The 288,358-nt window shown below is 39.8% G+C and overlaps 2 long non-coding RNA genes across 3 annotated transcripts; one reads left to right on the top strand and one right to left on the bottom strand.

Moving 5' to 3' along the window:
• Positions 1 to 85,257: 85,257 nt before the first annotated feature.
• LOC147655297 (uncharacterized) lies at positions 85,258 to 212,845 on the top strand. Of its 2 annotated transcripts, XR_015283868.1 has the most exons (6): positions 85,258 to 85,597; positions 166,268 to 166,572; positions 177,781 to 177,889; positions 182,537 to 182,679; positions 186,179 to 186,324; positions 209,734 to 212,845. It is a non-coding gene; the product is annotated as an uncharacterized LOC147655297 (long non-coding RNA). The 2 variants fall into 2 exon arrangements; XR_015283869.1 differs by lacking the exon at positions 166,268 to 166,572.
• On the bottom strand, positions 125,600 to 127,930 carry LOC147655298 (uncharacterized). The gene is made up of 2 exons (XR_015283872.1): positions 127,461 to 127,930; positions 125,600 to 126,334 (listed from the first exon to the last, which is right to left on the bottom strand). It is a non-coding gene; the product is annotated as an uncharacterized LOC147655298 (long non-coding RNA).
• Positions 212,846 to 288,358: the final 75,513 nt, after the last annotated feature.

The following is a 288,358-nucleotide window of genomic DNA, read 5'->3' as shown; positions in this document are numbered from 1 at the left end:
ATGACAGCAACTTCCAAGTATATTTTGCCTCACTACATAGGATCACAACTGCTTTCACACTGTCTTTTTATTTCTTCAGTCTAGGGAGAATCTCAATTTTTCATTGCTGTTACTTTTTTAGATGAACATTTCCTTCCTCTTTGTCAGTTTATGCAATAGAGTAAAATTGCTGTCAGGATCAGTAACACATCCTTTGACAGACTCATACAGGCAATCTCACTATCCTATCTCCTAAAAATAAAATAATTATGAAAAAAAGTGCCCCATTTTTCATCAGTCACCAGAAATGAACTTTAGATGTGTTTTAGATGGAAATATTGAAAGTATCAGTCTCCTTATTTTCAGTTAAAGTAAATCAGCCTGTTCTTCCTCTTTATTTACAGGTGAAACCATAACTTTTCCTGCCAAACAAATCTATGAAATACTATTCTGCCTTTAAATAGTTTTTTATTTTGTTTTGTTTGGTTGGTTTGGTTTGGGTTTTTCCCTCTGTATGTCTGTAATGTTCCAGTTTTGCATTTGTTTTGCACAGGAATAAGGAAAGACAACTCTAATTTGTGTGCTTAGTTTTAAAAGCTGCAAAATGCAGTGCAAGATGCAAAGGACAGTAGAACTGGTTTATGCATGATTGGTTCAGTCACAGGGTACTGTGTTTCTGGGCCAAGTCCTTAAATTTTTGCAGAAGTGCATTCTCTGTTACTAGAACTGGAAGGATGAAGGGGTTCTGCCTGTGTTACATCAAAAAATCAGTTAAATTTCACTGGTGTTATTAACCTGAAATCTCATTCCTCCCTTTGACATAAAGGCAAACTAATCCTTAAAATAAAAAGGATTAATAAATAAATAAAAATAAAAATATTAAATAAAATAAAAATAAAACTCTGAATTTCTGTAAAAATATGCTGATCATTAGCTAATTTTTCCATTTGTTTTCTTCTTTCAATTGTTTTACTTTTATTTTTATGACCAAAAAAAGTCAGCCCTTTGCCTGTGGGGAAACAGCTAAGCTGTATAAGATTGAAACAAACAATATTCATTGCAATCAAAGTACAAGCAGATCTTCTGAGCCTCATGCATTCAGAGTGAGATTGCTTCATCCTCCCTTCCAAATCCCTCCTTTGCCATAGCTGTATCACCCACTGGTGAAATAAAATTGTGTGTGCTTTTCCCAGCAGCATTCCAGTGGTTTGGTCCAGACTGGCAGGAGGAGTACATGACCATTGCCACCAGGATCGATGTCACCAGGACAGCCCAGCTGCCGGCCTCAGGGACCTGCTCACCCCCACTTTTCCTGGTGCTCTGGCTCTGAGGCTCCTGAAAGTCACTTTCTGCTTCCCCACTCTCCTCCATGGCAGGGGAGGGGTGCCTTGTTTGCTGCAGGGTTTCAGGAGCTGATGTCTCTGAAGGCTTCCCCAGAGGAAAGCTGTTGGCATTTGCAGAGCACAGCTCCGTCACAGAGCTGAAGTAGTAAAAAGGTTTCCAGAGGCTGCTCTGTGACATCTGCTGCTTAGACTTCGAGGCATTTGCAGAGGTGAAGTAAACATAATATTAACTGACTAGAAAGCAAATCCTTTCTCTTTAAAGTTCATGTTAAATGCAAAGTGCAGTGGAAGAGGAATGGAAAGCATCAATCCAGATCATTTACTGTTACCCCTAAGGAGCAGATTCATTGTCTTTTTTTGTTCAGAGGATTGCTGTACAGCTGTTAAAGAGCATTCTTGGCTTCGTGGGAAGGAGGGGAATGTACTCCTGTTGTCATTAATTATTGATAATTGATGGCAGGTTTAATGAGTTCAGAAAATGATCAGTTCATTCACAATAATCTCTTCTGCCCACCCCCTTGAGATTCTCTAGGAAAAAAAACCCCAACAGACAGCAAAATGGAGCCACTAAAATTCAGGATGACTAATGGGACTTAGATAGTATAAAATGGCAGGATGTAAACATAGTTTCTGTGAAGGTTATTGCTACTTAGATAATTTTAGAAATACAGGCGAGTTTTTTCCTTTTTTTTTTTTTTTTTTTTTAAAGAGGAGACAGAGACAACAATAAAATACCACACCTACTGAAATGTTACGTTAATTTGAACAAATAAAGGAAAAGAATGAGGAATTATGTATTCAGAAAGAGTCCCCATAAAGGCTGGGTAAAGTCAGTAGCAAGAATGAGGTGGCTGCTCCCAAAGAGGAGTCCATGCTGAGAGAGAGGGGAATTGCCTTCTGAATGTCTTTAGTCTGGAGCCATTTGGGGTGCAGCTTTTGTGCTATGTCTTTACAGTCCAAACTAAAATGGGTCACTGGCTTGTGACTAGGCTTACCCCGAGCAGCAGTCACCACTGTTAAAATGTCAGCAGGAATGATAAGAAGTATCAGATATTTGGGGGTAGTGGGAAAGGCAACAACTGTTTCTTCTCTTATTTGCAAAAAATGGGTTCTGGCAGTTACACATCCGCTGAGGATTGATTTGCTCCTTAGGAATAGAACAGGAAGGAGGAATAATAGGAAAATATTTTATGAAGTGTGACAGCAGATGGGCTATTAAGTATGACTCACTGTGTGGCGTGCTGGCAAACTCTTGCTAATGACCTTGTGACTCGGCAGCCACTTGGGCAGAGGTTACAGACTTGACAGGCCAGCTCTGCCTGGCAAAGGTGAGCCTCAGCCTTGCAAGCATCATGCTGTTCTGAGTCTTGTGGTGCCAAAAATGTGTTATCTGAGTCAGGGAAACTGAATTATGTGAATAATTAAAATTTGTATCAGAGCTGAATGCTGTGCACTATGTGGATGGTGAAGTTAGTTCTGCCCACTATCACTTCATCAGTCTTTTAGCAAACCAAGGGGCCCATGCTACAGGTGGAGATGTTAAGCAGGATATCCCACCCACATATTAAGTAGGGTAAGTGAAGAGAGGGTTGGATATGTCAGAAAGGTGACAAATGCAGTGAAAATGCCAGAGCCACCTATAAATTGATAGATCCATATTTAATTTGACCTTTAAAAAACAAATGACAAGACCACTATATGATGTACATTAGGGGAAGGCCCCTGCCATAGAAAGGGAAGGTACAGACTGATCTAGTACTTCTTATTTGGTTTTAGTTTCTCTGTCATGGATGACATTTAAACATCAAGTCTTCATGAAGCCCAAGGACCACTGGTTTTAGAATGACTGCATATTCCCACCATGGGCACAGGAGACTATGAGGAGAAAGAGCTGTAACTGGTGTCAAAGCTCACCTTTGGTGCTTGTATTACAAAGGACCTAAATCAGCTTTTCTTCCACCATCTGCTGAAGCAAGCAGCCAGAGTTGTAGTCCTGTAGCTGCCTGTGATATTTTCAGTTCCAGGTGCATTTAATTTTGTTTACAACTGCATTGCACTTGCTCAGAGAACCACTTGCACATCTTGCCAGTGCTTTGGAGATGATGTAGTTGTGTGGAATAAGGAAATTACTATTCTGTTATTACTTCAGACTGTATATAAGAAAATATAGGAGGCATGAAACAGCTTGGATCTTGCATATATTTGGTGTACTATGAAAATCAACTACTTTTACTTTCTCTGGATGGGGGAAGTTGTTTCTCCTTTGCCTTAGAGGTGCAGTTTCTGTGTAGGTTGCTGTAGAGGCCACTGGTGCTGAGCAGAGGAAGGAGTGTGTCCTCTCTCCTGAGCACCATCAATACATGTCATTGAATTATTATGAGGAGCCTGAAACTTGCTGGAGAAACCTCTTGGGAGGATTAAGGATGAAGCAGCTGCCAGTGAGGACGAACCTCTGCTGAAGATACAACACAGAAATTTGATGTCAGGGCAGGCAGGTAAGGGAAGATGGGAGCAACAGCACCTCTGGTTTCCCAGTTCTTTGAGAGAGGGGGAGTTTTCCTGCCCTCCACAGACAATCTACAGGCCTCCAAGAAAGAGGGGAGGAAATCTCAGTATCTTCCTCCTCAAAATATACTCCTGTGGTGAGCTCAAAGGGAGTTTGAAATATTCTTTACAACACCTATAGGACCTGAGGATTCAGAAATCTCACTTTGGCAATGTTTATGAAGACTGAGTATCTCAGGGAAGCTCCCATGCCCAGGTTTTCCAGATCCCTGCACCAGATGGATATTTTGATTCAGTGCAACAAATCAGAGCACTTTCAGTTCAGTGAACCTCATGAAGCTGTGACATGTGCACTCCCAATGCATTCCTGGAGTTAGGGATTATTTGCAATGGTGCAGTACTGGATGTCCTCCTGCCTTGGGAAATCTCACAAAGGTTGCCCCACAGCTGTTGCAAAGCACAGGAACAAATTTGGGTTGTGATGTTCTTTGGTCTTACCCCTGTTCACAGCTATGCAACCCAGAATAATATGGAGGGGCAGAAGGAAAGACAAGGCTCTCCTCTGACAAGAAGGGACTGAGGGCCCTTTTACAATAACCCTGCACTGTCTGTTTTCCCAAAATTTTATTATCCACTCTTGCACAAAATCAACTTAAAACTATCTTGGGACAAGCACCAGCATCCTCATAACAGCCTCCTGGGCTACCTGGGGCCAGTGCAAGTGTCTGCTTTTCCTGATGCAGGAGGGTTACACAGGAGAAGCCTGTGTAAGCTTCCCCCTGTGAACTTCAGCCATGTACTCTGTATTCAGAGAGATGCTGCCTTTGGCCCCCTGGCTTCCTTGGTCTGGCTGCTATCTGTGCAGCAGTGGCAAGGGAAATGCAGCAGACACAGCTGGAGGTGATGTCAAGGTGAGGGTGGAAAGCCATCACAAGTGGAAGGCAAGAGTGAAACTTTAACTGTGACTCTGTAAGATGCTGTGAAAATGCTGTGCCACTTCAGAAGAGCATGTACAGAAATTGCAAAAGGTTCCCTGTCCTGCATTTCATGGCATCATGTGCCTCTGCAGGTTTCAGTTCATTTGCACATAATGAATCCTCTTATTTTGGCAAGGGGGTATCCCCATGTAGGATGTTCTATCCTAGGGAAAATTGGCACTTGCTTTCCTTTGGTTTCTTTCATAGACTCCAGAGGAACCTGTGGTCCTTGTAGGACCCCAGCATTCCCAGGATTTCAACCCAGCCACCATCACACAATGCAGGAAGGCAGCCTGCTCTGCAAGTTCCCTCTGTCCCACCTAGAAAACAGGTTTTGAGCATCACTCAGCAGCAAGGCCTTAATGAGGCTCTCTCAGTCCTAATACAAACCTATTACACAAAAGCTCTTACACTCTCCATCCTCTCAACTTTTGGACAAATACAAATAGAACAGCTAAAAATACTTTCTTTAATTTCACGTGAAAAAGTACAAATTTACTTTTTCCTCTGTTGCAGGAGTGGAGCAGGACCTGGCAGCAGTGTATCAATATGGGCAGCTCCCAACCATTCAACAGCCAAGCCTCTTTTGAGCAGATTAGCCGTGTCTTCACCCCTTTCTGTATCCTCATTTTCCTCCCAGCCTGGTGGTGATGGTGACACTGAGCTAGCAAGACCACCTGAACCTCTCTGTCCTTTAGCTGCTTCTTCAGTGCTTCCCTGTATGTGAAGATCTTGGAGCTGTCAGAGCTCAAAAAAAATATATGTTCACAGGGTAATCCATGTCCCACGCTGATAAGGCACTTTTATTTCACTGAGCTGTTGGAAACAACAGCTCTGTTATGTCCCATTCCTACTAAAAATGGGACATTGAGGGTGGATGTGATTCCCAATAGCTGAGAGTGGCACAGGATAGAGTTCTTAGAGGTAATGATTTGACCTGTTTGGGCATGAAGAAGAAAAAAAATCATAAAGTAAGTTTGTGAAAAGTTCAGAAAGATTTCTCTTGTAAAAATGAGGTTTGTGCAAGAAGACAGCTTTGCACAGCATTTATCTTCTGCAAATTTCCACCCCAGTCAGATGCCATCATGTAAAAGAATGAGGAAATGGAATGAAGGACAACATTTTTGCACTAAATTCTTGGTTATCTGAAGATTTCCTCTGGTCTGAAAAGATAGCTACAGCCATCCATTCCAAGAATGTTTAAATGTGATCAGGTAGGAAAAATAATTTCAAACAAATGCAGCAGTAAGAGCTTCAAATTGCAGTGAGTGTCCTGACTGAAAAAAAGAGAATGATTTCACAGGGGAAAAATCCAAGGCAAAACTGCAAGAACAGTGCTAATTAAAGATGTGTCAGGTGCTGTCTCTGGATTGCTGTTCTGCTACTGTGTGCATTTCAGGGACCAATGACAGGCAAGAACTGGGGTAGATGTTGAAATCTCTTCATCATTTCTTTCCTTGAACTGACCCAGAGAAGTCCTTGGGAGTGGAAGCTGGAGTGTAAACCATGCTGCAGGCTCACTAGCCCCAGCTGCTATGCTAGCTGCAGCTGTTTTCATTACTGGCTAAATTGTTGGAAATGCAATCCAGAATGAGAGGGAAAACCGAAATCTGTGGTGAAAAACTGGCTGATATTTTTTTTTACCTCTCACAAACTGGTACACTTCCCAGCTTCAGACAGGGCTGAAAGCAGTGGTCCTGTCAGAAAAGGCTGCTTCTGGCTGTGCATCCTGCCTCACTGCAGACTGACAGGAAATTTAGCCAGAAATGTTGAGCCTCAAAACTATGCACAAGATCTACTCCCCAGGGTCCCCACCAGCTAATTAGTGCTCTCCTGCCATGAGCAGTGATCTTTTCAAAGTCCAGCTTTCTTTTTCTGTTAAGACCAAAAGGCTTTTGCAAGCAAGTGCATTAGTTAAAGTTTTTTTTTAATGAAATTGACACCAAGTTTCTCCCTGAGATTTTGAAGAGCTATTTTGGCTATATTTTAATTAAAAAAAAAATAAAAATCTTACAGGTGTTCCTTCTTGTGTCTCATCACTCTGATACCTCTTCAGTGTTTGCTCTCTGGGTTAACCTGCACATTGTTGGAACCCTCTCTCCCCACTTTCAGTATATATGAGACAATCCTACCAGTCACCAGTTCTGCTTGTGTCTCTTGTGTTCCAAAGAGCGATATCTGTAAATTTCTTCCTATATACACTGTTTATGAAAAACAAAGTCAGTTGCTGTTGCCTGTCAATCCTAGAAGAAATTCCTTCTGCTCAGAAGCCTTATTTGTTATTGATCATGCTTGGGAAAGACCCCCAAGGGTTTGCTAGCTATGATTTACACTGTTTTCTCATCTGCTCACTCAGCCTTCAGCCATTTGCTTTCTTATTGCTTCAATGGTGTGATTTTTGCTTAGTATTTGACTCCACCTTAATGTTAGAACAAAAAGCAGTGGTAGAATGGGACAAAAATACTGGATTTTGTGCTCATGTACATGTATCTATGCATCTGAATATCAGTCATCAGATGTATAAAAGGATTAATAAATGAAAAACTGTTTTTTTTTTCTAGTTGAGATGCTTTTGTCAGACTCTGTGATTTACAAGTGTGTTTAGGGCACTGATCCTCACAACCCCTCCCTCTGCTTCCTACCTGTCTGCCCTGCATCCTACAGAAGTAAGGAGGAGTTTGTGCTCAGTGGGGAGATACCCAGGCAGGAGAAGTATCTCTGGCAGGGCATCTCATGTCCTGTCCTAGCACACACCCTGCTTTCACCCCTCTTTCACCCCACCTGTGCATCTCCATTTTCCATGGCTGTGGGTGAGTCCAAGCCTCACAAAAAAACCTCTTTCACAGCCAAACTCAGCTCTGCACTGACAGCCCCACTGCTCTGTTCTGCTGACATTTGGATCTTTCAGGAAGTGAGAGAATACTCACATGCAAAGCTGTAAACTGCTTGCAGTTCACCTGTCTCTGCTGGTGAAAAAACAGAATATTCTGCTTACGGCACATCCTTTAAGAGGGAAATATTTATCAGGTGGATTAAGGCACTGAAGCGTGAGCATCACTGGCCACACTTGCTAAAAGAAAGAAAAAATCAGGTATAGTAAGGCAAAAATCCTGCAGTATGTAAAATATTTCCTGGCCATCCTACCTCAGCCACATAATAGAGAATCTAATCCTGTTAAAATGCCTCCCATGTCCTTCTAGCCTCATAAGAGCCTTTAGCTTTATATACCTCTTATAAATAATTCTCCAACAACTTTTATTACCTGCATAAGTTTAAGTTTTTGGGTTTTTTTCTAATTTTTTTTACTATGTGATTATTTTTTTAAATAGAGGGCTCTTTGTACACTAATGGCATTACAGAGCTGATGAGTAGTTTGATTTACATGAAGTAAAATGGGGAAAATTGCATGAGTAAGACAAGCTAATGAAGCATTGAAGAAAGAAAATGTTACTATGCTGTCAAAAAGAAGGTACAACAAAAAACCTCTGTAGGCTGACAAGAAACCAGACAAGTAGACTTTCTGAGTAACAGATTTACCAGCAGTGTAAGTCATCTTTAGTTTTGATAACATCTTCACTGGGAATGTGCCTGAACCAAACTTTCATGTTTGAATAACTTAAGACTGGGGAGATGTGGCTAAATAAGAATTTGCAAGTGTGTCACTGTTGGTTTAATGGATTGACTGAAAATTCTGAGCCAAATGAGTCTTAGAAGTTATGTTCAGCAATTTTAGATGCTCTTTTTCAGTGGAAGCTTTAGGCTTATAAGGGACAATTTCACTTACTGGAGTAGGGAGTTGTTAACAGCTCAGGCATATTTGTCTTGTTCACAAGAAGCAGTGGAGGGTGGGAAATCTATGGACCTTGACTTAATTTCCCTGGAGTTAAAATGATAGTGGATTTTTTTTTACTTTCCTTTGCTTCTACAATATTCAGCCTGTAGGTCTTGGTGCCTACAATTTCTTACATTAGATATACATTAGATATATTGGTACAGGGGAAAAACCTGGTGAGAATCACCCCCCCCCCCCCCCCCCCCAAATCACATTTAGAATTATTTGCTTAAAATCAGAGCCAATGCTAATGCCAAAAATCAGTTTGTAGGACAAAACTGAACCCCTCTGTGTTTTATACCTTAAGGGGAAACACTTCAGGGTTGGATCTCCTGGCTTGTACTAGTGCCCAAGGGCTGTGATCCAAAACTGCAATTTATTCTGGCTGATGGAAGCCTGCAGGTGTGGCTTTGTGTTTCTGTCCCAGGGTAGAGGCTTCTGTTCACCTGTCAGAGCTGTGTTTCTCCCAGATAGTGCATTCATCTGTGTGTGTGCCTCTGCATTCCAAATGAATATGTTGGGTGATATTAGCAAGGATTTCCAAGATGCCCAGCCCTGCAGCATGTCTGTGCCAGGCTTGCAGGATAAATTGGTCAAATGGGTGCCTTGGGATTTGCTGTCTTCTAGGCCAGACTTTTGATTTTTGTCCCCTGTGAGACTGCCAGTAGCTCAGACAGCAGGGATTAGTGATGGACACCTGGGTGATATTTCTGCATTCAGCCTTTTGGCAGCACTAGCAATGGCTTTGGGACCCACCCTCACAGACAGAAAGTCCAATTTGCATCCACCTGGCTCTGAAGCATCGTTTTCTCCTCTCTGACTCACTGGCTGTGCTCTAACACCCTGCTGGGGCCACCAGACAGCCTAAGACAGGGATGCTGGTGTGTCTGACCTGTTCCCTCTCCCGTATCCACCAGCCTGTCCCAGACTGACTGAGCAGTGCAGGCCACTGGCTGCAGTGTCCCTTGGGTTCCTCCTAAGTGCCCAGCAGACAGACCCTGCCCTGTGCCTGCTGCTTCCTTCTCACTGAGGGGATAGTGAAAAAGGAGGGAGATATTACACAAAGACACTAAGGCAAAAAAGTCATCAGCACAAAGATGAGTCCCAGTCCTTGCTGTGTTGCACTGCAACCTCCACAAGGTAATGATTTATGCTTCATGTCACTGAAAGCTCCTCTCCATATAAAGTGGAGAAAGTTCAGAAAAGTTTGGCTGCACATAGGGAACCACTGTCCCCAGCTATTTTTGATATTGGTGACTTTGCAAGTCAGGTCAACCCTTAACTGAGGTGCTTGTGCTGAGGCCAGCTTATCTGATCAGTTTATCTCTTCCTTCAGACTGATGAGCAAGAAACTTAGCAGGATCCATCCATATAGTTGCAGATTTGCATTAATATACCCATACCATTGATCTGCATATCCTTTTTGCATTGACTTGTAAGGGAAATGACAAATTTGTTCTGCCTCTTGAAAATCATTCTTTTTCTCTTGTGCCCATCACTGACATTATCTGCTGCTTTCTGTATGATTTATTCATACTTTTGTTACTTTATTGATAATGTTTGGTATTCTAAACTTCCTATCACCAAATTCCATTTACAACAGGCTTTGTTTTGTTTTTTTGTTTGTTTGGTTTGGTTTTTGGGTTTTGTTTTTTTTTTAGTAATGCTATTAATGAAATTATTGTCACATTAGTCTTGAGACCAAGGAGTTCCTTAAGGAACTCCAAAAATATCCTCTCTAGCCCAAAAGTTCCACTTTGTGCGCAGGCCATTGTCATGTCCTCATTAGACAGTTCCTCCTCTCAAATTCTGAATAGTGCCTCACATTTTAAATATGCATTGTCACCACATCCCAGGAACATGTCACAGCCAAAGTGTGATGAGGGCAGCTGGATCCTGAAGCACATCCACACTTGTTTGATACCTTTTGGCCACTCCTTGGTAGCCAGCATGTTTCAGACTTGGGAACCTAATTGCCTAAATCCCAAGTCTTGCTTCCTATTCCAACATTAATAGTCTAGGAATGTGAAAGAGATCTTCATCCCTGGCAGTGTTTTAACTGGGTTTGTATGGAATTGCAGTAGCCCTAGCTGGTGTGTCACTCTGCACTGATCACTGTGGGCTGCTCTGTGGTCCCATTCAAGCAGCATCCTCTTCAGTTATTTTCCCAGGCTTTCCCACCAGCTCGCTTCCTACCCACTACTTTTGGCTTCTGAAGAAATTTTTCCTTTGCTTTCACCCTCCAAGAGTGATCCTTTTACAAAAGATTGGCAGTCAAACTGAGAGTAAGACATTCATATGAAGTCAGTAAAGAGGTGATCTTTTCAAAGTCAGGTCTTCTCCAAAGATGAAAGAGTGACACTAAAACCACTGGAAACATCAGTGTGCATTGACTTCATCTGGCCTTTTATATATGACTTTTTCTATACTGAACCCATTAAGTGGCTGAACTTGGTGCCAAATCATTGCCTGACTGAAACAATTTTCTAGGATTTATACCAGGAGAGGTTCTGGGAATATAAACTTCTGTAATCTAATTCTTAACCAAAGTAAAATGACATAGCTCTTAATTTCAGTGAAGCTTTGTTAATGCATACCAGCTGAAATTTTAGGTCATTAATTTGATTTTTTTTTCTTTGCCCCACTCCTCCCACCTTAACTTACTTCCAGTAAGTCCTCTCCCTGAAGACTCACATGGATCTGGTAGGTCACAGAATTTTATAGTTTCACTCAGACATGTATGGCTGGGAGAAAGGTTAGTCAGATATTTGTCAGAGGAATGCTGTATCTCCTGTGTAGAGTGACTGATTGGCATCAAGAGCTTTATCTCCCCCCATATCACGGAACAGTGCACCAGGCTCAATTGTCAATAAAAGCAGCATAAAAGGAAGACACTGATGCTTTGACTGTATGAAAGCCTGTTCAGAGTCAGAAGAATAGGAAAGAGCAAAAAGCATTCATGTGGTGGAAATGGAAAAGCAAGTTGTGGTGCATTGCAGGACAAAAAAATCCTCTCATAAACAGAGACAATGGATTTAGGATAAGTTAAGCATTGGACAATTTTATCCTACTGAGCTACTGAGTGGGACACATCTGCTCTCAATGCAGGGGCTATGAAGCTGAAAGATGAAATTTGCCCCAGCCAAGACCATAACCATATACTGATCAAGAAAGCAAAATTAAGTAAGTTCTATGAGAAAAATGACAGACACAATAGGGGTGAAGAAGAATACGTGAGTGTGTGAATTTCTAAACCTACCGTATACTTCCTCCTATGATCCTTTTCCCTAACAATGGCTACTTTTTCATAAGTTAGAACTTTCATGGTGGTAGGAATTATGCTAAATACATTGAGACAAGCACCAGTCTCAAATTAAAAATGTTATATTTTTGTTTCTCTACTTGCATTTCTATATCTTTTTCATTGTGCTCTGATATTCAATAGCCCTCTTCCTCAGGCTTGCTTTCACTCACTTCCACTTAGAGCTAATTTGATTTTATTACTGAAAAACAGTTTCTTTTTATTTTCTCCATCTCAAATATCATCTCTTCTTTTAACTGTATTGGGAAATAGCAAATGTATTGGCACCATTTACTTTAAATTAGTACTGAAAAATGAATCAAACACTGGGTGAGATAATTGATGTCCAATCAGAAAATGCAGCCACATGGAGGAAGTCATCAATGAGTTAATAAAAACGAGTGTGTTACACTGCTTTAGCCTCCCTTGCAATCATGAACAATTTAATTATGAGACAGAGAACATGTTTTTCATTTGCAACATCTTGTACAATGGCATCAAAGCCTTTAGGTGCTACAGAAACATCAGTGATGCTCAAAGAAACAGAAGCTTTGGTTTTCCATAGCCATACCTCTGAAAAAATATTCAGTGCTGGACACTTGTTGCATCAATACAGTGCTGGCAAACATGAAGTCCATGAAAAAAGTGTGAGGCCAAGTTTAAAAAAAAACAAAACATCCTGAGTGCTGGGAACTAGAATGGTCAGATAAATCATATAAGATTTCCATAGCTGGAGTCACCTGAGAAACTGCTTTTTACTCCAGCTCACATTTATGTGTAGCTACATGGATGGTAAGATCTGATACTGACCAGAACAGAAATCCATGTATCTACTGTATTTACATGAGCATGAACTCACATCTTGAGCCTTACATCTAGACTTTTTTGCCTTTGCTGTCTCTAACAACAAAGTTTTGAAGTATTATCCGTAAGATGATGAAGTGAAGCATGTATATAGGCGTATGAAAATCACAAATTTGTAAGAAAACTTATTGGAAATATCCAAGAGCTAAATGTAACAATGTAGTAATGCCATTCAAAGAATAACAGGGCAACTACAGGACAAACATCAAAATCTATTATTGGACTAGTAAAAACTCCCCAAAGAGCTGGGGTAGTGCCTGAGACTTTTAAAGGAGATCAGAAAAAACACTCAGAAACACAGTGTGGAAAGTGTGTCTTCTGTGATGGACTGTATGACCTTGCTGCTTTTTTATTCTGCTTGTCTTAATCTTTGAACAATAGTGCAGTGAACCAGTCACTGCTTTTCAAACACACTTCTGAGGATACAAGAATCCACGAGTGTCCACTTGCTTCATGGTTCTCATGCCTACTCTGTTAAGCAGCATTCAGACCCAACAACTGAGCTGCTTCTCAGCCACTGCAGTACCAGGTTGAATATCCTGTTGAAATTCAGGACTGGTTCCCCCTCTTGCATCCAGTAATGACCCAAGTTTCTTACAGATGAAGGAAAAGGACAGACAGCCTCTGTGTATCATGCAGAGAACCACAAACGTGATGCTCTTCACTCCTTTATGATCTGGTATATTCTAGTCTTGGCAAAAAAACATTTTAAGAAATGGGAGGGGAATCCAGGAAAAATGACATGCTGCACATGACTCTTGAATATTGCAAGTGCTAAGTATTTGGAAGGATTCTTGTCCCTTGCAACCTCAACCTCATAAAAGTCAAGCATTTAAAACATAGCAGTAATTAATTTGATATCTCTCTGTAGTCAGCAGAAGGAGTGGTCTTCAGAGGGTCACTGGTCCTGCCCAGGTGTGTCTTCCTCTCCATTGAGTACAGAGCCCAGAAATCTGCCTCAGATGGTTGCCTCTTAGATGGCTAATCTCAGATAAAATGAATTCTTCCCACCATGATTAGTTTCTTGCTGTGTGAATGACCTTCCTCACTTGGATTCCACAGATAGCAATGAATAAAATAATGTCTGATTGAAAATACAATTTTTTTTTTCTTTTCTTGAATTTATTTGAACTAAAACTAAAACTATCATTCTGTCCTGCCTTGATCACACTCATACCTGTGCATGAATGAGTTCTACGGGTATTATCCTATTCACAAAGAAATGCTATAGCCCCATCCAAAATGATAGATATTAAATATCCTGAGCTGGAAGGGATCCACAAGGATCATGGAAGGCCAACTCCTATATGCATGTATATGCAACTTGCAAGCTACTTGCAAGCTTATGAGATGGTATGAAGCAAGATCTGAAGAAAAAAGGAACTGCTAGAGCACACTTCTGTTTAATAAAAAGGAAGTATGAAGTTGCACTGGCGTGCCAGCAGCCTGACCTCCAGCCACCCTGCAGCAGAAAAGTAGAGCCAGTGGCCGTGGCTCCACAGGGAGCATCATCTCTGCCTGCAATCATGCTGTATCATTCCATGCCATTTGCAGACCTCCCAATGACTGCAGGTCTGATCTCCAAGGTACGCAGTCTGTACAGTTTTTAAGCCACCTGAGTGAGTCATTGGAAGCTGAGTGTTTTGGAGAGCATGCTTTATAACGAATTTCCATACAAAAGTCCAGCAAAACAGGATTACCAACCTCTGTATCTCACCTGTGCCAAAACCCCCAAATCAGATGGCAATGGTAACAATTCAACATCCAGTTTATGCTCCACACTTGATGCAGTTGTTCCAGCCCTTTATACCTGGTACCTTGTGTATGCTGCAGATATTCACTGTCACCTTAAAGAATCCCTAGCCATGTTCCTGGGTGATGGGATGCTAGGGCTTGTGAGGGAATTTTGAAATGGTCTTTTTCAAATTATGTTGCTTAAAGATCCATCCTGGAGAAGGAGGGAAAATGAGCCTGTGAATGATACAGTTGAGCTGTTGATAAGGGCTTTGTAAAGCTTAGTAACAGATGACTCTGGATGTGTGAATGACAGCTGTTGGCAATTCCTTTACATTGGACAGTAGTAATTCCTGCAGCCTCTGCAATTCTATCTTGGCTTCCCATGGAGATCTCAGTTTCTGTATGTGTGTGTGGCCATTGGTTTGATGCAGTGCATATGGGAGAGGAAGTTATTTAGCTGTACAGTCAATTCACCATTATCCATGGGTGGATTTTGCCTATAAACCATGCAGTAGGTGTTGAGAGATCCAGACCTGAACCACCCAAGCCACCATTTACTAGTGCAGGCACAGTGCCACGTGCGTGTGCTGCTCTCAGAGCCAGTGCTGGTCTCAAAATAGTGTTGGTGAACTTCCAGTTTACGTGGCACTGAGCCAGTTGATAAGTCCCATTGCCTTAAATTAGATCTTGAGGTCCCTACTCAGCACTGGCTCATAAGCAGCAGAGGTGTGTGGAAACCACCCTGTGACAGCCAGAAGCTTTATGTGTCCCTTGCTGAATGTGGGGTGGTCCTGCAGGGCCATCATGGGAGGATTTGTCTATCATCCCCAGAGTTTGCTTCTCAAAAAGCATCTTGCTATGGTTCAGTGCTTCATGTTGTACCTCCACTGAAGCTCCTCCTTTGCACCATTTTGGATTGGAGGCCTCCAAAAAGTGTAAGGCTTGTGACTTTTGAACCACTCTTGCCAGCATCATTACCCAGGGTTTTCTTTCACCCAGGATATCTCTGCCTTATCATTACTCTACCAATTTCTCATAATCCTCCTATGTGCTACTTTACTGAATGTTTTGTAGGACAGGGAGGGATGTACAGCTAAAGCACTTTCATTTAAACTATACCTCTTGAACATGGTCAAACCTCTGAAGGGTCCTTACCATCGATTGATCTCCTAGCCTTAAGATATACTGTGCATTTAAGGAGTGCAGACCTGAAAGGGGTCTCTTGTGTGTCAGCAATCACATTATATAATCCCTTTTATGAACTGATTAAACTCAGACTTAAAAGTGGTTAATATGTTTTATGCCCAAATGTTCTCCCATGAAGCTTTTTCTGGTAAACTACTGCCCTGATGTTTAGAGGTTCTGCAGTCTTTCATCAAAATCAGTTTACACTCATTTGTTCTTGGAAATACAAGCAGATTTTGCACTGAACATTGTGCAAACCAACAAGTCCACGGGGACCTTGCTTGAGCTGCCTGTAATGTTGAGGTTGCAGGGACATGACTATTTTTTTTTCTGTTGAGTAAGCAGAAGGCAGCCTATAGCTGAGCTCAGATCTTTGAAAAAGAAAAAAACGACAGCCTTTTAATTTTTACCTTTTTTAAATAAAATGAAGGCATTATGACTATTCAATAAAGCAGTAAGTTGTTCAAAACTGAGTAAGTTTTTGTCACCTTCAGGTAGAAGGCTTTCAGTCTGGAAATGGCCTTCAAGGGACTTTCCTGAGGTCAGACAACAGCTCATGGCAAAGTTGGAAATGCAACCTGGACTGAATGATTTGCTGCAGTCAGAAAATTCTCTATCAGTCATCTGTCTATGTCAGTCATTCTGCTTATTTATTCTGACCACTTATGTACCTATACACCTTGAAAATTGTAGAGAAAATGAAGCATGTCCTGTGTGATGTTTTTTCTTGGGAACCTTTGCTGAAGACTGAATGGGATCCTGGCTGTTACTGTTAGCAGGATCCTTCACTGATGGCAATGGGTACTAGGTCAATGCCTCAGTGATTCAGATTTCATAGCTATATCCTTCATAAATGTTCCCAAAATGGGACACACCAGCTCACACAGGGAGCTTACAGACTCTTCTCATTTCAAGGTACTAAAACAAAAGTGTGGGGAGAAGTTTTACTGAGAAACTCTGTTCAGTCATAGGGGAACCAGACATGATGCAAAATCTGTAACAAGGGAATAATGATGGTGGCAGGTACTAAATTTCCTCCAAATTTAGTGCCCATGACTGGAAGGCCATGAATAAAAACTGGGAGAGGATATAGAATTCCTTTCTCAATCCCCTTTTGTTCTTTTGGAATGATGGCAGCCTGATTTGCCTCAGACATGAAATATTTCAATTCTGTCTGTGGTAGAATGGTGCTAAAGGAGGAATAAAGGAGATGAAGGGATGTGTGATGCTGTAGAGGAAAGTGAGGCAATAGTGTGACCACAAGATCATCTGTATCTGCCTGCTCAGCTTTGGAGGTCTGCTCCCATCACAGTGGTGACACAACCATGCCATCTATTCCCCAGGACACAGAGATGAGGATTTGCCCAGTAAAATCCTCAGTCTGTTCAGTTCTTTAGGTGAACCAATTCACTGATATTTAGAAATTTTCATTTCACTCAACAACACTCCCCTGGTAGGAGAAAATTTAAACATGAGCTCTAGGAAACAGAGCCTGTTTCAAAACATTGCTTCTGAAATTGCAAAGGCTGCCAGTAAAATAAGATAGGTAAATGTAGCACATTTGACAGGAGTTTTAAAACAAGCACCACCTAGATGCTGCCATTTTAAAGCTAAGAGTGAAAATGATTTACAGAAGCAATGTTTGGTTGTAAGTGACTGAAAAGCATGTCACCATTCCACTATAGATGGAGGCTGTTTCTTGATCTCAACTGCTTTTATTTAATTTCACTTCAAATAATCCCAGCACAGAGCTTTTTCTCATGCCTTCATTTTTAACTTTTTTTTTTTTTCCACTGGCCATTCGGTTACCAATCACTGTGACAAATTCTATCTTGCTAAGTGATAGGCAATATATTTTTCTCCCTTGGAATTCTCCCTTTTTTCTTTCCCCCACAGAATTCTATTTGCCAGAATTTCATTCATTAATACATACACTGAGTACTGAAATATTATAAGCAGGTTTAGCTTCAGTGATTTCAGGGAAGGCACACCCATAGATTCCCCTTCACAAGCTAGCCTTTATATGGGAGAAATGGGCCATTCTTTTAAGATAAAAAGGGCCATTGTCCTGTCTTTGAAATATCTCCTGTTTGGTACTCAGTGAAGATAAATTTGAGTCTTTCCTTAAATTACTTTTCACTCTGAACTGATGTGACATTTATCTCTGCTAGAGTGTTGACTATATGAAAAGCTGAAGCTTGTTTAAAGAATGCTGCCAAACAAGAAAGATTGTAATCCATCTAATTACTGAGCTAGGATGTGCCAGTGCTGCAAACTTCAATTACCACCATTAAAGCATCAATTGAAAGCTTCAGCTGATTCCCAGAGAGTCAGACACTTACAGACATTTCATGCATTATACAGATGTTTTGCTGCTCCTTCAGTCACTAATGGTTTGCTATTTTGAACATTTGGGACTCCTGTAACACGAGAAGTAAGCTCCAGATGTAGAGGGATTTCAAGTGAATTCTGCCACTTTAAACCACATTTTGTCAATTGTTCCCCCCAGTAGGAACTGATGACCTCATGCTGGATTCCTTTTATTTTTCCCAAGTGTTATAAGATAAATTTGCCCACAGGGTTACTTATAATTCCTAAGAATCCACATTTCCATGGATATCAAAAGCCAAGTACTACAGTGAGGTCCCTGGGACAGAATTCTGTAGGCACACAGATCTCTTTGTAGCTTCAGCTGCTAATTCTTTATATGACAGTGTTGCTGTCCACACATTTAAAGAATAACTCCAAAATAGCAAAAAAGGCCCCCATGTTCTGAACAAAGCTCTGGAAATTTTGTGGGCAACACCTTTTGTGATAAGCTTCCCCTCATTTCACTTTGACACAACTGTTAATAACTCAGTTTGATGGATTCCCTTCTGGCAATGTGCTCTTAAGTCAGAGCTGGGTCAAAATCAAAAGAAAAAAATCCTTCTGCAGTCTAACCTTTAAAAAAAAAAAAAAAAGACAAGACTTTAAAAGCTGAACATTGAGAGGAGTTTCAGAATTAAAAGTCAATTTGAATCAAAGAGTCAAATAATTTTATTTTGGAGACATTGAGACAAAACTGTTCTATTTCCAAAACCGTCTCTTTTCAGATGCAAATTATCTAAGAGAGGTCACAGAAGTCATTGCTTCTGTGTCACTTACGTTGCTTATATTTTCTAAGGGCAACATTTGCACCTGTGCAGAACATCCAGCTCCAGAGTTAAATCAGCATTTGAGGGCTGCCCCGTGACTTTGGGCACTGCTGAGTTGCATCCAGCTCTCCAGAGAATATCCCTCAGGAAGATTACAATGCCTGGAAAATGGATGTGGCTGCAGGCTGAGGCCCTCAAACTAAAATGCTGTGTGGAACTTTTGTGCTTAATATTTTCTCCTTTAAGAACAAATTTATTTTCACTGACAGCCAATTAGCAGCTGTCTTCTATACCTATGCAGTTAATCCCTACTCGGTCTAATCTTTAACTGATTTTTCCAGGAGGGCTCCTTAAATAAATACCAGTGTTTTTGAGGACATACTAAAAGAATGTGAACTTTATTTTTACCAGGGTCTGGGAAGTGGGACTTTGTGGCCACAATATCACTTATTTCTGTTTGCCAGTGCATCTTTCGATCTCTTCCAGGTACTGTTGAAATGGATTCAGAAGATAAAGGGGAAAAAACTCCCTCCTGTGAGGAGAGATTTGATTCAAGAGTAGATGTTTCACATCATGAACAGCTTTTACTTTTGGGCAATGGTCCAAAGCAACAAGAAATGCTAAAACACACAAGATTGCCAGGAAGTAATTGTCTGTCCATCTTTTACAGTGTGATTTCATGAGGCACTCATACGAGACCAATTAGGAGAAACTGCAAGGCTGAGCACCCTGGTACTCTGCAAGTAGTGGAAAACAGCATTTTAACAGCACAAGGACAAAGGTATATAAAAACTTGAACTGGTTCCCCAGAGAGATGGTAGGTGCCCCATCCCTGGAAAACATTCCAAGGCAGGTTGGATGGGGCTCTGAGAACCTGATTGTGTTGAAGATGTCCCTGATCATTGCAGTGGGATTGGAGTAGATGCCCTTCAGAGGTCCTTTCCAATCCAAACCATTCTATGATTCAATGGAAGAACGAAGTCCAGTGACTTTAGAAATACTGTGTAAAATTAGCTGTTCCACAGATGGTGGCATGACACACAAGGCATGATGACACATTTTCATTCAAACTTTCAATTTATGGTAGCTGAAAATATGTAAATGAGAAATGGTAGAGGGCAAGCATGCCCAACAGTTCTGTAACTGTTCTAATATCTAAATAAAAATGGCAGCCACTTCTGGCAACGAAGGGACCGCTAGCAAGTGAAATTACATCACAGAAGAATCAAATGGAAACTATTGCCTAGTACATAGGTAATTTTTTTGTTTTAATGGCAGGTGGTAGAAGAATGGCCCCAAGAAGGAATGGGTATTGAAAGCAGTTGAGGAAATGTAATGCCTTTTAAATACAGAAAGGCAAGGGCAGCTCCACGGCCAAGATCCAGGTATTCCAGGATTTCCGTCTCTGACACTGATTTGCTGTAAATGTTTAAAGACAAGTTATAAAAATGAATCAAGCCTCCAGTTTCACTTCCCCCAGCATCTCCTTCCAGCAACATGTGGTAAAGGAGGTGTATATTTATTTTTCATGGTTGCTAATGGATTTTCATTCAATACACTTTTTTAATGGCTTTTTAAATACATATAAACTTCTGGCACCTACAATATCCTGTAGCAATGGGTTCCATTTGTTTAGGTATGCATAACAGAAAAGGTACTTCCTTTTGGATTAAATCCTCATTGATAACTCATTGCTTGCTTTCTAGTTCTTGTTTTTGGGGAAAGAATGAATAATTGTTCCCTAATTGTCTGCTGCTTGCCACTCAAGGTTTCATGCATTGCCCTAAATACACAAAGAATTAAAAATATTCAGTCAGATTTGAGGCATATATGGGAAGAAATTCAATGGTTGTTTTAATTCATCCTTCTGCCAACGAATGAAAGAGTTACTGCAAGATTTTTTATGCTCAGCAGCCTGTGGCAATAACTGAGGACAGACAGCTTATGAAGTTTTCTGGAAGTTCTTCCTGATGTTGAAATGGAAGCACTGCAACTGCTATAGGGTTCAAAAATTGAAATAGTGCTAAACATCAAGGTAAGGAATTATGGGTCCTTCCTTTAGCCATGGTGGTGAACTCCAGTCTCTGTTGTGACCATAGTGCTCTTCCACTTGCTGCAAAGATCAGGACTGAAAATATGTTTGCCCTATTGTGTCTAACCCAAGAGCATCCAAACCCTATGGATCTTTCTAGTAAGTCAGAATTTAGAAGGTGTGTTTTAGGAAACTCCCTGTTTCTCTGCTCAGCCCTGCTGGCACCTCTGAGTTAGTTTGAGTAAGGCTGGCTCACGCACTCAAGTGACGTAGGAATTGTAACATGGGTATTTATTCTGCTCAGGCTGGTCTGAATCCTGAAATTAATTCAGTGCTGTGTGTCTCTGTGAGGAGTAATGAGTGCAGCTGAGACATACCTCGTGAGTAATCCGGGAACCATGTTCCTGCTTATGGAAGAGAAAGTGCAAGTGTTGGCAAGAGAAAAAAGTAGCCTGTGTAGGAAGGAAGCAGCTCTTCTTGTGGGTGTATCAACAAATGCTAAATTGTTAAATCCCTGGATAGGCATCACTTCAAAGGGCCTATGGGTACTGCAGAATATTATGCAAGCTGTATGCATCTTGCAAATTTTAATCCAAAGGGCAGGGTGATATTCCAAGATAATGACCTGTGTAAGGACTGGAGGCAAAGAAAATCTTGGTCTGAGTGAGTTAAAGCTAGAGATGATCCATAGGATAGAGAAGGATGTCCCATTCTCTGGGAATGAAAAAAGTGATCTGTTTTCATACTTACTCTAGCCAGCTGCAGGCATGCAGGCCCAGTCAAACTTTGTTGAGCAGAAAGATTCAATTTCATCTTCAAAAATTGTTTCTGTCTTCTACTGACAAAAAGGGGATGTCAAAAATATGAACTGTGAAAACTGGAACTATCAGTCCCCACAGTCAGAAAATACTTTCAGGTTTGAAATGGTTTTCTGCGTTCACATTTTCATTTATAGAAGTTGCTTCCCAAGCACCCTTGGACAGGTGTAATTCAATAAGCTGATCTCAGAGGCTTGTCTCTATGCCCTGTGTTGAGGTAGCCTGCAAGTACCTGAATGGTTCAAGGCTCCTTATCATCTTTGGATTTGTTAAAGGAACCACTGTGTCACCAGAGTTAGGAGTATTCTGAGGATTACAGGATTTTTTTTTCTTGTATCCCCAGTCTTCAGGACAACACATCCACTGCAAAGAACAAAAGGCATTAGGATTGTACTGATAGGTGAGGCCCTGCTTCTTCTGCTGATCTCAAGTTTGTCAGTATCTGACTTTGCTGGAGGAGAGACAAAAGTGGCAGGGATGGCTTTCTGAGAGGCTCTGAACTGGTGAGAACTTTTACAAGCCTGTTTCTTTGTTGAAGATTCCTCTGCTTAAGTGTAATAAAAAGATAATGAACAATTGTTGCCTCAGACTATGTGGAGGTTTGTGTAAGCAGGTTTACTCATTTTACTCTGTTGGTTTTAAAGCTTGTGTCTCTCCTAGGGATTGTGGTCTGTTTGCATGGGGTTCACAGCAGAGAATTCACACTTCTGTAAAACTGTGTGCTCTGCTTTAAGACTACTCCAGAGTTATTTTTAACAATGAAAGTTAAAAAAAAAAAGAACACAAGAAAACCAGAAAAAAAACAAAACCTTACTGCAAGTCATTAAGAAAACCAACTCATTGAGTAAAAAAAATCATTATCTTTGGAAAAGGAAACAGCCAATATAACTGCAAACTACCGGTCTGACCACTCATTTTTCATTCTTGCAACCACAGAACATACAAGAAAGAAAAATCCCCTATCTCAGAGATTAAAGAGAACTCAGACTGATGGCTTATTTAAATGAAGTCTCTCAAGCTGTTTAAGGCTGAAAATCACACCTGTACCAAGAGCCTGGCACAGAGATGAAGGGCTGGGTCTGATAACAGGCATAGGGCTCTGCAATTCCTTGGGTTTAGGTCATGGAATAGAATTTAAAATTAATCAGACATTTATGTCTGAGGGTGTGCTGAGAACCCTCTGAACATGTTCCATGGACCAGACCCCTGGCCTGGGGACAGCCCTGACTCTGCAGAGCAGGAATCCAGCCTGGGACTGGGTGCCTGCAGAAAAGCAAACACACATGTTTCACAGATATTTCGAAGAAAGGTGAGGAAAGGAGAGTAGGAGGCTACAGCTCTCAGTCTGGGAATTTGGCACTAATGTTCAGCTTCAGTCAGAATCAGTTAGATTCCTAAACCTGAACTGTTCCTAGGTGGCCAGCAATGATTCAAGGCCAATGCTGAAACCATTAAAAATTGTCTGAGGTCTTAACTTATGTCCTTGGCTGTCCTTCAGAGGATTTGCTCATGGTGTACTTTGGTGACTAACTAGTAAATCAGCCTGGTCCTGGCCCTCCATCCAGAGCTGAGCAACTCCATGCTGACAGTAAACACCAGCCACAGAGAGCTGAGATCTGCTGGCAGATACACCCCCACCAGACAGAGGAGACCTCATTAGCTTCACCTGGGGCTGCTCCTGATTTGCATTGGTTTAACTGAATAACAGACTTTGACTGGAAATGGACTGGAGTAGCAAATCAGCCCCAGCGCAGCACAGTCCTGCTGAGATGGAGGAAGGCTTAGAAAGGCCTTTTCTCCTGCTAAAAAAACATAAAAGTCCCTCCCACTGCAATCCAGAAGTCACACTGCATCACTGTGTTTCATTTTTCAGTGCTACCATTGCTAACTTTAATTAGGCAAGAGAATTAGGCCCAGGATGATGCTTCCTGGAGCTCTTTGTCCCAAACCACCTTTTGCTGCATGAGCAGGCTGGAAGGTGATGTTACATGTAAATGCAGCTAGAAAAAAGGGGCAGCACATTCTTCTGCTGGTACAAAGTCTTGCTCATTTCAGTCAATTTGTTTGAGCCATCTGTTCTCAGCCACCAACTATTCATTTCCAGCATGGTCCCCATGTCAGCTAGCCAGGAAGACTGTGTCCTGAAGATAATGCTCAGTTGTCCCCTGCCACTGGAGGAACGTGCCCAAGAAACATTTCTCTCTGCTCAACCAACCTCGAAATGCTGGTGATGAGTTCAGTTCTTTGCCGATACCGTATGAAACTGCATTTCTTACAACCACTGCCATTTATATAATGCAATATCCATATGGTGATTATTTTATTTATGTTTCCCTTACTTCAAGGCAGAGGAAGCCAGCAGCTGGGGCTGCAAGATAGAGGCACCCACCAGTTACTGGGCTGTGCTGTTCATGGGGTTGATAAGCTTTTATCACCCACTGGGAGTTAGGATCTTGTCTAAGTGATAGCATCCATCCCTTGAAAACAGAACAGAGCTCTCACTGTTTGCCTGTCTGAAAGGAAGGAGTTTATAACCCCAGACTTTACAGTGACTGTGAGCTAAAACATGACATAGCTTGATTGTCTTCATTTCTTGACTCATTCTCTTGCAAGTCACAATGTGAGCATTTGCTTCCTTTGCATCAAGAGTTTAATTGTGTTTGCATTGCCCCTTTCTGTGTATTACAGACTGGAAGTCTTTTACAAACATCTCCCCCTCCTATGTGACTTTGATTCTGCTAATCCCTACCTACCTTTTGAATCAATTAAAAGGCAGTTTATGGTTTACAGAGAGAAAAAGTGTAAATGAGAAGCAATTCCTTTGGTCATTGTGTGTGTAACTGGAGGATGTTTCAAACACAAAACAGGAAAAAAGGGTTACTTCAATGGCTTGTTTCTCTTGCTCTTTGGATTTCATACCAAGGGAGACAGAGGGTAACTGTTGTTGTTTTGCTTTTTTAATTAAAATAACATCATAAGATTAGCTATATGGTAGCTGGATATCATCTGTATGGAAATTCTTCAGTTAAAAGGAAAACAGGAAAATTTCAGAAGGTCTCTTTTAAACTAATCTAAAGAATTATCTGCTTGTGTTATTTCTTCAAGTGGATTCCCAGGAATTTCAACCTTCTCCACAGAAAGAGATATTTGGCCCATTTCTTGCAACAGTCAAATAGCTCTATAAGAAAATAATAAAGCAACAGGGTATGATTTTAGCATTCTAATTTTTCACCTTTGTGATTCCAACTACAGAAAAAATTACTTTAGATTGTCTCTTTAGCTAGGGAATTTCTAGCACAATGCTGTAAAATCATAGGGGAGGGAGCAGCCACTTGCTTCAGTGACTCTTGTTGTTTTCAGTCTTAACAAGCACAGTCTAAAAGCCAGCAAGGGCTCAGGCTGCAAAAGTAAATTTGACTCAAATGGGAGCTGAGCAAGAGAGAAAGGGCTCTGCTGTGAAGAGGAGCAATCCTCAGCCACGTTTTGAGATTTAGCCTCTGTCTTTTCAGGCACAAGCTGTGCTTTTTGTGGGTCAAGCTGGCTGCTTTGGTGTACTTGTTTTATTTTGTGTGCCTTCTTCCCCAGAAGGTTATCTTCTACAGGTATAAGGGTCAGCTGTGCAACAGCAGTGACACAGTAAGCCCTGGTGTGACATAAATTGAATACACTCCTGTTTGTAGTCAGACCATTGCACAAGCTTCCGACACCCTTGTGTCCGTACCGTGGTGCTGTACTGTGGCTGCAGGTGACACTCTAAACTCCTGTGATGTCTTTACATGTTTAGACATCTCAAACTGATGTCTTCACAACATAAAAGGCTTAACAATAATGAGAATGAGCAACCTTCACCTTAGCCCCAACCTCAATTCCAACACTTGGTAATTGAATTCCCATAGAATTACGTCTGTTGGGTAATTTCATAGAAGGATGTATCGTGCTTTTAATATTTTGCATCAGCTTTTAATCATAATATTAATAATATTGTATGTAAGAGATGTCTCTTTTTTGTTTTTAAACAAACTCTTTTTAAGGGTAAACTTAGGGAATAGAGCCACATTTGATCAATATTCATACAGCTCTGTGATCTAGAAATTCAAGTGTGTTTCATGATGTAAATTGCCTTTAGAAAGCTATTTATTCTGATACATTTTTGGTTTGAAGTGAAATATTTCTGGGAATTCCTCACTCCCACTTAAATTTTTTCCAAGGAAATGTGTGTGACTTATCAAAGGAGACATTTGTATTTCCAGAGCAGAGCAGGAAGGGAAGCATATGCTTTTTCCAACTTGATTTTGAGGGTGGGTTTTTCATAAATGCTTATCACTGGAATATCTTCACTCCCACTTATTGAATGGCTTATGGGATTTTCAGGGCTCCAGCACAGAGTGCCTGCTACGTGCCACAGTGACTCCTCTGACTTGTTTAAGTTTTACTGCTCCCACTCTTGCAAAACTTTTAACAGTTGAGGTGAAGAGGAAGAGTGGGATGGGAAAGAAGTGGAGACCTAACTCCTATTTGTATCCTTCCAACAATTAATTAATAATTTGGAAAATTTGACTTGGGCTGTATTTGGAGAGTGTTGATTCTCTGTGTGTCTTTGGGGTTTCCCATTAAACAATGGTAGTTAAATCAGTATGATACAGTAAACCAAACATTTCTAAGGTGTTATGATTCTGAGTTTTTATTTGAAAAAGGGGGAATAGCCTTTCCTTAATATTGTGGAGTTTTGTGATGATAAATCCACGGGTACCAGGGACAGAAGGGCTATTTAGATCTGATGTGTGCATGGATAGGGCTCTGAAGCTTCATGCCTGTGGCAAGCAGAGGGTGGCCAGCTGGCCCACCAGTGCTTCACCAAAGTAAGTCCTGCTCTGAGTTAGGTATTGAAGGTCCCTTTGACCTCTGTCTCTCTCCCTGGGAGAAGGAAAGCCGGGAGCAGGAGCGCTGGTGGCAGAGAGGCGAGCGGGAGGGCCAGCAGCACTGACAGCACTGCTTGGCGCAGCAGGGATGCTGAATTCAGGGAGGAAGGTGAGACAATAATGACCCCTCCCTGCAAAGAGGGGTGTCCTCTGAGGACAAGTTCTGCCTCCCACAGCATTATCTGTTTCTGATGTGAGCAAATGCTGAAGTGAAAGAAACGTCCCTCCGTGGCAATAAAAGGAGAATGAGCAATGACGAAAGTTAAAGTGTAACACACAAAATGCGAGTGGAAGAGCTCTCCCCAAACCATAGCCAAACTCAAACAGTGAAAATCTGCACCCAACCATCCTGAAGTGGCAGCAAAGAATGCGGGGGTACAGCTGCAGGGGCCAAGGATCAGCCCCAGCTGTGCACACATACTCGAAACCCCCAGATATTGGCAGGGGGCTTCCTCTGACACGAAACCCAGGGAAATTCCTCTGCAAAGGGCTGCAGTTCACTGGGTTGAGCAGAGAGCTGGAGGGCAGGCAGTCTCACAGAGGTGGAGACCCTGCACCACTCAGATATGCAGCATGTGTGCATGTAAAAGGCTCTTCACCTTACCCAGGGTCAGGTTTGTACCCATGTTTGGCGTTGACCTTTATGAATTTACCTCAAGGTAAAACTGGAATGATTTAACTGTGCTATGTTTTTAAATTATGGTGCCTTGTCTGGGTTTTCCTAAAGGAAACCATGACTTGTTATTAGCCACAGAGACAAGAAGATAAGCCAAGCATTGTGCTCAAAACAAAGAAGCAAGACAGAGATAAGAGATGCATTTTGTTTGCAGAAAGTTTTTAAATTTCTCTCACATGGAACTGAAGAAATGACAATGGGCAAGCATTATTCTTCATGTGCAAACGTAATTGAAAGGTATTTTTGATGGTAGTGATTGTAAGAAATAGGGGCAAATGTGAATGTCTCCTACAGAAATAGTCACACATTTTTGTCTGCCTTTAATTCCGGTATATATTCAGTGGCTTCAGACGCATTGGTTATTTCTCAAAGGTCACAAATTATGTCTTTGTCAGTGGACCATCTTTATAAAAACAGTTATTAACTATATTTTCTTATTCTATGGGATTGTAGAGATCTACTTGAACTTCCCAGGTCTGTAAAAATGTTGAAAGGCTGCAATCTCTGGGTATTTCCCATTTCACCTGCCACTTGAAGCAGGACAATCACCAGTGCTACATGAGATCAAAGTTTGTTGCAAGGCTTTTTGAAGAGTAAATAAATTCTTATTTTTTCAGAATACTGGAAGTAGCTTCTGTCCCTTAAGTCAAATATTTTCTGAGCTGAGATACATCCAAGATTATCCCCAGGTCAATTTTGTCACCCATTGGCAAAACCTAGAGCTCTCTGGGGCAATAATTTTTATGGTGCAGATATTGGTAACTGAAGTTACTCTTTCAGTCCTACTGGTGGAGTTTGAATAAAATAATGTTAGTCATCAGTAAACAGGAAGTTGATTTTGGCAGAAACCCTGCCCTGCCCCTGAAGCAGCTGTCTTGCTTCCACCTCTTCTCTGAGTATCGCATTCTCAGTGTTGAACTCAGCTTCCCTGCAGCATCTTGTTCAGGCCGCCAGCACAGACTTTCACACCTTCTTATCCCCAGTCCCACAGATCTGTGTGGCCATCTCTGTGTGCCAGATGTTCATTTCTGCAGCTGCCATGGAGCCTGTAAAGTTCTGCAGTCAGATGTAACACTTTGGGGGGAGATTGGGCTCAGTCCATGTCTGACCACTGAAAGACTTGGGCTCCATTTGAGACCTGCACACACCTTTCACAGTTGCTTGTTGTTGGACTTCAGGTTTTATTCTCCTTTTTGGGCTGGCCTGTATAGAATTAATGCTGTGTTAATCTTTAGTTCCACCAAGAGGAAAAAAAATTATACCTGCATCAAGAAAATAAAGAGGAGAGAACCATAAAATAAAACACTGCTACAGTAAAATGTGTAGTGATGGGGTGAGGCAAGAAAGTAATCTTTATAGGAAATTGTTTTGCCTGAAAATCAAATTTTTTCAAGAGTGATGGGGAAGGCATGGGCAGTACTGCCACTGCAGGCAGAGAAGGGCCAGATTTGGGCTTATTCCAGGAGAGGATTGTAAAAGTAAACTATGATCACTTTGTTTTGGTAGAGTATATCAGTTAAGCCATGGCTTGCAAACCTCAATTCTAAACTCAGCTAGTAAAAAACATGAGGCTTTCAAGCATCTGTGTTGGGTCAATCTTTAGAAAAATGAAGACGAGAAATTCCAGAAGCTTCTGGTATTTCCACTACAGGGCCAAATTTTGCATGATCTGAAGAGGTATGTTTCGGTTCTGGTTACCACTGAGAATACTAACCAAGAAAAACAGAAGAAACTTCTATCTTAGAAAACCATAAAATTATCTTGTAAAGTTTCAGGTGAACAGAATAAACAATAGAAAGACGAGCTCTGGATGAGCAGGGGAATGTGCTCCCTTGCTTTCTCAAGCTCATCTGAAACACATTTCCAACCTTTCTAAGGCTCATCCTTCCTGAGGAAAGAAAAATACACATCTATTTAGGCTGCTCTTGCTCTGGTTAGGAAACTGGAGAAGCTGTAGTTACTATTTTTACAAGTTTGCTTCCTTCAGGGGAGAGATATCTTAGGGTTGAGGGGGAGGTAATGTGATCTCTTTTTCTATTTTTATAAAGGGCCTGGGGATGCACCAGGAAGCTGCAGATCTGTGCAGTTGAAAGTCTTCAGCTCCTCTTTTGAGATACTAAGGGAGGAACAGTTAGAAAAGCATGGCCTAATTAAGGATATCTAATACGGTTTCAGGAAGGGAAGGGCATGCCTCATTAACTGGCTGGAATTCTTTGAGGATATTGCTGCTCAGGGAGACCAAAAAAAGGCAACTCACTGTGACCATTGTGTATCTCGGTGGGCTGGGAGAGAATAAAACACATTTAGGAAGGCCTTGGGTTGCTACTTACATTTACAGAGTGGGTAAAAATATAACATAGAATTACCTGGTATTTAAACCTGCAGGGAGTGTAACTCTCAGGTCTTGAAATCCTGGGTGCATTATGGCTTTTAATATCTTATTTCTTTAAAAAAGAAATCAAATTATTATTATTATTATTATTATTATTATTATTATTGATCTAATTGGCTTTTGTGATTCAGCTGAAATGAAAGGTGCAGTGTTTCCAAATGATCTTGTGCTAAATTTGGAGAGCAGCGAGGAAAATTGCAATTAGATACAGACAGAGTTAAATGCTTTTTCAAGTTTCTAGCATGGCAGATGGCATATTCAATAAAGGTCAGATAAATGTAGCATCATGATAATAAGTCAAAGAGCCTAGAATCAGGAGAGGGAAAAGGTGGGGTGGATGGAGGGTTTCTCTGTGTATTGACAGCTTTAAATGTGGGAATGGCGGGAGATGCAGTTTTCCCACATCTTTGCAGAAACAGAATCTAAAAACGTTTCAAGTTACACTTGGGAGAGAGAAATTACTCATAAATGCACATTTTGACTGAGGAAAAGTAGTTTTGCATGAACCTGCTCAGTGCTGGAGGAGCAGGGTTTGCAGCTGAGGGACAGCAAGAGCTCATGCTGGAGGGAGGATTGATTTTTGGATGTGGGGCTGAGGTCAGTGGGGATGTGGAAGCAGAGAATCCATTTGAGCTCTTCTCATCTGAGGGTGGCATGGGGCCATTTTGGCCACTCACCTGGTTGCCTGGCCATCCCAAGGGCTACAGGACCAGCTGAGTGCAATGCTGTCACTTCTAACTTTTCAGAACCTTGTTGCATGTCTGTCTGCTGGGAGTAAGTGTGCTGTCCTCATAAGCTCTCCACCACCTGGAAATTCCTTCAGAGCCAGGGAAACTGCATGGTTTTGATCCCATTGTGCTCCTCAGAGCTTGCAAAAGGCCAATTGCCTTTCTTTTCATAGAATGGCTTGCTTCAGAAAGGACCTTAAACATCATCTAGATCAGCCCCCCTGCCACAGGCAGGGACATCTTCCACTCGACCAGGTTGCTCAAAGCCCAGTTCAGCCTGGCTTTGAACACTACCAGGGATGGAGCATCCACAGCTTCTCCTGACAGCCTGTTCCAGTGCATCACCACCCTCACAGGAAAGAAATGTTTCCTAATATTTCCTAATATCTAACCTAAACCTACCCTCTCAAAGTTCAAAGCCATTCCCCCTTGTTCTGTGACTACATGCCATTCTAAAATGTACCTCTCCATCTTTCTTTTAGGCTCCCTTCAGGTACTGGAATGCTGCAATTTGGTCACCCTAAGGTTTCACAGTCCCCATTGTCTCAGCCTTTCCTAATAGAAAAGGTGCTTCATCCCTCTAATCATCTTGGTGGCCTCTGGACTCACCCCAGCAGGTGAATGTCCTTCTTGTACTGGGGACGCTAGAGCTGGATGTAGTACTTGGGCTGGGTCTCACAAGAGAGTGCTAGAGGGACATAATCCCTCACCTTTCTGCTCACAGTCCTTTGAATTCAGCCCAGGACAGATTTGGCTTCCTGGGCTGCAAGTGCCCATTGCTGGGTCATGTCTGGCATCTCTTCCAGCAGCATCCCCAAAAGGCTCATCAGGACTGCTCTCGATCTGTTCATCCCCCAAACTGCAGGGATGGGGAGCGGGCTCCCAGCCCAGCAGTAACATCTTCACTCAGGTGCAGCCCCATTTTCTACATAAGCAGTCCTTTCATCTTGATTTCTGGAAAGCCAGGTACTTTCTTTTGCTTGCAAGAGAAAACTGGACCTGAGAATTTATTGAAGGGGCTGAGAAACAGCCTTGTGACTCAGTGAAGGTTTTATTTCTTGCTGAGCAAAGGGACCATTATTAGAAGATGGAAAACAGGTGTTAGAAGGGAAAGAAATGGGGAAATCCTTGTGTTTCTTTTAATAACCATGAAATTTTAAGCACTTTCAAAGATTCTTGCCTATATGTCTCTGCTGATGAGGCTCCTTTTCAATTTAGCATGAGGCTGAGCACACATCACTTTTCACTTTGATGAAAGAGGAAGGACACAGAGAGGTGGAGGGTCAGGATGGACACACAGAGGGGGAGGTCAGGAGTGTAATGAGTACCTGCCTGAGGGAAGCACCACGCAGCAGGCATGAGAAGAAGCATGGCTCTGCTGGAGGGAGGTCACTCAGGGTCAAATGTACCTTGAGCATCACCCCTTTCCCACACCCCCTAGGGTCTGCTCACAGCCAGGGTCCAGGCCATGCTTGTGGACTGTCCCTGCCCTTTAAGACCTCGTAAGAGTCTCTCTCTCTTGTCTGCTACTCCCCAAAAGCCTCTGCCAGTGTGTGTGCAGAAGAGCCACTCTTTCTTTTGCTTGCCTGAGGAAGAAACAGTGTGAGTGTTATTGCTGGAAAAAGATGCCAGACTGGTGTCCCTATTCCAGCTGAAGGCTGGTTACAGCAAACTCAGTGCAGGGAAGATGCTTCCAAGATATTTCCTGAGTATTTGTCCTTATTTTCTGATTTGTTCTGTGGGAAGGGCTCCTTTTCAAGGACCAGCCAATCCTCATGACTGTAAGGGTTCTACAAGCACCAAAAACAGAGATCATCCTTCTACAGAGCCTCAGGTGTAGGATGGAGATAGAAGCAAGCAGCCAATGGTATTACTGAGAGAGGAGAGGGGAGGGAGAGTAGCTGGGGGATACCAAGAGACAGTGTCAATTGCACTGACAGACCTTGTTTGGGATTGACTACTCAGCTGACAACTGCATTTTTAGAGTCTTTCACTGACAAAGAATTTATGTTCGGGATAAGAAGCATAACTTGTTTTCCAGAGGTTATTCAGTTCTTGATCTCTGGTTCAATACAGCCAGGGAGGATATTACCTATGGTGATTACTTTGTGAGCAATGCATCTGGTTCTAGGGAGCTGGAATATTCAATACATCTTACTAAATCACTGACTAACATTCATCAGGGAGGAATAAAGGAAGACTTTGTCTGAGGTGAGTTTTGAGGTGGAGGAGCTTGAATTCTTGTGTGCACAGATGTGTATCAATGTCCCATAAGCAGTGTCCTTCTAGCACCAAATTTTCCATGGGGAAAACCCTAACTAGCAATTGACTGGGGTGAATTTTAGACAAGCCAAGCTTCTGAGATTATTACATGTTCTTAGTAGGATTTGGACCAGGACTCCAAGGTGTTAGCTGAGTGCTGTATGAGTACAAGGGAAGAAATTGTATTCTGCAGACCTGTAAGCCAGAGTATAAAGACAATTTTTGAAATTACAGCTCAACTATATTCAATATGTGTTTTACTACTGATCTAAAATGGTTGAGAATTTAATCAAAGTATACAGAGATTATGAAACACAAATAGGCTATTCAGTGCCCCAGAATATGCAAAAGGAGACAGGGAAACAAGGGATGTCCTAGACTATTCAATTGACTGTATTTTGAGACTAACAGACCAAATAATAACATTCAAGAAATGCTTCCATGCACAGTCATTTGTGCTGTGAAATGTCATATGCCTGCAAACAAATAGGCAAACAATGCCTTGCACATTCATTCCCCCACCTGCATGTAGGATGTTTCCTGGTCTCACAGCATTGTGCTCTTTGCACACCAAAATGCCTTAAAAATACACACACTTCTGGATTAAAATTCCAGAGTCCAAGACTGGGTTCAACAGCCACAAAGGACTTCAGTGCAGAACTTGAGCTGGTGAGTGAGTTTTAGTCCTGGGACCTTCCCATGACACTGGCAGCCCTCCAGCACCCAGCTGTGGCCATGCAGCTCCTCGGCACTGGTGCAGCCCTCTCTGTTTGTTCAGCTCCCGACACAATAAGATGCCAGTCAGATTTGTTGGATGCTGTGTGATCTTGTGATATTAATAATATAATGATAGCATTATAACTGGACCATTCAGCTCCATAGTTTGTTCTTCTATAAATGATTTATAAGTTTTATGCATTTTATATGCCTCTCATTAAAAATGCATTGAAAAATACTATCAAAATACCATTTTGTGAGGCTCAGTCTCTCTTTATTCTTGTTACAGCCATCTGCCATTAAGCTTTAATAACTGGCTGATTATAATTTATTAATTTATCACCTGTTCTTTATACAGTTGGATAATTGTCAACCAATGTGAAATGGCCTCCTATTGTGTTATTAATCCCCAAAGCAATTAGAAAACCCACTGATTGCACAAGCCATTGAAAGTGGGCAGTAACTCATGGTAGAAATGATCTGCAGTGCTCCCATCAGTGGGTGATTGGTAATCACGTTTCTGTTGCCAGTGAGAATTTGAAAGGGGCAGTTTAACTAGGGAGGCTTTTAATTTTATTTATTTATTTTATAATAAGCCTGGATTTATGTGGCTGAAAGTAGATGTGTATGTTCCATCTTGTCTTATGGATTCTGTGGGCAGAATCTGAGAAAGGCAACATCAATTTCATATAGCGTCATGCTCCTGCTCCTCAAATTTTCTTTGGAGAGATTTCTGCCCCAGCTAACATCCCCAGGATGAAAGGGTAATTTAGGGATTGCTTTAAATGCCAGGTCCTTAAGGAGATTGACTTCAGTCAGCTTTGGATGAAGACATCAGACTTCAGTATCTCTCCTTTGATTTTTATCTGCCAAGGATTCAGTATGGGTTAGTTGTGGGCTTTCTGGTATGGATGTTTACAGTGTGTGAAAAGGGACAGAGCCAACGGCTTGTTGGATCCAGCAACTGTCATTTAGCAAAGCCGTTTGCTTACTCTGCCAGTGTGAAGGAGATATGCAGCCCACCCCAGATGTGAAGAAGTTCCTTATCTGCCATCCTATTTGCAGTGCAGACGATGTGTTACAATACCTCTGGCACTAACAAGTCACATTCCGGTAATGCTGTCCCTGATGCAGATTTAACTGCTTTTCTGGTGAAAGGAAAGAGGGAAAAAAAGTGCCACTGACATCAGAAAGCAGAGACATACCACTGAAAAAAGCAAATGTAAATGGTTCTTTGTCCTAAACAGTTCCTGGCCCCCCTGGTGTGTGTGCAGGGACCACTCTGGTGGGTCAGGCACACTGGAGGTACAGAGCTGCCAATTACAGTGATATTCTGCTCCACGTGGCTTGAAGTGGTCTGGGAGAACTTTTTCTTAAACAAGATGATCACACAGATCAACATTGTGCTGTTGAAAAGGCCTCTAGGCACACTTAGGGAGAGATTTTTTCATCTCACTTCTGTCTCCAGCAATACCTACCACACAGTAAGTATCAGTGTCAGTGAAATGTAGTGATTCCAGAGTATAAGAGAGTCTTGAGTCTTCCACCAATATCACACTCCATCTGCATAATGGTAGGATAGTTGAGTTATTGCCCTTCCACCCAACACTTCTGATGCCTGTGCTGTCCTCTTGCAAGTTATGTAGCTTCTCCACAGTTAAACATGGAGAAGCTACTTTGACAAAAAGACCTGGAAAAATGATGTTGAATTGAACAAATTAGGAGATTTGTACTTCCTCCTTGTACAGAGAACCCAAAGCAGAAGGAAAGAGGCCATTCTTGAAATTCTTATACTATTTCTGGCTTTTCTGGAAGTAAAAATCGGAAGAAATCTTATGCAAATATTTGTCCTTCTGAGACATCCAAGCCAAATATGCAGATACAAGGGGTTTAGATAAAGCAGACAGTGAATACATAAAGTACAGTGAGTTCCTGAGACAATTTTCCACCTTAACCCTTAAGTGTGTCCACGGACAAAATCCAGACTGTAGAAAATCCTCAGAAATAGTGTGGCCACTGTGACTTGCATTGAAGGTACCCACCTTTTGCCTACACAATCCTCAGCTGGGATGTGCATGGAGAGGATTTTCCACTCCTTCTGTAGATATTCACAAGACTACTCTGCAATCTTAAACTAGAGTAATTACTGCAACCTCTTCATCTTAGGTCACAGCACAGAGTTTGGCCTCTATCATGACCAACAGCAAACTAATCATGTTTTCCCCAGGTTTGAATTTCATGGTTCTTGAGTCAGGTTCTCAGCACTGGCTGGGGAACTTCTGGGCATGAAAGCTGGTTATGGAATTGCACACACTTGCAGGTCATTTCTCAAAAGATGGATTGTCAGCGGTTACAGGTTGTGTTTCCACTAGTACGAGGTTTACATTGCAATGTTAGTGGACCCACAATGCAAATAATCCTTTCTGACCAGAAGAGCAACACAGAAGAAAATCCACATTCAAAACAATATTGGGGGCAACTATCCATGTAAGAGAGCTCTCTGTCTTCTGCTGTCTCTGAAACTGATGGTCTGTGTAATGCACCAGAAAAAAGCCAGTTGAAGAACAATATCACAAAAATCTCTGAATTGTGAGGGAGTACCAATGGCATTTTCCCTCCACAAAATCATCATCAAAGGAATCTGTCATATTGTAACTTGACAAAGTTCCAATTTGGGAATCCATTAAAAGAACCACTATCAATCACATATTAAGGTCTTTATTACAGAAATGTGGTTGAATTCCATGTGGATCTAAACTCCATTTAGCAAACCTTGGCCATATCCCATATTTGTTATTCCCACAAACAGATTTCACACAGGCGTGTGCATCTCTGAACACTTCAAAGTAATATCCCATAATTATTTTTACTGCATCGAGTGATGTTCTCTGGCTACATCTACCCTGCTGAACACATCCACTAGTGGTTACAACCCCATTAGATTGGTTGGCCTCCTTGACAGAAGGGTAGCTCTGCCCTTTCCTTACCACACTTGGCTTTATATCCTTCTTCTGGTCCTTCCTCCCCTAAGACATAGCTGTCATTTTGGGTCCCTTCTCAGTTCAAATTCTGAGCTGTACTGCAGTCTTATTGCTTGGTGTGCTCATGGAATGAAGTGGAGATTCTACATTTTGGTCTTGTATGTATGACATGGTAAGTGAAGTTTTTGGGTTTGCAAAGCCCTTAGGGAGTTGCCAGAGGATTCTGCAGAGCAGAAGAAAGACAGCCTGGTACACTCTCATCCATGTTTCCTGCTGGGAGATATTCCCAGAGCAGAATAGATAAGACAGATCACTTTGATTTTTCTTTCAAAGGACCTACCTGGTATTTTCCAAAAATAGCATAAGAATGAATTAATGTTTGTGCAATATGGAGGATCAGTGAATCCAGAACAGGCATACTGTGGGGAGTGAGATGATGATGTAGACATACCCCCACCCAGGTAAGTGTATGTAAATTGGAGTGATTTTCTGGGGACAGAGAGGTGTGGGAAAGCACTGGGGAACTCAGCATTCAAATGTTGTGACTGCATTTTCATCATTGAGAGTCTTCATGAAGAGATCCTGAGAGTCAGTTGGTAATCCTGCTCTGAATGAAAAACACGCACCCAGATTTGGGGTTTCTCCATGAAGGAGGAAGACAGAACAGCTTCACCTGGGTTAATTCTGAAGTGAAAACATAAACTCTGACACACAGGAGCATTTGCACTTTTATGTGAGAAAACATATTATTAGAGCTTGACTGAAATGTGTAGGAGACTAACAATAATGACACCTAAATTCATGTCTCAGATACTGAGTACTAGAGTTTGGTGATGACTTTCTCACTCTTGTTTAGACTCTCCTTCTTAGGGAAGGTCTTGTGAAAGCATCCTATTTCTTTAAAAAAGCTGTGTTGCAATGTGGATGGTGGAGAGAGTGAAGATCCTCTGGAGATCCTCTGCAAAACACCCTGGAGCCATTTGCATCAATTAACTCCACCACCAGCATGTGGCTGCCTGTAGGCCAGGCTGTTCCCTATTATCTCTTGAAGTGGAGATAATTTTTCATAGAGAAAGTAGGAGGCTTTTGCTTACGAGGATGAGTTCACCCAAGGGTGCTCAATTTAAGGGCTCCTCTGTAGTCTCTTAATCAGAGTGAGCAAGTTATAAGATAGTGCTTAAAAGAAAAAAATAATTTTCATTTAGTCTGTTGAATTTTACTTAATGTGCTGCAGTTTGTTGTTAGGACTTCTAAGCTCTGATGAGCACATGGTGTGTCACATTCCCAGGATGTGATCCAAGAGAGAAACGCAGTGGGGACTACCATCAAATGGTGTCCCTGGTTCCAGTTCTGACTTGAAAAGAGCATCACTAACACCTCTAGCCATGATTTTTTGGCTTTCTTCCAAGGTTTCCTCCCCAACAGATGCTTAAATCCCAGAAGAAAGCAGGGATGAATATAATGAAGCAAATGAACAGCATAGTTAATTAGTAATTAAAGTCTCTTAAAGCAGGTAGGATTGCACTGAATCAAAAAAGAAGGAAGGTTTATTGGATCTCTAACCTTAAAAGATTTTTCTATTGTACCTATCATGCCATTTTATCATGACTAATTTTTAAAGAGTGAAAGATGGGGACGCGTCCTGATGTCTGATACCCAAAGTAGAAACACGGAGCAGTTCTGCCATCTCCAGTAAGACAATCTGGTTTGCTGCAATGGTAGAAAAAGATAAATTTGCAGCCAGGCTACTGATTTCAACAGAGAACCAGTAAGAGAAACAGAAGAAAACACACAGAGAGCAAGCCTATCATTAAAGGACAGAAAGGACTTTTTAAAGAGCTCCTGGGGACCCGCCTCATTATGTTTGTGCAGCACCTGGCACAACAGAGCCCTTCTGAATTCAGTTTTTGGAGCTGCAGACACATCCAACAAAATGACAGCACCAAATACTGAGGCTTAAAATAAAATTTGCGACAGATGTATTAGGGGCAAGGTTTGGAGAGGATGAGGATTGGGGTTGATGGGCTCTGACAAAATTCCATTACAGTGAGTAACATTTTAATTGAAAAACAATAAAAGAACGCAAGGGTGGGGAAAGGACATGGGTGAAAATCAGAGGTCACCTGCCGTTGTGATAATTTAACTGAAGTTTTGGAAATGAATCATTGCAGCAGGCAATGGAAGGTTTCACCTCAGGCAGTGACAGGAAATGCAGGGCTGTAGCTGAGTGCAGAGCATTTTGGGCTCTCAATCAGCTCCAATTGCTTGGGAAAGTACAGCTGTGCTAAGAAATTCTCAGCTTTTCTCTCACTTTCAGTTCGACAGAAAGAAAAATCTCAAGTAGCCTTTTTCAGGTTCTTTTTCTCGGAAGCAATGGGGTAAGTGGGAGGGGAGTTCACAGGAGAAAGACACAAAACTCACAATTTTACTCACATGTCTAATGAAATCACACCCTGTCAGTGGCCAAAAAATAGAAAAAACAACCAATCAAAAATAAAAACTCAAACCCCAACAACAAAACCAAAAAACCCAACCAAAAAACCAAACAAACCTCACAATCCCACGCCTTTGCTTGAAGGAAGAGATACAAACAGCTGCCCAAGAGAAAATCCTATTGAGAGACACTTCAGGAAAGTTCACTTTTGTTCACAAGCATGCAGCCATCTAGGACTTTCTTCTCTGGGCATCAGACTTCCTGGGATGGGAAATGATCTTGCTCATTGCTCAGTTGAGCTTAATGCCAGTATTTATAAACCAGAGTTTTCCGAACTTCTGCTTCCGAGTGTGCCTGACACTTCCTGTGGGTTTTCCTCATTCTGGACCAGGCTGCAGTGCACATCAAAACAGTCCATATTCCACAGCAGTACACTTACTTTGGAAAGCCATAATCAGATGACTCTGTGTGTGTTTGCCCTTGGGTGAGAAAGGAATGTGTAAAGATCAAGCCATCATATCCTCTTGGCGTGGCACAACTCTGTGGCAACCTCAGCAACCCAGGAATGGGTTAGATGTGAATGCTTTAATGTTTCTGAATCTGGCTGCAAATGTCTTCTGCACCCAGCCTAAAATGTCTTGGGAACAGATTTGTTCTACAAATCAGTAAATGCTGTGTGGTGTCTCTATGCTTTCAGGTGTCTCTGTAATGTTTTTTATCTCATGTTGTGGACATGGTAATGCATGGTGGGCTTTTTAAAAATCATTGCAACCATTAGATACCACATGGTGTTGGGCAGGAACTAGCAGAAGAAACCACTGGAATCTCTGAGGTCTTGGATGGATCTTTACTTTGCCTTGATTTCACTCTTGTTCAAACATGGCCCATTTGACAATTGTCCCCTTAAGAAACGATGTGTGACTGAGTGGCCATTAGGTGTTGCTGCACAGAAAGAAGCAGCATTTCCATTTTGCTGGTTAAGGACCAGATACTGCACAGTCCTTAAACACATGCATAAATGGATAAATATGTGCTCCTGCCCCACTGGATTATGGTGTGGTGCACACTGATATCATGTGGGCTTTACTAGGGTTTCATAGGAGAGCTCTGTTGGACCTGTAATACACACAGTGACTTGTGTGCACGACCTACGGGTGTGCTGGTCAAAGAGGAATCAAACTCTGGCTGTGAGGTACAAATGGATGTAAGGGAAGGTAAAACTCTCCATGCATGATGGATGCCAGGCATGAATTGAGGAGATCCACAGGGAGAAACTTACCCACAGGGTTTGTATGGAATAAAGATTTAAAAATATGTGAAAATAGGTAAAACTTAGACACTGCATTAGATTTTCTTGTTTCCTTATTTTATGCTTAAAAATACCTAAGAAATTATATGCAAAACAAGAATTAACAAATCCCCACCTCAAAAAGACAGGCCAAAATGAAACCAGAATCCCCTCATCTCCTGTCACCCTTAAAATCCCCCAGCATTTTCACAGTCTGATGCATGTGAGATGAAGCATTGAAAAGCCAGGAACCACTTAAAGTTACGGTATCTCACAAAATTTTCATGTCTGTAGGAGAGATGCACCAAATTTTCTTTGCAACTCAGAATATCTGATTTTTTATCATGAATTAATTAAATATTAATTTATTATTAATGTACACTAAAAATACAAAAAATACGAAGTGCAGCAGAGTGATTTTGAAGTGCAAAATGTAGCCTTTCTAATTTGAAAAATGTTTTACACCCACTTTACTCTGTTATCTGTTGCTTCCCCAGATACAAAATCCTGCAAAGCAATGCCCAAGTAAATCCAAAAGCTCTTATTAATTTTATTAACTGCACTATTTGTCATAGCTATTGTTAACAGACATATGGTGAATTTTGTACCAAAAGTCTATTCCCAAGAGAGTCTCAGGGCTCTGAGCATCATAGCAAAATGTCTGTAGATGTTCAAGTGAGATTGAAAGTTTGTTTTGATCTCTGAAGCTTTGCCTGGCTTGAGCATGACCACACAAAAATGCTGCTAGTCTTAGGATACTTTGGTGCTTCAGAGAAGCAAATGGCAGTGTGCAAACTGGAGCTAGAGGCAGGATGAGCCAGCAGTGTGCCCAGGTGGCCAAGAAGGCCAAGGCATTCTGGCAGGAATGAAGAGTAGTGTGGCCAGCAGGACCAGGGAAGTGATTGTCCCTCTGTACTCAGCTCTGGTGAGGCTGCACTTTGAGTGCTGTGCTCAGCTCTAGGTCCCTCATTTTAATAAAGGGCATTGAGGTGCTGGAGTGTGTCCAGAGAAGGGCAGCAAGTCTCATGAGAGGACTAGAGAACATTTCTTATCAGGAGTGGCTGAGGCAGATGGGTTTGTTTGGTCTTGAGAAGAGCAGGTTCAGGGGGACCTCACTGCTCTCTGCAGCCACCTGACAGGAGGTGTAGTGAGGTGGGGGTCGGTCTTTTTTACCATACCTGCAGTAAGAGAACCAGAGGAAATGGCTTTAAGCTGAGACCAGGGAGATTCAGATTACATAATCGATTTTTTTTTTTCATTGCTAGGATGGGCAGGCACTGGAGTAGTTTGCTCAGGGATGTGGTGGAGTCACCATTCTGGAGGTGTTTAAGAGGTGTCTGAATTTGGCATTGGGCAATGTGGTTCGGTGGTTTAGGAGTTACACTGGTGCTGGCCTGATGGTTAGAGTGGATGATCTTAAAGATCTCTTCCAACCTTGATGATTCTATGACTCTGCGTTGGAGTAGGGTTTTATATAGTATGGGGGCACTAGCAGGCCATCCACATGTTTATGATGAAAATCTCAGAGCATGTGGAGTGGCTCTTCTTTAAACACACAGGTTTTTGGCATTTCTGTGAAAGAGGAAAAAACTCTTGTCAGGAGTTATTAGACTTTAGTACATAAAGTATGCAAATTTCTGCATTTCAAATGAATTCTCAGATTACTTTGAGGCCACCCAAACCTCCTAGATAGTAGTTATAGACTAGTTTGGTTTGGACAGGACCTTAAATATTATCTAGTTTCACCCACCCTGCCATGGTCAAGGACACCTTGCACTACAGCAGGTGCATCCATGCTCAAAGTTCCATCCAATCTGGCCCTGAACACTTCCAAGGATGGAGAATCCACCTTGTCTCCAGGAAACCTCTTCCAGTATCTGAAACACTCATGGTAAAGAATTTCTTCCTAACATCTAATCTGAATTAATCTTTTTTGCAGTTCAAAACCATTTCCCTTTGTTCTACCACTACACACCCTTGTAGAAAGTCCCTCTCCACCTTTCAAGGTGAATACCTCTGTTAGCATTAGGGTAAATCTTAAGTGTACAAATGTTGAATGGGGCTTGGGTGCTGACAACAAAAAATGCTACAGCACTGAAGGTGCTTTGTGACCCTCATCACTGGTGTACCTGAGTTACCTGGAGCATCACTTGTTCCTTCCTGAACACTCCAGCGGGAAAAGCAGCAATAATCTTTCGGGGGTCCTTAAATATAAATAGTCTATGATTAATGTGACCCAGGAGGGACTAGAACTGACATCTCCAAAGTCCTGTGTTAGTGCCCTGTCCCTATTGTCAGACTTGGTGACAAAGTTGTTCCAAACTTCTGTAATGCAGTGGCAATATCAGACCAGGTCTGTCTTGTTGGAGGTGATCTATGAGATGAGCATGAGCTGAGCTGGGTGAGTGTGGCTCTGTGGATGTGTGGTGGGGTCTGATACAAAGGCTGCAGAAATATATGAACTCTGTGTTACCATCTATTCATTTGTAAGTGATCAGGCTTGTAACTGCTGTGGTTGAAATTTGCAGTTCTAAATGGCTTTTGTAGATATTTAGATTATACAAGATTTACAGCTTTAATGGTATGAATATTAAGGTGACACATTTAAAAGTATAGACTTACTATAATTATTTTTTGACATCTCTCTAAAAGCTGAGGGCTGTTTTATAAATAAAATAACCAGCACTAGTATTGCTCAATTCTGTACCAAATTAAGTTTAAGAAATTTGTACATAATAAATAATGTTATGATTTGAAAATGCTCCATTAAATTATGTTAATAAGTCTTAATAAGTATGGATCATCACACACAGTTGTTAGCTTTATTGTTAATCAGATATTTCTCATTAACACACTGTAGTTAAGAATGAAGTGCCCTAAAACTGACTGTGTAATGTTAAATGTAATTTCTGAAACTACCATATTATGCTCTTATAAGTACCTTGGAATTGCTTATTTAATGGAATATTCAGCCCCTGAAATAAATCCTTTACTTTCTACCATTAACTTCACAAAATGTTTTAAGGACAAATACAAGCACACCGTCCTTTCAGGAGAAGGTTGAAGTTATTAGAGGTTTGAGAGATCCTGATCAGCAAATGCCAAATCTAAACTTGTCACAACAGTACTTATAATAGCTGAACTTTCCACCTCCCTGTGAGTGGCCTGTCTTGTCACACTTATTCTACCTGACCTATTTTCCAGCTCTGCACTTAAAGATGCTAAAAAAATGTCTGCATCTCTTGAATGAGGACAGAAAGAATTTTCATAGTGCTGAATCAACAAAAACGCAGTCTGTGGCTAGGGACCTCTGCCTCCTGCTTCCCACAAAAGAGATTTTCCTTCTGGAGCCCTGGACTCTCTCCACCTGCATCATTCACTGGCTGGGGAGTTTCATGATGAGATGAAGGTGCAAGGACCTCAAGGCACCTCACTGAACTGATGCATGTCTTAAAGGTAAAGAAAGTAGAGAATGTAGAATAGTGTGCTACCGGTGTTCAGTGCAAGTGCTCATCCTGCTGCACTGTCTACATTTGCAAAGGGCTTCAGAACACAGAGCTACTTATCAGCAGCTGACATGAAGAATCAGAGCATGGGATAAAGCCCACTCCCACAGTCACCTGGGTGGTTTTCTGGCATGGTTTGGGGGCAGTCTGGGCTGATGGCTCAGCACCTGGGAGACTGGTCTGGGAGGGAAGGGGCAGTCTAGCTGTCTGGAAATCAGCCATCCCATCCAGGGTCAGGTTCTGGCCTTTTTTCACTTAGTACAAACATAGTCACAGAGATACGACATCAGGATACTTAAGGATAGCAGCATCTTGTGCACCTATTTCTTGTCTGACTATGGCAGTGATAAATATGGATTTACAGCCACTAACAAATTTCTTTGTTCTTCCCTCACTCATATCTTGGAGAGACATGCAGACTAGAAATTGTATGGTGTACCCATTCTCTGGCACTGGGCCCAACTGCCCCAGCTCCTACAACTAATCTGTTTTATCATACCAGATGGGTTGGCTGAATCCAAAGTGACTATTGGAAATGGTCTTTGGTCCATGCAAGCTTCTAAATTGGGCTTTGGGATTTTTTTCAGGGAATACTACTTGGCACAGAACCAAACTGTGCTAGGGACTATGAACTGTGCTGACAATCAAGCTCTCTTGTCTGGGAATGACCCTGGCACTGTTTAACTCATTAGAATAGATGTTGTCTAACAACTTTCCAGTTAGTTAGTCCTTGGGGCCACATAATTGATAATATCACACTGAGGAATAAATAATAGTATTCAAGTTAAGAAGAAAATTATTATAATTCCAGCTTTACATGTCAAAAAGCTAAAGGCCATAGGACTAAATCCTCAGAACTTGTTGGGAGTTATATAAGCCTATAAGCAGGCAAGACTATAAATGTTTATTGAGATTTGCACCAAGAAAACCCTGTAACGTAGACAGAATGTTTGGACAAGATGCAGCAGTAGCTTCTCCTACTGGGGGTACTGTTGACAGATTTCAAGGTGTGCTTTTGCTCTTTCCAAAGAAGTAAATGTTGTCAAAATAATAAAATCATAGAATGTTCTGAGTTGGAAGGGATTGAAATGATTATTGAGTCCAGCTCCCATCCCATCACTCACCTAGGCTTGCACCATGTGCCTGAGACCATTGTCCAAATGCTTCTTGCTCTATCAGGCTTGGTGCTGTGACCACTTCCCTGAGGATCCTGTTCCAGTGCCCAAACACCCTCTGGGTAAAGAACCTTTTCCTAATATCCAACCTGAACCACCCCTGACACAACTTCTGGCCATTCCCTCGGGTCCTGTCACTGGTCACCAGAGAGGAGATCAGTGCCTGCCCCTCTGCTTCCCCTCATGAGAAGCTGTGGATCTCAGTGAAGTTCTCCCCCAGTCTCCTCCAGGCTGAACACGCCCAGAGACTTCAGCTATTCCATGTACTCCTTCTCTAAGGAAGAGAAAGGGAAAGAAAGGGAAAGGTGAGGCTAAGGCAGGAGAAAGGTGTTTGTGCTGGGTAACGAAGAATTGCCACTGTTAGCAGGGAGCAGCACAGATGTCTTGTGTAGACTTCACCTACATGTCAGCATTGCTGCCAAATTCTTATTTCCCCCAGCCAAATTTCTTCATGTTTTCATTCCTCTGGTTCACTCCTTCAATAAATGTTATAGAACTGTTAAGAACTGCAGATGCAACTGTGACATGGATGGCCACGGACCTCATCCTCATTTTAAACACAGTGGACCCTTTATTCCAACAAATACATGGTTTATAGACAGCTTTTCATTCTCACTGGACTTCCTTAACTTTTAGAAGCCTTGGTAAATGTTTTATTTTTTGAACATGTGTAATTCTGCTAAATGAAACAACTAGTCAATGTGAAACTGGTTTCTACTGTCAAACTATTACTGCAAACCCAGAAGGGAGTACTGTGTAGCTGTAGCCAGCTCCCCTGTTCCTTCTCCTGCTCTGCTGAACCAGCACTTTGTCGTCAGTCTACTTCCAAAGGAAAAATGCTTCTTTTTTTTTTTTTCTTACTGGGCAATTCCAGGTTTTTCAGAACAGAGCCACAAAGGTGAAAATTACAGGGGAGGGGATGTGGTCTTCCCTCAACAGGATTCCAGTACCATCTGCTGGCAGGAGAAACGTGGGTTTAGCCCAGACCTCCCCTCTCAAATCTGTATTCTGCCTGTGTGAGACAGTTCAGTGTATTTTTAATTAATTACTCATGTCAGTCAGAACTGCTCTGCTAATGCCAGTCATATCTTAACAAATGGGCTCCTCACACCTTTCATAAATACTTTCTCTATCAGATTCAGCCAGAGTGGCCCAGTTTTCAGTAAAGGAACATCTGGTTCAGACATCAAGGTCCTATCTGACTAATGGCATTAGTATGTTGAGTTTATGTCTCACATTATTGTGCATGTGTCTGGGAAAGGATATGTAGTTTTGCAACACAAACATTTGGGGAAATATTCTTCCCTTCTGGCAGATTCAGAACTTAAAAAATTCAGTATGTGACTGGATATTCTTTGGCCACAGAGACATAAAAGCAGACAGACCCTCAATGGGTCAGTCCCCAAATTATTGATGGTCTTCTGGAGTATTGAATAGTTCTAGTTCCTTTTGTGGACTGTGATTCTGAGAAGCACATCTTCACTTTTGCACTCCTGCTCCTGTCTCATTGAAATGAGTATTTGCAGTTTGCTGTTGAGCTGAGGTTATATTTTGAAGCTCTTCCTAACCCTAGTTTCAAAAGTTACTCTGGCTTAGTCTAGAGTATACTGTGGGCATCTGCACAGACACTCAAGCTGTCTTTAATAGGGCTAGCTTAGGCACAGGAAGAAATTTGCATGTTTCAGTATAAGCTTCAATATCAATACCTGAACTTATTTCTAAAATTAGTTCAAACTCTCTGTGTGTGTTATAGTCATGTTTCTGACTAATCTAGCTTATAGAACACATTATCCTCTCAGCTTTTATCTGAATTTACATTTTCAAAATACTTCTCAAAAACATATATGAGGGCTGGAACTTATATATCTGGCAAGGTAATGTTGTTTATGTTAGTAAATTACTTTTCGAGTTCTACTTTATATCGTAAAGTTTTAGCAAAGATGGAGACAAATCTAGGATATTCAAATGCATACCCCTTAGTAAGTTTAGCTTCCTTCAACTATATGAAAGGTATTCAGAGGATAGTAAAAATATTTGTTGCTTATACAGCACAAAATACAAAATAAACATTCTTCATTACTTTTCATTACAGGCTTTAGAGATGGAGATGTTAATAGTTTGTTATCATACAGTAAAGACCAAGATCCCTAATAACAGTATTTAGAGATTTCTTTCAGCATTTTCTTCTAACTCAAGCACAAATATTAGTTTTCTTTAAAATTCATAAATCATCCAAATTTTATGTGCTGCAGGAAGTAGCCCGTGGGCTAGGTACCCTTTTTTAACAGTGGTACATTTCCTGTAGCTGGCATAAGCAGTACTTATTACAGTATCATAGAGCTATCAGACATTAAAAGGTTAATGAAAAACATGATAGGGTTAACTTACAAGAACTATTTCTGCTAACACATCCTTGCTCCCCATTTAAATATCATTTCAGTATTTAAATATTAATATACCGCAGGTTGATTATTATTATGCTTGGAATTAAATTATCTTTGTTATATTAAAATGAGCCACTAAACACTAATTTCACTGTTGAATATTCTGATGTGATATAGAGTCTGAAAATTTTTGCTAAAGTTCCTCAAACAGGTTTCTCTTTTTATGCTGAAAAGCCTTATATATTCTTAAGTAATTCAGCATCACATTAAGACTTCTGATGACTGCCACGATAAATTTAGATGTGTCACTGGGGATTTGGGGTGCAGTTTTATCTTCAGTTTAACCTCATACAGCCTACTTTTGCCTCTCTGCCCCACTCACATATTCCTGCCCCTTCCTCACACAGTATCTGCAGGTCATGTGAATGTGCAGGGAGTTGATGTGGAAATTAACCCCATGGAAGAAAAAAAGATATTTTTTTTCTGCTGGTTTAGCAAACAGACCCATTTGTTCAGGATGATGGTAGGCCTGATGTGAGGAGTGCTGCCAGGTGGGAAGGGGCAAGACCTGGCTGTCTTCTCTTGGTAGCAGCTCCAGCCCCAGGGTAAGTATAACATGATGTTTTGTCTCTGCCTATTTAACTCTTCTGTCATCCCTACCTCCCAGATTTGCTGCTTCCCTGTGCCTGCAACAAGATACAAGGTGCAAAGTATCTCAAAAAGTATAAAAGCCTTGAAAGGATGGCAAAATACTAAATGAAGGGGAGCAAGCATGCTCTGTCTCTCATACACATCTGTGGCAGAAATTGCAAGACAGCCTGCCCCTTTTTGCAACCACAGTGATAAGGAGGGGATGCTAGAGGAAGAAATTAGATCAAAAAACTTGAAGCCTACACACAAATTACTCCTTCCACTGTCTGGACTCCAGGACTGCTGCTCAGGAAGGCCCAACATGGGACCATGACCAGCTGCTCCACTACCTTTAGTCAACATTGGGTTGCAAATGTGTTTGATGCATGTAGCTCTGTTACATACAACACAGATATTATGTATTAAGCCTACTATAATCTTTAACCAAAAGAAGATTGGTGAGAAACAAGTGTCTTAGGGTTGCTAAATATTTTAAACACAAAAGGATTGAGAATACTTGTTTCTTATTTCTTTATTTATTGTGAATGCAAGTGAAATGCACAGCTCAGGCTGCATGAAAACTTGATAGAAAAAAGGCAATGCATCGCTATTAAAGTCATCACCTTGCAAAGAAACTGTTAATTCAAGATGCTGAAAAGATAAAAAATATCTGCTGAGATTCTTTAACCTGGAATTTTTATTCATTCCTGCAGAGTTTTTAAATAGTGGATTGGTTTTTAAATAGTGTTGGTATTGAAGAGGACATCCTGTACATCCAGGTACCTGTTCCAGTGGCAGGAGTTTCAGGATGTATTCAGAGCCCCCTGGCTATATTTCCAGAAGACTTTTCTGGGGGAAGCAGGTCTATGTTTTATCTCAAAAGTATTGGGGCACCGAGATCTGGAGTAAATAGTACCTAAATCCTAAAATTATTTACATTAAAAAAATTCTCATGGGTTTTAATTTACCTTTTGAGGTCCTGCATGCCTGCCTTTGAAAGTGGGTCATCTTACAGAAATCCTTTGCAACTTATTACTTGCAGGAAGAGAAGGCCTTTTCAGGCATCTCCTCTTAATGATCTGAAATTAGTAGTTACTTACAAACCTTAAGGCCCATACTAGTGACTCTGCTTCTTAATCCTTCCTGCAGGCATGTTCCATTTGCAATGTATTTCTGTGATCTGTTTGCATTATTGAATTTGCCTCTTTATTCCCATTTGCTGAGTTATTAATCAAATATGTGCTGCTAGAAAGCAGAATAAATGTGAGGTGTTTTGACAAAAATCAAAGTTCTTTCTTTCATGTTCAGAGCACGTGTTTGGGTTGCGTTTTTTGGGGTTTTTTTTATTTGTTTTTTTTTATTGTTGTTCTTTTTGGGGTTTTTTTGTTTTATTTTTATATTTTTTTTATTTTTCACATCATTGTGTTTGGCTTCCCACTCACAGGAACACCAAAGAACATTTGCACAAAAATTAAACCTCACCAGAGAGCAACTGGTATTTTCCTCCCACTTCCTCAATAGAAAACCATGGGAAATGCCCACTCCAGTGTATGCAGGTTCATATACTGTCTCAATGGGCAGTTTAGAGTTCTTGTAAAATTCACAGCAGACATACAACCTACTCCTAATTTCTGCCCAAGACATGAAATCGAACCTGACAGTTTTTAGTTACACACAGCCACTAAAAGAAACATTTCTGCAGGAAAACAAACACGAAACCCACTTAAAAACCAAAGCTGGCAGCAACCAATTACCTATAAATCCAGCCTTGCCATGCTTAACTTGTGGGAAGAACTATTTACATGGTACTTTATATTGCCCAGGTGCTCCAGAAATGGTAACTCAGACATGGCAGTGTTTTGCAGAAACTTAAGCAAACGGTGGCATTACCTCCCATGGCCAGAGTCAGTAGTGGAGGTAGGGTTTGATCCTGGCATTCCCAGTACTTGACTCTGGGTTTTCTTTTGGCTCACCAAAAGTGCACAGAGTTTTACAACAAGGGAGTCCTTGCTTCTGCCAGGTCCTCACAGGCTCCTCAGGAAGAAACAGGAAAAATGGCCTGCTGCAGATTCACTTCACAGGCTTTGCCCAAGGAGACTTCTGTGAAAACCTGAGTGTTTCTTCTCTGCTTCCATTTTTTGTCAGGGAGCAAGGGCTTCTAGAAGTTACAGATTTAGATCTAGATCTAGAGCACTTGTCTCATTCAGGCAGGCTGGAGGTCTGTGCTTTCTAGAGATTATAGTGTCTTTGACACCATGCCATCACAGATGCAGTGACATGGAGCTGTTGTGGCACCAGACTGTGGAGGCACTGTTCATCCCAGCACTGCGCTCTTGGTAGTTTGGCAAATTTGAACATTTCCATTTAAACTGGGACACTGACAGGGCCAGGGTTTTCTTCCAGGCCCTCAAAAGTCAGCAGATGCTGTTGTCCAACTCTGAAAGTCTGCATTTGGACAGGACTTCAAAGATTTTATAATTTCCATATGAAGATGCATTAGAACCCTCTCTAAGCAGTTGATAATATTCAAACATTTTCTTATTTCATGGTTTCCTCTTTCTCTCCCCACCATTTCCACAGAATTTTTTTTTGTGTTTCTACTTCTCATCTGAAATGGAACATTTTATTTTTTTCCCCTAAACTTTGAGATTTCCCCAGATTTTAATTTGGTGTAAGTTGCTCAATTGGGTAAAAATACTGCCTATTGTAACTGTACCACTGGACTCTGACAAGCTGCTAGCAGCTCTGCTCTTACTGTTATTTCACATATGCCCATTTGGAACAAGTCCCAGTGGGCAGACCAGGGGGAGGCTTCTGATGCTGATCTCTGAAGACCAGGGGGCAAGCTCTCTTTGATGGTTTTCCACAAGAGTTTCTATGTTGCTGCTAAGCACAGAAACAAGCTGCCAGCATCCCTCCAGCCATAGATGGCTGCAGATCTGTGGTTTAACTCATGAGTGTCCTCTGCCTGACTGCCACTAACCCTCTGCCAAAGACAGTCTTCAGCAAAGGCTGCTCATGGAGAGGTCTGTAGGAAAGACTGCTCAGTTTGTGTCAGGTTATTCAAAACAGTCCAAGTACTTGTTTTGAAACAGTCTGCCAATGGTCCTGAATTGGAGGAGGAAGAACCAACATGTTCTGCTGCAGCAGTGGAGCTGAGGGATGGTCACTTGCAGTCCTTGAGCACAGGCAATCAGCAGATCCAGATGAAGAAAGATTAACACACAGTCTGGATCAAGCTGGACACAGCTTGTCTGGAGATGGTAGGGAAATCACTGGCAGTCTTGACTTCTTTGGGTTTCTTGTCACTGCACAGAAGTTAAGACACAAGAGATCTCTTGTGTAAGGTGTGGGCAAAAACCACACTTTGCTGCCTGCACAGTAAAATTTACATTAAAAATTATAATTGTGTATTGACATCTCTAGAATTCCACATATGGATATTGAATGAGGCCACAAAAACACTGTGGACTTTTGTTGTGGTGGCTGGGAATATAATGTGAAGTATGATGAAAATCTCAGGTGATGCCTGTCTGATTTTGCCTGGCTGTTGAGAAAAGCTAGACAACAAGGGTGAAGTTTTTCTGGTCCAAAATATGCTCTCAAATTGGTTGTAAATAATAACCTTCTTCCTGATGCATTTGAGTGGACTGAAGCCCTGCCCATCAACAGTTTACTGATGCTGCAGCAGAGCATCCCATGCCCAGCTTTCCTTGCTTCCTACTCTAGCCCATCGCAGGAGTGCCCATGGGTGACTTTTCCTGAAGTGAACTAGTCAGAACTTCTGGACAGAAACATTTTTTTGTAAAGGTAATGACATTTAAACAGTATTTCATGGTGTTGCTGCTGCTTAGCGAGCCTCAGCCTAAAATGTTTTGTAATATCAGTTATACCACCAATATCACTCACTCTCATTCACTGTGAAGCCAGCAACAGCAAAAAACTCGATCACATCAACAACCCTCTACTGCCTGATGAGTGGATTGGTCAGCATAATTTACAGCACTGCAGGTGAGTTTTAGCAGTGCAATCTTATTCAGGATCATGGTGCTTTCACACATCTGATCGAACAGCTGTGCTTGATTTTTGTATCTCAGGATGGGCCCAAAGGATATGATGATTTGCAATAAAAATATAGCTTAAAATGCCTTTGTGAAAGAACTACTATTTTCACCAAAAAGCCCCCATTACTCCCCAAACTTTCCCCATCATAGTAACAAAAGATGTGCAGTCCCATTTCTTATGCTTGTGCATACTGAGAGCAGCACCTTTGGGGCTATTGACAAACAGGAGGCAGCTCTTACTTGCCAAGTGGTTATTTTTGCAGAGCAGACCAGAACACTTGCAGTGTTGCCCTTATCAAAACAAACGCTCTCAGCTTTGAGGGTAACACTTGCCAGTGCAGGGTGGGAGCTGCAAGGAGGGTAAGCAGGGCAGTGGTGGAGCTTGTTACTCGATGCTACCGAGGTGTCAGGGGACAGGATGCCATCACACCACCACACCTTCTTGCTGCAGCAGCCGCCTACATGTGCACACTTTCTGATGGGAGTGGATGGAGGACCTGACAAAGCCATGGTGCTTGTGCAGCATGACCACCGGTCAGGGCATTTTATGCTCTTCAGATGTGGGCAGAGACTCCTTGGGGTGAAAACAAGCTCATCACACTTCAAACTTTCGTATTTGAAGCTTTGCTCAGTACTCGTTGCTTATCAGATTTTCACTGCAGTATGGGTTGTCAGCCACTTCTCTGGAGATACTTTAGAACAGTATCACCAGCATCTGATCTTCTCAGTCTCTCAAGATATCACCAAAATTGCTTTCACTGCAGGGGTGAAGGACTAAAGAGTGTCAAGGGTCTCTTTACCTTATCAATCCCTTCTGCTCCCTCTCAAATGTGTTTGTAAACTCTTTTTATGACCAGCCAGTTGCAGTGGGGGAATTCTGGTGCTGAGACTTCTTCACTCTCTGCCCATGAGACAAATACTTAAACCTCTGACTTGCCCTAATTCTCTGCCAGGGTAGGACTCACTAGATTTGATTTGTACTCTTACACAGTGCCCATCCCTGTAGTACTTGAGCTTCCTCTCACTTCCTCTTCCTCTAAGATTCCCTTTGGGTTAGTTTTGAGAAGCAATAGTGACTTGTATTCCTAATCAGATATAAAATGGGAGAAGAGATGCTTATAGAACATAATTTTTATGTCATGTGGATACCTCTGTGTTGTAAATCCCAAGTTATTGTACAGTGGTTGATTATTGATTCTGCTCTTTGAAATTCAAACCTGTGGTCTTCTCAGGAGACCTGACAGAATCTGACAGAAAATGATTACTTAGCTGTGGATTTTTTTTGTCCATCTAACCCACTGAATTTAATAAAATATTGAGAAATGGTTTCAAAAGAGGGTTCCAGAACCAGAAGATGGGGGGATGAATTGTCCTTTAGCAGCTTGTAGAGGATTTAGGTAATTTCTGGATTAGCCTGCTGAATTTCATTTAGGTCCTGGTTCTACAGAACATTTTAGTACTGCTTACTTTGCTGAATGAATAGGGATGGATCTGAACACAGACTCAGAGATCATTACATATTAGTGGATGAGATTTTTAAAGGTATTTAAATGCTTAACTCATTAAGTATCTTTAAAAATCTGTCTTTAAATACTTTGCTGAATTATGGCCATAATTCCAACTGAATTCTCTGTGGGCTGGATTCTCCAGTTTGCCAAGTTCATTTGCTCCCTTTAGACTTCCTCCTGACATTTCTCTTGATCAGCAAATATATGTTGAAATACACCTTGTTCTGTCTATAGCCGGCATTTAAAATACATTCATTAAACACGTTGGGTAATGCGTTATTAAAGAAACACCTTTTATCCTTCTCTAATCATATTCTTGGTACATCTCTCATGATGCAATAGGTGCTGGGTACATTTCAAAGGTGTGTAATTGTGTCTCAGAGCATTGTGATGTAACAGGCTTCTCAGGTATCATCCTTCCTTGCATGAGACAGGGCTGGGTTGGTTTTTGGGATGAGAGCATATCTGATATGTTGGAACTGGGTGGAGGAAGAGGTTGGTGGTAATGCTGCTGGGAGGTCATGCAGGGTGATGGTCCAGTGCTCTTTCCAGAGCAGCCACCGCAGTGCTGGGGACACGATGCAGAGCAGGTTGGATGGGAACGTGTGTCCCATGGGCTGACCAGGCTATAAAAGCCTGAGTGACAGAGCCAAGGCATGAGGGGAGCACAGGGAGGGCAGTGGTCTCTCTGCACAGCGCCTGAAGCAGCAGCTCCACAGCACCAGTTCTGCTCACCCTGCTCTGAAGCAGGGGAGGTGTGCTGTGCCAGGGCAGGTGACACAGAGAGACACACTGCAGGTGGGGTGTCACAGCCTGCACACTCCCCCCAGGAAATCTCTGCCTGTCCATCTCACCCCTCCATGCCTATGCCTTATTGCTGAGCTTTGGGAGGAATGTGAGTGCTTCATTGACCACGGGGTGGAATTTCACCCAGATTAAACCCCTTTGGAAACTTAAACTGGCTTGCTGATGAGATACACAGAAACGCTTCCGGTCTCCTGCCTTACCATCTCTGAGTTTTGCCCTTTCTGAAACACAAAGCACCCATGGAGGGATTTCAGACCTTGTGGTAGGTGGAAGTGAAAGAAACACTATCCTCCTGTAACACAGGGAGCACCCCGTTGACTTAAGTCAGGTTTGGCTGAAGGAATTTCCATCAGCTTTAGCTTCGTACACTAAAACCTGGCATAAACATGATTGAACATTTTTGAAAGTAGAGAACAAAACAGACCTGTGAGAGGAATCATCATCAGACCCGCAACCACTCAAAATCTACCACCTCTCTGAGCTTGTGCCGTTTATCAGTATTTAATACAAATAGATACACAGTGGAGCAAAAGGGAAGAAGAGAACCCCACAGGACATGACTTCCAATTAGCAGGGGGTCACATCCCCTGCTGTGATTTACTATTGGAAAAACATGCAAAAGATAATTGAACATTACACTCTCCTCTCCCCCTGCTGCTGGCAGCATTAGGAGAGGAGCTGCTCTGGACCCCTTGGGGAGATGGGGAGAAGGATCACACAGTTACATGCAGAGCCACATAATAGCAGTGATTCATAACCTCGTGGCACTAAACTCACTGGGCCAGATCTTTAGCTAGTGCCCGCTGGTGTAGCTTCATTGACTTCAGGAGGGAGATGCTGATTTACGTCAGCTGCAGATCTGGCCCATTTATTTTTTCTCTCTAGGAAAGCAATAAAGTATACAGAGGGAGACCAGGATGTGCAGTGCTCCACAACGCAGCATGATGGGATTCTGCAGAGGAATGATAAATACCTGAGAGATAGTGACCACTCCTGCTACGTAAGATCAAGTTATACTGCCCTTGTGCCTCTATGAGTTGGCTTAAACTGTGAAATTTGCTATTTTGGGCTTGAAATGCCCAAAGAAGCTGAAGAGGTGTTAGTTATAAACTCCACCAATCAATCAAGGAAAAATCACTTTCTGTGCAGTTTTAGGAACAGAATCTTGCTACCAGAATCATTGTCTGGAGGTGCAGCCTGGGGACTGGGGATGCTTGTGTCTCGGTCCAGCTCCAGCAGTGACTTGCAGTGCGACCTTGAGCAAATCCCTCAACAGTCCTGCTGGTCTGACTTTCCTCCTTGCCTCTTAAGAAGATTTTCTTTCCTTTGTGTGATTGCCTGGGAATTTTACAGCTTTCTAGGAATAAAGGCAACCCTTCTCTGATGAGGCCCAGGCCAGACACAGCTGTCCCTTCTTTAGGGCTGAGATTACACATGATTCACCCCAGCCCTGGGTAGGACAGTCAGCAGGGGGATTTTAGCACTTCTGGGGTGCAGGGGTCTAGGACAGGCTGAGGTCTGTGCAGCTGTGCCAGGAATATCGCTGCTGTAGGAAGAAGGTTTGCTATGGGGGCACCAGGGCCCTGGGACCCTCAGGCTTTACCCATCCCGTTTGGCACAGGCTGCAGGGAGGAATTTTTAATGACAAGGTTTGGAAATGTTTGTTTAGCAGTTTGTAGTAGCTCGTGCCTGCTTTCACTAGCTGAACCAGGCAGTGATTTAATGGCATGTGTGGCTCACAGCTAGCTGATGCATGCCTGCCTGCTGCAGTCTGAGCAGCCCGGTGTGGGGAGGTGGGCTGCCCCCTGATATTGTACATACTCCTGAGAGGCTGCTGGGGAGCCGTGCCCATCTGTGCTGAGCTGTGTGTGACTGCCAGGGCCCGGGTTCAGCACTGGGAACTGCATTCACAGGCACAATAGTTCCCTCCCTAGTGACCAGCCTTGATGTGGTTGCAAGAATACATAACCAACATGTCTGCTTAATTATTTTTCTTTTTATGTGGCTTCCTGTTCCTGTCCCTCTGTATTGCGATGTTGTCAGCTGCTGGAGGCAGGGACCATGACTTTATATACCTCTGCTAAATGCTAATACACTCATCACATTGCTGCCTAGCGAGCGAGACAGCCGCGCTGTGAGCTGGCCTCAGAACAGCAGGAGCTCTGTCTCACTTTCCCAAAGACTCGGGTGGTGCTGGGGCTGCAATTTAGGTGCCTGTACTGTGAATTGGAGCGAATTGTGCTGATCTGATCTTTACTGCAATAGCACCTGAAGGGGAAGAAACAGGAAGAACGAACCTTGGTATTGTCAGCTCTGCGCTTACAAATAATTCTTTCTTTTTAATCCTTAATTAAGCCTCTATCAGCTCAGAAATCTTGATACTTTAAAATAACTAATATTGGGCTGTTCCTGGTGTTCCCCTTTTTCATTCATTCTTTTTGGCATTAATTTCTTTCCTTTCCCTCCTCCTTACACTCCAATTTCCTGACTATGAAACTTTAAGCTTTATTTTAATGGCGAGTGAGTTTATGAGGAATCAGATGAGTCCAGGAGCTGAATGATTAAGGAAAAAGTATACACAACACCACAAAAAAATTCCATTCTTGTCACATCAGAATTTGTTGCTGCTAGAGAAGTCCTAGGAAAGAATTAGACCAAGGCTAGTGATGGAACCTTGGAAATGGTGTTTCCAAAATTTTTATTAGCAGCATATACCAGATGCATCAAAATTAACTTTCTTAATGCAATTTTTCAGCATACAAGTGCTACTATTTCCATTTCATAGCTGGGGAGCTGGGACACCAACGGAATTAACAACTTGCCCAAAGTTGCTCAGGCAATCCACAAAAGAAAGAGAGACAAAATAAACAACAAATGTGTTAGAATCCTTGGTCAAAATCCTCATCAGCGCGCCATTCCTTCCGGCAGGTGAAATGAGCTGGAGAAGAAGGTTAGTAGCACCAGCTTAGCCACCCCAGGCTGAGTTAGGGTTCAGTGTAAGGAAGCAGGAAAATGTGTGGCTGTCTGTCTGGAGGGTATTTGCACTAATAAAACTGCTGAGTCTGGGAAGTTGAGCATTTTCCCGTGTGATTGCTGCTGTTTCATTTTCTGGTCATGGTGGGAACAGCCTTTCTGGTTCTTAATAGAATTAGTAAAACATCCAAACATTTCATAACTTTAATGGCTGTAGAAGTGGGAGAAGCTCCAGCTGGTAGGAGTAGAGATGGCTCCTGGTTTTCCAAGTCAGCTTGCCCTTTCTTTGGGGCACTTTTGGTGAATTCGGGACATTGGTGAATTTTTCTTTGAGCTACTTCATTTTAGTCATGTAATGTCTTCTCACTGTTTGAGTCTGGTCAAAAGAAAAGGAGAGAACAGATAAGTAGGGGTGTAAAGTTAACATGTAAAGAAGCATCCCAGAAATCGGAAGTGATACATTAAATATACCTGTAAAAATTATGTATCCACTGCATCTCTGACTGGGCACACAGATTGAATGATTGTCCTATTTGTTTAGAACATAGAAAATTAACATTTTAGGATATTATTAAACTACATTTAATACGTACTTTTGTAAAAGTCAGTAAGTAAGGAAATAAATAAATAGCTAATGAATTCCATGGGCTAGCAAAAAAAGGGAATTTGTAGTGACTAGACACTGAGCAGGAATTTGGGAACACTGCTCTGTGTTAATTCCCAAAATGAGTCATCTGCAGCCTCTTTGGTGAAGCACACAGAGGACTGAAATAAGATGCTCCAACTCACCTGTGAATGTTTTCAACATTAGAATGTTCCCCAGAGCATCCACTCCCATCTGCACGGCTCCTTCACTGTCTGTCTGCAAGCAAAGCCTACATTTATGACTCACAAAATCCTACGTGGGGATACTTGGTTGCTGCCAGAGGCAACCTCTGCAGGTACCCAGTGTGGGAGACCAGCAAGCCTGGTCTGAGGGACAACTTTCAGTTGCTCTTTGGAGACCAGTACAAACCACTAAGTTTTTCCATCAGTTTAGAACAGGATTAACCCCTTTCTCTCAAAAGCATCATGACACTTCTTTGGTAAATATTCACTTGTCCTTGGTGTATCTTACTCTGCAAACAGCTCCGTGGATCATTTTTAGATGGAGAGAGAATTGCTGTACAGTATCAGAGGGTGTGACAAGGGGTAGCAGGAGTGGACTCCGAGTATTTGCACTGTGCCTTGGGAGCCTGTGATGAAAGGCGAGATGCAAGTGCAAAGTATTATTATTCTAATGACGTCCAACTCTCACTGAGCTGTGCCTTGTGGAAGTGTGTGAACTTTGGAGCATGCCCTGATGAATGTGAACCATGACAGCTCTCTGGAGATGCAGGGGATGCTGGCAACAGCTTAATCAATTATGACAGCAATGGTAAGATCTGTCTAGATTAGAGCACTTCAAAACTACAAAGCCTCAGGCTTCTCTGTCTAGGTTTTTTCAAGAGTAGGACAATGAAGGAAGTAGATTGATTTGGGTCCTTTGAAATGTAGTAATACTAGCATCTGCTGGCTTAAATGCAAGCACAGACAGATAGTTCTACCATCTGAAGAAGCAGGACAGTATAGGAGGCAGTGCTGTGAATTTTAGAGTTATGCTTCACTGTGAATGGGTTGGATATGATGTTTCCCTGGGATAAGGGTGGGTTCTCTCAAATATGTTATTGTAAAATAAGACAGGAATGCAATAAAACAAAAGGAAAACATCACACGGAAAATATCTATTGGGGAATGGCTAACTGCAAAAACATCAGATCAAAGGAGGACGTTTTCTGTTAGGAATCAAATTATCCTCTTCCTTTCCAAGTCAAATGGACCTATTTGAGGAACAGATAGGCAAGATAAAGCCTCTCAGCCAGTGATTTTATCTCCCTCTCAAGTGTGTGTGCATGTGTGATTCTCAAATAAACAAAGCAGCAGAACACAAAGAGTTGTGTGAGCATGACCAATTACTTGACTAGGTGTGTATTTTCACAAGAGGAAGGAGAAAATGAAGCCAGGTGAGGCTCAAAGTTTCCAAATCAGCAAATAGGAATAAATATGCTATCGTTGTAACTGTATTTCCTAGATATTTTCCTCATAAGCAAGTCACAGACTAGACACTCAGCTGAGTGGAGTATTCAGCTATATGAATATTTCATGTTGTATGAAGCTGATCAGGTCACTTGAAAACCACTGGTCCTTTTAAAGGGCTTCACAAGTAGCTGCTCAATGAGGTGCCCAGACATTGCACAGAGTTGTCATTTCACATTGGCAGGAGTGGCTGCATGCAGGGATGTCTTTTGCAGAGGCTCTGCTGCACAAGAATGAGTCAAGCCACCACGGCCCCCTCATCCCCAGAGTCTACCCCTATTTTCTGTAACTGTTCCTGACAGCTACATCCCTTCCTGCTGCCAGAGCATGGCCTCATCTGGATCTTAGCAATAGGAAATCTGAATCAAGAGTGCAGGAATGATCCTGAGACACACAGTGTGTTGCCACTATTTGCCTCCCGGCCTGGCTGTGCCACTTACGTCTTCAGTGATGCATGAAAGCTTTTTTGCACCGCAGTGGTGTCACCTGTGGCATTGCCCCATCACTGTCTGACGTACCAGAGGTGGGGACAGGAGTCAAGCATGCAGGTCTCATGTCTGGTGTGTGAAGCCTGGCAGTTCTTACGCAGTCTGGTGACAGCAGTGAGGGCTGGAAGCAAACCTGCAGCTGTACAATTAAGTGAGCAAACACGGCTGGGCTTGTTCAGGAAACAATGCTCTCCGACTCCCGAGGGAAGAGTGGCTTTGCCAAACACCTTGGCTTTGGCTAGAACCTCCACCTGCTGCTTGCATTCTGGGTTAATGCCCTGTCTGAAGCTAGAGGGTTGGAGCAGACCTGTGGCTCTGACAGCCCTGCATACATGGCAGGAGACACATTAACTGCTACTGCACTGTGCTGGGGTGGGTGAAGCACAGGTTAGGGGTGCAGTCTTGGCTCCAAATGCTGCTTCAGAGGTTGGTAGCACGCCAGTTTACAATTCTTCCTCCCAGTGTTAGGCAGGACTCTGGGGAGCAACCATTTGGGTTTGACTCTCACTGCAATGTCTTGGGGACATGACAACGTTTCTGTTTTCTCCAGAAAAAGTGATCAATAACATTCACTCACTGAAGAAAAGCACCTTGAGGTCAGTCCATGAGGGGGGAACGAGGAGTGCCACACATTGCTGTGGGCTGGCAGCCCGCTGCCTGTGCCATGAAACCTAAAAAACCCCATGAAGCATTGCCATTCTTCCTTCACATATTGTTTGAAATTACTTTCTATGCTTGGCCAAGCTTAGATAAAGCTGATTTTATTGCCAAGCAGGGCCCATAGTATGAACCCAAGCACCTAGAACAGTGTTGATGTTTGGTAGGAGATCAGAGTATACCACCACAGACCCTGATTCATGTGAAATAAGGACATAAGTCAAAGTGTTAGGCAGATGGCTGACTGTGAGTGCCTGACTTTGATGTTGCAGCTCTTTCTCCCTCTTTATTGCATAGAAAGGCACAGTCTGGCAGTACTAAATGCTAGGCAATGAATCACTTACTTAATGACTGTAATAGGCAGCCAGAACACAATCCACAACCTTTTGGGGTCTGTCCAGCGTCTACTTGCCTGTCTGTAAGCACACATTTAGAAATAATAATTGACCCCTAATTCATAAGGTCAGTACTTTTACATACCTATGTTTTTATGATGAAAAATAAAAGTGTTTTCTTCATGGGATTTAATTTACAAAGAGGAAAGGATTGGACAATTGCTGGACTGGTATTATGGGAATAAGAAGGCTGTAACTCAAAAAAGTGAATAATCATGAAAGGGTTTTGACCTTTCTTTTACTTTTAAAAATTTTTCTTTTCCAACCCTGCTGTTTTAGAGCTGCATAGTCACTTTAAGAAAGTGAATTTGTTGCCAGTGTGAGAGAGGTTTTCAACATTACCCCAAGGCCAGCTGCCACCCAGCTGAATATTGTAACAGAGCAAATAGTTTTTTATTTCCACCATGAATAGAGACCAGCCTGAGTACCAAACTGCAGCATCTTTGGCAAACCCTCCTCAGTAATTAATGAAGTGCAGAGACCACTACTGCATGTGGTTTATTATCATTTAGGATGGCTGGAGATTATCTCCACAGACATGTCTCCACAGAAAACCCAGGTGGTCTTTCCTTACCATGTATTAAATCATCTTTAAAGCATCTTCTCTTTGTCCTAATATACCTGTTTAGTTCCTAGGTTGAAATCTGGCATAATGACTTTCTCAAAGCTTTTTTTAAGTAGCTTATACCATGATTATCTGAGCTGCACTCTGCTTTCCCTGCCTACAACATGAAAAATTAGCAGTCACCAAGTCTTGCTTCTTTCAGTCACCTTCCACAGCCATCAGAAATGTTACACAGGCTGATGCCTCTTCTTCATCTGTGTTCATGCACTTCTGGATGGGGCTGAAAATGAGTTAGAAGAATCTGTTTGCAACTTCCTTCTGGCCCTTGTGCCCAATTTGCCTTCCATTGATACCATGCAGGGGGAATAGGGAAGGGAGCTGTATGACTTGGTTTGGTGTCTTTGCTCTTGCCTTGATGGCCACACTCACTGGGCAAATGCTGGGCTGGGAGGGTGTTGTTGTGTCCTTTATGCATTCTGACCAATTTCTATCACTCATTACATGCTCTGTCTGTCACAGCCATGGTTACTGACTTTGTACATGGTCCTGGAAGCTGGAAGACTTTGGGAAGATAACTGGATTTCTCTGGGGAGGCATGTTGCTGTGGACTTGGGTTTATTAACTCCTTTGAAAAAATGACTGAGCCAAACTGCCCTTTGTGTTCACAAATCTGGTTGTAAAGATGCTATAGCCTACAGAGAATGTAAACACTCTCCATTTGCACCCAGCAGCATTGCCAAATTCTTTCCACCTATTTTTTTTGTCTCTAAATTTCCACCACTTCCACAAAAAACAATAATTTCACAAAGAACAAGAGGACTGAAGGAGTGTCAGTAAGTTCCAATGGGCATTTTGAAGCCCATCTTGTCTGCATCAACTTAAAAAAGATATCTATATCAGCATGCTATGGTATCTATATCAGTTCAAAAGGATTTGAAACACCAGGTCTGACGTCCCAGATCCACATCTGAAATGAAAATGGTGAACTGAGGAAGAAACTTGGACTAGTTCTGGAAAGTCTGTGAGGTGAAAGGTGGCCTTGGTCTCTCCACAGACACAAGTCATTGATTTTATTTTTCATGGTGGCTTCTTTGGATGGTAATTTTTTTTTCTCATTAAAATGATTCATAGACCTTTAGATACTGAGCTTTCATGAATAAGAAAGTTGGTGGCTTTTTTTCCAGACAATGGTATGCTAAGTTTTTCCACAAGAAACAAGTAATAAAGGAAGATAAAAAACCTGAGAAATTTTTGAGGGGAAATTTTACTGTACAAGAAAAAGAAATCTATTTTTCTTTGCTGAAAAAAGGCCCACAAAAAGCAGAGAACAGCTGGGCTGCAGGTTCCTAGGAAACAAAAAATACCTTTAACCTCCTGTCTTTTGGAGAATCCAGCATTTTTCACCAGGCTGAGATTTATGAAGAGCATTAGAGTTAGTAAGCAACAAAGAACATAGAGGGACTAGCTTTAATGTACCTGCAGAGGCAAGGATTGAACTTTGGTTTTATGATTAATCTAAAAGACAGCACTTCTGGTGGTTCTGAGCCCTTCTGACATGATCTAGCCACATTTGTTTAGATCTGACTCAGATGTGTGACTATCTGCCACGAAATCACTGGCACCAGTTTTGCAGCACAAACTATGACCTACAGCTTCTTTTTAAATTTTTTTTTTATTTTATTTTATTTATTTTTATTTTTAATTGGTCCAGGTCCAGACTCAGAGCAGTTTGGCTTCCTGAAAACCAACTCAATTCACAATTCTGCCTCTTTGTGCAAACTAAGCTTAGAATGAGCACAGGTTCAAGAAGAGGGTTGGTCTCAATGGTATAGAAATAATTCCATGTACAGACAAGTACTGAGTAAGCTGGTTGTCTTTCCTCAACAAGCCTGTTAGTTACTGGTATTTTTCTGAGTCTGAGATGTGCTAATAGCATGAAGGGGAAATCCCTAATATGTGACAGATTGATGCTGTGATATTCCAGAGGGTGAGTGAAGTTTTACCACTTGAGAGTGTGATGTTCACTCATGAGATCCCAGCAGAGCTGGTTAATTTTTTTCACCAATTTAAGTCACTGCTGCAAAGGTTTTGCTGTGACAGAAGGAGGGAACTCTGTTCTCATGTTAATATTTGACTACATCACAGTCTGAGTGACCTATTAATTGATCAGTTGCAAACTGCTGAAATGACAGTTTTGTATGTGTGAGTGTAGAGAAAACAGGGAACCCTGTTCAGGTCAGGTCTTAAGGTTGTGCAAAAATCCACAGTGGTGGATTATCTGCAGACAATGTCTAGGGGAATCCTGTATGTTGCATGCTGTGATAATTATCAGTCTTAGAAAAATGCTGGTTAATGTCTGAAATTCCTGGAGTCATGCAGTTTTCTATGTACAAAACAATGTGTTCTATTGCAGCTGTGCAATTTGCCTTGCTAAAAATGAATACACAATTCTAATTATTCTCATCTTGCTAGTCAAGTCTTATTTCATTATAAGACAAATTGGAAATGTGAGGGAGACAATCTAGGTGAGAAGTTTAACTGTGCTGATGCCATAGAACAAAACTTAATCATGTGTAGCATCAAACAAACAATACAACAAATTGATTTGCATATGGAAAAATCAAACAAAATGATTATTTAAGCTAAATTGGTTGGATAACAGCTGAGTGAAAGACATAGAAATAGACACTAAAATGATGTGTTAAGGTGAAATATCCAAAGATGTGAAAATGTGGTAAGGAACTATTAACTAACTCACTTAGAAGTGAAAATAAATGAGAGACCTTTAACAGCACTGGGACCTGGAAGGAGCCAGATGCCAGAGAAGAGGGGAGATAGTAAGGGTCTGCCACCTTCAGGGTGACAGATTGTGTGGTAAATCTGGGGAAAATTCTTCACCTAAGGGTAATAATTTGTAGCTTAGGAGAGAACACACAACCACATTTGGTTATGTATTTGAACTTGTGCCCTCTCTGTATTTTTAGCCATGTACAGAACAGCAATATTAGTGTCCTGAGACTTGAGCAAGAGTTTGGCAGCTTGGCTCCCCTGAGAGCAGCTTCATCTGTGGTGGAGATGATGGATAAATAGCATGTCATTTACAGGGGTCTCTTCAAGGCTGATGAGCAGGAAAGATTTTCCACATGGACCATTGAGGAAAGTCTAGGAAGCACTTTCAGTGGATTTACAGAAGATACCTAAGAAGAATGAGCTTGCTCTTTAGAGACCTATGCTGGCTTTACAGGGATTTGCTCTTTGATCAAGCAGGGTCTCCTAAATCAGCAAATTAAAACTAGTTGAACACAGAGGAGGAGAGAAGCAAGAACTGGACTGAGGCATTTCAAAGGGAAAGGAAGAAATTTATGCTGTGACAAGGTTGTCTTTTCTTTCCTTCATGGGGCCTATTGATACACACTCCCCTCAATTACTGTGATAACTTGTTCCAGAATAAAAGTCTCTTCCATGTAAGGTGTTAGCACAGCTGTGCAAACAAAAACTTCATTTAAGAAAGGTGTGTATGTGTGTGTGTGTGTGTGTGTTTGTGTTTGTGTGAATATCCTCCCATGTTGAGAATGACTGGATAAGACAACTGGATGGAAAATATTTATCCAGGCCTAGTCCTGGTGCCACTGAGGTTGGTGGGAGTTTTGTTAACTTGGGAGAACAGAACCAGGTTTTGTGTTTGTTCTCTGGGGGTGGGACAGACAGAGCACAGTGGACTGAGTGGTGTTCTGGTAATATGCCACAATATTTTAATCAAGGGACTTGAATCATTCAAGGAAAGGAGATGCCTAGTGAAGGGTGGAGTGCCTCAGATAAATAAGCAACTGAAAGTTGGGATGTTCATCCACCCCTTATCTGAACTAGCCAGATCTCTTTGTTGTGCAAAATGGGGCTGAAAGGCTTTAGAGGATAAGCTTCCTTCTGACATTTGATATTCTCTGCTGTTTCAGCTGCAGGCACAAAATCAGCTTCACAGCAGTGTCCATTTCTCTGCTCTTTGGTTTGGCCCTTTTCTTCACCTCACTTTTTACCATGTGCCAACTGCTACAGGACACAGTCAGGAGCTACAGCTGCTGCTGGAATCAAATCCCTTCTCATCCCAGCATTAATTCCCTTATAATTCTCAGTGGGGTCAATGGCTTGTAAGTCAGTAACAGAAAGTCTAAGCAATATTGCTTTTGTGAGTGCAAAGAGTTGCATCTAAATACAGAGAAATTTTAAGACGCTGAAGGAAATGAGGCAGGATGAGTTCAATTCTGTCCTGGAGCTGCTGCATCACTGTGACACAACACTTCATATTTCTAAAAGCATTTTCTTCCTACTTTCATGTGGCATTACTAGCAAGGAAGGTATGCAGTTTAGTATTAGCTAATACAAATATTTTAGGCTAATCTCAGTTTCATTCTGTAAGTATCAGCTGCAGAACTGATGTTCTGAGACAGTTTTTCTCTTGGTTTGTGTTTCCAGGATATTTAAGATACAGGTCTGGATATGCAATCCTGTTCTGAAGTGAAAAGTAGGGTTTTTACATGTATAGATGGCTGATTTATGGGATTAAACAGTTCTTAGCAGATTAAATAATATAACCTAAAGCAAGAAACGGGAGTCCAGTTAAGACAGAAATAAAAATACAGCCCTGGAAGATGTCTGGATGAAATTTATTTGAGGAGTAACTTTCCAGAAATTGCAGAAGGGTCATGAGTGGTTTTTTTTCACTGAAAAGTCAACTGAAACAATTTGATCTTCAACGGCTGAAAAGTGAGCTTTTTCAGCAAATGTACTGTTGACAAAATTCCTGTGATAGGATGGAAACTTTGTCTGTTAGATTTTGCACTTTCTGATGAAGGTTCATGCTCTTCTGCAGAAGGCTGACTCCTTTTACAAAAGTAAGCTGTTTACCTGAAAATGTATTTTTTGTTTTATAAAGGTTTGATGCACCCAAGGTCAAGGTCTGCTGTAAGATTTCATCCTTCCTCATATTTGACTCTTTGCAGCATTGTGCTTCTGGGTTTCCAAAAGGAGCAAAACTGCAGGGCCACTTTTTATGGGTGTTTGGAGAGGGGTTTACTTAGCTCTATACACTATCAAATGACTCAAGGAATCACCATATGTCAGATTAGATCAGCTCAAAAATAACAGCCAGGAAACTGCTGATAGCTTTTTTGGAGTTCCATGAAAGTTTACATAATTGTCATTGCATGTCATTTGGTTTAGCAGCTGCAGGAAGATCCTGCTCTCCAATAAACAGAGATAATTGATTAATAAACTGTATCTACAGCCACCACAGTTTATTCTGTGCACAGAGAGCTGTGTACCCAGGTCTGGAATCTGTTCCTGAAGACACAATTTACACATTCTTTTACTTTAAGGCCATATCTGATCTCTAAATTTGTGATAAATCATTTAAAGGCCCAAAATGGATTAGGCCACATTTACACATTCATAGGATTAACATTTCAGAGCCAAATTAAATCTGTGGCAAAATTCGGTTTGTTTTTTATATAATGGAGGTCTAGAGGGGATAGGAAGGTCACTGAGTACAGTCCTTCTGCTCCAGTCACAAATTTTAACAACTTACAAGGGAAAATCTCATAGCTTTTGTAATGTTGTCGAAAACTTGATTGCTAGAGAACCCCTATTCTCCCTTAAGGGTATTCACAGGCAGTTTGCTTCTTTTATTGAGCCAACAATCATCCCATTGCTTGAGTAATTTTTCCATGCAGTTTATCAGTGTGGGATATTTAGATACAGCAAGCACATTCTGGGTCAGCCTCCGTCCAGTGAAGCTAAACAAAACTTGTACACCTTGTCTCCTCTCATTAAATGGGCTCTCTGTCTCTCTAGTCAGTTCAGGAGCTTCCTCTGCACCTTGTGAATTCAGTGCTCTTGCAAAGGGATGGCCAGAATCACAGGGAAAGAGCTTTTCCAGGGCTATGCACTTTCCCATTGCCCTCATCTGACAAACCCCTTTAAGGACAGGTTGCTAATATGCCTGAGCTGCTTCCAAGAGCTAATTTTGGTGGGGGGAATGCATCCCAGAGGCAGGCTCTGAATCTTCCTTCCCAGGCAGGGCCTGGGATACTTCAGTGAATGTCTTCATTTTATGACTTTTTAGAAGTGAGAGGCAGGATCTGGAAGGCCATGACCCTGGGGGAAAGGAGTGCCCTATCTCCTGCCCGTGACTGGCCCAGGGTGGTGGTGTTTGCAAAACCAGGTTTTTATGGGGCTTTTGTGACATGATGGAAGACAGGCTGGGTGGGTGGAGGGTGCATGTACAGTCCTGGGTTGTTGTGGTCTCTGTGTACCCAGTGAGGAGCAGAACCCTGAAATAAATCACCTAGGCTCCAGCAAAATTGGTGTGGATGTCTGTACCACCAATGGATCTGGCCTCTGGGCTTAAGGTTATTCTGCAGAAATAATACATTTTCCTTTTTATTCTGGAATTTTAGTGGATTTTGTGCATAAAGAAGAATAATAGTGTGACTTCAAATAAATATTTCTAACGTGTTTTCTCTTTTTCTCCTTTCTCCTTGCCTCAGCTCTCTCTATTAGACAGAAACAAGAAGTAACTTAATGTTTGGCTCTGTGCTGTGATTTGCTGTGTCCAGGCTGGCCCAGGCCCCCACAGAGGGGCTGCTGGTTGTACACCCACTACAGCCCACCAGTCCCAGCTCTCCTTGCTGAAGCTGCTGTGTCCTTTGCAGACCTCCACTCCCAGATTTGGCTGACAATGTGTGAAGGTCAGGAAAATGTGCTCTCAATTCAGCCAGGCAATGTAACATGTCCCAGGCTTTTGAAGAAAACCTTTTAGGTAGCACAAAAAAAAAAAAAGAAAAGCTGTGCAGTTAAACTTTCTGATATTCCCTTAATATCTCAACATCTTCTGAATTTTCCAAAGGTATCAATAAAAATTAAAAAAAACCCCAAACTTCAAAACTATCTGCTTACAGCAGATTCAGTTTATTTAAGACATGCAGTAAAACATTCATGAAGTGCACAGTTTAGATATATTCTATAAACCCGTGGGAGTATGTGTTACACTGGTAATCAAAATACAGTTTTCTTTCAAATGCATTTTAAAGAAAACAATATAATTATTCAAAATATCATTAAAAATGCACCTGCAAATATGTATGTATAATTAAAGTATGTATAGTTAAAATTTATTTATTTAAAGTATTATAATTAAAATTTATTTTTATATATATTCCTCACTGGATGGATTCTGCACTAGCAGTGGAGGTAGTTATTGCAAACTGTGCTCAGAAATTCATTTTGGTAAGATCCTGAATCACTGCAGAGTTAGACAACACATACAGTTATTTAGTGTGTTTGGGTTGGGCCCAATCTTTTACTTCCATATACTGCTAAATTTTCCAGTTATGAAAGATGGTCATTAGTAAATGCCCATGAACATTTTTCCTTCATGGAAACAGAAGAAAAATTGGACAGAATCAAACAGTTTAACAACTTGAGTCAAACTTATGGAATTAAGCAGAAAGAATTTCCTTTAAATATTGCAACATTTTTTTCTAGGAGTTATCTATTGCAAACATTTTGACTTTTGAGTTGAATGTGATGTTTCCATCTAGAAATTAACCCTGAAAAGAACTCTGAAATGGGGGAGATAATGCAAAAAAATATTTCAGTTTAAATACAGTTTTTTGTGATTAATGCAAAGAACTTTTCAGAGAGGTTTGGATATTTTTTCCTTTTGGATTGATTAAAATTGGAAATATTGTAACCACTTCTCTGGAAAAGGTAAAAAATGCCCAAGTTTAATGACTAATACTTCCTTGAGTAAAAATCTGGAAGATGAAGCTTCAAAATTTTCCTTAAGTTATTAGGCATAGTGTACTCTCATGTTACTCCCAAAGCAGTTTAGCAGATGCACAAAAATATTTGAGCAGTTCATGTGAAAAATTCAAATTATGAGCGCAATAAGGCATAGATATTTTGTGTTTTACATGTACATTAGTCTGTACCTTCACATTGTTCCTGGATATGTGTGTGATGGGGATTAATCTGTGGATGTATTTTATTATATTTTTACATGGAGGAAATTTGTGCCTTAGTTTTGACATAATTTCCCCAAATATTTACAGATGGAGGGGCAGTTTATTTTATTTGGTTGTTCCACAGTTGTTTCTGATTTTTTGCATGCTCATGGAACAGTAGCCTTTCTTATTCCCTCAGGCTCCTCATGGTGGGACCCTATTAAAAATTCAGGTGGTTTCATCATTCCTAGTTGTTTGTGCTGTCTGATGGCTTGATGAAATGTAAAAGCAAATTATTGCCCCAGTGTTTCCTGTCCCTGTGAACATGCTACAGATAAGCACCAAGCCCCAGCTCTTCACACTTTGTGTGGGGGGTAACACAATTAGAGAGGAGCCATGAAATTGCCCCCACTGCCCTGGAAGGAGCTGGAAGCTGGTTGCCTTTGATGGCAGAGGGGCCCAGGTGCCATCACCCTGCCTGCTCTTTCGGGGGAACGTGCCTGCACCGAGGTGTTGCTAACAGAGTCCGGGCCGTGTCTGAACACACAGAGAACACAGGACTCAAAGGTCATTTATTTGTGCATGCAAGGCCCCGCTGTTCTTTCCTTGTCCTGATGTGAACCTCTGATTACTGTGTCGCATGCTTTGAAGCTGATTAACTTCTGCAGTCACCCCGTGCCCATGGACATGCAGGTATGTGTGTGGGAGCACTGTTCCTGCAGTCAGCCTTTGGGACACGTAGGTTTGTGTAACAGCATCTCAGGCTGGGATGGGGGGACATTGTAGTGTCCCTGCTCACAGAACAGGGATTGTATCTCCATGATCTTTAAGGTAATTTTGACCCCAAACCATTCTATGATTCTATGATATTTAAAGAGCTGCTGTAAGTAAACACCTTAGTTGATACAGGGAAAGGAAAGATCTGCTTATAAGCACCTGAATATTCTTGCTTTGGGAGCTCTCTCATCTCCTAATTCCTCAGTGGTGGGAGGAGAGGCAGGTCTTTCCCAGAGGAGAGGTTTCCTCACCGCCCCACTTTGGGAACAGGCATGTCCCACACCCAGCCCCTTCCCCTGCCACCAATAATTCCATCCCATTAGGGCTTCCCCAGTGTCCCTTGTGGATCTAAGAACAACTGGGCTGTAGCTTACAGCCCTGTGAGAACATTGTCTGACTGTGCAATCCCCAGAGCAAGACAAGGCAGGCTGTGTCTCTCAGGACAGCCTGGCTCCCTGCCGTGCTCCTGCTCTGCCTACATGGGAGAGCTTTAGCCTGATGTTAGCTAATGCTGCCTGTAAACTGCACAGCCTGAGCTGTGCCAGCTGCTGCTGCAAAGGAGCAGCCCAAGCCTTCATTCTTCTTTCCACTCACCTTTCCTGTAAAGCTTTTGCTTTTGAGATCAGAAACTCAGTGACCTTGGCAGGGAGGGAAGTGGAAAATGGGTTTAGTTGGAAGATATTACTCAAAAACACTGTTCAGGACTCAGATATCTTCCCCTGGGGATTACAGAGAGAGCAATGCTAAAATCAGTGTGTCAAGATGTCACCAAGCATGCACTGAAAGGAACTTTACATGGTGCAATGAGAGTGCTGCAGTCGGGGCTCCAAGTATAAAGAAATGCTCCGATTCAATCAATGTCCCTCAGGTTATCCTACTGCTGCCCCGTTCAGCAGTAAGCCTATTTCCTTCCTTTTACTGCTGCCATGCTCTTTGCTGCTTCCCTCTCCATGAGCATCTATCACAGAGCCATTCCCATCCCCTGGCTCCGATAGCTAACAGGCACCTGTCACCAGACCGGGCTCTGATGATGCTCCATCGATCACGCAGAAGGAAATGGTTATTGAGTGGGTGGCAATCAACCTTTTACCTCTCCCTGGAGCCAGAGTGCATCAGTGCTTCCCAGCATTAGGCAGAAGCCTCCTAGAAAGTGTTTTTTGCACACGCATTTCCTCATGTGTGAGGCTGTCGTGCTGGTGCTGAGTCACAGGGCTCAAAGGACACAGCTGCAATCTCTTGTGAAGTTTCACTTTGAACTTAGTGCCAAAGGAAAGTGGAAAAAGGATGGTGCTGGTTGGTGTTCAGCATCTTCTGGCAGGTTCTGCTTTCCAAGTCAAACCAGCTGTTGAGATTAGGGGAAAAAGTCAGGCTGATGCTCAAGGTTTCTATCACCCCTCTCCACCTCTCCAAACAAACATCTAAACTGAGGTAGGCTGCAGAGACACGTTAGCCAGCATTACTGGAGAGAAGAAGTCCAAATGCAGATGTTCAGTGGGAAAGAAATAATTAGGATTAAATCTGAGTTGATAATATATACTGGTATAACCCCAGCATTTGCTGGAAAAAAAAATTAAGTCTGGAAGAATAGAAAGAGCATTTAGAGGAGAGAAATCCTTTGGTTTCCTTACTGTAGTAGGGAGCAAACCACAGCCTGTATGATCCTCAGTGGCATTTGGGTAGTTATTTCCTTTAATTCCTGTTAGCAGATAATTGCAGTAGGTTGACTTCAGCCAGCAGGACTCAGAAGGACCCAAGGGGCTGCAGGGCTGGCAAGCACAAGGCATCTGACTCTGGACTGCACACACATAGCGCTTCACATCTGCCCACGCATTCATTTCTGAATGGTTTTGCAGACATTTTTTAATGACCTTATGAGTTTTCTAATTGGTTTCTAGTCAAGCCCTGCTTTCATTTGATACTGTGTGGCATATGGGATGATGCACACCTCACTCCTTAAGGCCACAGATTTGGATTCACTGAAGTTTTTCTCATCACAGCACTGTGATTTCTAACTAGCACTGGCAAACCAGATGATGAGGCCACAGTGCTCAGCAGCACCATCTCCTCTGGCTGATCTGCTGCATGGGGGAGGTCCTGAAACAAAGTGTGACGTCTCACTTCAAAATGCCAGGTTAGAAACTAGTAGTTACATGCTGATTGATAATCAGCTGCAATGTCCCAGCTGTCTGGGCAGTGAGAACAGCTGGCTGTGCCACCTCTGCTGCTGGACAATGTAGAACCATTCCCACTTGTCAGCTGGAGCTTGAGGTCCTGCAGTATAGCAGGACTTGACCTCATCCCATGGCCTAACTCTAGAGAAATCCTCAGCTTCTCTGTCTATCACCTTTGCTGCATGTGACTGTTTATTTTGTCTGTTATGTTTATTTGCACTTTTCCCACTGGCTTTGATTTTTGTTGTCTACAGCTGGGAAGTGTGTGGGTGTTGCTTTTGGATTTAGTAGTGCTACCAGCAAGAGCATGGCAAGAACTCAAAATGAGTGATTTGTTTGATGAAGCTCCCCATTTTCTGTTCACAAATGGTTCATGAACATAGTGCAAAATTCCCTGATGTGGCCATTAGCAAATGTAATTTGCAAATTTCTTTTGGAAAGTAACTCTTGATCTGCAGGGGATAATTCAAATTATCATTCATGTTGGTATTGCAGACGTGATTTGTGCAGTAATGTGCGTAACTTAACCAAAATATGTAACTAGCTTAATGACTCAAGGCATTTGAATTCCAACCAAATACCATAGGTGATTCCAAAAAAACTTTTGGGGCAGTGTTGGTCATCTGAATGGTTGCTTGCTCTGATGAAAAGAACTGTGGCAGAGGAAAGAATCCTTAGGTAATCCTTAATTGGTGTCTTCATCCCTGAGCAAGCACCTGGTGCCCTTGGACTGGTTCCTCTCAGAGGGTGGGGGTTTGCTAGCAGTAGCAGCAGCAAGCAGCAGCTTTGTTTTTGTACCACACATTGATGGAGATCAGCAGCAGAGTGGAAGGGAGCAGAGGTTGGTTAGATGCCTGTGGTTCTTGTTGGAAGAGGAAATAATGTCCTGCTCTGTATTTCTAGAAGAAAGACTCTAATAGGCCACCCTAAACACAACACAGATAAAAAATCCTTACTTTGTTCTTCCAGGAATCAGGTGAACAAAATAATTTTAGTCCCTCTAAGAGGAGGGGACCATCTATATCAGCCAAACTGGTGTTTGTGGCCAGGGGCCACAACAGTTTACCTGACTTATCAGACTAAAGTCCACATCACTTCTGAAAATTTTCTCCCCTCTCCCTGAATTCCTGTGGGAACACTGCTGGAATTTATGGAGTTTTTTGCATCCACCCACCCCTATAGATAAGCATGCTTTAAATTACTGCAAAATAGTTGTTACAAGTGATGGCAAAATATCAGGATTCACTATTTCCTCAATTTGCAAATTCTGGCAACTTTTTTTTCCTCTAACAAGCAATAAGTAGAATCACAAAGGTATTCTCTATCAAAAGGCTTTTCACTCTGCCTTGGCTTTTAGACAGCTTCCGATCCAGATCTACTATAGATATCTCCTTTTGGCTACTATTGGATGCTCCCTGCAGCGTGCAATAAACATTCACTTCATATCACACATCTCGCCCTGACAAGCAAATCCCTTGCATATCAATGTGGCCCTGTGAAGAGATTTTGCTTTTTTACATTCCTTCCACTCCCAGCTGTTAATTTGCACTGACTAGATAGCAGGGGGTCCCACTCTGCCCCAGAGACATGCTTGCGACTTTCACCGACTTTAATAGGATTTGCATGAACATACACGGAGTCAGTTCCTCAGCAGAATTCAGACGAGCTGGCTAGAAATTTCAAAGTCATCAAGGATTTTAAGCAGCCAGTTTTTCTTACCTTTAATGGGAATGAAGTGTTCAAAGCTCAGGTAATCGTTAAAAACCATGGAGTTCATAATAATGAACTAGGTTTAGTCTTACTGTCTCATACAACCTACTGTCTGCAGTCACCCTGATCAAGGAGAAAAATTAAATGGGGGGAGAAATTGGTCTTTCACTTATAGAGATTTTATTTGAAGTAAATTGCAAAATATTCATAGGTTTGGCTGCTGCAAGTGTGAATTACTTCTACAAATATTTTGGCAGACCTGCAAAGGACTGAAAACACCTTTCCCTGCCACCATTGTTTGTAGAAAATGATTTATGTGTGCTACTGATAACTCCTATTTCAGACTAAAACTGAACTACTTTAGATTAAAAGTGTAGGAGAATTCTAAACTGTGCAGGAAACATGTAAGGATATTATGTATATGTATGGCATTCTGTATCTGATTTTCTTTATCCACTTGAGGCATAATCAGCAGTTATTAAAGTTATTTTAATACACAGTGGAACTGACAAAGGCATCTAAACAGTTGGATATTCAATTCCCACAACTTTCAGAGAATATATGTGCCAAGAATACACTTAAGGAATGGGCTGGGATTTGAGAATATTTTAGGCCCCAATTCATTCCAGAAAGAGGAAAGCACTTACATGTTTTTTAAAAGTCCATTTTTCAAAGACAGCACTTGGTATCTCTGGTGCCTCAATTCTGATTTGTCTGTCCCTCAAGAGCAGCATGGTGCTTCTGATGGAGCTGATACAGGCAGTGCAAAAGAACATGATTAACTGTTTGTTTTTTAAATATTAACCAAGTCTTCACTGTTCCAATTAAATTTTATCAAATTAAGCAAATTGCTTGGGGATTGGAAAGAAAAAAAACCCCTTTACTTAATTATTTAGCCAATATTTACTGGGTATGAGTATATTATTAACACAGCAAAGGAGGCTATTAATTATTATTCACAGCATTTCTAATAAAAAGAGATGGCATCTGCTATTTCTGTAAAAGAAATATTGTCACTAATAATCCATTCTAAATTGTAAATGTGATATAATAAACTGGATGTGTCATTTCTCTGTTCTGCACTGACATGTGCTATATGAGGGAGCTGAGCTTTTTTCGGGGCTGTGTCAAAAAGCTTTTTGTTGGTGACCTTTAATCAGCTAGTATCCAATTATGCAGAAGTCTAATGGCATATTTGTGTATCTGCAATATATTTTCCACCAGACAACTGTGCTTTGGTATCACCTTCCTTTTACTCATGTTATCATAAGAGAGGCAACAAAACTAGAAATGAAAAAATCAAACAGGATGTTATTTTCTTTGCTAAGTGAAAAAAAAATTAATGTGCCATTTATTGCATACTTTGCATGTACAATCTATTTATTGAGACAGAGGAAGTGAGAGAAAAGATATTCTGAGGTAAAGACTGTTGAACTGGTGTTGTTAAGGTCAGCCTTCAATTTTCTGCTTGATTTTAGATGCCCCCTGTGAACTTTGGTTAATCATCTGTGACCTGTGTCCCTGAAATCCACAGTGTGTCATGAAAAGAAAAGATGGGAAAAAGAAACATGTTGAAACCTTTTAGGTTATCTGTCTATTCAGTGTTAGAATCACCTCTACCTAAACGACTTCTGGCAAATGTCTGTCAAATTGATTTTTTAATGTTGGATTTCTTGCTGCAATTAAAATCCATGTGTTTAATCCTGGCTTCAGCATATAAGAGGAGCTTATTCCTTTTTTCTTTCAAGCACTTCATGAATGTTTTTATGTCTCCTCTCAGACTTGCCCTTTTCCAAGGGAATCCCAGTTCTTTCCTCCTGGGTCACATTTTTCTCCACATTGCATTCTCGCTGCTGGATGCGGCCTTGCAGGGCTGAGTAGGGCAGGAGGATCTTTCAGAAGACTTACAGGTGACATTTTTACTTGTACACACCAGTGTCATATTTGTATTTTCAAAAAAAGCATAAAATAGTCAATTTATGTTCATTTGGTGATTCCCTAATCACTTTTTCTCTACAACAGTTCTCTGTCCTGTATTTGAACCAATTGTGTTTCTCACCCATGTGAATACATTTCATTTTTTCCTGTTGAATTTGGCCTCATTTTTTCTCACCACCTCTCTTAATTGCCACAAGTTTTCTGCTTCCTGTTCTATCATTCAGTGTGTTTACAAACTGTCTGCCTGAGTTTGATTTTATCTGTAAATGCAATAAACACATTATTATCCCTTCTTCCTAATCATTCATAAAAATACTGAACTTTACCAGAAATAGGACAGAATTCTGTGACTTCCACCTGGTAAAATCCTACCATTTTGACACTAAATTATTGATAAATTACCCTTAAAATTCAGATTTCCAGCTATTTTAACATGCCTTTTCTCTGTAGTTTAATCTTGACCAGGATTTCTTAGCTTACTTGTGAGAATATTATGTGGAACAGTGTCAAAAGCCTCACTAAAGTCAAGATGCATGACATTTTCTTTTCTTTCTCTAGCCACAAGGCTTGTTACTCTGTTGTAGAGTGGAATTAGGTGGGCTTGACATGATTTCTTCTTGACAAATACATGTTGGCTGCTACTTTTTTCCTTGTTATTACCTAGGTACTTAGAAACAGTTGGATTATTTGTTCCAGTACTTTTCCAGGAACCAAGTTAGACTGTCAGTCCTATCTCCTCCTTTATTTCTTCATAGAGATAGGTGGTCTGCTGGCTCTTCTTCACTTTTCTGACCCTACAGATCTTGCATGAATTCTCTAGGAGATTTGCTAATGCTTGTGAGATTATTTCTTACTGTTCTTTAAGTTCTTAAGTTCTTTAAGTATCTTGGCATAAATGTCCTAATGCCCCACTGAATTGGAACCCTAAATATTGGAACCCTAAATATTCTTTAATCTGATCTTCCCCTGTTGCAACCTGAGTTGTTGCCTCTTTGTTTTATCAACTGTCTTGTCATAGTCAACCTTTCCAGTGAGGGCTGAAATAGAAAAAGATGCCAAATATTTAACTTTCTGGGACTCATCTGGCAGGAATTTATTCTCTCCTTTGAGCAGTAAACCACTGTTTTCCCTCAGAGTTCTTTTTACTGCAAATGTGCTTACAGAAAGCTTTTTGCTTCCTTTGCAGATTTCCTCTCTTTTTGTACCTTTGCCTTTCTGAATTTTTCCCCACATATTTATGTCATTCATTCACATTTGTCTTTAGTATTTCAATGTAGTTTTCACTTCCTGTACATTTTATTTAGCTCCAGGTCATTGAAGAGCTCATGGTTTAGCCAAATTGTTTTCTGATTACACTTCCTATCCTTCGTTCATGTTGGCATGGCTTCTGATTGTGCTCTCACTGTCATTTCTTTAAAGAATTGCCAACTCTTCTGGACTCTTTTGTCACTTCAACTTGTTTCCGAGGAGATCTCACCCACCAATTTACAGTGTTTATTGAAGTCTGCCCTCTTGAAATGCATTGCTTTTAGTTTTCTCTTTCCCCTCCTTCCTTTGCTAAAGATAGTGAATTAGTTTCATGGCAATTATAACTCAAGTTTCCTGATCCATAAATTTGGATAACATCTGTTTGTCTATAGATTATAAAACCCCTAGGGAAGAAAATTTTTTTTTTCTATTTCTTTTAACTTTTTTTTTTTTTCCAAATGCAACACAATGCAAGAGTATTCCAGTCCCAGCTGATTCCTTCAGCTTTATCTCTGAGAGAGAGCATTGATAGTTCTCTGCTCTGACAACCTGCCGTAGTATCTCAGCATCTCCTCTCTTGTCAGCTTCTTAATTGGCTGCTGTTAATCAGGCTGAAGAGCAAGGGCAGTTGCACTGGCAATTACATCCAAATAACAATATAAGTGCTGGTAGTGACAGAAGAAATAGCCATATTGAAATATTTTATCTGTGGGTCTGATGCCAAATTAGAACAAGTCACAAGCGCACAGAGATGTATGTGGGTTTCTCCTCAATTTCTTCTACATTTTTACTCTGGATATGATGTGAATGAATGTGGCTTTGCAGGTCAGAGAGCAGCTGTGGTAAAGTCCAGTCATCTCCTCAGTGGGAAAATCCTGGGGAAGAGGTGGAGCCTACTCCAGAGACCAGATACAGCTTCATACTCTGCTGTTCAGGGAAGGACTAACATTCTATACAGGAATGTAAAGAATTTCCAGATACAGATATCTGATTGAAAACCTTCAATTAACTTCAGCTGGAAAGAGCAATAAACGTAGGTCACTTGGTCATCTGCTCTGCATTCATCTGTGGATTGTCTGGACATGGAGAAGACTCAGGAATTATCCACAATGTCATTGTTTTACAGTCTTCCCGTGCAAGGCTCTTCCCTTGCACTACAACACGCTGCACGGGGATGGAAAAAGTAGCAGGAGTGGTTAGTACTCAACTCTGGCCACTTGTCTGATGTCTGAGTAGTTGTGCAGTGAGAAAATGAGTTTATGGTGCTGGCCAGAGGAAATGGTCAGTCTGACCTGCAATCCTCTACACATTTCCTTATTTGCTGTTGGCACCATATCATGAGCGGCAGCTGCTGAATCCAGCCACAGGTGACACATTTTCAGCTAACTAGAGTTTGCTCAATATTATCTGACAAATTAGGCATCTACTGGGAAATGTCTTAATATCCATTTATTAGGGAAAGCCTCTCAGGTTCATGATAATATTTCAGGAGTTAAAGAAAGGCAAGTGGGAGATGTAGGCTGAAAGATGATCTTGCCATGAAAAATCATTAGTCAGTACATGTTCTTTAGGGGTATGGGACTCAGATTTTAAATCCTAGCTACTCTGAATTTGGTCTTTCTGCCTTTTTATTTAAAATTGTTTCCCTTTGTGTAAAACCTCTATTTATTAGATTAAGGATTTTAACTAGGGTTTTCCTTATTTGTGGTTGTACTAGAGCCCCTGGGTTATAGAGAGAATCCACTACTAAGACATGTTATTTCCTTTTCTCCTCTGTGCCAGCTGTTTGTATCACCTCTGTGCTGGAGAATCCCACTGTTCCATGAGAGGAGATTAATGCAAAGCTAGAAACCTGATTTAATTATTGCAATTGTATTATTGCAATTATTGAGTAAATTCTTACACTTTCAACAGAGAAGATTCAATGAAGCTCATCCAGAAGTGTTTTATAATGAGTAAAAATGGTATAAAAATTCTTGTTTCTGTTCATAGTCATGTCTGAGGGTGGTTCCTTGGCATTTATAAATAGTACTGTTAAAAGGTCTTTATTTCATCTGAAATAAAAGTTTGGAGAGAGAAAAAGATATGAAGTTAAAATTACTAATGTTTTTGCAGAAAACTCATTCCCTTCATGATCTACAACAACCATATTGAGAAATTCACAAAGAAATTTACACTTGTACACAGAAAAAAAGTAAAACAAACCCAGTTTTATCATCTGAATGCAGTAGTGCCTCAGATGCCAGGATTAGGATATTTCTATTCCAGAACCTGCAGGAACATTAGTCTGTGGATTATAGCTAAAATACTTAGTGGAATAGTGAGCCAGACACAATGTGTATGAATAGCTTTTCACTGCCATTCTCCAAAGTCTTGAGTATTACAAAAGCCACAATGTGACTCCAATACAAATGTTTCTATTTAGCAGCTGCTACTGAGGGATCATAAGAAAACACTCTGCTGTGCTCCCGGAGGTGTCTGATTCAAGTTTATGATGTCATTCATTTGTTAAATGCAATCTGAGGTATTTTGTGCAATCACTGCATGTCAGAAAGTGATCACTTCTCTTGGCATCATCAAAAATGCATTTTCCCCCATAATTCCTATAAGCAATGGAGTGGCAACATAAAAAGTGGGATGTGGCAACAATGATTCTCAGAATAAATCATAAATATGTAAATTTTACTCATGTCTCATGCCTATTCTAATTCTATCATTTGGATGGACTAAGTCATGTACATTCTGAAACCACACAGCACTGATGTTTCTGTTATTGTGTAGATGTATCAGTGATGGCTCTGATGGTTTTCACCTTGTAGGGGATTTTTAAGTTTAAACACAGGCAAAGTAGTAGCAGTTGTCTTGCACCGCAGTGAAGATGAAAGTGTATGCAATTACATTCTGCAAAGTGGAACAGATTCTGATATTTGAGTACTGGGAACTGAGATGAGAAAACAGCAGAAGTATGTCTGAGGTGGTGAGCTCTGGTTAACTTTTGATTTGGAGAGCAGAACAAAATCAACATTGTCTCAGAGGTAACTCCTGTAAAAAGTCCAGCTGTATTGAGATGAGTTAAAAAAAACCAATTTATTTAGGTTTTGGCTTACTAAAATATATAATATCAATTGACATAAAAAAAATATTATTTTCAAGTATCACAAAATTTGTTTCCTGTTCTACAAACAAAACATCTAAAGCTGATGAGATTTCCTGCAGTATTTCAGTTGTCCTGGAACTAAATTTTTTGGAAAAGGCGAAGCTTAAAATTGATGTAATGCCACAGGTATACATTTCTCTAATAGTCAGTATTTATCTGCAACTTGATCCCTGAAGTTGCTGCCCTAATTTTTTTGTTTGTTTGTTTTTAAATAGTTTTTGAACATGTAATTTCTAGAATAAGTTTCCTAATATTTTGCACCCTAAAGTATATCAGTAAAGAAGGCAGAATCATTTAAACTACATGATTTTACCGTGGCCGTGGTATTCCTTTTTTACGCAATCCTTTTCAGCAGCTGGGAATTTATGTTGCTAGCATGTAGATGAAAACAAGCAGATATGTAGTAAGCTATTTTTCTGAGGGTGATTTAAAGCATTTGTGAAACGTGCTCTGTTGCTGCTCCAGATTGTTTTCTACATTTGTGATGAAGATGCTAAAGAGACTTTCAAGCTTCCTATGATTCCTTTCATAACTTCAGTTTTTTGACCAAGTCTCTTCTAACTTGACATTATTAGTTTCACACAGCTGTTTATTTATTTATTTTCAAAGCAGGTACAAATAAATTCTTATTGATGTTTTACTACACAAGATTTTTAACATATTTTTTCCACTGAAAACTCAAAATCCTCTGAGGAGGGCCCAGATTATGGCAATGCGTGCATAACTTTCTTTCTTTTCCCTCTTGTGAAGCTGATATCACCTTAAACACTCTGAAGAGCTGAGGAAAACCTCTGCCTCATTTAATTACAGCTGTCTCAACATGCAGGTGTATTATATCATTATATTATTAGCTCCACAGGAACCACTGAGAGGATGTAAATCTTCTGTATGAATATCAAATGGGCTTCAGCTGAAACTTATGTTTATGCAGAATAAATGACTTTTATTTACAGATGCGTCTCATGCAATTATGTGTGTCAGGCTAGTGAAGTGTGGCTGATGTTGGAAGTCTTGGTGACCTAGCCAAAATGAAGTCAGTAAAAATGCATGAGGTTTATATGCAACCAGTGGCCTCCTACACAAGTGCAAACAGGTGGGAGTGATTTTTATTATAGTTTTGATCAGCTTTGGATGGAGTAAACATGCTAGATTTTAAATAACTCGTTGATCACTTGTTGACTGTGATTATTGCTGGTCATTACAGTGAAACAGCTACATAAATTAAATAAATAAATACTCTGGGGCAGGATTTGTTGATGTGAGTATGCATTTTGAGAACACAGGCATCTACAGCTGAACAGCTCATCTCAGTCTCTCTTTGTAGCTAGAGGAGAGTCGGAGTCAGCCAGTGGAGTACTGTTTGTTTTAGTCAAAATATGTAATTTCCATTTTGTGTGAAATGTTTCTCCCTGAGACCATTGGCTCTGGTGGTTTGGTCTCCACTGGCTACAGGAGGCACCCAGACAGCTGCCTGAGATACAGGTGCTTCCACTGTGGGGACTTGGGAGTGATATCCCAGGCCTTGGATGGCTGAGTCTAATTTAAAGCAAATTTTTATTTGTTGTGTAGGACTTAAGCCATTGTGAGTTTAAGTAGCTATGGATGAATTCGGCTACTCACTTTGACCTCACTAAGAGACTTAATTTTTGAAAACAAAAATATTTTAAGGGGTCAGGGGAAACCAGGGGTAAGACAGCAAATTGTATTCAACGAAGAGTGGTCATGGGATTCATTTCATTGGCACAAGCAGGGACAGTGTCTGGTTTTGGTGCTGATAATAGGCTGGCATGTCATATGGATGTGCCTGTATGGATTGATGATCCCTCATTTTGCTGTTTTGAAGAAAGCGACCTTCCTTTAACAGCTACAGACAACCAGGAATGACTACTGATATTACCAATCTCTTGCTACTGTTGATGTCTATGAGGGCTTTTTTGTAAAAAATGGCAATTATGATGGAAACCACTTTGGTGGGTTTTGTGGGTTCTGAGATGCTGAATTATTTCAATAGATACTTAGCTGGCTGTTGTGCTCAGTTGAAACCATGGCAGAGGGAGAGAATTCTATTTAAAGAGCAGTGTCAGCTCCAGATTCTCTTTTTGTCGACTAATCAGTGCCAAGCCACAGAGCAGAATGTGAGATTGAGACCATTCGTTGCCCAGCTCACTTCCTAACCATGAGTGAAGGAAAAAAGCTGAATATATCACTGGGGAGAAAGAGGTGTTTTTCCTATGGATCTGTAATACAGGTGTGTTTTTGTGGTGCATATTAGTGAGTTAAAAACTCTTGTTAGAGGCCTAGGCTAAACAAAGAGTGAGGAACCTACTTATTAATCAGTGCTTATTGTGAAATAAATGGAGAGAGGAAAACTTTGCATGAATAAATGTCATTTCAGCTTTGGGTTCAGAGTGCTAAGCACCTGGGTTATGGAGGCAGACTCAGATCAGATTGACCAGGGAAGGTACTCTTGAATGTAATAGAACCAAGGCCTGAGTGCCTGTCTTGGAGGCTGGTGAGAAGCAAGGACTGATGCCCATTATTTCTTACAAACTCTCAACCTTCCACTGGTGCAGCATGGGTTAGCTATATCAAGCTTCAGTTCAGCACTGAGTTCTCCTCTCCTTCAGAGCATGAGTGAATCTCATGCTTTGCATCTGACTTCACCCAGCTGCTTCTCTCTGTACTGAAATGCACAGAAAATTCCAGGCAGGAGATGTGAGCCTGGTTCTGCCATCTCTGCCTGCCCTGCGAGGTGGCTGGGTCGGCCTGTCTGAGAGTTACATTATGCTGGGCTTCTCACATCAGAGGGGCAGAGGGATTGTTAAGGGTTGCATCTCTTTTCTCTGATCTGCTCCTGACTAGATCTTATTGAGATGATATAGACTAACCCAAGATGAACTGTCAGTGCTGCCATATTTATTGCCATAAGATTGATACTACCTTATTGTGGGGAAACATCCGTGCACCACTTCAGACGAAGCTGATATTGGTGCAGTTACCTGGTCTGAGCTCCTTTCACTGAAAGAGATTTTCCCTAAGCACAGATGAAGCTGTAATTGAGTCCCCATGACCTGTTCACACTCACATCAAGGATGAGATGGTGGTTTATTCATCTAAGAAACAAGTCCTGTGCTTCTCTTCACTCTTCTGGATTTTTTCCCTCTTGTTTTTATAGTTTCCTTGCTTGGAAAAATGAACTGAAGTAGCTTTCTCAGTGTATGGTTTATCTGGTTACTAATGATGTGGAGCAATTCAGGACCCTTAGGACTTCTGTGTTGTTGCTTTAATAAACATATTTCAAGATGATGAGGCCACTGGCATACTCTCTATGCTTTTATGGTACAATGGACTTAAAGTAGCATGGTGCATTTTATTTATTAGCCAGCCCATTAATCACACAGGTATCAGCTGGCTTCAGGGAAATTTTTAATTAGCGATATTTAAGGTTGAGAGAAAGTGCTTCTGTGACAGACAATGAGAGCAAGCAGAAGCAGGAGGCAGGCTATCTTTGTGACTCTGTGATTAATGCAGGATTTAAATAAAATATTCATGAAAGGAAATTGAAGTTATAGCCAAATCCAAATGTTGAACCACCTTTAAACTTCAAATATAAATTCCCTGGAGATTCATTCTTTGTATTCATTAGTGGAGAGTGAATCTGATGAACATGAGAAAAAAGGGAATTTCTTCCCTAATATAATAATTTAACAATATTTTAAAATGTTTTTACTATATCTTCTTGAACCACAATTTAATGACATTTTTAAAATCTGCATCCTTATTTGAAATGGCTCACAAGCCACTGAAACAGATACAAAGGAGATATTAGGGGTGGGACATCCCTGAGAAACACTGATGTGTGTGAGGCAGAAAGTAAAGGTTGTATGGATGGCAACTACATCCTTCTGGAAGTGTTGGTTTAGTGGTTGCTAACACTTAAAGCCTGCATTGTCACATGAAAAATGAATGGTACTGGCTGTGCAAACATCTCCCTTGTTAGATAATTAATCAGGTGTACTTTGTTTTGATATAACACCTCTCTGGTGTGCTTGCAGCCATCTCTTGAAATCACCCTGTAAAATGGATTGTTAAAGAAGGGGGGAAAAAATAAATAAAAGGAAAACCCTGTAGGAATTATTGCAAGCATCTCTGCACAACTAGCAAAATGGAATATTAAATTCTTCTACTTGAACAAAGCAAATTTTTCAGTCTTGGCTGCCCACATTTAGCAATTTAAATAAGTAGGGAAATTAAATTTTCTAAGTTGTTGGGCTCCTTCAGCTCAATTTCTCTGTTCTCCTTACTCTTCTATGCAGCATCTGCTTTCCTTAAACATAGACCACAGGAAAGCCCTTTGGCCTTCAGGTGCTACAAACTTCATAGGTGTTTGGTCTGGATTCCTGCTCTGGAAAGAAAAGCTGAAAATTTGTGCTTTATTAATTGAGCTCGTTGGAAAGGAAGGAACATGAGTGGTGCTGTCGATAACGTGTTGTAGTGTGTTTATCTAATTTTGCTAAAGTTTGTTAAAGCTTGTTGGAATGTTCTTATTTCCCCCCACTGATTATATTGGTACATCCCAGTTGTCAGTTATGTAACCCCTCCTATTTTTCTTGAATGTTCGCTTCCAGTCACCTTTGCCCTGCCCTTACTCCCTATCCATCATTGTAAACCCCACCCCTTCTTCCAGACCCTTCTGTGTCAATCATTCCTTCCTCGATGCCCCATTGATTGTTACCTCATGTTCCCACCTCTTTTGTACCCCTATTGGCCCTGAGAATGTACTCGCCTCCCTCCACTCCTCCCCCTGAGAGTTCCCATTGGTTCCTGAGCTGTACCCTCCCCTGCGAGCCTTGTATATAAGACCCCGTGCACAGAGGGGTTTGACGCTTTTTTTGGGCCTGTACCCTTGTGTTCCTGATGTGTGTTCCTTTCCTCAATAAATTTGTTCCTGGGAGCCTCAGCTGAGAGAGTCTTCTCCGTGTGTTGGCCACAACCTGTGATGCCTTGAACTGCAGAGCTCGGAGAGAGCCGGTGCTCTGAAGGTTCTGCAGTGGGGTCGCTTTGCCCCTGCAGCTCCCCACTCCTGGCACCTGCCTCTGCCAGAGTGGCACCGTAGAGCTAGCCTGGAGCTCCAGTGCGGCCAAGCAGCATCAAGCATGAGTCATGCTGCTTGTGACTAGAGGGAGAAAGAGATCAGGAGTCTCCAAGGCTGCCATGAGCAGGTATGTGACAAGGGGAAGCAACAGCCAAGAGGGCACCATCAGGGTCCTGCCGACAATAGTGATGGGACCAAGAAAGAGTTGGCTCGCATCCCTTTTCTGCTGGTTTGTAGGGGAACAGGAAAAGCTGCTGGTGTTACACTGGTGGTCTTGTTGGGAAGCTGTGGTCCATACACCTGTCTGCTTTCTCAGCTGAGAGAACTTGTATGAGAAAAGAAAATACAGGATTTTTCTCTGATCTCATCAGGAGGTGTCTAGGCAGGTGGAGGGAGCTCATTGAGACTTACAAATCACTTAAACCCCTTCAGATACATGCCAAAGAGTTTGCATGCACAGAATCACACTAAGGCAACTCAGAGCGCTGGGTAAGTCCACAGCTGGCTTCTTCTTGTTCAAGCTCAAATGTTTCTTAGGCACTCTACTTTGCCTTGTGTGAAAGTGGGTCTAATGTCTTCTCTTAGCCACTGAGACATTTTTTTCCATTCTACTTTGTCTGCAGAGTTAAGGGCTTCCTTTAGTGATGAAAGATTTCAGTCTTTACCTTCCCTTTACCTTCTTATGTGCACACACATAGAAACACAAAGTGCTTCTGTATTACTGTTGCTCACAAGATCAACAGGTTCCAGAACTAAAAGCAGATGTTCGCACCTCCCAGGAGCATAATTTTTGATGCCTCCTGGTCTTTGCAGGCATAATTTTTTCAATTACAGCTTCATTAATTTTCTTTGTGACTATAATGGCTACAAATAAATGATGGAGGGGTTTTCATTAGACAAAAAAAAAAAGAAAAGCTGAGATTCTGAATTTATTGCTTGACACTAGGAGTCAGGTTTCATACGGTCTGGCTTTAGTCCAATTTCCTTTGAATAGGATGAACATGAGGTGTACTGTTGTCCAAGAGCACTGACCTTCCTTCAAACCAAAAAAATGCAGGTAATGCTACCTTTTCCCAAAGCCTCATGGACTATTTATAATTGTTTTAGTCTTCTTGGAAAAATAAGACTAGCATGTGGATATCCTCTTTTAATCTTTTTACCCATGGCATGGAATAACCTGTTTAATTGGTAAGAAGCCCGTCTGAAACGTGTATCACTGTAGAGTTGTAATTAACAGTAAGGTACATTAACTTAAGTTGCCTTATAATTTGAATAAGGGCAAAGCTGCTCATAGGGCTATATGCAACCTATGCCTTGAGTTGCTTTAAAAATGAGTTTTCCAGAAAAAACGGAAGAAAAATCCATCACTCTTCCATGTGCAAGTAAAGCTTTACCCATTGTTATTATTAAATTATTGTTACAAAGAATTTAAGCTGGGGATTTTTCATCTCTCATGAAGTAGGCAGCTGGGAAGAAGATACCATTGGAAGAGAAGTAAGTCCCAAGCCATCATCCCAGGGATGAATGAGAGTGTTTGTAAATTGCTGGTAGCTCTTTTGTCCACTTAAAGAACAGTCCCCTTTCTTCACACCCTCTGAAATTCAGATTATGTGAAATTCAGAATTTACTTTCTTCTCCACTATAACAAATGTGTCACATTGAAACATATTTCCCCTGCTCTAATTTTTCACAGGCCTTTTGGCAATCCATCTTTCCAGGCCATACTGTGCAGGTGTATGATTGTATTTGGAATTCCTGCACCCATTAATCACTGCTCTGTGACCTGCTGTACTCTGCATTTACTAAGCTCCCTTCCTCAGTTCTGGTCTGCCAGTGCTCTGTAAACTGTTTACTTTTCTGGTGCAGCATTTGCTCAGCATTTTGGCAAGCTCCAACAAAATGTTCCCAATTGTTCCAAATTGACTTTTGGCCAACAAAGGCTATAGACTTTTTTTACATGGAATTTGATGCCCACATATGTTTTCCCTTGTTTCCTGTTTCAGGCAGCTCTTTTAATGCTGTTATCACCTGGTCTCACCTTGCCTCTGTTGTGACTGTAGAATGGAAACTGTCACACAGGCCTGAACATGGTTTCCAGCTCCTGCCTCTTCGTGTTTTTTTTTGTTTCATACCAGAAATCTTTTGGTTCTCAGGAGGCTCATTTAATTCTTGTACTGTTTTCAGTCAGACAGAAGACAAGGTTGCTCTTGTGGAACAATAAGAGGAAAAAAAAGGTGCACATCAGAGATGGGAAAAAACAGCAAAAAAAATTAGAATGTCCACTACATTTGTTTGAAACAATGAAATAGAACCGATGCTTTAAATATTTTCAGTACAATAGGCACACAGCCTTGTGCAAGGTTGTGCTACAAATGCACTGAATAGGGATATTTGGAAATATCTGGATATCTAGAAATGCTTAAAGACCAGCCAATCTGTCTGTTTTATGTTCTGATCTATATTTAGCTCACTGTTACTCTTTTGCATTTGTGTATTGTATAATTTTGGCTCTTCTGCTTTGAATCTTAGCCAAAATAAGCCTGGGAAAAAAAAAAAAAAAACCCCACAAAAAATTTGAAACCCAAGCCCCATTGTGCAAATATTTTAGAATGCTAAACAAGGCTTATTCCTATTCAAGGAGAAAAGGGCTTCAAGAGTTTTATTATGGATAGTGTGTTTATTATTGTTATTCTGTGCTGGTTGCTCATCTATCCTGCTGGAGCATAAAACACACTTTGCACTCTGTGCTGGTAGATATCTCAATGCCTCATCTTTGGGCAGAAGAATATATTTAGGTCACTTGAGGACAGAGTGTGGGTGGTGCTTGACAGTTTTTATAAACAAATCAAAATACCTCTGCTCTCCACAGTGCCTAGTTAGCTGTATGCTTTCCAAGTTCTCAGTGCTGAAAGTGTGGAAAGTTAGATCCTCTCCCAGCAAAGAAAGAGAGGTGAGTGTAAGTTTGATGTATTTCATCTGACTTCTGACTTCCTAATGGTCTAGCTCTTAAAATTCCCTCACCCCTTCTCTATTACGGCTCAGGGAAGTGCAAAATAAACATGACTTCTATCTTGAGAAGACAGCAGATAATTTGTGAGACCACAGATGACAGAGATGTTTCCAACCTGCTTCTGCCTACACCCCTTTTTGAAGCCTTGATATTTAAATTGCACCCATTTATGCTCCCTTGTGCAGTGATGGAGTAGGTGTCAGCAGGCCTACAGGAGATTGACTGGTGATACAAGGTACAGAAGGGAATGTAATTCTTTCCACTTTCACACCAGTTGTGAATTTGGCACCTGACAAGTTTGTCAGATGTTCTTACTAGCTTATCCCATTGAAAGCCACAGAAAGCATCGCTCTTGCAGAGAATTTCTGTCCAGCTGTGTCTGAGTGTGGGAGTATTGCTGTCAACCACCATGTCCTGTATATTTTCTGTATCTCATGGACCTACCTGACTAGCAGATGCCAGTATAATGGGCATTTACTTCTTTGTTTCCTACCTTTCTACTGTTAGGCAGGCTTCTTCATATGTTCTAGTGATAGGTACATTTCATTACTGTGGTATTTTTTAGTGGTTGCAACTTCTTAACTACTCTATTACCATACTCTACTTCAGCAGTAGTCTTGAAGATGTGTTCATTGCACATTTATAAAATCACATGCCAGCAACTGCAGATACACAATAAAATTTTATAGCTGGTCTCAGTGCTACTAATGAAGAACAACGTACATTACTTGATTGCATAAGTATTTTAAGTACTTAGTTGAATAACAATCTTGTTGCCTATAAAACTAGATTTAATGATAGAAAATTAAGGCCAGAAGAGGTATTTGGGGAAATTTTTCTGCGATTCATTTTTTTGGGGGTGATTTTTAAAGAATGATTTTAAAGGATAAGAAAACAAAACGATTAACGCTTAAATCCATTTTCTGTATGAAAGAGCCATCACCATTTAAAAAACTTGTTAGATGTGGCCTCGGGAGTAGTAGCAGGAGTTCCCATGATAATTCTTTTCCCAGAGGCACCATGAGCTTTAGAGTCCAATTTATTCACTGATATAAGAAATGACCCATGATCATGAGTCAGTCAAGTGAGAGAGCTGTTAAAGTACCACTAGCATTTCCTCTTCTTCAGAAAAAAGCAGAGTTGCTCTAAATCCTCCATTTCACAGACAGAAAAGTCCTACTTTCTTAAGTAAAATGGGAATTCCTTCATATTTTCAGACATTTTGCTTCTTCCCCTGCCCACCCTTCCTGTTTTGAAACCATTTGTCCCACTGGTACAACCCAGTTCACCTCAGTAGGTGCACCAGCCATCTGTGGGATCCTGCAGCTTCAACTGCAAAGGATTGTGACTGCAGCAATTAAACCAGACAGCTTCTAATCTCTCTGAAGACAAGGAGGGAAATTTTACTTTCTATTCATGGTGGGAATACTAAGCTGTTAGAGGGAAGAAATGAAAATGTCTGATAACCCTCCTTCCTTGGATGGGTCTCATTGAGACTATATAGTTGAAGTAACTCAGGACAACTCCCCTAAAATCTTACTTGTGGCAGAGAGAGCTGCAAGTCCAGACTGCATTTGAGAAGAGAAGCCCTGGGATCTCCCAGTCTCTAGGCAGTTCTCCTGTCTTGAGGATCTCCTAAGAGAAAATTTGCCTTTCTTGTCCTTCAGAGAGAGATACTTTCCATCTCAGGAAGCTGACTGTGTGTATTGCTGAAAAGGAAAGTAATACTATGAAAAGCTTTGAAAGCAGGGAAGGAAAAATGTCATTGAATACAGTGTTAACTGGGAGACAGTGGAGAAAGTTCAGTGTTTTTATGTGTGCACAGAGGTTGGAGATAGAACCATCCCCCCCAGCATCTTTTCATGCTGACTTCAGTGGCAATTTCTTTTGTTCAAAGCCTTCAGGGTTTGAACCTGGTTTAACACCTCTCTGTTGAGAAATGCTGCTGCTCAACAGTCAATGCCTAGTCAACAAATTGTGCCTGTGATTTTGCAGTAGGATAACATTGTAGATAAGACACACCTACTGGGCACTTTCAAGTTATAATATTGTGTTAGTCATTGCTTTTATGTATGTTTATATACAATATCTGCCCGAAGGTACACATTGATTTCCAGACATTGAGAACACATTTAAAATTGGCTGAGTGCTTAACCTTTGTTCACTGAGAGTATATTTAAATTTTTTTTGCTATTAAGAATTATTAGCTCTGAAGAGTTTGATATGGCTATTATTACTATCATGATTATTGACTGAAACTAAAATTCTTCTAGAGATTTTATTCCTTTTGTAAGTTTGAGTTATACTTGTCATTTACCTTCTGTTTTTTAATAGGTGTATTCTATTCACATGTATTGATTTAAGTGGATTCAACTGTATTTCAGATAAAGATTTTCTGACAACTAAAAACAAAAATCTAATGTGGTGTTACTTTACTTGTAACCAGAAATTTTGTGAATTTTTATACTAAAAACAAACTAAGCCAAGACAAAAAAGCAAAAAAATCCCCCAAAAGGAGGTTACAGACTGAGATTCACATTAAGTGATTAAATACTTAAATCCAGGAGAACAACTCTGACAGCCTTCTTTCCAATAGGCTCCTCTGAAACACCTAAAATCAATTAGTGTTTCCATTTTTTTATTCCCTCTTAGCTCCCCAGCTTCCAAAACCCAAGTTCACTGACAGCATCATGGGCTGAACAGTGGAGTTTCCTATTTGTTCCTGAACTCAGTTGTCAAATCAGAGTTGTGAAGACTGAAACTCAGACTCCTTCCCAATCCCTGGAGATCAGGAACCCACTGGGGACTCTTCTGACAGCTGTCACCCACCTGCAGCCACAGTGGGAAGCCCAGCAGCTGTTGTGTCCCTTTGAGAAGAACAGAGGGAATGGAGGGATAGGGATCCTGTTCTCCTCTGCCCTTTGCCTGTTTTCCTCATGGGAAATCCATCCAGGCTGTGTCAGCTGGTGTGGGCACAATCACCTTGCCAGGGCTCAAATTGGTTGTATTGACTTGCCAGGGGAGTACTGGAATAAGGCCATTTCATATCCCTCCTGTTTGAGCTCTGCAAAAAAGGAGGGGGCTACAGAAGGGGAACCTGTTGGTGAAGGATCCCTGTCGGTGATCCCTCATTTTCCCAAGCTCATTACTTTGATAAGTGGCATTGGAATTATAATCCAGATCATATTCCAGTGCCCAGTTGTAAGACTCCCTGTCTGAGATATGGGCTCTATTTTTAAATCCTTCCTCAGCTCAGTTTGAACTGTCTGAAATTTCCTGCACCATTCCTAACCACCGGGATAAATGGAAATTTCTTGTTCAGTTTAGGAAGAGAAAGATTCATCTATTTTACATAAAAATGAACAGATTCAGTGACTGTGGTAGTGAGAAAATAACCTCAGTAAATGTGTAAACATGAAAGGCAGCTTCAAATTTGTGTCACTTGACCCAAAAGGATCAATGGCTAGGAATGGTGGAAGCTTCATGGTGTTATCACAGAATCTCAGAATGGGTGGGTTGGGAGGGATCTAAAGGATCATCCATTTCCAACCCCCCTGCCATGGTCAGGGACACCTTCCACTAAACCAGGTTGCTCAGGGCCCCATCCAACCTGGCCCTGAACACTTCCAGGGATGGGGCAGCCACAGCTTCTGTGGGCAGCCTGTTATGGGACAGCACTGGCTGCTGGGAGTGATGCTTTAGCTCTTGGCAGGGAATGGGTTTATTTATAAATCCAGGCCTCAGTCTGCAAGGTTTTTTGGTGCCTGTTCATTCAGAAATTACCCACCATTTATTTACAGCTCCCTATCTGAAGACAGAGGACAAAAGACTATTTCACTTGGAATAATCCCATGGAGTTTAATTTGTTTAAAGCAAGGAATTTTGCTGCTTTGGAAGAGTGTTTTTGCTTAGATAATTATTGAGATTTATTAAGTAGACAAAAAGACCTTCCTTTAGACTTTTCAGACTACCAACTGCCTTCAGTGGTGAGATCATCTTCACCTGAAAATCTCTGACATGCAGGTAGAGCAGACTGTTTCTGTTCTCCAAGCTTTCTTTGCAGTCAGGCATGAAGTCACTGGCAGTGTTAAGAGAATATGTCTTACCTGATTCCTGGTCCTGAGATTTGTCTTTCCTTGTCCTTTTCATACTTGTATCGTCTAGGTCTTTATAACTCTCAAATGAAGATTTTATCAATTTTATTGACACCAGGTGAAAGAAATCTAGAGTATAAAAAAAATTTACAAGGATTTACAACCATGATAGAACAAGGCAATCAATTATGCCCTTCTTCAAAACAAGTTTGCCCATGTTCAGATATGGATTGTTGATGCATATCAGGAACTGTGTGGCAGCATGAAGGAATGCTGTGGTTCATGCCCCACGCCTGCACCCAGGATTGATTCAAATGGCCATTATCATGTTTCAGAATGTGGTGGCAGTAAACACAAGGAAGATGTGCTAAGTGCCTCCCATGTCAAGATACACAACAACTTTGATTGAAATGTACTGACTCATGGCCATACAGGAAACATGTGAGATTTGTCAATCAAGATTACAGTGGTAAAATTATTTACACTCCCAAAATGTTCAGAGTGGTAGAGTGTTTATGTGAAGTATCATGCTAATGGAACTACTAGAAAATCAATATCAATATTTGGAGCAGATGCTATTTAATTTTTTTTTCTGGTTATACATCATAGTGCATTTTCTTTTTTTGTCCTGCATACTCACACAAGTCCAAGTTTGTGTCAAGTTCATTGCAATAATTACAATGATGCTGGTGACTACAGACAGCATCATGCATTCACTTCTATTCTTTGTAGGCATATACCCTCATCTCTGAGAATTTTGTTCATCATCAGCATATTTTAATGTACCAGACCAAATTTTGCTAATCTGCTTTTTACAAAAATTGGAACTGGGAAGTAGCTAACCAGCCCATTTATGACTGAAGTGGCCTGAATTTCTTGTCCTACCGCAGAAATCTTGAGTTTTTTATCATTTGCTAAAAGAGATAATGATTTTTGTTGTGATCTGTATATTTTCATTGAGGGTTTTCATATCTCAGCTGTTAAGCAGTCTTACACTCTTTTATCTCTGTCAGCCCGAATCTGTGTGGGGCTAGGAGCTTTAAGATATTTATAATAAATAAAATAAATAATAAAACAAACACAAAATAATAAACACAAATAATAAACAAACACCATAGGATTTGGTCCATGGTTAAAATACCATGTCAACCACTTGTGCAAATACATTCCAGTACCATATCTTCCCATGTGCATGGTAGGAGAATTTGTCCACTAACCTCTATACTCACCAAGGCTGGAGTCCTTTTATTTGATTGGCAAATCTGACTGATTATTAAATTCCTACACAAAAGTAATAGTCCTCTATAAATCAGCCTGAATAATAATAACAATTATAGTAATGATTGATATATGAGCATTTATTTGTGTTTCTCTCAGTCACATTAATGGGATTTTGATGCATGAATTTCTTCTCATTGTAACAAGATTACATCGTTCAGAATGCAAAAATGCTTTTTCATTTAATCTAAAGAAGAAAAGTCTTCCTTACATAGAACTATGTAATGATATTGATCATGTTATACTAGAGATCTTATGAAAATGCTCAGCATTGATCTGATAAGAAAGTGCTATGGGGATTATAGATAAATACTATTATGCAAACAAACATTCCTTTGGGAACTGCTGTGATACTGCCTACAAAACCAAGATCATATGTTCATGAAGAAGCTGCACAAGATAAACAGTGTGGGTTTCTATTCTTCACACAGAGCAAAACACAGATAGCATATAATCAGGGAGAAAAGCTGGGAAAATTTTGCATGTTAATTTAAATGGCAGAAACTAGCAAATCAGCAATTTAACTACAGTCTGTGCTTACTGTCATTGTCACAGATGGCATATTTTTGGTTTGTGTCTGTAGGGTAATATGACACCTCAGATGGTTTCTGCCTTTGTTTCTACAATAGTAGTGAAACACAGGTAAGGTGTAAACCATAGCAGTGAAGGTGCTGATCCAGCAAACAGTTAATTCCCATGGCTGTCTACTGAATTCAAAGATAATAATCATGCAAGTATGCATGTAAACATGTTTGTGTTGGTAAGTTCTTCATTCAAGTGACTGCTGCTTAAGTTTTCACTGAAAGCCAGGAAAAACAAACACAGATTGTCTGGTATTTAGTCCAGTGCTTCAGAGGTGAGCTCTCTCATCCCAGGTTGGGTTTGTCAATCAACCATTTTATATCTAGGTCATTCATACCAGAGCCTTTTTCCTTCAGTTTCCACTTGTTCTACATTTTGATGCTGTTTTCAAGCAGCTAAAAAATAAACAGAAACATCAGATTTAAATGAAAGCTGTATTTGTACTGAATTTGTACTTCAAGTCCAGTAATATATACTTGTACTATGAGATTATCATGAAACTCTTAGGAAAGAACTAGTGATGAGTTATTAGACTGAGCAGATGGGCTCTGAGGTCCACAAAAGTTTCAAGCTGCAACATGTTTGACCACAGGTGTATACAGACTCTCTCCAGATGATGTATATGGCTTTTGGAAGGAAAATATGAGGCTGCAATGGAATGTTAGCTTTCTATTCCACTCTTCACCCATTGGGACACTTAGTGCACAGTTTCTACTTGCCAAATTAACTCCCAACGTATCTGTATTCGACATCCTGCTGAACAGTTACTCAGAAAACTGCTCATGCATGCCCACACACTTACTTGAGAAGTCTTAAACCACACTGTAAGGGCAATCTTCAAAGCAATTGCTCTTGAAATCTTGAGTGTTCCCAAAGCTAGGTTAAAGACATTAGAAATTTAATCACCTTTTTTAATTTCCATTTTCAATTAGTGACATGCTTTATGGTGTAAGGAACACAGAACAGAAAAAAAAAAAGGGCTTTTTCACTCTATTGTTTTTTCCTGAAGAATGTGTCACTACTAGAAAAAAATTCAGCTAAACTATGGAGCAGTCTTTTTCATATTCCCTTTAAGTAAAAACATCCCTTGCCCCAGTTCAAACATTTTCTGTATTCAACAAATGACCCTGTTGTAGACAGCGGTACGTGGTACACAGAGAGCAGCGGTAAACCAGTTTTGCCTGTGCTCTAAGCAGAGCAACCAAAAGCTGGATGCACACAATTATCTCAGTGCTGGACCTGAGCTGATTTGTTCTCCTGAAAAGTGGGGTGCCTTAATTAAGGCCCAGAGCTGGGATAACCAGGTTTGAAAGGCTTTTGGTTGGCTCAGAGTGTGGGCATACCTTTTGTGTGTCTCTTGAATAATACACTATATAGACATACCCACATCTGATGCGTTGCATCATTTTTAATTAAGTACCGTGAATCTATGAAAATACTTCTAGGGAAGAAATGAAAATCAATTATTTCCTTCTGAACAATATTTTCAAGCTCTCTTTCACTGTGGCCTGGTTGCTCACTACATTCCTCTCTAGTAGTTGGAGGTTGACTCAGCAGGTTTAGAAGGGAAAACAGACAATAGGAACTGCTTAGAAAAAACTTCCTGCTTTCAAGTTTCTATTCTAAGGTAGGCTGAAGTATTACCTTTGCCTCCCTGGATAAAAGCATTGCATGAAATGTCTTTACTCATCTGTGCCTGTGTACAGTGCACATATATGACACACATACACCCTTAGTGAGCTGGCCCTGATCACAGAAGACACGAGTGCAAATCTGGGCAGTCTGAGCATCTCTGCAGTAAGACAGTCCTTTGTGCCTTTCCAGACTGCTCATTGCAAGAGGTATGAAAGAAGAATCCTGTCTGCACAAGATTTATGGCTGGGAGAAATTGCACTCTGTCTCTTCCTGTCCACCCAAGTCTTTTGGGAAGTACCAACATAGAGTAAGTGGAGCTCTTTTCCAGTCATCTGTTTAGATTGGAAGGCCTCATGGTTTTCTTGGAAAGCGAGCACTTACGAAGTCCCCCTGAAGAATGTTGTTGAGACCTATGCTGTGGAAATTACTGATATAATCATACTCAACCAATTTGTGAAGGCCTAGTGGGGGAAGGCATAAAGAGCTTTATTCTGACATTTAGAATTAATGCCAGGAAAGGCATCTCTCCTCCAGAGATATATGAGAAGCCAGTGTTACACACTTGCAGTCACAGTAAATATACACGACTTGAACAGCTAAAAGAACTGTCTAATCAAAAGCTTATTGAATGCAGTGGGAAACTTCTTACCAGCTTCAGAGTTGAAATACTGAATTTCTTTCTCATCTAAAACAATAAAAGGAATTAATGACCAGAGAAGGGTTTGTAGCCTCTGCACAGAAATGTAATGGAGTCTGTCTCATCATGTCTTTTGATAATTTATACATTTTTATTTGGGAGATCAATCCTCAGAGTGTATATGCAACTTACTTCTTCAAGGGAGTTCAAAAAAGTGCATTTTTTAACAAGTGTGCCACTTTATGATGTTGAACTAAAGGCCACCAACTTCCATCCCAACCTGATTTCCCTTTCCTGTTCCTTATTGAACATGCACTGATAAATCCAGGAAGGCCCAGGGAACTCCTGAAGCTCAGTGTGGTTTGGCTTCTGTCCATCTGCTTTATGTGGTCCATCCTGTGGTGATCGTTAGCAGAGTAAGAGCCACGGGCTACTATTAAATAAAGCAGGTAAAGCTGTGATCTCTGGCCCTAAGGGCAAGCAGAACAGCATCCACATGGCTAAACCTCTCTTGCCACCATCCCCAGGTGATGTAACAGCTATTAATCTGTATGAACCACTCTGTGCGGTATTTAAGTCCATGGTATGGATGTGCTTGAATTACTTGAGTTACTAACATAGCCAGAGCTGCAGATAAGTGGAGGAACACCAGGACTTCCATTTCCACTAGAAGTGGATTTGCAATGTGATCTTAGTCCATGAACATGCCCACCACAGGGAACTGACAGTGACAGTGTGTTTGTTTAGAATTATCTTAATTGATGCTGAAGCTATACATTGCTTCCTGTTTATATAACCTCCAATAATGTTGAAAGATCAAATGCAAAAAACTAGCCTGGCAGTTTTCAAAAGCTGTCAGAGAATATAACAGAGATGACTTAGATGAATGTGCTTTCAGCTTCCATGAAAAATTAATGTATATGTAGCACATCTCTCCACCATCTATGGAATTATGTCCATGGATGATTTTAGTTCTATGGAAATGTGATTTACTCTTAATTGTCATGAAGCCTGGGAACCTCAAACAATTACCAAAATAGAAATCAAAATATCTGAGTTTCTTTCTTTCTCTCTTAGATATTTTATTTTGATTTTGAGTTTCAGATGTCTTCTCTCAATGTCTGTGGTGGGGGTCTGAAAATTAATTGACCCATTTCAGTGTCATGAAAGGTGTTCAAGATATGTATGTCCTATAAAGTCTTATACAGTTAGTTAATAGTGAATTTAATAGGATTAGTATAAATCAACAGGTGTTTTCTCCAGGATTATATTATATAATTATTATGTGTTGATTTGTGTTTTGGTAGTTCTTGGTGACGTAGTGCATGTGTACTGGATTGTGTGTGTTGTGTGGTTTTTAATCTTGAGAACTGGCCTTGCTTTTCCAGAGTGGAGGAGTTCAGTCCATAGACTCAGCAAAAATCTTTATAGCTGCTGTCATTTAGGAACGGTGTTCTCCAATACAGTGTTCCCTCTTAAACCACTCCAAACAATGCACTGCTTTCTCACTCCCTTCTCCCCCTCTCCTGTGGTGGGATGGAGGACAGAATTGGAAGCAAAAAAGTCAAAGATCACAGGTTGTGATAAGAACAATTTACAGGAAACAGCAATGAGATAAGAAAACAAACAGTTTTCTGTTAACAACAATATAAATCTGACAGCAACAATATTAATAACAAACGTGTGCAAGAGAGGTAAGGGATTCATATGCTCACCACTCCGCCGAAAGAAGCCAAATAATACCTGACTACCACCATGCTACCCTGGCCTGATCTGGAAGCAACCCCTTCACCACTCCTGGAAAATGAGGTGAGGTGGTGTAGAATAACCTCCAGGTCCTGCCCATGCCCTTCTTGGCTACTGCAAAAATCAACACTGCCCTGAAGCAGGATAACATGTAAACGTGAGGTGTGTTAGTGCGTGTTTGAATGGGCAAGAAGCTGCCTGTGGAGGTATAACTGCTGCCTCTACATCAGCTCCATGAACTTTCAAGGCCAGAAAGTTGTTGGTGTTGTTTCAGTTGCAAAAAATTACTACAACTTGTAACTGATTATTTTAACAAGCATCCTTAGGAGAAATGACAAGGGTTTGGCCTTTCAAGCAGACATCAATGTACCTGCTCAGTATGGGTGAGGTGGGGACTCCAATCTGCTCGTGCTTTTCCCACAACCTCATTGCAGGGTCATGGAGCTTCTCTAGACCATGAACTGTTGGTGTCCATTCAACTTCTAGCAATCAAATTATTTGTGACACATAATAGTTTTATTTGTCAACTGTGACAGTTTTCCAGCAAAGCATAATTTCATTCTTAGGTTTGGTGTTGGAATATGAGGGATTATAATCAACGTATTGTATCATGTCTGGCTGTAGACTCTTTCCATGAGGCTAAATGTACTGATGCTGAACCAAGATTCAAATATTTTTTTTTCAGTGGTTCTGTCTTCTTCAGATAACTTTATTTTTCTCTTTTCATAGTCCCATGCTTTATGTTCTCTTCCTAGAAAATGATGATTATAAGGTTGTAACATGTTCTGAGATTTGAATATGAAAAGAAAGACAGTTAAGCAGTGACTTCTGCTGAACAATTTAGATCTACTAGGAGTGATGGGTAGTTTTCTTACAGGCAAATTAAACATGTTAAAACAGGGAGCATATACTGGGTTCATTTACCTCTTCACATTGCAGTTCATCATTTTGCCTTCCATTTAGATTCACTCCAAATGGTCACAGTACAGGATAAAGAAAAAACATTTTTGCCACCTGTAAGCATGATAAAAATTATCCTAAGAAAATGTTCAAGCACATTAATGAGAGAAACCATTTTTGATCTCCAGACTCAAATACCTTTTGATTTTTGGGGGCTCTTGCTTAAGTGAATGCAAAGAGAATCACAGGAGGTGATGCAGTCAGCGTGGCATCAATCTTATTGTTGGAGACACTCTGCAGCTTTCTGTTTGCATATTGAAGATCTCTGACTTTTAGAAGAGATGATTGTATTTAGATAACCTATGGATCATCAAATCAAACATTGTGTAGTCTTAGGGAGAGCCTAAAAGCTTTCAAGTGATTTTGTGCTCAGACATTGTACAATAGATTTGTGCATGTGTATTTGTGATGATGTAGGTTATTTACAGCTGCCTAATATATCCCCAGTCTTATGTCTTGGAAAGGACAGAAATTTTATTTTGATTTCTTTGTCCCCAGTTGACTGCAAACTGTAATGCTGCCATATATGTCTCAGATCTACCAGTGCCAGACACTTCAATGCATGTTGATGCTTTTGGCATTGAGAAAGGAAATGGAGCACCTTCAAGATGTAAAAGAATCAGAGCTTCATTTCAGAGGGGAGAAAACCTGAGATATTTATCGCATTCACACTGCAGCTACCTAACAAGGGCTGGGGGAAGATGCTTGGTGTCGTCTTCCTCAGCATCTGAGGCTGAGTTATAATAAAATACCCCCTTCTCCTCTCAATTTGCCCTTTAAAAAAAACCCCAACACATAAAGGAAACACATTTCATTTGGTCTCTGTGAGGTAAGGTACAATGTATCTTAAAGGCCAGGGAAGAAAAGTAGCAGATGGGCCAAACATAACCTGTTGTCAGCCCTTTGCAGTACTGGATACTGAGACATATTTGCAAAATTACAATTCAGAAGAGCAAATGGAAGCTGACAAATTGCTCATATTTCCCTCCCTCCTTTCTCCCCTCCTCATGCATTCAGTGCTGCCACTTTTGATGGAGGCCCAAGTTTCTAATTTTTTCCTTTAATTTCTTAACCTTACAGGATTTCCTCTGTGTTTCTTCACATTCTTACATTAACTCCAACAATTGTCATGCTCCACCTTTAACTCCTGCCTCAATCCCAATGCTTCCATTGATTCTACTTATTATTTGCCTCTTTTCTGACTTGGGCAAGCACTTTTTTTATAAGTCAGGTGTGTTTACCACATCCCAAAGCCTGAGCATGGGAGGCTGACTTCAGCCAGCCTGACTGAAACCCTCAGTGAGCTCTAGGCACACACAGTTGCAGCCCCCTTCAAAATGAGCAGCAGGTTTTGAGTTGATGACAGGCATTGGTTCTCCATTGTCTTGGGGAGACTGACACCAGTTTACACCATATGAAGATCTGTTGTTACATCCTGCATTATTCATTGGAAAAAAAAATCACAGTAAAACACTCAACATTTGAATGGCTTATAATACAAATTGACTCACTGAAACTCAGCTTTGGAAATGCACATGGTTTACTGCTGTCTTTTACTATCTATGTGTGCTCATCTCTTCTAATCTAGACTTTATGCTATATGAACACCTGGTCCAGATTTCTTTCATTTTTTTCTTCTCATCCAAGTTATTTTGGCTACTGTTGCTGTTGGTTGACTTCAGACCATTTTTAGTAGTGACACTGAGGAGGAAGGACCTTGAATACAGTTTTCAGACACCTCTGCAGTACCATGGCTTACTAAGATCTCCAGGAACCTTACCTTCAGTAAGAAGAAAAAGCAGGAACAGAAGTTCAGAGATAGAGAAAAAACAATTCAAATGAGAGAGGGAGGGGGAGAAAGCCTGCACACTACCATCTCTTGTAGGATGCTGGTGCTATCCAGGAGGAAGGAGGGTAGTAGAGGGTGGAGAGAGTCACTGGCACCTTTACCCTTCTTCTCTGAACTATGTGTATGAATGGAACAATTATCTGGGTTGGTGAAGAGTGCAAGACTAGGTTACCTGGTTCTCATCCCCATATCCAACAACAACAACAACAATCCTGTTTCACTTAATAGGGTGAAAATCGGCATCACATCAGGGTAGAACACTTCGGGCTTCCCCCATGTTGACTGTTTCCTCACTGAAGGCATTTCTGCCTGTTCACAAACCACCACTCAATCTCTTAGTGTTAAATTCCTCCTGGGAAAGGGATGGGTCCAGGGTGGCTGGATTTCAAGTACTTGCTCTGGTTTATGTTTTGAGCCTTCTTGGACAACCACAGCGTGTTGTTCTCAATGATACTAATTACAAATGAGGTAATAAGTGCTTTCATACAAAACAGCTGCTTCCAGCTTCCTATCTGCACAGCAAATAAGCCTTCACTTTCAAATTTTAAATTGTCACTTCTGATGTTAACCTATGTTTAGAACAGCTGTATCCCTTTACACTAAAAAAAATAAATAAATGTTTCAATGCTTTGAAATTTCACAGGGTAAAAAAATACAAAAGAACAGTTGAAGTTGTAATTTTGTGAGTGCTAGTTCTGCAGGCAGGGCTTTTCCAAACTCTTAGAGATCTTTCAGGCCTCTGTGGGACTGTTAAGAGCTCATCATATCTCTGCTTTCCTGTCCAAAAAAAAAATAGTAGAGCTACACCTACACATGCATCTGGGCACAGGCATCTCTGAGAAACATCCCTGTTACTTTTAGGGAGAATAGTCTTCAGTTAGTCAACTTTTGAAAGGAAAAGTTTTAAAATAAAAAGTAATGATAAAGCAAGCATATTTTTTAGTAAGAAATCTTGTTTTCAAATAAAAAATGAAAACATATAATTCTGAAAATTTGACAGAAGCCTTTAAGTATTTTCACTGTTTTTCCATTTTATTTTTTGTCTGAGAATAACTCAACCTAAATTTGTAATTTTTTTTGCAGTAGCTGCATCTCTGTTTTTTGGATGGAATGAGGCTCTTAAAAATGAGATACTAAAATGTGACTTCTGGAAGGAACAGAACTGTCTTAAGCATGTTTGTATCTGTCTTTCAAAGGAGATTTCTGCTTTGGCAGATGGAAGTTGTCACGGTGCAGCAGGGCTGAGCCCCTTGGGACTGTGGTACTTGCCCCAGTGCCCCTGGCCAGGGAACAGGGCAGGCAAGGGGGCAGCCCCAGGCATTGGCCATGTCCAAGGGCTTGGAGCCAGGCTGAGCTCTCAGCAGAGCATCAGCCTGGTGCTGGGGTCAGAATCAGGCCCATTGAGGGGAACCAGGCTCAGGAACACCCCAGGGTGGCTGAGCAGGTCTGTGGGGAGCGAATTAACAGGAGATCAAATACCAGTGTTTCTACTGTGAAAAAAGGTCACTCATGCTCCCTCTGATGAAACAGGAATGTTGCTCTAGTCCTGGTCTAATGAATCATTGACATATTTAAATGTTCTTGGAAGACCCTGATCTAGTTGTTGACCTAAATGGGATTATAGCACTATGCAGCAAGCTTTAATTTCAGTATTGCCTATAGGCAGAAGAGAGTCCAGGAGATTTAAACAAAGGCTGACCACAATTAGTGGTAGTGTTCAACAGAAGAATGTACAAGCACAGCTGTGGTTCAGAGTTAAAGCTCAGGCAGATAAAATACTACACGACTCTGCTTCCAATTAGTATGAAAAAGATGTGTTCTCGGCAGTTTCTCCTTTATGCTCATATAAGAAAGAAGAGTTCATTTAACTACAGTTAATTTCATGCCCTCTATAATGTACCCAATTATATCATCCTAATTATTTCAAGCCCTCATATGCCTTGGTTGAGTGCATTTTTTGGAAGAGAATATTCAATAACCATTATCCTCCTCATTAATACAATGCACGATAAAGAGAAAACAAACAAGATGTGAATAAAGACAAGGCATAAATAAAATTTATATTTTTATTCACTTTCCCCCTGATCTTTCCACAACAGCAGTAACATTAGTTATGGAGATAGGAGGAGGCTTGGAAATTTTTTGTCTTGCCCTGTCATTTCAGTTTTGTCTGGTTAATTCATAAGGGTTGGGGGTATTTTAGAAGCTCTAAGGGCTTTTCAGAGAGCTCAGCAATTATTAACCTATAACAGTAAGCTTCAGCTGTAGAAGTTGAGACTTCATTCTAATTCATCCTTGTTTTACTAATTTGGACAATGAAGCATAAAAAGGTGTAAGTCATAGTAATGAATAAAGTAGGAGGGTAATATCCATTTGTTCTTCATGAAGACTAAAATGAGGTGAAATTACTGCTGTCTCATCTTTGTGAAGGTAGACAGTACCTGGAGACAGTGTATGAGGCAGACTTCCACACTTCTCACCCAGCTAAGATGTCAGCCTTCAGCTATTGCAGTTAAGCAATGTGCCATGGTCTTCCCCATTCTGTGAGAGGTGGGAGTGAGGGTGACAAGCACTGTGATGGGAAGAGACACTTCAGTCTGGTCCCTCTTGCACCAGTGGTAGAAAAGTCCCCAGTGAGGTCAGACAAAGGATTAATGTAAAGGATTACAATCATAGAAACTATGAATAAAGAAAAGGTTTGGGATGGAAGAGATGATTTAAAGATCATCTGGTTCTATTCTCTTCCCGTGGACAGTGACATCTTTTGCTACACTGGGTTCCTCAAAGTCTCATGCAGCCTTCCTGAGATAGGGCTTTCACTGCTTCTTTGGGCAACTTTTTTCTAGTGTCTGGCCACCCTCATAAAAAAATTCTTCCTTATATAAAGTCTAAATCTACCCTCTCAGTTTAAAACTGTTGCCTCTTGTCCTATCACTGCAGGCCTCACTAAAAATTCTGCCCCCATATTTCTTAAAAGGTACTGGAAGGTGCTCTGAGGTCTCCCCAGAGCCTTCACTTCTCCAGACTGAATCCCAACCTTCTCAGCCTGTCCTCATAGGAGAGGTGCTCCAGCTCTTTGATCATCTTCATGGTCCTCCTCTGGACTTGCTCCAGCAGGACCATGTCCTTATCTCAGAGGCCCCAGAGCTGGATGTGCCACTGCAGGTGCAGTCTCAGCACAGCAGAGCAGAGGGTGAGAATCAGCTCCCTCCATCTGCTTCCCACACTGCTGAAGAACCAGCACAGGATAGGGATGTCATTCTGGGCTGCAGGTGCACATTGCTGGCTCATGCCCAGTTTTTCATCCACCAATATCCCTGAGTTCTTCTCTTCAGGGCTGAATTTATATAATGTAAAAGTCTAGATAGGATAAAGTACAGTGTCAGCTCATATGTTTTTTATTTATGAAAACTTTGTGAGGTGCAGGGGTGTATATGCTGTACATGAAGCAATCATTGAGATGATTTCTTCATTTTCCTGTATCAAGATAAGAAGAAATGTAAAAAATACTATCCACTACCTATGTTTGATTCTCAAATCTCAAGCAACTGGATAACAATGTTCTGTTTGGAGTAGAAATGTGCAGCTGCCCTTCAGTAGCCTTCTTCCCACCAATTTTGTATGTTCTTTAAATGGGAAGATGAATAATGATTCAGCTGTTTCATGCTCTTTGAGATTCTTACTCATTAGGGAGTGAAACTGCAAGTCTCATCAAGCATGGGGTTATAAAAATGTGCAGACATAAATACTCTGAGTCTGTATAAGCTGAGGTTGCTTCTGCCATTTGGCTCATATAAGGATTCTTCAAATCCTCCTACAATAAAGGGCTGTAGGACCGATAAAAATGTGCCTGTCTGTTTTATAACAAGCAGCAAGAAGTGTTGCTGAGTCACCCTCAGCGTGAGCTCACTCTTTTTTCATTCCTGAGAGCAGGTGTCACATGCCTTTTCTGATGCAACTGCTGGTAACTGCTCTGCTGTCACCCAGAGTCTCACTTGGCATCATGGGCAGAGTCAGCTGATGGTGTGAAGGAGAGAGGGTCATCATCTGATACTGAAGTGCAAACAAATTCAGATAAACATTACCTCATTGAGGAGAAAGAAGGGGGATGGGCATAGCCCAAATAAAAAGTGGAGAGGATACAGAAAACAAAGGGAAAAAGGAAAATGTCTACTGCAGGAACATTACAGAGTTTTCAGCAAGTTTTGCATCAGCCAATCACATTTTGTACACCTAAGCACAGGCAGAGACAAAAATAGGGTACCCTACCAGGTGTATATTTGTACAAGCCCTTCTTGGATGAAATGCACCTGAAAAGCATCCTGGAGCTGGGCTCAGACCCAAAATTAGGCTATGATTCCATGTGCAGATATTCAGCATGATACACAGACTCCGGTCACTTTTCAGCAGATCAATACACTTCTCTGCTGGCTCAAAATTCTGGCAATCAGTATAGTCTAGATAAGGCTGGTGGATCAGTATTCACATAAATGCATTTATCTATGTTCATTGAAACAACTTGGAAAATATGTAGATTTCCCCCCTCTCTTATTTTGTCTGTCCTTGGTTAAATGTGATCTAGATGTTCATGGAGAACATGTTCTTTTCTAGTTCACTAGCTTCAGTGAGAGAATTTCCCCAGCAATGAATAGTGAATGACTGACAAAGCACCAATGATTCGGGCCAAAGGGAGCACTATGTGATTTTATGAGTTTCTTATTTCTGCAAAGTTATTCAGTCAGGGACCACATCTTTTATTTGGTCATCATTTGGTTGGAATGCTCCCTTTTACCTAGAGGTATTTGCTGAAGAAGAGTTAAAATAAAGAGGTTTTATCTCATCATTAAAAGATACATGCATGTGCATGTGTAGAGACCGGTGATTCAAGCTCTGGACCTCTGTGGGATGAATTTTCTTTGTCATCAGAGACCACTTTCAGTAGCCTGGTAAAGTCCAGTGACCACCTTGTCTGCCCAGTGCTGTACCTAAGGCAAACACAGCAGCTCAGGACACAGCTTACAGAGTGGGGTTCAAAGCAGGGTGTGGGTGAAGCAGGGAACTGCAGTGTGTAGCTGGGACAGAACCAGGAGAGACAGAACTGCAGGGCCTGGGTGGGCAGGGGCAAGATGCATGTCTCCAGGGTGCTCACTCCCAATTCGAGGGTGGGAGGCTACCCCAAAGGTAAATGCTTGCATTCATTTTTTTTTGAGATCCTAACAACTCCTGCGTGTTTCCTCTGAAATGGTGGCCAATTTCTTTTTGTCACTCCACAACCTTCTTTCATCAGCCACGATTTGCTTATCTAGGAGCCACTGCCAGTGCTCAGTGGCTGAAACACTCATCCAGGATGTCAGTGGTCCAGGTTCAAAGTCCCTCCTCTGATTGGGGAAACGCTGTTAATTATGCCCAATAACCAAGCTGGATTCAGTTTATTCTCCAGAGCTCCTGCTGAAGCTGTGCAGCTGTAGCCTAGGACTCAAGAATTCCTGGGACAAAAGAGAACACCAGCAAGACTGACTATAGTCTCCTTGGAAGGGGGGAGATTTGGTTATTTGTCACTGTCAGTTTAATAGATTTTCCTTGACACTGGATATAACACACATACTCTGCTGATAGGGCCAGATAGTAGCTTAGGTAGAGTCTGACTTCTTTGGCTGTCCTTGGAGAAAAAACAGAACAGACAGTGAACACTTGCTAGATTACACACTTATTCATATAATTATTTCCATTACATTTTAACCTTAATTTTCTGTTGTGAAAATTAGCTTGTTAAGTCTGAAGAGGAGCCTTCTACAGGCTGTCTCAATCCAGCAGTCCTTCACATAATTTTTTTGCACGTGTCTAATTTTTGAAGTACTTCATAACCATTTTATTATTAGATAGATTTTGAAGACCAAAAAGGGTTGTAGGATTCCTGTGCCTAACCTAGACAAACAGATCCTCCATCTTCTTCAAAAAATCAGGTGTTCCATCATTGCCAAATGCCAGAATGTTGATGATCTACCATTTCTATGCTTCCCTCTCCATTTTTTACTACTTCTCAGATTGGCTGTTTGCCTTGAGGCCAGCACACCAAGTCAGGCCAGAACCATAAGGCAGTGCAGATTGCCATGTTATCTGCTGCCTACTCTTCATACAGCTCTAGGGATGTTTATCTCCTTCCTCTGTCTGTGTTCATCTCTTTGCAGGGGTACCAAGTCTACCAATCTGCTCCTGAAAGATGCTTTAGAATGCCAGCAGTTGTCAAAAAACATGGGAATAATATAAATGCTTTGTGAAGATACGGCTGGTTTACTGTTGCCTGGAGAGATTCCCTGCCTGTATTACTGTACTTTGAATTATTCTGAATATCACTGCAGAACTTCTCTTAGCAGCTCTCCTTTCCTGTTATTCTTGCTCACATCTGTTCACTGTAGTAATGGATATTTTTGGCTGTAAGCAGTTATGCAGCATGACACTTGGCGAATGGATGTCTCTGTGTGCAATAGCTACTGTTTTTTGAAGACTCATTTGGCTCTTGTCCCCTCTGGGTGAAACAAACATATAAATATATTGCTACAAACCTCTCACCAGCCTTTCATTGCAACTGCTACCTTTTTGACTGACTGCTTATGCTTGAGCTCTGCTCTCAACTGAACTCTTTTGGGGAAATCTAAAGGATTTGGTTTTAAGCTTCAGATTTATTGTGCGTATGTTTTCTCAGTGACAAGTTGTGCTTCTGCTACCAAGTCAATGGCATATCTGTTCTTTGTAAGAAACATGCTGTTTATATGTGATATAATTATTTCCACTAACCACTCAGAACCCAACTGATCACTCTCACAGCCATAAATGAATCTGTTTGACAACCTGTTCTCTACACAGTAGGTAGTCTTCCACCCGCCAGCTAATTTATCTTTGCATCTGCCTGGCTCTGCCAAGGAATATGTTCTAGTGCATTTATTCTTGTTTCTAAAAGCTTGTGACTGGCCATTATCTTGGGAGGAGACATTTGTAGAACAAAAATTTTATGGTGTATATTTCTGTCTTTGTGAAACGCTTGTTTGCAGTGACTCAAAGAGATCTCATTTAGTTGTTTCCATTCTGTTTTATAGTTGATCCTTCCCAGTAATTGCAGAGACCCCCCAGCAGCCTGGGTGGTTGGCCCAATCTAGTTGAGAATGTTTCTCAGTGTTGGTGAGAAGTGTTTAATTGGTATTAACATGGATGGAGATGATCTGCTCAGCCATAGGACAGACGTCATTTGGTACATTTCCTTCCCTCCAATGCTACAGTGCTCATGCAACCTGAAAGGACCATCTGTAGATCTTTGAGATTAGTGCAGGCCTGTTTATTATTTGGCTTTTCTGTTCAAGCTATTTGGCCCTATCTGTCTGGATCTGTTGAGCTAATTGCCTTGATATATGAACATCCAGGTTGCCCAAGTATCCCAGCAAACAGCAGATTTTTTTAGCTCACATTTATTCCTTACTCAAAGAAAGTCTAAGAACTTTCTGAACTGAGAAGGCACCAAAACAGGAAAACCTTCATAAAGTCTGATCAAGCCTGAATCAAGCTCTTCAGCCATGCTGCTAAACAGAATTTTCATTGTCTGAACTCTTCATTACAGTTTGCATTTTTTCCCTCGGGGTTCAGGTTCCCTGACATGTCTCCCTCTATCAGTCAAAGCCAAAGCTCTGCCTTTGAATTACACAAAGACAGCAAAGTTCACAGATGCTGGAAAAAGGTCAAAATAGTAGGTGTGACCTGCAAGTTGAGGCTATCTTTTTGATCCCCTGTAAAATATGTGTCTTTCTTCTTCAGTAGTAGAATCTCCTGTGTTTTAGCCTTGTCTTGTCACATGCAGAGGAGGATTAACACTACCAGAAGGAAAATTGAAGATGCCACTCAGAAGAATGGACAGGGCAGTAACTTATCAATAAGAGCATCATCCTTTCACCTAACTGACTCCAGCACAGAGACATGTCTTGTTTCTATTAATATTTCATAGAACCAGCTGGTACTACTAGATCCAGCCAGTCCCAATGAACTTCATTTTAGCCTTTTTATTAGCTTATAAATGTGATAGGGTTGATAGATACCATTTAATGGAACTCTTTCCACCCTGCTCCTCCCTCCCTTCCCACCCTGAAAAACCTGACATTCATAAATAGAGGAGGTCAGAAATTTGCATCCAGCTGAGTGGCTGTCTGGCTTTAATGAGATGATTTGTAATCATAAGCACTGCACTGCAGTGGTGTCTGGTACAGGGGAAGAGGAACATGTATGCATACTCCAGCTGAGATGAGGGAGAGGTGATGGGAGGGAGGGAAAGCACATGGATCAGAAAAAGGAAGCAAGGCTGGAATGACATAAGGAGCTCCATTAAATGTAATACAATAATGCTGGCCTGGTTAGTATAAGAAGAGCCAGAGGCTGGCTGATGCAAGCCAGTGAAACTCCTGTTACTTAGGGCAGGCAGGCAGGCAGCTTGCAGGATTGCACATATCCAGAGCTCTTTAGAGGAGCTCAAAATAACAGGTTTGTTTTTGCCAGCTGTAAACCCTCAGTGTCCTTAATGCACAGCTCTGTCCTTCCTCTCCCACTCCTTATATAACAAAAAAAAAATAAATTCTTCCAGACCAGGAAGAAAATTCAGGGGCTGAAGAGGTAATATGTTGTGGAGATAGCATGTTCCACATCAGCTATATTTGCAGCATGTTTTTCTAAACAAGTGGATCACATTCTGTCTCTGTGTGTATTCTTCCTCAATCTAATGCATTTTTAACCCACTTACTCTTTTCATTTCAGCCACACAAAGCAGTAGCAAATTCCTGCAAGTCTCAGGCAGGCAGATAGGAGGGAGAGAGATGGAGACTATTAATTCATTCACTGGGGGAAAGATTCAGAAGAGCATCTTTCTGGGAGAGAGAGATTTTTAATTCCCTGGCTTTGATAAAAGCTTCGCTTGGCATCTGTTTCAGATCAGACAGCCACGAATCCACCACAGGCAAATCCATAGGAAGCCAGGCTGAGCTGGCTCTCCTGCACACACAGCTACTTTCTCTGGCTGACTGTGAGAATTTTACACCTCTCAAAGACTATCTTTCCCTTGTCTCCAGGGTTTCTCTCCTCTGTAGTAGCAATTCTCTGAGATTGTCACACGATACTTTTTCATTAGGCATCCCAGCTGTGGAGGACTAGGTTCCTTTAACCGTGTCTCCAGCTGTCTTGAGTTATTCTGCAGCAGGCCAGCTGGACCAGTGTAGATTTTCTTACAGCTGCGATGGAGTAGCTTGGATCAGCTTTAAGGCTGTTATTTTAAAATTCATTAACTACTTTTTGTTATTTAAAAAAAGACCATAAAAAAGGAAAAAAAAAAAAAGGCAGCAATTGTGCAAACAGTTTGGCTACAATCTGCATCCAAGTGGAAGACACTGACTTGAGTCAGGGGGCTGCTGGTTTGGCATCACTCACAGTGTGTCCCAGTGCAGGATAATTCTGTGCAGCCAAAGCCCTTTTACAGGAGTGGAATCTGCAGGACAGCCTGCAGTCACATCATATCAGGAGACTTCCAGCTCTTATTCATCTCACCTTTCTCAGTCACGACTTTACATCCCCTTCTTCATCTACCCCTGGAGCATGAAGATCTTCCAGGCAACAAAGAGCTTTTCTCTCCCCCTCTCCTGAGCTCCTTCTGTAAAACATACATGCTTCATGTTCTTCCTTCTCTGCAGATGTTTGTAACTCTGCAACCTAATCCTTCCCCCCTCTTCCCTGGAGAGACATGTTATCCTATGTTAAATACAGAGGTTTAAGTTTCAGGGATGTGTGGGTGGCCTTCAGAAATCGTGCCAGCAAGCTGTTTCTCAAACAGATTTTCAGTTCTGATAGGAAAGGAAGAAGCAACACAACTTCACCCAGCATGCATAAAACAATAGTTGACCTTCCTTTGAGACAGAAGGTGTCTTCAGTGACCTCAAGGAAAAAAGCTTCCTCTAGATAGGATAGACCCCTATAGATGATTCTTTTTGAGAAGAGCCCTGTCCTGGAAGCAGGTCTCCCAACTTCTTTGCACTTTCCAGGCAACCTCACTCCATCAGCAGGTCTGTGAGCTGACAGTATCTCCCAGGCTTTTTCAGAGGCACACCCACTGCTCTGCCAGGTCCTTACAAAGTACCAATCTACTGTGCTATGAAAGCAATGCATCATCTGTCAGAAAGGAATTAGTTGTGTATAGTCTTAATGCTAAGAACATAAATAAACTGTAGATTGAAGAAAAGGGTCGTGAGGAGGGAAATTCATTTTTACTGTCCCTCTAATGTACCATGTCTCCTCTTTGTCTAGGGAGTATCCCACAGATGATCACTTCTCAGCCAGCAGTGCACTTTAGTGCCATCGTTCAAGCTAAGAAAAACCTTGAAACATTCACTGGGGCTGTTTTATTATTTTCCCAATCATGTTTCCTTGACTTGACTTGTCCTGTCCCTTTGATCAATAGCAGACATCACCCAGCATGAGACATGTTTTGGATTGATTTAGAGTGCTTGTTAGTACCAACTTCTAAATCACTTTGCTGAGCTTCCTCTCTTTGATGTTGCTGGCAAAGGATAAGGTCTTAGGCTGGGATTTTCAAAGGACACAACAACTAAAGAGTCCAGAACACTTAAATCTCTCCAGCCCCTGTTAAAAATCACAGGTAAAGAGTGCAAAAAATTTACTTGCTTTCAACTATAAGATTTTCAAGCACTTTAAAGTGCACATAGCTACTTTATAGGGTTTTCAGAGGTGTCTTTCAGAAGTTGTGTGCTTAGGCATATTTGGAAATCCTATTAGAAGCCATTCAGCATCTTTATATGCTTAAGTTCCTTTAAAGCCTGACTCAGCATACTGTGACACTCTTCTGTGTGTGTGAGAGCAACAGCATAAAGGGCAGGCTCTCAGTGAATGACTGATGCTGTATGAATGTGTGGAATACAAGCCAAATCCCAGATGCAAGGGCTCATATGTTACAGTCATATAACCCAGCCACTTGTTTCTTCAGCAGTTGTCACGGCAAAGCTGTCATTTCCTAGTTCAAGAATGTTTATCACATCCTTATCCTTGATACACACTCTGGGAGGAGGAAGGATTCACAAAGCAAGTGGAAGTGTGATTCAGAAACTTCATCAAACTGAGCAGTGCAAGTGCTCCCAGCAGTGGCCTCTGTCTATTTCGGTATGTAGAATGTATAGCTGGAGTTCCTTACATAATTTAGGTTATACTGTCATTTTTCAAGAAAAATCCACAGTTTGGATTCAGTTTGCATAAATATTCAAAACCAATGTCTAAAACATCTCATTCCATTCTTACCAACTTCCAGCTGAAGGCTATTTCTGATCATGAATTGTAATGGTGGAAAGTATTGACTGAATCAGTGGGAGCAAGAGTGAGAGACAGACAGACACATAGACCATTTCTGAGGAGATATATCCTGTTTCCTATGGGCTTTCTTATTAAAATTATCCCAGTCTATACATTCTCTATTCAAGCATGAAGTGCTCATTACAAGTCTCTACATGAATTATGTACACTTAAAATGATTCCCTGTGCCATAAATATTGTCCTTGGTTAATAATTGACTGTGGGTTTCTCTCTCTGGTTCTCTGAACACTACTGACTGAGGGTCTGGACTCTTCCCATGCTGTTTCTTTCCTTTCACTCCTGTGATTTTCCAAGAAGATATCACACTGATAATATCGGTATAATGATGACACAAGTTTGGACTGGAGTATACAGCAACTCCTCTACCCATCCCAGTTCTTGCTTAGTGTCCCCTGTGATTTAATTGGAAAGCATGGGAAAAAATACAATTATTCCCTTTCTAATTGAATCTGCAATTTCTCTTCTGGTGTTTGCTGCAGTCCTTGTCCATTTTTGCTTTAACATGTACTTAACATTGTTACAGTAAAATACATCAATCTGTTGCTTTGTGAGACTGGTTCATGAAAAGAGTTTCAAAGAGCGGTATAAGGACCAAATTTGCTGTTCAAACTGCAGTGAATCCAAGACATTCCTTGTGTTTGAAGCTTCCCAGTCTCATGCTTAATAAGTCTGTACTGCCTGTACTGAGCATTTGGAAGATTCTATAGATTCACAGAGGAAGAAAAGCTGAATGATTGTAAAATGTTGCCTGGCAGAGTTCAGGTTTGTAATGTCAGCTTCAGCCAAGACCCCAGGACTGTACCTCATCAACTCTCCCCTCACTCTGCAGCTTTTAGGCTGGGTGTGCAGGAAAAATTGCTCTTACTTCATACACCAGCATACTTTATACATCCATCCAGCATGAGTTTTCCATAGAGCTTTGTGTGGGCTTCATACCTCAGATGAAAACTGCAAGCAAAGATAAAATGTGCTGAATATCCTGTCTGTGGTATTCAGGTACCAGAAAGAAGTGAGGAAAGGCTTTGATAGCAACACGATGAAAAGATTTCATCAGAGTGTTTTATCCTCTAAGTTCTGATGGAATTTTCCTCTTTTGGACATTCTGCAAATATGTGTTACTAAAAATGCTGTGGTTGTTCCTATAGTTCCCAACTTTTCCCCTGGTGACAGTTACAGCCACTCCATGTGGGAGCTGAGAAAACTGTGTCTCTTCTTTCACTCTCAGCCTTTGCAATTCTTAGCCCAATGGCTCCTTGCTTTGAGAGAGAGAGATATGGAGGATGCTGTCCAACAAGCAATATCTATTTATGGAGACGGTAAATACACAATGAGTTAGGAGACGGTGACCAAAATGTGCAGCATTGTTTGTGGGTCCTTGAGGACCAATAAAAATAATAGAACTGCAACTGTAAATAGCTTATTACAAACATCCAATTTCTATGCTTGGAATTCAGGACTCTGTCCAGACCATAAAATTAATCCTCATTGCCTGCTGAACCTTGGAAGCTGGGTTCCTCTGCCAAAGGTCACTCAGTTCTCAGTGGTGGCATCAGTGCTGATTTGTTTCGGCTCTGTGCATAAACATTTGCTCTGCTTGGTTACAGGCTGGAATTGCATGAAGATCATTGGAAAACTGGGTGAAGTGCCACAGCCCCTTCATAGCTAAGGATTTCACCTCAAGGAAAGGCACATGAAAGGACCTAGGTACTAAAATTGACATATTCTGTGATGGGTAATATAAGGAGAATGCCAAAAAGGTTTTTGCCTTGGGCTAATACATGAAATTACTGGTGAAGGAATGATGAGAATTCATAATCATAGCTAAGGTTAGACGTGGTAAAATATGCTGCATGTTCAATGGTAGTTTTAATTTTTACTATGCCAAGAATGATAATGTCTGTGATACATTTTCAAGTATTTAAGACTTTCAATTATTATGTATTAATTGAGAATATATAGAAATGCCTAAAGGGGCCAAGCTGAGTTGCAGGTTTTTTTGCATAGATTTACACTGATGTAACATGCACAGATAAAAACTGGTTGTAACTCAGTTTACATGATCATTTTTGGTTTATTTTTAAGTGTGTTCCTTTCTCTGTAGAATGAATCATACAGCCTATAAGCTGCTTCAGTATCTCTGGTGGTGTCCTCACCCACAAGAGAAATGAACTAGTAACCCCCTCTTACCCCTCTTTTACAGGTCATCATGTAATTGCATAATCAAGCTTGTAATTTAAGGTTGTACTGGAAGCAGTGTTTAACATAGTTTTGTGGACCTTTTCTGAATCTTTCCCATTAGAATACAGCATAGTCCCTAAAAAAAAAAAAAAAAAAAAAAAAGCAAAAAGCAGAATCTCAGGGCTGAGCTACAATGCTCTGCTGTTGCAGCAAAGATGATTATTCTAATCCTATATCCCCATCCCCTCCCTTAAGTACAAAACCAGCCAAAATTCAGTGGTGGCCACGAAGTCTTCAGAGATGGTACTGAAGGTATGGACATGCCCCCTGGCCAGTGAGGGGGGATGCTCTAACACAAGTCCACTCACCAAATGTCACTTACCTCCAGGCTTCAAGGAGATTTTACCTCTGCCTGTGCCTGCTATTGGTACAGTTGTCACTTGTCAAAGAAGGTAGAAATCCACACAGATCTCTTGTGAGGCCCAGGTGTTAGCAGCCTGCCTCAGGGCTGGTGAGAGCAGTAAAAGTTTGGCAGTGGCACAGAATATATATGGAAGTTTTCATGTTTTGCTTAACCTACACCATCAACAGTGCCAAATGGGACATAGGTGAAAAACTCAAAGACGTTCTCATTAGTTAATTATATGAACTGCAGTTTTACACCAGAAATCAGTGCACCCTCTTGCTTGACAGGCACTTAGTAGATCATTTCCAGTTGTCCCTGTACAAGGGACCAGGTGCAGCCCATCTTGGTTGGTAAAATCCCAGCCACACTGTAAGTGTGCACATCTGCTGATGTGAGTGGACAGACCTCTTCTGACACCTCTAGGCTCCAAGCCAGGAAAGAGGGCTACCCATTAAGACCTCCTTTTGTAACTGGAACCTAAAACATCCATCTGAGCTGCAGTTGGTACTTGTGGGAAGTACTTCCCACTCTGCAGGGCTGTGAGAGAGAAGGCAGAGCTGGGCTCTGCTCCTGCCAGGCTGCACGTGGAGACAAGTCCTTTTCCCTCATCTTCACCCTTCTCCCTCCCTCTCTCATGGTCTGTGAGTAGAGGAAAGCCTGCTCATCCTTCTTGTATGTGCAGTGCCCTGCAAAATATGGTCTTGATCGGATCTGTGGTTTACAGGCTTTATTATAGGACATAGAAACAATGGGAGTTTTATTACCCTGAATGTATCATTTCTGTTGGAATGCTCCCTCGGCATGGTGTTCTGACTCCAGGCTTGCTGAAAGAGGCTCACATAGTAATTGAAAGATTGCTAATATTTCTAATGCTGTTCAGAGCATAATTCCACATCAAAACTCTGCTTGGCTTTTGGGGCCTTTTAAGCATGCAAGTTTTATCCCACTTTAATTCGGCTTCTGAGCCTCGTCTCCACAGTGGATCAAACCAAGGGCCCAAATCCAACCATACTCTGAATGAAACTCCAGATTGTATAGCTTCAAGTCATCTTCCTATGTATGAAATTGCATGCTGTACTGCTTTGTAGAAGAGAAGTCCTTGGTCAAGTGCTTTTGTGCTCTATTATGTAGAAATGCAATAAAACCAACTTTTCCAGTTGGTTTATAATCTATGTTTATTATAGTCCCAAAAATTCATACCCTGGAGATAAAGCTGGTAAGTCTCACTTCCCCATATAAGTTTGTCCCAAGTATTGCTGAAAAAGACTTTCACACCATGGCCCAAAGTATGGTTGTCACCAGAGAATTCCATCACATTCTACAAATGACAGTGCCACTCTGCTTTATCCTTCTTTCAGAGACAGGAAATATAGCCTGCAGGTCTCAAAGTCAAGTTAAAATCATTCTGCCCACATATTGCAGATTAAAAAAAATAAAAATCCCTGCTAATTACACAGTGAGGAACTGATTTTCATAAAAGCTCAGTTCCTATTTTGGCACAGAGCTAATTGGTTAGAAGTCCTAAGAACAGTGTACACAGATTAATGGTCTATTTCAAAATTTGTCACAGTGGGAGCTTCTAGTTTGTGAACAACACACTTGTGAAAATCTCCCTTCACATTAGCAATATTAGCAAAAAGTTTTGCATGTGGTGCTTAACTCTGGTGAGGGTCTGGATATGGCCATTTATTGTCAAAATCAGAGGTTTCTGAGTGTAAAACTGCAGTTGACCTCTATGGTCTGACCCAGGTGTAGTAAAGTCTTTGGAGGCTGTAGAGGGTTGACCCTGTCTAGATGCCCACCAAAGCCTATCTCTCCCCTTTGCGAGTGGGCAGGGGAGAGAAAAAATAACAAATGGTTCAGGGGTTAAGGACCATGAGAGATCACTCACTAAATACCATCACAGGAAAACCAGGCTCGAATTGGAGATACTGATTGCATTTATTACTAAAAAAATCAAAGAAGGATAATCAGATGTAAAATAAGGCCTTTAAAAACACCTTCACCCCATCCCTTCCTCCTTCCAACCCTGACCTCCTGCCCCAGCAGTACAGGGAGATGGGAATGGGGTTTACAGTCACTTCATTAGAGGTTGTTCCTGTTGCTGCTTAGGGAGAAGAGTCCTTCCCCTGCTCCAGCATGGGGTTCCTTTCATGTGAGACAGCTCTCCACGAACTTCTGCAGTGTGGGTCAGTCTTTCATGGGGTGCAGTCCTGCAGGAACAGGCTGCTCCACTGTGGGCCCCTGCAAGTCCTGCTCCACCAGGAAACCTGCTCCATCACAAGCTCCTCTCTCCATTGGTCTGCAGGTCCCTGCCATGGACATCCCATGGGACCACAGCCTCCTCTCAGGCGTGCACCTGCTCTGGTGTGGGTCTCCTGCTTGGGCTGCAGGTGGATCTCTGCATCCCCATGGATTTCCATGGGCTGCAGGTGGATCTTTGCATCCCCCTTGGATCTCCATGGGCTGCAAGGGCACAGCTGCCTCACCATGGTCTTCACCACAGGCTGCAGGAGAATCTCAACTCTGGTGTCCGGAGCACCTCCTGCCCCTCTCTCTTCACTGACCTGCGTGTTGGCAGGACTGTTCTTCTCATGTTTTCACCCCTGTCTTTTCTGTCTGCAATTACATTTGCACAATACCTTTTATTTTTCTTATGTGTGTTATGACAGAGGTGTTTTCATCATTTCTAAGTGGCCCAGCCTTGACCAGCAGCATGTCTGTCTTGGAGCTGCCAGGGGTTGGTTCTGTCAGACATGGGGGAAGCTTCTGGAAACTTCTCACAAAAGCCTCTCCTGTAGCCCCCCACTACCAAAACCTGGCCACACAAACCTAATACCCCATTTCACATCGCTGATCTAACAGTAGGATAATGTCTGTCTATTTCTTCTCTGTCCTCTCAACCCATTTGCTTTTTACCACAGGGAAAAATGGTATTGGCACTCCATCTAATCTTCATCAGCCAAGAAGTGTTGACTGTGTTGCACTTTCACTGCATTAAATCTGTCAACCTAATACGAGAATAAACTCAAATTTGCTGCTAAACATACCTAGGGTGCACAGAAAGCAGCTCTGCCAAGGTACAATGAGTCTAATGAGTCTTTTGACTGTGCATACTGTATGTGTCCTGTCCATGTCATAAACCAAAAGTAAGAGTGGCTTTTTCCACAAGGAAACTGACATTGCATTTTGGGAGCAAGAGGTTGCTTCCAAAGAGTGTTGTGGAATGCAGTTTATCTGAGCTGTGGTCAGTGTATCATCCTTTCCTCACTTTTTGAGCCGTTTTTTTGAGAATGATGAATTGTAGTCATCACTGCATTCAATTAATTTTTCCTCAGCTGGTTCTTACAGTGTGTTTGTACTAAGTGTCCTCTAACAGCTGATAAATCATCCCTGAGAGGCTGCAGAGGCAGTAGCAGTGACATACACTGGACTGACAACAGGAATGTGCCATACCATGTCTCTCGTCCCCTTTTTCCAGAAAGAATTCTGTGACCTTTGGTGGCATTTGCAAGAAGCCATCTTATACTGATGTTCCATGGCTCTATTGATCTCTGTGTAATATTAATCTTAAACAAACAGGCCATATAATTTATGTAAACTCCATAGGTAATTAAATTCCTTCCAGCAAAGGTCAGGGCAGAATATTTAAGATTTCATTTGAATAGAAATTACAGTTAGAAATGAAGGGGAAAAAAAAGAAGAGGGAAAGGAAGAAATTTGGAGCTTGTCATATCAATTATTACGGTGTAACTAAGAGAAATCAAATCACTTCTCAAGGGCTCATCTGCACACACAGTTCGGAAATGTTTGCCTAGAATGACTTATAAATAACTTCAAGAAATGTTTAAATAGCTCTAATGGATAGTGAATGAAAACATCACCTTTTTTCCAAAGAGAACTGAGACCCTCCTTTTCAAATGAGCAAAGCACATCTTTGTAAATGACCATGATTGTAGTATCCATTCTTTCTTCACCACAATCTCAAGGCCATGGAGACCATTATTTTTCTGTTTACCTTCCAATTTCAAAAATCTTTTAATTTTAGTGTTGAACCTTTTGTCTACCAGAATAATATGTGTTCCTTGGGTAAGTCCAGGTGTTCACAGCTTCTGAGAAAGCACATTGAACAAAAACTATTTCGTGACAAAATTTCATGCTTTGAATATTGTCTTTTTTTGCTAGATATGTCCCAAACTATCAGAATGTTGTGTCATGTTTGGGAAATTGCCTAATTTCTACTACTTATCTGATGAAACAGTCTCTCTCTGGACCCAACAGAGGACTGTCAAAGAGGACTTAGGCTGGGCATGGAGACATTCAGCTGGTGAAAACTTGGGAAAATCCAGTCTATGGAGATTTCAGCCAGTGTCATAGTCACTTTCTCCTCCAGCTGAGAAGAGTCTACATTCACAGAGAAGGCTGGGGTATAAAATACTCTCAGTTATAGAATAGCATAAGGGGTACAGGTAGGATTTTGCAGAGTTATTCTTTATTGTCTTTTTCACCCCACTGAGTGGCCTGTAAATGCTGTTGTGAAGTGGGGCAGTGGCTGATCATCACATAAAAAGGTAATCCTGGTTTCAATTTAGTGCCATGCATTGCCACACCACAATAGTTTGCAGAAATTATTGTGTAGAAGTAAAAGCACTTGTCCCCATTCAGCAAGTGGTGATCACTATGAATTCAGTAGCAAGGAGCACCCGCAGCTGCATCTTAAACACTGCTCTGAGGCAGCTGCAGCATCTGCTGCAGGTCTTGCTGCTGCAGGTCTTGCTGCAGTCCTACTCCCATCACAGTAGCGTCTGTCTCACCAGCTTTGCAGCAGCATCTTCCATCTTGCAGCTGCTGCCTTTGCTCGGTCAGAGGCCCATCTGTCTCCACACTGCCTGTCTCTGTTATTGATATGATTGAAATCACATCTGCTCCTCCACCGACTGCTGCTCTCATGGCTGCAGTGTCGTACACTCCTGTGCTTTCTGCTGCTGTTACTGCCATGATGTCACAGGCATCTGACTCGGGTTTTGACACAGTTTCTTAAAAATCTCTGCTCTTGTGCTGGCTTGAGGACACAAGTGAAGCTGGGCTGATGTGAAATAAAGGTTCATCTAAAGCTGTGTTTCTCTACCATGGGCCATCTCCACACACTGAGGGGGAAGATGTAGACACTGTACGATAAGTAGATGTGAGAAGATTGATGCTGAACTTTCCTTGCTCCTGCAGTTGGTGCAGCAAGAGTTAGCTGGGATTTGGGAGGACTAGGTTCAGAATCTGCTTCACAATCAATTTGTTCTGTTACTTAGGCATAGATCTATTGTGGAGTTTTACACTTCATGTCACCAGTGCCCATTTTCCGGTGGTTGGTTTTCACTATGAAAAGAAGCCTAAGTGTCTTTGTCTTAAAATTCCCCATGCAATGGATGAGGAAAGTTACAAGAACCTCAGGAATTTTCTCAAAAGTTGTAGCACTGAGAAAAGACTTCCCCACAGGAAATGGAAATGACATGGAGACCTTTCACACAGGTGAAACCATCCCCTGGAGGGATGTACCTGTTCCTTTGAAAGAAATGAAAGAGGATTCAGTTCTTCCTTCTCAAACAACAGTTGACATGCAAGTGCTCACTTTCCCCTCTGGATGCAATGGCAGCACTGAAAAAAAAAGTAACTGAAGGATGGGATTTCAGTGAGTTTTGGCTGTCAGTTTAAAATAATGCCTTCCCATTCCCCCCTCCACTTTAAAATTAATAAAGAGGTGGGTGTATGTAGGGAACTTCCTCACCTACAAGCTCTGCATACAGTGCTTAAAAATTCAACAAGTGACAGGGGAAAGGGATGGACCACCCTTAGGCAGTGAAGAAGAAATCTGAGCTGGGATGTTTATCATCTGCTATGGCTCCCACAAGTAGTAATGGTGATAGTTCTGTAAAACAACACTTTAAGGTTAAAAAAAAAAAAAAGGGAGAGAGAGGGAGAGGAAAAGAAGTAGAATTGTAGCTCTGCTCTGAAGGACTGTTGTTACAGGGCAGGGAAGAACATTAGGTGGTAAAGTCCTATTGCTGGTTCATCAATCACAGGTTTTCCCAGTAAATCTCTGCCATGCAGTAAAACTCACCTGGTTACCCACAGAATTACAGAAACAAATTCAACTTTCTCATTTATTCTAAGTAATCATACTCCCAGGCCAAAAGCTTGGCTTCTCACTCTTGTCCCCCTCAGGCTCATCTTCACTGACGTATGCTGGCACACCCAATATTCTTTATTGCAAGCTTCAACCCAAAAGTCATATGGCCATGATGGCATGCTCTTCTGGAGCAATAACTCAGCCTGGTTGAGCCAATAAGTACTGAGAAGAGGCTGGGCTCCTCAGCTCAAGCACAGCCCTTGCAAATATATTGATTTGGGATCAGGCTCGTATGTTCATGGCTCCTAATGTGTCATTCAGCTTATACAAATGTGTACAGGTCTGTCTGGGAATATTTGTATGACGTCTCTGACTCATTAGCAGAATACCTCAGCATATCACAGTATGTCTCCTTCCCTCTCCTCTTCTCTCCCTCTCCTCTTTATGGTTCTAGTCCCTACTCCCTGTAGATGTTTTATTATGGTGCACTCTCTCACACCCACTGCAGCAGATGCTGTGGGAAGTTCGTGATGGTGCAGTCTGACAATGAGGAGTCAGCCCCACACTTGCTGAGCTCAAGACACTCCAGTAACCTCCTAGAAGGAATCAGGCTCTGTCTGGGTGCTTGCATTGCAGTAACTGTGTAACATTTGCAGAATCAGGGGCCCAATCTGCCATCAAAATGATCCCCACAAGCAGCTGGTCTCATGCCTGTCTAGTCAAACTAGACCAAACCTCAGAACCTTTTGAGGTTTGCCCATCACTAATAATTAATGTTTGACTTTGATAAAGCTGACATTTGGTTTATAAAGGCAGACTAATAAGCTCCAAGAAGGCTTAAAAATCCTATCGAGTAATGTGTTGCATTACAAATCTTAAAAATTACTTTAAAAATTAACATAATCTACTGCTGGGCACGTTAGTATATTAATGTGATTGGAAGCGTGACCTCTTTCTGCTAACTTTCCAACTGACCCCAGTAAATCTGTGGCATTTCTACTTATGTTAGAGATAACTATTTTTTACAGACCTGTAAAAATACAAGATATAGAGAATGTAGATACAAAAAACCACTGTATTTTCAGGGTTTTAAAAATTTCTGTTACAGGTTTTTCTCTTACTTGAACATATTTTGTATTCAATGAGTAGCCCAAAGTTTACATGTTTTACACAATTGGTTTTGTCTGGACTTTGTTCTTTGGCTTTCCATTTTGGAGGCAGATGTTATCTTTATGGTTAAAGAGGTTTGGGCCTCCCTCTGCGGTACTTAAAGGGACCCAAAGCTTACTAATTTTAATTTCAGTGGCTGCAGCTAGCAAGTAGTGGGAGTTACTGACCTTGAGATGACATGCATGGAAGGACAAAGTGCAATGGGGGCTCTGTCACGTCTCTCTGTGTCTTTGTTGGACGGTAGCTGCAATGTGCATCTATGTCATTTAGATGTGTCATTTCCCTCCCCTGGCTGGTGGATGGACATCAGCTGGAGGACATGGGTGATGCAGTAGAGGATAACATAGTCACTTACACAAGGGTAAGAAAACAAGGAAGAGGAAGGAAATGAGATGAAATTAAAAGTAGGAAGCAATGTGTTTTCTGATATCTTCATGTTCCTTCACCCTGACTCAAGGTGAAAGGTTTGATTGCAATTCTTAATCTATTGGGAGCACAGAACTAAAGCCAGGTACAATATTAATGATAAACATTAGCCCTCACAAATTGCTAAAGCTTTTTCCTGCTTTTGATGTCCTGTCTTTATTACAGTGGTGTTTCTTCCTGTTCCTTATCTACCCTTTGCCTTCTCTGAGCATGGGAGCACATCTTCCTTTGAATTACGGGTCTTCATCTGCATATGGTGATCGTTGCCCTCATCACCGAATATCCTGGGTGTCTCAATATGCCTTTAGCAGATCAAAGCAAATTTTCCTCATTCTCCATCTTCTGAAATGGCTGTTGAGTACTGTGCAGTCCCAGTTCCTTCTGATTTAGACAGCAACTTACATACCAAGAAACATGGCACACAGACCCTAGAGAATACATGTGAAATCTGAAAAAAATACAGACCAAGGGGTAGAGCAAGTAGAGGGAGTAATGAAGAATGATAAACTTGCAATAGAATGGAGTTATTAAGCTTCTTGTGACTATAAACTGTATTCAGTAGATGATATTGGATCCAAATAATTGGAGAGAATTTTTAAAACATTGACAGTCTCATCTCACACACACACACACACACACACACACACACACATATTTTGGCAGGAGAAAGTCTGCTCAGCCTGAACTGCATTTTTCCCAATGCACTTTTCCCCAGATGAGCTACTGAAGAGGAAAAAAAGATAAATTTCTTCCTGCAGGACTAGGCTACTCGAGCTGCAGGGTGTTGAAGGTGTGCATCTCCCTTTTAACATTTTGGCTATTCCCCAAATGTGCTGGGCTGACTTAGTGGCCATCTGTCTGAATCGACTGTGTTGTCCCTGGCTCAAATGACCACCCAGCCTGAGCCCTGCAAGGGGGGCTGCCTGGCTGTGGTTGGTTTCTTCCCCAAATAGCTCTAAAGTGTGGCTTGGTGTGTGCTTTAAGTAAAATTATGCTACTGTTCAGTTCTCCGCTTGATTAAAATGTATCTTTCAGCATTTAAGGGTGGGCAGTGGCTTCCTGGGATTAGAAAGGGAAGTGAATTGGCTGGAAAGCAGCAAGGAAATAAGTTGTTTACGAGTAGTGTGAGGGCAGAGTAGCATGTGTTGCTGAAATCTGGGGCTTGGCTGCCTTACTCAACTCCAGTTACAGAGCTGCTCAATGCATTCAGAGTCCCGTTTTCTTTCTTAATAGTACTCACAAGGACGCTTTTACCAGAAGAATGATTCATCTGCTGTGGTATTCCAGATAAATTTCAGGAGAGCAGGCTCCCTTGGGCTGGCAGTGTATCATTTGCCTCAGGACAAATCCCCTCACAGCCTGTCAAGTTGGCTGAACACAGCCTTCTGAAGAATTGGACTTTTTCAACATGTAAGATTTCACTCAGCATAACAATTTTTCTTCCCATAATAAACATTTTGAGCAGCTTTGGAAATCCTTTCACGGCTGTGGCAGGAGAGGCACCACCATCCACAGGAAGTACAAGCATTATAAACTCACAAGTACAATCACTGCTTAGCAGGTCGGTGTGAAACACGAGTGAGCACTGAGGTGCCTCTTCACTAATGCATAGAATTGGAAAACTTGGTTGTGCAAAGACACAAATGTTGCAGTGGCTGTTAGCTGGATGAAAAAGAATTGTTCTCGTTTCAAAAAGAAATAAGTTGATAAGAGAAACCTATTGTAAGTCTTTTAATGACCAATTTTAAAAGCAGTCAAAACATTGGCTTCCTGAGGAAGCTAATAGGGTTTTTTTTTCTTTTTTTTCTTTTTTTTTTTTTAAATAGATATATGTGTATGCTTAGAATATAAAAAGAAAGTTTTTCAACCTCCAGAGTCATTGGAGTGGACATTCTCTGACAAGTAGAGGCCAAGATTTTGGAGGTTTGGCCCAGGCTTTGATATAGACATGTTTTCAGCCAGTAGCAATTAATATCATTCTTTTTTCTCTGTCAGATGGGTCGGATAACATTCTCAGATGCACTGGAATTTAATCAATTTTTCTAAAAGATCTAAAGATCCTTGGATGGGAAACAGTATCTGATTCAGATACTGAATCTATAATATCTGAAATTTTGTGTCTGTACACCTTTCTGGCTCAATATATCTGTGTCTTAGAAGAAATAAAAGCAAGAACATCTTATCTGAAAAAAAAAAATAAATAAATTGAGTTTTAGCTTGAACTAGCTTTCCTTTTGTCTTTTTTGATCCTCACTAGTGCTGTGCTACACCTTCTGGCATTTTTTCCTTTTCTATTTTCCTGAATATTAAGAAAATGCCCAGCTAATTTTAATGGTCATAGAATGAGAAAATGAAATATCACTTTTTTTGATGTAAATTAGTTATTTTCTTATGCTGAAGAAGCAGCTTTTCTTGATGGCAATGGCTTCTGTTGTATTTATGTTCCTCCACTGATCTCATCAGGGTGCCAGATGAGCCATCCTTACAGGGCCTGAACCAGATGGGTCCAATATTAATGAGGAAAGGGGCCTGTTAATTGTAGCAAGTGGTCCAGAGACCAGTGCTTCAAAGCCAATTCAGCCAGACCAGACTGAGCCTCCCTGTGCACTGTTTTTCACATGATTTTTTATCATCTTTTGAACAAAAATTCTATATAGAGACACAGAATTTTCAGTGAGAAGTTATTTTTGCCATTAGCAATGAGCACTGTGACCTGCCATCTTCTTTTTGTAAGTAGAAGACTGAATGATTAAACAGGGTTATCCTATCAAATGATGGTTAATTTTATTTTACAGCAATAAGGTGAATTGACTCTAGACCAGAGCTTGGGGGATTTTCAATTATTTGCTGTGAGCTGGTCTCCTTCGACTTGGATTTGGTGTTTTTTAACTCTCCAAGGGAAATATCTCTGCTAAAAGTCTATTTTGCGTTGCAGGGCTTAAACTGGCACTCTGGTGATTGCAGTGAACTTTTTGGTCTCTTAGGTTTTCTATTCAATACTTCTCATTTTGCTTCTTTTATTCTGAGAAGAATATGATGCTCATATGAACTTTTACTCAGGCACAGTGTAGAAACTCACGGTTCTCAGACTTGCAAGCCATTTTTCCTCTCTTCTGGACTCTGCTAGAGCACTCATTAGCTACTGGTTTTGAGGGAAAGACCTTTGGCACCAGTTAGGTCCTAGGAAAGAATTTTGGCACAAAGTCTTTTTGTTGTAAGCTAAAAGTAATTCAAACACTAGGAGCTGTTGTCAGCAGCGTTTGTTGCAGCCCACTGAAGTGAGGTTTCTGTGAAGGTCTCCGTCATCCCGGGACTGTCCTTTAGCAGCTCCAGCTGTGAACACAACAGGGTCCTCGTTGCTGCTAGGCACTGTGGGGATATGAAAAAAGGAATATCTTCTGAGCAAGTTCCAGTCTTTGTTCAATAGTTAGCCAAGTATTTTCTTCACAGACATTACTTTACAGAGAAGGAAGTAATGGATCAAATATTTTTAAGAGTAGCATGCAAGTGCACTCAAAATCCTTTTGAATTTTTTTTCAAATTAATCAATAATTTGGTTTATTCTCTTTGGTTTATAAAAATAAGATAGGAAAGGATAATTAAGATAATTTTAAAAGCTGCTTATATTGTATGTGTTTTATTTAAGCATGTATGTAAATTTAGTTATCCTTTCACAAATGAAAACATTATGTGAAAGATGTGATCTCAGAAGAGTTTGTAAGATACCATTAGAAGTTACTTGGACATTTACATTTTCTGAGTGAGGCTTCTTGAAATCCAGAGCTATGATTATCCTGGGAAAGAATCCTTTCCTTTCCATTTGTAGTAGTGCTCACTATAGTCTTTTTACAGCCTAAGTTTACTGTCTGTGTCAATTCACTGGCAGTTTTCTTTGAGTTTTCTGTATAACGCACACTAAATATAAGTTGACAATAAAAAACTTCTTTAATGATTTTATAGTTTTTGTTAGGAACTTGTGGTTGTGAGCTAATAATATCCTAGTTCATGACTCTCATTTCTATCTCTGTCATGACTTGCCCCCTGGAATTTATATCTGTGTTTTACAAGTCAGTGTTCAGGATCTTTATTTTTATGTAGCATTTTTCCCATTCTAGCACGGATTATTTGTATACAAATAAAGATTGTTTCATATTACGTACCCACTTTCACTCATCTTTGGACAGGAACACTTAGAATATTATCAATATTGCATTTCACATATGATCATCAGCTACTTGAAACTGGCAGATGAAAATAGTTTGTTTTCATTATGTCACCCCATTCTTGCTTCACTGGTCAACATGTCATTTATAGCTGTAGTTCAAAGCATGGAGAAATTCAGCAACCTGCATTCAGTGGTAATAAAGTATTGATAAAGAAATCAAAATGGACAAAGCTTTCAGCTAAAAATCTGTCACATGATGGGAACTTGTATAGGTTTCCTGATGTTTTCAACTCTTTGTGATTCCTGTTGTAGGCAGGAGCTGGGACTTACCAAAGAATTTGTGGACAGAGCGACTGCATCAAAGATTCTGCAATCTTTGCATCAGGATGGCATGCTTTTTCTTCCACATCTGTGATGAAATTTCCATGAAAGTCATTGTGATTAATGACTACAAATCTGAAAAAGATCCTGGATTACAGCAAACTCCAAGGTTTCATGTAACTCAGATTCACGGACAAGGTGACATAAGAAAGATGTAATTAAAATAAATTAAATCTTCCCAGCTGTTCAACAGCTTTTGGAATCAACCACATTACACCTCGCATAGCAGATTTGCATCTGCAAAAGATCACGTTCTGTCAAGTAACTGTGCTCTTATATAAAGTGGCCATTTCAACCTTATTCTTTCAGTTTGTCTGCTCTGTGATCAATATCACAGTCTAGACCTGGATGACTGCAGAATCTGATTGCAGCTTAATTTCCCACAAGAGTAGCTAGACCTGCTGAAACAGCTTGAATATGCAGCACTGAATAAGCAGGCTGAGTGACAAATGTCCTCACACCATATTGGGAAGCCCAATTAGCAGAGTGCATCTTGCTGTGTTATTTTTCTCCCTATTGCATTTTGGAAGGATTAAGCTCTGGGACAGCCATTGTTAAGTAAAGGAAAATAACATTGGCATCCATTACTGAATAAATAATACCAAGGAAACAGTAAAAGTGCATGTTTTTTGTTTTTTTTTGTTTGTTTTTTTATTTTTTAATTCTTCAGTTTACGTAAGTGTATATAAGGTTTACCTTAAATACTTGAAGATAAACTGGCAGTGTGTTAAACTGTTTGCATCCATTAAGGACTTTTACCCAATTCTTTGCTAGGTCTAACTGGGGCAGTGGAAAAAATTACCTTCCCCACCAGTCCTTTTCACAGCCACTGTCAGATGATACTGACCTCATAGTGTGGTTGGAGGTGCATCTGATCTACAAAGTCCAGAGCCTGCAGGCAAAAAGCACTGATGAGAGCAGCAAGCTTGTCATTAGGTTTGACTGCATGCACTGGCTATTGAGGATGGGTAACTTCATTTTGGGTGGCATCTGCTTTTCCTAATGCCAGCAATGTCCCTGACTGCTTTGCCTGTGAACTGTCTCCTGAAAGGCTTCACTTTGAGGCTCATCTTAGGTCAAGCCTCAGTCAACACCAGTTGACATTAAAATGCTGTGCTATAATTTGCAGTGCTTTAAAGATGTTTCATTGTTATGTCTGTCCTTGCACAAGTGCTGACTCCGTTAGAGAACCAGAAGGGAAAACCTGGAGCCACTGATTGCATCCACTGCCAAAACTTAAGCCACTGGTGTATGTGAGTCAGTGAGAGAACTCCTGGTCTGGTTTGCCAGATGAAACGATCTTGTCCCTCCAGAGAGATTTTGTTGGATAAAGGGGAAGGTATCAGAAGCTTCTTTTCTCTGGACAGGCAGCCAGGAAGGGAAGACAAGGAGAGAAGTGTGCCAGGGGATATGCTCAAATGACTCACCTCCGTTTGGTAATGCCTTCACTCCCTTCAGCAGCAAATACAAGCCAAAGTAACCTCAGGGTACATTTATGCAGAAGATTGGGCTGCACAGCTTATTCCACCCTGGGCACTCTTGGCTGAACTCATTTTTAGGACTCAGCTTTCAGTTCTCATGCCAGCTACCACTGTTGAAGGTAACAAAGAACCTTCGTGTTACTTTACTTTTTATGCTGAGACCTAACTAATTCAGATGTGGAGGTGTCAGTGAAAACAAGAGCAAATAAAGAAAATGGATGTGGGGAAGGAAGGCAAGTATTGAAGACAAAGGGCTTAGGTACCTCCCAGTTGGGGATCACTCATACAATGGGCCATTAAAATTTAGCTGACTCGAGTATATTGTTTTTAATTTGTATTCCCATAACATACTCTGTTAAGGAGGGTGTATGCAGCAAATGTATATTAATGATGCTACACATTTGCATATTATAGATCCATAATACCAAGGGTGTAGTAAAAATCTTTATTAAAAGTGGTGACTATGCAGCAGTCAATTTTCTCTGTATCTCAACCATTTTAATGCTTTTTTTTGCACACACACACACACACACTCACACACACCCTACAACTGACAGCTATACAACATTAAGGGACTAATGACCTGCAAAATTCCATTTATAAGAGATGAAGAAATGTTAGATTTATATAGGGAATCATCAAATTATCTCTTCTTCTGGAAGATTTCCAGTTCTTTGTTCCTTTGTTCTAAAATTTTTAGACCAATAACCTGATAAATGCAATGTTGTTAAAATATATATTTAATCCACTTTTAGATTTAGTGCCAGGAGAAGAATATCCTGAATTTAGTTTTCAGGATAGTTTGTATGGCTGAGATACACATTTCTGCAATTCAACATTTTAATGTGAAAAGTAGCCTATTTGGGCTAGCTGTGGATTCGGTTACAGTCTTTAACTAAGGAAAGCTTCAGTGGTTACTTCAGCATGTCTGAACAGATCCATCTTTTTCTTATTTTGCTTTGAGCAAAATATGGAAAGGTTTGCCTTCCATCACTACTGTTCATGGATGTTACTACTGATTCAAGAGAACTTAGAAATGTGGTAAGAAAGTGAGTATCCTGTCTGGTTATACACAATATGAGCAAAAGTCTCAGTCTTGGTGAGGGAAGGTTTTTTACGTGAGAAATGAAATTGTGGCCCAGATTCATAGAACCATAGAACAGCTTTGGTTGGAAAGGACCTTAAATTAATTTAGTTCCAAACCCCTGCCATGGGCTGGTTAGCATACCTTCCACTAGACCAGCTTTCTTAGAGCTTCACTAAAAACCTTTGAAGTTGTCTGTAAAGGCTAGACAATAGGGACAGGCAAATAATTCCACTCCCTTTTGAATGGGTTTTTGTGCTCTGAGGAATCACTTGTAGCTGTTTCTTGCTAGAACAGAATCAGGGCAAAAATGGGGAAAAGTGGACTCCAAGCTCATGGTGCAAGAGGTGGATTTTGGGGGGTCTGGCTGACTGCAAAGGCTTCTTTTTCAGAGGGCCCCACACAGTTTCCCATCAGCCAGTTTTTGTATGGACATGTGATGAGAATTAAACAATATCTGGGACAATATTGGGCCTGGACATGAAATGTTTAACTCACTCCATCCCATCCTCTCTTCCCTAAAGAAGGTGCCACCTCTGATAGACCAGAAGGAGCAGGAGATGTGTGTTTCCATGATGCCAGTTGATCCTTGTCTCACTGTAGCTCCCTGCCCTCCCCTCTTCCACAGAGCAGTAGGTACCTCTCAGGTCCACTGCCTCTGGGCTTTGCTGCACAGAGAGCAAAAGCCCAGGCTGTCCACTGCTGTTCACAGGTCTTGCCATTGACTCCAGTGTGAGCTGGAGGATATCCTAATTTATAGAAACTAAATGATCTTTAGAGACCTAAAAACGCTAAAGTAATGTGCTGCTCAGTGCCTTATATCCTCAGTGATACTTTGTCTAAGAATGAGTAATCAGAAGCTTGACAAAACAATTTTTCATTCTTCAGATACTGTCTGACATTAGGAATAGGATTTATATTTTTGGCTTATGCACAAATCATCATCCCTTGCTATTAAAGGATAACAGAAGTGGAATACTATAGGCTAAAAGCAGGTAAGGGTCTAAATTTTAAGTAAATATATCTTCCCTACTTTGCATTTCTTTTTAATATCTACAGAAGTGTTGTTAATCTTTCAGATTTAATTTTAACCTGAAAAGCAAAGAAAACAAAGAAAAACAAAACAAAAAATTATATTGTCCTTGGTGAGGAAGGATATATCCCCTTTGCCCTGTGTGCCTGCAGCAGTTGTCCATGACTGTCTATTCTGTGGGATACCTGCAGGTATATTCAATGTACTATGGTGATGTCAGAGCAGAATCGTGTCAGTGAATATGTACATCCCTCATATTATTATCCTTGCATAAGGATATCCTTATGCATATCTTTATCCTTGCATAAGGTTTTTGTGAGGGTTAAGTTTTAAATGTCAGGGCAGTGACCAAAGGGTCATCCCAGATATATGTGGATTTATAGTTGTGTGATGTGAGGACTGAAATAGCAAAATCTACCTTTAAATTTAAATACAATTAAATTTTATTTTCACCCAAAAAATTTCTTCCATTGCTGTAATCCAGCTGATTTTTTTGAGTGAAACTAATTGGGGCAAAATAGACTTAAATGTTATAAGTGGCTGGAAAAGAAATGGGGAAAATGGGTATAGTTTTTCAGGGAAATTAAGAGGATGCAGTATGTTATTAGCCTTCCCGACAGTCCGGTTGAGGCACATACTTTACATCCTGACTTAGCTTTATTCAGTCCCGCAGCGATTCTTCATGAACAAAATGTGGAAGCAAAAAGAGAAGAGTCAAGACCTCATTATTTTTTCCTTAGTCATTTGAGGGACCAGTTGCCCCATCCCAGTCCCTTTAGACCTAAAGGGAGTTTTACCAGTGACGTTAGCAGGAACAGGATCGGGCCCAGTAGCTGGATATTTTGGAATTGCTTCTGTCGCCCTTACTGCATTGTTGCCGAGAGTACAGAACATCCTTTCCTTCTGTTTTTCACTCCTTACTATTTCCCTGGAATACTTAGGCAGCGAGTGACTGTAAATGCTTAACCTTTGTCAATGGCAGACATTCAACAACAGAGTTTGGCTGCCTCCCTCTATTTCCTTGTGGACACTGATTTAAGAGTCCATCCAAAACATTTGTTCAGAAGGATATGACTAACATGAGAATCTGTCACTGTGTAAACACAGTGACCAAAAACAATTTGGCAGTGTTTTGGATCTGCTGGCTAATAACTGGGTATTTGCATTTGATTTAACAGCACCAGTTGTGATGATCTAATGCCGCTTAGGTTTTTTGTGGATAGCTCATCAGATTTTTTTTTCATTTTACAATGATTCAGCATAATAATATGAGAGATAAAGAACATATTAAAAAAAAGTACATATTTCAGTAAGTAATATAAAATTTCAGTTAGGACCACATTTGGAATGATGTGCTGAGCTCACACCAGAAGAGCAACGCCTGCATTTACTGGAAATATTGCAGAAAGAGTCAGTGAAGTCATTGAAAACAATTTGCCATTCCCTTCCTAAATAGGCTTGGACTGGAAAATGGTCCTCTGGGTTGTGAGCAGATTTAGCCTTAACAGCCAGTTTCCCCTACAGAAATGGAGTAAATTCCCTTGGGAAACCAATCCGAAAAATATTGATGAGAATTTTTGAAAAGAGGAGTGGTACAAATATAACACAGTCAAAAATATATCAAAAGCTATAAACTAATTTCTTTTGTTGGGCAGTCTCAGAAGAGCACATTCATCTATTAATGCTTTTATCACTGCAGCAGGTATAATGTTACACTGATCCAACTGTGTCAAAAGTTATGTGAACAGCACCTGTATCAGTCCCTAACTGAAATTCACATTATTATCAGGAAAACTATAAAGACTGTGAAGCCGTAATGATACAGATCCAAGTACAAATTGATAAGCTTGAAGGGCATATGATTTGTATTAACTTCTGTACCTTCTACTGACATTGTTTTCAGTGTTGTAAAAGAGTAGGAAAATATTGTGCAATAGATGGTATGAACAAATTTGCTTTTGATTCTCCTACTGCTAAAAATCTCCTACTCCTAAAGAGGTGATGAACATGTTCGAAGACCAGATCTTTTCCTGCCCACAGCAGTACCTAGTTTTTTTTGTTGGCAAAAAGAAGAAAAATTCTCCTTTCCCCACACACACGTGCCTCACCCCAACAGATCTGAGGAGATATGGAAAGTCAAATAATGTGGTCTTAGAACCACAGGAATGACAAACTTTTCCATGAGCTCTCAAAATCTAATAATGGCAAAGATAATTCTGTGCACAGAACCATCACCATGATTAGTCTTTCTGGTGCTCAGTACCTTCAGTTTTTCACATTTTTAATCCTTTCTTTTGGTCTTTGATAGCTGATGAAAAAAATTTCTGTGAAATATACTTTCAGCATAGGTTAGATTTCACCCTGGCACTTTCACTTCTGTGCAATATATTTCTAAATCTTTCATTTCACACTGACAAGCACTTTAGCAAGAAAGCTGTAAGATCCTATGATAGAATCATAGAAATTAAGAATTATCAAATCCATCTCTGTGCCTTAGGGGAGGAGAAAACAAAGAGATGACAGAAGACCAGAAGATAGCAATACTATGCTATATGAATGTTTATCTTTACCAGCCAAGTAACTGCAGCTAGGAGCAGTGTATGTTTTGTTTGTTTGTTTTTTTGGTTTTTTTTTTTCCCTTTCTGACAATTCACTTTAAAATTTGCCATATAATTTTTTCTTCTGTGATTTTAAAAAAATTATTTCACTTCAGTCTATAATCCTTGCTTCCTGCATGGATCACCAAGACACAGCTATAGCTTCTGGATTCAGTTGCCACTTACAATATGTAGACCCTTCCATGTCCAAGAAATAAAGACAGGCCTCTGTGTTGGAAACTTCAATATTTCTAAAATTTACAGGAGTGGAGTTTGATATCTGTGGGGAAATTTGGTGGGGAGAAAGTGAGGAGAGGAATATAGCAGACTCATACTCTAGTGTGAAATATCCTTTTTCCTTGAAATCTCTTGCTCCCTGTCTTTCCTTGGTGGAGTTGGTCAAATCATTTAGTGACAATGAGTCTTCTTTGCCAATGCTACCTTTTCATTATTTCTCCACTCACTGTGATGGCAATAAAAGACTGCTTCAGAAAGAAAAACATTCTCAAGATCTTGCCCTGCAGTGCTCTGGAGATGTGATTAACTTTCCATAGATATAAACAGCTCCAAAGTCATTCAAAGCAAGGGCCTGAGACTAGCTGGTAGATTTTGGATGTTTTCCAAGCAAAAAGGAAACAGGAACATCTGTATATTCTGCATGCACACTGCAGTGGCAGTGGGCTGTCATTCCCAGAGGCTGGACACGCCTCTCATCCCATCTCCAATAGCACTTCCCAAAGAGTGACTTTATCTCTCCCACCTCATTCCTCTTCCCGGCCCGAGCAGTGAATGTTCTTCATCTGGAGGCTCTGCCACTCCTTGGCATTGCAGACCAACAGGCACAGCACTTCCACCATGGGGGTTAACCTGCTTAGAGCAAGCTGGGGACTGCCTGTGTGAGCTTCTCCACCAATAAATCAGATGGGTGGTAAAGATTTCCAGTTTGGATGCAGTGATGAACAGCTGTGGGGAGTAAATGTCTCAGCTGGAACAGCTGGAGCTGAGAGGATGTGTGACTACGTCCTGAGACAGCCAGTCTCAGACAGCTACGTAACAAGAGCAACTGAGCTGTGCTTATAACATTTCCAGGCACTTAAACAAAAGTATTACCCTAAAACCTGCCTCAGTCACCATTAAAATACCAGAGCATCTTGCCATCTGTTCCCCAATTAGAAAACAAACATGTCTAATTAACGTCGCTTTATTTTCTGGTCTCAGATACCCACAAAAAGAGTAAAAGAAGTCTCAGAAGCTGATTGTAGAGAAGAGCTCTAAATACACTGTTGCAAATGCAAAATGACTCCCTTAAAAAAATATATAAAGCTTAAAATTTCGCAAGACCTAGTCACAATGCCAAGAACAGTTCTAGTAAATCCTAACAGGCAAAAATCCAGATGAGTCTTTTTCAGAAGAATCCAAGAAACAAAATAATCAAAGACACCATGAATACAAAAAACTACACCTGTAGAGAGTGAAGGATTCTTATTATACTCTGTTACCAATTTATCTCAAGTTTTGGATGAAAGTATCTTGAACAAGGGCAGAATCTGATGAACATTCACCTCATTTAATTTATTAATATTTGTGGAAGATTTTTTGTATTGAAGGCCATGTGTATGATTTTGAAAAAAAGCAATAGGTTGCTATGCTTCCAGTTCTATATTGAAGTCTTTCTGAAGTCTGAAACATTTCTTGATCTCCCTCAACTGCTACAGACAGAGGCTGTAAACCAGCTGGTAACATCAGTCTGATGCATCCATCAGAGAGAGAGGCTTGCTTTCCAGCTGCCAATAGTTTATCTTATCTTTAATGAACTGGTGTTTAATACTCTGCATTGTGTGTCTGTTTCAAATGTTTGTTTGTTTGTTTTTTCCTAAGCAGAAGCTAGTTTCATGAATGAAGTTGGAGAAAAAAAACAACAGGGAAATTAAAAGTGGTTTGTTTTGCTTTTTGAAGTAAAAGAAAAAAAAAAAGAAAAAAGGTAAAGAAGCTGTTTCTTGAAATTTCTAATACCTCATGGTTCAGAGTAAGTTTTGACTTTTAGAAACAATGTTTGTTTTGTGGCCAAGCTTTGGCAGTGCCCACAAGAGCAGCCCACACTTTCATTCAATGCATTTGTTTATGTGTCAGTGTGCTATGAAGCAAATCTCTGAAAAATCCTCTGAAAAAGCTTCTGGTTCTCCTTCAGAGCTCTTCATAGAAAGGATGACAGTCAGCTACCACTATCAGTTTCTGCTTTAAGCCTAATGGCAGAGGCAGATCTCAAGTTTCCAACCCCCCCGTGATTTGTGTGGGTGTCAGCATTTCTCTCTGCAAGAGAATGTCTACAAAGTCCATCCTTTTTCTTCATTTGATAATTTAAAAACTTGGAAAATTACATTCTTAGGAAATATGCAAAGGAAATACAGATGCAATTTCAAGGTATGCAATAAAAATTGAGATTTAAGGCTGTCTTAGTAATCTTAATTCAACCCTATTATGCATATTGATACAATAATTTTAAAAGTCTTTACACCTCATTTTTTGTCTTGCCAAAGATTGTGTCATATTCATTATATAAAATGTGTGTGCTCAGGACTATACAGCAGAAGAAGGATCCTAGAAGAGATAAAGGCCAAAGGACTGGGATGTGGAATAAGGAGGAGACATACAAAATATTAGCCACCTGATAGGTGTAGATGTTTCAAGAAATGGAAAGATATAAATAGAAGGAAAATAGGCATTGTGTTCTAAAGACACATCTCTTTTCTTCTTGATTCTCTCTACATGGGAGGTGATTATACAGCAAATGTAATTGCTGTTTCCTGGTGACTCAGGCATTGGCTCTCCCACACCACATTTGCAGACACAAGCCCTTCAATTCAGCATTCACTTTCTGTTTCAGAAGGCACTTCAAATGAAGATTTACATTCAGAATCATGATGAAATAAATAGGGAGAGTTTTCTTTAGCATTATTTGTATAAAATATTGCCACAGGGACAGAAAAATTACCTTGATCATGAAATAATGTCTGAGATGGATTATATCACACAGTTCTCTCCCTTTGGCAATGTTTTACTGATGTTCTCTTGAAGACCAGTCAGAATTTACATCCTCTATATGAATTGATATACACATATTATATTCAATTGTCTGTAATACAAAATTTATTTTTAAACCTTTAAAATTATGGATATAATTTTGCATCTGCACTTAGCTGGTATAATTTAAGTCCCTGGAACAGGTAGCAAGACTGCACCCTAAATTATTAAGATATAAGATACATTAGGTGAAAAAATACCTCGTTGATGTCATAGCATGTATTTCGTATATTATGGAAAACAGAACTTACTCTCCTGTATTGTTTGATACCAAAGAGAAAAAAAATAAAATTCTTGGTAATAAAATTTTAGTGATGCTACATTCTCTGTGTCCCAGCCCTACAATGTCAAAAAATTGGTACCTTTTGCTTCTTAGGGTTCCTACTAAAAATTAAATCTCTTCATGATGTAAAGCAGGAACTTTCAAGAACCACATTGTGCTTTGTGTTCCCCTATTGGAAAGGAGATATCAGGAGCAAAAGAAACTTAATTGAAGCACTCTGCTTTCTTGATTGTTCTTGGGCACCAGAGTAGTCCTTTGTGTGTGTGGATAACCAGGCAGAACATTCCTGAGGCTGCTGTAATTTATGCAAGGTATTGGACTGACATCTGGCTGTCTCCACACTCTAGGGGAAGATATAAGTGGCTTAAAGCCAGTTTTGCCTGTTCTAGTGATGAGAGCAGCTCAGAAAAAATCAGAAAATCTGGTACTTAAGTATACAAATTATAATAATAATATTTTGGGGCAGAGGAGTAAATAGATGCCAGGCTGAGCAAATGTGGCCCAGTAGTGATGCAAAAACAAAGCCCCATCTGCTGGAGACTTTGCAAGACTTTAAGATTTGGACTAGTGGGTTCATAGATTTTTAATAAAATACATAGATCATCAGGGCAAGATTAGAGACTGATAACTCAACTATGACTTGTATTTTGATTTCTTTTTAAAGAAACGTCCAAATACTAACAGTAAGGTTTCTGTTTTCTTTTCACAAATCTGCTTTACTGTTTAGATTATAAAACAGGGATGAAAAGGGACTGGTGGGATAGTCCTGTACTCCTACCTCCATCTTTCCATGTGCTGACATTTCAGGATAAACTGTCTTTCCAGAAAACTGCAACAAGAAACGTTGCAGTTAGAATATGCTGATTTTTGATGTTCACTAAATGCACAGAAGGTATGTTGTATGGAATTCCTTCCATCTCAAAACCTCTCTTTTTTGGCCATTGACACATGCCAGTAACATAATTTACACATATTTGTGGTTTTGCTCTGTGAAGGAAGTATTAAGCTTTGAGACACTGTAATAAATTTGTTTGGTTTTGATAGAGATTGGCTGCCTGAATGCTACCATTTTTATCAGCTATAAATTGCTCCACAAGCTGTGGGACGAATGACCTTTCATAGTCAATTTTGACTTAAACCGCATAAATCGTTTGCAGTGACTCCTTCAGTGTAAGTTTGTCTGAAAACGCGTTTTCTAATGAATTGCATCATTCTCACTCTGAAGAGTGCTCACAAATAATGCCCTGCAAATGCTTGAAGTTGAAGGCAGACTGGTACCAACTTACCCGTGTGGGGTTTTTCTGGTCGCTATAGGATGGCCAGTGGAGCAGCACAAAGCAAATCTATGCTTGAAATGAAATATTAATGTTCCTGTCAGAGCTTTTTGGACCAGCCCATGGATCCTGGTTTTCCTGTACTAACAAACCATTCATGGATAGAGACAACAGTGACAACACTTGGTGATTTCAGCTTGAGGCTCATCGACCCTTTCTGGGGACAGAGGGAACCACACTGGGCTTCTGCCCTGTGGGAAACTATAAAATCACTGAGAAAGCAATGTGAACCCCCTTTTCCTGAAAAGGACCCAAACTGCACAATGATTGAGTGGTCAAGACTACAACAAGGTCATGGTAAGGGCTGGACTGAATCCTAAATTTTAATCCAGTACTGGAAAACCGTGCTCTCCTTTAACTTAAACAAAGGTTATCGGAAATATCCTTTCAATTAATACTGGTGAGACTGGGCCACTTTTGTTGCCATTCAGTTTTATGTTTCCTAATCTTTCTATTTTCTCCTTTCTGTAGTGTCTGTCATAGACTTTTCCTATCCTGGGGTGAAAATAATTGAGCAGTTAGCAGAAGTATCAATATCAGAGTTAACCTCTTTTCTGTGGTAAAATGGCATTGTGCTAATCTCCCTAAAAGAGAGTCACCTCCCTCAGAGCATCTGAGGATGGTGTTTAGTTAGAAATATTCTCAGTGACACTCTGAGGACCTTTGAGGTGAAACAGAGAAATGTTTTCAGATAGAAAAAATAGGGAATTTCTCTTATTTAATTGTCTCAATTATTTCTGAAACTGAATGGAAACCAAAACTATTCCCTGAAATAAAATTCTGAAAAAATCCCATGTTCTAACCCAGACATTGCTAGGTACCAGGTGCCAACCTGAGAAATACCATCAGTAGGTGGTACCTGCCCTACTGACAGCCAACCCCAAGAGCAGTTTTCCTCACTGTGGAAGAGGCACAGATAAATCTCTTGAGGCAGATAAAGTAGATAAAATACTTGAATCCAATTTTCCACCTCTCTACTGTGCTACTGGTAGGTTTAATTTCAATCTCTGACTCTTGGATCGGTACAGGTCACTTTTCTGTCTGTGGTGAAAGACTCTCCCTGATAGATTTGTCCTGGAACTGTACTGTCCTCACAATTTGTGAAGATGGTAAAGCCTGATTTTGACAATTCTGCTCTGCCCTTCTACACTTTTGAGTGGCATAGATAGTTACTGATCCTGGCCTGCTTCCACAGAGCTGACACTGCTGGGTCTGGCATTGCGCTTTTTGAATGACATTAGAAAAGGAGCCCCTTGCATCTGCTCTGCTGAGAGGTGTAAAAATATCATCACCATCATTCTTAGAACAAATACTTCTGTTTTTCTCTGAGCCTGCTTGTATAACCTTGTCCTGAGTAGTTTACTGCAGCTTTTCTTGTGGATGTCACTCTCACAAAAACAACGGTCGAATAGGAAAACGATTATTTATGCACCTATTTACATCAATCTCTCCCCATGAGAAGACAGGACTTTTCCTGCCCAGTATCTCAGTAAGTGCTTAGAAGACTGGCATTATGCCTGCCATTGTTGAAGGGTTAACCTGACTATGAGATTCATCCTTCATGTCACACAGCACTGCTAAATATATCTGTTATTTGAGCTCATTAGATTTGCCAAATGTCTAGATGTTTCCCTGACTCCTAGCTCTACAACATGCCTTTGTCCAGATGACTCATTGATTCATGAAGTCTTTTCAGCTACTTCAGTGTTTTTCATTATTTACTGACCATCAGGCTTTTCTCTTTTTTAAATTTTTCTCCCTTCCTCCCCCTGCATCATTGTCTTAGAGAAAAAATCCAGTTTTACCCAAAACCAAAATTACAAAGAGACAAATAAAATAACATGACAGTGGCTGGTTGCAGAGTTTTTAAGAAGCAGGGTGCTTTACAGACCCACACAATGGCAGTGTCATAAAGAAAAGCCAAGTGGGTTCCTTTGTGGGTGGTGGGGTGACTTTTCTTCAGAATAAGAAAAACAGCTGTGAGGTTTTCCAAAGTCACTGTCAGAACTATGTCTTCACAAAGAGGAAAGAGAGAGAAAAAGAGACTAACAGAGAAAACATGTAAAGATACCACGTAAAGAACAGGTGTTTCATGACTGATCAGAACAGAGTAACCCAGTAGAAAAAGAACTGTGACATGGCATAACATCAGCATAGGAAGTGTTCAGTATTTTTCCAATCACAACCATTGTTCTGCTTAACTGATGCTGGCAAACAACCCTGCTACAACCTTTTAGGTACAGAGGATCAATGAACAATTAATAGTGCCACTGGATACGCTGTGATGCACAAAATAACTTTTATTGTATTCGCAGAATGGCTGTAACTCTTGCTTCCCTTTGTGCTGGAATCAGGCGTTCTCTATTCTGCTTGTCTCTATAGAGTAAAAACTTGGATCAAATCTGGATGTCAGCATTTGAGGTCATTGTGAACTGAAAGAGCCAAGGACACACCCAGTGTTAAAAGAAACATATTGATTTGGTCTCTGAATATTTTTTTGTCCAGCATGATGCACATGCTAAGCAAATCAGGAATGACTAATGGGGTTAAATGTGATCATCACCGTATCAAATATCGGCTCAGAGTTGCCCTTTCTGCACTAATCAGATTTCACAGTATTAGGAGTAGAATTTGTTTTAATTTTGTCTTTATCCCTTGAGATACATACCTGAGTTAGACATGACAGTTGGAGCCATGAGGTTGAATCCTGTGTCTCATAATCAAAATTTGGTGCTTTAGCCACAGTCTAAGACTAATATGAGGTAGCTGTAAGTACCAGCCACCTAATGTCTATGAATCTATCATTATATCCAGAGAAATGAGAAGCTAAATACTAGCTAATTTCTTGTTGACAAGATTGATCAGTTAGAAGGTAACTAGATGCACAGAGCAATGTACATCCTAGAGAGAAACGGACCTGAGCTATAAACCACAACTCTGCACTTTGGGCTGACCCAGGAACAGAGCAAAAGATTTAAGCAGACAATCATACCACAGTAATTACCATTTTCCAGGCGTGTGCTATTAGCAGCTCAGTCAGCAACAGCCCAGTGTCTCCCTGCTGGTCTGTACTTAACAGAGGTTTCCCCCACTGCCATCCAGCCGGCACATAAGAGGAGAACAGGGTAAGGAAATAGGGGTCAGTTTAGGAGGCAAGGGTCTGTGAAAGTACAAGCCAGATCTCCCAAGATGCAGGCCATGGTGTGTACTAGGCACACGTTTTCATCCCTGCCTCCTCTCATCCCAGCTGCTGGTGCAGTTGTTCCTTAATGCTGAAAACTAGGATGCAAAAGGACAGCTCAAATTCACTGCTGTCTTGACCATGCAATTTTGAGTACACCTCAGCCCTAAGAGCACTCTCCTCCCTGACAAAGAGAGGAGAATACTCTGCTGCTGCAAGTTTGGAAGGGCAATAGTTAATCCTATGGTCACAACTTCTCTAAAATCAGTTGACTTCTGCTGTGTCTGAAATGCTATTTTAGTGCTTTAAACTTGAGGCGAACTTCCAGCAGAGACACTCCTATATCCCAGAAGGCTGATTTAAGTGCATATATGTTTAAAGCCTGGAGAAATGGCATTTAGTTCAATGTGCCCTGGATCTATTGCATAAAGGATTAGGGATTTTATCCTCAAAACTGCTACTGCTCTTCACCCATAAGCAAACTTTTCTGACATTGGTGAGTTTATCTTGGTCTAACAAATTTATTACTTCCTGGAGAAATGACTGATCTGTACAATATTTAGCACAGGCTGTAGGTGTATGGAGTACTACTCAGTCTTCACTCAGCCCATTCTCAGGATCTCATCCTATTAAAAAAGTAACCAGAGTATCTTCAGAAACTCCTAGGTGACCCTGAGACCTAAGTAAATTAAGTAAATGAAAAGTAAATTAACTCTCAACAGCCATCTAGGTTCATGGCTGCCTCAGACTTCCACTGCAACATAAATTCTTAAATATTTTAATTACAGCTGAAAAGCAGGATCCTAAATCACTTAGTTTCTTCTGAAAAATTTATCTGGGAACTGATGAACAACATCAGAGTTTAATCTAAATTGTCAGTCTGTACATACATCCTAAAGTGGGCAGTGTTTCACACTTAAACTACTTTTTTCCATAAAAACCAAAAGAACTGACTGATCGATTCAACAAGGGGAAAAAAACCAGTTGCATCTCTTCTAGGTGATGAATAAAAACCTGGCACCAGGGATCCCTAAGGATTCCCAAATCTGCTGGCAAGATAGAGAAGGATGGAATAGCTGGTATCACCCAGTCTCTTGGATCCAGCTGCCTTCTGGCAAGATTGGTTTAAAATTGCTATTGGAAAATTTTTCTCTGTGATCAATATCTCTTTGCTGCTTAATGCTTAGCTTGATAATACTCAAGGAACTTCTTGTTGTGCATGGGGGAATTCTGTGTTGTGCCTTTATGAGAATGACACAGCACTTGGGTGAATGAAGTTTCTCCCCAGTGTCAGAATCATCAGTCTGGGAAAAAGCAGCATGGGGCTGCCATCTCTCCTGAAAAATGTTTTATCACTGGCCAAACTTGATAGTAGAAACAAAAGTACTTTACTCCTTTTAATCTTGATTACACTGTAACATGCATTTTATATCTCTCCCTCTCTGTAGGAATTCTTTAACATAAATCAGCATAAGACTGCTGAAGATAAAGGGATGCAGCTTCCCACTACAACATATAATCTCAAAGAATAACAAATTAACACACTTGTGTTTTTAGAGGTAGAATTCATATCTCTATGAGCTTGGAAATGAGGTACCTTCTGACAGCTGGGATATAGGAGGAACTTCTGAATTTCTCATTCATTGCATGTCTGTGCTCTAATTCTGGGTTGTAATTAACCAAAAGCACTTATGTCATATTTAGAAGGGTTTATGCATCTGTTTCTCTGATATACACCAAAGATGGTTCTTTCCACGATAGTCTGGTTTAAAATGTAAATAAAGAAATAGTGGAGCCACAGAAGGACGACCTGCAATTTATATTCCTAAAGAATCTATGGTGTTTGACATATGGGCAATAAGAGATATTTTCTTATCCTGAAGAGCCATAGGGCCTAACTGGAAAGGAAAACATAAATTTCTACATGGTGAAGAGACAGGCAGAAAATGTGACTCTTTCCAGTGTCACCATCAAAAAATCTGGGACAGAGATAGGCGCAGCACTGACCTCAAGGAGAGTCTTTTGCCTTGTGAATTTCTTTTGTGTGTCATTTCTCTCTAGCCACTTTTCAGGAGATGAATTTTGACTCTTTCATCTCCTTCTTCATCGTCCGTTTCTGGCAAAACTCTGTCTTGCTGCCTATTTCCTTAAGAAGAGCACAAGGATGGCATCACTGGGACAAGGCTGAGGCCCGTCCACAGGGAATGCTGGTGGAGGGGTGGCTCTTTAATAGCATCAGATGTACCCTGCTCTTTTATAATATGTGATGGACTTCAGTGAGGAATAGCTGTTCTGTGCACAGAACACTAACCCTAATCTGCAGGGTGTTTTTGGGGACTAGATGGAAGAAAGGTACTGCCTGGATGTTCTAAGCAGAAATAAATGTCAGGGTGGCAAAAAGGTGAGGGAAATAAGGAAAGAAGAGGAAAAAAACTTGCATTTTTGAAAGAAGCTATTTTGGGAACATACATTTTGGCACATTTCCCATTTTCTCTTCCTGGGTCCGTGGCAGTCTGTTTAATTAGTTTTTCTCTGTACAACTTCTGAAACACTGCAATTGTGATTTGTGCCTGGTAGGTCATTAATTTTCTTCCTGCCCATTTTAATGCACAGCCTCCTCAGAGCTGGCAAAAACAAGCTCTGCCACGTGATTCATATTGGTTGATGGTTGTCTTTCATCTGACGTAACAGGTGAGAATAAAAAGGACATGGACACAGGAAATGCTATAGGAATTTCTGAGTGAAAGACAATTAAAATTATAGTGAAAAAATTATTATTCAGTATTGCATTAAACATCAGCAAGGCCTTATTATGGCAGATGTTCTACACTACCATATTTTGTCTCAAAAAGAGCTTAGCTTCCACCATCATCAGAATTTGGATACCATTTCCCACTAAAATCAATTTTCAAAAATCACATCAGTAGGTATGTTGGATACTAATGACTTTGGGAATTTGGGTAATACAGTCTAAAAGATCAAGGCAGGCAAAGGGACAGGCAGACCTGAGAAGTAGACTGGTTTGTTCCTCATAGAGGTAATTAGTGGGCTAGAACAAACAGCTTTTCAAGTCCTACTACAGAATTATGTATTGTTTAAATTTTCCTTTAGACAGAAGGAAATAGCCTTATCTTTACTGGACTCTCAGGCCATCCCTGTGGTGAGTAAAATTACCTCCCTAAGGTTCCCAGCTGATCTGCCTGGCTGGACTTGGCACCAAGACTTGAGTTTCATGTGCTGCATGTGACACAACACCAGCACCTCACAAGTTCATGAGACACATCTTTCTTTCTAAATGTCATCAATGGTGAAGCTTAAACTCTGAGTCAAGGTATTAGTTACCATTTCCTACCTAGGCAAGTTCATCTCTTTTCCCAGTTCATCCTTCTTTGGATCTGTGCAGCTGGGGACTTGTCAGTACCAAGGGTTCTATTGCAGGCTGCTATTGCAAATACAATGTCTGCTGATTCTCAGGTTGCCCTGATTTTCCCGTCTTTCAGCTCATTCCTGTGAGATCTTGCCTATCTAGGATCATTTACTGCAGGCAGCTATGAGCCATCCAAGTCCTGCTAATGGCAGGCAAGATGTTGCATTCCTTGGTCATATAAAACCAATGAAAAATGTAAAATAATTAAATTTATCCCTAAACACCAACATATTTATCCTTCTAGCTGAGGCCTGCTTTATCAGAACAGCATGGAAACAAATTCTCATTATGCTGATGGAAGGCAGATTCTGTTTCCCATGTAAGCCATGTGGAGCAGCCCCTTGCTTTTGATGCCATATGTTTTCATGATCACAGTGATTTGCTTTGGTTTGCTTTCATTTACCTCCTAGAAATATGAGAGTCAGGGGAAATGGTAGGTGCTGTATTTGCTCCTGCTTTGTTGATAGCTCTGGATATTATTCAAATCCATGTATTTATTCCCGGAGGAGAAATATCATTAAGGTATCGCTAATGCTGACAATATATCACTCCTTAGGTGATTTATTTTATTATTTATTATTGTTATTATTATTAAAGAAGCCAGTCCTTTGGAATATTATATGCTTGGGAAACTCTCAGTTACATGTTTGAAGTCAAATTTGTCAGTAGGTTAATATAGTTGTGCACTTCTTAGCCCCAAAACAGAGACTTTTGTAGCTTTCCGTAGAGTTGTCTGCCAAGGACATGGATCACACCAGGATGTTCAGTTTTACTGGGGTGGTGAAAAAGGAGAAAATCTGACTGTTTGCAGGGACCCAAGAATAAAACTTAGCTGGATGCACTATAATTTCTTCCAGGTATAAACTGATATATATACAGTTTATATATACACAAACAGAACTCTTTGTGACTTACCTGAAAGAAAATTATAATTATATACCAATGGGCCATGTTTATTTAATAACCTAAGTCTAGGCAACAAAAATTTCTCAAGTCCATCCCAGGTCATTACTTTAGTGTCTGAGCAATGGGCATTTTGATACCTTTACGGCACCCTTGGAGAAAGGAAAGGATTCATTGCTCTTTTTATAGATGAAAAAGAGGCAGATAAAGCAACTGGGATCATGTTCATGGTCATCAGCAGGAAAAGGTTCAGCCAAATCCTGGCTCCATAGCAAGGGTGCTGTCTGAGTAGCTGACCTTTGAAATACCCCTCAGATTAGGAGTTGCCCATGCTCAGCTGCAAGTCTCTGCCCTCAGTTTCAAGCCAATCTGCAGAACTAAAATTCCCTTGTATCCAGGTTTTTATCTGAGTTTGCCCATTCCCTGTCCAAACCCTGTCAGTTTCAAGAGAAACTCTCCACCTAAACTATTCTCTCCTTGACTTTAAGTGAACACTTTGCCTTCCAGACATTGATCTTTGATCGGTGTTTCCTTGCCAGCCCTTCAAAACCGTTGCTGTCACTGTGGCATCTTATTTCCATATTGTGTCTGAGAGCGACAGCAATTATTTCCCACTGGAGCTGACTTCAATGTCACTACACTGATTAATCAGCAAAGGTTACTATAAGGGAAAGTATCGGTCTTCCTTTTCCATTGGAGCAGGAAAATGCCAGATCTTAGCAGCACAGCGCCTTGGGGATGGCTGCATTAGTTTTCCAATGAAAGGCTCTGCGCAAGTCAAACCTCCCATCCCCCAGGCCTCCTTCCCGCTCCTCTCTTCCTAAAACACACACTGAGGTTTAGTATAAAGTTAATTCTATAACCCAGGGTGCTTTTTTTTTTTTTTTTAATGCTACTGACCTTCCATTTCCTTGTCAGTCGACACCAAGCAATTCCCCAGATGGAGAGAAAGATTTCCACTTTGAATATCCCTGAAACACATTTAGAGCCAAAGGCTTTATCATGGGAATAAAAGCACTGAGGTTCTCACAGCTGGGAAGATTTATACAGCTGAGCCTTACCAGCTTAAATGCCTACAGACAGAAACAGCTGAGCTATGTATTATTTCTTTTCCTCCAACTTGCAAGGGAGATGAAAAGCACAGAGGCAGCCGGCAGATAGCTGTGACTGACAAGGGAGGGGCAAAGCTGTCTGCCCATAGCTGCTGCAGTGGCATTTTTATCAAATAATTTCAGCTCCAGAGGTGAGGGGGCTGGGGCTGACACGGCTGCCCCAGCCAAGAGGAGTTGTCCTTTCAGAGCACTCCAGACCGTGCCAAGGAGTCTTAAGCATCAGTCAGGGAGGAAGGGAGCTGATGCCTGCCAATGAGCCCCAGGGGAAAGGTGCTCAGAGGAAGATGCACTGAGCTGAGTGCTCTGCACAGCAGAATTGCTGTTTGCAATCTGTGTAAAAACAGAAGGCAAGCTGTCTCTGCTCTACTCACCATAGCAGCAGTATTTTGTTCTTCAAAAAGTGAGGGCAGACCTTAAGGGGTTTAGTCTGACTCCCACGAATCAGTCATTCAATGGCCATGCTTCCCCTGGAGAAAAACAAGAAGGGAGATTCCCAGAGGCTCAGCTTGCTGTCCATCCACACATGCTTACCTGACTGAAGTGACCTGCAGACTCCTCTGGCCAAAGGTGGGCAGGGCAGCCCTGAGCTCTGAGCAGCCACGACAACATGAGCAGGTCTGTGCCCCTGAGCATCCATCCCCTGCCTCTAACATGATCCTGTTGTCCTGCATCTGCACTGCCTCTGCTGCCAGCTGTCCTTCGTGCCACCTAAACCCTGGAGATGTGGGCTCCACATCTGTGGGTGCATGGCTCCATCACATCTCTCTCAGCCCTCAGCCATGACTCTAATTCAGCCACACCCAGCTGCCTTCCTGCCGGAGAGGAGGAAGAGGTGTAAGAACAGGTAGAGTTCAATCTGTATGGGATCCTGTGTCCCCCCCACAGGGAAAAGACCTTCTGAGTCCAAGTACCCATGCTGTGCTCCTCCTCACTCCTGATTTTCCCACCTGAACTGCCTGTGGTCCAGCAGTGCATTATGTCTCTCTGAGCTCCCAGGCAGGCTTTGACATCCAGCATCCCTTCAAGAAAATGGTAACTGTGAGCCTGGGGCCATCTTTTCCTTATTATAAAATGGAAACTAAATTACTTAGATTTTAGGAAAGCAAGTGAGCTGCTTTCCAAATGGTGAGAATGGTCCCTATATTGTAAATCATTGGAAAAGGAGAGCTACATTTTCTAAATGCTGCCAGTAAATCAGCATGGGAGGGGGAAAAGAATTCTACAAACCTGGATATTGATTAGAAATGTCTTTTAGCAATAGAGAAGAAAATGGAATATCCTATAATTAAGGGGTCTGTAAAACAATTTAAAGGATTGTGTTGTCAGTAATAATGTATCTAGTGAGTGAAGTGCTCAGAAATAATCAGTGTCTGTGCTTGTCCAGCCTGAGGGACCTGATAGGGGGTCTAATTTACAATACCAGTGAAAAATCTACCCTTTGAACACCAGCTTCCTGTGAACACTCAGAAATCACTCATTCTGCAAAACTTATGTCATCATGCCTGCCTGTCAATATCCAATTGTTGTCTTATTCTTAAGTGTAATTTTTCTTGGATTATGGACTTCGAACAAATGTCTAACAGCTGTTAGTCATGTTACTTAATGCAAGAGCCACCCCTCAGGGTCAAAACAAAAGTCCATTTACCTTAATAACCCATTGCTCACAATGACTGTAAATAAGAAAAGAATGGGGTCATTGGGACTAGACACTAGATTTAAAGGCTTTTCATCAATTCATATCTTGTGAATTTATATGGAGCATAGAGATGCTTTATGGTTGCCTGTACCCTTCTGCTCTCTCTGCTTAAATTTTGACTGCCCTTGAGCACTGGAGGGATGTTTTATTGGGCATTGCACTCAGCATTTCCCAGATCTTTACCATGACTGAGTAAAACCAAAGTACAATCCTTGGCCATGTAGATATTTCTATCTATATTGTTTGGCATATGTACTGGATCTGCCATTTTTTCCCTCTCATTCAGTCTTATGAGATTTTCCTGTTACTTCCCAGTTGTTTCTAGGTTTCGTTACATTACCTCATTTGCAGTCTTTGCCACATAGCTCTTCACCCTCCTTTTCTCCTGCTTTTTATGTGCTTTAAGAGAATGGATTTCTGTGGATTTCCCTGAAGGAAGCTCCCTTCAGTTGTATAAATTTAACATTTATCCCTAAGTTTTCTTTTCCATCTTATAAGTTGATTCAAGTTATGATGATGATTTGTTCCTTTGTCCTGTGCAAATTTACTTCTTTTCTGAGGCTGTACTGAAGGGCATCATGAAAAGCTTTTCTAAAATAAACTTAATTATTTTAGCGGAAGAATCTTTTCCACCATAAGCTTGGTGGCTCTGTCTACCCACGTTTACTTATTTAACTCTTCTTGTTTCTACTGAGTTGACTGTATCATGACATTGTCATGAATCATGACAAAATTTATCCCTGAATCCTTTTTAAAGGTGGCTGTCACATTTCCCATCTTTCCTAACTTTGATAACAAAGCTTATTTATGCAAAATGAAACATACTGCAGCTCAGCAATTTCACAACTGAATTCCTGAAAACTCATGAATGAATGAATGAGTGAATGAATGCTGTCAAACACAGGGTCTCATCTCTTCTATTTTATTCAATTGTCCTGAAAATTCTTCTTGCAAGGCTTCAATATGACACTGTCCCTCAGCTTTACATTCAGCAAAATATCTCATATATGAGAGAACCTTTTCTGCACAGGGCGGCAGCACACTTATCTGCAATGGTCATAGCTTCAGGTGCTCACCCTGTGAGTTATTGTAGCATCCAGATGTACTAGAGGACAACATGGATTAGAGTTGGTAAAAAGCACAGAATAATCCTGATTAATTTTTTGTTGTTATGTGTTTGTGATGGCCTAGAGAGGAGTCTTGTTCCTTCCTTTTTCCCCTCAGTCATAATATCTGAGGAATGTTTTCATCCACAAACTCTTCTCAGGGCCCTCAGGCTCCAGTGACCTCCATATTCACTGCAAGGACAAGCCCTGTCCTTGACCTTTCGTGCAGTCACCAGGAGGCAGATTTTATACCATGGAGGCACAGCCAGAGTGCAGATAACAGCTGGTTATCCAGCAATCCCAGTTCTGGAAATTGGCACACTCCAAACTGTGATAGCCAGGAAAATGAGAGCTTCTGTCCTCTCCCTCTGCTGTTTCCACATGATCCAATAGAATCAGGGTATGTCTGAAGGGGACCATAGGAGAGACTGTCTGGGGATGGGGAAGAAGCACAGCCCTCTCTCAGTGCAGCAACCTGGGCAGGGCAGAGGGATGAGGGCAGAGCAGCCCTCACTTCAGGGCTTGGGAGCAGGAGGAGCCAACAGTGCAGTGAAAAGAGGGAAGGGAAGGGAAGGGAAGGGAAGGGAAGGGAAGGGAAGGGAAGGGAAGGGAAGGGAAGGGAAGGGAAGGGAAGGGAAGGGAAGGGAAGGGAAGGGAAGGGAAGGGAAGGGAAGGGAAGGGAAGGGAAGGGAAGGGAAGGGAAGGGAAGGGAAGGGAAGGGAAGGGAAGGGAAGGGAAGGGAAGGGAAGGGAAGGGAAGGGAAGGGAAGGGGATGCTACAGATTTATAACCCCTCTGGGTGAAAAACTGGAAAACTCAACTCTGATGTATGTTACTCTTCATTTTTTAATATCTTGTGAGTGTCTAAACCTCCCAGTGCAACACAGCCTCACTCCTGGAAGCGCTTCCCTCTGTCTTCAGAAATTCCAGCCCCAGACAGACAAGGTCTATTCCCCTGAAGAATATCATCATGTAGGTGCCAGCTGTACTTTTGTACTCTGTTTTTGAGAGTTTTGCTGCCTTGCAAACTCCAGCTGCATATCCTTGGCTAGTTAAGTTTTGCTGACTTGCACCAGCCCAGTCTAGCCTCAAAAATGCTCTGTGCTAATCCTGTGTGACCTCCAGTGGTCTCTTTGGCTTTGTGGATGCCTCTCCCTGCCTCTGCAGACACTAAATAAGGAGGCAGAAAAATGGCAAAACTAAAAGAAGAAGAAGTATGACTGAAAAGCCTATGCTTTTTATTGTAAAAAAAATAAAATTCAGAAACTTGCTGTCTCAGCTATAGACTTCAAAGGGTAATGACACTTTTAGTGATCATAAAACATGTGATTACTATTAAGCATTTGGAAAGTTGTAAAGATGACTGAATTAAGTTCTGGAAGCACTGAAAATTATAAGGCATCTTAGTTAATATTCACAGGATTTGGGAAATGTAGCTTTGTTTATGAATAACGAGCAGTATCTATCATTATATGGTGTTCATAAATGACGCAGATGCAAGGAAAAGCTTTGAGGTTCTGAGTCTTTGGCCCCTGAATAAAATTAACTTAAAAGATCATTAACAGCTTTTAGTTGAGAATTTGCTCAGGAAAAATACACAACTCTGGAACACTCTGGCACTTTGTGTCTATGGATACAGCAGTAACTATATGGGCACACTCTGCTGTTGTTTCTGTGTGATACCTCATCTGTGGATTTACTTTAATTGTTGATATAATAGGGATCCTCACTTGGGCTTCCTGCCTGCCTCCTATTTCTCAAAGAGATAATCCTCTTCAGAGTTAAATGACATTTTATTTTACACTTCTCTTTAGGGAGGTGGGGATGGGTGGGTGGAGGAAGGAAGTCATGACTTCAGGTTACCTGTAATTCTGAGAGGGTTGCTCCTTCAGTTTGCTTACAAACCTTCAGCAGTGTCAGAAGCCAAACTCTGGCTCCACTAGCAGAGTCCACTGCTGTATGGAGGAGCAACAGGGCGAGAATGGAGGTCACCACTAGCGACTGCTAATTTGGAAGGGCACTGCATGTGACCACTCAGCTCCAGAGCTGGGTGCACTGGCTCTGCTATAAGGGTACATCATGTACCATATCCTGCCCATTCTGACTATGGGCAGGCCTCATGGACATCCAGACATCAGCTGAGATGTATTGCCTGTGATGTTGATGTGAAAACCTCAAGCATTGCTCATTAACATCACGGAGCTAATGAGGATCAACCTGTGGTAATCTAGAGCTGAAAGTTTCAGCAAGACTGAGATTACAGATAGAGCAAGGAGTGGGAAAACAGGCAGAAATGTTTTCTCAGACTGAGAATATAGGAAATAAGTGCTCGTAATTTTTTTTATATGGAATTGTTGGCAGCTGCACATTTTGATTTTACTTAGTGCTGCAAAGGGATTCTGTCTGAATCCCTTATAGGTCTGAAGATTAATGTTAAAGTATCTTGACTCCAGGACATAAGACAAAGAATGTCATTGTTTATTCTTTGATGTTCTAAAGCATCTTATTCTTCAGGGATCTCAACATGCTGTACACACATTAATTAAAGTCCATAGTACTCCTAAATCAGTTGCTATTATTCCCAGTTGATTGATGGAGAAGCTGAGATGAAGAGAGATTATACAGTGCATTTTCTAATGTGGGAGTATGTGAAATTAGACCCATGAAATTCATGGTTCAGCAATTAAAGGGAAGCAATATGATATTTTTCACATATACTGAAAAACCTCTATGTTCCACTGAAACAACACTCAAAATTTGGTTTTTGAGACCTTGGTGTCAAAATACTCAGAAAACTGCAAGGACTTTTTGAGGTGCAGGAAAGCTAGTCTGTGTGGCCATCTTCAGCAGGTCCCCCTATGGCATCAAGTTCAGCTCTAAATCCAAAAATGCCCATGATTCATGGTTATTTGGACTTACTTTTTTCAGCTGAAGATACTTAAAAAGAAAAGAAAGACATAAAGCAATACAGGAAAAGCTGAAGCCATGAAGCCAGCAGGTACAATCAGGCAAAGCATGAACCCAAACTAGCTATTACAAGAAGAATCAAAAATTGCACTGGTGAGCACATTAAACTGAGTCACATATCTTCATATTTTATAGTAGAAGAAGAAATTAACATGATAGGTTTTGGTCTCACTCCATTTGTAATACCTAAGAAGTATTTTAAAAGCTTCAGTGAAGATTGATGACCTGTTTTTGTCTATTTATTGTTATACAGGGTAAATTTTCTTAAATGAGTAAGACGCAATCTTCTCAAAAGCAGATTTAATCCTGTTCTCTGAAGATATAGGCTTTAGGAACTCCATCTTCCTCTCCATCAAATGTATGCACAGATGCAGCTTCCTCCTTTTTCTCTGGTTCCCTTTTCAAGTGAGATACCTGGCTGATGGATCACAATGTAACTCCAACCATCTGAAATCACAGTAAAGCTTGAAATAAACTCTATTTGAGCTGATTGCTATTTTGTGCTTTCTCATTGGACTCCAGCATTCCTGTCTTGTAGCACCCCAGACTTGGGCCCTTCAGAACTCTCCTGGAGCCCTGGCTCAGTCTGGGGCTTTGCAGGGGAGTTGGATCAACACAGAATGGAGCTGCTCCAGCTCTCAGCCCAATATGTCACAGGTTTTGCCCAATTAGTTTGGGAGGATGCAGTGGCCCCATCTCCCAGAGCAAGCTGTATGCTACAGACCATGGAGCCAGTGGGTCTCTACATGCAACCAGAGTATTTTGATGGCTCAGAGGCAGCAGAATGGGACCTCTTACTGGCTGCTTTCTGATTGTAAAAACATAGCTCCCACTAGAAGTGGGGATGTTTAGAATAAGCTGATAATTTAGAATAAGCAGGCACAGAGAAACATTCAGGATCTGAAAAGAAACCTGACTCGTATTTACAACTGCTATTGCAGTCAGCTGAACAAATAAAAAAAAAAATCTGTTTAAGCTTAATAAACAGGATGTAACTTGTTAAGCCTTAAAAAAATACATAAGCAAGCCAGTCTTTTGAATTCTATTTCTGTCTTAGCTACTGTCTTGCTCAGTGACCTTGGCATGCAATTTCCCCCCCTTGTCTCTCTGTTCTGCCTCCCACCACTTTTCTTTCTTGCCTATTTATGTTTTCTTTTGCTCTCAGTATTCAAGTTTATTTGTTCTGTCAATTGAATCCATTCTATTATTCAGGGAAGAGTGTACTCTAAAGCATTTTGTCATCCAAAACATTCCCTAGAATATCAAAATTGAAAGTAATGGAAAGTAAATAAACATTCACAAGCCATTATTTCCACATGGAGCTAGAACCTTATTATACCTGGCTGCCTGACAAGTCTGTCAGTCAGTAACACTTATTTCTCCTCACAGTTGGCTGTGCCACAATGGTCCTCTGAGTTCATTTTTCCAAACCCTAAATGAATGTACATCCTCTGCAGTGCCTTGTACTCACATTAAAGTTTCACATTTAAAATGACCAGAAGGTCTTCAGATGGTCCCAGTCTGCATCCTGTGTGCAGCAGTCTGGGATCTTTGTGTTTATAAAGCCAGAAACCCCAGCACAGGGCAGGGGGGCACCTAAATGAATTGTTCCTATAGGACACATTTCAGAGGAGAGTCTGAAATGTTGCCTCTGCAGCTCAGAGTTTCCACCACTAATATTTTGTGATTCGCAGTCCAAGGCTGTTTCCTAAAGATGTAGGATTACGTGATCAGGCTGAGTACCAAGGAAATGAATCACTTTCCCCTTTTGAGAAGCAGCTGCCCTGTGGGGGGAAGAAGAGGTCATGGCTGTCTTCTGCATTGTTCAGTGCTCAGACACAGGGAGATCTGCATTCAGCTCACTTCAGCCCGACTTTTTAGGGTCCTGAGCACCAGGATATTCCTACTCACCGTCCTTGCAAAGGTAGCGGTGTGCAGAAAAAAAGGGAGAGATTCACAGGGCCAGAAGCAAAGAGAGAATGACAGAGGATATCCCCGTGGCTTAGAGCTGGGTGCTTTTTTTTTTTGGGCAAAAATGGTGCATTCTGGTCTGTGTTGCTAAAACATCTCAAGTGCTGTCTAGGAAGAGATATTACACACAATTAATATCTGAATTATCTCCCTTTTCTTAAAGGCTTAAAGCCTAAAATATACTTTTTACTATTATTTCTAGTTTTGTTTGGGCTTTTTTTGGGGGGGGGGGGGTGGGCAGGGAGAGGCCATTTTTGGTTTTTTTAAACAAGTAGCTCTAAAATCAGAGCTCATATTTTGTTCTCAGTACCAGGTTCTCAATATGTCTGAGCAGTGACCCATTTAGCTCTCAGTTCTTGAATACAGGCAAAACTTACACTTGCAGTAGAGCACCCAGCCAGAGCAACTCAGAAGAATCTGATGGTATCTTAAGTGTTCTACTGACAAAAACATATGTTTCCATGATGCCTCAGGCAAAGAAGTGATCAGCCAGGGTTTTGTGGTGTCAGCACCATAATTCTATTGACAATGTACTTTAGGTTCCTTATTTTTTCAGTGTCTGATAATCTAGTACATTCAGCTATTGCTTCTCCAAGTGGCTGTGGCAGATCAGGGTAGTGAGTTCTGTCAAGACACAGGACACAGTCAGGGACATGAGATGAAAGGCTGTGGATAGGCCCAAAAATTTTCATTCCCATGTAAGATCTTTAGAATTTAAAGATTTTAGATGCCTGATGGGGTATGGTCAGTATGAGAGGACCCAGCCCAGCTTTCTTTTCCTCTGATATCAGACTTGGCTTGTTTCAAGCTGACCTAGATGCAGAGCACACCAGGTAGTCTGGTTGCAATTCTATTTAGAATGAGGTAAATAAATTAGCTATATCTTGTATCTGAATTAAAACTGATTCTTCTTCTCTTTTTCTAGTTTTTTAATATGTAAAAAGGTTAAGGATTTCACTGTTGGGAGTTTGTGACACAGGGAGAGGCAGGGATACTGCTGGTGGATGAAAAATACTCATCAGCTTGGAAAGGATACTGGGAAAAATATTCAGAGTAGAGTGCTCCTGCAGTCACATTCCCCAAGTCACATTCCCCAAACCACTCTCTGCTTTCCTGAAGTCTCCTGACACCTTTCCATTGAGCTGAGATGGGTTTCTGTCAGGTCGACCAAGCAAAAAAAAGTTTTCAAGTTGTTGTGTACCTCTAAGATAGAAGGAATATACACAAGTATCTATCAATGAAAATTTCATCCACCAAAAACTAGTTAATTATTTAGTTACTCTAGTTTTGCCCATAGCTCCATCAGAAAATCTGGTAATCAAGTTCACTACCCTTGTCTGTTGCCATAGAGGGACAGCAGAAATCCATACATCTAGTGTAAACTGCTACTCTACTATCTTAGCTTATTTTATCAAATATTTTCCCATGCAACGGGATGAAATCTGCAATATTTTATACAATGGAGCAGTTCTCTACAAGAATGATTTAGGTTTGACAGATAGGACACCTCTAGCTCTCAGCTCAGTGACATGATCTGCATTAATCCATCATGACACAGATGTAAATCTTCAGAGTTACAATGCTAATAGTGAGGACTAAATCCTCTGCAACAAAACTGGAGAGAAGTAGAGAATCAATATCAAGAACAGAGTCTGAAAAAAAGGCTCAAGGGAGACCTTACTGCTATCTACAACTACCTGAAGGAGATAGCAAGGTGGGGGTTCATCTTTTTCCCCAAGAAATGAGAGATAGGACAAAAGGAAGTGGCTTCAAGTTGCACCAGGGGAGGTTTATATCAGGGAAAATTTTGTCATGGAAAGGGTTTTCAAGAATTGGAGCAGGCTGCCCAGGGGCATGGTGGAGACACCCTCCCTGCAGGTGTTTAAAAGATGTGTACATGTGGCACTTGAGGACGTGGTTTAGTGCTGGTTTGGCTCAATGACATTAAGGGTCCTTCCCAGCCTAAATAATTCTGTGGGTCTGTGATTTTAGCCATATCAAATTACACCAGCTGTGGATGCATCCCTGTATTGCTTTCTTGTACCTTGTAAGCTGCATTCCTGAAAATCCTTGCCCATGCACTGGTTAGGCTGGTGGGATGGATGTGGCTGATAGCTGTTAGCTCCTGCCATATGGATCACAACTGGAGGTTCCACAGCTCTCTAATGATCTGTCTTAGCAACAGCCTGCCTGAAAAGATGAAGAAATGGAATCTCCCTGTATTTGCCATGCTAAGCTTTGTGTTGGCAAACACTTGCTAACATGTCACCAGCTTTGAAAATACATGGTTTATTTATATGTTAATTACTGCAACACTTTGGGGAAAATATTTGTTGATACAAGAGCTATGTAAATAGTCAAGTGTTGAGAGGCATTGCCATTTAAAACCTAATGATTTATAGCCAATTAGAATCAAGAAAAGTATACAATATGAAGGATCTCTCCTTGCTTATGGCTTATTCCAGTCCCACAGAGAACTCTGTTGATTTCACACAATCACAGAACTGATAGGGTTGGAAGGGACCTCTGGGGATCATGCAGTGCAACCCCTCTGCCTGGGTAGGGTCATCTAGAGCAGGTTACACAGGAATGCATCCAGATGGAATTTGAACATATGCAGAGAGGGAGACTCCATAACCTCTGAGCAGCCTGTTCCAGGGCTCTGCTACCCTCAGTGTAAGGAAGCTTTTTCTCATATTGGGATGGATCTTCTTGTGTTTTAGTTTATAGTTATTGCTCTTCATGCTGTCTGTGGGCACCACTAAAAAAAGTTTCACCACCCTCTTGGCACCCTCCTTTGAGATATTTATATGCAATAATGAGACTCCTCTCAGTCTTCAGACTAAACAGTTCCAGCTCCTGCAGTCTTTCCTTGTAAGAGAGAAGCTCCAGTCCCTTAATCATCTATGTGGCCTACACTGGACCCTCTCCAGAAGTTCCTTGTCTTTATTGTACTGAGGGGCCCACAGCTGGACACAGCACACCAGATGTGTCCCACTAGGGCTGATAGAGGGGCAGGATCACCTCCCTTGACCTGCTGGTCACACCTTGAACACCCTTGGCCCTCCTGGCTGCAAGGACTGACTGCCAGCTGGCAGCTGGCTTGTCACCCACTGGGGCCTCCAGGTCCTTCTTTGCAGAGTGTTCTCTAGTGAGTCAGCCTGCACTGATACTTGGGGTTATTCCTGCCTGGGTGCAGGACCCAGTATAGATCCCTGGGGAATGGCCACCAGCTGGATCCTACTGATCACAGCTCTCTGAGCTCCGCCTTTCCGCCAGGTCTTCATCCACCTCACTGTCCCTTCATTTAGCCCACATTCCCTGAGCTTATCTACAAGGATGTTATGGGAGACATATGGATGCTAACTATGAATCAGGGAGCACAGTGCTGTGGAATAGCAGGCCACATAACTTTCTCAGTCTTGCCTGAGAAAGTGGCCTGGGAAGTCATAAGGAGGAAATAAGACAATCCTCAGAGATAGAAGACAGCCTTGCAGGTGCTGTTTGTCAGTTTCTTGTTTTCTTGCAAGAGAAGGTCAAGGGGTGGTGTACCCCACTGACCAGTGATGGTGATGTGTTAGTTTACTAACCAATAAGAGTTTTACCTTTCTGTACTTTGGTCTATAAAAGAAGATCTGAGGTAATAAACCTTAAGAGAAGGAACTCTCCTGTTCAACTCACAAGAGAGTCTGTGTCGTTCTTCTCGCCGTTCCCAAAAGGGACAGAGACAGAATCAAAAGCCTTGCTGAAGTCGAGGCAGACAACACTCCTGACAATATTTCAAGATGATTTCTGTGAGTTGTAAGTCAGTCTTTAACTGTTTCTCATGTAAACTTTCATAAAATCCCACACTCCCTTCCCTGAATTGGTGCCCTGCTCTGAGACACTGCACTACATTTGAACTCCAGAGGTCACTTGTGGGTGACAGCAGGGAGTGGAGGGAGTGCAAATGTCGCTGGAAGCAATGTCAGTAGGAAAGCACATCTCATCCTTCCTCAGACCCAGGGCCTCATCTGGATATGGAGAGGGGCTGGTTTGAAGGTGTCGTGCCTTCTGTGAAACAGGAGCCTGAGGCCTTCACAGCTATGATGATTAATACTACCTCAACACTGTTTGTAAGAAAAGTCTGGCATTTCTGCTGTCTGAAACAGTCTCTGGGCAACTTGTGAAACTTGCTGCTCTGAAGTCTCCTTATTAGCTGTCGATAGAAACTTTTCTCTTCAGACCAGCCACATCCCACACTTCTTGTAGAAACCTGGGTAATGACATATTAGACTCCACAGCCAAATTTCTAGGTCATAAAATACTTCACAGGGAAAATTGTTCTGTCAATGTATTGAATTTTCATAGCATGGCCATTAGCAATACTATTTACCTTGAGGGCAAACAACAAAAGAAACAGTTCTCTGGGATCCACTTGGCTGTAGCAAACAGCAGGTTGTTTGTAAAGTCGTTTACAAACTCCTGGTTTTGTGTGTGAATAGTATTACAGGGTTGTGATGATCGAAAATGAGACATGCATTTTTTCTGCATTGATGGCCCAGAAGCTGCTGAACACCACACCCTTTCTGTGGGCAGAAAGTTGCTTCTTATGCAATCAACATTGTTATCCAGTTCTTCAAAACTACAAAATATTGAGACCTGAGCATCCCAGAGATTCCCAGCTACCAAAATCACATATTTTGCTATGTGTCCTATTCACTTAAGGAATTAGAGTGGGCAAGATAAGAAATAACAATACAATCTTTAGTAGGTATCTCCTATATCTCTGCATGTGAAGAAATGGATTAGCTGACATGAATGGGAAAAATATCACATGATACCATCTGATAAATGTTTCAGGTATCAGTTATGGTCATTCTCTCTTCTAGAGAATATATAGAAGGAGTGGGTGGCATGAAGGGCCAAAGGATGTATTTTCACTGCCCTTTTAGCCACTTGTCTCTCCGTCCACAATAAAAGCAGTATAAAGGTTGCTGTTAAATATTCCTTTCAAGTCAGAGACACAATGGCTCAGATGTTCTAGAAGGGATGTCATTGCTCCGCTGAGCTCAAATTAAGGGCAGAAAAGTAGACAGCTCAAGGCTGATATGTTTGGCTTCATTCCCTGCTGTAGAGTATCAAAAGCCCAGTGGCTTGGGTTTTTATGGCAGTGATTGCTGCACAACAATCAAATAATTTAAAACCAAAACCACTCGTAGACTAAAATAATAAACTTTGTCATTTAGAGACTGCTCCTTCCTGGTAACAGTGGATGATCCTGTGAATATAAATATCATCATGGATTTTCATTTACATTACTACTACAATCTCTAAAGAGATTTTGCGGTGCCTGAATTGGAGGGGAGGAGGAGGAAGATTATGTTTAATACACAATTCACAGTGAAAAAATAGGAAAGTAAAGTTTTGAAACCCTAACCAAGAGACAGAAAAGGTGGCTGGATTTGGAAATATATCCAACCCTCAGATCAGCACCACTGTCAAGAAACATAAGCTACTCAGTTCTGGAAACAGCAGTGGGAGAAGGACTCTGCCTTGATGTGGTTCAGCCCCTGATCATTATCTGCTCAGTTTAAACAGGGGACAATCCTGTGTTCATAAACAAAACTATCCTATAACCTGTATACTCTTCTCAGAAGTCACAGAAAAGCACAGCCTTCAGGAAACCACACAGGTTTAATAGATGAGTCGCTTAAGTGTCAATATTCTTAGCTCCACCCAAAAAAAAAGCCTTTCATGGTGATGTTTGCAGATTACCCCACATCCTGTTTTAAGACAGAACACCTGTGCAAAATAGGCGGGTTTTATTTTTAACCAGCTAGCTCTGATTAACCTGTTACTGCTATTATTTCTGCCACCTGCAGTGCCTTGGTTGTTGCCTAAAAAAAGCATCTAGAAGTGAGCAAAGTCTTAGGTGTCTGTGTGTCAGGTGCTTCAAATGTGTTGGGTTTCTGGCCTTGGTACTGCCCTTGGTGTTGCACGTACATCTGTTGCATGATGTGTTCCTGTTTTCAGGAGCAGCCCTTTCTGTATCCCCTGTTCAGCAATGGACATCCAAAGGCCTCGCATCCCAGAACAGTGATTGATTTTCCTTCTAGGAAAGTGGAGGGAAATAAAAGTTTTGTAGCTAGGTACAACTCCATAATATACCACCTCCCTTACAGCAGCTGTCGATAGTTGAAAGCTAAGGAGACCCTGCAGAAGATGGAAATTACAACTGCTGGATACATTTTCCATACGCATTCCATTGTCCAAAGAAAGCAATTTTTTTTGACTGGTTACAAAACTCTCAAGGGTCCCATAATCAAACAGTGTCCAGAAGTTTCCCTTAGACAATTTAATTCAATTTTTCAACAGGTTAAATGTCTGGGCTCTACAGGGTCCCACATGCCAAATTCATTTGTCAAGAGTTGGCTCTATCAATTCCACATGAGTGATTTCTCATCTTTCCTTTACATTAGCAAGTAACATCTTCCTCCAGTCTGCCCCTCCTGTTCTTGGGTTGAGACTGACAGAGCAAAGCTTCACACCAGCACTACGTGGTGATATTTTGTTTCTTTCTTCTACCTGCTGATACTGTTTCCAAAAATCCTTGAGAAGAAATAACTGTGGAAAAAAGCATCAGCCTTCCTAATACTCCAGACAGACTCTGGTGAATCATCACCATCATGGGCTCCATCAAGAATTGTGTATCTGGAACTGAATTTCTTCTTTTGTCAGGTTCAAAGCAGAAGGGTTGATGTCTGTGGGTTGAGAAGTATTTGAAGAAAGGTCAGCATAGCATCTGTGGGAGTGCTGGTGCCCCCTGTGCAGTGGTGCTTGGTTTGGATATAAAGGCTCTGGGAACAAGGACAGAGGACTCTGCAGCCTTTTATTTTCTTATCCACTGTAATAATACTTTTTCCTGGCTTGCTTTACAAGGCTCTTTTGTCCCTCAAAATTCCCAGAGAGCATATACTTCATGTTTGTCCACATTTGGTGTTTGAGGAGTAATGGGAAGGCAACATGTGCGGGTACAGTTGGCACATGTGCAGGAACAGCTTTTTTGCAGCATTTGCTTCACAAGGAAGGTGGTCTTGGTCATCAAATGAATCAGTTTGAACAGCACTGAAGTGCTTCTGCTGGTCAATTATGAAAATGCAACAGAGAGTGAGAGAAGAGCAACGGGATGTGAAAAATTGAACTTCACTTATGGTGAAGCTGAGGCTTTTCAGCTGATCGAGATGTTAAACCAAGTTACTTCCGCAGTCAAAATGAGGACACACCCAGGCTGAGAACAAAACAAACTTGTTTTGGTTACTGCTCTCTTCCTTTCACTTTTCAGACACTCCAGCCTGTCCCCATTGTCCCAGTTAGGGTTGTGTCCTTGCCTGGAGAGACAGGACCTTTTTTTGGCAGTTGTTTCTACTATCTGGCTGGCTTCATAAGGAGCAAAGATGCTATCAGTGAACTGCAATAAGATCTCTGCATCAGTTCCCTCACGTTATAAGATAGCAGTATACAGGGCTCTTCTCAGTTTTCTTTTTTTAATTGGCAGAGTTATTACTTATATGAAACCAACTTTTTTTTAAGCTTGCTCAGTGAATGGCACAGGAACAAACACCAGACAATGCCCTATAATGACCTTTCTAGTTGCTATTGTCTAACTATGTCCTGAAAATATTTCTCTGGCAAATGTCCTTTTCTCTCTTCAGATAGTTTAGAAGCAGATTGAGCCCAGGCTCACACACAACGTTGAAGAAGATATTTTTCAAGCAACTTTTCCTCCTTTGTGCCCTTGGGCACAGTCTGGAATAATCTCACACCTGAAGACGGGTGATTTACCTAGAGAATCTGGATTCTCAACTCCAACTCATGTGCCAGATACTTTTGAAAATGTTACCAGAATCTGCTCTGCTTGAGCCATGGTGCACGTTGTGCCCTGCAGACATTGCAGTGCACACCTGGGAGGAAGTCATTGGACCATTTTAAAGTCCAGTGACACCATAGAGCAGGGATGAAGGAGTGAAGGCCTCCCTCTGTGCCTGAGCCTTACAAATACTTCTGTGAATTATTCTGGAAGATTTTGGAACATCTGAGAGATTTATTATGTTGATATTCTATATATCTATATTAACAATTTTATCTATATATATACAATGTATTAACAGGGGATAATACTTTAAAATGTCCAACTTCTAGAATTGGCTTGATCAGCATTCTGTATGAAGTCTGAAGGCCCTACAGACAGATGCCATCCACTCTGACTTTCAGCTGGCAAAGCTTGGCAAAACTTCTACTATCATCTTTTAGAACATGGAAGATTGATTCTCTACTTTACATTCAGTTTTTGTTTTGGCATTGAAGAAAAATGAAGAGGCAGCTTGGTTTATTTAAAGAAAGTATATCAGGTATGCTGTAAGGCCTAATTAGGTTTTTCCCTTGACTTGAATCATTCTCCCCACGGTGTGGACTGGGAGCATAAGATTTATGCAGAACCTGTGATTTGTGTATACATTCTTTTTGTCTTGAGTTTTCTGTTACTGCTTCCCCTCACTCCCTTAACAAGATGATTTTTAAAGAGTTTCATTGTAAGAGTAGAATTTAAACCAGTATAGAAGGATGAAGTAAACCAAGCACAGTTCTTTGTGGCACATTGAAGAACTATTCCCTAATGGAAAGCAGACGGGTTTTCTTTTTCCTCCAACAATAAAAAATTCCCACTTTTCTCCCTGTGGAACACAAGCTACTGGATTTTAATATCATTACTCATCTGTCTAGTGTAAGTGCTTGAAGAACAAGATGCATATAGGATTGCACTCCTAATTAAATACTTACAGCTCTCTCAAATTGTCTTTTCTCTTGTGAACCTTGCATGCATGCAAGTCATGAGGCTTTGCATTGGTGCAGGTTTATTTGACACCTGTGTGGTTTTTACTGGCACTTATAAATGGCAAAATCCCGGGGGACCTCTCATGCCTTTTTCTTGGATTCAACACCTGTGAATCCTGAGCTTAATCCAAATTGGAAATCGTGTAGGCTGTATTCCTAGCTGTATAATATTGATATGTCTATATTGACTCCTGCAGAGAAGTGCTGATTTCCATCAGTTGAGGATATGTGGAGGTTGGAGGGTGCCCATCTGTTCAGCAGCCAGCACGGGCTGTTCTCATCAGCGATCCCTGCTTACAGTGTTTGAATTCTGACCCATCAGTCAGTGTCCCCAGGGTGATAAGTCTGACACAGGATAGATTCAGTGGCTGCAGACTGTTTGTTTTAATAAAGTTTTGTTTTCTTTGCTTGGCTCTTTTTGAGACAATTAGAGTTTAAATTACCTCTCATCTTCCAGGTCAGCCATCAGTAATAGAAGTATTCCAGTAAAGCAAAGGGGAGAAGATTACATGCTGGCTTCCTTCTGCAGACTTGTAGGGGGAAGAAATTTAAGGTTTTAATTTCCAGACCTGCCTACAGGATGCTCATAATTTTTACAAACCACAAGTTTTGACTATCTTTCTATTTCCCATTCTACTCAGAAAAAAGATGAACATTAAAGCAAAGCTGAAGAATGTAATCAAAATGGGATTTATGTCCTGAGATGTCTTTAAACGTCCTTGTAGTATTTAAATAAAGTTGAAATTATCTTTGTTATTTGTGCCAAGCAGTATCATTTCTTTGGCATATCCTGTCCTATGAAATGGGAAGTGGTTTTGCAGACTTCCTTATATAGGGCCTCCCTTTAAAATAGTTTGGGGTATTTTTTTCTTCTTTAACTGTGATAAGAGAATCTAGACTCTGTTTACATTCTTCAGCTCTCTGCCTTTTTATCTTCGAGTGAAGCTCTGTTTTTCTTTGAAAGGTAAAAATGTCATCCTTAGATGAGAATAGCATTGTGCTAAGACATCTGATCAGACAATATTTTACTGCCAGTAAATCAAACGAAAGTATGAACTCTGCACTTGGCAAAAAAGATTCATACCTCACGAGCAGCAGCTGAAGAAAAACCTACCATGGCACAGTAGGGTCAATTAAAACACAGGGATTCTGGCAGAAAATCAGGATGCTGCAAAATAAGCAGTCTTGGGACTAGATGCAAGGGAAAATGGTCAAAGCCAGAGAGGTGTGAGGAAGTGGTGTAAGCACCTTTAGGGAAGGAGAAATAGGACATGGTATTTCCTCATGAGCAACATAAAGCATTTTTATTAGCATAGCCTTATTTCAGATTTGGGAAATGAACAGGGATAGAATAATTATAAGGGGAGATTCTCACCTGGAGCTGCTTCTTTTTGCTTTAGGCAAAGCAGCCAATTGATGGCAAGACCCACATGGAGAATCTTCTCACTGGAGAAGAGCTCTGAAATTATGTAAAGCTAGCAGAGTTCTGACATCAACATCAAATTCACTGCCTAGCTCCAGTCCCCAGCAGGAATAACTTCCTTACAGCATGTAGGTTATAACAGCTGCCTAAGCCACATCTGGAGCTTTGGATTCTATAAGCAAAGCCCTGTTTGACCCTCCTGCATCTCAGGGATGAGCTTGGCCTGAAGTCCTCGAGAGGCAGAGTCAACAGCTACTTGCTTATCTTACTAAGACATATGTAGGGTGAAATGAAATCACCTCATTCCTATCACACAGTTACCTCCAGAAAATGTCTGAGACGAGAAAGAAACAGAATAGTAACTATGAAAAAAAATTTAGAGACAATGATTAGCGGAGATAATGCAAAAGACAGACTATGGAGAAGTATGAAGAAGTGCTTTGGCTATGGATGAGAGGCAGCACTGTGAGAAAGTATGCATGTGTGTGTAGTAATTAACTGAAATGAGAGTATCAGTCTCCTGCACAAGGGCCCCTGCAGAAAGGGGAGTGAAGAATATAAGGGAAATAAGAATGGCAGAGTATTCAGGGAGAAAAGCCAGAAGGACTCAGCCCGCTTAGCAATGGGAATTGGAAATGTAGGAAAAATGGAAGAAGTGACTAGGAAAAAGAAAAGATAAGCACTAACTAAGACAGAGTTATATGACCAACAGATCATGGTTCTGTTCATGTACATTATTTCTCAGCACATACTTTCTTGCTGTCAGCTGTCCCATATCATAGAGAATTTTAGATCACCAGGATAGGGAAAATATATGGAAGATGATGACACAAAGGTAGAACAGGTGAGATTTGAGTCAGGATGCCCAAGTCAGTGCTGCCACTTCACAAAAGCACTAAAAAACCCTAAAGATGTAGAGAAGGTAACCAAGTCAGTGACACTTGATATATTTCTGAAATTCAGCATGGCATCACATTTTTCAAGCTTGTATGTCACGGACTCAAGATAATTCTGATACTAGGATTGATCTTAAGTCCCAAAGCATTGAACAATAGAATGGAAAAGTAAGAAAAAGAGTGGAAGATGTGTTATGTTACTTTCAGGATTAATATTTCTATGTTCTTTGGACACGAGGGAGAAAAGAAAACTGCAGCAGTCTCACAGTGAGAGGAAGGGAATGTTTTACTCTCTTTTTCTATTCTTTCAGAAGAATAATGGCCGTTAGAAAATCCCAAGATGAGCTGTTCTCCTGAAGAATGAGATGGAAGATAAAGGCAATTTCTCTTTTTCTTCCATTTCTCCGTTCTTTTTGGACCCACCTGAAGGAATTTCACATCTGGAAACATGAAGGAGAGTCATGAAGTCTCTGATGCTGAGACACACTTTGCCTTATACTAAGCACTTTTGATGCATAGCAAAATAGTTTTACTCCGAATTCAAGACTGAGGCATCAAACAAGTTTCATCAGTCATCCACATTTGACCTGGAATCAAGGTGCAGAGAAAAATGGAGGTAATATGGTGTAACTTGAACCCTGTGCATATTGAACTAAAAGCACCAATTTGGTTCTTCTGGGACTACCTTATCTCCATTAAAAGAAGATAATATCAAAAATCAAAATATCAAAAATTTGTTCTGTATTTAATAGCAAATATAATATAAACCAAATTATTTATTTGCACTTCCCTAATGCAGTGGATTTTTGAGAAAGAGTTCCAACTTGCTTAATTCCATGCCAGGTTCAACGCTGAACCAGCAGATTGTCAGCTTTGCTACGAAGAGGTCCTGAGGAAGTTTATGAGTACATAATAAACAGGATATTTATTAGCTTCTGACTCATAAACAAATACGGCTTACTCTGAAACTGTAAAAGTGTAAATACGGAAGTGGTAGTGGTTATTTCTCTCTTTTTAATAGATGAATAAGAAAAAGAGGCAGATTTTTTCCTCCTTAGAGAAGTCCTGGAAAAAACAATTGTAGGAGTTGGTGACCTGAGATGGATCCTGTGGGAAAATGTCAGAGTCATGAAGTGATGTGGATTGGTCTCCTACTGCAGACATTTTCACTGTGGAGATGAAATCCAACCTTTACCTGGTTTTAGGGCAACAAAACACAAGGTGAAACACTTTTGTTATTACCATGTAACCTAGGAAATGGGTCTGCTGAAATGCTAACTAGAATTTGCCAGTTCTATCTCAGGTATTTCCATGGTTTTATGACATATATTAAAATAAGGATTTTCTTTCCTTCCTCACTGGAATTGAGTTCAACTTTAGATAAACTAAACTGTGAGTTTGGTAATTTCTATTCATTGGCCTCATATCTATGTCAAAACCATCTCTCTTCTGCTTTACTGTCAGGCATATGTTGAATACCAGCTTCAGGCATCTTCGTCCTGTATAAATGTGTGGTTCTGTGTTATGGCCAGTCCTCATCAGGCAACATACAAAACAGAAAAAAAACCAGAAAATATTTCAGGAGCTGAGAAAGAGACAGCTGAACTGAAACATGGCATTTCAAAATCATCTTCATGAACTGCAGGAGAAACAGCAGATAAGGCAGCAGCAAAAATGCTGAGGCACACGAGACTGACTTTAACTAGCCCAGTGTTGTGACTCTTTTGTTGACCACTGGAAAATATTTTAGGAAAGGATATAAGGAATTTGGTTACTAGGCAAGGTGACCCTTCCCTGACAGTCAGCATCTTGGGATCTGTCCCCCAATAATCATCTTTAATGACCCACACTGGGCCTCCCTTTTATGTACCTGCCAAATCCCTTTTCAATCCATTCAGTGCACTGTTACATTTGCTGCCTGATCAATTTAAGAGGTGCCATCTAGGTATGAGAATGTATTTTTTCCATTAGAAAAAAGACAATGACAGTGCTCCATTTAAGCTAGATAAGAAGCTACAATGCAATGCCAAGGCTGGCATGGTTTCAGAGGTGTGTATTACTTGGTAGTTCATGGATGTGGATGCCAAAGACCTGGATTCACTGTAGAGTATTACCCATTTGCTTCTTACACTCTCTTATGTTTCTGAGATGAATCAGTTGTTTCCTTGCAGTAGTTATAATCCCTGAAAGAAGCTGCCAAACTATAGACTATGAAAAATACAAACCCCTTTGAGTTGTATGTGATAGACTTTTTTTCTTACTTTGTCTTTCCTCCTATAGTTAAAATATAGTAACTTTATCTATTCTCCTTCCATATATATTTATTTGTAATAGGAGGTTAAGCAAAATTTGGTTTGTGAAGACTATGACTGCTTTGAAGACTCAATGGCAGCAGAACAGAAAATCCTTATCTTGTTTGTCTTTGCCAATAAAAGGTTTGTTTAGTCATGCTAGCAAGTGCTTTTATGCAAGTCTTGGGACCATTTACAGAGCAGTCAGAAAACACATCTCTTTCCAAATAGTTTCTCAATGTGGTGATGCATCCTAGCCATTATTTGCTTTCCTTTTAGGATTCTTTTAGGTTAGACCAGATGCTACACTCGCTTTAAGTAATCCAGTACTATGATCAGAGCAATAAACCCCAAATCTAGCTTGTATCCTATTTGTCTTCCTGTTGCTTTTTCTGTTAAATTATCTTCAGGCACACTTGAGAGTGATTGTACCTGCAGTACCAGTGCCATGCATAATGCATCCTGGCACCTGCCCTTATCTGTGCACATACCTCTTACCATCTGCCCATCAAAAGACCATCACCATAAGATGGAGTTTCATGACCCAAACAAGGATGCACGTGTTATTTGGTGCATTACAGCTGGTCTCTAAAATACAGCATAAAGAATCACAGAATGACTGGAGCTGGAAGGGATCTCTGGAGATCATCTGGTCTACCTCCCCTGCTAAAGCAGGTTCACCTGAGCAAGTTCAGCAGGTCCCATTCAGATAAGTTTTGAATATCCCCAGAGGAGTAGACTTCATAACCTCCTTGGGCAGTGTGTTCCAGTGCTCTGTCACCTTCATAGTAAGGCTTTTCCTCATAGTCAGATGGAGTTTCCTGCATTTCAGTTGAACCTGTTGCTCCTTTTTCTGCCACTGGACATCACTGAGGAGAGTCTGGCCCCATCCTCCTGACACCTAACCCTAAGATATTTGTGTGCATGGATGAAGTTCCTTCTCAGTTGTTCCTCTACTGGCTAAAAAGGCCAAGCTCTCTCAGCCTTTCTTTTTGATAAGAGAGATGCTCCACTCCACTAACTGTGCTGCAGTCCTTTGTCTTTGTAGTCCTCCACTGGACCCTCTTCAATAGTTCCTTCCTTTGTCTTTCTTCAACTGTGGAGTCCAGAACTGGACACAGAACTTGAGGCCTCATCAGGGCTGAGCAGAGGGATGGGATCACCTCCCTGATGCACTGGCAGTGCTCTTCCTAACGCACTTCAGGATCCCATTGAGTGCCACAAGGACACTGCTGGCTCATGGACAGCTTTTTGTCCACCAGGATCCCCATGTGCTTCTCCACAGAGCTGCTTCTGGTGCCTGGGGTTATTGTCTTTGCTGACCTTCCTTATGTTCTTCTCTGCCCAACTCTCCATTCTGTCCAGGTCTCACTGCAGACCACTCCTCCCATTCTCCTGTCATCACCAAAGCAAGTTTTCTGACAGTTCACTTGTGCCTTTATGCAGCCACTGATGAATGAGATGAACCAGTTCTGACTCCTGGAGACACTTCCCAGCTAGAGGCCTCCAAGTAGACTCTTGACCACTGATCACAACCCTCTGAGCTCTGCCATTCTGCCAGCTCTCCATCCAGCTCACTGTCCACTCACCCAAGACACATTTCCCAATCTTACCTATGACATCTTCTTTGAAAGTAAGCAAAGTAACTGACTTTATCACTGTTCAGTAGCCTGATGTATACAATTGCTTTCCTCTGTAAGGAAAAACTGGACCTAAGAAGGTTTTAAGTCTGTGAATCAGTGAAAACAATCCCATCAGTATAAGCAGGCCACAGACTTGGAAAATAATTTAGAATATACAAACAGGCAACTGCCATTTAAGCAGTTTCTATTCCTACAAACACAAAACACAGCAATTGTGTTAACCATGAAATAAAACAAAGCCCACTATTAACCTGGCTGTGAGATGATCTGATAGCTGGTGTTTTTCAAAGTGTGAAAGCAAAAAAGCTTTCTTTGAACTAGAAATCAATGGAGATAACATTTCTCTTTTCCCTTGCTGCAGCCTGGACCTCTGATCCCAGAGCTGTAGCCTGCGTCCTGGTAGTGGAAAGTCCTTGACTGGTGGCAGCAAAGAGAAAATCATCACCTGTTCAGCCACAAAAAACACACAGGCCTGGAGCTCTGTTTGTTAAACAAGATCAGTTAATAGTTGCACAGCGGAGCTTCAAAGCTTCACAGCACTGTTAATGAAGGCTTTGTAGATTCTGTGTACCCACCAAAGCTTTGGATTTTGGGTTTGGTATTTAATGCAAGAAACCCAATGCTGCTTGGACTTACCCAGTTTCATAAAAAGGAATAGAATTGATAGGAATGAACACAAATTTATACCTGCAGATCTGATCCCAACCTTGTTTACACCATTTAAAATTACTTCAGACTAAAAGAGGTGTAGGTTTAGATTAGAGGTTAGGAAGAAATTCTTTATTGTGAGAGTGGTGAGACCCTGAACAGCCTGCCCAGAGAAGTTGTGGATGCCCCATCCCTGGCAGTGTTCTAGTGCAAGGTGTCCCTGCCCATGGCAGGGACTTTGGAACTCGGTGATCTTCAAGGTCCCTTCCAACCCGAACCGTTCTGTGATTCTGTTATGCTACAACTTCATTAAATCAGTAGAGAAGATATCCTGGTTTTCAGGTACAAGAGCTAACTTCAGGTTGGAGACAAGGATGTGACTAAGTTTGATTTTTGAATAGAATTAGGCCTCTGTGTTGGAATTATATGGGTTCCTCAGGCCTAAATGTATTGTTTCCTCCAGAACCAAGTTCATATCTAACCCATCCACATGCTAGACTCTATCGAAAGGAAGGTTTGTTTTGCAGAACATTTCTGACAACTCTTCTCAGGGAATGCAGCACAGCAAGTTTAAAAAAAAAAAGAACTCTCTTTTTTCAGTAACATTGCAAACTTTTTACATTACAGATCAAAATATGTAAGATTAAAGGGAAAACTTTTTGTATTTCATTGAAGGAGTTCTAGCTCAGAAGCTATTTTCCAGAAATAAAAAAAAAAAACACCAAAAAAACCTAAAAATATTTTAAAGCTTAATTCGTGCTGTTAAACTTTTTTTTTTTTTTCTGGCTATCATTTTCTTAACAATAGAGTATATATAGCCTTAATTTTTCTGCATAGACATATGTATGTAGGTATGACTATGAGCATCAAAAACCTAATTTCCTTCTGTTTCTGTCTTTCATTTTTGTAAGGGTGAGCTGAAGTATCTTTATATAATTCCACTTTAATCAAATGGTGCTGACACTATGAGACTTATGAATGACATTGGCTTATGAATGCCTCCCTCAACAATCTTCATCTGGTCTCTGTCTTCTTTTTGCTGGGCATGGGGTCCCACTGGCAGCAATGGCACATACCCTGGGTACCCAAAAAAGTAAATCCTGACACTTCCATGCAAGGCAGATACCCACATTACCTCTGGACAGGGTATCAGGAGGCAGCTGTGATAGCCAGACAAGTGAGGATATGAGCACTGCTGACCCTGCTTTTCAGATTTTGCCACTCCCCAGTTCTATGATGAAGGGGGTTTGTGCAGAGCTATCAGACATGAATGACAGCAACTGAGCCGTAGGAACCTTGTCTTCCAGCTCTGCAGAGGCTCTTCAGCTTTCAGCAGAGGGCTAACAATGAGCAGCTGAGCAGGAAGTAACACTTCAGGATGCTGCAAACATTTATTTCTTTGCAAGACTCAGGGATACCCAGGCTCTCTTGCCTTTTCAGAGCCAGCTTGAACCTTGACCAGCACTGCATCTTGTCTCTTGCAGAAATATTGGTGGCATTTAGTAGAGAATACTCTTCACGTATGATCTCATCGAGTTCAGCTAATTTAAGCCTGTATTCTTTTACCCCTGTTGAAACCCAGAACCATCATTTCTCTTCAGAATACTGGAATTTCTTGTACCAGAAGGTTATCTGATGGTGTCCTTCAGAAAGGCTCTTCAAAATTGCATCCTTTATCCTGAGTCCTCCTGCAGTGCCAGAATTTTTTCAGCATAGTAAAAATATTTCATTCATCAGGAGCTTAGTCATCTGATTCTTGGTGCTGATGCTGCCTTTTGGAACAATGGCTGGCTGCCACTCTGTCTGCTGCTGTAGGAGAGCTGCGCTCAGTAATCTTTGTGTTCCTTTCTCTCTCTCTTTTTAATATCCTTGGCTTTATCATGGGAATTGATTTTTCTAAATGTCCACCTGGTATATTTTCTCTTCATTAGAAATGGATACGAGGTGTTAATTTGTGCCAATGTCACTGACTTCAGATGATAATGAGTTCAGAAAGGATGGGAAATAAAAGTGTATTCCACTATGCCTAGAGGAGCAAAACTGTGTGGGGAAAATACATGTCTGGGGAAAGTAGCTGGAGGGCACACTACCCCTTCCTAACTGTGCCTTTATGTATCTGCCTTTATCCTCTATTGAAATGATTGGCATGGCCAAAGAACCCTGGGGGAAGAGATGGAGAGAACAAGGAGAATCCCACAAAGCTGCATCATGCATTAGCTGTGAATAAAACAATGTCAAGGAGCACAGCTCTGATCAGCTTTACTCCATCCTCTCTTTCCCTTTGGGGAAGCCTCAGATCACACATGCCAGCTACCAGAGACACAGCAAGAGGTGAGATGAGCTGCCTGTGCATGTGGAGAATGATGTAGACACAGATGTAGAGTACACTGGTCAAATCTTTACATGATGGGAATATGTGGTGTGAAGCATCCCTGGGTCTGCATTTTTCTCACCCAAATGCCAGCTCTAATGATATTATCCTTGTTCCACTTTCATGTGTATAGGAAAAAAAATAGCCCAGAGAGTTTTTGCATGACTTTATTTCTCCCTGGATTTTCTTATCCTTGGAAGGGAAAACAGAAATATTATCATCAGGAAAGTAATAGACATGTTGGGTGGGAAATGATTTTATGAAGGTTTCTTGATCAGGATATTAACAGCAGCGTTGTTGCTACACCACAGACTCACAGAATCATTTTGATTGGAAAAGATCATTGAGGCCAACCTTTGACCAATCGCTGCCTTGTCAACTGGCCCACAGCACTAAACTGTTCCTTGAACACCTCTAGGGATGGTGACTCCACCGCCTCCCTGGGCAGCCTGTTCCACTGCCTTAAAACTCTTTCCATGAAGAAATTCCTCCTGCTGTCCAACCTGAGCCTCCCCTGGTGCAGATCGAGTCTTTGTCTTCTTGTCTTGGGACCAGAGCAGCACAAATTGCATTTACTGCCCTTAGCCTTGCATAGATTGCATTTATTGCACTGTAAATGTGTAGTTTCTTTTTATTTTTCCCCTCCTGGAAGGTGAGCCTTAGAAACACTTGTGCACCTTGGGTACAGGGCAGCATGGCACACAGATAACGTGGCAAACTTTCAGCAAATGATCATCAAAGCTATTAAATGCCGATCAACTAAGCTGAAATTATACTAGGTCAGCTTAGTGGCCTGTTGACAATGTCTCTCATTACTGAACTGATACTGCAATAGTTCCTGGGAAAAATGCACTGTTATTGGTTTTTCCTGATTTTTTTTTTTTCTCTCTGCTAGAATTAATGAAGGCCAAAACTTGAAGAACTGAAAACCTAACGTGTTGTCATGTCTGTAGTTTAGTTCTCCAGATTAGCTTGATTTTCAAAGGTCTCAAAACATCTTTATTCAGCAAAGAGAACCAAATCCAGCTGAAGCTGATTAATATTTTGAATATTGTATCTGTATTTTGGGGTTAAATGATTAACAGAGATATGCAAATCACTGATGATCCTACGTAACTGCTTGATTTTTGCTGATGCTTCCGACAGGAGATTTTACTGTGGAAAGGAAATGAGTCAAATGTATCTAAAAAGCCAGGAGATGTGAATTTCTGAACAGTGTGAGTACATTCCTGGCAAGACCATTCCAGGAAAGTTAAACAGAGTAGCAGATCAAACATGCAGGCAGATCAACTGCAGTAGCAAAACACATTGCATAAAGAGGGTTTTCCCTCAATGAACTGTGTGATTCTCAAAAAAACCTTTACAGCAGAGTGAATAGCATTGCTCAGAGCAAAGTAAAGGGAATAATACTGAGATACATCCTTGTGTAGTGCTCTCATTCACTCACTTTTAATACAGAAACTGATTTGTGACACTTCCCTTGTGTGACAGAAAAAAATCTACCTGAAAGTGGTAAAACCCTTAGTCCTCCAAACTCTATCAGGTTGCTATTTGCTTATGCAACCTTAAAGAAGAACTTTAAAAACTTTTAGATACTGTCATTACTAGGCTGGATGACATAATGAAAAATTAAGTTTGTAACAATCTGTGATTAGCAAGGATAGGATAGAAGGCTTGCATGCCCCGAAGTCTGTGGGAAATCTGGCACTGAAATTAGAGACACTAATAATTCAACACTGGTTTTCCCTTCAGAAATGTTATCTACAGGTTACCTTGGCCAACATTTCTCTGTGTGTCTCCTATACATATTTAAATCACTATGGCCACTGTTTTCCATGAAGGGATCATGTCTCAGTAAGACACTTGCTCATGTACTCATTGAGATGTCACCTACATTAAACTGTCTTCCAGCTTTTGTTCCCAGAATTTTATATTTTTCAATTTTTTTATATTTTATCCCAAATTCCTTTTTATAATGACTTTTGATTTAATACCTTCAGCAGTCCACACATTAGAAGGGAGCATGTGTCACTGATATGAAGAAAAAATTCTCAAGAAAGGACAATTGTTTGAAGCAATACCAACAACCTGATCTAGTTTCTCCAGCTAGGTTGCTTTTCAAGTGATGACATGACTGTGGGTCAAATTTGAATTCAGTGGTCCTAGAGTAAATCTGAAAAGAGAGAGGAGTGTTTGGTCTATGCCCTGAGAACTGATACAAGTCCCCAGAGTCAATGGAGTTGAAGGAACAGAGCTAAATATCCCCCTCAGGTTTAGTGACATTACCTTGGATTTATGTCAGTAGAGCTGAGAGCAGACACTCAGCTAAATATTGCCAAGAGGAAAGATCATGGTGAGCTGCTAATATTTGTTGCTGGAAAAAATCCAGAAATTATAAAGAAGCCATATTTTTACAAAGTTTTGAAACCATCCTGTAGGCTCACTATGTGGGTCAAGGTACTAGGAAATAATGAAAGTCACATGGGTCCTAGGCCTTTCTAATCCTGTCTGATCCAATGATCCCCCAATTTTAGTCATTTCATTTGAGTTTCTTAATCAGTTTCAGGCTAGCAATGAAGTCAGGTATAAGAATGCTTTAAAATCCGGCTAGGCTCCAGCTTAAATAAAAAATAAATATAAATAGATTCACTTTTTCTGCTTTTTGCAAATGATTGTCAGAATTTCACACAGAAACTCAACTGTTAACAACTCAGTCTGGGAAGGTGCTGAATGCAGGCGGTGAAAGCCATCAGCTGCCAAGGTACAGTAACCGAGTGTAAAGCTGTACCACAGTCTGTTCTGAGAGACACTTAAACACAGTTCTGTCACAAACTGGTTTTACTAAGGAAACAGCTTGTGGGCTGAGAAATCAACACAGAAAGGAAGTCAGGTTTCTTGCTCTCAGATCACATACAGTCTTATGCAATTTTATTAGCAACGTGCCTTTTTTAGCAGCTTGGAATTTAAGACTAATCCATCCCCAAAACTGTTTCCTGGTTTCCTTTCACTCTCAAGAGTAGACCTTCTCTCTAGTGCAAACAATCAGAAAATATTATGAACCTTCACAGGAACTTGGAAATAGCTGATGATGCTCCCATATGATGGCTCAGATGCTCACTCTCAGTCTAAACTAATTATCTTCTGGGGGAAAAAAGGTATGTAAGAGTGGGTGTATATGTATATGAGTGCTTATGCATGTCAATTTTCTTTCTGCCTCTCCAGTGCAAGAGGAACATCTAACTAATTTTTTTGACATATTAAGATCCAGTAGACTATGAGCAAATTCTGTAACTATTTGGTTGAATTTATGTAACAAGATTCAGAGGAATTATCCAACTTTTTTCAGGTTATGGATGGATATATGTTTTTAATTTAATGACTATTTATGTTTTTGCCAGTAACAGCCGATGAGTATTATTTCAGACTGACCATGAGGGTGGTTTGAGGCATCCATACAGCTGGTTGTTTCACAGTCACAAACCCACAGTTCATAACCCAAGGAAAACACTGCAGTAACGCTGCAAACATTCTGCATGCATAGTGTTTCTTTGAGAAGCCAGTGAAATTTTGATGCCTGATCTGATAAAAAATACCAAAGTAAAGCCCTTACATTCCTATTCCAGAAGCTAGTTCAAGTTAATTGCTAACAATTATTCCCCTTGAAGTCTGTGGTTATGAATTTGTCAGATGAAGCCTCAGACATTGACCCCTTTGTCAAGGTGAACTTAATCAACCTAGATAATTTTTTGTTTATCTGATGGAATGTAGGAATGGAGCTCTAATGACAATCGTCTTTAATTCCAACTGCTGTGTAAATATCATAAAAACATACATTAAAAACATGGCCTGATTCCAAGCATGAAAATATTACCCTTTGTGATTAATCAAATGAAGAGAGGGGAATTATTATAGTGCCAATGCTAAGAAAAAAAAAATTAAAATAAATCAACCAGCAACAGGAGATTATACTAATGTTTATTTTCTGTAGTGCCTATACTGTTTTAGCTGGGTTAACATGCTCTGGAAGCCTTTAGGATCTTGCAGACTGGTCTCTATCTATGACTTGGATCACTATGTCTTTCATCCCATGTCTTAGAAATATTCCCTTGACATAAGAGTTCCCTCTTAGAACACAGCTTTGTCAGAGAAGGGATGGTAAAATGGAAGACAGTCCAAATTAAAAAATAAATTCAACAGCAGATATCAATTAAGATATTTGCTTCTTATCTTAGTATTTCTTTTGCTTTGACTCATTCCCTCATCTTTTTTTGCCATCTTTTTCCCAAGCAAAGTTTCTGAGAGTGCACATTGTAGATGACATGAAATCCCCTGGTGGAAATTACCTTATCTATCTTTTGATATGCACACTGTAAGTTTGTGTCTGAGATAGTTATCCTATTGTAGTCAAATCCAACAGAGACAATAGAGTTGAGAGTGTGATTGATTTGATCAAATGCTTCTGCCTTCTCTAGGATAAGGGCTGCTACACCTTAAAGTTTTCTGATTTTATAGACCTTTCCTCTATTGATTATGAGGAAAGCTCATGGTCAGAAGTTTAGATATAGAAGCCCACACTCCAGTGAGATGTATCTCCTCCCTCCTGACTTTAATGGAGTGTCAATTAATCAATTAATATACACATATACTGGGGTTCCTGGTCTTCCATTTCTCTTTTTAAGACAATGAACAAGAACTTGGAATTCTCTGGTAACATAATTTCTCTGTATCCACAGGTGTACTGCAGTGAATCACTACCCTTGCATCATCATTCAGACAACAAAGAACACTGGATATGACTTAAAATGTTCCTGTATATCTATTGTGAATGTGAAAAGAATTACTTATATGAGTTTTTTGTCTCTCTTTTTCAGTCTATCTGAGGAGACAGATTGCTTCAGTTCACCTTTAGCCTGATACAGATGCCCACCTAGAACAACAAGAATCTTATGTTCACTTGTCTTCTCTTGATAATGTCTGCAGGTACCTTAAAGCTTTCCCTGGTTGCTTTTTATCTCTTTTTTGGGTCTGTTTTTAGAGACATTCCAAGGTCTTGCTGGACAGCTCCTTTTCCAAAGGGTAGCAGTAGCAGAGACAACAGGAAACCAAAGAACATCCTGCTTGGTCTGATGAGCCTTTTATTAAAAGGACAGCTGGGTTTTTAGAGTAGTCTACCATGGTTTGAAGGCTAGGGAAGTACACTATGTCAACCATCTGCTGGTTAGTTCTACCTCTTCCCTCCACTTTCTGTATTCTTTTGCCTTCATGGGTTTAACCTAGTTACTTTGGGAGAAGGTTGTCAGCACTTTTACCAGACTGAGATGAATATCTGTTTCTTGAGTCTGAATTCAGTTATTATTTACATGAAGTCCTACTCATTTGTGAATGCCTATGAGATAACTTGAACCTCAGCACTGAGGTTTGACTTTACATATGTAAATAACAATATTTTACTAGCTGGAATGGGAAGAGCTGTGTAGATAATGCTACCTCTGTTATGGTTGAAAGATTGTCAGACTAGATGTCAGATAATATTTGAGCTTTGAAGAATGGGACATAATGTAGACAAGTGTTCTCAGCCATGCTATAGTTGTGTCACATTTTTTCAATTTGAAACATGACCACAGGTTGTAAATGCAATTGAGGCTTGGGAAAGCCAAAATCGCCTCCTTCTGAGAACTACAAAAAGACATTTTGGGAAAAGATGGTTCTGTTCCACTCTGAAGTGGGTGTTGGATATTCAATAGGACAATGTCAAAAAAATTCCAAAATTAATAGCTTTATAATGTGAATGCTCTTAACTGAACTAGTTACATATCTTTTAAATAATACATAAAGCAGGGACAAAACTGTGCCTCTGACATGAGTATGCCATCCACAATAGGCCAGATCTGGTGGAAAGATCTGGAGGCCAAATCAGAATGGGTCTCTGGTTGTTTTTTTTATGCTCCCACTCTGTGAGTGCTGCTGCTGTTGACTTTCCCAGCTGAGCTGTTGCCCCTCATCTCTCAGGAAGATCGTGTCTGGACACACTGGTGGACCAGGGCACCAGGGCAATGGCTCTAACAGCCAGTGGCCTGTGGCCACTCAAATAGGCTCTGAGGAATCATGGTGTTGCAGCAGAAGAACTGCATTCAGCAAGGACTGCATGTCTATATGTGTGGGAGATAATAAGTATATAAGGTGTGGAAAAAAAAGATTAGTCAGGTAGATCTGCTGATGTAAATGTGGTGTGACTAAAGAGGAATGTACCTTCTGTGTCTTTAGGAAAGCCTATCAGTGCAATACAAGAGCCATATTGACTAATAAATTATGATCCTGGTTAATGGTTATTGAAATGGTTAATATTTTGTTACCTCCCTTATCTACAAGATTTTTCCAAAGTGATTTGATAATATCTTTTTTGCCTTGCATAAGGGGAAGGGAAGCCTTGCATAAATCATTCCTTGAGAAAGTTAATAGACTGCTGGTAAGAATGTTAAACAAATTAATTTTAAAAACTAGTGAATATTTATGCCTTCTGTGAGAAGATGTTGACTGTATATACATTTTAACTTATGTGGCTACTTAAAACACTGCCTAGAAAAAAAAAACATAATTTTTAAAAAATGACCAGCTGATAATTAGGATTTGATTTCTTATTTTTAGCAATGTTTTAGCTGAATGCATCTATTCTTCCAACCAGTCACTGAGAGAGCTTCACTGTGATAACAAAAACATTTTTAGTCTTTAGTAAAACTAAGTTTTACAGACAATTAAATAGTGGAAAAATAAGGGGAAATAATATAAAATATAATTCTGAACTGAAATCCACCAAAACTTTTAGAATGCAGCACTCCTGATGCTTTTTGATGTGAAATATCTAGCAACCTTATTTTTAAGTGCTGCTCAGGTGGCTGAGCTAGTAAAAATTTAACCAGACTCATACATTGTTTCTATCTGCATTTGTGTGGTTTTGGAAGACAGAGACATGTCTCTCTATGACAGCCATAAGAAATCTAAATCTCTCCACCTTTCCCAAGTTTTTCTTTACAGCAACATTTTAGCTCTTAGCAATGCCCAATGATGGATACATTTCGTCCAGAAAATTTAATTGGCTACTCCTGTTGCTGCTGCTATGGTTACAGACAATGACATAAGTTCTTGTTCTGGTGGAGACAAAGATAAGGGTTGTTATGATGGGTCAAAGCAAAAAGCTGCAGAGTTAGAAAGACTTCTCGGAATTCCAGGCTCTGTGGTGGTTGAGTAGCACCAAGGAAAAGCCTGTATTTTTTTCTCTAGGAGCTGAAGAAATAGTAAGGTTTTATTTTTCCCTTCTCTGACAGTTTTAAAATTGCATGCATCTGTCATGTTAAAACATGTCACATGTATATGTATTTTTCTAATTTTTACTCCAGAAAAAAACCCACAACAATATTAGGAGGCACAGGTGAAATCAGGTTTAGAGGATGATTAGATCCAATCCCACCCAAAGACTTCTAGCAGACTAAACCCCAAATATCTGAGATTTTCTCAAAGCTGTGCTTGTTGAATCCATCTCCTTCCTGTGCTCATTGCAGCTCACTGACTCTCTGGGAATGCCTCTGTCACCCCACAAAAGCCTGTGCTTTCAGTGACGCCAGATGATTTTACCTATATGCAATTTTGGCATTGTCCTGTCACTTATGTTTTAGTAGTTTATTTGGGGTTTTCCAGGACGTTCACATGCAAATCTCCATCACAGTAATGTTCCTGTCTAACCCTTTCTTTTGATAGGTGATGCAGGAGAAAAATACAGGGAAAATGTAAGAGTTTTTTTGAGGTCTACTGCTTTTGTAATATCTCCTGTAATTCTCAGGGTTTTTCTGTCCCTTGCAGAGCCTGACAGTAGGAAGGATACAGCCTGGGTATAGTGTTCCTCAAACCTTCATTTCCAGCTGCTCTCTAGTAATTTTGCCAAGCCCCAGGGAGCAAAAAGCCCTGGGCCAGAATCTTCTCTTATTTACACTGGCATACATTTGAAGATCAAGCCAACAGAGTCAACACATTTTCACAACAGTGTTGATATGAGATCAGAGTTTGATGAGGTGCTTTTGGTTGTCTTTCAAGGAATTCAGAGGTATTCAAATACATTTCAGCCTAGTCACTTGCTTAATATTTCTGTATATTCATGTTAACTGTGAGGATTTTCTCAAGCTGTTCTGACACTGGCCACCCCTGCTCAGGTGTTTCACTGTATAGGCTGCATTAGTGCCAAAACATGAGCTTTTAATGAGATAATGGAAATCTGTAGAATTAGTAGTTAAATTCAACACTGCTAAGTGCATCTGCTATTATTTTAATATTTTCACAATATTTTGTGATGCTTTTCCATTCAAATTATGAGGAATGTTTTAGCTGGTTCCTGGAGTTGACTAGAGTTCTCTTTTCATGGCATGCTGCTGAGGGCATGTGTTTTATGGGGTGCTTCATAAGAGCAGGAATAAATATGCAGAGTTTTCTAGGACAACTTTGAGGACAGCACAGGGAAGAAAAAATACACTTGTTCAATGCCATTCCAGCAGAGTCCCTTCTGCAAACTGTCTGGACCCACAGGCACACCCAGGCTTTGTTCTGAAGGGAACTCATTTCTTCACAGCAAAATAAATTCCAAGAATAAATGAAAGTTATGAAATTTATGAAACAGGCAGGGATAGTCAGAGAACCAAGACACAAAACTGATACTGGGGCTATCTCAAACCATGAGCATAACTGGATTAGGTTTCACCTATTCTGTTAGATAGTGTGTTGTACTGAGAAAGGATCTGGACAACTTGCAAAGGGTTAGAGTCAACAATAGGAGCCTGCATGGGGTCACATAGCTGGCTTCACTCCCCATTTGGTTCCATGGACCAGCATTTGGTTAAAACTAAGACTTCTTTTCTCCATTGTCCTGCATGGTGCTGGCAATGAATAGGCTCCTGGGGTTGTGGCTTAAGGGGATTATTAGGCAAAAGAAAAACATGCCTCATACAAAACTCCAGCATTAAAATTTATGAAAGTTTCAAAGGCTGATGGAGAGAAGGTGTTGAGCTTTAATTATGGGCTTTCTCAATGTACCAGGCAGAAGAAGCAAACCGAATTCAGGTGGAAATTTCAGCTCCCTCAAAACAAGCATAGCACGGTCAGACCAATGCTGGTTTTAATTGCTTGAAGCAGAAAGAAAAGAAGACAACAAGGAAGGGCGCCTATATTAGAGCACATTATGTCCTGTTCCTGGTTTTTCTCAAATCCACATGTTCCTGTGGCTATGGTAAAAATGGTGTTTGAGTTGCTGGTATGATTTAATTGCATACACAGCTTTACCAGCATTGCCAAACATGCTCATATTTACATAGACTGTTCCCACCCATCACAGAGTCAATTCTTTGCATGATCTTGTGGCATCAGAAACAGAAGGATCTGGGTTTTCATGACATTATTCGCTTCTCTGTGGGAGCATATGATTGTAAAGTTTGAAAATAAGCTTGCCTGGGGACAAAAGTTTTTCTATTAAGATTTTCTATGAGTCTCCACAACCTTCAGTGTTACTGAGACTTCGTTGACTCATACAGAGAAGTAAGCATGAGATTATTTGCTTTCTCCAATTTCAATCATTCCTCTCTTTTTCAGACCACTGCTCTGCTAGGTCATGGATGACAACATGTGTTTCCACATCTTTTGGGAGAAAGGAGGGGAAGAGCTCTGAATGCAGATTGCTGCATATGCAATCTTATATATGCAGGTCATGACCCTGGCCAAGTAAAAATTGAAATGTAAGGAAGCTCTGATAGATTACTCTTTATTTCTTCCTCTCTTTTCCAGTAAAAAACATTCTATCTACAATGTTGATTGAATCTCTAAAGTGGGCTGATTCCTTCCTGTCTTTATAATTACTTTCCTATTTAATGTGTATGTACTTAGTATTTCTTTTAATGTTTATAGACACTTGTCATTGTAAGAGTAATAGAAATCGGCAATAGATGTTAAGATCCTATTAGCACTTTGCTTGAGTAACTGAGTTGAGACACAAACATAATTTCTGGAAATATTTACTCAATTATCCACTTTTGGGATGCAGTTGTTTATTTCATAACAGTAGCCTGAAAAGAGACCACAGATAAACTCTCAACTTTGACTGAGTTTCAATTGTAAACTTCAGCTTTTCAAGAAAAACCCAATGGGAGTGAACTGCTTCATCTTCAAATCAAGATAATATTAATTTATTGGAAGAGAAACTATTTGATACTGTTATATATTTTGTATCTTTTCTAGCCTCTGTGTTGGAGAACAAGATTTTACCCTTTCAGCATTTGCGTGTTTAGTGGAGGCTATTTACTAAAATATTTATTTCTAACTCAGAATCATTAATAACCCTTCCTCAGCTTTTGGATATGTAGCTGTGGTGGGTTGACCCAGGCTGGACACCAAGTGCCCACCAAAGCTGAATGGGGAAGAGAAAATATAAAAGAAAGCTCATGAGTCCAACAGGAAAATCATCATTTATTAGTTACTGCCATGGGAAAAAGGGACACAAATTTATTACCAATCGAATCAGAGTAGGATAATGAGAAATTAAATCTCAAAACACCTTCCCCCCATTCCTCCCATCTTCCTGGGCTCAACTTCACCCCCCATTTTCTCAACCTCCTCCATCTAGTGGTGCAGGGGGATGGGTTATGTGAGCTGTGACCAGTTCATCACAGGTGTTCTCTGCCACTCCTTCCTCCTTGGGGCAGGGCTCCTCCCACCTGCTCCAGCAGGGGATCCTTCCCAGGTGAGACAATCCATCAAAAACTTCTCCAGTGTGGGTCTCCTTCCCATGGGCAGTTATTCATGAGCTGCTCCAGGGTCTCCCACAGGGTCACAGGTCCTGCCAGAAAACCTGCTCCAGTGTGGGCCCCTCTTTCCATGGGGCCACAGGTCCTGCAAGGAGCCTGCTCCAGTGTGGGTTTCCCATGGGGTCAGAGTCTCCTCTGGGCCCTCACCTGCTCAGCACTGCCTCTGTGAAATGTAGGGAAGCTTCTGCCAGGTCCTCACAAAAGCCTCCCCTGCAGCCACTCTCTACCACAACCCTGCCAGACAAACTCCATGGCAAAGCTCCTGGTTTAGCAGAAGAGATTTATTCAGGAACCATATGAATTTCTTAATATAATCTCAATTTTCCCATGCAGCTATCCAGGAAACTGGTGGGGAACAGGCATCACATAATCTATTAGTAGATTTTGTACATCTATAAGGAAAAAATATTCAAAGAAAATGATTCAAAATTTCAAAGAAAAATATTAAAAAAATATTAAAATTAATTTTAAAATTAAGTTCTGCATGCCATATGTGTGCTTATGAATACTTCAAAGTAATAGCACAGGAGCTGTGATTTGTTTTGTGCTCAATGTGACCAGTTTTGTGCCAAAAAGTGATTGTGCTTGTAACTGCCCATTTGGAGTGTGCAATAACATGTTTGCACTTCTGCATGTGTGTTTGGCAGAATACAAATCAGGACCTCACAGTTCACAACAGAGCAAATGCAGAAAGTCACAGAGAAGACTGGCTTTGCATGCAGATTCCTTGAATCAGTTGAAGTCCTGGTTTCTGGACAAAAGCATCTTGTTTCTTTGATTAATTCTTTATAAATTATTTTAAAACTTGCTTATTAGCTGTAATTTGCTTTTTGTAAGCTTGGTAAACAGGTGTTTTTAGTCCTTAAGACCTTTAAGACCTACAGAGGAGCAAGTTTTCTTTTTATTTACATTTTTAAGTGCTCAATTGTCACAGCCAGCCGTTATGCAGAACTGATTCCAGTGACTAATTTGACTTGACATTTTGATGCCTGTTTCCTTCAGAGTTCCATGTTATTTGGCTGAACTTGACCTGTGCCATGTCATTCAGTAACACATACCTCCATTTTTTAGCTACTAAGAATTACATTCAACCTGTCTATTTTCTTATATGTATCTACCCATAGCTTTCCTGGCTTTTTCTTTATGTCAGCAAGGTCAAACTCATTCCTCTTCTAATTATACACAGTACCTATTCAAATTTTTGCTATTTGAACATGTCAGCTGTTGAAGTAATTACATTTGTGTGAATGTCAAAGAAAACTGTAAGAAAAGGAGGGAATACAAATAATTTAAAGCTTTAAGAGGAGAAGAAACTTATTCTTACTGTCACTAAATATACTAAGTCCACTCAGACAATATAGGTTCAGCTGCTAAACAGTCTGGGGACCCAGATTGAATTTAGGTTTGAAAGACTTGTATTCTTCACTGTTTTTTCTTATTAATGTTTAGATGAAAACCATAAGCTTTTAGCCAAATTTATTACTTTCAGGGGAGGATCTGGATGTCTGAAGAAGAAATATTCGGCCTCGGTAACTGAAGTTATTGTCTTTAAGATTGCTTAGAACCACCCAGAAAAGAAACAGTGTACTCACTTGTATGAAGTGAACAGTTGCCAGACCCTGCTGATGAAAACAGAGTGAAATCCAGTAAATTTTCCATTTGTATTGTATCTCTTCCTTCTGGAAAAATGTATTGAGAAATTTATTATGATTTGCAGTTCAGGTTAAAATCTCTACACACTCTTTGCTTTTTGAGTAAAGACCCTGTGTTCTGTACTTTATGGTGCAGGTCTTTACTGGTAGAAATCCTCTCATTTAGCAGTGGAAAAAACTTAGACATTCTGATTCTCTTACATGTATGTGGTTTAGCATCCTTTTCTTCTGGTGTGTGTAGTTCCATCCTCTTCCTTAGAAAGGCACAAGGAGGGAAGGCTTGTGCACACAGAGTGTTTTTAGTGGTGTTTCAACTGATATCTTTTCACATATCGTCTGGCGTGGGTTTACTTTGGGTAGAGACAGTGTAGTATTTGGCACTTAAAAGATTACACAATTAATCTTGCTGATGTTACTCTACAAGGAGCAAACTAAACCATCTTTCCTAACTTCTTTCTGCTGCTGTCCTACACAAGTACCCCAGTTGTTGTTGTCTAATTTCTGCAGGGAGACCTGGAAGCCAACTGAGCTTCCTCACCTGATTTGGATCACCTCAGGAGTAGAGGAAAAGATCTGTATTTTTCTGGTTGATTTTGCCCAAAGCAGAGTTAAGTGTGTATTTAATCAATTTTGACTGTGGTGTATTCTGCAGTTGTCATTATATGTGGGGGCCACAGTGAGAGAACACCACTGTTAAACACTGTGTTTTAGTGCTTTGATTTTTGCAGTCAGTTACAGTTCACAGAAACTGAGTAACAATGAAGCCATCATCTTTCCTACAGGTCAGTGAAACAAAAAAAAAATCTATGTTTCAACAGTCTGATGATGAAAAGCTCCTTTCTCCAGTTGAAATAGAATGAACTGGATGACTGAATTCTCCTAATTCTGTAATATTACATCTGAATGTCTTCTCCATAATGAAGTGAAGGTAAGGTATTTATCAATAATTACATTGACTTCAGGGGTTTTTGAAACTGGCTTATTTACTCCTGTTCAAGTTTCAAAGCTGTCCATGTACCAGACTGAAATTTTTCAGTTATGTATTTATTTGTGGAGGAATACCAATCAGGTACAAGGCTTGAAAAATGATTTTGAAGTCATCACTTTCAATTGACAAAAAAAAAAAAAAGCTAAATAAAACAAAATGTTTCTAACTTTTAAGACAAAACTGATTTTTATTGTAAAACTCTTCATTATAAAATTTACCTATTTTAATAAAAAAAAACCAAACCTTATAGGCTGTATATTTCAGGTTTAAAAATATGTTTCTCTCTTTTAACTTAAAATTATTTAGGAATGGGTTTGTTTTGTCTGGGCAAAAACCACCCCAAAACAATCTTTTTTCAGTTCCTTCCAAACCTTTTCTTCAAAACATTTTTTTTCCATTGCTTTTTCAAGTTTCTCCAGCTTCTCTTGAAGCAAACGTTTACATTTCATTTTTAGGTTAGTAAGTTTGATTTGAAAATAGTATTAACTTCTGTGAAAATTTTCCTTTAATTATGAAACTAGATGAAACATAGTGATGCAGCCTGAGGTTTTATTCACACAAACTGGAATGAGAAGGGGAAAAACAGAGGTAAACTGGACTGGAGGAAAAGTCACTTTAGACATATGCATAAAACTCACATTGAATTAAAAGAAACAAGGCCCTGAAAAAGATTTAAGACAGATCTTGTCAAACTGGACTGATCTCTATAATAAACACACTCCGTCTTGTGATCTAAAAACTCATTTCATATTTGGGGAAGTTGGGATTGATATCTTGCAACAGGTTCCAATGTCATACTTGGGTAATTTTTTGATTTGTTGCCATTTGGAGGACTGTGAACTAGACAGGTCTGTTGAGCCCAGCATAAGCAGCTTCAGAACTATCAAATCTGGAAATTCCCTTTCAACAGAAACCATCCAAAGTTCAGGAACATCACTATTACATTGAAATTGGGTCAGTTCATCATAAGAGAGCTCTAAGAGAGATTATATCATTTCCTGGCATTAAAAACACACATTTGAGTTATTTTGTGATAGCAGAGTTGGTCAGTTTCAGTGTTTCAGCATTTTGGCATGCCCATAGCATGAGGATATATCATCAACACTGTAATAAAAGAACCAGGCTTGATGAAATTTGACCTTCTAGAAACTGATTGAGAAGCAAAGCATTCACATCTAAGTACTTGCCTTTTTATCTAGCAAGGGGATTTTAGAGTCTGGATTGTTTGTTCATACCAGGAAAAGAATACTTCTTCTTCATTAAAAAAAAAGAAAAAATTAAGTTTGCAAGTGAAGGTTTAAGTTTTGTGTTTTGAAGTTGTGTCTGCAGAGAAGATAAATTGCAATACTTCAACTCTAAAAAAAATTCCAAACATAGAGTTACAGATGTAAGATTTAAAAAAAGTCCATAACATCTGAATGTTGAATCATTCTGATTTGATTTGGATATGTGTCTGCAGTTTTTTACTATATTATTACTTATTTCTAAATTGATGCCTTTAGGTAAAAGTCTTGTAATACTCAAAATAAAGCAAAATAATAGTTACTATATTAGAATGCAGCAATTTTTGCCTGCAATTTTAAGAGAAGGTGGTTGGGTGCATGATCTACAGCCTGCCTTCAATTTTCAATTGGTTTATTAATCTAAAGTATTCTAGTTCTCAAATGTATTAAGTCACAATAATTCACAATGTGAATTCAAATCAATTAGGAAAACTAGTCCAAATAGATTCAATTACATAAATTAAAATATATGTTTATGCTTTTGCTTGTTTTTGTTTATATGATGTGTCTCAATCAAAACTCTTCACATCTGCAGGCATGTAGTTATAAAATTCCATATTCTAAATATCTATGTCTATTAATGTTTTTGCAAAACAACATGTACCCTTTCTTATACAAATAATCTATAATTGTACCATAAATTTTTAGTATACAATTTTTTTTCCTAAACAATTGATCCAAATGGGATTAAAAATATTAACCTTAATTTATTTCCTTATGCCTGACATATTTCACTATATAATCAGATTGTTTTTCTTTAAATTAATGTTGTCTCCATACTGGTTTTCTCTATTTGAAGGTATTAATGAATAAATTTAAACTCTGAATCACAGGTGTTTAAGTTGGTTGAGGGAATAAATGTATAATTACATTCATAAATGCATATCAAAGCAGTCAAAGGCTTAGCTATATATTATGCCTTGATGTGTGTGCAAAATTTCCATTACTGTTATTGGGAGATAATGTGGGTGTTGTGAGGGCAGAATATATTCCAGGCAGTATCCTGTGACGTGTTTTTTTCCTACTGGTCCCATTTTCCCTTCTTTGTATGCTGTTAGCTACAGTAACATAGCATTTGAATTAGAATTTTAGGAACTTTGATGAAAGCAATAGCAGAATTTATACATTTATCACAGCAGAAAGATTTTGCAAGTTTCACATTTGTACTGAAAGTCACAGACCAAAGTATGTTTAGCCAGATGTTGACACCTAAATTGCAAAAATCCATGTTTAAGCAGATGAAGCCCTCCTGAATTTCTGTTTTATGGTTAGGACCACATACAATAATAACAATAAAAATAAAGACAGGGTTGCTAATAGTGGTGGTGGTAGCACAGGGACATCAGCACCATGATGGTGGTGCAGGAAGATGTTCCTGTGGCAGAGAAAAGCAGTTGTCTTGTAGGCAGGCTGCAAACCTGGCAGTTGAAAGCAAAAAATAGATCATGTTGGAAATGTTTTTTCAGGATGTCAAACTTATTATGAAAAGTTAAATAAAAGTTCTTATATGTTACTAAGCTATTGACAATTTTTGTTACTGCTCTAAAAATGTTTATTTTTTCTGTCTGCATCTCAAATGACACTTCTCTGGGTTTTTACCCTAGTTAGTGCCAGGAGTCATAGGAGCATTTGCAGGTTCAGAACCTTTATCTGTATAAGAACCAAAGCCAAGATAATTCCTTAATTTTGTTAATATCTAGTGCTTTCCATACTTTTAACGTCATTTGACTGTGCCTTCAGTTCTCTTGAGAGAAAAAGAGTGAGAATTCATGAAATTGAGAAAGATGCTCCCCTGACAATGAAAAAGTCAGTGCAGAGCATCCCACAGCCCAATTTCAAGACATGAGTTGTGTTCCCATTCCTGCTGGGATGTGTGTATAGCAAATGTGACTAATGAAGGCTGAGTAGTTCTGCTTAGCCAAGGTAAAAGGTATTATTATTCTTCCTCTGAAATGGGTCAGAGGAAAATTACTTAGAAGAAACATCTAAATGAAACAAAGCAAAACAAAACACACACACACAAAAAAAAAAAAAAAAATTAAAAAATCCAATTACCTCCCAAGCCAGTAAGAACTTCTCTCTTCTTTAATACTAGATGTGTGATGTGTGTCATGGTGGGTACACTCACTGTTCCCTTGATGTGTGTCAGTTTTTAGTAGCAGGCAAGAGGATATACACTTGGAGAGGGTGGATCTAGGTGCCAGGCAGCCACCATCTGCAAAGTTTTGAGTAACCTAAATGCATATTTTATCTCTTGACTTCTAATCAGCTTCAGATGTCACACACATCTATTTAATTGTTTTTCAAGGTGAAAAATTTTCCTAGTAATTGATGATTAATAATCTCTAACTGGAAAAGGAAGAAAGTCTAAGTGGAGTTTAACACACCCTTTAACACCAAAAGGATCTCTGATATTGAAATATTGAGGCACTTGATCTGGGTTTGTATATAGCAAAAAACAAATATGTGAACTAAAGTCACATTTGTTCTAATGATGCTTAAAGCTGTGGTTAAAAACAAGCTGTTATGAGGTCATACTGAGTAGTTTTATTTGTTAAAAGCACAATCCAAGTATTATTGACCTTATTTAGGACTGAGCTCTGTAGATCTATTAGAATAATAGAATAATAAACAAATAATTAAAAAATTAACAAGTAATTAACAAATAACAAACAAATAAAAAATAGAAGTACAGAGAAAAAAAAAGTAATGGTAGAAATATTTCAGCATTTTTTCACATGCTGTAATAAAGTTCAATGTGTGGAACAGTGGGAGAAGTCCTGGTACAGTAGTATAATATAATTTATTTGGAGAATCTGCCAAGGGAAGGTGGCATTCTTATTGAAAAGTGTAGATTTGGAGGAATCAATTAGAGTTTTAAACCAGAAGAAAAAATGCCCATACAATTTCTTGTATCTATGTCCTGCTTTGGCCACTTTGTTGTGCTCCTGGGGAATTAAGTGTATTTTGCTTGTAATAGGTATACCTTCTGGGGGTTTTTTAGCCTATGTTTCCTTATGAGGTATTTATCTACTAACTGTGGTATCAGTCTCCAGGGCAACATATGCAAATGAGTTACAGTAGTCTCTTGTCTACAGTACTGTCATATTTCATTTTGAAAACCATATGAAAATATTTCCTACAGGAAAACAGTCCTTGCATTTCCTTATTTGTGAATTGCATGCCAGAGTGCTTCCATTAGATATCAAGCAAAGAACATGTCCAAGAGATAATGTATTTATTTATACCCAATATCTCAGCATTGTTCAGCTTGAAGTACCACAAATTCTTAGTATGTTCTCAGCTGGAGACAGATGTTATGCACAGTTTATTGTGTAGATTTGGACCAGATCACCTTCAACATACTGAAAGGATTATTCAAGGCTTTTATTTACACAAATAAAAATTTTTGGGTTGCTGTGTCCACTCTCCAAAGCATAGAGAAATAAATAATTTCAGTAGAGGATGTGAAGCCTTTTACTAGAATGTGGTGTATAATATCTGGAAAAATATTGTTTTCATGAAAATAAAGGATTTCAAAGTCTTCAAGTCTGCACCAACCAACACTGATTCCATCGAGGCAATATTTTCTTCCTCTCCTTTAGAAAGGCTGTTTCTTGCAGGGGCCCAGCCCTGCCCTAGGACAATTTTCTCAGCAAGAGCTAATTTCCATGGATTTATTTGCAAAGGAGGTGATGATCCAACCCCCACACCTTCTTCTTTGAGTTGGTTCATCTCAATGACTTAGTGTCATTGTGTCATAGTTTAAATGGTGCTTATTTATCAGAATCAAAGCCCCTGATTCCATCCCTTGGTCCTGAAGATGGGAAATAATTACTAAAGCACTATTATGCCTTCAGCAAAGGCTCCAGTAAAATATGATACAATAGTTAGAAGAAACTTTATTAAGACCATGATAATGACTAAAATACATTCAATATTTACAGGTGTGGATTTTCTTGGCTAAGCTATGGGGAAGAAGAACATCAAAATAAGTAAAGTCAACAGTGTTGGTATTGGGGTAAATTGCTACCATACAAAACCAAAAAAATCTCCACTGCTATACAATATGTGAGATTCTGTTGGATGCTTTTAGCCTAACAATGGCAAAATATGCTTATCCTCTCTTTTAAATCTGGCCAAAGCTGGAGTAACTTTGCAAGATAAGATTTTCAATATAAGCATGTGTACAAGACTGAAGAAAATTGTTTTGCCAAGCTTTGGTGTTGAGCAGCACATGGAAAAGGAAGAGCCTGAAACCATTCAAAATAAACTTAAGAGAGACTTAGTTAAGGGTCTAACTTTTCCATTGCATATGTGCACATACCTTGTAACATGTTTGTTTTGAAGCAAGGTATTTAAAATTTTACATTAAAACCCTTGTTTTATGATATGCACTTAACTGCACCGCATTTCTCACTTGCTATTTTTTGAGTGCATGACTCTGAAATGTCAGGGTTCTTTCAAAAGGGTGTCTGTGCATGAAGGAGAAAGAGGTTAATTTCCTAGGTTTTTAATAAAGGAAAAAGGAGATAAAACCCCATAAATTCCATCAGGTAGCAACTGAGTGGCCTGCAGAGGTACCCTTTCAGGCACAGCAACCTTTACATCCACTGCAGAGACCTCTTGTCTCTTGAGTTAGTTTTGTGACTCCTGGGTGATGCTCTCATACTTTCTGCTGAGCAGCACTAGCAGATACCAAAATGCACATTTTCCCAGTGGAGTTGCTCAAAATGCTTGCTGGGGGCCTTAGGAACTGTGAAGCTTCAGGTACATCTGTTCCATTTTCTCTAAGTGCTGCCTGTCCTACTATACCATGCCACACCTGACTTCCAAACTCTTCCTGGGATGAATTTTCCCCAGTACACACTGGCTGTATTCTCCTTCAGAGAACCTGGGCTTAGCAATCAGCAGGGGAAACACTGAGTTCACACAAAGAGTGAGAAAGAAAGAGACACTTCCTGGCCTTGAGAGCTGGCAGCAGGCAGGAAAGCACAAGCAGTGCGGAAGGAATTTCTAAGCATGCAGCTGCCAACTGCCTCAGCTCTTGTCTGAGCATGGACAAGCTCAGGGGCCTTTAAAAGGCTACAACTAAGAGACAGAAATGGCATGAAAAGTATCCTTAATCCAGCTTTCACTTTCCACCTGTTACATTTTGAGTCTCTACCGCGCAAAATAACACATTCAGTATTACTCAAAATATCAGTTTGTTTTATTTATATTTGTCTGAAATGGGCGTTCTGTGGGTGTTACCCAAGTGTCTTTCTGAGAAATAGGTGAGGTATGTTGAGTGACAGTGTCTTTAAAAATTCAGTCTAAGACAGATAAAAAGTCCAGAAAATTTTATCCAGAAAATTTATACAGTTTGACAGAACTTTAAGCTACTGAAAACAAAAATTTATTAGGAGTGTTGGGAAACTTCAAATTTAGGTGGTGTTGCCACCTCTATTAGCAATATAAGTTAAAATTCAACAGCTAGCTGCAGAAAATGAGACTCATGTATTAGTGTTGGTCTATTAATATGCATATGGAGAAAGAGAGAAAATAAAATGTTTCTTTCCCTATTTTTTTAATGAGACAGAATCATATGTTAGAAAGAAAAACAGGCATACTTAAGAAATTAAATTGAACAGAAATAGGAACAACTCTGGGTTTATACATTCCCTTGACAAATCTTTCAAGCTTTTATGACTGTATAATCCAGTTTCTGTCACAGTTTTCTGCCATGGCATCTTTCAGATGATTGGTTTTGTGCATAGTTATTAGTCTGATGCTGCTAATCTCTCATTTCTGAAGGAATAAACTCAAGTGCTTCTAGCTGAATGCTTATACTTTCTTTTAAAAGGATGTAATTCAGGTGGCTTAATGGGAAAGTGGATGATCCAGATTTAAAGATAATGTTTGATCTTTTGTACATGCCAGGTGATCTAGAAGCAGGGCAGTATATGGGTGGTATTTTCCAGTTGTATCTGGAAGATGACTAATAATATTCAACTGTAGTTAATTAAGAAAAACAATTTCTGGAATTTCCTGCACCTGTATTGGTAGGGTTAAAGGCAATGCATCTGCACCAAACCAATTTCCCCATCTGTGGAGAGGGTGTCTTGTCCCCACAGGGGACAGGTTTGTATCACAGAAAGATTAAGCACCCCTGCCTGGAGCTGCTTATTTTTTCCTCTTAATGTATAGAGGGAATGACCTAAATTATTTGTGCACACCAGGCACACAAAATGGCTACACCCAATGGAGATGAGACTCCATGGGTAGTAATAATTGTCCCCCTTCCTGCAGGGATGAAACTTACATAGACATGAATGTTTTGATGTCTTCTCAGTGATCTCATCAACTATTAGCAGCTCAGGTTCATTTTATCCTGACTTAAGACCAAATTCTGTGCAGCTGCAAAAATAATAAACTTGGTCTGCAACTATGCAGAATACAGGTGAACCCTGGCTCTGAGTCCTCTCCTTAGCATTTTGTGCTTTTTATCACAAGACATTCCTGACTTACCCACTAGCATTAGCACAGCTCTACAAAATTGTCAAATCTTACTTATAGACTTTCTCTGAGGCTTCAGCTAGAGAAAAAGAAAGTTATATGAAGAAGACATGTGAATAAAGTGTGTCTTTTTGCATAAAATGCTCTTTTTGAGTGTGTTCTTAACAGTCATCTGAAGCAACCAAAACATAGCAAATGTGTAAGTATTTCTACTCATTCTGGTCTATGACCTTTCTTTTTGCTTGTTTCCAGACATTGGAAACTAATTCTACACATTAGTTTCTGTCAACAGTAAAGACTCATAAGTATTTTTGCTTTCACCACACAAGAAACTCTAGAGCTTCAAACTCCTTATGTAACCTGTTCTGGTTTTGGATATCAAAAGACCAAACATCTGTTCCCCTGTTGATACCAGTCCAATATCCCAGGAATCACTTTTTTTTTTTTTTTTTTCCATTTTCACTTACAGATTTTCTCCCAGTATTGAATAGCAGAGGAACTTCTACCACAAGGAAGTCATGACCCCTAAACCGCTGGGTTTAGCTGTAGTTTGAAGGATTATGGCACTGTTAGACAGAAAGTGACACTATCTCTTAGAGTCTTGGTGATTCAGCTTCCAAATTTCCTGCAGTCTATGCTCCATCTTTCATTCTTCAGAGCACAGGAGACCTGTGACTGCCTTCCTTACCTCTCAATTAAGCAAACTCTAAGTCCAGAGACTGATGAACAGATGTTGTCTCTTCTCACCTCTCACCATGTGACCTCTGAAACTCACCCTGAGAAATATCTCTTTGTTCCTCAGGAGAAGGGCATTTTCCCTGCTTGTCCTGGGCTGTTCAAAATACGCCAGCAAGGAGAGAAGGATGTGTTCTCCCTTTTTCCTTTGGAGTTATGCAAAGACCAGAAGCACTTTTGGTCATAGTTTCCCAATAATCCTTCCCACCTTACTTTCCCCCAGAGATCTCTTTGTCCACTACTTGTCTTATGTACAATGAGAAAGAAGGGCTGTCTGTGCCTGATTCATTCTTTGAAGTATCTGCCACAGCAGTGTAATAAATAACCATAAACTTTGTGTCCTTAAGATGAGAAATCAATCCACAGAGGCAACTTTTAGATATTTCTAGAATAAGAATCCAAGGAGGAGGAAGATTAAGTGGAGAAGTGAAGAACTTGGCTGTCACCTTGCCTCATGTTTGTTAATTGAACACAACTGTAAGAAGAGCTGCATTCAGCTTCAGGGTTCTTTCTGTGTGGAAAGCCAAGGTGAATTCCCTGATTCACTACAAAAGCTCTCTTCTTTCACTTGGATTATTGATTTCCTTGACATATTTTAAGCATCTCTTTCTAGCTACTGCTTTTTTCCTTTCCAGACTCTGCCTGCCCTCCTCTGGTCGTTCCATACCTCCATAGGCAAAGAATTGAAATGCTAAAATATCTGAAAATATTATAAGAAGAAAGAAAGAAGGTGTGAATAAAATGAAACTGATTAAGGTAGATACACTCAATATGCCTGCCTTTATCATAGTATAAGTAATGTGAGAAGTTGCTACCAAATTTAGGATCCAGACAGTCTTTTTTCTCACACCTTATTCAGGCACCTCAAAACTCTCACAACGAATGACCATGTTTGTGTGGGCAAAATGTTTATTTTTGGAAAGAACAGTGAAGTGACCCACACTTCTTAGGGTACAGTAAAGTATCTACTAAAGTACATATCAGCCTGTCTTTTTAGACAACCTTTTTCAATTTTAAGATGCATGTGAAAATTTAGGATTCAGAAGTTTGTAAAAAATAAAAATCAAACAGTATTGTTAGCATGAAATCATGAGAGAGACTTGTTCCTTAATTGTGATGTTTTCTCCTGCTCCCCAAAGGTACAGATAATTTCGAAAATTCTGCTGGCAGTACACAAGGAAAATATCTTTTCAAATTTGTTAATGCGTTTCTTAATTTTTTGTTCCTGCTCTTCTTGACCATGCTATGTAGCTGGGCAGGGATAGAGTGAGAAAGAAAGAATGAAAATATCCATAACAATGGGGCAGTGCAGGAAAGCTCCTGTCTGACTTGTGATTACAAATGATGTTTCAAAGTAATCAGTGCTTGGAATGGACTGATACATACAAGAAAAAGACAATATATCTTAGTGATTTCTGTTAGTCTTCCTTACATTTTAAAAACATTTACTTGACTTATTATTTGCATGTTATTCTAAAATGTTCTCAAGGATCAGTGATGTTCACGGAGTTTGTACTGAACAGTATGGAAATCTTTTGTGACAGATCTGATCTGACTCACTGTGTCCTCCTCATGAGTGCAATGTTTGCCATCCCCCAGAGATACCCCCTTTTACAGGGAAAAATGTAAAAGCAGCACTTTGGAAACATTATGCAGGAAGACTGCAATGCAGTTAAGTATGGTGCCATGTGGCTGAAAACACAGCTCCACTGATGCCACTAGAAACCTATCATGGAACTGTAGAGTGGTTGGTGTTGGAAACACAAAAGATCAGCAAGTTCCAGCCATGAGCAGGGGCACCTTCCACTAGACCAATTTTCTCAGAACTCCATCCAACCTGGCCATAAACTCATCCACCAATTCTGTGGGCAGCCTGTTCCAGTGCCTTGCCACTCTCACAGTAAAGAACTTCTTCCTAACATTTCATCCAACTTTACCCTCCATGCTATTACAATTTAAAACTCTCATCCTTAGTTCTATTCCCACACTCCCTGATAAAAGTTACCTTCCCACCTTTTCTGTAGGTCTCCTTCTAGTACTGGATGGTCACTATAAGGTCTCTGGAACCCTCACTTCTCTGGTCTGAATGGCCCCATTTTCCTCAGCCTGTGCTCAAAGCAGAGAGCTCCAGCCCTCTCATCAACTTTGTGGTCCTCCTCTGGACTCACTCAAGCAGGTTCACGATTTCCTTGAGATGGCACAGGACCCCAAAGTGGGATCTGGAAGTCTGACTTGATACTCAACTGGGAAACTGTGTGAAGAAATGAAATAAAAACCTTAATCTTCAGTAGCTGTAATGCATTTCATCCCTAGCTGGCATGCAGACACCTCAGTGTAAGGTATTTTCTCCAACTGAGTCCGTCTCTGAAGGGTAGGTTTAATAAAATTAAATCATATTACAGCAAAAGTTCCAGCTTTTCCAGTATCTGAAGTTAATAATTTCTTAAAACATCCTATAGAAAGTTTCCAGACCAAAATAATTTGTCTTAAACCCTTCAATGTATTACTCAAACACTTTCTCTCATTTAAAGTACTGTGAACTTCCTAACGAAGGCAATTTCTTTGCTTTTCAATTTCACATTTATAATTTCACAGTGATGTGGTCATAAATTAAACATCTACAAGTATTTCCAATGTTTCCTGATTAAACTTTGTTATTTTTAGCTCCATATAAAGCTGCTTAAGCCCTCTTCTAGATGCCATAAAAACTACAATGAATTCCAGTCTCTAACTAGATAGTTTTTGAGGCATATTCTGTTGGTGATGAGCATGAGTAAATTTCCCATTAGTTTGTATGAATAACTAATTTATACTGTAACATCTTCATTTCACATCAATTAATTGTTATTACTGGTTTAAGATATTCATGTGGCAAAAGGTTTTGAGAAAGGTGAGTAATCAAACTGGTTTGAAAAGCAACTGTTTCTTCACAGTTGACAGGAAGTTCTACTTTTTTATGTGAAAGGGATTACAAACATTTCTGCAGTCATACAGGAAGAAAAAAATCCCCAGTATTTTTAACCCATGTCTATTGAACTGAGTGCTATATAAGTGAGATTCTACAGCCTGTCTTCTCAATTCATTCACTAAAATAATTAAAAATGAAAAAATAAATAGGCATTAAGGGAGAAGGGAAAAATACAGAAGAAATTAGAAATAGTGGGTTTTCCTGTGGCAGTTAGCTATCAAAGGTCCCCACTGCTGAAATAAATGGCTACTTTGCAATTATATCTTCTCTCTGACAGCAAATAAGTGGGAAGGAATTACAGTGTGCAGCTGCTCAAACAGGGAAAGATTGTCTAGGTGAAAACATACCTAAAACTTGCATATAAAGGTAACTGAGACTTATTCCCTGTGTGCTCATGCCTAGTACTGAAGACACTGAGAGGAATTATTGCATGAGACCATGAGAACTGGGCTACTGAATTATGGAATCATGGAATGGTTTGGGTTGGAAGGGACCTTAAAAATCATCTTGTTCCAACCCCGTGTCATGGGCAGGGAAACTTTCTGCTAGAAAATGTTTCTTACTGCAATGGACATGAGCATTCACATCAGTTTAGAGGGAGTTTTCAAAAGCTAATTCTTTCATTAGCTCATGTTTAAGTCATTCTTTACTTACCTCTCTAAGTATTTCCCTCTATGAGACTAGAAACTGCTCTAAGAATGAAACTGGCCCCTTTTTGATGTCTCAAGTGCCCAGCTAGAGCAGACAGGGAACATCTGGATCATCTGCTTTGCTAGTTGTGTGTACTCCACTTACACCCTATTTTCCTTCTACCTAAAATTCACCCTGTCTTTTCATTTGATCCTCCTACTTCTTTCCTCCCCGAAGGCTCAGATTTGCATCCAGTGAAGCCAGTATGAATGTTATATGAGAAAGTTTAAGCCTTTAGACTGTGATTTAACAAGGTACTTAAGCACATGCCTGGCTTAGCACACAAGAACCTTCTCATTGAAAGCGGCAGAAAGATTGCTACTGGCCTAATTGGGAGCAAGAGTGATCTATGAACCATTAAGCAGCTGCTGAATTCCACTGCAGCAGTGGCTATATTTCAATGATAGGCTGGGTGTGAGCTCTGTGAACAGTTTATGATGGGATGCTTGGGATCCTTAAGAATGAAAGCACCTCTATGCCAACTGCACCCAGCCATGGAATTTACCCATCTAGACAATGTATCTGTGGGTCCACAGCCACCAAGAAGCTTGTAAAAAGTAAAAAGGTATTTTGCAGAACAAATTGAAAACTGTATCTGCCCAAACTTGAGAGTAATCAGTGAAAAATATTTCTCAAGACTTTCCAGAAGAAATGGAAATTATTTTATACGTCTCTCTATCACATGCCAGAATAGGATTCTAAAGCACTTCCTGTTACCCACAAATCCAGGCCTGCATGCACACATAGGATATTACATATACATCTCTAGTCTATCAGGGCAAGACTAGGAATAATATTTTTGAGTTTGCTCTGATCTCTGTCTTCTGATATTCCAGAAAGGAAACAATCACCAGCAGTTAACAATAAATACTTGGAACAAATACAAATTATTTGTTTTATAAATGATAGAATATTAGCAAAGACTGATGAATTTATCCTCAGACACTGTCCTATCTTGTTATTTCAATATAATATTTGATACTCCTGTAGGAGATATTTGATATGTAGGTGAGTGTAATACAGATATATTGTGCAGTCTGTTGGGAAATGGCTATGACTTATGTGAGAGACAGTAAATGTGATGATAAATAGAAAAATATAATGCTTGTTTTTGTAAGATGGTGTGGTGTAGGTTGGTGATCCTCTCACTGCCTTCTATACTTAGCTCAATTTATGGCCCATTTAAAGCTGTGAGATCCATACCCCTCCATTCCCTTGGTCTTCTGCTCACTGTAAAGCATCATAATCCATGGGATGCCAGGGAAAATATCTTTGCCCTAGCTCATAATTCAGTGGAGAACTCTGTTGTGATTGCACTGCCTTTTACCTACAGGAAACTGTGAGCCAGTGCCAGTGAAGCATCCTGGTCCTCTTCCAGCTCAGGCTGTTCCAAGAGACAGGCTGAGACTCCTGTCCTCCCTCCCAAGCACAGGCAGTGTCAGTCTTACACCAGCTGGACGTATCCCATGCTCACACTACTCAACAGGAGGATGGCTTTTGGCATCCATTTAAAATGGCTTTGGTGTAAATGCACTATGTGCTAGTGGTCATTTAAACCCCACTCTGTGCCTTCCCCTACACTGGTTAAGTGATTCTGAAATGTTGTTGTAGTGTTATTACTGCTGCCTATCCATAAATCCCTAAAAAGTTGTAGCCTAAACCAGTCATTTGACAGCCTCTGCCTTAGTCATTGAAGACTGTTCATGCAATGCACAAAAAAATGGTTTTAAAACTCTGAGAAAGATAGGCTGCCATGGGTTTAGGGTATCACACAGAACAGTGTGTCCATAAATAGGCTATTTTTCTTAGAAATATAGCACTCTGTGGTTTTTTATCTAAGATCTGTTCACCATGTCTGGAAAGCAGAGCTTCTTCTTTTAAAGTTGTATTTGAGGTCTGCATGTCATTTATTTTAAATCAACACAGGAAAACAGATAAAAGAATTTCTAATATAGGCTTTAAAAAAAAAAAGCTCTAAGCTTTTTAAATAATACTTTCAGCCGTGCTTGGCTGCATAATTTGGCACCTGTGAATACCTCTTGCCACAGTCTCTGTAAGATAACTTCCTGTTTGTCCCTATGGTTACAATAATTCCCATGACAACTGTGTAAGCAGCCTGAAAAGTTACTTTTCTTGAAAGGTTTCATATGAGGTGAAACTTCCAACAGTGCTAAAAGGCATGGAGAAGCAGCAATTTCAGAAGCATCACAAAAGTGTTCAGGCAGACTTATTAGAAAGAGGGTATCTGCGTTATCTTGAAATACAATGAAACTCTCTTTTTAAGGGTCACACTTTGACACAATAGACACAAACTGTTCATTGGTCCCAGAGTTTGCATGTGGAAATTACTAAAGTGCTGCCTCCAGCTTGCAAGTGAGATCTGGAGAAGAGCAGAAAGATTACTGCCCCTAAAGGATTGTATCACTTCTGCAGAATGGTTAAACCAAGGAAATCCATCTGCAACCACTGAGTGTTTTTTTTATTTGGAACAATAGCAGAAATCATCTGGGGGAGGCTGTGGCCTCAACCCTAAAGCAGAGAGCTGTCTGATATGGTCTTTGACTTCAAGCTGGACATAAAATACTACATGCTTTAGAGTTTAGGAAGTGTTCAAGGATGTTTGCCAAAAATTGGGACAGAAAGACATTGTCTTACTACTTGTTGACTTTAAAGGGCACACCTAATATTTGCTTACTGGGTAAAGAAAAGGCTAATATTTAGAGGTTCATTAACTTTATAATTTAAAAGGGATAGGCATTAAAGAAACTATATGTGGGGATGGGAAGGCAAGGGACGATAAACTCAGGACAATTCCAAGTGTCTGAGCAAAGCACAAGCAATGTCTTAGAGTGATGCTGATGAAAATAGCTGAGCAGTTGAATTCCTCTGCTTCTTCAGGAACACCAGGAGAAATAATAGAGCGTCCTCCTGCATCCTCCTAGTCACCTAAAAACTGCTTTGAGAAATGCATTTGCTCATTTCCTCACTTTCCCAATATACTACCTAGTTAATCCTCCCTATGGCCTCTTCAGCCAGCCTTGTGTATTTCCAAAGGGTCCCAGCTGAGAGCAGTTGATTTGTTGCTCCTGAAAATTTGTTGTTTCTTTGGTTTGCCTAAAAATTATCAAGCTGCCTCCGATCACTGTTGTTCAAGTTTTTAGGCAGAATTATTTTGACATGACAGCATGTCATGTGCTCTTATTTTTAGCTTGTTTGGGCAATTCCTAAAGTGTTTGTTTCTAGTTTAATTTCTTAATAGCTGCATCTGTTGGGTTAAGGCTCAGTTCAGGAAAAACAATGACTGGATTTTATTGTTTATGAATTCCCTAAGTACATGGCTCTGCATAGATAACTAGACAGAAAGTCACAATTTCAAAACACTATTTCTAGATGACTTAGGCTCTATTCCAAAAATAATTAGGCACTTAGAAAGCTGATTTTCTATGAAAATCAAGAGTATGCAGGAGACCTTTGACTGGAGATCTCAGGCTTGGAAAGTGAACGTATGAATATTTTGAATTTTACTCCTGACTGTGATTCAGTAAAGGGCATCTTGTAACCTACTCATTACAAGTAGTCCCATTAAACTCTGTTTACCTCACCATGAGTGAACTGGGTTATGACCTCAGTGGGGACACCAGCAGTGAGTAATTGAAACAGATGGACGGGATATTAAAAGAGGCAATATTATAATTGTATATGACTATTATCTCAGGGTCTGCTTTTGTTCCTGTATCATCAGCCTGGTAAATAATATTACTGCTTCAAGTAACTAGTAGAAGATTAGTTGGTTTGGTGTGCTTACCTACATTTTTCAATTGCTTATCACTTTGCTAATGTGTAATTGCTTGGACGTTTAGTTGGTTTCAGGTTCTTTGTGGATAATTTTGTTCAGATGTTTTGGTTTTTGTTTCTGTAGAATTTTTTTGTTAGAATTTTTTGGCTAGGAAACCATTTTGAAGAGACACTTTGTCCCTTACTGTCTTTGAAGCAGGGAGTAGAAATTTGGCAAAGGATGAACTTGCTATGCAGTCTTTTGCTATCTATGTAAAAACATGGCCAAATCACATGTGTCAGAGAAGAATTGCTTTCCACAAGCTGAGACCTTGTTTAAGATCAGGGGAATCACTTCCCTGTCTTGACAGAACAGGCCCCATCCCATCAGTGAACAAGGACACCCATTCCCAGAGCTGCAAGGTGGGGCAAGACTTCTTTAGAACTGGTCTTCCTTGTACCTTGTTCCCTGCGACCTTGGTGGCAGTAGTCACTGAAAATTAGAAAAGATTGGTTGTCTGTTCTGTCAGAGTTCCCTCTGCTGATGCCACCACTGGGACTGTGTCCAGCTGAACCAAGGGTATGAGTAGAGGGGAGAACAAACTGTCCACTACCGATGTCAGGGGGAATAGAAGAATTTCACTAGGAAGTCTCAAACGTGAAAATATTGTAACTGCATTGGAGATTCACCCAGAAATCAATCTACCTGCCAAAATCTGTGTCCACTTTGGATCAAAATCCCCAAATTAATTTTTGCCATCATATTTAATTTTCTATGCTACTCTCTAGAGAGTAAAAGAAGAAAATGGATGTTTCACTCTTCAGAACTTCAGGGAAAACTTCTTGTGCAGCATTTGCTTCTCTTAACTGGAGATTTGCCAGCTCATCAAAGCTAATATCCCTCCTTCTGCAAATAAATGCCAAGGGATCTTTAATTAGCTAAAATGACCAGCAGTCAGACCTTGATTTCTCACTTAATCTGAAAATAGCACAGTGTCCCTTAGCGTACTGCTAGAACATTGGCACTGTACCAACAGAGAGAATATAGTGCCATTTACTTAATCATATACTTCCTGCAGTTTCTCCTACATTTCTCGTTGAGTTCATCTCAACAGCTGGAGAAGGGCATTGTCATTTCTACAGATTGTGGTAAGGGAATTCATGCTTTCTTTGGTAATTGTTTGTAGGGCTGTTTCAGATGTTTTGGATTTGTTCACTCGAACGTTAATATAGCAAACTCTAGTGGTCAGTTTGGTGCAGTGGAAAGGAGTGAAAAAGGCAGCCCCACCCTGTCCTCTGCTATGATTTATCCACAGGTGAAACTCGGACTCCACCCCTTGTACTTGTTCTACACCATAGACTGCACAAATTAGCACAGCTCTTTAACACCTGCACCAACAGAGAATAAAGGCTGAGCAAGATTTTGCAGAAGTCTCAGTGAGGTGTTCCAAAATCTCTGCAAGTAGTCATAGGACCACTACAATAACCTGTACTGGTGTGCCTGCAGGAATGCTCCATTCCCACAGCTCCCAAGTGTAGCTGGGAAAGCTCTAATATTGCAGATTGCCTCATCCTTGCTTTAGGTGTTAAGTCAAAATTAACAGAATTTGACAACTTCAAAGTATGCTTAGATACATCTCCTATCTGCAGGTACTCATCAGGGGATCACAATAAGATAGCCATTGCTGGGAGGAGCACTTCCTAAAACAGCTAATTGCTGTGTTCTGCAGGAAAGACATCCCTGTGTCAGTGGAGGCAGTAGAGTGGGTGCAGCAGAATGTTGTGGTGGAATTGGACACAATGGGAACATGCTGCCAAGGGCCAACTTCCTGGCTTTGCACAAAGACTTGTGACCCATTTTAGCACAGATCTGCTTGGTTTTGATTTTAACTGGCTGTGCTAAAGAAAAAAAAATAAAAAAAAAAATAAAAGCCATAATGAAACCCAAATATTCTGCTGTAAATAAGTACAATCCTGTCTAAATCAATAGAGACTGGCCTAATTCGGACACAGACATCTACGTAGATGTCAAGTAGTTCTCTCTTTACCTATAACTCATCTCTTGGAAGAAACAACAGTAAGCTACCATGTCACTGTTAACTAGAGTCTGAATGTGATGACTCCACAGCTGCCTTTTGCTTCCTTATATTTCTGGACTGGAGAGTGCAAGAAAAGTTCATTCCACACAGGGCAGGGTATGGGGAGGGTGGGGGATGGTACAGTTTTCTCCTATTTTGCTGCTTAGCAGCTTGTCCTGCTCTCACCAGCACTGCCATGCAGGGCCTGTTTTCCATGGCCTCTGACTTGCAGCACAGGTGTGACCAGCCACACATTTAAATTTTTTAATGCTTCTGCTCCACACTTGAACAATTTCTTTCCATCTAATCCCACTAGTACCAGTGAAGTTTTTCTAAGGATAGAAGCCTCAAAGCACCACTGTGAGTAGAAAAGGAAAATATTTTTATGCCCAGTTTACAGACAAGGAAGTACAAGTTCTTAAATTACTTCCTCAGCATCATCATAAAACTAGGCTTACATGAAGAATGAGTTAGAATGAGAACACAGAGGTTTTCTCTTCCAGCCCAGTATTTATTTCCATGTTTTTCTTTCAAGAGATTTTACATTATAATTAAATTAACAACAAATATTATTAACTTAAGAGGTTCAGTTAGGGTTTTCTGGAACGTTATATATATAGAGACAATTTTCAAGCAAGAGTGGACTTTTTCTTTTCTTTCCTTTTTTTTTTTTTTTTTTTTTTCTGCAGTAAGCCTCCATTTCCTGCTTTCTTTGAAAAACTGTACTATGAATTATCAAGAGGTCACATATTCTAGCGTTCAGCAGGAGCTGCCGAACCTGCAGTAAATATTCTCTTTAAAGTAACATCTTGTGTGTTTCACTTCACACATGGCCCCTGGAGCTTATAGGTCATGCACAAATACAATGGTGGTCTTTCATGACCACAAGAATTTCTAAATTGCTGTGTTTTGCATCCTCTCCATCTGTGTGACTTATTCTGGTCTCATAACTTTGCAAAGAATGACCCTGACATATTCAGAATTTTGCAATTCACACCCCTTTCCCCTCAAATGTGAAATTAATTGATTCACAGCTCTTTGCAAGATTGCATGTAATTCAGTTTAGAGAGTTACTAATGCTCTTAGAGGTCTTTTACAAGCTAAATTATTCTATGCTTCTGCATCTGACATAGGTCATACCAAGTGTTCATCTAGCCCATTGACCCCTTGCTAGCAATGTCCATTCAAGGAACTATTGAAGAAAGTAGGAAAAGGGCAAATACACAAAGTCTCTGAAACCTCCCAGCTTCTAGGAAAATGAGTAATTGTATAATTTCCTGATGTGAGCTGCACTGCACCCAAAACCATAGGTGTGGCAAAAGGTTATTAAGAAAGGATTGGGGGTAATTTTGATGAGTATAAACAACAGGTTTTCAATTCCTGCTGGACATGGAAATGATTGATTGGATAAGAATAAAAAATGGAATTCAAAAAAGATCAGCCCCTTCCTTTCCATGAAGTTTTGTGGCTACAGGAATTCATGGCTACAGGAATTGGAAGACCAGAATTACAAGAAGAAACATCTGTGCAGATCAAGAACTACACATTTTTTACCCAATATTGATACATGCTTAAATCTTAATGCATTTGTTCCCCCAGAAAGACCAAATGATGATTTGTAATTTTTAAACTTCAAATTATTAATCTCAACAACAGACTTAAATGGTAATTAAGCCACTGCAAACTCCTTTTGGTTCAAGGATTTCTAGCACCCATTATTCTGAGTGCTTATAACTATAATCATTGATTATCTACATGCTACCTGAGCACTGAAAGGTCCCACTAAGGCCAGTGTTGATCCTGGTGTCTGATCTGTAGATATATGCAAGACTTTTAAAGAAATGACTGGTAACATTTACAAATGAGAAAGCACATGGACACCAGCAGATTAATAACTGGTTTCTTGTTTTGAGGTTTGGTATCAAAAGAGCTGAAAAATTTTGAAAGATGCAAGTGAAACCAAGTCTTACTTGGAACCTCAAAGCATCAAAGTTTGATCTATTTTTATGCCTTTTTTCTTCAATATTTAGAGTTTCACACACAGGAAAAGTTTGCATGGTGCTACTGCAAATTCAAACCCAGTTATCAGATCAAACTGTACCTCTACTATGCAAGTGTGATAATTATAATACCATGAAAATCCCATTTAGGGTTTTTCAAACCATGTTCTTGGTTTCTCATGTAGTACTCGGTATATCCGCAGTGGGCCTTTCTTGCATTCCCTCTAGCAAAGAAATTGTCCATAGCACAAGGCCTCAAGTGAGATCAAGGATTGTAGTTTCTGGGGAAAAAGTTTTTAAAAGCAGTGTATTAAAGAGGTTCATGGCTGGTGAAACTCTATGTATCTAGTATTAAACCAAATAACACAAAAAATACATCCCCCGTGTAATGCTATCAAAAATCTGGCCACTGACTTCTTACAAGTCTATCAGGAGATAAGACTATTAATCTAGTAATCTGATTTCTTTGTATTATTTAATTCCTCTTTATAAAAACAAGTATTTCAGAAGGGAAGTTCTTAATTTGAAAACTTTGAGTCAAGAAGAAATCATTGTTTCATTGTTACGATATTCAGCACCAGTACTGTCAAAAGTGTCCACTATTTTTCTTCTGAATTTGTTCAATATCAGTTTCTCTTAAAGTGACTCTGCAAAGGCTTCCTTAGAGCCAAGTTTTCTCTCTACAAGAAATTCCTCATTGGAATTTCATTCTTTGTCTAAATAGTTTCTCTATGTTCTTACTCAAAGCAGTCTGTCACCACTCTCTTTCATCATCAACAACACAAATTGCTTCTGTAGCATCATATCTACATCTGTTCTTTCTGTAGGAAGCCCAAAGATAATGACCAAGGCTTATCAACATCCCTTAAAGACAAGAGGAATTCTCCTTTTTTCTTCCCTGTCTTTCTAACACAAGTGGTTTTCTGAGTTGCTAGAGCTCCCATAATTGCTAAGCAGGTCCCATTTGCAATAAAAAAAAATGAAAAATTGTACTTAGCGGCTTGAGTTTTCAGATCCAGTCTTCTTTCCATGGAAAATTGGAATAAGTGGTATGGACTACAATTTTCTTCTCTTTGTTTTGGAGGGAACAGTGCTCACTTTTCAATCTTCAGTTGTTCATTCTTATTCAAAAAGGGTGTATAGCAGCCCTTAAATACAGAATACCAGCACAAACAGGTCCCTGGAGTCATCACAGTGGCCAACATTTTAGATGTATAACCAAAGACCTACTAATTGTTTGATTCCTACTAAATGAGGAAAAGAGAATTTTAGAAGCCTAAACTTACAACTCACTTTCAAACCAGTGGGATACTAGTCTCTTTAAAAGCCAAAATTACAGAAATCTTTTAAGTTTAGATTTATTTTGTATGGTAGTTTCCTATCTAGATCAGACACTTGAATCCTTTTTTAAATGTTCCACTTTTCTCCTCTCGTATATTGGCCAAACAAAGCTTCATGAAATAATTCTGAGTTCGCAAACTGATCAAAGAAGCTGATATGGATTTTTTTTGTAAAAACAGTTTGCCTGTAAGATGCCAAACTGGCTATAATTTCAGTGTAGCTTGAATAGTTTTGCTTGTTTAGGGAATAGAAGTTGAGTTTTATATTTGACCTTCAATGAATTGCAGGTGAATATTTTACAGCTTTGATGAATATTGAACATTTTTGCTAGCAGTAGTGCCTGAAAGGTATTAATTTATAACTCCATACCATTCTGGCTCTTTACAGCATATCAGTTTTATGAATGCCAGAATAGACTCGGTGTGATCTTTAACATCTCTGATGTATGATGCGGAATAATGGCAGGATGCTGAGTAATCTGATTGACAACCTGAGACAGTCAATCACCTACGTGTATCAGTCTGTATTTTTTTCTTTAACATCGTCTTGGCTTCAATCTGCCTCAATTCCTGGTGCAGTTCTGTATATCAGCTTAAATAAAGTTTGGTTAAAATCAAGTGAGTAAAATTCTGACATTTAAAATGACAGACTAGATTGTTAACACACAGGAAAAATGTGCATGGATTTTAGGGAACTTTTTTGGTTCAAACTCCACAATAAAACCTGTATATGACAAATAAATGTCAAATGATTTGATTTTCAGAATTGTGGTGCTTTGCTTACTTAATTTAAACAAAATTTTGATAATAATAAACTTAGTAGTATCAAGCAGTTTCAAACTATGGTGAAACAAAATGTTCTGGATTGAACTCATTTAACATGAACTAAATTTGTTTTACAAAGTTATTATTTGTAATATTTTTTTCACAATGATTCAAACCAAAATAATCAGTAATTTTCAAAACAAAAATTAAATAAACCCTGAAGTCTTCCCTCAATTGTAACATTGATAAAAAATTACCTTGAACCAAACAGCACAGGGGTTTATGTCAGGTTGCTTCAATAGAAACAGAAATGCATAATAATGTGAGGATATTTGTGAGCAAGGAAACAATTAACTCACCAAGAGCAACTGCTTAATGAGGCTTTTTAAAAACCTCATTGTCATAATATTTATGACATGAACTGATTTTGTTTACAGATTATTTAAGAATAGTTTTCTGTATGTTTAAAATTATTCACTGAAGTATTTTTCTTCTCTCATGGTATCTCAACAACTTTTAAAAGCGGGAGACCTTTTGTGTGCAGGCATGTTGATGTGTAACTTCAGCACCCTGGGCTGGCCTTCACCACCAGGCTGTTGAGTATTTGGGAGAATCAGAAGAAGCAGAATTAATTACCTTCCACATCTCTTGTTGAGATGATTACTCAGATATTCATGGACAAGGTTTGAAGCAAATGAGAATTTGACAGGGGCAGGGGAGGGAATAGTAGTTAGAGAACAGCTGAGAATATGGCATTCATGGCATTCTGGTACCTGGAAGATTATACACCTATTTGATAAAAGACAGATACTGTGGGAGGGAGAGGATATTCTTGTGTCTGAGACTGTTGGCTGAAAAATCTTGGTCCTATGGAGCAAGGTTAACTCCTTGTAATGGTAAGAGATATAGGATGGAAGGATTCCAAACCAAAATGAGGCTAGAGAATGGAAATTAAAGAATAGACTAGGCTAGAATAAATCAAGCTGTAAGGAAAATACAATGACCATCTAGTCTAACTACCTGGACATTTCAGGAATGAGTAGGAGTTAAAACATGCTATTAACTACATTGCCCAAATGACTCTTAAACACTGGCAGGCTTGGGGCATCAATCACATCTCTAGGAACCCTGCTTCAGTGTTTGATAACTCTCTTGGCAAAGATGTCTTGACCCCAGGAAGAAGAACTCATCAGTTCCCTTTCCCCTTCCCCTCCTCAGGAAGCTGTTGGAGAACACGAGGGCGCCTCTCCAGCGTTCTCACTGGCTTGTTTCCCCTCTTGGGATGCATTCAAGGACCTTCACATCCTTCAGTGGTGAGTCCCAGCCTTACACACAAGGCTGAGAAAAGTGGGATAATCTCTTCTTCCTGGCTGGTTGTGCTGTGTTCGGTGCAGTGCAGGGTGGGGTTAGGGCTCACTGCTGGCTCTTGGAGAGCTGCTGCCCAACCAGCACCTCCAGATCCCTGCCTGCAGGGCTGGTCTACAGCCACTGCTCTCCCAGCTCATACTTGTGCACCCTGTTGCTGCATCCCACATGCAGAATATGGCATTTGATCTTATTAAATATCCCATTCACCATTGCTCAATGCTCAAACCTCCCTGTCACCCTCTGCAGGGCGGGACCACCTCCCAGTTTAGTATCATCAGCCAGCTTGCTAGTGGTGCATTCAATTACCCCTTTGGGTTTTCTACTCCCTCTTCTTGCACTGAAGAATGTATCCCTTTATTATGCCTTAGCCTGTTGTGATCAGTGGAGTAATACTGATTTATATGCAAGAGAGGAATGTTAGCATTAACCATATAATGGTTCATGTTATATCTGGGGCAATTTACGAATCATTTACTAAATGAAAGTAGAGTATAGCCAGATTGACTTGGAGCACATACATACCCTCCTATTTCAGGTAAAAAGTTTTGGGATCTAGTTTGCTGGACCTTTGACATCTTGGAGAAACACCAGTGTCTTAATTTTAGCTCAACAGTGCCTTCCCTTTGGAAGAATCCTAAAGTTCCTTTGCTCAGTGTACAAATGACTTCTCTTTCTTCTTTCTGTACATTTGGTGAGGGTTTAAGGCAGGAATTTTCTCTCCTCATCAAAGTAGTTTTCCATAGCTACTTTGCACATAATGGTGTTTTGATCTGAGAAAACAATGATTTAAGAAAAGACATGAGAGGAACATGACAGTGTGACTATTAACTTCTTTTGCACTAAACAGTTTCTTGTTCTCAAGATCTTCAAAACAAACAGGAGGTCAATCCACTGAGAAAGGTGACACAATAAAATCCAGATCTCTCCTCTACTTTCCCCAATATAAGTGATACTATTTTCTACAGAATAACAATCCAGATCTTAATATGGGCAAAAAGGGCACCCAAAAAAGAAATTCATGTTTGGCTTGCTCTGTTCTGGCACTTTAACAGACAAAGATGCTCAAAGTCTGAACTGATGAGTTTCTTTGGCAGTGATTATCCCACAACAGTATTTCATTAAGTGGTATGGGGGATTTCCTCTTTACTTCCGCTCCAGGCTTACTCACAGATCCCACAGATGCAGATCTCTCAAATGACAGCCTTTTTTTCCCCTTCCTAAACCTCCAAGAATTTAAAGTTCCTTTTAGAATAATAAATTTTCCTTTTATTGTGACTCAGACTTATTCAGTCCAATCCAGCCTGTGCAAACACACATGCAGCTTTAAATTAGCATTTGTGAACAAGCTGGGTTTCTTTGGCTGTTTGCTGAGACTTGGCAGTTCAGTTCTTTGAGGAAAAAAGAAAGAGAGATTCGTGTCTATTTATGGCTTGATTTTCAGACATGCTGAGCACCTCCTGTGGACTTTGAGAGCTGTTTCTCTGGAAATCAGGTCACTGATGTGATGCTGGAAGGAGAAAGCACAAGGAAAAAGAAGGGCTCTGGTTTTCAAACACAAATGTTTACATGGTTTGGGGAAGAGAATAAAATTAATAAATAAACCTGTATTTAAATGTCTTGTTTGGAACTATGACTGAACTCCATATTTCAGACTGAGTTCACAGCTGAAAAATGCCTGTGTTTACAAAAGCACTGACAGGCATCTAGTTTGTGGCATAGGCAGAATATGTCTTGCTTCTCTTCCCAGCCAAGTAAATCACTAAAAGGAAATCACTAAAAGCTTTTCCAGTGCAAGACCAGCACTGGCTGGAGAGGTTCTTGTTCTCCTGCCTATCTCAGGTCACTGCCTCCAGCCAGAGGTTCCTGTCCTCCCAGCACAGTGCAGAGCAGTTGCCCAATGGAAGCAATCACTGTTATTCAGTCTGAGTAGACCAACTAAGACATTTTAAAAAGTAGGTCCTTCACTAAAAATGCAGTAGGCAGTGCACAGTGACCTGCTCAGCTGTGGGATCTGACCAGGGTAATATCTTGTCTTAGTTATTTTAAAAGCCTCTTTTTAACCCAGTTTTTTTTCTCTGTGGCATCCAACATTAAATCACAGTGGCACAGAGAGTAGTTGTTATAAATACAAACTACTAAAGAATTTTAAAAAGGAATGTTTTCCAAAACTTATGATAATCAGTTTATAAAGCAAACCTAAACTTTAAGTCCCATGCTTAGTACCTATAATTGCATTGAAACAATGCACTGGTCTATTCCTTAATAAGCATTAAAAAAAGTTGTATATACATTGCAGACTTTTATTCCCTCACCATCTGCTAAGGCAGTGTTAAAGGTCGGATTTCCAAAGGTACTTAAGTTCCTTAAGTGAGAATTTCTTATATTTAAGGACATTATAGCTTTAGGTAAGTTTTTCTGTCTAACAAACTTCAATTAAAAAATTAATAAATAAATGTAAACCAACCTATATTTTGGGATATATAACTTTTCTTAGCTTTTTTGTATTTAGAGGGTACTAATAAAACTGTTGTGCCTTTATAAATTTTCAATGCAATTTAGTGTAGACATATTCCTGCAAAATCAGCCTAGTGATTTCTGTTCTTTATTAACTCTCAGATACCCCTCAGTGCCAATGAGAATCAAGTATTCAGACCTCTCCAACACCTCTAAATTCTGCAGTAAATATATAAATTTTGTAACTTCTTTTGTAGGTCAAGTTCCCTTAATTGGAATTGGAACAATTGCTATCAAGGAAAAATACTGGAGAAAATAAAAAAGAGAGTAAATTTGATGGTTTGGGTCTCCCTGCAGGACAGAACAAGTAATTTCATTGCCAATAGATGCCAACAGGATAAAATACCTTGTGAATTGTTTTTTATTGATTAAAATAAAAAAAACAAAACAACACCCTACCCCCCAACAAGCAAACACACACACACAAAAGAAAAAGAGCAAAAATAAAGCTTTTCTTTTTTGCCAATTGTCTGCAAATATGCAATATTTAGGATTTGGAATAAAAGCCCTAGGGTAAAACTGCTTCTGAGTGTCTGACCTGCATCCTAGTTCTTCCAGGTGAGTTGGAAACAAATTCCATCAAATAAGGGGTGAGTGGAAGAGTAACCCTTTCATTTCTATCAGGTACCATATAGCATCTTCCATAGCCTTTTTATCTAGGATAATAAAAACAGTGTAGAGATGTCTTGTGGAAGGTGCTTGCAAAGCTCTTTAAATAACATTATGAGAAATAGAAACCCTGTTCATGATGAACGAGGAGCGAGATAAGACGAGCACTGTCACACTGAAAAGCAATTTATGTTGCAAGATTAATAACCCACCTGAAGTGTACAACAAATTTCAAAAAAGCAACAAATTTCAACGTAGAATTTTCAGTATTTTCAGTAATTTCAATCTGAACTGGATACACAACTTTAAAAACAGTCTCTGTGTACAGGAAACTTAAAAGACAGTTCAAACCTACTCTATTTCTTCTGTGCAAGAGCATCCACAAGTAAGTTGAACTGGCCCCTGCCCAAAGAGCTCTCTCACAGCTGTGCAAAGATCAGAGAAGGACAAAAGCAACAGGGATTTACTAGGCATGATATTTTACAGATGTAGGAGTCCAAACAAGCAGTCAAATAAAAGTAATTGGGGGAAAATGAGCATTGTTTATATTTGAAAAGACACCAATATCTTGATCTTCAGGCAATAAATCAGATCTTTAGCTACTGACACATTTTAAACCATAAGTTACTTACATCTGTTTATTGGCTAAAATGGTTTTGAGCAAAACTCTGCATTTCTTCTGGCTTCTGTTATTGTGTCTTTCCAGGAAGAATTTTGGCTGACTGGGTGACTGATTGGTAAGAATGAAAACGCAAGATGCATGTAATGACAGGGTTAGGAGAGCTGGGTTTTCCTTCTGGTTTTACTCTCTGAGTCTGTGTGATTTTGGACAACTCAATGCAACTTCCAGGACTCTGTTTCTCTAGAAGTTGAAATTCCAGATGTTTTTCTTGAAATAATTCCAGGCATACAACACCTGGAAATATTGAACTTCCAAGCAAATTCCACTTTGTTATTCAGTTTCAGACAAAATTCCAGACAAAGCCAAAAACCTCTCTCAGCCCAGTCCAAATTGTATAACTAGAAAAGAGTTTGATTCCTCTTTATTTCTCAATATGAAGTAAATCATAATTCCTAGAAATATTGTTCTCATATAATATTTAGAAATATGGCCAAATAAATAACATAGTTCAAACACGAAGACTGAAAGATGGACTGAAATTATTTAAAGCAACATCATGTCCCAGTGTTTGAAGGTCTCTCTCCAGGCATAAAAAAGGCTGCTAAAATTATGATCTATTTCCAAAAGGTCTAACACTTTATCACACTTCTTGAAGTCTTTTCTGCTTGTGAAATAATTTGTTGTTGATGATGTTTTTTATTATCAAATGTTGAAGGCCTCAAGGAAGAACTCATGTCAGGTTCAAGAGGCTGGATATTATGAGAGAGAAGTGAGGATTTTTCCTTTATATGGGAAATAAATATATTTTATATATATTTCATATATAAAAAAATAATATATTTTTAATATTTTTCCACCTCTCAGGACTTGTTTATGGTCTACTTGAATTTTTCTTTTCTTTCTTCAGCAGAGATGATGTTCTGCATCTTAGTACTTGTGACTCTCACGTCTTTATATATTTGCTCTTGAAAATTCAGACCTACAAAACATCTGCAAGAAATCAATCAATCCAAACATGATATTATACTTGCCTTCTTCAGGTGAGATCTGATTTTGTGCTGTTTCTTTTTGTGTCCCTGCTCATTGCAGAGGAGTTGGATTAGGCGACCTTTAAAGGTTCCTTCTAACCCAAATTATTGTATGATTCAATAACTCTTGGGGAGTTAAAAATCACATGGTATTTTTCCAGGCATAATATTTGTAGTTTGTAGACAAACCTTCAGCAAACCAGTCTGCCTCACCCTGAGCAGTGAAACACGGTGTTAAGCACCATAGTTTGGGCAGGTGCTCGAGGTATGATTAAAGAGTTCTTCCTGAATCCTTCCAGGGTGGTACTCCCAAGTCAGCTCAGGAAAACCCCATCATTTCACTGGATGGCCTCAGTGCCCAGCCAAGCTTGGCAGAGCACAGTTACCAGTCATGGCAGGCAATGCTCATCATTATCATCATATTTATGCTTTTTCTCCACACATCCTGATCATGAGGGAAATATTTAACCTTGTTGCTATTTGCATTGAGATCACCAGAGTTCACTTAATGCTCACTGAAAAGCTTGGAGATAGCTCCAATTTATATTATTCTCTGAACACTCAGACATTTTTGCACCAATTACAATCTCTTCAGCTAGAAGTTTACTCTGAAAACCCTGGGACAAAAGAGTGCTATTGACACAGAGAACTGAAGTAATTTGTGCAGGTCTAGACATAGGAAAGAAAATTGTGATTCAAAACAAAACCAAACAAATCCCAAGGCCTTTAAGTACAGCAAGATCTTAAAACAGGTGTGAGAGAAAGAAACTAAATCTATGAATCCTAAAATTAGAGCAGAAAGTTTTGAGGAATATTTTTTTTGCTCTTATTTTTTGGTAATTATGGATCCAATAAACATGCTTTGAGTTACTTTTCTGATAGAAGGTAACAAACAGAACCATTTACACACTCATTGTGTCTGGTTTTGTCATGTTTCTTACTAATTTTTCAGTGCAGACTTTTCCACTGAATGGCTCCCACAGTTTGAACTACTTATCTGCAGGTGGTAAAATATTTGCTGCTTTGAAATACAGAGTGATATTGCCCACTCTGTCCACCCACATGTCTATGGGTTCTGAAAACCAGCCAACAAGACAGGTTTGTTTGTATGTCTCCAGTCTCCTCACCCCCCACAGCACTCTACAGAAAAAGGAAGGGTGGACTGACCTTCTCCAAGTGAGCAGTGATGTAATGGTGCTTGTTAATAGAGTCTCAGGGGTATCACCATTGCAGAACTTTCCATTAGAGTTCCTTTTCTGGGTCTTCTCCAAGAAACAAATCCAAATGTAATCACCTCATGTGCTGCAATGGAAACAGCCCCAGAGTATCACTCCAGTGTTTCAAATCAGGCAAGCCTAGAAAATTAGCAAAATGATGGTGTGTGTTTTAATAGTGATTTCCTGCAGTCCTTTTTTCACATCTTTCTTGAAAGAGTTCCTGATGTTTTCAAGAAAATACTGAGTTGCTGGATAGGGAAAAAGATGTACATAAAATTTTGCAAAATAAAAGGAGAGAAATGCTAGAAATAACAAATTTTATGAAGTTCCACTACACTGTTACAGTTTCCTGTTACTGCAGGCAGTAAGAACTCATACAATCCCCTTCACAAATTGAGCAAACTCCACCCTCAATCTCCTTCAATAACTTCGTGCTTATTTTGGAAAACTGTTCAAGAACCTCACTCCTGTGGATAGTGGAAACCTTATTGTTACTGACCTGTCCTTGTTCAAGACCACGTTAATTTTTGTCTCTATAATTTTCAACTGATTTTCCATATTTTACTTAAGCAGTTCATTGTTTTCATGTAATCTCTCTTTTGTTTTCTCCATTTTCCACCTTTTAACTGTTCTCATTCATGCTGTTTTTGGACTTCATGTCATTAGCAAATTTTTCTAATCTCTTACTATTTTTGCCATGATGAAATGGAAAAAATATTAAAAAGTCTGATAAAAATACTAAGTAAGAACTATTTCAAAACTATTTCTAGAGGAACTCCCAATTTAACACAATTCATGATTTAGAGTTTTCAACTAGCTCCTTACTGGATTTAGGATTTATTTATTAATTTACATGTTTTCCAGTTTAATTTATGTCTTCCCATGTGACAATTTATAGCCTTGAAAGCCAAATAAGTTTACCAAAAAATTCTTAATCTAAAAATCATTCCTTATTAAAAGATATGGAGCCATTCTGGCTCAATATGTCTTTGGTAAAATCAGCTGATGTCTCTTGCATAATTTTTAAATATTTATTCTTCAACACTGCATAGTTAAGATCAAACTAAAAATATTCTCTTACTCATTTGATATTTTCTCATAAAATTGCTCTCAGGAGAACTTTAAAGAAGAAAAATGGTATTTGCCAGTGATGTTTAACAGCTGGTAATAGAGTGGATAGAGGGCCTCATCCACATATGTGTAAGTCAGCTGGAATCTATCCACTGACTTAACAATATGCAGGTCAGTCTTACAGTAGTCTAGAAAATCACCACTTCTTTCTACATTTTATTATCAGCAAAAACATTGTGGCCCAGCTCCTGAGACAGATAAGGAATACATACATAAGTATTAGATTTTTTTTTTTTTTGATGGCTATTTAGTAACTAATTTTCCCATAATTTGTTCTAAAACTTTCAGTATTATTTAGGACAATTTTAATATTTCAATATTATTATTGCATGCATATGTTGATAAACTGTCTAGTCTGAAAAAATTTCTGTCTTTAACTTTCAATACTGTAATTTCAGAAAATATTTTTTCTGGACAGTATAAATCAAGAACAAAACAAGTACAATGGGATTATGACCAAATTCTTATAGAAATAACAATTGTTAACAAAAGATAGCTATATATTATTAAAGAAACTTTCAGTAGCTAATGCAATTATTTGGCCTCAAAAATCGTGTTATATCACTGACTCATAAAAATAATTTGGCCATACTTAGCACATTCAGGTATGCCCATAAATAGTTTTTAGAGCACTTATGTTTCCTTCAAGGTTGATGCTAGGAATTTTGTGTTGCTCCCTTAGGTAGTCAACACTTGGCATTACAAAAGTCCATAGTCAGAAATTCCCTGAATCCTCAGCAAAGTGAACAAGTGCACATTTGAAATCATGTCAAATTCACCACATTATTCTAGTTACAGAATCAAGATATAACATAGATCTTAGCCTTCCATGCTGAGAGGAGGTGAGTGGAAATCAGGCACTGGTTCTTTAGAGAAATACAAGCTCTTGCTCTCTGATGTGTTCATTACCCCGGTGTTCATTTCATCAGGGAAAAAACTTGTTTTTCCAGCTCCTCAGATTCTTTAAATGACAAAACAGGACCTTTTTCCCAGCTACTGGAAAAAGGAAAGTCCACACTCTTGGAGAGGTACCCTGACACTAGTAAAACAGGTGAGACACATCTGAGCTGGGACAGCAGCAAACCCCAGGAGGAAAGCGCAATCCCTCTGTATTATGAATTGGCAAGTGCTGGCACTGCTTGATTTAACTTTCGTGTCACTATTTTTTGTACCTTGGCATGGTTTTCAGCAGGATTGCTGCTGGTCCATCTGCTAGCTCCCAGAATTCAACAACCAGGTCATTTAGGTCCTCCTCTTTCACAGTCTGCCAAGACCTCAGTGTGTAAGTTTACCTGGGATAAACTTTGCCTTCAGGCTACAATCTATTTTTTCAGAGGTTTAAATATTTCAGTGACTGATTTTAAGAAGTGCTGAATAGAACAAGGCAGATTTTTGTGGAATGAAGAAGCACATGAAATGCAGATAATAGTTCTGAAGTCCTAGATGTTTCCATCTTTCCTCAGATCTGGCTTTGAAGCAACAAGTGAAGAGCCAGCTTGTTAATTTTCATTACACTGACTCCAACTTTTTCCCCGGGAGGGAAAGGGTCAAAAAAAGAGTTAAAGAACAAAGTCATCCATATAGGGACAATATAATTATGTGTTGTAATGTCTTTGACAGACATTTCAGTAATTATGGGAATCCACAGGGATTCGCACTCCATATCCTGTAAAAGTGGGAAGAGGAGTAAATCCAAAGGAGATGGTGTCATGATTAATCCAGGGGAAGTATATTGGTTTGGACTAAACAACATTCAAAAGAAAAAATACATTTTTCTTTTGGATGCCAATACACTCTAAAATCCATTTTCTGTGTAACTACAGTCTCCCATACTGTTTTATACATTGCAAGGTTATTTTATCTAAAACACAGGGGGAAACTCCTCTGGAAAATATCAGGAGAGGAGTGATGGAAGAAAAATTTTGCTTTTGTACTTTGAGACAGCATTTCTAAACTGCAAGGTCCTCAAACTTGGTTACAGAAATACAGCCCTCAATCAAATAAAGATAAATACTCTGTATAGGAAGAAATTTAGGAAAAGTTTAATGGGTAGGTAACAAGTCTGAAATCACACTTTACATTTCTTTCCAGCAGACAATATTTCATAAGTGTTTGCTTTTTCATGTTTGATCTCCATGTAAGCTTTGCTTTCAGTTTTTTGCTAAATTTGTATCTTTACCAGCTCATGAGAAAAAGAAAGAAAAAAGAAGGAAAGTTAGCTGGTATTGCACTGTCAGAATCTTAATGCAAATCAGTCAAACCTTTAGTCTTACCTCCTGCTTTAGCAAGCTGCTTATTGGACTAATCTCTTTGATTGATTTACTTCACAAGCTGAAAAGTTACATGGATGAAATGTTGTGGTTCCAAGTAAAAGAAGAGGGGAACTCCACTGTGGAAGTGTCTGACACCCTCAAAGCTGTGTCTAAACTGATCTATGTGGTACTACCCAATATGGTTTGGATGTGAACCCACTACACCCAAATCCCTGCTTACCTTTCAGTCTATGTGACTTCAGGATCTTAATTGCATTCATCTGACTGTGACAGACATCCTCTGGCACCCAGTCCCACTCCCAAACAGATCAAGCTCTATGAACACAATAAGTCTTTATTTCAGCCCCACTATTCCCATTGTTCCAGGAAACTCCCTCCCCTGGCAGTAAGAATCTTGCAGCCAGTTTCCAGCCTTGAGTCATGCATGGTAGGTTTTCACTCATTCAGCCTTATGCTGACATGTTTCTAAAGCTTTAATAATCGATTCTCTTCATGGAATATACCCTGATGCATAAAGAGTCAGAAACTACATCCCCTCTCAGCATTAATTTTGACATACTAAGCAAGCCAACACTTCCAGACTCCTATTACAAGTGAAAACTCTGTCTTCCTCTCAAAAATGTTTTCCATGAACATGTCCTATATTTCTGTTAAAAAAACCCTTTGGATTTATACATGGGTCCAGGATTTCTGTCTCACTTAAATCCACTGTGTATTAACTCAAATCAGACTGGGTCCAAAAATATTAAGCCTTTCAGCAGGACAGGCTGAGCTCAGGTTTATATCTACTTGGTACAGCACTTCAGAGCAGTGTTACCCCTGAATATTGTGGTTCTGGAGATGTCAGACTTACTGCTCAGATATTAAATATGTGATGTGCATGTGTGCAGCAAGCCTGAAGAGATGCAAAACATTAAATTTAGTGCATACATATTTTTTCACTGCACTTGAGCCTATCTGGGAAATTTGGGGAGGAACAGAGCAGTTCTCCCAGCCTCAGTAGCACCCTTTACCTGTTTGTAATGGGAATGAGCAGAGGTGATAGTAACTGAGCACATCAGCTATGCACTATACTTGCAGCATCTCACCTAATTACAATTTTGATTTACCTTTTACTTTCAAATTTCAGTGTTAGTATTTAAATTAGCTACAATTTGTCACATTTCAGTGTTGTCTCAGAGTTCTTTATCTTGCTGATATATATATAAATATGGTACCTGAACTGCTTTTGAATTTATGTTTTAAATTGCCATTTTGTTCCAATGGTACAAAATTCTCAGAAGTTGAAAATTTGAGCTAATACCATGGTGCACTAAAAAAATTGCATTTATCTTTCATGATGTGGATGAAGAAGAGGCAAGTGACACTAGCTTTTCAAAACTCTTGTTTGTGATAGCTCTGTATTTGTTGGCTGGATGATTTTACAGAAGTGAATTTTACCAGATAAATAGAGAGACAATGACTGCTTTGACTTTCAAAAGCACTCTGCAATGGTCAACTAATCTTCCTCTGGAAAAAAAATGAAGCAAGAAGAAAACCTTTTGGAGTGTTGAATTTGAGACTCAGCAGATGAGAAAGGGTAGGAAGGTGGGTCACACAGGAAACGACTCACACCCAGAAGCTCTTGTTCAAGCGTCTGTACCTTTTGGTGAGTCAACTACAAGAGTTTTGGTTTTAAAGGTTACTGCTACTATGATTTACTGCAAAAGAGCATTTCTGGTAGTAGGCAGAGAGCACAACTTTAGTAATGCCTCACTCCATCCAGCTAAATTGTGCTTAAGTTACTGTAGCCTTAAGCACTCTTGAATCATTTCAGTAAACATGGTTTTAATATATATATAAGGATTGGATAACAGCAAATCTGTGCCAGAGCTGGAAAATAACCCGGGACTACTGGTCTAGGCTCTAATTAATGCAAACATTTCCGCTCTTATTCAGCAGTTAGAATTGCAAGTGATACAAAAAGAAAGTGAAGAGTTTGTGTGTGATATTTTACTAACCTGCATCTTGTAAACATTAGCTACAATTGCACTTTCAGTATAAATTCCAGATTTCAGTATGAATTCCTGAGCACTGTTCTCAGTCAGATACTTTTCTGATTCATTGGTGTTTTTTGGGTTTTCCTGGCTTTGTATTAAGGGAATTACATCTCACTAAGTTGCCTAACAAGGATTGAGAGCTGTTCCTTGGCTAAAGCAATGCTCACACAAAGGTACTCAGTGCCAGTAAAGCTGCTTCAAGTCTGCCAACTAACCAATTGCACTTTTCTTCCACCTTTTATTTTTTTCTCCCTTGGCTGTGAATGGTCCTTTGTTGGCTCCAATTCAGTCCTCCTGACAGGAAGGGTTTTCTTGAGGATAGCAGAACATAGCCAGGGTGTCTGAGCCTCTGTTGGGCTTTTCCCTTACACTCTAAATCACTGCTCCCAAACAGTTTTCATTTTGTAACTCCCTGTCTTCAAGGGGAGGTCCAAGCCTCTGTGTAGGGAGTTTAAGCCTCCCAAGAAGCCCACCATGATCTAGCTGACAAGCTCTTCAGAAGACCTCTGGGGTTGCAAGCTGAAAATAGCTGGCCATTATTAAGGTCTTATACATGCATTTACATCCATCTAGAGAATTATCAGTCCAAGGCTTGAGATGAGAGAAATATTTCCAGTGATAACTTTTTATTTAAAAGCCTGTCCTCCATTAATGGTGTTTCTGCTACATTAAACCATCTGCTTTGTCAACTTATTTACTAACACAGTGCTGAGTTCAGAAATTTCCAATTATATCAACTCTTTCACTAAAAACACTCGTCACCTTCTGAGCTGTTGAATTTGTGGGAAGAAGAGTGGAAAAAAATGAGATACAGCTCAAATTACAGCTAGTGGAGAAAAGCCTTTCCCCTCCTAAATTATGCACCTGTGTGAGAAATATTGAGGGAATTTTCCTGTTTTCTGGGTATGATCAGCTGTCACACAACCAGGGCAGCATCAGTTACTCACCACAAACAAACCTTTCACTTTTGCACCCAGGTGGAAGTGTGAAATGGTATTTCTCTCTACGCACACACACAGTTCTGCCTTTTTGTGGCTGAGCAAATAGCCCTGGTGTTTTTTTAACGTTTTCTCCCACCAAAAGAACAGATGAGTAACAGGTGATTTCTGTCATGGGGAAATAGGGTAATGAGGACATCACTGTCTCAGAGAAGTCACAAGTTATGAAAGGAGAGGACTTTTTAGCCAGGAGGAAGGAGGGAAGAGTTGTAAACTCTTCAGGCTGAAGATTTTCTGTAATCTCAATCTGTTCTAAGGTGATAATTCAGAAAAGTTTCAGGTGTTGCTGAAAACTAGAGAAAAGTCCTACAAAACAGGACTATAAAGTTGGATTGTTTTACAGAGTGAGTTATTTCCAAATGATCACTAATTACTTCTGTTCCAATATGTACAGATCTTGAAACCAAATTTAAGCCACTACTTTTCAATATGAAAACCTGTAATATTAATAATTGTCTTTTTGAAAAGCAACTGTCCATTGCACTGCCATATCAGAATACTAGTACAAGATTAATTATGTCTTTGGGAGCTGAGAAAATAAAATTTGTCTCAACTGACACTGTTTTTCCTCTCATGAAGTCAGAGGTCTGGCTTTCTTTCTGTAGAAAGTAACCCAAAGTAATCCATCTACACTGCATCACACATGCACAACATAGACAGAGCTTATTCTGACTTGTAGAGGATGTATTCGTCTGAGATCACTTAGTAACTAGTGAAAATGGTCAAAATTATCAATACTTCCAACAAAAGACATATACCAAATCTCCCAAATAGTCACCAAAAAACAGGGAAATCATTTAAGTTTTTCCATCTTTACATCTACAGTCTAATGAGTTTTTGAGATATCTATTACATCAGTGGTAAAAGCTCTTGGGTGTGACAGGGTGCAATTTATCTGATTCTGGACCAGCTAGAGCAAGAATCTGCATTGTCTGATACACACACGGTCTTCTACTGGCTGCCAGTTAGCTTTCAACCACAATTCTTTCCCCTGACTTTCCAGCCACCTATAAGCCTCACAGCTTCTGTAAATTTGTGTTTTAACCATACTGGGTGGAGGAAGCGACAGCACTAGGTTTTCCTGTTCTAAGCACGTTTGAAATGAGTTAGTTTTTAAACCAAAGAAACCACAACTGTAAAACCAAAACCATGTTCAATTGGAGAAAAAGCACTACTTACAGGTCAATTCCAAGAATGTTTTCACTTTGTGTTACCTGACTGTTGTATAACATTGGGTCAGTTATATTTAGATTTCCAGAAAATAAGAGTTGTCTGCTTTCATGTATAACTAATAGTAAATTTAAAATGAAAGAAAAAACAAGTAATCAAAAATGAAACACAACACATCAGTAGTAGCTGAGTATTCATTGATAAAATCTAGTGACTATCAGAACCCTTTTTGTTCAATGTTATCTGTTTTACTTATTCTAGTTGATTAAAATAGTATTTACAAGAAGATGTCCATTTCAAAGGAATTTCCATAAATGGTCCCTGTCTGTAATAATGAGTTTTAACACAACTCTTAAGTCCAGGGACATGCAAAAATGTTGATATTGGAGCTCAAAACCAGGAAATGCTTCTCTGATTTCTGTGTTATGACTAACTTACCTGATTCAGAACAAAACTGATTAATGATTTGTCATCACAAAAACTTTCAATGGAATATCCTGTATTCAATTACATTTCAAATGTATCATGTTCAGATCTGAAATCCAAGAGAATGTTATCGCAGGCAGATAATCTTAAAAAAATTCCTTTGTCATTAACTTCTGATTCTTACGTGTCATCAGCAACAGTTTGTCACCCATTCCATTTTATCTACTGATACACGTTGAGAAGCAAATGAAAACAGAACTGTTGAGATACTGAGCAATCTTGAGTGGTAGCCACCACAGAAAGTAAAAAAGCTCAGGGTTTTATTTTTTAAATGGACTTTTTATCTTTGAATTCTTTGAATTCATATTAATTCACATGAAGATGAAGAAATGCTGCAGTATTTTGACTATGATAAGATTTTTGCATTTCTGCTAATGTCATTTATCTACTGTTAGTTTTGCACATGCACAATCTGTCATACCAACCAGGAATAGCAGGCTCACTTAAGAAGATCTTTGTTTGAGTGAATAAAATGTATGCTGTGATTCAGGCTGGTAGGAATACGGTGTTGACAGTTTTCTGTGAAAGACTGAAAGTTAAAGACATTATGAGAAGATCTACATACGTGGTACAATCACTGCTAATAGATTAATGCTTTCCTTTCTACAGATACCATTGTCACACTAATGCACAGAGGGAAGTGTTAATGTGTCTAAATATATTATTTTAATTAACTACTCCTAAACACTGCACAGGCCTCTGACTGGCTCCCAATATCTGCAGTGCATACATGACCTTTTTAGCAACAGTGATTGCATCTGGGGGACAAATTGTAGTGAGCACAGGTTAAATCTGCCTTGTAACCCTGGAAAACCCAGGAGGCGTTCCATGTAAGTATGCTGGTGGGAAAGGACACCCTTGGACATGCAACAGGTAGGACCATGCAAGACATTGATGGAGCCTTAAAAGTGGTTTCTAACCATTATGCAGCTGGGAGACTGATCCAAGAACTTAGTAACTGCAGATAAATTATTCAGTCTTGGGGCATGCATTCAACAGAGACAGTGAAAATCCTAACCTACTCCTTGATTTTTGCTGTTCATACACCCATAGCAAGTCCATGCCCTGAAGTCTTGTAAATAGTGTATGAAATTCTCCTGAACTATTGTAGCGCAAAAGAGCAGAAAATGGCCTAATAATTTCTTCATCATCTATGTGAGCAATATCAACACAGGTCACGAGTTACCCCAATGTGATGTCACACATTAACTTCTGTGTATCCTATGTAAATTAAATCTTTTCTAGCACAAAAGCCCTGGCTCTTACATTTACTCCTGATATCAGGTTGTGTTTGACCACCACAGAATGACTTGGGTTGAAAGGGTTTTAAGATTATCTAGTTCCCCCTCCCCTGCCATGGATGGGGGCAACTTCCACTAAATCTGATTTCTCAAAGCCCCATCCAACCTGGCCTTGAACACTTCCAGCAATGGAGAATCCACAGCTTCTCTGGGCTGCTCTTGTATCAACCTCACACCAAAAAATTTCTTTGTAATATATAATTGAAACCTTCTCTCTTTCAGTTTGAAGCCATTCACCCATGTCCTGTCGCCACATGCCCTTGTGAGAATTTCTCTCCATCTTTCCTGTAGGCTTTCTTTAGATACTGGAAGTCCACAATTGGGTCATCCCAACACCTCCTCTTCTCCAAGCTGAGCAATCCCAATTCTCTCAGTCTTTCTTCATAGGAGAGGTGCTCCATCCCTCTAGTCATCTTGAAAAGGCAGATCCATCTACCCTGCAGTTTTTAGACAAAATACATAATTGATATTCCCTAGGCTGTCATTTTTCATGTGTGATTTATATTCTTCCAAATACTAATGAATTTTTGGGGACTGAGCTTTTCACTTTTTTCCTCCAAGGGCTGATAGCCAGATAGCCAGAAAGTCTAAGGACCCAAATTAATTCTAGCAAAGAAGAAATGGGAACAGGGACTTCCCCCTTAGATTAGGGGAAAGCAGTTTTTTTATCACAGAGCTAGTAGAAACTCATTGAAGTGTTATATTCCTATTATTATGGCATAAAACTTGAAAAAAAATATTCTTCTTAGACAGAAATAATATTTATGTATCTGTAAAATATCTGGATTTCTTACTGTGGCACGTAAAAAGCTTAAATAAGCACAATAAACTTCCATACTTTCTTTTCAGGTAGTTTTCCTCAGTGGGCTCATGACATTACCCAAACCCACTAAGCACAGGTACAGAATGGGTGTGGAAGTGGAAAAATCCCCATATATGTATGCAGGTATTTGGCAAGTTTCAGGTCAGTTGGACGAGACACCAAGAAAAAGGTTCCACCAGTGACTCTTGAAAACAGGGCACCATGGTATGATGTGTTTTCCTACCTCAGCTCAGTCCTGATGGTTTCCATGGTAGACCTCCAGCTAGCTAACAAGCACAAGAGAGGTGGTGCTGCTGCTGCTGTGCAAATGCATTAATTCCTAATTCTGGTGGGAACAGAAGGTAAGAGTCAGCTCAGTCACTCTGAGGTTTGACAACTGCTGCAGGCAGGCTCAGGCAGGAAAGGACAGAGGCAGTTACTTGGCAGGAAAAATGAACTGATCAGAGGAAGCATTCATTTCCTTCTGCTGCTTTTACAGCTAACATTTCAGATTTTGTGCAAAGGCTCCCACAGCAGCCAGAGCATCTCCCTGTACACACACAAACACACACACACACACATACATACAAGTGTGTGCAGGGGCATGTATAGGAAACACAGCCTGAAACACCCCTTTTGTCTGTGAAAGGAAGTGTTTGAATTGGAAGATTCTTCCAAGGAGAAAAAAACATCAGGGACACATTTATACATAGAAGTTTCTCTCTGAACTTCATATAGGAAGGAGTCTGAGAGGCAGATTTTATAAACAGACCCCTTTGAATCTCTGAAGAGAGGATTTGAAAAGTCAAACACATCCAAGACATGCCTATAAAAGTAAAACTTACACTGCCCAGAGCCTTTTAAGCAACAGACTTATTTCAAACAACAGAATACTATAGCTCTTAGTCTTTCTTTCTCTCTCTGTGTAGACATACATTGGCAAAAATAACCCCTGAATAAAGATGCTGTTAGTTTAGAGATTTTATCCATTACAGCTGTAAGACCCATGGCTGAAACTTGTTGATCCTTTCTACTGAGCAATAAGACAGGCAAGTCAGATGCCCAGAGACAAAAAAATCTTCCCTTTGTTTAGCTAAAGGAATGAACTGGATGGGCCAGGAATCATTTGCCTATCATTTAAGAAGCAGTTTGGGTAACTATTCTTCTATTAGCAGACTAAGTTGAATTAGTTCACCTGAAAATGAATTAATTCACCTGAAAGTGAAAATATTTTTATCCAGAATGCTGGAATGGACAGTTATTGTAATCTGAATTGGGTTGACACTATGAAAGACAAAGGATGATGGAAGAGTCTGCCCAAGAGTAAAGCAGGAAACTTCAGGACCCATGATTTTTTCCCAGTCACTTTCAGAAAGGTTTATTTTCACAGTCCCTTCAAACCAAACTGCTTTCTCTCCTAGCACAGTGGGAATTAGAGATGTCTGCAGGCAAACAGCATTAGAGATGTTTCTCCCTGCAACTGCTGAATCAGGTCCCTTTAACTACTCAGCCTTGAAACTTTTAGTGCACATTATGTTTTTACTCTGCAAGGCACTTGGAGAATCTGTCCCTGAGTGGTTTGCTGCTGTGTCCTTATAGCTTCAGCAGTTCAAAGCAGGAGTTGTGAGCCAACCAAACACGATGTTTGCAGCTCTTCAAACACAAAACCTCTTTATTTTTCTCCCTCACTACCAGTCTTTCAACGAAAAGCAAAATTTACTGATGCTCCAATAGCTTCATTAACTGCTGCCTCTCCTCCATAGACAGCAAGGGTTAAGGATGCATGGCCCTGGCCACTTGTCAGATTTGGCATGCTAGAGCCAACAGCTGGTGGAGGCAGTTAATTAGTCCTTTGCCCTGCTCAAAGTTCAGCCTTGATTGGCAGGGAAAAGCAGGCTGCAGCAGCCTGCTTCCCTCTTTCAATTAACAAAGGCCTGTGCCATCAGATTACCTTGGCAACATGCCATGGCATCCGTGTCATTTGGCTGCCTGAGCTTTGCCATGGCAACAGGAAAGCCAACCTTGCCAAGGCAGCATCTGGTCTATGGGTGGCAGATCACCTGCCAAACAGATTTACTAGCTGCAAAGTGCTGCAGACTGCCCCCAGAAAAGAGAGGAAGCAGAGAAATCTTGTTACAAAAAGATGATTATCCATTTTAATTTTTCTTTCCAAGCACAGGTTTAGAGAGGTCCAATTGCTGATGTGTGGGTAGGGCAGGTCTTTATTTTTTCTGGGCATGAAAACTATTAAATAAATTAGGCTTTATCTTGTCCTCAAGGTCTTCTGGGCATTACAGAAGCAAAACTCTTTGTTGAGGACTAATTTCTATTATGTGGTAACCAGGCTGGTCTTGACAGAGCACTGCTGGTTTTTCATTTCATTTTATCACATCCATTTTGTTGTGTTGACACCAGAGATATCAAATAATCATGGGTCCAACTGCTCACAAACTGCATGGAAAATCAGCTCTGAATGTCAGAATCACATCAAGTTCCTCTGGTCTGTAAAACTTAAGGACATGTGGCACTAGATTTGTAAGCAGTGTGAGACTTTTTCCAGTGGACAATCTGAACTCAGGAGAGTTTGAAGCTTCTGGATTCACAGAGGGCAGGAAAACAGACAGTAGACAGCGCAGGACTGGCCCCATCTCCACCAAATGATTCTTGGAAGGAAGCCGTGTTACAAAGGAAGGCCAGAAAACCAGTGAGCAGATCTCAGAGGTTCCTCTGTTTTGGGAGACAATTTCTTTCTGACTCTAACCCAGTCAGTCCATTAACACCAAGCTTCTGTGGCAAAGACGTGCTAATTAGACTCTCAAGTGGTATTTGAATGGAAATACAATATGACTGCCACTATGCAGTAAGGAGTGAAAGAACACAGTTTTTTTCCAGTCCCTCCCAGGTCGTTGGCACACATCTGACACTTCTGTGAGGCAACAAAAGTGATTGAAGAAAATAATTTCCATCTTATTTCAACTCTTCTTAGAAACCTAAGCATCTTCTCATAAACTGAAAGTACTCACTCCAGGATGTTCCTATTTCAGTTTCTGCCTCTGTGAAATTTACACACTGGACCCTGAGATTAGCCTAGCTGGGTAGAGCATGGTGCTGATCATGCCAAGGTTGTGGCTTGTGGTTCAATCCCTGTCTGGCCATTCACTTAAGAGTGAATGGACTCGAGGAACCTTCAGTGTCCCTTCCAGCTTCGAATATCCTGTGAAGGAAGTAGTGCAAAGCGTGGTGCTATCTGCAAATGGAGCAAGCAAAGAGTGAATTTGCTGCAGCAGACGGAAAATTTGCTTCAGGTTGGAAAGCAAGGTTGGTCACCAATGTTTCACACACTCACCAAAGAGTGCCATGACATTCTTTTGGTAGTCAGTGGTCTAGATTTTTGTCTTCCCTTAGGTCTGAGTTTCTAAGACATGAGGGATACATTTGGGAGAGCGTGCATGCACGTCTCTCAGCACCACACAGAACTGTGTGTGCTGAGAGAGCAAAATCAATACCTAAATGTGGACAAAATAAATAGGACAGCTAGGACATACTTGAAAGGCACTTGGCAGAAGGATAGCCTCACAGCTCAGAATACAAATAACTTGAAAGTTCATAATTTGGTATCTTTGTCTGAAGATAATGGACAACACCACTGTGGATGTGGGTCACCCTTATTCATAGAGTGGTGAAGATACTGAGAACTGAATGCTCTCCTCATATTCACAGAAGTTTCACCAGAGTGAATGCTGTCTTTCAGCTCTCTAGGCCAGGCTCTCTTTCAGCTCTGCATGCTGTTAATTTTACTTTCTTCCATTCATTCTGGTTCTCCTGTTCTTAATGCAAACATTATTTCAGTGGAGGTCAGAGACAAGCCAAATCCTGCAGCTCCTCTGTAGATGACACAAAGAAAGGGTCCATATTGACTTGCTGCTGCACCAGCTGAGGCAGATGTTGATGTTGAGATCATATGAGAGATCAGGCCAGGGTTGGGGAGGACTAGCAAAGGGAAGCAGAGGTTTCAATGTCCCTGTGAGGGATCAGCAACTCCAGAACCTGGGGGATCAGCTGTGTCCATTAAGGATAGGAGAATACAGCCCCCAAGGAGAGCTGGGACTCCTAGAGTGGATGTCTGGGGCTTCCACGAGTCTTTCTCGCTGCACACTCTGGGGACATGCTGAGGGATGTGGCCTCCAGGAGGACCCCAGCCCCCAGGGAGTCTGAGACATGGCCAGCCGTGTCACTGTGGTGTCACACTCACTGTCTTTGAGGGAGTGTTCTTCCCTCAGTCAGGGACATTTTTCACCTTTAATTGAATCAGCCGCTCCCAAATACAAGTGAACTGGTTTGCACATGACCAGCTGCCCCATGAAGTGACAAGCTTGACAGAGGTTTCATCCTTCATTTCACCACACTGATGTATCCCTCAACCAGATGTCTTGAGTTTTCCCTGCTTTGCCAAAATGCAGAAGGGAAAGAGTTCTCCCAAAGAAAGACTCCTGTCATTTTATATCATATGTTGTCAAAAGTCAGGGAACAGCCACACTGATGAAAAACCTTCTGTCTCCAGCCTCTGATATGTTCATGACTCCTTTCCAGAGCCCAGATTTTTACCACGTCAGTATTTCTGTAGGCAAAAGGCATCTGAGCATATATTTCTTTCCTCTCTTCAGTACTGGTCAAAAATAAATTCAGTAAAGGAAAAATTAAGCAATAGTTTCCCCCTTGTCTTTTACCTAATGGATGTTACGTAACTGGTGGTTGGAAAGTTACTAAAACACCTTGAGGGTGCTGAGTAGACCCACTGAGATTTTTGACCTTTGTTCAAACTGCTATTAATCCCAGAAGTTGTGGGTGCCCCATGCATGGCAGGATGCCTGGGAAGCAAGGTGGGAAGTGCCAGCACCTGAACACAACACACTGGTCCCTATTTAGGGAAGAAGACAATAATGGCAGTGGCTAAATCAGAACCGAGTCCTGTCTGGATCATGTAGATTCAGACCCTCAGGATCAGTGGCTGATCCATAACCTGTTGTGGTCTTTAAGAGACCTCTATTCGTTTCTGTAGCCCTGGGCTTGTGCCCTGAGAGTAAAGTTCTACCACATGCATGAGTTCTGTAAAGCACTAATTTATAGGTCATCATTTGAACTCTTAGTTCAGTGTCAGGGTGTAAAAATTAGCAGATAGCTTTGTGTCTTCCAAATATATGTGTTGTTTTCTTGCATGATGGAGAGCTGCTTGGTTAACATGATAGCTTTACTGTGTAAAAGAGAAAGGAACTAAAACTGTATATCTATATTTTGTTTTCTTCTCTGTGTGACCTGCTTATACCCATAAGAGTTTTGAGACAAAATGGGAGAAGGAAGCACACAGACTTCTGGTACTGTCATCTCTGTGATCAGAAGAATTGTGTACATTAAATAAATGCTTCAGAGGAGTGGAACTGATCTGAAACTCTTTCACCTCATATATACTGCTGGGCCACCCTGAGAAATCTTAATTAATCCTTCTGGCTTAATTGCTAAGCTCTCTGGGCCATGGAGACATGGACAAAAGCAGCATGCTAAACGGCCTTCAGGATGTCAGGAAATCTAGGAAGCTGAAACCAAGTATTCATTATCACAGAAGCATTTTTATTGGAGGCTTGAATGTTATAAGGAAAGGCTTTATAAGAAGGGCTTTATTGGGATGCAGGAATTGTTTCATTATTTACGGGTTTGAAGAGTCACCACACTGGAGTCAGCAGGAAGTCACAAGGGAAATTTTTCACTTAGCATAAGAAGTGTTTTCATATGTGGAATTGAACCTTTTGCACAGACTGAGAGACTATTTTACTTCAGATGATGATACTGCCTCTTATATGTTTGAAGGAATTTTGATGGTCAAGCCATGTCTCCATGCTGAAAACCAACTCAGCAACCCAATGTGTCGTCTCATGTTAGGATTTCAGATTAAGTAATTCTCTTTTATAATGCAAATGTTTTTTTACAAGAGGATATCCTGGAGACCATACCCACTGCTCTCAAAGTTTAATCCAGAAGTAGGTCAAATCCAGATGGTGAGTCAGGAAATGCTAATGTATTTTAATTATTAGGCTATTTTTAGAAAGTTCATCATGTTATATAGCCAGGAAGTGAAGTGGAGCAGAAAGTAAAATCCAAGCTAGATGATTCTCTCTTTTTGAGATAGGAAGATGAGTTATGCTTCATTGACACTATTAATGAAAAATAAATTGTGACAGTTCTAGGTCTAAAAGCCGAGCTTCAACACAGAGCATCTATCCCAGGAAGCAGCACTTCTTGTTTACTTATGTCATGCTTTCTCAGTCCTAACTAACAGAAGTTTGCAGTCGGTCCTTCAGTTATTGGTTCAATGTTCCCTCCTCCCATTATTAGGACACTGAAAATACCAGTTATTTTAACCTTTGGGAAGTTCTTGGGAATATTTTCTTTGTGATTGAGATTGTATGAGTAGAAAAACTTGAATTTTTCAGGGCATTTACTCATTTCTGGTAATAGGTAAAATGATGTAAATAAGCATCAGGTACCCTTACCACAGATTTCTCTTGTGTATTACAAGCTCTATACGGAATTATCCTGAGGCTGAGATTAAGCAGCAATTACTTTAGTGACTGATGCTGAGTTATTTTACACAAAAACATGTACATGTATTTGAAAGTCTGGAGCAACAGACCTAGATTTACTGGATTTCAACTGCAACTCCTGGTCATGGTTCATTTCTATCTAGTGTATGTGGATCTGATTCTAGGCTGTGGTACGTATTTCTTGAGTGTGATCTTGAGCAAATCATCTGCATTCTCAGCCCACCGTGTGTAGCATAAAGAAAACAATACCCTGTACCTCATAACTCTCTTTTAATGTTTATATGTAGCATCTGGCTATAGAGTTCTACTCCTGTTTAATACTCCTCAGTGCTACTATAAAAGTAAGAATACTTATTTTCTGAAAATAAAATAAAATAGTAAAATATAAGGATACCCTTCTCTTTCCTCAGCATGCTACTTGTGAATCCAAACAAAGTACATTACTGATTTTTCCACATAAATGGAAACCTCCATTCAAATTAAATCTTTATGCAGCTATCAAGTAAGGAGAACAACATAAACCAAGTATAATGCAAACAGTAGAACAGACTGCAATGAATAATCCAGCCATCCCAGGTTTCCTGTCTTCTGCTTTCATCCTATCCCTGGAATAATTACAGACCTTCTCTTTGGCTGAAAAAATTCTCGTCTTGCAGTTGCAAGCATATCATGTTGGATTTCAGTTTTATTTTTAGTCAAGTGGATTTGCTGTCTCTTGCCAGTTTATTGTGTTGTCTTAGCAGGGACATTTGAACAGAACAGTGTTTTGCTGGAGCTCCAGTGGGATCTTGCATATAAAATCAAAGTTCTCTTGCTTGCTTCATGTTCTCATTCATTCGGTGTCTCAGAGCCTGCCAGCTCTGTGGGCAAGTAGCCAGTTTTGCACTTACTACAGGGTTTTGTGTTGGCTGCCAGTCACAAAGAGTGGTGATAAATGGATTCAGCAGCACCTATTAGGATTAACTGAAGGCTTAAATTCATTTTGAACCCTCTTACTGCCAAAATTAATTATACCAAAATTAATTATGCTATGTTATCCACCGAAGAACAGGCCAAGGTGAGGAAAATACCTACCTTCATGTTTACTGCAGCCTGGAGCTGAAGTAACCAGTGGAATTTATAGAACAGACCCCCATCATTCTCACTGGGCTCATAAAGCTTTTTGTATTGCCTGCTTTCAGCTGTCTTCAAGTTTTGTTCTCAAAGACCTTGTTCTACAGACTGGCTGCAGTGATACAGGTCTATCAGAACAACACCTGTATGGTGAACTGCAAAACAGCTTGGGCAGTAGGAATACCCTTGTATTTTAGCAAAATCATCAGCTCAGCTGGAATCCCAGCTACTGTATAGTACATATTTCATGGTATGACATTTGGAAGAAATATGTGAATAGAAAATAAATTGACTTGATTGCTTTGCAAACCAATGAAGTTCTATCCAACTGACCTCTTATTAACAGTAATTTAGTCATAATTTGGCCTTGAATGTGTCTTCAACACATAATTTTTGTTGAAGAGAAGCTGCTGAAAAACAGTGTAATACCAGATGGAATCTCTGAAACTCTCTACTGTCAAAGCAGCAGGCGCAGTAGAACCCACCAGAGGCACAAAGGTGGTGAATTAAATTCTGCCACGTCCATACAGTGTCATAGCTTGCACTTAAGAGCACCACCATTGGATCAGAGCTCCCTTTTGAAGTTAGGCACTGGTGTGAGTTATATTGAATAATATAATCTGTTCTGGCAGAATGTGTAATGGCTACACAACAGGAAGCAAGTTCAACACTGATAAAATGACAACAAAATCACAATGTCTCTGTGTATGACTGCCTACATTTTGTGTCCTCTTCTGTAGTCTGATAGGGTGTGAAGCCCATCTATAACATAAAGGCAATCAAATTTCCTTGATCAGAAAGCCTCTAACTGAAGGGAGGAATATTGTTTAAAAGATGGGGGAAAGAAAGGATGAAATGCAAAAAAAAAAAAAAAAAAGCCGTTTTATAGAAATGTTGATTAAAAAGTAGTGAAATATCACTCTTTCCTGCTGCTCCACAGTCTAATCCAGACAAGGAATTTGTGTATTTTGACTATTTCAGGGAAGGGCCTGACTGATCCATCCTTTCCACAGGTTCATCTATAGTGCCTACTGTAACCAAAAAATCAGCTCTTAAAAACTCCACTCAGTAGTTTGCATTCAGGGCTATCTTACTTCAGTTATTTCAGATCAAACACTGCTCTGCTCATTCTGGTTCAAGTTACAAACCATTCTGTATTTCTGTTACTACTGTCTACCTGCCCTCAACTTGCAGAGAAAAATCTCTCTCCTGCAGAAAAACATGGTTATTGGTAGATATTTAGACTTGCCTTTTGAAAATCAAATGATACTGTTTTGCCAACTGGTGGTGTGTTTCTTGGAATGTTGCTGAAGAGCATGTTTTCACTGAGTAATTTTTCGTTGTTGTTGTTATAAAGGTAGATTTAGAAATACCCACAGAATCAAAGCAAGGTTGATTTGGTTTTCTTCCTTCTATCGAGTAACTGTGTTTTACTGACAGAGAAAACATTCCAGATGGGAAAAATACTGGTAAACCAGCTTCAGGCCAGGAGCTTGAAACATGTATCTGAAACATTAAACTCAAAACTATATTAACTATGAGTTTCCTCTCTCTTCATCAAGGAGACATATGTGCCTTTGGAGTTATTCAGTCCAATTATGATTTGAATCTTTATAGGGAGTGTAGCAGGAACTAAATTCTTGGTTTGGGGCACCTCCTTACCAGAATTCTCCAGAGTAATTCATGAATCACTTCATAATGCTCAGAATCTTGGAAGAAATTCTTATAATCAGTAGACCAACACAGGACATTAATAGCATAAGACTCTTTCATATTCTTTGTCTTCTTGCCTTCTTCTCAGTCTTTTTCATTACACTAGTGACCATTTTTTTATGTCCTTCTGAAAGTGTGCATATTCATCTATTTGTGCTGGACCTGGAAGCAGAATGGGTGCACCATTAAGTCTGACTCACAAGGACATTTTTAAGTTTTTGTGTCACTGGACTTCTTCCATCTGTCTGCAAGTTTACTGAAGTTATTTTCAGATTTCAGTTAGATACTAGATAGTAGAATGTCTTGACAAGGAGGTTTGAATGCGAAATTGTACAGTACTTTGGTAGCTTGGGTAATTTTATTCCAGATGAGAAGGTCAAGATGGCAGCTTCTGAAAAAGAAAACAGGAATTAGTCACCTGCTACACCAAAGATTCCAGGGAAGATGACCACCCAAAACTGTGCAACATGGGGTACAGGAGTGGATTACGTGGCCCAAAAGAAGGCACTAAATACCTGTAGGGCTGGGATTCCTGGGTGATATTTCTTGCTGCAAAGAGTGCAATTCTTCAGAGTGTCATTGTTGCAAAACCCCAATATTTAAACAAGGCTACAGGGTCAATACATAACATCCTGGAATCTGACCCAGTTCAGAACAAAGAAACACTCTGTAAGATTAGCAGGATCTAATTGAACCTCTTGGCTGTGAAGCAAAGTAATTAATGTTGTAACAAACAATTGTGCCTGATGTTCAGTTACCAAAATAAACGTGATAAAATATGTCTGCAACATTTTGAATCAAAACCTCATAGAGTTACCATGTGCTCTTACATCTTCCTCTGTGCAAGTAGTGCATCATTAGCAAAGTATTATCCGTGTGTTTTACACCACTGTCTAATTGCACAGAAGGCAGTTAAGAAGATCAAAGAGCTCTATTAACAACAGATAACCACAGAACAAATATGATTAAAGTAATTACAGAAGGAAGTAATCTGCTAATTCTTAATGATTCCGAGGACTCAGAGAGGAGCTCTCAAAGTGATTTTCTTCACTGGAAATCAGGGTGTTACTGCAATGGACTGATATGATATTTTGGGTTTCAAAGTGTGAGCCGTTTTCCTATATGCGTCTTCTCTTACACCTTCCCTTAAACTTCATACTCAGTTGTGACATGATTCAGAAGTGGAAATATCCTCACCACAGCAGTTACCAATCTTTCTTTTCTTTTCCCCTCCCTTCTCCCATCTTTTGATGCCTGGCAAAATTTTCCAGACGTCTTTGATTTCTAACCAGGACTTACCTTTACCTTCTAGATAGCCCCTGGAAACAAATGTATGCAATTTTCCTCACACTTCCTTTTCCCCTCAAATCCTTTCTATCTTGTCAAACAGGACTAGAGATGATTTTTCACTCCTTCCACTCTTGCCCCTCTTACTCTACCCTAAATTCTCCTCCCTTTCTTACCTCTCCTTTTTACTTCAGACATCCTACCAGCTTTGACACTAACAAGCCTTTCCTTTTTGTTCTTCTTCAGTAGACAATTGAGCAGTTAATTTGCAATTAAAGGGAGATACATACAGGTTTATCTATACTGTGAGGGGGTTTGGAAGTCCTTCTGAGAATAGAATCTTTTAAATATGCATCTTCTGTGTTTCCCCTCTTTCCTCCCTTCCCCTCTTTTGCTCCTTCCCGTCTTTGCTGGCACCAAAATATGCTTGGCCTTGGTGTCTTCAAGCACTGAAGTGCAAGCAGCTCTACAAACCATTGTTTGACATTACACAGCTTCTAATAGTGTCTGAAGCTTCACTGTATCACTTTGCTGTTGAAATTAAGGATCACAACCAGAACCAATGGAAAAGCTCATTGAACCTTCAATGGTCTGAAAACAGCACATTTTGTTCAGCTTTAATCAACACACTTATTCAAAACTCATGTTGTACCTTCAGAAATGCACCGTGCACACACAGAAACTATATTTTCTCTAAATTTATTTAATCCTTTCTCTCCAACCTCTTTTGCTTTTTATTCTCTCCTCTTCAGATGCTGCTTAAAAAGTTAATTTCCTAGTATCTTGAATCACTAAAGTATTTCTTCTCCAGGCCTGAGATCTTGTATTTGCTACAAGCAACAAGCAGTGCTATCCCAGTGTGAGCACTGCCTTTGTCATGGCTAGTGTCGGAAAGATAAAAAAAAACAGGCCAGATTCCTACATTTGAATTAGCATTTCAGTAAATAACCTGTTTTTTCCAAAATTTTTTATATGCCCAGCAAGTCCAGCTCCTCTGAAAAAAACATGGCCAATTATGATGTCTTCGCAGAAGCCAAAAGTAAGGAATCTGGCCTTGGTTCTGTTGAAAAGACAGTATGAAATCAGGAAAATTCATGTCATGCTCAAGCATGTCCATCTAAATAAGAGCATAAATACATAAGGAAGGAGTAACTGGTTCAGTGTGAATTACCATCCTCCCATGACATATTGCTGAATGCTCTGCATCTAGTAATGATGGTCATGTTAATGAAAAATACCCTGGATCTTTGTTAAGGAAAACTTAAAATGTCATTTTTGCTTTCAATTTTATTAGATTTTCCTTTACTGTTGATTGACTCATTTTTTTGGTTTTTGTTTGGTTTTTGTTTGGTTTTTTTGGGGTTTATTTTTTGGGTTTTTTTGGTTTTTTTGTTGTTTTTTTTTTGGTTTTTCTGGGGTTTGTTTTTGTTTTTGTTTTTGTTTTGGTAAGATCCCCTGGGGGTAACTCAGTGTCTTTTGGAAATCAAATACTTAAATTTGATAAAGATAACAGTGTTCTGTATCTGTTCTTATTTTCTGAGATGTCCAGCTTTGTTACATTATCTGATCTTTGCAGTTGCAGCTTTCTCCCTCTCCTTGTAACACAGATATCACATTGTCTTCTCCACTTAAAGGTGAGCAGCAAGATAAAATATGCACTTCTCATAGCCACAAACAAACAAAACATATTCCAGAGACAATACTACCTCCTGATTTTCACCCCAGTTGACCGGTAACTAGACACTCCTTGCTGCCTCTTAGATAAACTATTCCCAGTCACAGCACCTGCTTGAAGATCCAGGACTGCAGGAGTAGAGTTCTAAAGGGTAAGGACAATTGCCAGGATCATCCCTAATTGAACAGCTGATGTGTAATTTTGTCATATTCACCCTGTGCCCTCAGGCAGGGCGCTCTGGGAGAAAGTTTCTCATTAGAGAGAACTTCATTAGGAAGTTTTGCTTTATGTAGGCTGGGCTGTGCAGGAGAGGTGTTTTACAGTAGTAGGGAATGTTCTTTATTGAGAGCTAATGAACTTGTACAGACAAAATTGTCTGTGCAACTGGGTGAGGAGAGTAAATAGTAAATATACCTATTGCTCATCTAGGGTATATTTACCAGGCTATTTCAGGCTCTGAACCAGGCCATTAACTTGATTGTGCCTCAGAGTACCTGAAGTCAAAGCCTTTGTCCTCCAAAGCCCAAATGGAAAGAGGGAAGTTGCTTTGGTTACCTATAAGCTGTTGGTGTAAGCAGGGTGAGCGATTTTCCTCCACCCATATGGATTTTGCAAAGTTTAGTGAAAGTCTCTGTAGATTCTAAGCAAGATGGCAGGAAGAAGCTCAGCCATCTAGTAGGAGGTAAGACCACACCTGTCTGACCAATTTTCTTAGAGAGGCTTGTCCTCCATGTGATGTGTGGAACGTGGATGGTTCCTGTTACCAGAGGATATTAGGATTATTGTTTTTACAGAAGCATAGAGTTCCTGAGGGGGGAAGAGATCCATTAAGATCATTGATCCACTTAGATGAAATCCCTGCAGGGCTGCCTCATATTTACTTTCATTTTCTGTTTGATAGCCAAATTAGTACTACTGTCCCTTGACTAAATCTAAGGGCACTAAACAGACAATTATACTTTTGCCAGATCAGGTTCTTAAAATCTGTTTATAGTTTCCCAGGGAGTTTGTGGGGTTTTTTAGGAAAGGGAATGAACTTGCCTGGGAGGGAGAAAGAGGATAGCAGAGGGAAAATGGGAACTCTTGTCTATAGATTTCACTCCTATTTTCTAATAAAACTAACAAGCAAGTAAGCTTTAGGAATGAAATTACTACAGATATTTTCTCACTGCTCCCTACTTCATCTTTCTACTGGCATTCCAGGATGATTTTAAGGCAATTGGTTAATTAAGTTTAGAAAAGACAGATTGCTACATCTGTGCTTGTTAGTCTGTGGCTTTCTTCCCTACTTTTTCTCTACAAAGGTGAGTATGGTTGACTTAGTTTATAATTTAAAATTTTAACTTTTTTTTTCAGAATTCATGTTCTCACATTCCCCATGCCATGTAGCTTGAGCAGGAAAATGGTGCACTCCATTTCCATTCCTTCATGTGTTCTGCTTTGGCTGTGAAGTGTGGGTGGTGAGAGACAGGAGATGTTTTAACTGGGATTTTTAATATTTGTTTTTTATAAGAGGTTTTATTCTTGCTTAATTTGAACTAAGTGGAAGCAAATAGATCAACCAAGCCTAAAGATCCCATTGCCAAATAAAATATAGAAAGCTTGAAGTTAATAGCTATTTTTATGGAACTTGCTGCTACTAAAAGAAATAGTGGATCCTTTCAGCTAATTCTCTAACCTTTGTTTTAGGCATGTGAATAAGATTCCTCATTTTCAAACAATATTTAGCCTTCAACAAATTTCCTTCATGCCAATGGAACCTGATAGGTGCTTAGCATGTAGAATGAACAGGTGATTTATTCAGGTGCTTGAAACCATAATCCTGCAAAGATTTATTATTTGAAAATCAAGTTTAAGACTTTATTGTGCATTCTGAAGTCTAGTTTCTAAGTTCCTGTTTTCAGTGTGTTGGTGTTATGATTAACCAATAGGTTTAACTTACCTTTACTTCCAGTTTGCAACATTTAATGCGTATAACATAGCCCCTAATAAATAACTGCAGTTTTATTAGCTGAAGAGTTGGAAGGACATGACTGATAAGTAAGTCACATAAGTCAGTACCAAAAATGACCAACTTTGGAGGCCAAACATAGCAAAGCCTTAAATCTCTGCACCTTCTATAGATTTATTTATAAATCAATACACAAGTCACAGCTGGGAAGTTAGATTCCAGAGTAATTAACTTTAGCTCAAACTGTCTTGATACACTGTAAAACAGCCAGAATTCTGTGAACATAATTAACTTGCATATTGTTTTGTATTCTCTACCACAGCATGGACTAGTTTGAAGGCAGATTTCTTCATGCAAAAAGTCATCACTTATATTAGAGTGGTGAAGTAACACAACAGTTGAGGGTAGCTGCATAATGAACGCAGAAAGGTGACCATATCTCTGAATAGTTTTGTGGCCATATTATCTATTTTTTTACTTGGAATTTGTCCTTCACTTTCATATGTGTTTTTCTGAATGCCACTAACTAAGCAGAAACTCTTGGTACTGAGATGATCTTTTCTGTGGTTGTTCTTTTCCTAGTTGTTGATCTCTTTCCTTCACAGCCCCCACTTTAAAAACTGAACATCTATCTGAGTGCATATATATATATATATATATATATTTATAATGTATATTTTTTTTTAAAATTCACATATAAAGGGGGGAATGGAAGTTTTTTACATGCCAGAATCCATCTGCCTTAGTGGGAAAGTGAAACAGGTTAAACCAAATTAAACTCAGTCTGATTATTATCTTTAAAAAGTAGGAAAATATTCTTGTCAGCTAGTGGAGAAATACTGAGATAAAGCAAGCACAAAGCTAATTTTCTAGGTATTGTGAGTACCCAGAATTTCAAAAGTAGTAAATATGTAGATGAATATCTCAAGGTGAACCCATTTTTGAGTTTCCTATCATCACACACAAAAGCTTGAGCAAAAGAAAATATGTTAAAAGTTATGCCTACACTTTACATTCTGGAATTATCTTTTTCTGCAGTTCTAAAATCATATTACCAGAGCTGGAGATGAAGTCTTAATTTCACTTTCTACTTCAATTTTGAAGCTGTACTGCAAAATTTACTTTGAGTTTTTTGTGCTTAGCGGCTCTTCATGACAACTAAAATGCTTCCTCCTAGTTGTATAATTCTGTTTTCTTAAAGAAAAACCTCAACCAAACAACAACAACAATAACAAAAACCAGAAACAAAATCCTACACCCCCAAATTCCAACACAAGTCAACAATCAAGATTTTAAAGAGTAATGTTTTCTAGAGTAAAGGTCTTAACTTGCTTGGTAAGGAAATGCACAAAGGGCAGTTGTGTGCTTGCAGTACTCGCAAGAACAAGCCAAGCTTCTGTGAGTATCCCTCAGCTCCTTCTGGAATTCATGGAAAATATGCTAAATTTATATTCTCTGTGATTTACTATTACTATTTCCTTCATGCAGTTCATGAAGCATTCTCACATAAAAAAAGGCCTTGCACTGACGCTGTAAGAGGAGTCAGCATGGAGCCCATCTCAAAATTACAAAACATTAATGACTGGGTGAATCCATGCAGGAGAACATCGCTCACTGCTCTTTCCCCTAAGAGATGTCTGATACATTTTCTGTCTGCTCCAGAGCTAAAAGGGAAAAGCAGTTTAGGGTCTGTATGAGTTTTAAATGGAACTCACTCAGCTGCTGTAGAAACTCCAAGGTAGGGCCAACAAGTGCAGCAGGCAGAGAAATTAATTACCTTGAATTTCTATTTCTACCAAATTCTATGGACTTGTCTCTCTACCTATGAAAATTATTTAAACTGGAACTGAAGGCAGAACAGATACTTTTCCAGTAATCATGTGGTTTCCCTCTAAGGAGCAGAGGTTTTGTTCTGAGGCACATTTAATGAAATTTAACAACTTTGGCCATCTCCCCAAAGGTGAGCATTTATTATTACTTATTATTGTTACCAGGACTTGATGTTGTTTAGTGAGGTCTGTCATAACGCACTTGTGGATCTCGGACAGGGATCCTGGATGGTAAATTCATAGTTTAGTTCATTATTCATGAATTTTTGTTCTTTAAGTGAACAATGAAGTAGGTGGAAGGGCTGCAGCAGTGTATGTAGGCTCTGTTTGCTGTGTGCACTTACTTGTGCTTCCTGAGATATTTACTACATTAAGAGGTAACAGGCTCTCTGAATAAATGCCAATGAACAGTGGGAATTTCTGAGAGGAGTGACAAACTTGAGAGAGCATGACCCTTGAGCTCGGGTGATGCATGCTGGATATTTTAAATAGTCAGGGTTATTTTTCAGTACTGTTCCATTTTCCAGAGAAGTAAAATCCTTTAAAAAGATTCACAAACTTTGTCTCATAAAGGACTTTCTCCCTGTTGCATCATCACAGTACTTGGATATAAGCACTTAAATCTTCAGGAAGGCAGTAAGTACATTTTATATTTTGAAAAAATAATGTTGAATGTTTTTGGAAAGATAACATTAAATGTTCTAAATCAAAACTGGAGACCTGTTAATGCTGAAGACAAGAGAGCAAGAGAACAAGACTGGTAGTTTTCCAATGTTAAAGTTATTTGCAGTGGAGGAAACATCCCTTGGTCAATAAGGTAGTAGGATTAGAATGGGGTGATGACATTACACAATAGACAGAGGAGAAAATATAAGAAATGTTTTAATATTCAGTCCAGAATGCACAGTCAGAACACGTCCTCCCCATGAATTAACAGAGCTTCTGAATAAAGTGTCCTGTTGCATCAGAACATGCTGAAGATTGTCTGCTGGAACATGTTAGTGATTGCATGGATGGAAGTGGATCATGGGACTGAGTTCACATCCTGCTAATGAAGGATTGACATCACTGGACCAAAAAATAAATATATTCACCACATGTTTTTTCCATGTCCGAGAATGTAACATAACTTTGTGACAATTATTATTCAAGACTTACCCACAGCATGGGAAATGGTGATCTGCAGACACATGAAGCATAATGAGCATTAGCCTTCTGGAAAACTATTCCTTATTTTTTTGTTAAGATATTACAGAATAGTAATCTTCCAGCTTCCTGTGACAAATCTTAGCCCACTGTAGAAGACTGAAATGTCTCCTGAAGACCACTTTTTCAGAAGCTTCAAATACTAGTCAGCATTTTTATTGCTAAGGGAAGACAAATATAAATTGGGGCATTGAGAAACAAAAGCATTCTGGTCCAATGAATGCTTTTAAATAAAAGCTCCTGAAAGGTGAATGGACAGTGGTTTTGTTGATGGTATAAAATTATGGATTATCATCCCAATTCCATTTTTCTGTTGCTACAATACCTGGGAGAAATTTTTGTCAGAAAGGAAGCAACAGTCTTAGGAGGCTAATGCTTAATATAAATTGACCTTGTCTTCCCCTGATGACAGCATCTGCCTCTGACAACTAAATGGAGAATATTAGAACTCCTCATCTTTGTATTAATTGAGGCAGGAAAAAGAGTGTAAGTGGGCTGTAATCTCATGGTAACAGTTATTGTTGTAGAGTTTCTGGCATTAGATTTACTCAGATGGAGATTAATTATTTTACCATTGAAGGCTCAAGATTGCTATGGCTGAGCAATGGATAATGATGTTAAATGTAACCTTTGTTTAAACAGTCTCTAGGAACAATATAAGACACAAATAATGGTTAAAAAATAGAAATACACTTAAAAAAATGTAGACTAGGAGAAAAATTGTGGCAGTCCCAGGAAATCTACATGCTGGTTTGGCTGTCTTCATATTCCACATGAACAACATACATCCAAGAAATTTCAGTTTCTTCCACAAGACATACTCCATTTTCAGACTTGTTTTCACTTGTGTATTAAAGAAATATTAAAATTATAATTAAAATTTTTCTTTTCTTTTTTCTGTTTATATGCTCACATATATGTAGATGAACTGTCCAAATAATAGTCTTCATTTCTCCAACTGCATTAACAATTCTTTTTGATATTGGCAAACACTTTTCATTGTCAAAAAAGACACAATATTAATTTCTCAAAACTTTGTTTATTTGTTTTTATGACAAATTTTGTTCATTTAGTTCACCATTCAAATAATATTTTGATACTTTCTATATTTTCAAAATTATTGAGGCTAAACAATTAACTCCCCATTTTCTTTGCAAAGCAGCAGGTCAGTCCCAAAAGCTGCCTAGAAATGGATGTATATAAGTCATATCTTTAACCCAAATGATGCTTATTTCTTTACCCAGACTACACAAGTTAACCACACAACAAGCGTGTCATCCAAAATAAAATTTGCTGCTAATTTTTGTTGCTTTCAAACTGTGTTTTGCAGCACTGACTCACTGAAAATAGTCTGCTAGAGCTAGTAATAGGATGTGAGATTCAGCCTGGGTGAAACAATGAGTTTCCGTTTTCCTTGTCTTCTCTCCACTGGCCGCTCTTGTTCTGGGGTATCCCGGGAATGTTGCTGTGGGACATTTTTAGCCTTTTGCCAGCTGAATGATAATTATTTCCTATCTCTGACTCTTGAGTTCCATGCATCCCTCCCATGCCCTGGATTGAAGCTCTGAGCTTCCTGTGAGGTCTCTGCAGCAGCCCCAAGGGCCTCTTCTGCTACCATATGTATGTAATCACAAACGGAAAACTTTCCTGCTTCTTAAAACACAGGGCTGCCATGTGAGATAACTATCTACAGATAGCAGCCCCACACTGAAAAGCCTTCAGATCCACCCCTCTGCTGACTTTTTTTAATTGTCCTTTCATGCCTTATTTTTTTAATTTTTTTTTTTGGTCACATGCATTGGCATTACAATAATGAATGAGAAACAGTAATTGATTAATTATTTATATCGGGGCATGGCTCCACTTTAAGAACTTAGCAGCATGCCAGACCTTCTCCACACTAAGAGACACACAGCAATGTGTAACCAAAATCAATTTAACTGCCCAGCTGCAAGCCAGGAGAAGCCACTTAAACTGGTTGGCAGAATCTAAATCATCAATTATCTTATTCATACTCACCTGAATTTGTATGAATGTATTTGCAGTGCAAGGACCTCGGAGCTGTAAGAGCTCTGAACCATAAGCACTGGAATTCTGGGACTAACTCAACAGCAGATGGTTATTTTAAGGGCCTTCTGGAGCCCTGCATCCAAATGCAAGGGTGTTTATGTTGCTCATGAAGCAGAAGAAGCATGAAGTTGCAGATACACTGTGGTTAATAGGCTGATGCTGGAAAATGGACAGAAAAAAAATAAAATTAAACTTCCACTAATTCAAGCTAACAAAATAAAATAAAATAAAATAAAATAAAATAAAATAAAATAAAATAAAATAAAATAAAATAAAATAAAATAAAATAAAATATAAAATAAAATAATGTGCTGAAACAAAATCTGTGATGGTTCATTTGCTTCAAGGAAAGTTGAAACTCACTGCAATGGGGACTGCAGCCCCAGAGGAGCATCTCTTAACTGGGGTGGGACCCCCACTGGGTACTTCTGTCTGCAAGCTATGCCAAAATAAACACAATTTTTTGTGTGAAAGAGATGAAATTTTCTTTTCATACAGTAGTTAAAATCAGCTCTCTCAAATTAACTGAGAGGAAGAAATCAATTAAAGTCTGACCAAACAAATGCCAATTTTTAACTTATAAAAGGACCTGGGTTTTATTCTATAATTTCTTCTCTTAGTTAAGTGGTGTCTCAAGATAATAGTTACAACAACAATAATTGCAATAATTCTCTTTCCCAAAATTTTTGCCATTTAATGACACAACAGTAATTTGCTTCCAACTTTTGGATACGGGTCAATGTAATGCAGCCAGCCTAAGTAAAGCTATGGCCTATTCATTCTAATAAACACAGAATACTTCAAATGTATAATCTACATATTATATAAACTAGTGCTAAGAATGTTACATCAACCATCCCCCTAATCTAGTAACATTTCAGGATTTCCTCTTGGAAAAAAGGAATGTAGTTGAGAGGACAACATTGTTCCTAGAAAAAGGAGACCACAGCATTAATTAATCCCTGAGCCAGCACAGGTTGCCTTTGTGAGAGTCCTCTGACTTGGCTTGAGCCAGATTTCAAATTGCCTCAGCTCCCACTTCTTCCTTATTCAAGTTCTTGTAACCTAGAGTTAGGGGGTCAGGGGCTGGTGGTGTTTGGTTTTGTTTGTTTGCTTCCCTACAAAATTAGTGATTCTTAATTAAGAACTTACCTAAGGTTTGCATTTTAAAGCATGCTCAACACTCCCACTGAGACACTTCCTAAGAAAAAAATCTTGCTCAAAGTGGGCAAAATAATGACTTCCCCATCAACTGTGGTACAATTGTTGTTGCAAATGTAACCTTAAGTATATTTGCACTTTCATCCTTTTCCTTATATAATTTCATGAAGCATTTGAGTACTTTTTTTCATTGTTTAAAGCATTAGACATAGATTTTTTTTGATGGTTTAACCTCCCTCCTCCTGCCCAGCCCAGGGGAAAAACAATTTTTTTTACTTTGCATATATTTTTCCTCTTCTTTATATTTTCATCAACATTTCCCTTTAACAACTTTGAAAACACAGGCTCTTTTTGAAGTTATTTCCATCAGTGTAATGGGGTGATGAAATGATTAATGAGCACTGATAACTAACAAATTTCATGTGTACAGATATTTCTTCCACTGGTAACAGTCCCTTGATGGAATTATGCAGTGAAGGCAAAAGAGATCCAAGGGCAAATTTTGTTTTTGAATAATTTGATTTATTTACAAACCAGATGGCAAGTTTTATTTTAACTGGATAGTAGTCTGGTGTGCAGATAAAATTGTCTTATTTTCTCTGGGAGTCCTTTATTTACATGTTACTTTCAGCTTTGTGACAAGAGCTTTGAATTTCCAAAAGTTTAGGTTTCTCTGTAAGTTGGAAACTGAAAGGAAAATACCAATTTTTTTTTGTCAAGCCACACAGAGAATTCGGTGTCCTCAATAATATACCAAATGTGGGGACTTCATTATTTTTTTCTGAGTTTGGAATAGTGACATAAAGTTATTAATAGTGCTAGTATTAGTACTGCTAATTTAAAATATTATGAACAACAGGTATCTTTTGTTAAAGAGATGCTTCCAGTTAAAGAGAACATTATTTAATAAGAAATGCCAATATTTGAAAATGGATTTATATATATATCTATGTAATTTGATTCAGTCCTCTGAATGAGAAGTCAGTGAAGGAACATATTCCCACTTGAAGAGCATTAACTCCAAGCTTGTTGTCACTAAACTAATCTTTCCTTATCTTCTATTTAGCAGAAGGAATTCCTCTCCCAGTTGGAACTGCCAGGTTTTTCTTAGAAATCCTCCTTGTGGAGGAGACTCTGAAAGCCTGAATTCCACGGAGTGTTTTGTCTTGCTAATGGCTTCAGAGCACAATTGGATGCCCAACTGTGCATCTTTGTTCTTGGGCTGGTTTGGAACTGATTTGTCCACAGGGGGAAAGCAGACAGCAACAATTGTGTCAAGGGAATCCTCCCTCAGAGCATGTGGGGGACAAGAGCACCACTGCTCTAGCAGACTGTGTGCTCTCTGCAAAAGGCAACAGCTAAAGAAGGAGGTTGACAATGGGATGAAAGGTTTTCTCTGAAGTCATTAAACTGTGAGGAAATGGTGAGGGTCATGAATTGTTACATAAAAGGAATTAATGAGCATGAGGTGGGAAGTAAAGGTATTAACGGGAATCTGACACCTAAATTATAAAGCAGTCAAACTCCCAGACCAGCAAAGAGTCTCTGCATTTTCACAGCAGGTTTATATTTTGATGATCAGATACTTGTATTTCAGTGTTTTCAAGTATTTCATATTGGCTTTAACCATACAGCTGTTAAAACTGTGAAGACATAAACCAATTTATTCACACTATGCAGCGTTCACATATTGGTCTGTAAATGTCTGTTCCTATTGATTTCCTCAGGAAAAGAAAGGTCAGAGGAGCACCCTGAACCAGAAAGGCCCTTGTACTCAGATTAGGGGTACAAAGCAGAAATTTGAGTGAGTCCAGTGATACAGCAGTGCAGGAAGAAAAGGAGCACAAGTAAATAGGGGTGATACTATAGACTTCAAATGCAGAACTAGAAAATAATGTGTATCAATGGCATCCACTACACCTCAGGTCAGCCGAGAAACTTAGAGTTTATCTTCATGGGGATGTGAAGACACAGGGAACAAGCTGACTTCACAGCTGCTGGGAACCCCTGTTCTGCTACAAATCCTTGTCCTGATAATAAACCTCAATACTGGCAGAAAGCTCCTGAAAATGTGTAATTGTACCAAGTACTGGTAGTGTAGGAGAGAGAACCTTCCCTTTATGGAATATTTGTGGTCAGCAGAAGGGAGATGTCTGAGCTAGCAGGGCTGTTGTGTTTTCCTTGCTCCCTAGCACTAGAGCAGCATCTCTCAGGTACAGAGAGAAGAAGGTATAAGCAGCACTCAGTTTTCCTTCCTTTTTCCTGTCCATCACTTAAAATTTGATCTTCAAACTCATGGCCTGCTTGAAGTATTTTTTAAACTCCCTTGATACCTTCCTAACCTTCCTATCCAGCAGCAAAATACCCAAAGCAAAATACCCAGGAGATATGTATGTATATACACACATACACACACACACATACATACATATATATATATATATATAAAATCTCCCAGAATTGTCCACAGCTTGATAGTACCAGTTGGGATACATCACAGGCATTGGTGATTTTACCAGGACTTGCTAATTTGTTTCTGTCAAGTATTGGTGCTGGAAAGGGCTCATTTGCACAGAGGACTCCCCTTAGCTGCAGGCTAACAAAGCTATTGAATACAGAGCACATTTATTGTTGTGACTTGAAATAAGATTAGTGGGAAAGGAGAGTTTTTTAAAATTTCTTCCAGGTGGCATAAAGCCTGGGCTTTTTTTTTTTTTTCTCTTTGCTAATTTAAGAGAAATTTGTGGTTCAGGAATTAAAGACCTAATTAAGCTGCATGTCAAAACCAACAAAATACTAACACAAGTGATTCCTTCTGACAAAAAAGCCTTTCAGATTGGGCTTTAACCTTGTTTAAGCATCAAATAACAGGTCTTCTGAGAAACAGCTTGTCTTAAAAGCAGTCCAGCAATGACAACTCTAGCCCTTGAAGATCATCAGCCTGCTTCTCCCTACACAATTAATACCAGCTATACCATGTATAGCTAATAAAAATTATGGCAAGGAACTTTGAACCATTCTCACTGGTAGGTGAGCCGTATCACACAATATACATAATTTAAATATATTGAAATAAAATTAAAATATGCTTAAAATATAACATGCAAAGTCCAAATAATATCTGTGGTAATTTGAAGCATAGCAAAGGACAACAAAGAAATTTTGTGCAGTATGTTTTAAGAAACCTTGGAAATGGAGAAAGAAAATGTTTTCCTGTCTTAGGTCTCTGGAGGAATTTTCATGTTGGCCATCTTCCTAAAGTCCTGCAGTGAATACCTGGCAAACCATGAGGTAGGCAATAAGAACAGCCACGTGCTATGATGGAGACAGGTTGGTCAGAATGCTTGTGATGAAGCACTGAAAATGTAATATTGTCCCAGAATACTGCAGAACATCTTGCAAAACAAGAACTATTCTGGAAGCACAGAAAAAAATTTTCACTTGTAAGTGAAAATGAATAGAGGAAAAAGTGAATAAATAATGTATGTTTGGCCTTGGGAGTGTGTTCCATCAAAGTTATGTGTGGCAGCACTGTGAACAAGGGAATGGAGGAAGTGTGGTCTGGAGAACTTTCTCCAGGGTATGTCTGGAGCTATGGCACAGCTTTGGGTAAATGCTGTAGAGAGCACAGGGCGTGGGATCTCAATCCACCACTGCAAAAAAATTCAAGTGGAGGATCTCAGGGTTATGGTGGGCAAGTGGTGCAATACTCAGCCTCAAGCTTGTGCACTACAGCAACTCACTTATTTCATTTGAACAGGGCTTTAGACACTGTTCTTCAGAATACATAAAATGTTTCTTCCTCTGTGTGGAATAAGTAAAATTTTTAATTGGTATTTATCTTTCACATTTTTACTCACAATGAGCTGCAGAGGTACTAGTATCAAAGCCCAATACTATGGATTTCATAGTTTTTGACATTTCTTGATGACATTTTATTTAAATTAATATGACAGATCCATAAAATTGACTGTTTCTCTAATATATTTTTTTAATATCTGTTGATAAGAACAGATATTATAAGAATATTTGTACTTAATTTTTCTAATCTACAAGTATATATAGTAAAACTTTTTTTTGTCTCTTTAATGACAGATGTCAAGAACTGGATTGCCCAGTTTCATCAGCACAGTTAACATTTATTACTTACATTCCTAAAGGAGTGTTATGACCTAAAAATCAAGATTTTGTTCTACATTTAACGAAAACAGTGGACCAAATCTTGTATTTTTTTGCTCATAAACTTCTAGTTTACTTACTGTAAAGAAAAGCAGGGTACAAAAATATATGAGATGGATAAAAACAATAAATTGAAGCAAATATTCTAAAAGCATTAAACAATGAAATTTTAAAAATATAGTATGTTGCTAGAAGCTCACTGTGATGGAATACAGGTTTTTGATTGATAAAATTTCATATACAAAAACAGGAAGTTTATTTACGAATGTCCTCACACATAGGATTTGCATGACAGAGATGTTAACTGACAATTAATGGTACTGAAATATGATTGAGTGATAGGAAGGCTGAATAGAGACTCAAAATTATTACAAATTGGAACTACAAATACTTCTAGAATACAGGATCAAAAAATGGAATAAATCTGGATATGAATCCAAAGTCACAGGAAAACAGTAATTGGTTTACTATCACATTCTACAGCTAATTTATTAGGTGCTTGTGGCTGAACAACATGACAGCAATTATTATAGCTAATCAAATAGCCTTAATTGTGACTTCTGCAGTAGACTATTAAAATATTCTATCAAAATAAGGCTTATAGAAACATTCTTTTCACACCTCAGTCAACTGTTAGTTCTAGAAGACAAAATATGATGGTTTGATTTGGCATTAAGTAATATATGAAAGTAGTTTCGAACATAAATTAAGTTACTACATATCATGAGAACAGCAGATAAAATAATTTAAGATATTTTAAAGAACGGTGATACTAAAATTAGGGAGAAGTATTCATCTGTTTTACTGCATATAAATTAGGGTCAACTGTATCATCTGAAACACAGAGCAGTGTAAGAGCTCACCTTCATCTGAGTCCCTAAGTGCAACAAGAAAGCTTTCCCTAGGCAGCAAGATACCCAGCATTCAGCTTAACAACATGCTGAGTTTTCTTCACAGGGCTTACTAAGTAGGATTTGTACTCTCCTTACAACCTTGAAGCACAAAAGGGAGAAAGGAGAGTTGTGGTTACTTTTATATTCAATTTTATTCACAGAAGAATGAATTTATCTCAGTATTGGATTTTTGTTCTTTTTTTTTTTACATTTAATTCCACTGATTCTCCTCAGATGTTAGGGAATCACTGCCATTTTCTTCTGCTGCCTTTTTTTTTATCCCTTAAATATTTCACTTCTTATTCATCAAGAAGTGATGACTGTGCAAAACCTGTACATTTTTTTTCTTTTATTTATCAGCTTCACACTCTTTGACAATGACCTTCTGCATGGGGTTTTTTTAATCAGTCAGTAGCAGAAAATTTGAAAACTCTAGTTCGCAGGGAAAAAGAAAAACAGCTGGTATAGAACACCTACTTTTTCCTTCAGAAAAGGAGCATCTATATTTTTAATTCCAGGATATTCAGAACTAGTATATAACAGAGTCGAATCAAGGTCAAACTTTGATATGATGAACTAATTTGTTCAGTGTTAGACTTCAGATTGTGCTTCAGTTTCTACTCTGTCTCCCACATATCTTATCTTAGTCTGATTTTTTTTTTTCCTTTCTTCACTATGAAATTGCTAACTTGATTTCAGTAGGATTCCTGGTGACTTCCTTGTAGAGGTGAATTTTGAAATTCTCTTCCATTTTCTACCTCTGTCTCCCTTTTTAAAAAGTGTCTTTGGTTTTCACTGCTCCCGAGAATGGAGGACTGGGAAAGGCTGGGTGGAGTGCTGACCTGAGGGTACCCCACAATGCATGCACATGTTTATTGTTACGACATTAGTTCCATGATCTAAAAATCATTTAGCTGCCATAATTAGTTTCTTAAATAAAGTGAAGCAGTTGTCTATTCTTTTGTGATATTGAAAAATTAATTTTCTAAGAAATGCAAATATCTTGAAATAAATAAATAAAGGGGTCCTTTCCTTTGCTGGAAATTTTTGATTTGGTGCCAAGTTTCTGTCTTCTGATACCGTTCCTCATACTCATGCTTTCTTGCAGATCTTCCACTGACATCTTAGAAACTCAGGAGCTCTTTCACACAATTCTGTAGAATAAGGCTTACATGTGGCAATGTAATTTAAAGTGTGCTTATTTCACTACTTTGGCTACTGTTTGAGCAGTCCTGTCAATGTGCACTGGAAGTGCTTAGTCAAATTTTCTACTGGCTTAGTAAAACAGGTTCACTCAGGGCCCAATGCTGATGGGAAATTTATTCTCTCTTAAGATAAATTTGATTTTTACCAAGGTGACAACTATGGCCATTCTTGAGACATGATATGAGGAACTGGGTTGATTAAGAATCTAGAGTGTTTTCCTCATAGGTCCCTGAGGTTTTGTCTTAGTGACTCCAAAAATACATGAATATATGTATTTATGTGGGCATGTGTATATATATAGATATATTTGTGGAACTATATATATATATATATATGTACACATATACATATTATATATGTATAATATGAATATGCATATTTGTGGAATTCTGTATATCCTATATACAGTTTATATTTAAGAAAACATAATTTATTAAATTAATAAATAATAATCTTACTAATAAGTGTCTAAATTTTGACTGGGGAGAAAGTGTTAGAGATTCAGACCCATGAATCAGGACATAATACTGCTGCATTTTGTTGTGCTGAAGAATCATTTTTGTGGTCTCAGACAAGACAGTGATGGGCACTCAGAGTCAGGTGATCCTGTAAAACTGTATAACCTCTGTATTTTATGGCTATGGACCCTAATCATCTACCCTAGCTAGGCTTTTACAAACAATAGGAAAAATGAGTTTGGAGTAGGAATCTCATCAAACAGTGGTTTCCACTACCAAGAGGACTTTCACTACCGGGGGTTCAGAGGTTTATGCTGAGGTATCAGTCTGTGGGCAACAAGAATATGATGATCTGGGAAGAAACAAGCCATAATTTCTTGTGAACATGAACTTTTCCCAGCTGGATCTCAGCTCCAGCCAATCTGGCAATTATTTCTAGGTGAACATACATGCCTCTATATTACACAATTTTCATTTAAAAATCTCCTTATTGATCTCAACACCACAGTGCTTGGCACAAGAATTAATCAAGTGCCAATGGGGTGATAGCTGAAAATATGAGAAATTCACATTTAAAACCAAGTCTGTGTAAACTCCCTCAAATATCATGCAAAAATATTACTGTAAAACTATTTATTCTGTAATGTTTTCCATCAAAATACAGCTGAAGTACATATTGTGCTTCTGAAGTAAAAAATTTCCTACAAGTGTAATTAAAATGAGTTAAGTTGGAATATAATGTCATTGGGTTTGACCATTTTGTCGTTCTTGTGGAAATTCTACAATCATGGATTCTAGCTGAAAAAGTAGGGAAGGGAGTAAACCTCCATCTGTGGCATTATCCCTCACCTTTCTCTGAGACCCCAGGAATGAGAAAAGGATGAGCTGTCTTCTACTGCCGGATATTTTGAAAATCAATACAAAAGTCATGCTGTTTCCTGTACAGAGTGATCCAACTCACAGCAGTGTGGGAAGAAGGTAGTAGGGAGAGAAACCTGAGGCAGACATTTCTGTGGTCAAGCTATTCTGGAGGTCTCATGTGAAGAGACAGAGGAGAGGAGAACACTGACAATGCTGGTAAGCATTTAAGATGGAGGCATGAAACATCAGAAGTGCTTTCTTCACAAAGTAACCCAGCCTGACTAGTGAAAAGACACTTGTGAAACAAAATGTGACTTAAAAATATATATTCTGGGGTGCTTTGTGGTAAAAACAAGCATTCAAATAACCCCAGTAAAACTGTGTTCAGTCTATTCTTCAATTCTTATTTTTGATTATTTTTTAAATTTTAAAATTTTAAATTTGAAGCTGACAGATGTCAATTGTATTTTGGTTAAGATAACAGAAATGTTCACTTTTATTTGTACACACAGAGTTACCTTATCTGACAAGAAAATAAGTTCTAAAATCCCCCCCTTACATGAGATATGTCAACCTATTGCAGGCAATTGTTACTGGATTGATGAGTTATGTAATATCATCAACAGTTATGGAATAAATGTGCTATGAATAAACCCCTGAACAGAATATACCAGTGGGGCTGATGTTGCCTGTGTTTAACAGAGGTTGCTGTGGAGCTCTTGAGCGTGTCCCCTTCTCTGAAGGCTTGTTTCATGTCCTTGCATCAAACAAATCCTGGACTAACTTCATAGAAGTTGGCCTTAAGGTTGCTGGTCTTCATTCACAGCACAGTAAGCCTCCTCTGGGAACAGGCAGAAATTTCCAATAGCAACACAGTTCACGTATTATCAAACACTAAGAGTAGGACTTTGATGTTCAGCTTTTTTAAAAGCTCTCAGAAGTATTTTTCCTCATTATCACCCCGGCTGAGTGAGCTTTCTACTCCCCTTTCAGAGAAATGTTCAAGCACATGAGGACTCTATCTTTCCAATTCTATTAATTAAAAGATGACAGATTATTTCTGTGACTATTTTTTATTTACAGTACTTCATTGATTAGGATTCTTGACAAACAAGTTCAAGAGCGAGTGAAAAAAAAGCAAGGTAATTTTGGCAGTTTTACTGCACACTTTTGCACTTTCTGGATATCTGCACGTCTATTTCAGCACAGTAGCAGGAAATAATATGCTTCTTGCAAGTGGCTGCTATTATTAATTTTTATTCGCCTCTCAGTGCAGGGAGCCTCCTTTGGGAAAAGCTAGAAATTTCAAACAGCAATGAGGGCCCACTTACTCTCAACCACAATCTAATCAGCTGGAGGTGAGAACAGCCAGTTTCTCACTGAGAAAGAACATTTTTCAGATTAACTCATACATGATTTCATTTGGGGAAATGGAGAGTTGAGATGATACAACAGTTTCTTTGTTTCACAACTTTTATGACACTTTATCTCAAATGCTCCACCATCAGTCTTGGACCAGAAATAGTTTCTAAAAGAAGCAGCAAGAATCCTGTACGAAGGACAAACTGATCTCAGGCTACACTAGAACAATGTTTCTCAAGCAGAAAACAAGTTTTCATGAGCCAAGAAAAAATGGAATTGTGCACTTTATGAGATGTGATAGTTTAGGGACTGAAATGGTTGAAATTGTTCACAGGCTAAAATTGTTGAGAACTAAATGAAAGAGGAAATTCTACTTCTTTTTTAATTTTTTTTTATTGTAATGATTTTTGTCTCTAAACTCCACATATTCAATTACACATTCATCACATTCATGTTGTCTTCCATGGACAGAGCCTATTAACATGTTGCATATGCAAAAAAGCGTGGTTTGGAAGGGACTGCCACAATGGAGGGCTCCAGGTCTGTGTAGGAAGGGTCTACAACCTTCATCAACTCATGATGGGTAACCAGATAGGAAAAAAAGATGGGTCTAACACTCAAGTGTTCTTGAACAAAGCCCTCTCATACACTTCAGTGGTTCATGGCAAGACCTTAATCTAAAATGATTCTACACAATGTATCAGGACCAGTTTGCAGAGAGCAAGTGTTGGCTCAGTGGATGGAGTGCAGGCCCAGAGCTTAGAGGGACAGGGCTTGTCACTGTTGAAATACCTGCTGGCTGCCGTACTTGGCACCTAAGGAAATCAGGATAACAGAGGAATGTCCCCCTGCCCCATGTGCAAGCTGTATTGTAAATACACTCTAACACTAGCAAGCTACCCTCCCTTCTTGTGCCTCATCTGCAGACCAAGATAAGGATATTTTAAATCTTTCTCAAATGCTGGGAAAACTAATGAGTTACACACACACAACAAAACCCTGTAAAGGATCAGTATATTTACTGTTTGTGTTTACTTGTTTTCTGAGGTTTTCAGTGAGGACAGGAGGAAGGGAAATATTGTAGAAAGCACAGTAAGCCATTTAGAATTGACCTTGTCAAAAGACATTATCCTGAATGATTTTGTATCCCTGTAGTGATATACTGTTTGGAAATGTGATATTTCCCAAAGGTAGTTCGGTGATCTTCATCTTTCACCTGCTCATCTAGTCAAATCTCTCTTAGATGTCCAATTTAAAGCCTCTTCTCACTTCCTTTTCTAGAAGAGTTTTGTTGCTTCCCCAAGGATGAAGCTTAATGGTATTTTCCGCCACTCCAAATGTTCTGAAGAAGAAAACATCTTTGTTGCCTCAGGAATTGACCTCTCTGTCTTGCTTCAGTACTGGGGACAGAATATTTGCGCAGCCCTCAAATTAGCACCCATCTCTTGTTATACCAGTTGTAAGTCCCTGCTAAGAAGAGACATCTTTGTGTTGGGCAGAGAGGGGTGCCTGCTATTGTGATCTGCATTGGGGAAGCAGCAGAAGATGTGTTTCTTCCATTAAGATGCACTAAGATGCTCACTATGGTCAGATGCTGTTTCCTCAGGACTCACAAGTGGCCTTTTCTGGAGATATCAAAGCAAGCTTTTCTATGAGTTCACAGAGATGATGAAGAATCTGTCCCTAGTTAATTTAAAAGTCTCTTCCCAGATGACAGAGCACTGTTCTGTAATTGTGACCTTCACACTTTTTGGTGTGCTTTGAAACCCAGCATCTATAATCCCAAAGGATCTCAAAGTGCTCTGCAGTCATGGGCAGAGGAGTTTAGTTGCCTTTGAAGAACTGCACTGATGCAGTCTGTAGACTAAAGGCCCATTTATTCTTTGATCTCCAGCTGCTAGAAAACTTTGCTTACTTTGATAAGTGATCATAGACTTGTCTGATGGGCTTCATAGAGATATAGTTTAAAATGGCAACAAAGTGCATTGGCAATTAAAGTGCATTGATCTCTTTTGGACTCAGGTGCTGTTGCCTTAATTGAATGCTTTTGCTTCATTTTTAATGGACACATTTGGTATATTTGAAATTATGAAGTCCCAGGTCTATCCTAACACTGAAGTAGCACTTCAAGGCAAAATGGAATTCAAAAAAAAGCAGACAAATTTACATGGAAAAATTGTGTTTGTGGTTGAGTCTTTTTTCAGGCAATTTGGAAACAAAGTTACGAATTTCCATGTGAATCATAACTTTTATTTTGCCTTTACAATTTTAATTTGTTTTGTTTTTTACTGTTTTGACTATTTATGTTTACTTTTGGAATGGCTCAAGTGAGAAAAAAGTTTCGAAAAGCAAAATAAAAAAAAAACAACTCACCAAAAGAACCCCTTGTGTGAAATAAATTAAAAAAAACAGTAAAAAGAGAAACAAACATTTTCCCCTCCCATTCCCATCTGTTGCTACTTAAAATTAACACAATTTGGCTACTGCCATACAGCATTTTGAATTTGTTTTCTTCTTTTGAAATACTTGCCTTTTGATTTTTTTATTGTGAAGGAGCCACCATAGAAATTTCATAGAATCATAGAATGGTTTGGATCAGGAGGTATCTTTAAAGACACTTTAAATGTGCAGTACTGCTGCCCTGGTTAGGTACATCTTTATTAGACCAGGTTGCTCAAAGCCACATCCAACCCTAACCTTGAATGCTGCCAATGACCAGGCATCCACAACTTCTCTGGGCAGCATGTGCCAGTGTTTCACCACTGTCACTGAAAAAATTTCTTCTTTATGTACAATCTAAATTTACCCTCTTATATTTAAACCATTTCTCCCTTGTCCTGTCACAACAGGTCCTATTAAAAAAAAGCTCTCTCCATCTTTCTCATAAGCCTCTTTAAAGTACTGAAAGGCTGTAATGGGATCTTCCTGGAGCCTTCTCCTCTCCAGGCTCAAAAACCCCAACTCTCTCAGCCTTTCCTCATAGGTGAGATGTTCCAGCTTTCTGACAAGTTCCATGAATCTCTTCAGGGTGTGCTCTAGCATATTCATGTCTTTCTTGTACTGTGGACCCCAGCATTGGACATATTACTCCTGATGGGGTCTCACCAGAGCAACATAAAAGGGGAGAACCACCTCTTACGGCCTGCTGGCACCACTTATTTATATACAGACCTGGATACAGCTGGCTTTCTGGAAGGCACGCATACACACTGCTGATCTACATCCCATTTTTCATTCACCAGTACTCCCAGGACTTTCTCCTCAGGGCTGTTCTCACTCATTCACTAGTCTGTACTGGTAATATTGGAGATTGTCCTAATGAAGGTGCAGAACCTTGTATTTTGCCTTGGTGGACTTCACTGTGGTTCGCACAGTCCCACTCCTCCAGCCCCACAAAGTGCCTCTGGAAGGCTTTCCTTCTCTCAAGCAAATCCTGCATTTATCTTCATGTTACCCACAAACTAAGGGTGCACCGGATCTCATTATCTATACAGTTAATGAAGATATTAAATACTATTTCTGCCAGTACGGATCCCCAGGGATTAACAGGTAAATCTCTTGTTACTGGTCTCCATTTGGACATTGAGCCTTTAACTCCAGCTCTTTGGACATGACCATCCTTATCCTTCAAATTTTTCATCCATCAGATCCTTATCTGTCCAACTGAGAGGCAAGATTGTAGTAGAGGACTGTATCAAAGCCTAAATGAAGTCCAGGTGATGACAGTAGATGACAGTAGGACTTTTCCCTTGTCTGCTAGAAAACCTGTAGCTCATTGTTTCAATGTCTTATATTTTTACTGTGCTGTTCATGATCAATGTCTTTTACAAGCAGCATCTAGTGAGTCATTACAACAAGCCTGTTTTTGAGAAAGTGTTATTTTACATGCTTCATAGAAAGAAAACAGGCCAAAAGACCCAACCAAGGCCTTTTATTGTCAGAATTTGGTCATCTGCAAAATTAATTGTCTCCTTCCCTGTATTTCTTATTCATCTCCCATTCTGACAGACTTGTACCTGGTCTGCAACATGAACCTGCAAATTTTTCATTAGTTCCAAAGTTGATCTTTTTTCATTATCATCTGAGTGTAATTGCAGGAGCCAGACCACTTTCCCTCTTATTTATTTCCCACGCATTCGCACTCTTATTCATTTCATACATCCCATGAGACACAAGTTTAGTTTATCAGGATTAGTGCCTTTGCCCTTATTTTCACAATGCTGAAAACCAAAGGCCTCACCCAGGTCTCAGGGCCAGCCTGGTTTTGGTTTCTTGATCATACATTGTACACTCTGCAGTGACTCTTCTGGATAGCAGCTGAATAACATGGCAAGACTCCAGTGTACAGAAGTGCAGCAGACTGTTCTGATCTGCTGTTTGATAATGAGCTGTGTGGTCATTTTGCAGTAGTACAGATTGATGTAAATACTTCTAGAAGGAGCTATATCTTATTTGGTAAGAGAATTACAGGAGATAGCTGAATTTGGGCTCAGTGCCCAGCACTGTTCTCAGAGTAAACATTTTACTATTCTCTGCTTCCAGTCCACAACCAAAATAGGACAGTGTTGTCTAAAATTAACTAAAGAGGCTCTTTCATCTTAAGAACATTTAGGTTTGGTATTTCAAGTAAATGTTTTAAAAAAAATAATTTTGTTTTACTGCAGCATTTTCTTGGAATCTGGGCTGGATGCCCTTGGCCAGATCCACTTCAGATCTTCATAAGTGAGAAATGAACTTTATCTCTATTTGTTGTCCTTTTGGGTTTTTTCCCTTTTAATTTTAAAATACATTGACTCAAGAATTGCATTTCAAGCTATGTGGCACATCTTTTTGAGGCTTTGTCTGTCTATTAATAGGTAGGATCAAACATCTTTCCACATCAAGCCTTGTTGTGGGGACAGAATTGGATAGATATAAAGCAAAAAGCCAAAAATTTCACCATCAGTTAATTTCGTGTTCTAATGTGTGGTTTTCAAAATCTCTTTCCAAATGACAACAAATTCTGTTTCCTTAGAAAATCACAGTTTCTTGCCATAAAGACTTTAGAAAGACAGTTGCTGTAAAGTCATCTATACTTGCTTTTCAAAATTCTTTTACTTGAGAATGAAAAAACTGCAATGCTTATTTAAAATACTTGATGACCTGACTCTTGTACCACTGAAAGCAGTAGTAAGTACTGTCTCAATTCCTATGGAAGAAGGATCAGGTTCCTAGATAGCTACACAAATATTTACCAGGCTGGGAGGAGTCTGGTAACACCCTCCAAAATAAAGGTTTCAATATAGTCTTCATTTATAACTTCCTGTCCTTGCACGTTAATAACTTCCTCATGCTTTAGTCTTTCTGGCAATTCTCCATGTTTGGTTTCTGCCTGGAGGTGCTGTGTATTTGGAATAAACTTATACCACACTTTTGACTAGGCAAGCAGCCAAAATGGATGAGATTTGTTGCCTGGTCTAGAGGTAACTGTCTTTGAGGCCTAGCACCTTCTCCTGAATGGGGAAAAAAAAAAATTAGAATTGCCAAAGCTATTCAGTGATTTCAAGATCACTTATGAGCCAGTGTTTGACTTTTGGAAGTGATTTACTGTAATCACATCATATTATTGTTGCTGGTTTATGTCTGAAGAAAGCTGTCCATTTAGAGTCTCAGTTAAATCTCCTTAGGGCTCAAGAATTGAATGGGTAATTCATTCTTAATTTCATTTTTCCATGTGGGTGGAGCAAGAAAAGCGGAAGAAGGTACAGATGTCTTCTACATACCTTCTTTACTTTAATAAAATAAAAATGCAGTTAAGGGAGTTAACCAAAGATAAACTCTTCTTTTAGATATTAAAACAACACAAATCAACTAACTATAATCTTTTGAGTACTTCGAAAAGCTAAGAGGTTTCTGCCCAATCCTGAAAGACTTTGAGCTTCTTCAACAGAAATACACGAAGACAATGGTTGTCTCATCTTGTTCACAACCCATACTGGTATGAAAGCTCTGATGCACAGCCTGAAAGGTGAAGATAGAAGATGTTATTTCTCCTTTCCCTGTTTCTTTTTTTTCACACAGTAGGTAGGAATTTTGTCTTCAAAAAACTTCTGCCCTGTGGGGATTTTTTGACATTTCAGAAGCACACTATCATATCTCTGTATACAATAACAATGATGAACTGGAATGCATGGTATTTCCTTGCTTCTTTTAAGGAACCAAGGCAGGATATTGAATCAGACAACTTGATTCTGAAAACCTCTCCCTTTGCTTCCTCCATATGGTCTGATGTCTCCTATATGTGCAGTGTCCAGAAAAGCGCTTGATACAGAGACTGTGGTAGGAGAATATGGAAAAACTGTCTATTTTGCTGTTTCATCCCAGTTTCTAACCCATCAAGTTGATAAAAGGAAAACAGAACAACGTTTTTCAGGAAAAATCATGTTTGCAGTTTGTAGCTATGCCAATTAACCCTGGGTGACAAGAAAGCCTTGTGCCTGCTGGGAAGTGGACAGGACTGCCCAGATGTGAGTTCTTTTCAAAAGGGCAGGATATCAGCCCTTATCCAAAAGATGTGTGATCCTGATACCTGAATTCTATGTTGAAACACGCATAGCCTGCCATAGAGTATGGCATGATTCCTACCATGGAATCATTACTGTACCAACAGAATTATGCAACTTCTGGTTGCTTTAGCAGACGTCAGCATGTATCAAACTCCTCTGGCATATCCTGAATTTATTTTCTCAGTTCAGCAATAGAGAGGATTTGAACCCATAATGGATGGCCACCATTATGATGCTTTATCTGGCAAAATTATTCTGGTGAGGCTGTGTGAGATAGGGAATGGTATATGATTAACCCAGTCTCTCTTCCAGGAGACTTGGTGTTGGGCAAACGTAACAAAAAGAAGCTGGCCTGGGATGGCCACCCAGCTATTACATGAGGGTAGCAGTCAACAGCTCCATGGTCAGATGAGGATCAGTGACAAGTGGTGGCCCTCAGGGGTCTCTTTAGGGACCAGTACTGTTTAATATCTTCATCAATGGCACAGACACTGGGACCGAGGGCACCTCAGCAAATTTGCAGGTGACACCAGGCTGAGTGGTGCAGTTGACACACCTGAGGGGTGGAATGTCATCTTTAAACACCTGGATGAGGTCGAGGAGTGGGACCAGATTCAACAGGTGTTCATGTTCTGGATCCTCAAAAGCTTTACAGACCAGATAGAACAGAACTCTGGGTACCCTGAGTAATCTGTTAATACATTATAACTAACACTGTCTTGAGTAGAAGGTTGAGCTACAGACCTGGTGAGCTCCATTCTGGATAGATAAAATCTGTGAGCCTATAAAAGCATATTTCCTCTCCCATTAGTTGTCTTGTTTTGACCATATACAATAGTATATAAGTATATTTATAACACTGTATATAAACAGAGAAGAATGTGTTCCTTAGTGTTTGCTTGAACTATTTCTGGTAGTGCAGTGTCAAGTTCTCAGCTGGGGCCTCAAACAAATAATTTTCAGCAGTTGATTTCTTGAACCACAGGGCTGTACTGTCAGAATCTCTCTGCTACACAGGAGGAGTATGTGAGGTGAGATTGGCCCCCATTGAAAAGGTCAAGAAGTACATCTGTATGGTTTCAGTATCCTGACCTATGAAGAAAATCTAAAAGATGAAGAAAACCTTGCAATACTCTCACTGGTAGAATCTTCTTGCTAATATATATTGCAAATTCCTCTGAGCTAATGCCTGTCTGAGTCAAAGCATCTGTCTCTGTAACTCTACATGTGAGTCTCAAATGCTTCCACTTTTACCTAAGCCCTCTAAAATTGCCTTCACCTCTTGTGGTTTATTGTTAGGGTTAGTTGAAAATTAGCTTGAATGTAAGGCATATGATACCCTTAAAAGTGCCTACTTCTCTTTTCTGACCATATAAATAGAAGTAAAAAAATTAGATTAGATTAGATTAGATGTCTCCAATGTCGATATCTATATTGGGTAAAATTGATATCTTTAGTCAAATTAGGGCACTTTGAGGGGAGTGGAGAAACAGATAAGTCATATCAACACAGATAGTATTTTATCATATAATATTTTATGGAGAATAAAATAATTTAACTGTTTTATAATTTAGTTGTTATGAGAACTGTTTACAATACTTGGGATTTTTGAGTGGGGTGGGGTTCTTGGCCTTATTTTCAGCCGTCAGGTCTTGTGAAATCTTTTTATGCTGGACAAAGGACATAATTATTAAAGCTTCATTCCTTAAGTCAGTATTAATGGCCTGTAATCAAGTCACCCCTCAATGTTTTCTGTGATTAAACTAAACAAATTGAGTTGCTGAGTATTTCTGCAAAGTATGTTTATAATCTTTTAATCACTTTAGTGGTTCTTCTCTGAACCTTCTCCAGTTTAGCAACCTGGAGCCAGAACATTGTGTATGATCATACGATCTTCACTTTTAATTGTTTAGTTTTTGTTTTTTTCTTACTATCTTACTTTTTCTTTTCCATCACAAAAGCCACATCCAGCTCTTGGACCTGTTCCCACCAAATGCTGATATCAATCTGTGTTTGAAGTGTAGCTCTTCTTATGCCTGGGTGGAAGTGTTAACATGAGCTCAGTGTTTGGCTGCCTGCCTGGGCTGACATGAACTTTCCCCTGCAATCGCCACATCAGGACTTCCACTTGCAGTGTCAGGGCTGGAAGTGGAATAGTCTGAAAGGAGGAAGATGAGGAAGAGGCAGCTACAGCCACGTGTCTGCCACAGCAGCTGTTCAGTTTGTCTGTCACACCAGTAAAATAGAGAGGAACAGTGATGAGAGTGCTGCCTGCAGTATTCCTCCTGTATGGAAAACCCAACCTAATAGAGTTGTATTAATACTATTAAAGATTTAAAGTTGAAAAAAATATTGGAGCACCCACACTTCTGTCCTTTCAGTGACAGCCTCTTATTTTTCATCCATTTATTCTTGTAATTATCCTAGCAATTCATAAGTGGCAGCACTTACCCAGGAAAATAACCAAATCCAGTTCTTACTTGTGTCTAAGTTAGCACAGTCCCTGTAGGTTTCCTCCACATTCAATGGAAAAGACTGATCTCCCTCAATAGGGTGACATCCCAAAGGAAAAATCTGAATTACTCTCAACAGAGATCCAGCATGACAAGCTCCAAATTTGGCCTTTTCAGATAATCACTACAAAAAGACAAATTCATCTTGGACCTTTTTCTTGATGTCAAGAAATGAGAAGTTTTTCCCTTGGGATCCTTGACTGATGGTTATTCATTCATTTTGTTCCCTTTCTAAGTGTTCTGTCTTTGATTTGGATCTGCAAATTTGTTACATCTTTCTCTAGTAGATCATAGAATCCTTTATAATCAACATTTTATTCCTGTGAAAAGTGCAGATTTTCCACAGGCTGGAGAGGAGCAGATTGAAGGAGAAAGCAGCCCTCTCTTATCAAGTCATGATTTGTCAAGTACTGTACCATGTAGGTGGTAGAGAACTCTGCCCCCACTGCCACTCGGTATCTTGAAATCATCAGGTACTGTAAGAGTGTAGCAGCCATGCACTGCAAGACTTCTCAGCATTATCCAGGGAACTGGAGAGGCCTCAGCCTGTGACCCAGCCTGGTCAAAGTAAGAGCACATGGTCACAATGGCCTATTTTAGCATTTCTGCAATTGTGAAAATTTTGGTTTCAGGCTACATGAATTAATACTTAAAATCATTCTTGGCCTCCCTTTGAGGTCTCTCACTGCCAATCATGTTGCCCCTAAATGTTTGTTTTGGAGAAGTATTGGGGAAGAAATGTATTATCTTGGGGAAGATCTAATGGATCCTTTATTCCTGTTAATAAACAAGACTTGCATCAAGGTGGCTTGCAGCTCACTGCAGTCATTGCAGTGGCAGACAGAGCCAGGCTGAGTGAGGATGTCGCTCAAGATCTACCCTGACCATTCTCTCAAATCAACTCTATGAAGTTTGCTCAGGGTCTCAAGAAAATATGATGTAACAAACAATCAGATCACTGCTTCTTAAATTCAACAGCAATTCTTGAGCTTTTGGCCCATCCCATCTCAGTGTTCCATTAAATTGTCTCTAGAGTTACTGCTGTCCTTAATTTTCTCTTGATCCTTCAGTGCCACCCTATGATGCTTGAAATGCCTGATGCTCTATTTGTGAGTCCCCACGAGCAGTGAAAATTGACAGCAGTGTCTCACAAACTGTAATCTCCAGCAGCTCAGGGAACAGTGCAGTAAAGTCTGAGCAGACACTGTGCATTTCCTTAGGAGCTGCTGCCTGAGTGCACAGCCATTAACATCACTCTGGCACTCAGCAGCTGCTGCTTTGAGCAGCCCCTGAATGAAAGGGTCAGCTGCACATGGTCGAGTCAGCTGAGTCACTGATCCTTTTTCTACCATCACACTGAAATGTAGCTCTGATGCACATCCTCCAAACAAGTGAAGAGTCCACCCTGAACAGGTGCTGGGTGGCTCAGCCACATAAACTTTTGGAAGGAGCACAAAGATGGTCCTGTGAATCCAGATATCTGAAAAGTGCTAAAATATCTGGACTGGACTAGAGGTGTGCCTGTGTATCTGACAACATGTCACTGCTCTGAAAACAAGAAAAATTACAATGCAATTAGAAAAGAATACAGAAAAGCAACTTTTCAACATCCTCGGGGGCTGAGTTCTGGTCCATCTTCCGAGAAACAGACGTGGCATTTCATCCTTTCCAGTAAAACAAGGACTGAGAGCTGAAGATTGCAATGGAAGAACAGAGTGTGCTATCACCCAGAGGCAGTATTTTACTCTAAAGCCTATTTTATATCCTCAACAGTCTGTAATGTGCATCTCTGAAAATGACCTGGGCCTACCTTCTGGCTCAAGAAGCCCTGGATGTGTTATGGGACACACATAGCTGGCTATTCCTATCACATGAAAGCATATTAATTCATATCACTGCAGGATGCCTTTTTTCCTAACAAAGGAAATAAATCAGTTAATAGATTCTGTTAATAGAGAATATTCATATAGGCCAAGTTTTTGATCTGTTTGCTACTGTCTGTTCATTTATACACAATTATCTTAGCAGAACTAAACCCTCAAAAAATAAATCAAGATGGGCATTTAAATGTGTGCTTTCTGAACTGCTCATCCAAAATGGAAACCCTGTCTCGCCTCAGAGTTCCTTCTAGGAAGTACCCATGTAATTGTGAATATGTGAACAGTTGGAAAGTGATGGTGGTTGGAAGAATCTATAAATGAGTGAAGAATCTATGCACAGTTTATATTTATGTATGAAGAGAGCAATAAAATCAGAAGAAAAGCAATTTTTGTTCAGGTTGGCTAACTTTCAAATTGTTCCAGTACAACTACTAACACCTATTGCATATTTAGACAAACAGGGCTAAAAACTCCTAAGAATTAATTATTTTTTTCCTCTACAGGCAGGAGAATCCCCAATTTGTGTGTCTGACTATGCTCTATCAGCTAAGACCTCAAATAAATCCAAAGGATGGGTTTTGTTACCCAAGGATCCTTATATAATAAAACATGATACTTCTATTTTTTCCCCCCAAGTATCTTAACATAGATATGTACAGAATCTTATGGTCCCTGTAGGAATGGGCTTTATATAACACTACACAAGGACTATTTAAGCACCATTAAAGTATGGATTCTGTGACAGCCTTGTGGTAGAAAGGCTTAGACTAAGGATGTAAAGTTTAGTCTGTGGATGGTTTGTGCTTTCCTATACAAACACAAAGTTGTACCTTCCTACACCTCTGACTGTAACTCATTATCAAATTGCATGATTCTATGAATGCCATCATCTTCTCATGCAAGTTTTTACCTTCCAAACTTTTCCCTCTGATTCTCCTGATAACTGGAAGTCATGCATATACATGGTTTAAACAAAACTCTTGTACCTTGTGTTTGAATGGAGGAGGAAGGAGCACAGCATCACTGTTGGTCTGTTCCCACAGATGTGAGATGCTTCAGTGTGTTTTTTCTGAGCTGAGAGAGAGATGCCATCATGAATTTAAGTGAGTCTTGCTTCTTATTCCTGGGACCTCCCGGAGGCAGCTCCAAATTAACTGCCTTATCCAAGGACAGTCCAGCCAAACATTATTACTATACACTACTAAAATCACTCCCCCATCACTCCCCCATCCTGACCCTTACCAAGATTTTTGAGGATGTCCTAATGAAAGCAGTCTTGTATCTATTTTCTGTAACATATACACTGAGAGAATCATCTCTTTAGGAGATAGAGATATTTGGAATTACCTTATACCACTTTCAGATGACATAAAGAAAATGGAACAGAATGAACCAAGAAGCAAGAAGCCCTATCCTTTGCCTTTTGCCCTTCACTAGCCAAGACTGCACTTCCCGATCTCTCTCTGTAAGTATGGCTCACAAGAGATACACATTCAGAGTGCCTGTTGAAAAAATGCATTTAAAATGTAGTGGGTACAAAATTTTGCCTGATATATGACCTGAGATGAGTCAGTCTTATGCATGGTAATCTGGGAAGCAAGTAGGAACAAAGATTTTTCAGAAGATATAAGGAGTTGAAAAGAGAAGCAAGAAAAAATTTGAAAATGAGGCAGAAGGCTGAAAAAGAAAGGCCTGGAAAAAATGTAAGTAGTAAATGGTATGGAGTTGAAAAGGATTAAAGGAAGGAAGAAGATCAACTGAGGGTCAGGTTAGAATGGGGGGAGAAGTGGAAGATTAAAGATCAGTGAAGCATGCTGATTCTGGCCCAATTCTTTGCCCTTTTCTTTGGACTTATGAAGGTAGAACCAGGGCTTCAGTTTCTAGTGAATTTTACTTTCTTTCTTCCCCTGTATGCTTCCTAAAATCTATTCATGTGTGCAATTTGCAACTGTGATGTGATGTAAAAACAATGTGTATGGTAGGAAAAGTTTGCAACATCAGGTCTGTCTAATAGCAAGGTCTCAAAGCACAGAGTAGTTTGTAGCAAGTTTGTAGTTTGTAGTAGTTTGTCAGCCAGTATAAACTGAGAGAGCTCCATTGAATCTGCATACTCTTTAGTCTTGAATTAAGTACCAAGCATGTTAGCCATTGAATAATGACAGGAGAATATACTTTTTAACTCCTAGAGGCCCTTCCTGGGTCCTTGAGCTGAAACTTTTTGTCTCTTTAGAAATTTAAACCGTGTTTGTTCCATTCTTGCATCCACTGGAATTCGCAACATATCTGCTTTGTAGTCTGGACAAAGCTTGAAGATTTCCCCAAACACAGTGTGAATCAAACCACACAGGAATGTTTGTAAAGAACATCTTGGACCCTTTGAAAACATATTCAGTTCTCAGAAGCACTAATGCATTCCACATTTGGTCATTAAACACTAATTGGTAACATGCTGTGGAAGGGTTCACTCTCTGACCAGTCAGTATTTCCTAGGTCACAGCACTGCATGACCTTGGTGCCCTGATGTGACCTGCCCTTTTGAACTTTTAATCCTTCAACTCGTCAGAGAGCATTAGTAGCTCAGGCCACTTTGGAAGCCACAGGCATATTTTCCCCTGGCTGTTCAAAGTTTTCTTGGTTTCCCCTCCATCTCCTGCTCCCACCCCCCTCCTTGCTGATGATTCAGGATGTCTTTTGGGGGCCTAATTGAAGGCTTCAAAGTGCCCGATAGTTTATTATGAAACTATTGTCCTTGGTAAATGTCACAGGACTCATGTTTTATTATATTTATAACCTTTTTTCCATTAGTCTGCCATTTCCCTGAGAAATTATGACCTTGGCTCTATCAGTTTAACCAAGCTGGTTTTATATATAGCAAATGTGTGCGTGTGCACAAATGGAGAGAAGAGGGGAAGTCACCAGAGAGATTTCTATTAAAACAGTGCTTGTACTGGCTTCTCCTAGAATCCACCAAGCAATTTAAAGATTGTGATAAGGAGAGAAATCAGGAAACAAATTATGTCTAATATTAAAATCTCAAGTGGTATCTCTGATTTCAGTGGACATAAGGCAATAGATCCTGATTGCTGTCAGGTCTATCGTTTAGCATAAATTTCACCTGATATTTCTTATCAGAAGTGTGTTTAGGGTTTTCCCCTCTCCTTTCTTGTTCCCTTACCCTTGCTTACTTTGAGTTTTCTTACTCTCTATTTTGGACAAATTTAAAGAAATTGGCTTAACTCTGCCTTGGTCTAAGTCTCAGGATAGACTACATACAAACTATGTTCATCCTTAGCAGTTCAGAGGATGAAAACAAATGGATCTTTATGAGACTTTGAGAAAGAAATAATCGGGGCACACTGAGTGCAGGGTTGCAGACTGGGGTGGGTTACATGGTGCTTTTCAAACACCAATCCCTGAATCTTCTCTACGGGGTCCCCCAGAAGTAACTAAAAGCAATCAAACCTGTTATCAGCAGATGTATATCTGAAATAGTGGAGATTGTGAAGGTCTGTTGGCTGGGCAGTGACTAAGTGTTTTCATTCAAAGAGGAGCCTAGGACCTTTTTAAATGAATCAATAAATGAAACAGTGCCAGAAAATCTTCCTGGGCACAGGAACGAGGCTGTCTATGCACTAACATTATTAGACCAGTACTGGGCATGTTAATTTACTGGTGTAGACTTAGCAAGAATAGCTGAGTTCTGTAGGTACAATCTTAAGGATCAAGCAGGGTGATCTCCCAGTGAAAGAAAGAATATAGTAACTGACCTGGGTCTTGTTTGCCTCCCAGTGGGAGTGGGTGAGGTCAAATTCATTAAACTCAGTATTTGAGAAGGAAAATACTATAAAAAGCAATGTGTTGGGATTTTCTTCTCTTTTCCTTTTTTTTTTTTTTTTTGTTTTAAGGAACACTTAAAAAAGAAAAAAAGTTTGGTGTTGATTTCATGCTGCAGGATTTGAATTGGTTCCATTCCTCATTCCCTTAGCCAATCTCTTAAACAAACAGAGCAGTTCTCATTGCAGATATTGAAAGATCTCTGTAACTGCCAGCCATGCTGGCCCAGGCAAATGGGAATAGGACAAATGGAAAAATGCAGAAAACTTTTAGGATAGAGAATTTTTTTCAGAAATCTATATCTTCATAAAAAATTTCACCTTTGAAAGAAAAAAAAAAAAAGAGATTTTTTGAAAGAAAAGAACTTTTTAATTACCATCTGGCCAACAGTATTTATTCCTTCAGATCACTGGAACCAATCTTTTACTTTTGTTTTTATTACCTCTCTTGTAAAGATCACTATATATTACATAGATGCATTATCTTTTCCTCCAGATCAAGAAGGGCAAGATACCCCCTGTCCTCCAAGGATTCCACCACTTGCCTTTGCTCCTCCCACATGTCACTGACAGTATGTAAAGCCATTAGAGCCATGTTCTTGGCAACATCCCCTCTTTACAATGCTTCATTCCCAATTCCCACGTAAGGGATGACAGACTTTGGTGACCTTTTGTATCAACACTTGTTTGCTAAAATTAGATTTTTTTTCTTCCTGGCATATAACCAAACATATTATACTCCTCAACCTGTCATCCTTGGAGGGCAGGCAGCCCCAGAAACTGATGATGCAGAGGAATAAACTTCTTCATGAAGAGTAAATGGAGCTCAAGGGGAAAAAAACAAAAGTGAATGATGTCCTAGCAGCGTAGGCATCTATCTCTGGTGTGCATACACATGCACAGATGATATTAAGTGATGGTGTCAGCCACAAAAGGTTGGGAGGTTACATACAGGTCATATAACCATCTAGCAATTTAGATGTGTCTTGAAAGTTCATTTGAATTTAAGATTCATGGAAGCTATAGGTACAAACCAAATAGAATTGAACATTGCAGGTCTAGTGCACTTTATCTGGCTGGAAACAGTTCTCAGAGAATCTGAATTTCCTCACAACATTTCCATGACTTCTTGTGGACTAAAAGTGAAAATTAAAAGCAGGTCTAGGAAACTAAAAGAGAGGAAAACCTTCAGCATGATACTTCGAGGGATCAGTCAGTTCTAAATTGGAAAGTTTGTTTAATATTCGACCATTATTAAGCCCAAGGAAATAAGCTGCAAAGGGTACATATGTCCTACACTGAGAATTACATTGCACCTAGACTTAGGTTAAGAATTATGGTCCCACAATGCTTACTGGTTTATTAGCATAAATGAAGTAATCTCTCTCCTATAAACTTCAAAGCCTGGTTCATTCTGAGATCTAAGAAGATGATAAATAACTACAAGACAGTGAGAAGATTAACAGGAAGTTTTAATTGTTTGTGACTGGCTGTACTCAGAGACTTTTGGTTTATTTCCTGACCAATGAAATACCTTGCTAGGGACCTAGGCTACTAATCTTTTTTGAAGTAAGAAGTTGTTCAGCTTCCACTGGAGCCCATACTCTGTGTGAGCTGCTGTGTGTCTGTTCCCAGGACACATGTCTGACCTGAAACTCAATGCTGTACATTGCTGAACTTAATGAGCAACTGGTGTGTCACTGCTTCAGCACCTGCACTTCTCCAAACTCTGGAAGAACTGTCCCCAGTGTCTGTCCCACATCACTCTTCCTTTACGTCACCAATTCTGAGACCTAATTGAAAGTGCATGCTAACCATATCCCTCTAAGCTGGATATGTGGAAGTTTTTGAATGCTAACGTTAAATTATATTTAAGGTCATTTTTGCATATCTTAAAGGAAACAACCAGACTATATTTTTGATGATTACAAATTACTTTTGCTGATAATTCACCAGTAGAGATGTTAAGGTTACTAACACCAGCACTTTTCTTCAATTGCCTCAGAAGCAGTGTGTTAGGATGCGTGAGAGAGAAAGGTGGGACCATGCAGCCCTTTCACCACGGCTCTGACTCTGCCATGACAAAGAAGCAGCACAATACCAGTGTTCCCTGCACAGGTGACACTTCAGGACGGAGCGCTGCCCCTGTGCCTGCTGGCTGGGCCGGGCGTCCCACGATCTTTCCTACGCGATGCTGCGGAAAGCGGAGCACAGGCCATCAGAGTTTTCATTCCCTTCATGTGGTTGCTCTCTGCAGTTGTGACACTGCCAGTGACGTAAAGGGAGAGGAAAAGGCTGCTTTTTTCAGCAAGATACAAGCACAGAGATATTATCCGTCCACTGATTTTAATCTCATTTCACAAATACTCACATATAACTAGATCTAAGCCTCTGATAGGGTCCCTCCTTCTCTCTCCCTGCTATCAGGGCTCTTAACCCTTCTCAGGAATGGAGTGTGTGTATCACTGCCCCATATTCATATGAGACAAGGAACGTTTCATGCTGAATGTTTGTACCTGGAGAAAAAATTACATAGCCTCAAAATCCAGCTGGCAGCTTACACCACCTTAAAGCACAAAGACAGCAACTGGAACCCCTGATTTTGGTGGGAAGAATGGGTTCTGGTCTTATCCTGCCAAATGTGGAGAAAAAAGTATCTCAACAGTAGTCTATCTTGACTTTCTCAGACTAAAATAATACTGAAACAGCTTTCCAATTAAGAAACTTCTTTTTTGTTGTTTTTTTTTTAGCAAGACATGATTTTTCCTCTTACAGTATATTTTTGTTGGACATGCTGGACTTCCTTAATTATAAGCAGAATGATACCACAGACGCCAAAATATTTAAGTCAGATAAGAGATTGAAACAATTCTTTTGAGTTACCTGGCCAATGTTCTACCCATTTCTTCACCTCCTTGTTCTTTTATATATTCTTATAAGACATATTATGTGTCCCATGACTTGCATACTTCACCTCAAAGACTGTCTCCATTGCATCCTTCCCACTTATTAACAAAAAGACTGTGGTTCATTGGAGCGCAGACCACTGACCAAGACAGTTAACTTACTAGGGAAAGTGTTCCAGGATCTACAAGAAATGATGGCATCCACAGTCAGAACACTTCAGTTTTGACTTCTTTGCTAAAAATATGAGCTCTCCTGAGAAAATACTGGTATAATTTACAGTCTTTGAAACTGTCTTGCATGCTTGTGCCACTACCTCATCCCTTTCTGAGTGTGGGAGACTGGCTCTTCTCTGGATTTCTCTGTGCAGTTATTGTTTCAGTATTTTCATTTTTGCCGAAAATTTCCAGAGAGTGGTAGCACATAGATAATACTGATGATTCATTTTCTCATTGTCTCCAGTCAGCAGCGTTGTGGCTGTGACAGGTATTTTCCCTTTTGCTTTCTGCTAAGGGTCCCTGATAGGTCCCTGGAAGGTGTGAATTTTACACAAATTTGGATTTATTGCTTATCCGTGTTCGATGATATCAATGATCCTCTCTGTTGTTTTCAATGGTTTTGGGGGGGACCCTTTCATAAAGCTATTCTTCATAATAATATATTTTATATATACTTTATATACTTTATTATACTTTATATACTATACTTTTATATACTTTATTTATACTATATACTTATACATACTTTATAATGAGCAGAGTAAATCTCAAGCAAAGGTGTCTCCCGATTTTACTAAATCAGCAGCTTTTAGACTCAGCTGGGTAATCCCCTTTTGTCACATCACAATGCAAATGCAAGCAACTCATGACGTGCCCATACTCACTCCCTCTGCTCACCCAGGGCTCTGCTGTGACAGCTCTGGCTCCAGGCACGGTAGCCTCAGTCCTAACACAAGAGTGGTGCCTAGCACAAAGAGATCCAGACAAATACTCACTGACCTTAGAGCTACCTTTGGAAAACTAGACATCATTAATCCACTACACCTCTTTTTTTTTCTTTCTTTTTCTTTCTTTATCTTTTTTTCTTTTTTTTTTTCCTTTTTTCTTTTTTTTTATTTGAAATGAATATCAATTGTCTTTCAATAACATGGTTCACACAGATTGCTCCATGCTTTTCACTTCTACGTTATTCCTTGAATTAGTATTGTGTTTTAACATTAAAAGTTGGCACCGTTCTCACTTTTTTCTTTTTCATCTGTGAAGGGCAGACTGAATGTATATGGTGTCTCTCATGAACCCAAACCAAAGGAATGAGTGAACTACAACTGCCTAGAACTCATAATGAGAGGTTACCATCTTGGCATCCACATCCAGAGAGCCTTGATAACCCTGAGTTCAAATTAAAACAGGGACTTGCAACCCCTGAGTTCAGGGATGGTTGACCACTGGTTTCCTGTGAGATTTTACAGAAAATTCTAAGGCCTAGTCCTCTTTGATATTTAATTTTCTATCTCTCACAGAAAGAAGGGGAAACTGAGCACTAAACAACTTTACTTTGGTTTTCCTGCAAAGAAAATTAATGTAATTTTTCCTCACTACTTAGAAAAATACAAACATTAAGGATCATCTTCTTAAACTATCAGAAAAATTCCATTATTCTGTGATTGTCTGGTAGTTGAAGCACTACCCATTTGCACTGCACGTGCCCAGGATGAGCAGGACTCCAACCTTCACTCACAGAGGAGTTTTTCAGTGTCTTGTGAAGGTGAGTGAATGATGGTTCTGGCAGAGCAGAGGAAAATGTGAGCGTTGCATGGGGAAACTGAGACACTGAAAACTTATGCAGGGGTGCAGTGACAGCACCATGAATATATTTTTCACTGAGATGTTTCTTTTATGTATTTCAATTATGAGATTATCTTGTAACCTTCTGAAGACGTATTTTTGCTCATTCTTCTAAACCTTTGTGCTTTCAACATAAAAGCAGGTATTATTCCAAGAAGCAGTTAATTTATTTTTAATTAATCTTGCCTGGTTTTGTCAAACAGAAAGTGTAAATTGCAGTATCTTTTTAAAAAAAAAAAAATTAAAGACTATATTACAGCTTCCAGTGACCTTTATTGCTTTTAAAATTATCTTTTCGCTAAAATTTTTGGTGATGGGCTTTTGTGGAGAAAAAAAAAAATCTTGTTTTCAGGTAAAGAACAGTGTCTTGGATATAAAAATTATGTTTTAATATTTACTTGACCTATTACTTTGGGATTTTTCAGCTATTGTCTTCAATATTACTCATTAAAAGTGATCCCAAATGGTCTCATGTACACATGCAGGTAAGCTTATAGCAGCCTGACTTCTGATATATCCAAGTATTCAGCTGTAGTTTCAAACAATGACCTGTGTAGTAGCCAGCACTGAGGAAGGCAGTCATCTTTCCAATAGCCTTAAAAAGCAAAGCAAAAGAGAATCAGTGATGTTCACAAAATGATCACAAATCAAGAATAGAGTGAAGTCTCTAGAAGAATCCCTCTCAAGTATTCTCTGAGAACAAGAGAGCACAAAGTTCAGTTCAGACTAAAAGCAGCTCTATCACTTTCAGAGCCAGCAAATGGGTTTGCCACAGAAGATCTGAGGCTGGACTTTTGTAATGATGAAAAAACACATAACCTCACATGCTTCAGTTTCCCCCACTGCAAGTGGGAAATGATACACAATTTTTCCCTTGCTGAAGCATTTTGAAATGGATGTAAATGAGGCCTTTACAACCTCCTATAGTCAGGAAAAAGAGATGAGGATCCCTGCCAGAGCTCCCATCTGTTGTCATCAGCAGACGAAGGTGTTCTCCTGGGCAAACGATCTGGCTGAGAAGTGCTCTCACTTTTCTCTGTGTGCAGTAGAATTTGAGCTAAGCATAGGGAGCTGTGAAGATTACAAAACACTTTCCTTGAAAATGTATTTTGATCTGTGGCCTCCAAATTGCATCAACCTTCTTCTCTTCTGAGAAGAACTTTCTCATTTCTTAGAAACAGACAGCATTTTGTGGGGCTGCTTCAGCACTTGTGTTCTGATGGAGGCATTGGCAGGAGGAGCAAGAAATCGTCTGGTTAAAGGTCAGAAGTTTTTTGGATTTTTGTTTTACATATGACAGATCTGTATTAGTGATTTTATTCCCTTCTCTATGACCCATTTTTGTCTAGTCAGCTCAAGGAACAGATGTGGGCTTTCATCCAACAGTGTGTAACTCAATAAATATGTGTTCTGTGCTTTAATGCCTCGTGTGGTGTTCTCTGGAAATAGACTTGAACAATGACAACTATACTTGGCATTTAGAGGAATCAGCTGGGCTATCTAGGGATCACAAAGTTCAAAGAGGAGAGCTACAAGCCCAGAAAAAGGTTTGTTTGGGTTTTTTTGGGGTTTTTTTTGCAGCAGAGCTGGCTTGTTCTAGCCTTACTTTTGCTTACAGATCTGAAATCCTGTCAGGAATCCCTTTGCTGTTCCCCACAGTTATTAGACAAAACCAGAGAATGCTGTGCAAAGTGACCTCATAGATTAAACATGCTTATCTGCTTTTCTAGGAAGCAGGATATTTCTGGAAGCCAAATGCAAATTTATACCTTGGAGTCTTGTAGAACAATTAAAAAAAAAAAAAAAAAAAAGAGAAGCTTTATTTTAACTGAACTCACAGCAACTTCTACATTTGGATTTCCGATCACAGCAGGGAAATGAGCATGGCAGGTGGTGGCTGTGATAATGATGCTGAACTTGTGGAAATGACCTGGCCATACACCTAAGAGGTGAATCATGCTGCATCACAGACTTATTTTTATTTATTTATTTTTATTTATATATTTATAAGAAATAGTGTATCTCAAGCTTTTATATATCACTCCAACCTTCCACATGGAGTTTTTGGACATATTCCCCCATCCACGAGTAGCTGGCTGTGGACTTGACGGACATAACACAGGATGTAGCACCTGGCTATGCTACTATTTGTTGGATGCATTTCATGCTTATCTGAAAAAAATTCTTCAAATGACTCACTATTTCTATTTTTCCTAAAGTTCTCAGGAAGGAATCTTTGTATTATCCATATCCTGTGTTGACATCCAGACTCCCTTGTGCTTTATATATAGTTTCAGTGACCAGCAGCTTAGGAAATTGGGCACTTTCTTCTTTAACTCATTGTTTCCTAAGCTGCATTAATTTAATTGTCAGCATGTGCACAGAAGCAGCCCAGGTAGCTTCCTACCACTTAAGAACAGCTGAAATCCAAATAGGAAGTGGCCTTAACATCAAGGCATTTGACTGGCCACAGAGTACTTGGTTCAAACTCATCTTTGTCTCCAACAACTTTCTGCTGGGTCCATGAAGCTGGGTCCCTCAGCTACCTGTAAATATGTACAGCTGAAACAGGAGCAGCCCCAGACATCAGACTCATCAGCCAAACAAAGCTTTCCCGGCTCTCAGATTTACCTATCTTGTGTTAATGTCCTCCACGTAGCATGTAGACCTTCCTCAGTTCATTTGCACTTTTAATCATGTTGGTAAGCATCCTTTAATATATATTAAACGTTTGCTTGAGGTAAATGTCATGTCTTTGACAGGAAAAGCTGTCCTGGTCTCCAGAAGTGCTGGTCATCACAAGTGAAATTTAATCACTGTGAAAATCAAGACTTGTTCAGGGACTTATGGCACATAGGCTGGGGAAGAATTTTCAGATGTTAAAGATAATTTACTCCAAGGCAATTAACTGTCAGTAGTACTCCTAAAATTCTGGTTATTCCCCTTCCTACACAAATACATCTATTTGTCATTAACCCCTGCATTTCCATAGAGTATGTTTCAGCTTTGATATACTTTCTGGAAAAAAACCTGCAAGTTCAAACAATCTAGGGAATGACTGGTGGTCAATCTCTCTAGGCCAAATTTCTTTTCCACTAGAAATTCCTTTTCATATTGATTCTTCTGCCCTGCTGGTGTTTGCCATTAGAGGCAGGACAGCAAGACTTCTGACATAGCCTGGCCATTTCTACATTCCTGTTCTTAGCACTGTATTCTAATGGTATCTCTGGATTTTTCTATTAATCAGTTACAGAGAATATGGAGATTTAATTGCCTTAAAAAGAGGAAGATGATACAATTGATTGTTTAAGATGGAATCATCTGAAAAATACATAAGTTGTGAGAATTTTTTCTCCATAAGCAATATTCTTAGGACCTGAAGAGCTAGACTACAAGTTACTATTAATGTAGAATGAATTAATTTTCCAGATGTTACATCAGCACTGAACTCAAAGAATGTTATTTCAGCTGGAGTAATACAGAATTTTATTTACTGAAATAACTAAAGCTTATGAGTACTGTAGAAGGCTTACAGAAAAAAATAAAAAAAAAGCAATTAGTTACCTTGAGAAGTTACCTCTTCAATCAGGAAAAGAAAAACTGTTGATTAACATGAGAAAATTTATATTTCTGATAAGTCTAACTGACTGATGTGAGCATATTATTTTAAAATATGCTGATAGGAAAATGACAGAATGAAGCACATCAAATTTTTGATCTAAAGTTAATATCTGATTTACCAAAATAATAATATTTTTAAATTTTATTTAATAAAAATAATAATTTTTTTTCTATTTTTAAATTAATAAAATTTAATAAAATTTTATTTTATCTAATGGTTGTTATATTTATATATCTTTATATATCTACTGCATATTTATATAGCTGTGTAAGCTACAGTTACCTATGTATGAAAATGAAAGGAAGTGTTTTTATATTTGAGAAACCATCTTACTGTGAGTGCTTTAGACCATTTAAGCTTATCACAAACACATAACAAGATTGCCCTTCCCCCAAAGCAATTCAGCCACCTATCTTTGAACCAAAATTCCTGGCAGCTTGGAGATCTTTATCTTACCACAGTAAAATAAAAATTCACTGGACACAATTGATTAAATAGATTTCCTCAATATACTTGGACAAAACACTTCCCAGAGCCAGCAGGCGGCCCCTGGTACCCAGGGGTGCATTAGGAGGAGAGCTGCCATCAGAAGAGAGGGGTGATCCTGCCCCTCTGCTCAGCCCTGACAAGGCATCACCTGGAGTGATGTGTCCAGTTCTGGGCTCCTCAGGGCAAGGCAGATGTGGAGCTCCTGGAGTGAGTCCAGAGGGGGACAACAACAATGGTTAAGGGATGAGAGAATCTCTCTTACAAGGAAAGGCTGAGGGAGCTGGGTCTGTTCAGCCTCCAAAAGAGAAAACTGAGAGGAGACCTCATCAGTGTCTGTCAGAATCTGTAGGGAGATGTCAGAGGATGGGCCAGGCTCTGCTCAGTGGTGCCCAGAAACAGGACAAGAGGCAATGGGCAGAAACTGATGCCCAGAAAGTTCCAATTGAAAATGAGGAAGAACTTCTTTACTGTGCAGTGACCAAGCTCTGGCAGAGATTGCCCAGAGGGGGTGTGGAGTCTCTTCACTGGCGGTATTTAAGAAATGTCTGGACCAAACATGTGCCATGTGCTTTGGGATGAGCCTGCTTGAGCTGGACCAGACAATTCCCTGTGATCCCTTCCAGCCTCACCCATTCTGTGAAAACTTGTTTTTGACAAATGCTCTGACAACTTTAAGCTTCCTGAGGACTTAGTATATGTCAGAAAGTTTTTCAGGTCACAATTCTGTTCTGTGGGGACACATCTGATCCCTGGCATAATAGCTCTCTTGTTTTCTTTGGGTATACCCTCTGTTAACACTTGCACACTTTAAAGAGGTGCTAGGGAAGTAAATAGTCATGAATATGCACCATTGACAGGCTCACCTCTGTATAACATTTTCATAGATGTTAAATCAGTATCATAATTACTCCTATAAGATGTAATTTTAAAATTTATTTTGTGAATCAGAGGAAAGACAGCAGAAGTTATCTGGTTTTTGAGATTCTCATCTGGAAAAAGAGAGAGCAACACATCCCTGAAACAGGAGCTCCTGTCTGTTTCTTAAACTAACTACAAGTGCACAAAAGTCCCATGATATTTTATCTTCTTTAATATGTAGTCCTTTAGCGTGAGTCTTCCAGTACTTTGATGGAAAAGGCTGCATTTCTATCACCTTAAAATACTGATTCAATGCCCACCAGTCATATCTAAGAATCTGAACAGGTTACCATTATTCAGCTGAATTTCATTCCTGCTGATACAGATTTAGGAGAGATACTAATGAATACTCACTCTAAGTCAAACACAATTACAAGCATAAACGTGGAGAAATTTTTTTTAACTTGGAGCAATATGTATGTATGCAAAATGTATATGAAATACTACAGGATGTAAACAATATGTTTGAACAAAATGAAGTAAGAATCTGGACTTGGTTATACATGAGGAACCCTTTTTTTCTTGGGAAATAGTTTTCAGCAAGATTGTAAACAGGGAAGAGACATCACATGGTTTGCATTATTTCTCCTACAAGCTTTCTCTTTCAAAATGAAGTACTGTAAGATTTTATGTGTTTGACTTATTGTGGTGGAGAAATAAGAATAAATTATTGAAACATTTGTGCTCATAATTAGGCCAAATTTAGTCTGATCAAATAGAACTTTAGGAATTCCTTAGTTATGCTTCAAATCTCCTGTGGAAGATGAAGAGGAAATACATGAACCCACTATAGTCATCAAGATTTTCACAAAAGATTGAGAAAAAAAGAATGATCCTGTGGTTAAGACACTTGATTCAGGTCTTGATCCAATTTCTTCCTTGGTTTGAATGATCTGGTGTTTTATCTGAATTTAATTTCTGTGTGCCTCAGTTTCCCACTAGTAAAGCAGTGATTAAACCCTTTGTTTCCCATTTTCTGTTTAAGTTACAAGTCTTTCCAATCCAGAATCCGTCCAGAATGGGTGCACACAAAGGAAGATTATCACACTTGGTTTCTGAAAATTGGTGATATTCTTATAGGAGCATGGAGATCACTGACAACAGGTGTGCTTCCCTCTATTCCCACATTCTCACTCCTTTACATGGAGACTAAAGGTTGAATTCAGAAAAATACTGATGACAAAATCCCAAACTGCAGCACTTGAAGGGGTACCTAAAGCCTATAAGTCGGTGAATTATTAGCAGCCTATTGAAGAAAAAAGGTATGGGGACTAATGAGAAATGGAAACAAGCCTCTGGTGTTTGACCTCTTCTCCATAAGTCTATAAAGTACCAGGGCATGCTTAATGTTTTGCTCTGGATGAAGTCAGCACCTCCTCCTTGAGTAAGTTTGATGTTTTGATTATCGTATACAAAGGTACTTGCTGTCCCAGATTCTGCTGCAATAACTTAGCACCAAAGCAGGGTGCATTGCAATATGTAGACCTGGCACAAATTCACTCTTTGCTTTCATGTGTTTGCCTGTGGAAAGGCAAAAGATTTTTAGTGAAGGCAGATTTGTCAAGCCTTGAAAGCTGCTAATGACTTTGCTGCTTGAAATGCAACGAAACCAGAGTGTGCTATCCTCCAGGCCACTGATTAAGATAACTGAAATATAACATCAAAACCAAAACTGTGTAACCAGTGGGCTTGAATTGGGAGTATAGCTCTAGCTAAGTAATACATGGTGGGATATTTTCCTGTTCATTGCAAAAGGCCCATGCTTGAAGAATCATTGTAGCCACCACTGGAGAACTTTTCAGAAGCGTTTCCTTCTGAAGGAAAGAAGTAAATAAGAGGCTAAGTGTGCGTGAGAGTGTGTGAATCATTGTTTCTGACCAATATTTTCCCAGTGCATTAGAAGGGATGGATTTTTAATGATCAGATTGATATTAGAGTTATGGATAGATTAGACTTGTATATAGCAAGAGTTGCATTGGCTGACCCTCTTTTCTCTTGCAGGAAGTGAAGGTCTCGCTTTTCCTTCACAAATTGTTTTAGCCAGCATTTTAGGACAAAGTTCTAAAAAGAAGCAAAAGTCTAATGTACTTTCCAATTGGTATAAGGATGATTTTGTCTTTAAAGGTATCTAATTTCTGTAGCAAGGGAGGGGATTATTTTGCACCATATGGTAGCTGTCCTGTGATGTCATAGTGATTAATGACAGGATCAGTTGGATGCTCCAGTGGCGTAACAAATGACCTGGGTTTCCTGTAATGGCAATAGTTACACGCTCGTACAGGACCCTGCAATTAAGTGAGCTCTAGTCACGGCTCCCCATGGGGTTAAGCATAACTACAGAATGAATGTGGAGACTACTACCAGCTTCATGAGGATGTGGGTCAAGCATTCTGTGACTTCTGGCAGATCCCTTAGACTGTGGATATCTGTTTCCCATCTGTAAAACTGATCTTATAATTAGCTGTTCACAGGCTCAATGTAAAACTAGCTGTTTGGAGTATGTTAAATCTTTGCAGAAGAAAAACTTAAAGTGAAAATAACATTTTAGTGAAACTATATGTGTATATTTTAACTCTGTATCATAGACTGAAGAACCTACAACACTCTCTGCCTGATTGGCCTCGTGATTATTTGTCAGATAAAACATGAAAATCTTCTTTAAATACTTTATGCTCTACTTTCAAGTCAAAAAATTTTTTGGGTAATTGTCATTCCCTATCTGAAATAATTCTGGAAGCAGATAAAATAATCCTATTGTGCTGAAACAAAACATACAAACAAGGAATGATCCATTTATCCCAGTAGCAGCCTTACTGACAGCATGACTGACACTGTATTATTTTAGCTGATGAAAAAAAACCCAAAACAACTGAAAAATATCTCTTTTCTTCACACAAGTTTAGATTTTCTTCGGGTTTTCCTTATAGTTTTGGCCAAAACTACAATTAAAAATTTTTAAAAATGCTACTTGGATATAAGCTGTATTTGAGATCAGACTTTGCATTTTTCAAGCTGCTGAGGTTCTCTGAACCCCAGATTTTCAAACTCATCATCATTTGCAGCTGTGTGCCTCTAGTGATTGCCATATAATATTAATAGGTCATTTCATTATGTTTCAATACCTCTTTCCCACTGCTGGTTACTGGGCAGTTCAGTCAGAAAAAAAAAAAAAAATCCCATTGTACTGACATTGGGTTTTGCCAAAAGGCATAAGGCCATTTCTGACTGGTTTAGGTTCTTCCATTTAGCAAAAAGTTAATGCTCTGGATTATAAAGAGAGTGCTTAAAGGATGACATGGTTGGATCCTCAGCCTAACATTTTATGATTTTGTTGAATAAATCACAGCTCTTACTGTTCTCTGAACCTTGCAGTGTATGAGTGTATAATTTCTTCACACTGGTGAGAGAAGCCTATCCAAAACTCTCCTACATTACTAATATTCTGACTGCAACAGCATCCTGGAGGGAAGAAAAAATTGCATCTTTACAGACTTTTTTCCTCAGGCTAGATGATCCAAAGAGTACAGATGTGAACACTGTGCACTCTATAAGCTAACCAACACAGAGATTCACACTTTTCCTTGTTCACTCACTGTTTTCACAACAGGTTTGGCAGTGGCATGAACACACAGTTCAGGGAAGTGAAGGAACAACATTGACACAGATCATGTTCCAGGGATGGCACCCTGCATGGTGTCTGGAGAATACCAGGTGCCAGAAACAGTGATGGGAGAAGGTGGAGGTAAATACAGCTCATTGGCTGGCTTCATTCAGAGCCCCCATTCCCTGCTTGCTCAAGGCAATGTATTTTTATGGCATTTGGAAGTGATGGTTCGTGGCTGCTCTTTTGGTCAGGAGAGAGAATAAAGCAGATCACAGCTCTGGTTTAGAAACGACAGTTCTAGTGGTGTTTTTATAGTGGTTAAAATTGTACACAGGCTATTAATGCTCTCCTGGTTTGTTTTTTTTTTACTGTTTTTGTGTGACTACCCAAAGACATTCTCAGCTAAGCTGCATTTTCTTCATTAGCCTAATTCACAACATTTTTTTGTTGTTGAACTCTAAACTGAACTTCAACTTTTGCCAAGGATCAGCATTTCTCCCTACATTTAATTCATCCAGAGTAGCTATGGAGTGACAAGGGCAGCGTTAATTTATGATTGGATATTGGAACCTGAAATAACAATTGGAAAGGGAGAGGCAAGAGGCTTTCAAAGCATGAAATTAAAACCTTTGGGCTATGGCTTAACTTGCTACTTATTTTTCTCATTTTTCCTGCCATCAATACTTTTTTCTACTCTTGATGTGATGTTTTTTACAGGGCATGATCTGGGGCTTTATTCACTCTTAGTTTTCACATGATCTATGAGGTATTTTTTATTAGCTTGTATTATAACCCATGCTTTGTCTGTTCTTACTCAGATGTCCGCTATTAATTGTCTTTATGAGAGTTATAAACATTTCTGAGATATTTGGCCATGGTTCTCCTTTAACTTGCATGAGAATCATATCTCAGTAAATAAAAAATGGATATTTCTGGGGAAGCCTGAGAGCTGGAAATCTTCTGCTTCTGCACTAAACTGGCCCAGGGCACCACTGTGCCCATGGATTAGTGATCAGGGAAACCAGAGAAGCTGATCCTTTCCTGGAAGTGTTGGCCTGGGCCAACCAAAAATCTGCCAGACAGTGCCTGGGTGCAGCGTGTGAGATGGGATAGGACAGGACAAGGGCTGCTCACATGATGGACCAAGCCAACCTGTTCAACTCTTCTGAAGGGGAAAAGTGGTGAGACTTACGAATCCAAGTCTACCCATTTCCCACATGGGACATAGAAGAGGTGCAGGATATTATTTGTTTTAATTAAGATTAAGATTAAACTTTAAAAGTAAATAAGGAAAGAGGAACACAAAACATAAAACAGAAAGAAGAAATTCACTCTGGGGAATAATTGCTAATTCATTTTTATGAACTTTGGTGAAGAGGGAGAATCTGAAGTGAATTATCTATTTTCATGACGTTTTGTCTTTAAACATACTTGAAGTTGTTACATGCTTCAGGGTTAGAAAGAGAGAAAGAACTGTGAGGAGGACTTCTTTAGACAAATATATATATATATATATCTTTTACTCTACTACCTACATCTCCAAAATAAGATGCTTTCTTTTCTGAGTAATATACTGACACCTTTTTTATCCTATTCATTTTTTTCTTTTGTCTTCTACATTGACTCTCCTTTTGAGGTAGACACACAGTTTGCTGTCAGTGAGTCCATAATAGTGCTCTGAACTATTGCAATGACAGTTATGATTTCCTGAAATCATGATTTGAAAAAATCATGTTATTTAAAATAACTCTAAATTTCCAAGTATCTCAGAGGGTGAGTGTTAGCAAAAAGATGATCAAAGCAGGTGTGAAGGGCTGTTGTTAGCTGAAGATTTGTTTTCTTGGCTTTCTGTAGAATAACCAGGTTCCACTACTGCCAAGTCAAAAATGTTGTAGGTATATAAGAGAGTTCAAATGTTCTATAAACTCATTCTGCTGGTTCAGAGCTATTTAAACTATTCTGTCTGGACCTGATTTAATGTTTGGATGGAATAGGTATCTGTCCTGTGCAATGGGCATAATCAGTACAAATTCCTGCAGTTCAACAGTCACTTAAGTTCAACTCACTTCAGTCAAGATCAGATTTGATGTTTGAGCTTTAAGGAACAAATACTTGCAATCAGGCCACTGGTTTTGTCAAATAAATAATGCCTTTCAAACAATAGTTAGGAACTATTTCTTCCAGTACCTAAAGGAAGCTGGAGAGGTATTTTTTCACAAGGGTATGGAGTGGTAGGACGAGGGAGAATGGCCTTAATCTGCAGGAATGTAAGTTAAATGAAATTCCTCACTGTGAGGGTGGTGAAGCAATGGAACAGGTAGCCCAGAGAAGTAGTGAGTGCTCCACCTCTGGAATTGTTCAAGACTGGGTTGGATGGGGCTTTGAGCAGCCTGGTCTAGTGGAAGGTGTCCCTGGCCATGGCAGGAGGGATGTTACTAGAGAATATTTAGTTCCTGTCCAACACAAACCATTCTATGGCTCTGTGAAACAAGAGACATTTTACTCATTGTAATGAGTCAGTCCAAAGAATGCAATTTTATTCTGAAAAAGGAAAACTTTATGGCTGCAGCTCACTGGTCTTATGTATCAGGCTAAATTCTGATCTCTGTTATGCCAGGTTCAATCGAGGTCCCTCCAAGTTCTGTAAACACATTGTACCGTGGTCAATTGATGCATTATCAGTGTGCTAAAAGGTGTGTAAATAGGATCTGAATTAATTTTTGCAGTTTGTGACAGTTAGAAAGCAGAAAGTGTTAATATAGACAAGCCTTAGAAAGTACTGGTGCATGAGTGGCAGGATAACTTCTAGAAAATGTTTTGAAGTCTCACTGGGAAAAGGTTTTGATGAAAGTGAGTGATACAGTCAGAAAGAGCAGAAGGTTATGGAAAAATCCTTTGTCCTTTTTTGGTCTTCTCACTCTGCCAGGTTTGCATGTATCTGACATTGTTCAAAAGATTTAGAATTCTGCAGAAGTCTCCCCACACAGAGGAATGAAGTGAAGGAGATGAGTAAACTGGAATGAATATCAACACATTAGCAATGGAGTGCCAGAATTTTGCTGTGCAAAAGTTGATGGAATTGTGTCTGGGAAGTCAGTGGGAAATTCCCACACAAAAATTGGATTCAGTTTTTGTTGCTGCTTGTCACTTTCTGGTTGGATTGAAACCACCATTTATTGTTATCCTGCCTGGGTGTCCATGAAAATCATTTGAGTCAGAGCCAACAGTAACTCATTTCTTTCCAACATAGCTTTTGCTTATTAGAGTCTTAAACTATGAATGACTCCACTGCAGAAAAAAACACTTAGTTTTTAATCAAGGATTCTGATACAGGTTTAAAATCAAGAGATTATATTACTAAATTATGTCTTACAATACTAAAAAAATTCTATTTTGTATTCTGTTTTGTTAAAACTTAATTGATTGGCATTTTAAAGCTTTTTTCCTGTAACAATGCAGGGATATTCTAAAAGATTTCTGGTACCATAGAAATTAAAGGGTTTTTTTAGCTCTTCTATATTTGGAGTAAGTTCTTAAAATTACATAATTTAAAAATGAAATAATTTTTTTACATGCAAGTATCCTGAAAAATCTTACTTCTGAGAAGTAACATGGAGACTAACAATTCCATATGAGTAAGGATAAGACAGGCAGCTGGATAGTAATATTGCTGCTGGAACAATTTGAAGGAAATACATAAATTAGTCACTAGACATTTAAAATAATTTCTCTATCAGCAGACTATTCTTATTTAACCATTCAGATGTTTCTTTCATCACTTTGGGCAAGAGACTTTTTCTTGGGTTCCACAACACACTGTAACAATTATAAATGCACAAAATAATTCTATTTTTTCTTTTTCTTTTTTTTTTAATCAGGCAGATACAGGTTGAAACACTGGATCCAAATCATTTGTAGATTAAGGAAAAAATTATATGCATTTATTTGATTCCAGCTGGCTGCAACCTCTATTACCAAGTAGTAAAGAGACTAAATGCAACTGGCATCAAGTTTAAAGAAACTTGATATCTAAGCCCGACTTTCACTCTTAAGCTCATTTTTCTTAGGTACATTTCAAACACCAGAATCATTCTTATCAATGACAACAGCACCCTTTATTGATATGGGAGAATATGCTTCAAGAACACTCTTGGGAGGAGGGCTCACACAAACTTATTGAAAACCTCAGAACTGGTGAAATGGCCCATAACACACGCAGACTTTTTTCCCCTACACCAGTCTCTGCATCATAGAAGGAGGTGGTATTTGTAGTTTCCTGTACTAAGATAGCCTGACTCATACCTAAAGCAATGTCTCACTCCTCAATGCAGTGTGTTGTGGTTTTTAGAGTAGCCTCAGACAGGCAGACTGAGAAAATCCACAAAACAGGAAGACAAATGAATCGACTAGTGAGTCCAGCATCATGATCAGTTTTCGGGTCTACAAAATGCTTTCTGATCTTGGTCTTGCCAGAGCTGGTTGTTTAAAAGTTGATGAAGGCATGCATGAAAGCTCTCAGAATAAATAACCCTGTTTCTTTTGTAAAAGTGTATTCTTTATTGGCCTAAAGCCA

Source organism: Cyanistes caeruleus, chromosome 1, assembly GCF_971803275.1.
Source record: "Cyanistes caeruleus chromosome 1, bCyaCae1.hap1.1, whole genome shotgun sequence".
NCBI classification, from domain to species: domain Eukaryota; kingdom Metazoa; phylum Chordata; class Aves; order Passeriformes; family Paridae; genus Cyanistes; species Cyanistes caeruleus.
The sequence above is the reverse complement of the archived record's forward strand: the minus strand, read 5'-3'. Positions and strand labels throughout refer to the sequence as shown.